The sequence below is a fragment of the Fringilla coelebs genome (genome assembly GCF_963513975.1).
Source record: "Fringilla coelebs genome assembly, chromosome: 29".
In the NCBI taxonomy this organism is placed as follows: Eukaryota; Metazoa; Chordata; class Aves; order Passeriformes; family Fringillidae; genus Fringilla; species Fringilla coelebs.
The window spans coordinates 1,590,534-1,861,975 of record NC_140055.1 but is presented as its reverse complement, the minus strand read 5'-3'; the positions used below and the strand labels follow the sequence as shown (position 1 = coordinate 1,861,975).

The following is a 271,442-nucleotide window of genomic DNA, read 5'->3' as shown; positions in this document are numbered from 1 at the left end:
TTGGCACGCGATCACTGCACGGCCCCTCTGTCCCCGCCCGCCGCCGGAGCCGGTGGACACGTCGCCCGTGGGGCGGGGGGTGTCACTCGTGGGCTGTTCCCGGTCCCTGCGCACGGGGCTGCGGGAAATCTGTGACATCGGCAGGTCCCCGCTGCGTGCCGGGGCGGCTGCCAAGGCTCCGCTGTGGTCCTGTTGCGGTGCTGCTCCATCCAGCCAGGGTCCCCCGCAGGTCTCCCACGGGTGACCGGGTGCTGCTACCCCTCTTTCCTAACCTGGTGAGCAGCTTGGCAGCATGCCTGGCGCACCGGGTGGGGACGGCACCATTGCAGGAGGAAGGGAACTCAGGAAGCCCCTTCTGCACCCGTATTGGTAGAGTTGGAAGGTATCCCAGTGTCCCAGCACGCTGTGCCACGCTGGTGAGCCCCGGCCCTGGCACACTGGCAGCAGCAGTGGGTGCCTCTGCTCGGCTGTGCAGTGGTCCCCCGGGATCGGTGTCATGGTAGCACCTGCCAAGCACCGGTGGACTCTGCCCCGTGCGCCCAGCCCTGCCGTACCTGTCCTCGTCCCCCTGGCTGGCTGCCCCCGGCCGCTGTTTGCCCGGGGCGGGGTGCGGTATTTACCCTCCTGCCGGAGCAGATCCACGTCTTGGGCCACAACCGCCCTCGATCCGTGGCTGCGTTCACTTGGCGAGGGGACACAGTGCCAGCTTTGTCGCGGGGTGAGTCGCACCGTACCTCGGTTTCCCCCACCACAGCCGGGCTGACAGGAGCGGGGTCAGCCTGGGATCCCCGGCACTGCAGGGGGCACGCGGCGGCTGCGGCCACTCAAGGCTTCGGTGGTGATGCTGGTGCTGGGAGGGAGGGACTGAGCTCGGGAACTTAAAGTGGGCGCATGGAGAAGGGGAAACTCTGGCACAGCAGAGAGAGTGGGGCAGCAGGGCTAGGAGTGTTTATGCCGGGGATGGGTGCGGAGGTGACCATAGGGAGGTGACAGCTGTGTGTCGGGGGACATATCCGTGTCGGGTCCTGGGGACCCTCCGAGACCCCCTGCCTGGGCGCAGGCTGCCCCAGCGCTGCGGTGCTGAGCCCGAGGCTGTGGCAGCGCGGCTCTGCCAGCTGCTGCCGTGCACCCTCAGTGCACACGTGGCACGAGCGGGACAGGCCCGAGCACACGGGGGCGGGAGGGGCACGGCGGGGCTGCGGCACCAGCGCGGCCCCTGCTGCACCCCAGCCCTCGAGGGGTGGCTGCTGCCCCGTGCGTGAAGCAGGAACTTCTCCTTCAGGGCAGGCAGCGGATGATGAAACCAGGGAGAAATCTCTCCTGGCAGCGTGTGGGCTGCTGGCGGGAGCCCCCGGGAGCCTGCGCTCCCCCTGCGCCGCCACCACAGCCTTCCCATGGTAACTCCACGGCGGGAGCAGGCAGGGTGCCGGTGGGAGCGGCCGCCCCGTCTGGAGGATTGGCGCCCGCCTGGCTCCCCGTGGCAGCACTGGCGTCCCTGACATGCCCCGAGAGCTGCATGTCCACACCCCAGCAAGCCCCAGGGCGGTCAGAGGACCTGGTGAGGGGCTGGGCTGAGACCCGTCAAACTCGCTTCGTGCCAGGAAGATGGCGCTTGGGTAGCCATGCAGGCAGGGGAGGTGGTGGTGCCGGGGCTGTGGCCAGTGACCTTCAGTGCACCCGGGCATACCGTGTGCCCAGGGCTGGGCAGGTCAGTTGACGTGCAGGATGGTGCAGTGGGAACCATGGTGCCCGGGTGACTTGTATCCCCAGAGCTTCTGGCATGACTTGATGGAGCCCTGGGCAGGCAGGGGGACCAGCCCGGGTGAGGGAAAATGAAAGCAGGTGATGCGGAAGGAGAAGTAGGTCAGGCGAGCTCTGGCCTCTCCCGGCAGTCTTGGTTGCACTGCGTGCTCCACTCTGCCCAGCTGTCTCTGTCATGTCCCCAGGCCCCGTGGGCAGCAGCTGGAGTGGGGAGTGGGTAAGGGGGTCCTGCTGCCAGGCTCTGGGTCCTGGGCAGGTCGGGTGCCAGGCACTGCCTTCACTGAACACCAGCAGGGTGGAGAATGTGGCTGTGCTGGCTGACATTCATTGGGTACAGTGTCACCCCAGCAGTTTTGCTTTGATTCCCCTCCCCTGGGCAACCATCAGGGCACAGGGCTTGGAGCCATAGCAAGGGTGGACAGGAGGATTGCCAGCCCCACTGCGGGGCCAAGGAAGAGAAGGGAAGAGACCCTTATGTCCTGCTCAGGTGGCACAAGGCAGCTGGTGTTGACATCACGGTGGGCCCTGGGGACACCATGAGGCAGGGTGGGCTCCACAGAGGCTGCCCGTGCCTGCTGCCCCCGTGGAGCCATGGGGCATTGCCCTCCCCTTGCTGCAGGGCTGGCTGGGGTCTCCTCGGTGGCACTCTGTGGGTTGGAGCGGCCGTGGCGGGCACGGCCTGGCTGTCGGTGCTGTGTGGGCTCGGGGGGGGCTGGGGGGGATTAGAACCGCCTGCCCCCCTTCCCTCCCCGGGATCAGCCGTGGGCAGCGGGGAGCTGGCAGCAGGCAGCTGCCGTGGGGGCGGAAGCCGGGCTATTTTGGAGGGTGTGGAGGGGGGGCTGTGGGCTGGCACTGTCCTTGCCAGGTGACCCCACCAGGACCAGCACCACCCTGGTGCCAGGATGGAGCACTGGGGCCCAGTCTGTGCCACTGGTGATGCTCAGTCCCCAAGGTGCTGTGAGGACATGAACCCTGCATATTGAGTAGGAGGTGCCACCAGCTGGGGGGGCCCCTCGGGGCTGTGCAGCACAGTGGGACCCAGGGGGTCTGGCTGCCCTCCAAGGGGTTCCCGTGACTGTGCTGCAGGGCCAGCAACTCCAGAGCCAGCTCACCCTGGGGCCAGCCAGCAGGCCCAGTTGTAGGTGAGCCTGCCTGTCCGGCTGGTGGCTGGCAGAGCCCTTCCTTCCTTCCTTCCTTCCTTCCTTCCTTCCTTCCTTCCTTCCTTCCTTCCTTCCTTCCTTCCTTCCTTCCTTCCTTCCTTCCTTCCTTCCTTCCTTCCTTCCTTCCTTCCTTCCTTCCTTCCTTCCTTCCTTCCTTCCTTCCTTCCTTCCTTCCTTCCTTCCTTCCTTCCTTCCTTCCTTCCTTCCTTCCTTCCTTCCTTCCTTCCTTCCTTCCTTCCTTCCTTCCTTCCTTCCTTCCTTCCTTCCTTCCTTCCTTCCTTCCTTCCTTCCTTCCTTCCTTCCTTCCTTCCTTCCTTCCTTCCTTCCTTCCTTCCTTCCTTCCTTCCTTCCTTCCTTCCTTCCTTCCCTCCTTCCTTCCCTCCTTCCTTCCCTCTGCCTCAGCCATCTCCTTGGCACATTGGGAAGGCCAGAGGTGACACAGATGCCACATCTGTCCTGGGCAAGCATGTGGCCATGGCACACCATGCCCTGGCAGGTCAGGGTGCTGCTCTGTGTCAGGATGTGATGCAGGAGATGGGGTTGCCCATCCTGCCATCGGAAGAGCGGCTGGGATGAGGCCATGTCCCCTCACTGGTGACACTGGTCAGGGTGCCACTGGCCAAGGCAAGTGTGGAGCTTGGAGATGGATGGATGGATGGACGGACAGACGGACTCATGGAGGTTAGCCCATCTTCCCCAAAGGCCAGGCAGGCAGCCCGCTGCCCCCCAGCCAGGGCAAGCAGCAGTTTGTGGCCAGCGCCTGGGTGGTTGCAACACCCCCAGGGTGGGGGGGCCATGGTGACTCACCCCATCCTGGCCACCAGTAGGAACCCTGACTCAGGGCTGCGTGCCCATGCCGTGCCGTGCCCCTCCCTGCCCGCCTCGCCCACCTTATCTCCCGCCCTTAGCACCTGGCACACCTGGGCCAGGGGGGACTGGCGCCATTCCCCTCCTTTATGGGGAACAAAGGGCAGGGGAAGGGTTGGCAGCAGGTGCCACAGCCCTCCTCCTTCCCTCCTGTCCTCCCTCCCTCTCATGGATGCTGTCCAGGGCTGTGCCCTGTTTTTTGTCCCCCACTGGGGCAGCCTGGAGCGTTGTGGCAGTGTGGTGGGCGATGCTGCCCACAACCCTGTGCTGGCTGTGTGCTGCTGCACTCCAGGCACTGGGCGACCCGTGGCACCACAGCTGGCTCCTGCCCAGCACAGGGTCCACAGTGATGGGACAGTGGGGTACCATGGGGGGCACACTGGTGATGCCCCTCTGCCCGTCTCCGCTGCCTGCCCAGGGGCTCTTGCACAACCCAGCTCCTTCCGTCAGCACTGCTGGGGCTGGGCCCGAGCCCTTTGCTGTCCGGCTGCTTTGCTGTGGGGCTCTTCCCCTTTCTGCCTGGCCTGCTGCAGACAGCCCCAGCTCTGGAGCCTGCTGGGCCATGCCAGGGTGCCACAGTGCAGGTGCCCCTGACCGGTCTGGCGTGGGTTGCCTGGGCGGGTGCCGGTGCTGGTGGTGGGGTGTGGGGCGAGCTCTCCGGGCTGCTAATTGCTGTTTAGCTGGGGACACAGAGGGTGTAATTATGGGGGCATTGCGTGAATGTGCAGCCTGGCCGGGGAGCCCACGAGTGCCCCTGCCTAGGGAGTGGAGGGGATCAGGCAGCATAGTCCAGCTGGGCCGTCTCTGCTTCCCACATTCCCCACGGGAACCTGGGAACCTGCTCCAAGGGGAGAGCAGGACAGGAATCCATAGGACCGGGGGGTGGCTCCAGGGCTGGCCGGGCAGGCTGCAGCATGCTGCACCCAGCCCTGCCCTGCTGCCGCCGAGCACAGGCGCCCTCGCAGCCCGGCTGGGCTGGCCATGGCCAGTGGCGAGCACCCAGCGCCCTGCCTTGGGGCAGACGAGAAGGTGAGGGCCTGTGTGATGTGCCACGGCACGGGGGGGGCGGGGGCAGACGGCTTGGAGACGATGTTAGGGGGGGAGAAGGCATGCTTACGCTACGGGTGCCTGTCCTGGCAGCGCTGGGGATTTTCTCCCGTGGGAGTGGGCCAGGGGATGCCCCCTGCCCGGTTCCGGGTTGGCGCCCCACGGCGCAGCACCGGCCGCAAAGAGTTAATGCCGTGTGTGTTCTGGGAAGCGGGGCTGGGAGGTGCGTGACCCGGGGTGTGGGCGTCGACTCCTTTTGAGGTGGGATCCTGAGCTCAAGTGCAGCGGGGAGCAGGGCCAAGTTCACACAGCACCCTGCCTTCCCCTCCCTGCCACTCGCGGGCCGCCAGCCGGGCCGCGCCGCAGCGCTGAGCCACGCCGGGACACGGGGCAGGTGAGCCACACACCCACCCTGCCATCACTGCTGGTGTGGAGGAGGAAGGTGCCAGGGTGGTGGGGACCCAGTGTGGCACTGGACACTGGGAGATCTGGGCCAGCTGCTTCAGCAGCAGCAGGCTGTGGGACGTTGGTGTTACCTGAGCCCTACACCACCCTTACTGCTGATGGGATGGGGTGGGATGGGGTGGGATGGGATGGGATGGGATGGGACAAGTGGCGAGATCTGGGTCACTTTGGTTTGGCAGAGCAGGGCCCACACCCTACAGTGGCAATGCAGGGCAGCTGGATGTGGCAGTGGGGTAGATTTTGGCAGCAGGAGGGGGCCACGATGCCAGCACAGTGCCAGCAGGCTGGGTGGGTGGCACGGGGACTTTGCTTCTTGTCCCTGCCACAGATGCCAGGAGCGGCTCTGGCAACACCAGTAGTCCTGCTCACCGCAGCAGGGATGCCCTGTGCCCAGCCTCCATGGCAGCTCTTGTGCCAGGCTGGCGCTGGCCCCAGGTGCAGTGCTGGCTGGGCGCTGAGGCAGCCCTGGGCCACGGCGCTCAGCCCCCTTCTCAGCACTCGTGGCTAATGCCCCATGGCTGTGCCTGGGAGCTCTGTGAGTGAGCTGCCACTGTCAGGGGGCCTGAGCAGTTCCATGGGGCTCACTCTCAGCGCTGTGGGGTGGGGGACTGTTTATCCTCTTTCATCTCCAAACCATTTCCTTTTGTCTCTACTTGTTCTTTTCTTCTTTCAAAGAGCAGTGCTGCTCTCCCCACTTCCTCCAGCAATGGGACCCTTGGCATGTGCTTGCTACAGGGTCACCAGCTGAGCCAGACCCCGGCCACCACCCTCCCTGCTGGGCAGACAGGGGGGCTGCACAGCCCCTGCCCTGCAGCCACACTCTGGCCATTGGCACCAGGGCCACTGCTGCTCCCAGTTGGCTTCAGGCAGTAGCAGGGTGGGTGGCTTGCACAGCCCGGACTCCTGGGTCCACGTCCTGGATCCCAAAGGGTGAGGGGCCCCACGGGGTGAGGGGCCAGGGCGACTCTGCGCTGCGCTCCCCTTCCGGGGTGACTCATTCTCCCCAGTGGGGCTGTGAAGTCCCTCGACAGCATTTGTGACTCTTGTGACCGAAAGCAGGGGCACTTGGCAGCAGCCCAGGCTGGGGACTGTGCTCCCTGGGACCTCTGCTCTCCTTCCCCATGGGGGAACAGGCCAGGAGATCCCCCCCTAGACAACCCTTTCCACCTCACACCTCCCTCCGTCCCCAAGCCGGGCCCAGTGCTCAGCGCAGGCTGGCACCGTGCCCTCACCTGGGGTGCCATCCCTGCTCGGTGGCATGGCACACAGCCTACCCCCATGCAGGAGGGGCACTGCAGGGACCCCACCCCGCTGCCCATGGCCCTGCCTGGGTGGCTGGACCCCTTGTTTGGAGGAGCTGGCACATGGGTGGAGCCTGGCCATGGTTGTCCCAGGCGGCCCGGGCTGGCAGAGGGATGTCAGGGTGACCTGGGCAGACATTGTTCCTGCTGCCACCCGCCCTGCATGGGAGCCAGCTCAGCACGGGGAGCAACTCCCCCTTTCCTTTCCTCAGTCCCATTCGGCTGCTTCAGCCAAAATGTGCCCAACCACAGCATTGAGGTAACCGAGGAAGCTCTGGCATGGCGAGGCCGTGGGCATCACCACCCGCGTCCTCCCGGCCATCACCTCCGGTAGCAGCCTGGGAATGCTGGGGGCCCGGGGGCGGCTCCTGTCCCCTCACACCTCATCCTCTGCCATTTCCTTATCAGTGCGGTGATCTCCTCGACGGCAGCACCCGCTCAGCATGTGACTTCTTCGCTCCAGTGAGGAGGATGTGCGGGGGGGTGGGGGTGTCAGCAAAGGAGCCGTAAGGGGCGGTTTGGTGCGATGGAAAATCCCCCTCCTGCCGCCGCCACCTCGCCCCCACCCTGCCCCAGCTCTGCAGCTATGGCTGGTGGCACCGAGTCCCGTGGCTGCTCACCGGGGTCCCAACTGCCTTACCAGACCTCTGCTGGTGATTTCTGTGACATTGGCAGCACTGAGGCTGTGTCCATCTGCGCTGGGACATGGTGAGGCCGGTGCCCGTGCCCATCCCTCAGAGCACCATTCCAACTGCTGGGATAGGATGGGGTCTCAGCTGCTGCCCTGTGCCCAGACACCCCCACAGGCAGGTGCCAGTGGGTGCCATCAGTCTTGCGAGTGCCCTGTGCCCAGGGCTCTTGTGGGGCTGGAGGTGCAGTGGGGAGCAGGGCAGAACGGAGGCTGTCCTGGTGCCATCACTGGGGGAGGCAGTGTTGGAGGACACAGTGCCACCCCATCCTGTGACTATTGCCTGTGACAGTCCTGGGGGTCCGTGGGGCTCTGGCCCACCCATGGCAGGTGCCCCATCCCTGTCATCCCTCTCCAGCTGCCCAAGCTGTGGCATGGGGTACTTGCCCCCCTGCTTAATCCTGCCCCTGCAGCTAATCCTGCCTAATCCCACCGGGGGCTGTCACTGCCTGTTGGCTCCCGGGGCCCTGATGGTTTAATCACCCCTAATCCGATCACCCCCACCTCGGCAGGCAGAGGGGACCTCAACCGGTGGCAGGATGGGCTCCTGCCAGGGAGGGGGGCTTGGCCACGGGTGCTGGCGCCAGCATCCCAGGCGGTCGGCACTGCTGGCTCCCGGTTTCAGGGGCGGCTGCCGCCTGCCCTGCCGGTCGGGCCTGCTCGGCAGCGGCTGGGGCGGCTCCGCAGCCGGTTGCTCCGGGGCCGTTCCCAGCTGCCTGCCGAGGCAGCCCCAGCTGGCGGCCGCCCAAGCGCAGGGAGCGGCCGGCTTGGGGATGGGCCCCTGTGCCGGGGGCCGTCGCCTGCGCCGCCCCTCCATGGGCAAGAGGGGGCACGTCCCCCACGCCCGCCTGCCGACGGCACAGTGTGGTTTGGCACGGCCCGGTGGGTTTGGGGTGGATGGGCCTGGCATGGCTCAGCGTTGCCTGGCACGGCTTGGCGATGGCCAGTGCCACATGCTGCTGTACACCATGGCACGGCTTGGCGTGGCACAACTCGAGAGGTGGTACCCGCCTCTGCTTCCCCCAGGCTGCAGTTGCTGGACTTCCATTCCACTGTCACCCAGCAGTGCCAGTGCCACCCAGCAGCCTGGCTGGCTGCAAGAGCCATAGCTGGGCGAGGTGTCACTGGGCAGGTTGCAGCCCCGGAGCTGCCACTGCTGCCCGCAGCCTGCCTGCAGGTTGTGAGGATCACGGGCTCCCCCTTCCCACCTGTGCTGGCTCCACAGGAGCACGTGGGTCCCTGGTGGTGCAGCATGGGGACCACAGTGGGAGTGTGAGCAGCGCTGGGTTTAGGGCTGAGGCCAAGCTCTGCCAGCTGCAGCGTGGGAAAGGCCTGACTGGCGCAGGCTGGGCTTGGCTGGGCGAGGAGTGGCCCCGGGCTGGGGCACAGGGGGAGGGAGGGGGCCCAGTCCCGACCAGGAGCGGGGGCAGGAACCGGTGGCACAGGTGCTGATCCTAATCTGCCGTGGCAGGAAGTGTGGCCCCTGTTCCCAGCCCAGCTGGGCTTCACGGGGCGGCCCCCGGCCCTCAGGGTGCTCTTCCCAGCGCTCGCCCGCCCACCCGTGCCTCTGCCAGTGAGGCCCGTGTTCCCAGGATGGGGCTGATGGGAGCCAGTGGCTGCACCCGGCCGTGGCGGTGGGCTGGGGGGATTGTGGGTGGGCTGGCGCAGGAAGTGCTGCACCTCGCTGCTGTTCAAAGGCACCACGCTGAGATTTCTCCCTTTGCTGTGGCGGCGCGGGCGGCTGGGTGCTGGTGGTAGTGGAGGAAGTGTGGAGGCCTGTGGTGGGGGGCCTGCGCCCGCCAACCTCGACACAGCATGGAGGGAACTGAGCGCAGACCCTGGGCCCCAAGCCTGCCCCAGTTAATGTCCCACTGAAACCCCAGTGCCACCCCAGCGTTCCTTGTGCCCTGGCTTCATGACAGCGATGCTCCAGCCACAGTGTTTCTGCCAAGCGCTCTCTCCCAGATTGTTCCTCTGCCAGTCAAGTAGCATTCTATCCTTCCTGCAGGTGAGGACGATGGGCAGCCCAGAGGACGACCTCATCGGCATCCCCTTCCCTGAGCACAGCAGCGAGCTGCTGAGCTGCCTGAACGAGCAGCGGCAGCTGGGGCTGCTCTGCGACGTCACCATCAAGACGCAGGGGCTGGAGTACCGCACCCACCGTGCCGTCCTGGCTGCCTCCAGCCGCTATTTCAAGAAGCTCTTCGCAGGGCCGGGGCCGGGGCAGGAGGTCTGTGAGCTGGACTTTGTGGGGCCGGAGGCACTGGGTGCGCTGCTGGAGTTCGCTTACACGGCCACGCTGACCATCAGCAGCGCCAACATGGGCGAGGTGCTGCGCGCTGCCCGGCTGCTGGAGATCCCGTGTGTCATCGCTGCCTGCGTGGAGATCCTGCAGGGCAGCGGGCTGGAGGCACCCGGCCCCGATGACGGCGACTGCGAACGCGCCCGCCGCTACCTGGAGGCTTTCTCCACCCTCCCCGAGGGTGAGGTGCCTGCCCCGCCGCCCCCCCGCCCCACCCCGCGCCGCAGCAAGAAGACCCGCAAGTTCCTGCAAGCCCGCGGTGCCCAGCTCAACAACCACGCCGAGGAGCCGCCCGCTGAGGCTGAGGGCTCCGGCAGCCCCCCGCCGCCCTCCCAGCTGCCCTCGCCCCCTCTGCCCGAGGGGCTGTCCCTGCCCTACGACAGCTTTGAGCTGCCTGAGGAGGAGGAGCTGCCCCCACACTCCTTCCCCTTCCCCTACCAGCCCCCCTTGTCCCCTGAGGAGGCAGCTTCTGACGACGACGCCATCGACCCCGACCTGATGGCGTATCTGAGCTCGCTGCACCACGAGTCGCTGGCGCCTGGGCTGGATAGCCCCGACAAGCTGGTGCGCAAGCGGCGCTCGCAGATGCCCCAGGAGTGCCCCGTCTGCCACAAGGTCATCCACGGCGCCGGCAAGCTGCCTCGCCACATGCGCACGCACACGGGCGAGAAGCCCTTCGCCTGCCAGGTCTGCGGGGTCCGATTCACGCGGTGAGTGCTGCCGGACGGGCTCTCCCCGCATGATCCTGATGTGTGCCAAGTGACATCCCCTATGGCACCTCCCCGTGCCAGTCCTACCGGGGCCTGGACACAGGCCTGGCGTGGTTTGTGGGGTTTTCTGCATCCCCTGAGTGCTGCCAGACCAAACTGATGGCACACTGCACAGCACCCCTCTGCCAGTCCTGCCAGTGGGGTGCACATTCAGAGGGTCTTCTGCACCCCGTGCGTGCTCTGGACCAACACAGGTACCCAGTGGCATCTTCCGTGGCACCCCCTTCAAGTTCTTTTGTGGTGCAGTGGGGTTATGGGGCCTTGTGCACCTCATGTGTGCTGCTGGACCAGGAGCATCCCAGGTGGTGTCCCTCTGCCATAGCTGCTGGTGAAGTCAGGTCAATGGGGTGTTCTGCACTCTGTGAGTGCTGCCAGATCACCCAAGTCCTGATACCTGATGGCACCCATAAGACCTCAGCTGTCAGCCCTGGCATGGTTGTGGTGCAGGTCCAGGGGAGTCTTCTGCACTATGTAAGCACTGCCAGAGCAGCCCAGGGTAGCCAGCAGCATCCCCCCTGCCAGCAGCCAGCTGCATCTCAGCCATGCAGCCATGCAATGGTCCAGTGCCCCGCCAAGCACCCAGAGTCATGTGCCCTGCAGAGCATCCCTGCTCTCGGGCTTCCAACACCATTGCCCTCCCCCCGGTGGTTGGATGGCACGTTGGCTACTCAATACCAATGTCTCCCCGTGTGTCCCACCTCCAGGAACGACAAACTGAAGATCCACATGCGGAAGCACACAGGTGAGCGGCCCTACTCCTGCCAGCACTGCAGCGCCCGCTTCCTGCACAGCTACGACCTGAAGAACCACATGCACCTGCACACAGGCGCCCGGCCCTACGAGTGCTACCTCTGCCACAAGGCCTTCGCCAAGGACGACCACCTCCAGCGGCACCTGAAGGGCCAGAACTGCCTGGAGGTGCGGACGCGCCGCCGCCGCCGCGACGAGCCGCCGCCGCCGCCCGCGGGGCCCCCGGGCCTCGACCTCTCCAACGGGCGGCTGGAGGGGCTGCGCCTCTCCATTGCCCGCTACTGGGCTCCAGGGCAGCCCGAGGAGGAGGAAGAGGAGCAGGAGGGTGAGGAAGGGCCGCAGCCAGATGGCACCGTGCCGGTGGAGATGGCGTAGGGCCGATGCGGCGGCAGGTGTCGTGCCGTTCCATGCCGAGCTGTGCCGTGCCCACTGGGGTTTCTGTTCCTGTTTTTCCCGTCACGGTTCATTCCTAGTTATGCAAAGGGGGAAACTCCCCTCGGCCGATTTGCACAAGGGGGTGGGGGGCCCCTATCACCCCCCCCACCGTGCCCGGGCCCACCTGGTCATGCCCAGGCGGGTGATGGGGGGATTGGGACTTGGATGTCCCCCCACCAAATCCCTCGTGGATGCCAGGACCGGGCAGGGGCACCCATGGACCAAGCCCCCCCCCCAGGTGGGGAGAGCCCCCCCCCATCCTCTCCAGTGGTGGGGGGGCACTGCCCTACGCTGTGCATAGCTTGTCCCCACCTCCCCACTCCGAGCAGCCCCCCCCCCGGCGAGCCCCCCTCGCCCCTGCACTCCCGGCTGCTTTCTCTTGGTTGCACTATTCGGGTGAGCCCACCCGGGTGCGGGGCAGCCCCGGCCCCCCCCGGACCCTTTCCCCTTCCGAAATCCCCCGGCCCTGTGGGACCCCCCCTTCCCTGGGATGGCCGGGCCCCCACGGTCACCCCTCTGTCCTTTGCACATGCCCCCCGCAGGGCGCAGCCTCCCCGGGGGTGGAGGGGACCGGCACTATTTGTCTACAAATAAGAGTTTTATCTATATTTAAAAAGATGATGTAATATATTCCCCCCACAGCCCCTCCGCTGCCAACCACCAGCGCTGCCCGGCCTCCACGTCTGCCATGGGGTGCCGGCAGGGGTGATGGGGCCGGGGGGGCTCTGCTCCCGTCATGGCTTTAAAGTGCCTTATGGTGAACTTGAACCTTTTCGGCTACTTGAACCTCTCTGGTGTCAGGAACCAAACAAACCATGGGCGGGCGGCCCCCGCCCCGCCGGGCCGCCTCTGCCTGTCTGTATGTCTGTGTTTGTTTTTTTTTTTTTTTTTTTTAAACGAAGGCTGCTTGGTAATAAACGGAGAAGCAGGGACTTCCCCCGCGTCCAGCTGTCTGTCCATTCTGCATCCCTGCCCTGGAGCAGCTGGGACTGGGGGCACTGTGGGGTTGGGGACAGGGACATTGAGAGTCTGGGGCACTGCAGGGATGGGGAGTGGGCACCGTGTGTGGGGAGAGGGACACCGAGGGGTGGGGGTCAGCATGGGGCTGGGGGCACCATGAAGGCTGGGAACAGGGATGTGTAGGGGCTGGAGGCACAGTGGGCATGGAGATGGTGGCACCAAGGTCCTGGAGATGAGGGCTGGGGACATTGAGAGGCTGGGGTCACAGCAGGGATGGAGCTGGGGCAGCAAGGAGCTGCAAGGGATATCACAAGGTCAGGACTACCATGGGATGGTGGGTGCCAACTCAGAGTACCAGGACTCAGATGCCTTGAGGACCAGGTGATTTATTCCCCACTACCATGGGATGGTGGGTGCCAACTCAGAGTACCAGGACTCAGATGCCTTGAGGACCAGGTGATTTATTCCCCACTACCATGGGATGGTGGGTGCCAACTCAGAGTACCAGGACTCAGATGCCTTGAGGACCAGGTGATTTATTCCCCACTACCATGGGATGGTGGGTGCCAACTCAGAGTACCAGGACTCAGATGCCTTGAGGACCAGGTGATTTATTCCCCACTACCATGGGATGGTGGGTGCCAACTCAGAGTACCAGGACTCAGATGCCTTGAGGACCAGGTGATTTATTCCCCACTACCATGGGATGGTGGGTGCCAACTCAGAGTACCAGCACTCAGATGCCTTGAGGACCAGGTGATTTATTCCCCAGCCCTTCCGCATCCAGTGGCTCTCAGCTTCTGCTGCACTGGTGGGGCTCCAAGCACATCCCAGCAGCTGGACCCATGGTTTGGCTGCCCCACAGCACTGTCCTGCTGTCACTGAGCCCTTGCCCTCTCTTTCAGTGTTCTTGGCCTGCTGCTTGCTGCGACATTGGAGCTCAGTGTTGGCATCCAGCATCCCCAGTGCTGGGGAGCACAGGGGGCATTGCCACCCCACAGCCAGCCCTCACCTGCAGAGCAATCTGCTCTTGTTGACCCCACTGCTGCCCACATCGCTCTCCTCGCTCTTTTCCACCTCCTCCAGCTGGGCTCACAGCTGGGCAGCCGTTCTGGAGGGGAACCTCCGGCCCCTGAAGATGTCCTTGATGCGCTGCAGCCCAGCTGTCTCCTCGTCACTGGAGTCCCTGCAGGGCACAGAGGGCAGGGCTGAGCTGCAGCACCCCCCTCCCACACCTGCTGCAGCCCCCCAGGCTCAGGTGGGCTCCCAGCCCCCCTCTGCTCACAGCTCCTCATCCCCAGAGTCGGGGTAGCTCAGGGGGGCCATGCAGACGGAGCAGATGTTGTTCAGGGTTCTGACGCAGTCACTGCAATACAGCCCTGTGGAAAACGGGGCAGTCAGGGGGGGATGGTGAATTTTCTGGGGAGGGGGTCCTCAAACTGTGGGGGCTCCTATACCTTTGCAGCTGGGTGTGATGCAGGTGCTGAAACCTGGCTGCTCCGCAGGTCAGGTAGCTGGATGCCCAAGAAGTGGGTGAGGGCAGGAGACTGGTGGGCACAGGGTGATGCTCTGTGGGTCAATGCTGTCCTGGGGGTCCTTGACACAGACCCTCAGGGACACCACAGAACTCTCCCATCCCACCAGGGCTAAATTACCTGTATCCACAAATCTACTGCCATCAACATACGGTTTTTCCTGGCTCTTGTAAAGGTTCATTCCTTAAATCTTGGCATCTTGACTGCTCCACGGTGTGCAGCCAGTCATTGAAAAGGTCCTTGCTTCTCAGTAGGGAGCAAAATGGCTTCATTTGATGTCATACACATGACTACCTCTCTCCCTGGTCCATTAGCACAGCTTGGTATTTTGCCAGTCAGTTTAGAGAGATCCAGTGATGTCCCTTTGGATTCACCAGCCAGCAATGGTACATGGGACTAGCACAGTTAGTGATCATCCCAAAGTGAATTTCTTGCCTTCTGCATCTTTAGGGTGGTGGCTGCTGTGGCCCAGAAGCATGCTGACCATCCAGTTGCTTGGAGAAGGATGCCACTGGCCTTTGCCACCTTCCAAGAAGCTGTGTCATCCCCACAGAGGCTATTTGTTGCCTTTTGTGCACACATCATGAAAAGAGTTTAGTTCTATCTGGAAGGCCTTAAGCCAGTGCTTCCATGAGTATCCTTTATCATGTTAAAACTGGTTCAACATTGTCAGGGCCATTCCAGCAATTCTTCAGGGCCTGATTGACAAATAAAAGGGGTTGGCTATTAGTCTGAAATTTTGAACCTGTATGGGGCAAAATCCTGCCACTAACAAAATTCCTGTTAGATATCTTTTAGTCCTAGGAGCTGCAGTTTGGAATATCACTACTTTTTTCCTTCTCCCAGAGCTCATTGTCCTTTTGGTACCCTAAAGCTAAGGTATTAGTCTTACCTTTTTTTCTGGAATTCCAGGAAGTCCCAAAAAGTTCTGCAGGCTTATGGTCACTTTCAAGCAGGTTTGTTCCTTATCAGCTCCAATTAGGATGTCATCTACACACTGTAAAAGAACACTGTTACCTTTTTCCCATTGCTCTACTTCTTTTGTCAAAACCACCAAATAAAGTGGGTTTATTTTTGAATCCTTGAGGGAACAGTGCATCCTTTCTTACTGCATCTTTCTTCCAGCCACAGGATTCTCTCATTCATTGGCAAAGATTGTTTGGCTTTGTTCATCTATTGGGATACAAGAGAAACTTTAAGGCCAAAACAGTAAAATAAGAGTTTGTTTCCAGCACTGAGGTTAACAAGCCATAAGGATTTGGTATGCCTGGGTGTACATCTGTGTATGTTTGATTGATTGCTCTTAAATTTGTAGTAATCTGCACTCTTGAGAATGAGGCTTCTTTGAAACCTGGAGGAAGGCATCTAAAACTCAGATTGACATTGTCTGAGTATGCCAAATTGTAAGAATGTGTTTGTCCATGGTTCCAGACCTTTTTGTGCTTCTGTCTTTATAGGATATTTATTCATTCTTAAGGGTTTAACTTTTGGTTCAGAGATTTTTCTCTCAACTGGAGACACATTCTTTGCTTTATCTCATTTTCTGTGGTCCCTGTGGATCCCTGCATTTCAAATGGCATCCAGAATATTTTCTCCAATGTCCTCCGATGGTTTACACATTTACAGGCAGATCTGAGCTTTACAGCCTGTCTCAGGTGGAATGTGAAGCTGCATGGTATTCACAGAAAAGATTTAAGGTTTTGTGCATTTAAGTTACAAAATATATCTCATCCCAGCAAGGGAAGGGGTCATTGATGGCATATGGAGAAATGGATTAATTGTTTTAGTGTCACCAGCTATACATGCCATGGGTGGTAGGAATGGCTACAAAACTAATTTTCCTGCTGCCCCAACAATCTGTACTGGAACTTTCCTCAGCAGGCCCTTGCAGCCAGTTACTTCTGAAGATGTGGCTCCATTCCCCAGCTTTACTGGAATCAGGGTATCACCTGGGCATGCCCTGATATTTCCCCCCCATCCATCCATCATCCATCCATCCATCCATCCATCCATCATCCATCCATCCATCATCCATCCATCCATCCATCCATCCATCCATCCATCATCCATCCATCCATCCATCCATCCATCCATCCATCCATCCATCATCCATCCATCATCCATCCATCCATCCATCCATCCATCCATCCATCCATCATCCATCATCCATCCATCCCCCATCCATCCATCCATCCATCCATCCATCCATCCATCCATCCATCCATCATCCATCCATCCCTGTCCATCCATCCATCCATCCATCCATCCATCCATCCATCCATCCATAATCTATCCATCCATCCATCCATCCATCCATCCATCCATCATCCATCCATCATCCATCCCTCCATCCATCCATCCATCATCCATCCCTCCATCCCTCCATCCATCCATCCCTCCATCCATCCATCCATCCATCCATCCATCCATCCATCCATCCATCCATCCATCCATCCATCCCTCCATCCATCCATCCCTCCATCCATCCCTCCATCCATCCATCCCTCCATCCATCCATCCATCCATCCATCATCCCTCCATCCATCCATCCATCCATCCATCCATCCATCCATCCATCCATCCATCATCCATCCATCCATCCATCCATCCATCCATCCATCCATCCATCCATCCATCATCCATCCATCCATCCATCCATCCATCCATCCATCCATCCATCCATCCATCCATCATCCATTCATCCTTGCTTGAAGGGGTCATTTCCCTTTGGATTTGCTCACTGTCATGATGTTGAAGCAGATTTGGAGTCCCTGATCACCTGCTTGGTTCCTGCTGGAGTCTGTTCTGATTCTCCATTGCCAGGGGCAGCAAGATAATCCAGGCAAGTCCTTGTGGCCACCCCACCTGGGTCACCATGATGTCCCCAAAGTGGGTTCCTTCCCACAGCATGCAGGAACTGATCCACACCTGGAGTTGGGATATTTGTTTCCCTTATGTCTGTGTGGAGATGGAGGCAGGGTAGTGAATCCTCAGGTGCCATTCACCCACTTTGATGCACTTCAAAGAACAACAGATCCACATCTCCCATAAACACCACAATCCAAAGCTGTGGATAAGGCATGGATCAGCTGCAGCCAGGGGCTGCAACTTCTTTTGTCTCTTCCTGGAGACCCAGAGCACGAATATTGACTGTGTGTGCCCTCTGCAAGGGCATCAAAGCCTTTTTGCAAGTTAGTGGGGAGGTGGAGATGGCTGCTAGCTGCTCCTTAGAGCTTTGGACCATGAAGGTACAGCCTTGCAGAGCAATGTGAGAGTTGGAAAAGGAAGTCAGGACTTTATGAGATGCAAAGACAATCACACAAGATCTAATTAAACTCCAGCAGAGTGGTGCCATGAGCAGCAATGCAGCGTAGAACAGCAATATGTGGTGGCACGCGTTGCTCACAAGCAAAGGCACAGATATGGGAAAAATAAGATTTTGATTTCCCAATCGTATTCACAGGATCCTGAGGAAAGGGATGGAAATATCTTGAATGAGTCCTCAGACTCCAAGGCAGAGCTTTAGCCAGATTTAGCAGGAAGGGACGTGGTAGAAGCACAACCCCTCATAGAAATGGAGGGGCAGAGGGATCTGCTGGGTGGAGGGGTGCACTTATACTCCAAAATAGAGATCTATCAGCAGAAGAGAGAAGGTGGCAAAACTGATATGGATTTTGTGAGTTTGGAATAGTGGGGCTGTGTCTGTCCACTTATTAATTGATGCAAAAATCTATTAAGTCCTATAGGCAGTAAGGATCAGCTGTGTGGGGAATGTGCTCAGGGACAAAGTGAGGTCAGGGGTCCTGCTCGGCAGGACATTGCCACCCCCACGCTGTATCAAGGGCTGCATGTCCCAACAGCACATGCAGACACTGATGAATTAGTGCCATCCCTCAGAAGCTGATGTTCCAGGCAGAAGGTTTTAGTTTCCTGCAGCAGATGGGGATGGCTCATGCTCTAATTACAGGATCTAGTCTGCATGGGGCAGCAGTGGCTGTAAGTATCAAAATACAGCTTTTGAGAGGGGTGCCTGTTTCATTGAAGACCTTGATTACACCAGCCACCACAGTGCTACCAGTAATATAGGTGTCCTAGCAAGTACCTTAGGGGGAATTCGGGCTCTAATTTCAGAACCAGCTGTGCAGGTGGTGAATGAAAATCATCTGGCAAAACTGAAGACTTACCTCGTGTGATGAGGAAACAAAAGTGGAATGATCTTGTGAAAGTCAGTGTCCCATCATCAGAGATAAAGAGGAGCTTAACAGCAAAAATGTTTCACCATTGACATAAATCTTTGTCCTCCTGGGCCACAAGAGCTGCTAAGGGAAGCAGCAGCCATTTTCTCTTTGTTACAAGGGAGCTGCCAAACACCTTGATTTTTGCTGGTTAAAACATTTTCCTTTATTTTATACAAATTTCTTTCCATCGTGTATGTCTCGTTCCATTGCTTTATGATTTTATTTTTTAACAAATTATTATTTTTAAGTCAGCATCTCTGATTTACTGTCTCTTTCTTGATAGCAGGAGGGGAAGGACAGTGGCTTAGTTTGAAGTTGAGCTCCTCATTTGTTGTTGAAACCAACACAGACACCTTTTTGGGGTGGAAGTGCCCTGTTACCCCCCATCCTCCTCAACCTGCTCTTCCACTGCACCATTGCAGTGGAACATTTGGATGTCCCAACAGACACAGTGAGTGTCTGTCACAAAGTGAGGAGATGGGAAAGAGCAACCAGGAGCCAGGTGCCAAAGTCAGTGCTGCTGACAGATCTGAGTGCTCATGGTCACAGACCCACCCAAGGCTGACCCAGCTGCTCCTCCACAGGCAGAGGAACTACCCCAGCACCTGCTCCTGTCTGCAAGGAACTTTGTTTGTACACTGCACCATCCACAAGAGCAGGGGTTTGGATTTGGCACCCTGTCCAGGCTCTGGAAGGAATTTCAGGGACAGCAGATGAAGACAGGACAAAGCTGCAGGATGCTCAGGGGCAAGAAGGAGAGTTGGGAGAAATTTCAAAACATGAAAAGATACGGAGCAATCCTGTCCCACTTGACGCTGAGCATGCCAGAGACGATGCCAAAGTCTTCTGGGGGGAAGGAATCATCCGACAGCTCCACATCTAGAGCAGCACCGAGCACAACAGACAGACCCAGCTGCTCCTCCACGTGTGTGTGAGGAACAAAATCTGTGCAGAGGAGGGTCCTGAGGCCTTTCTTCCACCAGAGGTAATCTGCCTGAGAGATACGGGCACAGGGGAGCTCTCGGGGCTTCCTGCAGCGCTGGAAACACCAACAGGTTTCTTATGCTGCTGGCCTTGCACTAGGGAGGTCGGGACACGTCCTGTTCCGCGGCAGCAGAAGGCTGCAGCCTGTCTTCGGGGAGTGAATCCAGCAGGAAGTCCTGAGTGCAGGAATGGAGACCCTGGGGTTCTGTGCACCTGATTCTTGAGGAATTTGGCCCTGCTCCTTCTCCTTCACTCCTTCCTCGCTGCTTTACACATCCCCCACGGACCTGGGCCGGCTGCTCTTCTCCAAAGCCTTCCTTACGAGAGCGCGGCCCAGCACGGCGCGCTACTTCCACCGCCACTGGGCAATGGCGCAGCGCAGGAAGCACGCCCTGCGCAGGCGCGGAGTCCCGAGTGTGCGCAGGCCTAGACTCCATTTCCCAGAGGGCATAGGGCTCCCATCATCGCCGTTCGTGGGCGTCATTTCCGCCGCGGTGGCGCTGACTCGTCTTTGCGGCGTTGGCGGCGGGAGAGATGGTGAGGGGCGGGAGGCCCGGGGCGGCTGGAGGCCGTGTCCTCGGGCCTCGGGACGGAGCGGGGGGCGCTGGGAAAGGTCTGTAGGAGAGGATCGCTCGTGGGCTCTCAGGGGCCAGGAAGGACCGGCCGGTTTCTGGCGCTGGAGCGTCAGAGTCGGGGTCTTCCGCGGGCAGCGCGGGTGAAACGGGGCGGTTCCCTGTTGAGAGGTGTCCTTGAGCCCCTCTGGGCCCCTGGGCTTCGTGCGTGGGCAGGAGCAGCCTGGGCTGCGTGCGCTGCTGTAGCAGGGCAGGACTGGGGGGAAGGAAGGGCTTCTGGGTGCGTGCCAAGGCCGGGAGGTTCAGCGAGGCCAAGGGCAGGTGCTGCACCTGCATCGGGGCAACCCGAAATACAAACAGGCTGGGGGAGAATGGATGGGGAGCAGCCCTGGGAAGGATGTGGGGGCATGGGACGTTGACAAGAAGCTCAGCATGCCGTGCACTGGGAGCCCAGGAAGCCAACACTGTCCTGGGCTCATCCCCAACAGCGTGGGCAGCATGTGAGGGGGGGATTCTGCCCCTCTGCTCTGCTGAGACCCTCCCCTGCAGAGCTGCCTCCAGCACAGGGAGCACAAGGAGCTGCTGCAGTGAGTCCAGAGAGGCCACAGAGGTGATCCAGGGCCTGCAGCCCCTCTGCTCTGGACACAGGCTGGGAGAGCTGGGGGTGTTGAATCTGGAGAGGATTCCAGGGAGACCCTAGAGCCCCTTCCAGGGCCTACAGGGGTTCCAGGATAGTTGGAGAGGGACTTTGGACAAGGGCCTGGAGTGACAAAACAAGGCTTCCTCCTGCCAGAGGGCAGAGTTAGATGGGATATTGGGAAGAAATCGGTGCCTGTGAGGGAGGTGAGTCACTGGCACAGGTTATCCAGAGAAGCTGTGGCTGCCCCGTCCCTGGAAGCGTTGAGAGCCAGGTTGGATGGGGCTTGGAGCGACCTGGTGTAGTGGAAGGTGTCCTTGCTCATGACAGGGGGGTGCAATTGGTCTTTACAGTCCTGTCCAACCCCAAGCACCCTGTGACTGTGGAAGGCAGAGGCCCTGATATTGCAGCAGTTTTTGCATTTAAAAGTGTCCTCACTGGTCACATCTGTAGTGTTCCTCCTGTCTCCTTGTCCTCTCAGCAGAGTGGCTGCAGAGGCACTGTGTTTGGATAAGTCAGACCACGAGGCTTGAAGCAGGGACCTGTGCAGAGGATCATAAAAGCCACTGGAGGGAGTTGGTGGTTCTCAGTGGCTGGAAATAGGGAACAATAATGTTGGGGGAAAAAAGAAAAAATCTCTCTAAGAATGAATTCTGTTGTGTAAGACAGCACTGGAAAGTTGCCAGGCTTTGCAAGGCAATTAACCATTAGTTGCCAAAACTGATGAAATTGATAGTTACCAAAGGTTTTGCTCTGGAAGTTACTAGAAGAGGCTTAGTGATCTGAAAGCTTTGCCCATTATTGGGATGTGCAGGACCAGGGCTTGAACTTGATAATCCTTTTGGGTCTCTTTCAACTCAGGATGTTCCGTATTCTGTAAAAGGGAGTGGTACTGGCCAGGGCTTTGAAAGGGGAGAAGACTGTGAACTTTTCTTCCATGGCTGCAGATCTGGGACACTGCTTTGCCAATTCTTCCATCCTCACAGGCAAGTTCAGAGATTTCAGATGATCAATTCCATTTCTTTGTGTTTCTAGATGAAGCTCCCGCTTCTTGCAGTGTTTGCCCTGGTGTCTGTGGCTCACTGTGAGGATGGTGCCAGGCTCCTGGCCTCTAAATCCCTGTTAAACAGATATGCAGTGGAGGGCAAGGACTTGACTTTGCAGTACAACATCTACAATGTTGGCTCCAGGTAAGCCCTGTCCAGGCTTCAATAATGAAGCAAATGTTCTCTGTGTGGCTGCAGGGTACAAGGCAATTTCTGAGCTCTGTGATGTGCTGTTGCTTTTGTTCCCTGTAACTCTGAGCTTTCCAGCAACACCTGAAGGATTGGCCCTGAAATTTGCCTGTTCCTTCCTCTTCCATTGTGCCTGCTTTCACCTCATGGCTGCTCAAGCTGTCAGTCCAGCATGGTATAGTTCCTGTGGTGTCCTGTGACACTCTGTTCCCCACACATGCAACTCCCTTTCTTGGCTTTGTGAAAATTGCTTTTTACTATCAGGACTTAACTAAGGAGTTGTCAAAGATAAAACAGAATTTCCACCATGCTGGTAAAAAGCTTCATTTGCAGACTGAACAAAATGCAAGACACTATTAAATGGCTTTGAGATCTTGATTTTTTAGATTATTTTTATTTTTAAGGCAGAGTAATGCATGCTGAGTGCAGTACTGCTAACAGAAGAATATATGGTGCTGTAATGTTGAATTGATACATTATTGAGATCCTGTAATTTTATATGTGGGATTTGGTTATTATTTAGGCCAGCATGTGTATCCATGGGATGGTATCTGAAGTTCAGCAAACTGCCAAATTGTGTTGTGGAAAAAATGGTGGTTTTCCTGTCCTTGTGGTTGTTTCTCTCAGCTTTGCCTTCCTCCCTCTGCAGTCTTCCTGTAAGACACCTCAACTTTCCTCCCCATCTTCTGCTGGTGACATTTCATCTCTCAAAAATCAATTCTTCCATTTGGTCAAGATGGAACTGTCAGTGCACTTTGCTGCAGAGCCTGTGAGCAGATGGCAAAGCTTTAAGATTCCTGTCTCATCCCTCTCTTTGTTGTGCTCAGTGCTGCTCTAGATGTGGAGCTGTCGGATGATTCCTTCCCCCCAGAAGACTTTGGCATCGTCTCTGGCATGCTCAGCGTCAAGTGGGACAGGATTGCTCCGTATCTTTTCATGTTTTGAAATTTCTCCCAACTCTCCTTCTTGCCCCTGAGCATCCTGCAGCTTTGTCCTATCTTCATCTGCTGTCCCTGAAATTCCTTCCAGAGCCTGGACAGGGTGCCAAATCCAAACCCCTGCTCTTGTGGATGGTGCAGTGTACAAACAAAGTTCCTTGCAGACAGGAGGAGGTGCTGGGGTAGTTCCTCTGCCTGTGGAGGAGCAGCTGGGTCAGCCTTGGGTGGGTCTGTGACCATGAGCACTGAGATCTGTCAGCAGCACTGACTTTGACACCTGGCTCCTGGTTGCTCTTTCCCATCTCCTCACTTTTCTTCCTGGGATGAAATACAGCAGTGTTCCTTAACGTCCAGCTCCCAGAGCCAGCAATGTGTCCCACACCGTGGTTTTACGGCCTCTCAAGGCTGGGTACTTCAACTTCACCTCTGCCACCATCACGTACCTGGCACAGGAGGGTGCCCAGGTGGTGGTAAGTGGCTGATTTATGGAATCCCTGCAGACACACCTGACCACGCTCCCGGAGCTGCATGGTCGAGGTGATGCTTGTCTGTGTTGCTCTCACCCTGCCCAGTTCTGGAGCGAGCAGGAAAGGTGGCAAAACCTGTCTTTTCCCTGCCTTTTCCAGGTTGGCTTCACCAGTGCTCCCGGGCAGGGAGGAATCCTGGCTCAGCGTGACTTCGACAGGAGGTTCTCCCCTCACTTTGTGAGTACCTTTCAATTGACAATGGAAAAGTGCATCACGACAGCTACAGCCCAGTGTGGTGGCTTCCTGCTTGCACATGGTGTGTGTGGCTTGCCCTGAAGTCACCTGGAGAGCTCCAGAGGGAGCTGAGTTAGTTCCTGTCAGTTCTCCTATCACAGAAGCAGCTGAGTTTCCATCCCAGCTCCCTCTGTGAAAAGCTTTGTAGCATTTGAGGCAGAAAATCTGAGAGTAGAATCTTAGAGTCTCCTGGGCTGGAAGGGACCCACAAGGATTGTGGAGTCAAACTTCTGGCCCTGCAGAGGACAACCCCAGGAATCCCAACCATGCGCCTGTCAGCCCTATCCAAACTCCTTGAGCTCTTGTCAAGTTTGGTGCTGTGACCACTTTCCTGGAGAGCCTCTTGCAGTGCCTGGGAGACCATCCTCTGAGAGAAAGCCTTTTCCTAATATCCAGCCTTAATGTCGGCTGTCCTGACACAGCTGTGGGCACTCCCTTGGATCCTGCCACTGGTCACTGAGGGCAGAGGTCAGCACCTGCCCCTCTGCTTGCCCATGTGAGAAAGCTGCAGACAGTGTGAGGTCTCCCCTCCCTCTCCTCCTCTGACCTCATTGCTCTAAGACTTCCCTTGCCTGGATTGTTTTGACTTTTCTCTTAACAATTTCTCCCTCTAGCTGGACTGGGCAGCATTTGGCGTGATGACCCTGCCCTCCATCGGGATCCCTCTGCTGCTCTGGTACTCGAGCAAGAGGAAGTATGACACCCCCAAGAACAAAAAGAACTGAGCAGAGTCCAATGCCAGCAGCAGCCCAGAGCTCGGGAAGGGACATCCCTGAACCCCCAAGAATAGCGGCTGGGTCGGGATGGCGCCATCCCCTGCGAGATGCTGCCTGCGTCGTGTTTCAGCCCTCTGTGCAAAGGATTCGGTGGCTGCAGCAGCAGCTGTGAGGTGTCCTCTGTGTTCTAATGGAGAAAAAAGAACAACCAGAAGTCCCAAACTGCCTTGGCCAGCCCCTTTGGAGGCAGAACCCCTCTCTCCTCTGCAGCTGCAGCAATCTGAGCAGCACAGCATGTTAGTGCCCAGAGGGGCCTGTCTGTGGGGCTCTGCCTCCAGCTCCCATCTGCCTGCTGCAGTTTTCTGAAACATGTTCCCTCTCCTGTGAAAATTTATAATGTTTAATAAAGGACAAAAGGATACAAGGACCATATAGCAAAGGTTATTATGGGTGCATCTTGACCCTGAGCCAAGAGCACACTGTCACCTTCGGGGATACCCCTTAGATATATTTTCCCTTACATCAGCCTGTTGCATATTCATAGACCCTTATGCATATCCATAAACTAGTTTACATATTCCAGTAACTAGTTTACATGGCCCCTCCTCGGGTCTGCCTTTTCAGAGCATGCCTCTTTTTTGCCTGTGGTTTTGGCTCCTCTTTATCACTTCCAATTTGGTCCCTGGTCCACACTGTCTTCAGACAGAGAGTGCTGATGGTTGGCAGGTCTGTACAGGTGTCCTCAACCTGTGTTCATTGGATGTCATCCCATCCAAGCAGGCATTTTCACACAAGCAGCTATTTCACCACTATGTCTAAGCTTAATTAACAACAGAAATAAAAACTGCATCTTTACAACAAAGTTACTTTAACATTACACATAGAATCCATTTTAATGTTTGTGAAAAGCCAATGTTATAAAATGTATAACAGTATCATATCTCAGGGTCCCCTGCAGGTGCTGCCTGCCCTGTGGGACAGAGATGGCTCTGGTGACACCACAGACCTAATTTGACAGGGTTTTCCAGCTGCTGCTTTGCCCAAAAGGAGCTCTAAGGGTGGTCGGTCCCTGTTGCTGGTGCTCTCTGGGTGGCCATGATGTGTTTTGTGTGTCCTCCACAGGAGAGGACTGTGTTCTTGCCGTTCTTTTTTGTTCTGCACTCAGTTGAGGTGTGTTGAGGTATGGAGGATTTTGTAATAATATGAAAGGAACACCATGGCACTGTGCATTGCACCTGCCTTTGGCCTCACTCAACCTCCTGTGCTTGGCATGAACCCAGCCTCCCAAACTTTGTGTCTTGATTTAGAGAAAATTCCAGGAGAAATATGCTCTAAAATGATTGTTTTTGTCAAGAGAGAGAGGGCTTCATTAAGTCCTCTTTCTTCTGCCAATGAGAGAAATGGATACCACGGGATGAAAGTGAAAAAAAAACCCCTGTATTTATTAACAGAAAAAACAGAAACTACAACAAAAAGGAAAAAAAAGCAAAAAAGTTTTGAAACTCACACCCCACCTCAGCATCATCATAAAATCACCCCATGACACCTTGCTTGCACCACTGTGCTCTCAAAGCCAGAGTGCTGCAGCGTGCAGTGAGAGTAAATCTCTTCAGCCAGGCTCACAACGGCGGATTTCTTCTTGTAGAATGGAGTAAAGTGATAATGGAATAACAGGGTAACGGACTGCTTTGATTTGGAAGAGACCTTAAAGACTATCTAGGTCCAATCCCCTCCTACTGGACCAGATTGCTTGAAGTCTTCTCCCACTGCCAGGAATGGGGCAGCCCCAGCTTCTCTGGGCCACCCCACCCTCTTCACGAGGAGGAATTCCTTCCCAATATCTCATTTTCTTGCCCTACCCCAGAGCTGATGAAGCTCGAACACGGGGGTGTCTCCAGGACAGAGCAGAGGGGCAGAATCCCCCCTCCCACAGGCTGCCCACGCTGTTGGGGATGAGCCCAGGACTGTGTTTGCTTTCTGGGCTCCCAGTGCACATTTCCACAGCATGCTGAGCTTCTTGTCAACCCATGCCCTCCTACATCCTTCCCAGGGCTGCTCCCCATCCACTCTCCCAGCCTGTGTTTGTGTTTTGGGTTGCCCCAATGCAGGTGCAGCACCTGCCCTTGGCCTCGCTGAACCTCCCGGGCTTGGCACAGACCCGCCTGCCCAGCCCATCCCAGCACAAGGATTAAAGACAGAAACAGCCTGAAACAACGTATTTATTTTGAGGTGAAGAGAATTTTCAGTCAGTAACCCTCACCCCAGAAGCAGTGCAGTGTTACCAACAGCCACTGCCTCTTCCCCATGCCCAGTGTGTTTTCCATCCCTCCCAGACTTGAAACAAACTTTTCCAGGCTCAGCCTTGAGATCAGGCCCGTGCATTGAGCTCCTCCCGTGTCTAGGTCAAGGCAGGTGGTTCTCCCCTGGGAAGACTCAAGCTCTCACTCCTGGGCTGCCTCTGGTGCTGCAGACTGCTTGCTTTGGTTGTCACCCTTCTTTTTGTGCCCCGAAACGATGTCGTCAATACGGAGGAGGAGGACTGCAGTCTGCAGAGAAACCCCACACCCAGGGCTCATCTGGAGCTCGTGACAAAAGACAAAACCCAACCTGCCCAGCTTTCACACCACACAATCATCAGCCTGGGTTGAAATGGTTCTTTCAGCACAGGAAAGGGGAATGGTGTCTCACAGGCTTGTGGGAGCAGCAAGGGGCTGCTCTCCCACCACCATGGAAATAAGGACACCCTTTTTTTCTTGTTGACTGATACAGAGGGACACAGTATCCCATCAAGGAACAGACTTTGATCCAACACCAGCAAGGTAATGGCAGGATCTGTAATGAGAAGGGCAGCTGAGACATGGCAGCCCCAGCCAGCCAAAGGGATAAAGCTCCCACGACCACTGATGATTCCAGCATGTTGCTGGCACGGGATCGCTCAGGCACAGCTCTGTCTGGCACTGGAAACAGTGGGAGCACTCTGCACCGTGTGCAGGAAAATGTGGGATGAAATATGATGAAGTTCAGCTGCAGGATCAAAAGCCCTGGGAAAGCCTGAGTCTCCCAAATCCCTCATCATCCTACCTCCAGCAACAATGAGCTCAGAAACCAGCATGTCCTGCACTAGGTGTGATGCCCACCCAAACACCCCAGCTTGCAGGGAAGGATGTCCTCCTCTCCCAGATGATACCACAGAGGCCCTGAAGATTCCACCTTTCCTTACCTCCACAGCTGTTTTGTAGGTCTGAAGTTTGACAGCCAAGGGCTCCCAGATTCCCAGCTCCTTCATGTCAACCAGGGCTCCAGTCTCCCCATTCACCCCCCATGTCTGGCTGCCCTCCTGAGTGTGCTTGGCCTGGAAGCAGAAAGACAGGGTGGGTGAGATGGCAATTCCCCCTCTGGAGTCTCAAACTGACTACGTCTCACAAACACGTTTTATGAAAAATCCTTTCGTTAGGATTTTTCTCTCCTGAGAAGCTGAGATGCCTTAGAAATGAAATATAAACAGTAATTATCTGCTGCTGTGGAATGCAACAGGTGCATCTTTGATTGGTCTCATGTGGTTGTTTTTAATTAATGGCCAAGCACAGTCCAGCTGTCTCAGACTCACTGGTCACTCATAAGATTTTATTATCATTCCACTGCTTTTCCTTTCAAGCCTTCTGATGAAATCCTTTCTTCTATTCTTTTAGTATAGTTTTAATATAATACATATCATAAAATAATAAATCAGCCTTCTTAAACATGGAGTCAAGATTCTCATCTCTTCCCGGGACCCCTGTGAACCCCACCACAACTACAAGCTGAGGAAACTGTAACAGGGAATTAGAATATTCTTGGTTTTGGAGTTTATACAAGAACACATTACTGACAGCACAACAAAGGCACTGTTCTGAACGGTGCCTGATGCCAGGAGCTGGGTGAAGCAGGAAAGGCCTGACTGTCTCTTGCTGCCCCTGCCACACGCCTTACCCTGAGTGAAGTCAGAACACGGATTGTAGAAGCGCCACAGTTCTGGATCAGCGTCCGGGGAATGACTTCCAGGGCCTGGGCCACTGCACGGTAGGGCCATTGCTCCACACCTGTCATGCCCTTGGACTTCTCTGTCAGTGCATGGGCCACGGCCATTTCAGTGGCTCCCCCTCCAGGCACCAGCTGCGGGTCCATGAGGACGTTGCGGCACACCTGCATGGCGTCCTGCAGGTTGCGCTCCACCTCCTGCAACAGGGACAGAAACCCAAAACTGCTGAAGCTGGAAAGGTCTCTAACATAATCAAGTCCAAACATTCCCCCAGCACTGCCAAGGCCACCACTAACCCAAGTCCCAAGGTGTCACATCCATACACTTGCTAAATCCATCCAGGGATGGTGACGCCACTACTGCACTAGGCACCCCGTGCCAGGGCCTGACTACACTTTCCATGAAGAAATTTCCCCTAATATCCAATCTAAGCCTTCCCTGGTGCAACTTGAGGCCAATTCCACTTGCCCTGCAACTTGTTCTAGGGTGAAGAGCCTGACCCCCCCAGTGGGTTAGATCCTTCTGTCAGGTAGTACTAAACAGGGAGCAATAAGGTCCTTACTGAGCCCCCCCAGCTCCTCCTTGTGCTCCACACCATTCCTCATCTCCACTGCTCTTTTCATTATTAACTGCAGCCCACAGTCTGCTGGCCATGGCTCACCACAAAGGTGGCTGGCACAGGAGGTGAAGCAGCCCATGCACTCACTCACCGCTAGGATTTCCTTGCTGGCTCCCCTCAGGATGATGGTGCAAGCCTTAGGATCTTTGCAATCAGTGATAAAAGCAAAATACTCATCTCCTATTTTTTTCACTTCAAAGAGTCTGGCACCGGTTCCCACATCCTCCTCCCGGAGCTCATCGGTGCGACTGACGATGCGAGCTCCACAGGCCCTGGCACACCAAAGCACAGCATCACACTCAAAAATCAGAACTGAGAGTGATATCAGAACAATTCTGTGTCATGCACAGTGGGAATGGGCTCCAAACAGGAGCCAACACCTACCTGGCGATCCGGTTGTTGTCAGTCTTCCGCACCCTGCGGATGGCAGTGATGTTTGCTCTCATCAGGTAGTGCTGGGCCAGGTCTGAAACCAGGTTTGTGTAATTTCAGTAATGAACCAGCAGTATCATATCAAATTTCATCTGTTTATCAGTTATCAATCCAGCTATTTTAATTCCAGTCCTTGAAACAAAAGGGGTTACAGGAGAAAAGCAGCTAAATGTAGCTTTTTAAACCAGGCTGCAAGGCAAAATGGTAGCAGAGCTCTCCAGGGGTTAAGACTCAGCTTCACTTGTATTTTGGTATCTTTCCCAAATGCTGGAAAAGCAAAATATTATTGTAGGAGTCTACTTTGACAAAGCAACATCAAGGATGAACTTCAATGCCCTATTTGCTGGCGTACACCAAGTTTGGGAGGAGTTGTATTAGTTTGTTGTTGTGGTTCTTTTTAGTTTTGGTTGGGTTTTTTTCTAAGTTCCTGAGCAGTACATTTAACACCATGAACCTCACTGAGATGAATCCAACACAAAAGATCACATGTGCCATTACCAGAAACCCCTTTTTCCGTGATGACCAGATCTGGCTTGACTCTTATCAGATCCTCACACATCTGCTGAATGTACTCTTCCTCCATCTGCAGGATTCGGGCAAAGTCTTCCTCCCGAGTAATTTCAATGTCAGTCTGTACAAAAGAGGTGTAACCAGCTTAGGTGTTCATTCCAACCATCACAGTGTTAGACACACCTCCCCCATCTTCAAGCAGCTCAATTCCTCCAGTATAACCAGGGGAAGAGTCAGGGATGAAAGCCACTGATCAAATAAACGGTGACACTGTGCCAGCTGAGCATTAGTCTTAGTTCAAGCTCAGAAATATTTATTTTGCTCTTAACCAGCACTTAGACACACAAATCACTGTAGCTGCTTAAATGAGTCAAAACACTGTAGCCTCCCTCCTATTTTTCTGGAGCCCACAGCAGAATTAGCTCCCACATTCAGTAGGCCTCTGAAAGGTAGAGCACACAAAGCCTTCCCCCACCTGCAGTTTTAAAAAGCCATCTACATTTGTTTGTTTTACTCATTCTAAATCAAGACCTGCAGATGTTTCTCCCAGGACTCACTTTACCTGGCTCTCTCCTTTCTTGTACTCCAGTGAGCAATCCAGAAGGACGATGCGTGGATTCTTAATAAGGCGACGCATTCTGGGATGGGTCACGTCTTTATTCACCATAATTCCACGCAAAACACACGAGTCTTCACTAAAACCACCTGGAATCTGACAGACACAAGGCACAAAATCAGGTGAGTCACTTTAGTTTACAAAAACCTGTGTATCTGGAAATATCTCCTGAAGCTGTCCCACATATAGAAAGGGGAAAACATCTCCCAAGTAATCAGGGTGAGTCCAGACCACTACACAAGTTTAATTTTAAGCACACACAGACTTAAAGTGGGAAGCCATGAAAGAACTTAAGAAACTTTTAACATTCTACTGTCTGACAAGTTTCATTTTTCATCTTCCAAATCCAACTGAAATCATATTTTTGACAGGTATTCTTTTTAAAAGAGTTGAAATTGCAGCCCCTGTTGGCATTGTAAATGACCGTGGCTGAGAGAAGTAACACCAAATTCTTCTCAACACACCCTACAATAAATTAGTTCAGAACAAGAAAGGAGCATGAGGATAAGAAACAGTTCAGGACAAACTCACCTTTTCTACTTTTGCATATTTTTTAATATCAATTTCTTTTCTGCCATTTTCTTCAAACTCCACAGTCTTAACAGCATCAAGAGCAATGCTGCAGGCCAAGTCAGACCAGCGGTTTATTGCCTTGGTGTTTATTGCACTCTTAATTATTTTAAGCATCATCTCTTTATTGTTCACATCCACTGGAGTGCTGAGATAAAGGAAAAACCAAAGAACAAACTGAGTGTTAATTCCAAACAACAATCTAACCCTTCTGATTCCCTCTCCAATTTTGCTTCTGACTCCCTCTCCAATTTTGCTAAGCTGTATTTGACTGACACAGCTGCCTGAAGGAGCAGCTCGAAGCAGTACAGAAAGTTCACATCCCTCCTCTTTAACTTCCACCAGCCCATACTTACCCAATTTTCTTCAGAATACTGATCATGTCATCAAGTGCCTTACGATAAGCCCAGATGATCACAGTTGGATGCATCTGCTGCTCAAGAAAGTGTTCAGCAACAGAGAGCATCTCTCCAGCTAAAAAAAAAGAAAAATAAATCAAAATCCCCCAAATAAGTTAGTAGGACAATCAACAGTCAAGAAAGGAGAGCACATATCAGAAAAACCTATCTGAACAGTAAAAAAACCCTCTCCATTTCAATGTTAGTAAATAACTAAGATGTGTCCCATCATGGGCTCTGCTCAGAAAAAAGGGTGAACTTTAGCTTTTATGCAAAGTCTTTGAGTCTATCTCCTTACCAAGAATAATGACAGATGTGGTCCCATCTCCAACTTCTTCATCCTGAGTGCGGCTGATCTCTATCATCGATTTTGCAGCTGGATGTTGAACTTGAATCTATGTAGGAGAAAGGGGCATGAATTTGTCCCAGAATATTAAAGCAGAAATGTCTCATGTCACTCAATGGAACAAATACCACACCTTTAATACAATCAAAGGCATTCTGTCCAACAACAGCAAGGCTTTTTCTTTCTTTTTGAGACCAAAGCCAAGCCCTTGTATTTGACAGGATTGTGTCTCTTCATTGTTTTGCAGGCATTTCAGTTTTTAGGATGTTCTTTTAACAGCTCTTATACCACAGACAATAATGATTTCTAGGTCTGTAATGGCATTGTGAACACCACCATCTACTCAAAAGGTTTCAATAATAGCTCTAATTACCAAAGAATTTGCATCAGTCTTGTAAATACTCAATGAAAACTTCCCACTCTAGGATCAAACCTACATTTCTGTAGAGCAGGAATACTTGCTGGATATGTTTCATTTCTCCCCAGTGGGAACCTTTCCTGGAGCAGCTGGTTAGCACTTACTGGCTCTCAGGACAGGTGGGGAGATCACACAGCTCCACTGTCACACAAGATTCAGGCACATATTGACTTAACATTAAGCAAGAAAATCCTTTAGGAGAAACTTACTTCTCTAAGAATAGCATTGCCATCGTTGGTCATCACAATCCCACCCATGGGGTCCAAAAGCATCTGCAACCACAAGAGAACCAACACTTGACTGCTCTGTCCCACGTCTGTCTCACTTCTAGTCAGCTGCAGCACAAATTCTTACCTTCATCATTGCTCTCGGTCCCAAACATGTTCGGATAATGTCGGCAATAGTCTGGGAGAAATCAAAGAAATGAGGTAATCAAAAAGCCTCAAAATTCCCCATGGTGAAATCAGCAGCCCCTGCAAAATTGAAGTCATCCAACAACTCTGCTGTGGAGTGCACTGAGTTGTTGAGATGCAGCCATGGTTGAGGACTGTATTGAAATGAGAATATGGGGATTATCAAGACACTGGAACCACTAAATTATTATCTCAGTCAGATGTCAAAACTGAGACTTTCAGTCTTTGCAGAGAAAAGGGGTTTTGGTAAGCTAAATCCCTCCATGGTTATTTATAAGATACCCATTAAATGAACTATGCAGATATTTTTGTTTTATACAGAATTTTTATGTAATACTACAGAAATCTTCTGCTAACATAGAAAATTATTTTCTATGTTGCTTCTTCTACTCTACATTCATATCAAATAGAGAAAATATGTTCCACATCCAGTTTTCCCTCTGAAGTATATAAATACACACACACAGCCTGAGAATTTGGTACCTTTGCAGCAGTGATGTTTCCTGTCTGGACTTTTCTTCCAGACTCCCGTTTTGTATTCTGACCTAAAGGATACAGAAAAAATAATATTAATCAAGTGGAAAACATCAAGGATGCAGTCACCTCTCAGTTACACGTTGAACATGTGACCAGATTGAAATTCAGAGTTTACAATACAAATACAAATCATGATGAGAAATACGCTGATAGAAAACTGTCAGTGAAAACCAACATTCCCTATTACAACAGAATTCCTTGTTAGCATCCTGAGACAAAGCTTTGCAACCCCAAAACAGGACCTATTACCCCAGAAATAAAACTGCAGTGACTCACTAGGATCTGCCAGATCTCAAAAAGCTGAGGAGCTGCTATTGTACAGTAGTGTTCAGTCAAAAAAACTTACAGAGGCTCATGTACAGTAAACAGTACTGGGTGATAAAGTTAATCCATCAATGTTACTTTGGCACATGAGGGTGAGCAGCAGCTGGGGTACCAAGTGGCTCACAACCACAGCTGGAGACCAGCTGTCAACAAACTCAGCCCTAGGGCATATTTGGGCTCAGGGATGCTTTTCTGCTATTGCAAGCCTGGCCCGAGCACGCCCAGATGCACCTGCACAGGGAGGTGTAAGACAGAACAAAAGCAAACAACAGCAAGAGCAGCACCACATCTTCGGCAAGCAGGCTTATAGAAAAGGGGTGGTGGGCTACAACAGTGTCTATTGGGTTAACAGAGAACAGAATGGATGGAGAAGAGAAGGAGATATCCAAACAGAGGAAAAAAAAAAAAAAAAGCCCTGGGAATACCTCAAGTTGGTGGATGGTGAGAGAATCACACAATGGTTTGGGGTGGAGTGGATCTTAAAGACTGTCTCATTCCAAAACCCTTTAATGGGCAGGGACACCTACTAGAGCAGAGCTCCAAGCTCTGTCCAACCTGGCCTTGGACATTTCCAGGATGGGAAAGACACAACTCCTCTGAGCAATGTGTGCCAAGGCCTTACCTCTGTCACGGGGAAGAATTTCTTCCCACTATCCCACCTAACCCTGCCCTCTGGCAGTGGGAAACCATCCCCTCCTATCCTATCACTACAGGCCCTTGTCTCAAGTCCCTTTCCAGCCCTCTCGGAGCCCCCTTAGACCCTGGAAGGGGCTCGAAGATCCCCCTGGAGTCTTTACTTCTACAGGCTCAACACCCCCAACTCTCCCATCCTGTCTCCAGAGCAGAGGAGCTGCAGCCCTTGGATCATCTCCGACTCGCTCAAGCAGCTCCGGAGGCCTAAGAATTGGTGTTCAAACGGGGCAGGACAAAGCAACGTGCTGAGAAAGCCGCGAGGACAGCCGAAAGCACGGAACGCTGCCAGAAAAGGTCTGAGCGCAGCGGGGCTCCGAGGCTGCGGACAGGGAGCGGCGAGGGGGAGCCCGGGGGCCGCAGCGATTCCCGGCGGGACCGGACCGTGAAGGGGCGCCCGGCCATGAGGAGCCGCAACATGGCGGCGAGGCGGGCGGGCGGCACGGCGGGGCGGGGGTCCGGCCGTCCCCTCGCCCGCTCTATTGTTACAGCGTCCAAACGCTGGCATTTACCTTCTGTTCTACACGCTCGCTAGCTCGCTCCCATTCCTAATTGCCATTCTCCAGCTACACGACCAAATCGGCGCATGATACTTCCCAATACTTAAACTCGCACACCTCACAATAATCAGCTCTTGATCAAGCCTAGTCGCAAGCCTAGCCCCGCTCCTAGCATTCATAGTTAAAGCCGCCCTCTACGGTTTACACCTCTGACTCCCCAAAGCCCACGCAGAAGCCCCCACTGCCAGTTCCACGCTGCTAGCTGTCCTACTCCTAAAGCTCGGAGGCTACGGCATCATACGAATCACTAGCCTAGTAAACCCAATATCAAATAACCTCCACTACCCCTTCATCACACCCTAGCCCTATGAGGCGCACTAATAACCGGCGCTATCTGCCCACGACGGATCAGAACTTACTGAGAACCAGGACGGGGCGCGGGCCCATCATCGCGGCGGAACCTTCTGGAGCCTCGCGGAGCCACCGCTCCGCCCCCCCACCGCCGTCAATGGCGCGCTCGGCTGGGAAGTGACGCCAGATGCAGGGGGCGGAGGGCCCGCCGCACCCAAGGCCGTGCGGAGGGGAGGAACGGAACCCTGCGCAGCCCCGGAGGAGAGGCGGCGAGCCCCGCGGGGTGGGCCGCGGAGTGGACGTTTCTCTGCCCCTCCCCGTTGCATCTGGAAGGCACCGGGTCCGAGATGTCACGGACGACCTCGACTCGCAGAGGCAGAGCTCAGTGAGCCCCCCTCGGTCAGCAGGGTGGTCTCGCCCAGCAGGAGCCCAGCGGAAGGACGGAGGGTGAGGCGGCCCCGCCTGTCCGGCCGCGCAGGCGGTGCCCGGGACCGCCGGACCCTTTGAGCCCCTCCAGACTCCCCAGGCCTCTGCCTCTCCTAACCCCCGCCATGGACCAGCCGGGTGTCTCCCGGGCCCAGTTTTGTCACGACCAAAGTAATTTTTTATTATTATTATTTGGGTGGGTGGGGGCGGTGCCGCTGCGCCCACCCCGCTGCCCCACAGTGCCTTGGGGGCTACTGGAGGGCCCCCCCAGCGTGTTGGGGAGCAACCCCTGCGCCCCAATAAACGGATCCTCTTCTTTCCAGGCCTGGATGGTCGTGATTTGGTGCTGGGGAAGGGCAGGGGGCTCCTGCTGGGTTACAAGGGGGGACCCCAATATGGGGGGGACAGGGACCCCGCGGCCGCGTGGAGGGGCGGGGCCACGTGTATGGGCGGAGTCAGAATGAACTGGGCGGGGCAAGAGCAAAGTGGCTGAGGGGGCGGAGCGATGAGAGGGGCGGGTCTGGGGTAGAGGGGCAGAACTGAGCTGGGAGGCTCAGTTCTAAAAGGGCGGGGCAACGACAAGGGGCGGGGCCGCCACTGGTGACTCTCCGACGACCCCCTGGGAGGAGGGGTCGCGTGTGTCGTGTTCATGTAGGGGCACTTTAAGGGGGTCTGTGCAAGGAAGACGCCACATGGGACAAGTGTGAGCGCACTGGGTGACACAGCTCCGCTAAGCCCCGCCTATTTCAGCCTAAGCCCCGCCCCTCTTGCCTGAGGCACCACCTGCAATTCCCCACCCCGGCCCGTCACGCCCTGCGAGCTGTTTGGGCGTTGCCATGGCAACAGTAGGCGTCCCGACACATCGCGACAGTGGCGTTGGACATGCTGTCACAGTCGGTTCAGACACATCCCAGCCGTCGGTTCCACCACATTGTGACGGTCGGCTCCAGGACAACAGGACAGCACCGACAGCCCCGGCAGTGGCAGCGCGATGGCAGCCGCGACTGCCGGCGCAGGATCCCGGTCCCTCCGCGCCCGAGGCTCCTTACGGAGGTCTCTCCTCACCCGCTGTCTCCAGCTTTCACCGCCGGGATTTCAGTCCGTCCGACCCGATGTTTCCCCTGGGCTCCCCAGACCCCCACACCCCATAGGATGTGCAGCTCCTCCCGCTGTCCCCCGGCCCCTCCATCCCCTCTGGATGCGTCCTCGGCCCAGAGCTCCTGCTGGCATCCCTCAGTGTCTGGGGAGCGCCAGGTGGGGGGATGGGTTTGGGTCCCTCAAACTTTTCTTTTCAGCAGGTGACGGGCTCCAGAGACCCTGTTGTGATCTCTGAGGATGTGCCAAAACATCCTCGAGAGCTGCTCTCCTCCAAGCCCAAGCTCAAGACCATCCAAGTGATCACCAAGGATTTGATCCGGGAGCTCATGTAAGGCTGTGCCCGAGCCCGGAGGGGTTGTCAGGGCCCAGCAGCAGCATCCCAAAATCTCAGGGGAGCAGGGATTGGCAGTGTGCCCTGGCCACCCCCGGGGATCCTGCCCCCCTGCATCTCAGCCTGGTGCCACTTTCACCACACTTCTCCTTCCTGCCTCACCCCAAAACAAGAGAGCCATGTCCCCACGGCTTCCCCAGCACTTCCCACATTGATCTGGGCTGGCTTGGTGGCTGAGTGGGCAGCTCAGGGAGCACAGGGACCTGTTGGGGTCTCCATGCCACTGAGCTCTCTCCCTGTGCTCCCCAGCATTCCTCAGGAGAAGCCCCAACCGTGTCTCATCATTGGGGAAAAGGAATATGAGAGGATCAAGGAGTCAGCTCGAGCTGAGGTGGAGCATTGGGACAGGCTGAAGACCCTGAGAGCCAGACAGAATGCTGCTTTTGTAGGCCTTTTCCCTTCCTGCATTTCCCTTTCCTGCTCCCTGGCAGGCTCTAGGGGTGGTGGCTTCAACAAGGGGTTCCCTTTTGTCAGTAATGTTTTGGGGCACAGGGGAGGCTGCAGGGCTCAGGGCTCCACTGAGAGCTGGGCAGCATCCCTGAAATTGTGCCCAGCACTGCCAGCCTTCCAAGGGCATGGGGTGTCTGCCCAGAGGTGTGGGGAGGGGTGCCCATGGCTGTGCCAGGGCCCCAGGAGCCCAACATGTTCCCACTCAGTGTCGGGAATGTGGCACCTGAAGTGTGACCCCTGCAAGCTCTCAGGAAGGTGCCCAGGATTGAGCAGCGCTCTCTGTCCCCACAGGAAGCCCTGAAAAAGGCCCAGATCGAGGAGCAGAGAAAGGCAGAGCTGGAGGCCAAGAGGGACCATCGGAGAGATGTGGAGGAGGAGCTGCAGCAGGAGGAGCAGAAGCTGCTGCAGCAGGCGAGGAGGATGAGGCTGGAGCAGGAGGAAGGCATGCGGGAACTGAACGCGGTAGGGCTGGGACTCCCCTCTGTCACCTGGCACTGCTGAGCCTCCCCTGCTCCTCGTGCTCCCAGGCTCTTCCTCTCCTTCCCTGGCCCTCCCTGCTCCGTGTCCCAGTGCAGCTCCGAGCCACAGACACCTCTTGTCCCCACAGCTGTTCCTCAATGCCAAGTGCAACATGATCCGGGACAAGCAAGTCCTGGAGAAGAGGATGATCCACAAGGAACTGGCGGAGGAGGAGAAGCACCTGGACAAGATGATGGAAATGGAGAGGGAGAAGGGCATGGAGGTCCAGGAGGAGCTGGAGCGCCAGAGGAAGCAGGAGCTGATGAGGTGGGCAGAATGCTCCCTCTTCCCCATGGAGGCATCTGGCCCATTCCAACCACACCAGCCCTGTCCATGCCAGCGTTCCCACGATGGGGAGTAGGATGGAGCCACAGAAAACCCTTCTGCTCTTGTATTCCCAGAGCCCGGCAGGACATTGTGAAACAGATGGAGCAGAATGCAGAGGAGCGGGCGCTGAGGGCTGAGGAGCTGTACCAGGAGGGCCAGAGGCAGCTGGAGTGGCTGGAGCAGATGAAGAAGGAGGATCAGAAGGTGGGAGCAAGGAACAGGGGGGTGCAGGAAGGTTTCCACCTGGCTGCAAAGGGTTTGGCAGAGCTTCAGCCACACTCAGGGAGTGGGGACAGCAGCCAGCAGGATCAGAGCTCTGGTCCCTTGGGGACATTGTGACATCCCAGGGAGGTGGCCCAAAGCCTCCCTGCCCCGAGTGAGGAGGAGGAAGGAGCACTCAGCTTGGTGGTCTCCAACCCTGCATGGCATTTCCAGGCCTGGGAGCAGAAACAGGAGCGACTAAAGCAAATCCATGCTGATATTAAACGTTTCAATGTGGAGAGCCAGAGGCTGAAGGATCAACAGCGGGAGCAGGAGAGGCTGGAGGACGAGCGGGTGCTGGAGCAGCAGCGTCAGAAGGCAGTAAGAGCAGCGGGCTCCTGATGGGGTGGGCAGGGGCTGCAGGAGCTGTCCTGGGGCTCTGTCCCACCCTGGGGCTCCGTCCCACTCCTGGAACTCCGTCCCACTCCTGGGGCTCTGTCCCACCCTGGGGTTCTGTCCTATCTGGGGGCTCTGTCCCACTCCTGGAACTCCGTCCCACTCCTGGGGCTCTGTCCCACCCTGGGGTTCTGTCCTATCTGGGGGCTCTGTTCCACTCCTGGGGCTCTGTCCCACCCTGGGGCTCTGTTCCACTCCTGGGGCTCTGTCCCACTCCTGGGGCTCTGTTCCACTCCTGGGGCTCTGTTCCACTCCTGGGGCTCTGTCCCACTCCTGGGGCTCTGTTCCACTCCTGGGGCTCTGTTCCACTCCTGGGGCTCTGTTCCACTCCTGGGGCTCTGTCCCACCTCAGGGCTCTGTCCCACCCTGGGGCTCTGTCCCACCCTGGGGCTCTGTCCCACCCTGGGGCTCTGTCCCACTCTGGGGTTCTGTCCTATCCAGGGGCTCTGTCCCACCCTGGGGCTCTGTCCCACCCTGGGGCTCTGTCCTTTCCGGGGGCTCTGTCCCACCTCAGGGCTCTGTCCCACCCTGGGGCTCTGTCCCACCCTGGGGCTCTGTCCCACCCTGGGACTCTGTCCCCCGTAGGAGCGTGAGGCCACTTTGGCAGCGGAGCAGCAACAACTGCACCTGGAGAAGGAGAAGGAGCTGGCCCGGCTCAGGGCCACACAGGAGCGGGCCCAGGCCTGGCAGGCAGAGCAGGTGAGTGGCCCAGGCACAGGTGATGTGCTCCCCTGCCACCGTCCCTGTCACCACCCTGGCAAAGGGGCAGCACCCCTGGATGTGGGGGGTCTGCAGGATCAGCCCCTGGAGCCAGGGGATGTCCTGGAGTGGTGCTGGCAGAGCCAAAGCCACAGCCAAGGGCTTCCATAACTGGCCCTGAGGGAAGCCCAGCACTGTCCCCTATTTGGGCAGGATGCTCTGAGGGCCAAGAGGAACCAAGAGGTCTCAGACCGGGAATGGCGGCGGCAGGAGCTGGAGAAGGCGCGGAAGAAGGCTGAGCTGGAGCAGCAGCTGAAGCAGGACCGGCTGGAGCAGGTGGCCCAGAAGGAGCAGTACCTGGCCATGCAGGTGCAGCAAGACCGCCAGGAATTCCAGAGAGTGCTCAGGTGAGGCACACAGGACTGAGGGATGGCTGAGGCAGTGGCCAGGGGGCTCCCAGTTCCACCTGGTGTCTCTGAGGGCTCCAGTGCCAGCCCAGGTGCTGTGCCAGCTGTTGGGGGGCTGTGGCAGGGTCCCTGAGCCAGCCCAGCTCGTCCACAGGGCCCATCAGGAGCAGCTGGAGCGGGAGAGGCTGGAGCAGGAGCAGAGGGAGCTCCAGCAGCGCGCCCATGCTGAAGATCTCCGGCGGCAGATCCAAGAGCTGCAGCAGCAGCGGCAGCGGGAGCGGGCAGCCGCCATTGAGGAGGGCCGGCGGCAGCAGCAGGAGGTCCAGCAGCGCAGCCAGCGCCTCGCCCAGTTCAGGCAGCAGAAGCTGCAGGAGTTCAGGTCAGGGGCTGCCAGCGCTGCTTCCCTGGGCTTTCCGAGTCCTTCCTGGTGTCCCAGCCTGGGCCACCTCCCAGCTCCCTCTGCACCCTCAGTAAACGGGACCTGCTGTGGGGCCGCGGTCCCAGATCCATCAGGAGCCTGATGGATTCTTTCCTCTGCAGAGCCACCGGAATTCCTGACAAATATTTTGCCCAGGTGGAGCGCAGGGCCCGGAGCTGAGCCAGCAGAGCCCTCTCCTAGGCCTGGCCCCACCAGGAACCAGCTGGGATTCCCCATGGATTTGGGGCTCCATTTCCATTGTCCTGGGTTACAAGGTGGGGTATACCCAAACTGTGTGTTCTCCTCCCATCTCCACTGTGAAAAATGTGTGTTTTATGATTGGCTTTTTGCAAATATTGAAATGAATCTTATATGTGTTGTGTTAGAAAGTAATGCTGTATTAATTCTCTTAAGTAGTGTGTTAAATATAGTTTTGGGTTATAACAAAATGTTAAAATAGAAACTATGCTACGTAGGATACATACTTTTTTTCCTAAAGAAAGGACTCACACTGAGATAGCAGCCACAGGACACCTAAATCTTTCAGAGAAAGAGAATTTATTACCCCATTGTCAGGAGAACCTAACTTCTTCCTGCCTCGCTCATACAGGACGACACTGTAAGGATTAAGAGGAAGAAGTTGACACTGACCAGACAGAATCCTGAATTTGAATGGAATTTATGCATAATGTATGAGATGTATGAATATGCAACAGGTTATTGTTTTTAAGGGTTAATCCTCTGTTAATGTGTGTCCTTTTTCAGGCTTCTGCTGAAAAAGGTACCCAGACATCTGTAACTCTTTGTTTCTCTTGTCTCATATTGTCCTAACTCAAATTGTCCAAATTATTATTACTCTAATGGTATTACTATTTTTATAACTATTTTATTACTGTTCCATAAGGGAAGGAGGCAAACCCTGCAGGCAGTGCTCGTTTGTCTTCCCAAACTGACTCAGTCCCAGTGCGCAGCCTGTGGAGACCTAAGGCCATCAAGGATTCCCCAGAACATCCCATGAGTCAGAGGAATACATAATTCCACTGTGACATTCCCTGTCTGGGGGAGGTACTGAACATTCCTGCCTGAATCTGCCATATATAATGTGAGCTCTTTGGGGACTTGAAACACCAGTACTGCTTGAGGGACCCAGGGGAGGACCAGACCTTCCACAGGAGGACCAGACCTTCCCCAGGATCACTGCTTTTGACAAGACTGCAACCATCACTTCAACAGCACTTCATCCATCACCCTGACAGACAAGATGCCAGGTTGTACTCTGCCTTTGTGGTTTTAAGCCAGTTTTTCTCTATCATTGCATTTATTGTAATCTTTCTATTAAATTGTAATTCTGACCTGAAATCTCTCTCAAGGTGTTTGTGCAGTGTTCATTTCTCCCACTGGTTTGCTTTCAAACCAGCACATCCATTGACTGAGTTTTCCAATAAATAATATTTTCTGAGCAGTGTTTTCCATAGGGCTCTTGCTCTTCTCTTCCCCTCCTTCCAGTGCTCCCAAACCTGTGGTTTTACCTGCAGGACCACAGAGAGGAAATGGGATGGAAAACCCCCCTGTGCCCTGGCAGCACAGGGATGGGAGTTGAGAGGAACAACAACCACCAGAGGAAATTCTACAAGGGCAAATCTGCTCCAGTCTCCTGTGGGCAAGTCAGAACAGGAGGGGTGATGTTACTTCCCATCCTCTGGTAGGGCCCTCCAGGTCAAATTTACAAAGAGTGAGTGCCAAGACCAGGACTAGAGGGGCCCTGGCTCCTGCCAGGTGGGCCAAAGGGACACTGGGATCCCTTGGACTGTGTGGATCCATGGCCTGGCACAGCAGAGGCACAGGAGCTCATGGCTTTAGGTGACCCAGGACACAATGTCCCTGATGCCATCCAGATCCATAGGGGCAGAATCCATCTCTATTCCTGGGGTGACAGGGGGATCACAACAGGGACTGAGCTGGGAGATGAAGTGACCCCGACTGGGAATGTCCAAAACAGGCCCTTGGGACTGGCCCTGAGGCCCCAGGAATCCTTGGCACAGATTCTCTCAGCAGAGAGGATTTCAGGGAGCCCAAAGGGCATCGTGGGGCTTTGGCAGAGCTGCTGCAGAGACAGAGGGAATTCAACTGCCATGGCCTGATCCTGACTGCCCTGGGAAAGGGGGAGGCTCTGGAACCCCAACGGAGCCTTTGTGAGATCATTGTGTGGGGAACAGCGCAGAGGAGGGGTTTGGGACAGAGGAGAAGAGAAGCCAGAGGCTTCTGAAGGCCACTTTGGCCATCAGAGCAAGGAAGGCCCAGGGCCCTGGCAGGTTCCTCAGGTAGAAGAAAATGATCTGGGGTTTGGTTCTTGTTGTGGCTTTCCCAGGAAATCATTCCTTGTGTGATAATTTGGCCTCTGAACCTTGTTGCTGTTGCTGTTGGTTTTATTCTCTCTCGTTGCTGTTTCAGGAAATTGTTCTTCTCTCACCCCTTTGGGATCTTTGTGCCCAAACAGGGAGGGAGAGGGGCAGTATTGGTGGCAGCACACACACGAGTGGGTGCCCATGGGTGAGGACCCCCAGTGCCCCCCAGTTCCCCCCAGTGTCACAGCACATTCCCGTAGATGTCACTGGGTTCCCGCGGTCGCCCCTGGGGTCCCCGCAGCTCTGCGTAGGTCACCTGGGGATCCTGGAGGGTGGTGGCACGGGGGGACACTGCGAGAGACACGGGCTGTGGGATCTGGGTGGGGTGACACTCGTGGGTGACGTGTCCCTCTGCGTGTGTCCCCCCCGTACTCACCCCCTGCCCTCTTGGTGACCACGACGTGGGTGTACAGCACCTCCCCCTCCTCTGGGGGGGCCGGGGGATCCGGGGGGGCCCTGAGGGAATAAAGGGGATGTGGTGAGGGAATGGGAGGTGTTGGGGGTTGGGGTAAAAGGGGAGAGTGTGGTTTGAGCCCCCCACTCACCTTTCCTGAGTCTTCCTGGCAGCTGCAGAGAAAAGATTGGAGGGGTGAATGTGGGGTCCCAGGGCCCGGACCCCTCTCAGGATTCCTGAACCCCTATGAGACCCTCGATTTCCCACAGGACCCCCAAGCATTCCTGAAGCCCCCCAGAATTCAGGAACCTCCCCAGTGCCCCCGAGCAACTCAGCCTCCAGAACCCAAAGCCCACCAGGGACAGAGACTCCCCAAACACCCCAGGCCTCCTGAAAGAACTCCCAGCATCCCTGCAGGACCCTCCAGTGTCTCCCTACACCCTACAAGGTCACAGTTCTGGGGGTCTCTACAGCTCCCTGGGACCCCCATCCCCCCACTGTCACCCACCCTGGCGGTGCCGGCGGTGCCAGGCCACAATGACAGCCACGAGCGGGAGCAGGAACAAAAGGGCCCCACCGACGCCTGCAGCCACTGCAAGGAACAGAGGGGGACACATCAGGGTCACCCATCACCCCAGGGGTTCTGGACCACACAGTGACCCCATGTGACACCCACCTGTATGCATGTGTGTCCTTGTGTCCCGTGGTGTCACCTCCAGGGCCAGCTCAGAGCTGGGTGCCTGGAACACGCGGTGCCCGTCCTGTCCCAGCTGGTTGGTGGCCACGCACTGGTAGGTGCCCGAATGTCCCACATCGATGTCCCTGAGCACCAGGAGGGGACCCTGGGCCACCTCCTGCTCGTTGTGCAGCCAGGTGAAGGTGACAGGGGCTGAGCCCACCTGCACCGAGCAGCGCAGGGTCACGTTGTCACCTGCACGCACCGGGTGTGACAGGGGCCAGGGGGTGATGGTGGCATTGGCCACGGGCACTGTGGGGACACAGACGGGGCTGAAGGCACAGGGAGGGGCTGGCAGCCGGTGTGGGGGGATGGGGATGGGGGGATGGGTGCGATGGGGTGTGGGGTCACATCACAGAGGGCTGAAGGGACAAGGGGAGTGGTGGGGGGACCTAAGAAAGGTGTCTGGGGGTCATGAGAGATCTCCAGCCAGGGGACCTGACGAGTCTCTGGGGGCTCCCCGGTCCCATCCCCGCACTCACTGCGCACCGTCACGTGGAGCTCTGCGCTGCTCTTCCGCACGGCCCCACCCTTGGAGAGCACCTGGCAGCTGTAATTCCCCGAGTGGGAGACCCCCACGGCGGGCACCAGCAGCTGCGGGGACACCTGCGGGCCCCCCACCACCTGCCCGTCCCGGTAGAACACGTGCAAGAGGGGGGCTGGGGGCCGCAGGGGGCTGGGGGTGCTGAGACAGCTGAGAGTCAGGGGGGACCCCTCGGTGGGCTCGGGGGAACCTCCAGCACCGGCACCGAGAAGAGCTCAGGGAAGGAGAGGGGAGGTGAGGACTGTGACTCTGAGTGTGCTGGGAAGGGGCTTTGGGGGTGTCAGGAGACTGGAGTTCCATCCGTGGGGGTGCTCACCGTGCACTGTCACTGTCACTGGCGCTGACTGTGCCCACAGTGACAATTCGGAGCCCACCCGGCCCTTGCAGCTGTAGCGGCCGCTGTGGTTCAGCTGCAGGGGGGACAGGGACAGCTCGGTCCCATTGAGGGACCTCCCCACCTCCTGGTCGCCATGGTAAAATCGCACCTCGGTGACCGGGGTGTTCCAACGGTCCCGGCAGCGCAGTGTCACCGTGTCCCCCTCCAGCAGCTCCCCCGCCGACACCTGCAACTCTAACCGGGCTGCAGGACATGGGGATCGTGTCACACCGGGGGTCCCGTTTCCGTGCGGATCCCCCCATTGGGTCACCCCCCGATCACCAGGGATTCCCAATTCCAACACGGGCTCCCCACACTGGGGTGCTCTGGGGTGCTCACCGTGCACTGTCACTGTCACCGGTGCCGACTCCACCTGTACCCGGGACCCCATCCAGCCCTCGCAGCTGTAGCGGCCACTGTGGTGCAGCTGCAGAGGGGACAGGGACAGCTCGGTCCCACCGCGGACGCCCCCCAATTCCTTCCCCTCACGGTAGAAGGACACCGAGGTGACCGTTTGGTTCCAGTAGCCCCAGCAGCGCAGTGTCACCGTGTCCCCCTCCAGCAGTGCCCGCGCTGGCACCTGCAGCACCAGCTTGTCTGTGGGACAGAGGGGACCTGTCACACCCGATGGCACCGGGACCCCCCATTGAGTCACACCCAGTGCAACAGGGTTCCCCAGGTCCAACACGGGGGTCCCCCAACACTGGGATGCTCTGGGATGTCCCCAGACCAGGGGACAGGCTCTGGTCACACAGGAGGTGACCCATGGAGCAGAGCCCACCCTGAGCCCTCGGGGTCCCCGCAGGTGCCAGGCTGGGGACACCCAAACCCCCCTCACCATTTGAGACTGTCACGGGGGGGCTGATCCCGGTGCCAGGTCTGTAACACCTGTAGGTGCCAGTCTTGGTGACAGTGAAGTGGTCGGTTCCCTGCTGCCACCAGTGCTGCCTGTCCTGGTACCAGGTGGTGGCACCAGCGGTCCCCGAGCCCTGGCAGGTCAGTGTCACCTGATCCCACAGCACCGCCGGCCTCCAGGGGGGCTCCACGAGGAGCTGGGTGGTCTGGGCACCTGTGGGTGACAGGGGACACCAGCTTGCCAGGGCCAGCGCAGGGCTGGGGACAGCGGGGTGGGGCCATGGCATCCCCCGAGGACTCACCAGCGAGGCCGAGGGTCTGGGCTGGAAGGGAGAAGGGACAGGGCTGGCTGGGGGTGGCACTGCAGGGACAGCAGTACGGGGGCAAGCAGTGGGGAGGCTGTCCCCAAACTGTCCTCATGGGGACAATAATTCTTGTGAGAAAGTGTGTGTGGGGGTCCCCAAAAGATTTGATGAGGCAGGGGGACATGTCTGTGTCACAGCCACCCGTGCACCACATCCCTGTGGCACAGACACCTTGGGAACAGGGACACTAAGGCCACCCTGGGCTGAGGCAGAACATGGGGACTCTGTGGACATCCCGGGCACGAAGACACCACGGACACAGCCCAGGCTGGCCCAGGTCACCCCCACCAGCTCATGGTGCCATCCCCATGATCCCATCCCCATGGCCACATCCTCACCATTCTTGTCCCCTTCTGTCCCTGCATCCCAGGTCCCTTGTCCCTGTGCCCAGAGCTACCTGAGCCCAAAGGTGCCACTCCCTACATTCCTGTCCCCACAGCCCCATCCCCAAATTCCTGCCCCTGTTCCTGTCCCCAAAGCCACCCTACATCCCCAACCCCACCAGGGTCCACTGTGGGTGACAGGGACTGGCACTGCTGGCCTTGGGAACCTCAGGGCACCCCGCAGCCCCCCTGTGCCCCCTCCCCTCCGCATCCCCAGGGTGTCAGGCCCATGCCCAGGGCACTCACCCCACAGGAGCAGTGCCACCTTCCCGGCCATCCCGGTGTCCCCAGCCATGTGGACTGGCTGTCACTGGCTGCTGTGGCCACCACTCCCCTGGCTGGCGGCTCTTGGGATGAAGGGGAAGGAAGCGAGGTCACATCCGTCCCCACACGTTGGTGGCCCTTGGTGGGGGCAGGGTGACCACAAGCTGGTGACAGGCTGGGGACATGATGGGATGGTCTGGGGACATGGTGGGGGATGGTGTTACCAAGATTGGGGGGCTCCCAGGATGTGCCAAACCAAGAAAGGGTGTCCAGGAGAATGGGGGGTCCAGGAGAATTGGGGTCTCCATGCTTGGGGGGATTCAGGAATGGGGATGCTGTGGGAAGAGGGTCCACAGGCATTTGGGATTGTGGCATGTGGGTGCCAGGGTTGGGTGTGCAGGGGGAAAAAGTGGACCCTGGGGAATTGGGGTTCTGGGGGAAGAAGCAGCCGATGGGATGGGATCAAGTCAATGGTGGTGCTGGGCAATGGCAGCCCTGGGATGGGGGTCCCAAGGGAGGAGAGACCAAGGCCATGGGGGTGCCATGGTTGGGGTGCCAGGGGAATGGGGGTGCCAGTGGTGGGGAGTGGCTGGGTGGGCACGGGGCTAGCAGCTCCTTCCTGGGGTGCCTCAGATTTTGGGGTGACCCAGGGCCCAGCACAGCCCTCCCTTGGGTGCTCATTTCCTGGCCAGCCATTAAATGGGGGTCCTGGGTGGCTCGCCTTCTGTGCCCTTGCCTGCCCTTGACTTTTTCCTCTCTTTATTTCTCTTTTTTCCTTATTTTCCTCACTTTTCTGCCATGTCCCCTCTCCCTCTGTTCCTGCAGCAATCCCAGGGAGCACCTGAGCAGGGAACAGGTTGGGGGGACTCAGGGGAGGGGGAGAATGAGGTGTGGGGGTGCAGGGAAGGGTGGGGTGGCTGTGGGGGATGGAGGTGTGGGGCTGTGCCCCCTCAACACTTTCACTTTCTCTTTCCTGGACAAGAAGGAAGAGGCCATTTGTGCTGAGAGTCAGACGGGAAAGGGGGGCACTTCTGTCCTGGGGGGCACATCCAGGGGTGTCCTGTCCTGAGGGGATCCTGTCCCAGGGGTGGCACATCCTGGGGACCCCTGTCAGTGCAAGGGTGGGGCCCAGCCGTGGCCCAGCCCCACTGCACAGGGATGGCCATTGCCCAGCCCTGCTCTGGCCAGCCCCAGGTGGCAGCCAGCACCTCAGGGTCCCCCCTGCCCCCTTGCCTTTGATTCTGGCAGCTTTAGAGCTGCTGCAGAGGTGAGAATTCTGTGGGGGAAAAGGCCTGCCTGTGGTTTGCTCAGCCCTGCAAGAAGCACAAACCCCAAAGGGAGCCCAAGCAGTGGCTCTGGGAGGGCCTTTGATGGTTTTCAGAGCAGGGCTGGCTGGAAACCGCCCCTGCAAGGGCAGCTGTGAGGGAACCAGTGCGGAAATGCAGGAATTGGTAACTTTGTCCCTTTGCCCAAGGGACTGAGAGTGCCCCAGCACTACTGCAAATCCCACAACAATCTGCTCAAGAGCCTGACCTGGACCCTCCTCCTCCTCCCTGCCTTGCCATGGATGGACAGTGGCCGGATGCCCCTCACCCACCACAGCCACTCTCTCACTGCCCTCCACACCTGGATGGGGAGAGAAAATTGGGCAAAGGGTTCCTGGGTTGAGACAAGGAGCAGGAGAGATCACTCATCAAATCCTGTCACAGGTAAAACTGCCTGGGATTTAGAGATATGAATTGAATTTATTGCTGACAAAATCAGAGCAGGGTAAGGAGAAGTCAAATAAACCCTTCAATGCACCTTCCCCCTGTTATGAATGATCATACAGTCATTGTTTTTCACTATTATACTGGTTTTTGCAAATTATTTTGTTATAATTCAATTTTTAACTGCTTTTAATATACTACAATTTGTCAATCTTTTTGCCCTAATCCCTGTGTAGAATATATATTTCAGTGTGATAAATATATTATAGTTTAGGCTCTCCCAAAATATCAAGATAGAGACAATGTGCTGTGTATTACACCATTAACCATTGCAGAAGTAGCTAATGGCTTTGTTTGTGTAACTAAGGGACAATGGTGAGAATAACTCAGATAATTGTGTGAAATAGCGAATGTTGATTTAATGTACTGCTGGAGGATCTCACCTGTATGAGAAGAACACATTGAAATTTAGCAAGTAAATAAACAGCAAAAGAAATACTGAAAAGTGGGATTTGCCACTGATCCTTTGGTTATCAGGAACTGTCAAAACACAGAACAGGGCAGGGCTTGTGAGCACATAAAATACATAAATTTAATCTGCAGTATGGTGTGTACTTTATGAAATGAATCAAGGATCAAACCAAGCAAAAGAATTCCAATAACATGTAAACTGGAAAGAATGTTTGAATATGCATAACCCTCCTGAGTGTGTATTTAACCAATACAATGAAAAGATGTGTAGGAGGAATTGTTGTAGTTAATGGTGTGCCTCTGGAAGCTGCCAAGCACCCAGCCCGCTGTTTAAGGACCCTTTTAATTGTTATTAAACACTTAAAAATTTTAACGAGTGAGCCTTGTTTGTCACAGAGTTTGACCAAAACCTGAACTTTGTGTACAATAAAAGAGAAAAACCTGATGTGAACCCCCCAGCACTGGGAGGGGGAATGAGGATCCCCGTGGAGTGCTGGGAAGAGGAAGAAGAGACCCATGATGGGAATTGATGCCCCCCAGTGTCCCCCAGTGCCCCCAGTGTCACAGCACGTCATCGTAGTCACGGGGGTCCCGCTGTCCCTCGTAGGGTCCCAAAAGCTCCACGTTGGTCACCTGTGGATCCCGAGGTGGGGCAGGGCTGGGGGACACCTGTGGGGGCCCTGAGAGTGACACTGGTTGTGGGGACCTGGCTGGGCGGTGACACCTGTAGGTGACATGGCCCAGCGTAACCCACTGCACTCACCCCCTGCACACTCGGTGCCCACAAGGTGGGTGTTGAGCACAGGCCCCTCATGCGGGGGGTCCTGTGGGGATAAGGGGGGCTCTGGGGTGTCTGGGGAGGGGGAAAGGGGAGTCCCAGCCCGAGCCCCCCACTCACCTGTCCTGGGTCTTCCTGGTGGCTGCAAGGAAATGGGGACGGGGTGACCGAGGGGACACTGCGACCCCTGACCCTTCCTGGGGCCTTGGCAGCTCCAACCACCCACGGAACCCCAAATCCCCCCTGCAGCCCCGATTCCCACTGGATCCCTGATCTCTGCCCCCACTCTGGGGGCTTCCCCTCACCCCAGGACCCCCATCCCCCCCATTGTCACCCACCCCGGCGGTGCCACCAGTGACAGCCCCCGATGACAGCCACGAGCAGGAGCAGGAACAGGAGGGTCCTGCCGACATTCACAGCCACTGCTGGGGACAGAGGGGACACACTGGGGTCACCCTGAACTCCAGGGGGCCCTCCACTCCCCGGTGACCCTGTGTGACCCCACCTGTGACCCAGGGTGAGCCAGGTGTCACCTCCAGGACCAGCTCAGGGCTGAGTGCCCGGAACACGCGGTGCCCGTCCTGTCCCAGCTGGTTGGTGGCCACGCACTGGTAGGTGCCCCAATGTCCCACATCGATGTCCCTGAGCTCCAGGAGGGGACCCCGGGCCACCTCCCTCCCGTTGTGCAGCCAGGTGAAGGTGACAGGGGCTGAGCCCACCTGCACCGAGCAGCGAAGGGTCACGTTGTCACCTGTGTGCACCGGGTGTGACAGGGGCCAGGGGGTGATGGTGGCATTGGCCACGGGCACTGCGGGGACACAGACGAGGCTGAGGGCACAGGGAGGGGCTGGCAGTCGGTGTGGGGGCGATAGGGATGGGGGGAACGGGTGTGATGGGGGATGTTGTGGACAGGGTCACATCAGGGACAGGTTAGGGGACACCGGGGAGAGGCTGGAGGTCACAGGTAAGGTGTCTGGGGGATGTGGATGTGCCCAGGCAGGGGAGCTTAGGGGGCTCTGGGCGCTCCCCCTGCCCATTTCTGCACTCATTGTGCACCGTGACACGGAGCCGGGCGCTGCTCTTCCACACGGTCCCGCCCTCGGAGCGCACCTGGCAGCTGTAATTCCCCGAGTGGGAGACCCCCACGGCGGGCACCAGCAGCTGCGGGGACCCCTGCGGGCCCCCCACCACCTGCCCGTCCCGGTAGAACACGTGCAGGAGGGGGGCTGGGGGCCGCAGGGGGCTGGGGGTGCTGAGGCAGCTGAGAGTCAGGGGGGACCCCTCGGTGGGCTCGGGGGGACCCTCCAGCAGCGGCACCGAGAAGAGCTCTGGGAAGGAGAGGGGAGGTGAGGACTGTGACTCTGAGTGTGCTGTGAAGGGGCTTTGGGGGTGTCAGGAGATTGGAGTTCCAGCCGTGGGGGTGCTCACCGTGCACTGTCACTGTCACGGGTGCCGACTCCTCCTTTCCCCAGGACCTCACGCTGCCCTTGCAGCTGTAGCTGCCACTGTGGTTCAGCTGCAGAGGGGACAGGGACACCTTGGTGCCATAGGGGAACACCTCCAGTTTCTTCCCATCTCGGTAGAAGGACACCGAGGTGACCTTAAAGTTCCACCAGACCCGGCAGCGCAGTGTCACCGTGTCCCCCTCCAGCAGTGCCCGCGCCGGCACCTGCAGCACCAGCCAGTCTGGGGGACAGAGGGGACCTGTCACACCCGATGGCACCGGGACCCCCCATTGAGTCACACGCAGTGCAACAGGGTTCCCCAGTTCCAACACGGGGGTCCCCCAACACTGGGATGCTCTGGGATGTCCCCAGAGCACGGGACAGGCTCTGGTCACAGAGGAGGTGACCCATGGAGGGGAGCCCACCCTGAGCCCTCGGGGTCCCCGCGGGTGCCAGGCTGGGGACACCCAAACCCCCCTCACCATCTGAGACTGTCACGGGGGGGCTGTGCCCGGTTCCAGGTCTGTCACACTCGTAGGTGCCCCTCTCGGTGACAGGGAAGTGGTCGGGGCCCTGCTGCCCCCATTGACGCCTATCCTTGTACCAGGTGGTGTCACCAGCGGTCCCCGAGCCCTGGCAGGTCAGTGTCACCCGGTCCCACAGCACTGCCGGCCTCCAGGGGGGTTGCACGAGGAGCTGGGTGGTCTGGGCACCTGCGGGTGACAGGGGACACCAGCCTGCCAGGGCCAGAGCAGGGCTGGGGACAGCGGGGTGGGGCCATGGCATCCCCCGAGGACTCACCAGCGAGGCCGAGGGTCTGGGCTGGAAGGGAGAAGGGACAGGTCTGGGTGGGGGTGGCACTGCAGGGACAGTGGCACACGGGGCACAGGCTGTGGGGTCTGTCCCTAATTGTCCCCCATGGGGACAGTAGTTCTTGTGGGAAACTGAGGGGGGGGGTGGTCCCCATAAGATTTGGAGACTCCAGGGGACAGGTGAGTGTCACAGCCACCCATGCACCACATCCCTGTGGCACAGACACCTTGGGAACAGGGACACCGAGACCACCCTGGGCTGAGGCAGAACATGGGGACACTGTGAACACCCCGGGCACGAGGACACCACGCACACAGCCCAGGCTGGCCCAGGTCACCCCCACCAGCTCATGGTGCCATCCCCATGATCCCATCCCCATGGCCACATCCTCACCGTTCTTGTCCCCTCCTGTCCCTGCATCCCAGTTCCCTTGTCCCTATGCCCAGAGCTACCTGAGCCCAAAGGTGCCATTCCCCACATTCCTGTCCCCACTGCCCCATCCCCAAATTCCTGCCCCCTGTTCCTGTCCCCAAAGCCACCCTACATCCCCAGTCCCACCAGGGTCCACTGTGGGTGACACGGACTGGCACTGCTGGCATTGGGGACCTCAGGGGACCCTGCAGCCCCCCTGTGCCCCCTCCCCTCCCCATCCCCGGTGTGTCAGGCCCGTGCCCAGGGCACTCACCCCACAGGAGCAGTGCCACCTTCCCGGCCATCTCGGTGTCCCCAGCCATGTGGACTGGCTGTCACTGGCTGCTGTGGCCACCGCTCCCCTGGCTGGTGGCTCTTCGGATGAAGGGGAAGGAAGCGAGGTCACATCTTGTCCCCACGTGTGGGTGGCCCTTGGTGGGGGCAGGGTGGCCACAAGCTGGGGACTGGAAGGCAAAAAGCGTGGGTGGGACAAAGCGGTGCAGGGGGTTCTAAGGGTGGGGGCTCAGTGGGTTTGGGGAGCCCGGGATGGCTGTCCAGGGGAATGGGGAGTCCCAGGGATGGGGTCCCTGTCTATGGGGTCCTGAAGAGGGGGAGTCACTGGGAGTAGGTGTGCCATGGGAATGGAGGTCTCCAGGTTTGGGGCACTTGGGGATGGCAGTCCTAGAGGAACGTGGGCTCCAGGGATTTGGGGTCATGGGATGCCGGTTGTCAGGAGTAGGGTGCCAAGGGAATGGGGGTTCCTGAGAGAACCAAGGTTCTGGGAGAATTAGGATTGCAGGGGATGGAATGAACAGGAGAGGGTTCCTTAGGAATGGGGTGCTGGGCCATGGAGATCCGGGAATGTCAGTACTGGGATGGGGGTCCCAGGAAAGGTGGGACCTAAGGAATGGGGGTGCCATGGTTTGTATCCCAGGGGAGTGGGGGTCCCCGGGATGGGCAGGGGCTGGGTGAGCCCGTGGGTCTCAGTTCCTTCCCAGGGTGCCTCAGATTTTGGGGACACCCAGAGCCCAGCACAGCCCCCACAAGGTGCCTGTGGTTTGGGAGAGTCACGGCAGGTTGATTCCAAAAAGTTTGGGTCTGTGTCCCCACACCCCCAGTGACTCTTCCGTCCCTTTTTTTCCATTTCCATCATTTCACCCCTCAATTTCAGAACCCCCCAGTTTGTGCCTTGATGATCCTGGGGGGCACCTGAGCAGGGAAGGGGATGGGGGAAGCCCAGGCTGGGGGAAGCAGGGCTGAGGGGTCTGCAGGGAGGGCTGGGGAGGCTGTGGGCGATGGGGATGTCCACTTTCCCTCCCCAAACACTTTCACTTTCTCTCTCCTACAGAAGAAGGAAGAGGCCGTTTGACACCTTGGTCACACGAGGGGGGCAGGTTCTGTCCTGGGCAGGCACATCTGGGGGGCTCCTGTCCTGGGGGGATGCTGTCCCAGGGGGGACACATGCTGGACAAGGGGGTCCTGTCCTGGGCCATGGCAGCTCCAGGGGGGTCCAGACTTCTCCATTCTTGCTCGTTCCCTGCAGGATCTGAGCTGGCAAGAGCAGCAGGGGAATGGAGCCCCGGGCAGGAAGGAGCTCCCAAACTCCTGCTCCGTGAAGCCAGCGGCCACCCAAGGGTGGGGCCCAGCCATGGCCCAGCCCCACTGCACAGGGATGGCCATTGCCCAGCCCTGCTCTGGCCAGCCCCAGGTGGCAGCCAGCACCTCAGGGTCCCCCCTGCCACCTTGCCTTTGATTCTGGCAGCTTTAGAGCTGCTGCAGAGGTGAGAATTCTGTGGGGGAAAAGGCCTGCCTGTGGTTTGCTCAGCCCTGCAAGAAAGCACAAAACCCAAAGGGAGCCCAAGCAGTGTCTCTGCGAGGGCCTTTGATGGTTTTCAGAGCAGGGCTGGCTGGAAACCGCCCCTGCAGGGGCAGTTGTGAGGGAACCAGTACGGAAATGCAGCAATTGATCATTTGTTCCTCTTGGTATGGGTCTGAGAGAACCACAAAACTACTGCAAATCCCACAACAATCTGCTCAACAACCTGCCTAGGACTCTTCTTATGGAACAAAACCTACAGCCTTTGGAACCTTCCAGAAAGAATGTTTGGGCTAAGAATGGGGGTATCATATAAGAGAGAATAGTTTGGAAATATCGAGCAGGGGCTCTGCCTGTGGCCTCGTTGGGGCTGAGGGGATTGACCCTGTCTGGGTTCCAGGTGTCCCCAAAGCTGCTCCATCCCTGCCCTCCTCCCCTGAGTGAAAGGCTGAGGGTTTGCAGGAATTGTGGTATAAAGCCACCAGAGGTGCTGCTGCTGACCAGAGACCTGCCTGGGCTCAGGCGCTGCCTTCCTTCCATCCGGGATCATGGAGAGCGGTCGCGGGTGTTGCTCAGGGTGTGTGTCCAGCCCCGGGACACTGCTACGCTGACAGTGGGCACTGGGATCCAACCTGCTGCCGTGGCGGCTCCTGCCTGCTGCCGGTGGTGGTGCCGGGAGCGATTGGTGCCCGTGAGTTTGCAAAAGGAGCGATTTCCCCTCCTGCCTCCCGCCCGAGGCCGCCATGGCCCCTGAGGGGATGGAGCTGGATCGGGGCGCCCCCTGCTGGCCGGGAGTGCTCCCTGCAGCGCCCCCTGCAGGCTGGGAGTGCTCCCTGCAGCGCCCCCTGCTGGCCGGGAGTGCTCCCTGCAGCGCCCCCTGCTGGCCGGGAGTGCTCCCTGCAGCGCCCCCTGCTGGCCGGGAGTGCTCCCTGCAGCGCCCCCTGCAGGCTGGGAGTGCTCCCTGCAGCGCCCCCTGCTGGCCGCGGTTATCACTGCCACAAACACCAACCGCGCTGAGCGGGAGGGAAAGTTCTGGGTTTGTGTTGTTTGTTCTGTTCTGGTGTATAAATCTCCTCATAAAGAGCTGTTATTCCTTTTCCTACACTCGGCCAGAAAGTCCTATCATCTTTAATATTAAAAAAAATTTAAGACATTGGTCTTCTTTCCATTCTAGCCATGTTCCCACGCTCCTTGGCAGATATTTCTCATTTAAATGAGTTGACAAATCCTGGGTTCCAGTGTTGATGGGACAGATACACCAAGTGCAGACAGGGTCAGGGACTTGGCCACCTCATGCTCTGCCTTTTAAGCCAGTTGGGCAACCAAGTGCCCTCACCCCAGGTGGCACTTCAGATCACCCGGCCACTCAAGAGCTGCTTTGCCAGAGCGTCACACTGTCCCCAGTGTGCCATGGCTGACAGACTGATGGACAGACAGGGTCCTGTCTCACCAAAAGCAAGGCCTGACCCACCCCTGCCACACACAGCTGTTCCAAAATGTCTCCAGACATCAAAACTTTCCTGTCTCTGACACCCCAGCCTGTGCCATGGCCTGATCCCCACTGCCCTGGGAAAGGGGGAGGCTCCGGAACCCCCACAGGGCCTTTGTGACATCCTGGTGTGGGGAACAGGGCAGAGGAGGGGTTTGGGACAGGGGACAAGAGAATCCAGAGCCTCCTGAAGGCCACTTTGGCCATCAGAGCAAGGAAGGTCCAGGGCCCTTCCAGGTTCCTCAGGTGGAGGAAACGAGCTGGGGGAAATGTCTGGGTTTGTTCCTTGTTGTGGCTTTCCCTGGAAATCGTTCCTTGTGTGACAATTTGGACTCTGAACCTTGTTGCTGTTGCTGTTGGTTTTATTCTCTCTCTCGTTGCTGTTTCAGGAAATTGTTCTTCTCTCACCCCTTTGGGATCTTTGTGCCCAAACAGGGAGGGAGAGGGGCAGTTTTGGTGGCAGCACACACATGAGTGGGTGCCCATGGGTGGGACCCCCAGTGCCCCCCAGTTCCCCCCAGTGTCACAGCACATTCCCGTAGATGTCACCGGGTTCCCGCGGTCGCCCCTGGAGTCCCCGCAGCTCTGCGTAGGTCACCTGGGGATCCTGGAGGGTGGTGGCACGGGGGGACACTGCGAGAGACACGGGCTGTGGGATCTGGGTGGGGTGACACTCGTGGGTGACGTGTCCCTCTGCATGTGCCCCACCCTGTACTCACCCCCTGCCCTCTTGGTGGCCACGACGTGGGTGTACAGCACCTCCCCCTCCTCTGGGGGGGCCGGGGGATTCGGGGGGGCCCTGAGGGAATAAAGGGGATGTGGGGGAGGGAATGGGAGATCTTGGGGGTTGGGGTAAAAGGGTAGAGTGTGGTTTGAGCCCCCCTACTCACCTTTCCTGGTGCTTCCTGGCAGCTGCAGAGGAAAGATTGGAGGGGTGACTGTGGGGTCCCAGGGCCCTGACCCCTCTCAGGATTCCTGAACCCCCATGGGACCCTCAATTACCCACAGGACCCCCAAATGTCTCTGGAGCACCCCAGAATGCAGGAACCTGCCCAGTGGCCCAACCAAATCAGCCTCTAGAATCTAAAGCCCAGCAAAGACAGAGACCCCCCAAAACACCCCCAGGGCCCCTGAAAGAACCCCCAGCATCCCTGCAGGACCCTCCATAACCTCCCCAAACCCTACAGCACCCTCAGACAAGATCACAGTTTTGGGGCTGTGGGTGCTGCCCTATCAATCCCCTACTCTGGGGGTCTCTACAGCTCCCTGGGACGCCCGTCCCCCCACTGTCACCCACCCTGGCGGTGCCACCGGTGCCAGGCCACAAAGACACCCACGAGCAGGAGCAGGAACAAAAGGGCCCCACCGACCCCTGCGGCCACTGCAAGGAACAGAGGGGGACACATCAGGGTCACCAATCACCCCAGGGGTTCTGCACTCCCTGGTGACCCTGTGTGACCCCACCTGTGACCCAGGGTAAGGCAGGTGTCACTGTCAGTGCCAGCTCAGGGCTGGGTGCCCGGAACACGCGGTGCCCGTCCTGTCCCAGCTGGTTGGTGGCCACGCACTGGTAGGTGCCCGAATGTCCCACATCGATGTCCCTGAGCTCCAGGAGGGGACCCCGGGCCACCTCCTGCCCGTTGTGCAGCCAGGTGAAGGTGACAGGGGCTGAGCCCACCTGCACCGAGCAGCGCAGGGTCACGTTGTCACCTGCACGCACCGGGTGTGACAGGGGCCAGGGGGTGATGGTGGCATTGGCCACGGGCACTGTGGGGACACAGACGGGGCTGAGGGCACAGGGAGGGGCTGGCAGCCGGTGCGGGGGGGATGGGTGTGATGGGGGGATGGGTGCGATGGGGTGTGGGGTAACATCACAGAGGGGTGAAGGGACAAGGGGAGTGGTGGGGGGACCTAGGAAAGGTGTCTGGGGGTCATGGGAGGACTCCATCCGGGGACCTGACGAGTCTCTGGGGGCTCCCCGGTCCCATCCCCGCACTCACTGCGCACCGTGACGCGGAGCTCTGCGCTGCTCTTCCGCACGGTCCCGCCCTGGGAGCGCACCTGGCAGCTGTAATTCCCCGAGTGGGAGACCCCCACGGCGGGCACCAGCAGCTGCGGGGACCCCTGCGGGCCCCCCACCACCTGCCCGTCCCGGTAGAACACGTGCAGGAGGGGAGCTGAGGGCCGCAGGGGGCTGGGGGTGCTGAGGCAGCTGAGATTCATGGGGGACCCCTCGGTGGGCTCGGTGGGACCCTCCAGCACCGGCACCGAGAAGAGCTCTGGGAAGGAGAGGGGAGGTGAGGACTGTGACTCTGAGTGTGCTGGGAAGGGGCTTTGGGGGTGTCAGGAGATTGGAGTTCCAGCCGTGGGGGTGCTCACCGTGCACTGTCACTGTCACTGGTGCGGACTTCTCCTGTCCCCAGGACCTCACCCGGCCCTTGCAGCTGTAGCGGCCGCTGTGGTGCAGCTGCAGAGGGGACAGGGACAGCTCGGTCCCCCTGAGGGACCCCCCCAGATCCTTCTCGTCCTGGTAAAATCGCAGCTCAGTGACCGTGCGGTTCTCCCACCTCCGGCAGCGCAGTGTCACCCTGTCCCCCTCCAGCAGCGCCCGTGCTGGCACCTGCAGCACCAGACTGTCTGAGGGACAGAAGGGTCCCATCTCACTGAGGGGCTCAAGACAGGTTCGAGGTGGGTGCCCATGGCACCGGGGACATCTGGGATTCTCTGGGATGCACTGGGATGTCTCTGTGTGCAGGGCACAGGCTCTCACCACTTGAGAGGTGGGAGGCCACTCAAGGAGTGGACCCCACCCAGACCTGTCAGAGGCCACCCAGATCATTTAAGATCCCCCCTCACCATTTAAGACTCTCATGGGGGGGCTTAGCCCACTATTGGGTCTGTGACACGTGTAGGTGCCACCCTCGGTGACAGTGAGGTGTTCTCGCCACTGCTGCCCCCATTGCTGCTTGTCCTTGTACCAGGTGGTGGCACCGGCGGTCCCCGAGCCCTGGCAGGTCAGTGTCACCCGGTCCCACAGCACCGCCGGTCTCCAGGGGGGCTGCACGAGGAGCTGGGTGGTCTGGGCACCTGTGGGTGACAGGGGACACCAGCCTGCCAGGGCCAGAGCAGGGCTGGGGACAGCGGGGTGGGGCAATGGCGTCCCCCGAGGACTCACCAGCGAGGCCGAGGGTCTGGGCTGGAAGGGAGAAGGGACAGGGCTGGGTGGGGGTGGCACCGTGGGGACAGTGGTACTTGGGGTACAGGGTGTGGGCGCTGTCCCCAAACTGTCCACGTGGGGACACAGTTCTTGTGAGAAAGTGTTTCTGGGTGGTCCCTAAAAGATTTGGCAAGGCAGGGGGACATATCTGTGTCACAGCCACCCGTGCACCACATCCCTGTGGCACAGGGACCTTGGGAACAGGGTCAGCAAGGCCACCCTGGGCTGAGGCAGAACATGGGGACACTGTGGACAGCCCGGGCACGAGGACACCACGCACACAGCCCAGGCTGGCCCAGGTCACCCCCACCAGCTCATGGTGCCATCCCCATGATCCCATCCCCATGGCCACATCCTCACCATTCTTGTCCCCTTCTGTCCCTGCATCCCAGGTCCCTTGTCCCTGTGCCCAGAGCTACCTGAGCCCAAAGGTGCCAGTCCCCACATTCCTGTCCCCACAGCCCCATCCCCAAATTCCTGCCCCTGTCCCTGTCCCCAAAGCCACCCTACATCCCCAGTCCCACCAAGGTCCACTGTGGGTAACAGGGAGTGGCACTGCTGGCCTTGGGGACCTCAGGGGACCCTGCAGCACTCCTGTGCCCCCTCCCCATCCCCAGGCTGTCAGGCCTGTGCCCAGGGCACTCACCCCACAGGAGCAGTGCCACCTTCCCGGCCATCCCAGTGTCCCCAGCTATGTGGACTGGCTGTCACTGGCTGCTATGGCCACCGCTCCCCTGGCTGGCGGCTCTTCGGATGAAGGGGAAGGAAGCGAGGTCACATCCGTCCCCACACGTTGCTGGCCCTTGGTGGGGGCAGGGTGGCCACAAGCTGGGGACAGGCTGGGGACATGATGGGATGGTCTGGGGACATGGTGGGGGATGGTGTTACCAAGAGTGGGGGGCTCAGGGGATGTGCAGAACCAAGAAAGGGTGTCCAGGAGAATGGGGGTCCAGGGGAATTGGGGTCTCCATGCCTGGGGGGATTCAGGGATGGGGGTGCTGTGGGAAGATGCTCCCCAGGCATTTGGGGTTGTGGCATGTGGGTGCCAGGGCTGGGGGTGCAGGGGGAAAAAGGGGACCCTCGGGAATCGGGGTTCTGGGGGAAGAAGCAGCCGATGGGATGGGATCAAGGCAATGGTGGTGCTGGGCAATGGCAGCCCTGGGATGGGGGTCCAAGGGAGGAGAGACCAAGGCCATGGGGGTGCCATGGTTGGGCTGCCAGGGGAATGGGGGTGCCAGTGGTGGGGAGTGGCTGGGTGGGCACGGGGCTAGCAGCTCCTTCCTGGGGTGCCTCAGATTTTGGGGTGACCCAGGGCCCAGCACAGCCCTCCCTTGGGTGCTCATTTCCTGGCCAGCCATTAAATGGGGGTCCTCGGTGGCTCGCCTTCTGTGCCCTTGCCTGCCCTTGACTTTTTCCTCTCTTTATTTCTCTTTTTTTCTTATTTTCCTCACTATTCTGCCATGTACCCTCTCCCTCTGTTCCTGCAGCAATCCCGGGGAGCACCTGAGCATGGAATGGGTTGGGGGGACTCAGGGGAGGGGGAGAATGAGGTGTGGGGGTGCAGGGAAGGCTGGGGTGGCTGTGGGGGATGGAGGTGTGGGGCTGTGCCCCCTCAACACTTTCACTTTCTCTTTCCTGGACAAGAAGGAAGAGGCCATTTGTGCTGAGAGTCAGATGGGAAAAGGGGGCACTTCTGTCCTGGGGGGCACATCCAGGGGGGTCCTGTCCTGAAGGGATCCTGTCCCAGGGGTGGCACATCCTGGGGACCCCTGTCAGTGCAAGGCTGGGGCCCAGCCATGGCCCAGCCCCACTACACAGGGATGGCCATTGCCCAGCCCTGCTCTGGCCAGCCCCAGGTGGCAGCCAGCACCTCAGGGTGCCCCCTGCCCCCTTGCCTTTGATTCTGGCAGCTTTAGAGCTGCTGCAGAGGTGAGAATTCTGTGGGGGAAAAGGCCCTGCCTGTGGTTTGCTCAGCCCTGCAAGAAGCACAAACCCCAAAGGGAGCCCAAGTAGTGGCTCTGCGAGGGCCTTTGATGGTTTTCAGAGCAGGGCTGGATGGAAACCGCCCCTGCAGGGGCAGCTGTGAGGGAAACAGTGCGGAAATGCAGGAATTGATCATTTTGCCCCTTTGCCCAAGGGACTGAGGGAGCCCCAGAGCTACTGCAAATCCCACAACAATCTGCTCAACAGCCTGACCTGGACCCTCCTCCTCCTCCCTGCCTTGCCCTGGATGGACAGTGGCCGGATGCCCCTCACCCACCACAGCCGCTCTCTCACTGCCCTCCACACCTGGATGGGGAGAGAAAATTGAGCAAAGGGTTCCTGGGTTGAGACACGGACCAGGAGAGATCACTCAGCAAATCCTGTCATGGGTAAAACTGCCTCAGATTTAGAGATATGAATTGAATTTATTGCTGACAAAATTAGAGCAGGGTAAGGAGAAGTCAAATAAACCCTTCAATGCACCTTCCCCCTGTTATGAATGATCACACAGTCATTGTTTTTCACTATTATACTGGTTTTTGCAAATTATTTTGTTATAATTCAATTTTTAACTGCTTTTAATATACTACAATTTGTCAATCTTTTTGCCCTAATCCCTGTGTAGAATATATATTTCAGTGTGATAAATATATTATCGTTTAGGCTCTCCCAAAATATCAAGATAGAGACAATGTGCTGTGTATTACACCATTAACCATTGCAGAAGTAGCTAATGGCTTTGTTTGTGTAACTAAGGGGCAATGGTGAGAATAACTCAGATAATTGTGTGAAATAGCTAATGTTGATTTAATGTACTGAGGGAGGATCTCATCTGTATGAGAAGAACACATTGAAACGTAGCAAGTAAATAAACAGCAAAAGAAATACTGAAAAGTGGGATTTGCCACTGATCCTTTGGTTATCAGGAACTGTCAAAACACAGAACAGGGCAGGGCTTGTGAGCACATAAAATATATAAATTTAATCTGCAGTATGGTGTGCACTTTATGAAATGAATCAAGGATCAAACCAAGCAAAAGAATTCCAATAACATGTAAACTGGAAAGAATGTTTGAATATGCATAACCCTCCTGAGTGTGTATTTAACCAATACAATGAAAAGATGTGTAGGAAGAATTGTTGTAGTTAATGGTGTGCCTCTGGAAGCTGCCAAGCACCCAGCCCGCTGTTTAAGGACCCTTTTAATTGTTATTAAACACTTAAAAATTTTAAAGAGTGAGCCTTGTTTGTCACAGAGTTTGACCAAAAAACTGAACTTTGTGTACAATAAAAGAGAAAAACCTCATGTGAACCCCCCAGCACTGGGAGGGGGAATGAGGATCCCCTTGAGTTGCTGGGAAGAGGAAGAAGAGTCCCATGATGGGAACCGATGCCCCCCAGTGTCCCCAGCGTCACAGCACATTCTCATAGTCACAGGGATCATGCTGTCCCTCGTAGGGTCCCAAAAGCTCCACGTTGGTCACCTGTGGATCCCGAGGTGGGGCAGGGCTGGGGGACACCTGTGGGGGCCCTGAGAGTGACACTGGTTGTGGGGACCTGGCTGGGCGGTGACACCTGTGGGTGACATGGCCCAGTGTAACCCACTGCACTCACCCCCTGCACACTCAGTGCCCACGAGGTGGGTGTTGAGCACAGCCCCCTCCTCCAGGGGGTCCTGTGGGGATAAGGGGGGCTCTGGGGGTGTCTGGGGAGGGGGAAAGGGGAGTCCCAGGCCGAGCCCACCACTCACCTGTCCTGGGTCTTCCTGGTGGCTGCAAGGAAAAGGGGAGGGGGTGACCGAGGGGATGCTGGGACCCCTGACCCTTCCTGGGGCCTCAGCAGCTCCAACCACCCACGGAATCCCAAATCCCCCCTGCAGCCCCGATTCCCACTGGATCCCTGATCTCTGCCTCCACTCTGGGGGCTTCCCCTCACTCCAGGACCCCCATCCCCCACCATTGTCACCCACCCCGGCGGTGCCACCAGTGACAGCCCCCGATGACAGCCAGGAGCAGGAGCAGGAACAGGAGGGTCCTGCCGACATTCACAGCCACTGCTGGGGACAGAGGGGACACACTGGGGTCACCCTGAACTCCAGGGGGCCCTGAACACCCCGGTGACCCTGTGTGACCCCACCTGTGACCCAGGGTGAGCCAGGTGTCACCCCCAGGACCAGCTCAGGGCTGAGTGCCCGGAACACGCGGTGCCCATCCTGTCCCAGCTGGTTGGTGGCCACGCACTGGTAGGTGCCCCAATGTCCCACATCGATGTCCCTGAGCTCCAGGAGGGGACCCCGGGCCACCTCCTGCCCGTTGTGCAGCCAGGTGAAGGTGACAGGGGCTGAGCCCACCTGCACCGAGCAGCGCAGGGTCACGTTGTCACCTGCACGCACCGGGTGTGACAGGGGCCAGGGGGTGATGGTGGCATTGGCCACGGGCACTGCGGGGACACAGACGGGGCTGAAGGCACAGGGAGGGACTGGCAGCCGGTGTGAGGGGATGGGGATGGGGGGATGGGTGCGATGGGGTGTGGGGTCACATCACAGAGGGCTGAAGGGACAAGGGGAGTGGTGGGGGGACCTAAGAAAGGTGTCTGGGGGTCATGAGAGATCTCCAGCCAGGGGACCTGACGAGTCTCTGGGGGCTCCCCGGTCCCATCCCCGCACTCACTGCGCACCGTGACGCGGAGCCGGGCGCTGCTCTTCCGCACGGCCCCGCCCTCGGAGCGCACCTGGCAGCTGTAATTCCCCGAGTGGGAGACCCCCACGGCGGGCACCAGCAGCTGCGGGGACACCTGCGGGCCCCCCACCACCTGCCCGTCCCGGTAGAACACGTGCAGGAGGGGGGCTGGGGGCCGCAGGGGGCTGGGGGTGCTGAGGCAGCTGAGATTCATGGGGGACCCCTCGGTGGGCTCGGGGGGACCCTCCAGCACCGGCACCGAGAAGAGCTCTGGGAAGGAGAGGGGAGGTGAGGACTGTGACTCTGAGTGTGCTGGGAAGGGGCTTTGGGGGTGTCAGGAGATTGGAGTTCCAGCCGTGGGGGTGCTCACCGTGCACTGTCACTGTCACTGGCGCTGACTGTGCCCACAGTGACACTTCGGAGCCCACCCGGCCCTTGCAGCTGTAGCGGCCGCTGTGGTGCAGCTGCAGAGGGGACAGGGACAGCTCGGTCCCATTGAGGGACCTCCCCACCTCCTGGTCGCCATGGTAAAATCGCACCTCGGTGACCGGGTTCTTCTGCCACCGCTGGCAGCGCAGTGTCACCGTGTCCCCCTCCAGCAGCTCCCCCGCCGACAACTGCAACTCTAACCGGGCTGCAGGACATGGGGATCGTGTCACACCGGGGGTCCCGTTTCCATGCGGATCCCCCCATTGGGTCACCCCCCGATCACCAGGGATTCCCAATTCCAACACGGGCTCCCCACACTGGGGTGCTCTGGGGTGCTCACCGTGCACTGTCACCGTCACTGGTGCAGACTCCTGTCCCCGGGACATCACCAAGCCCTTGCAGCGGTAGCTGCCACTGTAGTTCAGCTGCAGAGGGGACAGGGACAGCTCGGTCCCACCGCGGACGCCCCCCAATTCCTTCCCCTCTCGGTAGAAGGACACCGAGGTGACAGTTTGGTTCCAGTAGCCCCGGCAGCGCAGTGTCACCGTGTCCCCCTCCAGCAGTGCCCGCGCCGGCACCTGCAGCACCAGCTCATCTGGGGGACAGAGGGGACCTGTCACACCCGATTACACCAGGACCCCCCATTGGGTCACACCCAGTGCAACAGGGTTCCCCAATTCCCACACGGGGGTCCCCCAACACTGGGATGCTCTGGGATGTCCCCAGAGCAGGGGACAGGCTCTGGTCACACAGGAGGTGACCCATGGAGCGGAGCCCACCCAGAGCCCTCGGGGTCCCTGCGGGTGCCAGGCTGGGGACACCCAAACCCCCCTCACCATTTGAGACTGTCACGGGGGGGCTGCGCCCGGTTCCAGGTCTGTCACACTCGTAGGTGCCACTCTCGGTGACAGTGAGGCGGTCAGGTCCCTGCTGCCACCATTGCCGCCACCCGTCCTTGTACCAGGTGGTGGCACCGGCGGTCCCCGAGCCCTGGCAGGTCAGTGTCACCGGGTCCCACAGCACCGCCGGCCTCCAGGGGGGCTCCACGAGGAGCTGGGTGGTCTGGGCACCTGCGGGTGACAGGGGACACCAGCCTGCCAGGGCCAGCGCAGGGCTGGGGACAGCGGGGTGGGGCCATGGCATCCCCCGAGGACTCACCAGCGAGGCCGAGGGTCTGGGCTGGAAGGGAGAAGGGACAGGGCTGGGTGGGGGTGACACTGCAGGGACAGCAGCACAGGGGCAAGCAGTGGGGAGGCTGTCCCCAAACTGTCCCCATGGGGACAATAATTCTTGTGAGAAAGTGTGTGGGGTGGTCCCTAAAAGATTTGACGAGGCAGTGGGACATGTCTGTGTCACAGCCACCCGTGCACCACATCCCTGTGGCACAGACACCTTGGGAACAGGGACACTGAGGCCACCCTGGGCTGAGGCAGAGCATGGGGACACTGTGGACACCCCGGGCACGAGGACACCACGGACACAGCCCATGCTGGCCCAGGTCACCCCCACCAGCTCATGGTGCCATCCCCATGATCCCATCCCCATGGCCACATCCTCACAATTCTTGTCCCCTCCTGTCCCTGCATCCCAGTTCCCTTGTCCCTATGCCCAGAGCTACCTGAGCCCAAAGGTGCCAGTCCCCACATTCCTGTCCCCACAGACCCATCCCCAAATTCCTGCCCCCTGTTCCTGTCCCCAAAGCCACCCTACATCCCCAGCCCCAGCAGGGTCCACTGTGGGTAACAGGGACTGGCACTGCTGGCCTTGGGGACCTCAGGGCACCCCACAGCCCCCCTGTGTCCCCTCCCCATCCCCAGGGTGTCAGGCCTGTGCCCAGGGCACTCACCCCACAGGAGCAGCGCCACCTTCCCGGCCATCCCGCTGTCCCCAGCCATGTGCACTGGCTGTCACTGGCTGCTGTGGCCACCGCTCCCCTGGCTGGCGGCTCTTCGGATGAAGGGGAAGGAAGCGAGGTCACATCTTGTCCCCATGTGTGGGTGGCACTTCGTGGGGGCAGGGTGGCCACAAGCTGGAGTCAGGATGGGGACAAGGCTGGGTGGGGCACGGTGGGACGTGGGGTTCACAGGTCTGGGGGGATCAGTGAGTTTGGGGAGCCCGGGATGGGTGTCCAGGGAAATGGGGGGGGTCCCAGGGATTGGGTTCATGGGAAATGGGGTCCTGAAGTGGGGGAGTCACTGGGAGTGGGGGGCCATGGGAATGGGGGTGCGCAGCGTTTGCTTGTGGCTAACACAGAGTGTGGAATCTCCCTCAGTGTCCAGCAGCTCCATGGGATTGTTCCCTGCCTGCTGGGCACCAACCCAGCCCTAAGGAAGCCTTTTCTTGGGCCACATTTAGGAACTCCTCCCATTTTTCTCATTCCCACCCTGAAACTTGATTGACTTCCCATGGAGGAAGGGGAGAAGTTCTGTCCATCCTTGGGACAGTGCACAGGAATCTGTGGAAATGTCCTTGTGCTCCTCAGGGTCTGCTTCCCTGGTAAATCCACCCCAGCCTGCCCTGAATTCCCCTGCCTGAGCATTCCCTGCTCCTGCTGTGACACCCCTGTTCCCCAGCCCCTCGTGTGCTCAATATTTCCACACTTTTCCCTCTCTTCTGGTCTGCACATCCTGAGCCCTAACATTCTTTGTGGAAGGTTCCAAAGGGTTGCAGGTTTTGTTCAAGAAGGAGGGTCCAGGTCAGGCTATTGAGCAGATTGGTGTGGGATTTGCAGTAGCTCTGGGGCACTCTCAGTCCCTTGGGCAAAGGGACAAAATGATCAATTCCTGCATTTCCACACTGGTTCCCTCACAGCTGCCCCTGCAGGGGGGTGTCCATCCAGCCCTGCTCTGAAAACCATCAAAGGACCTCCCAGAGCCACTGCTTGGGCTCCCTTTGGGGTTTGTGCTTCTTGCAGGGCTGAGCAAACCACAGGCATGCCTTTTCCCCCACAGAATTCTCACCTCTGCAGCAGCTCTAAAGCTGCCAGAATCAAAGGCAAGGGGGCAGGGGGGACCCTGAGGTGCTGGCTGCCACCTGGGGCTGGCCAGAGCAGGGCTGGGCAATGGCCATCCCTGTGCAGTGGGGCTGGGCCATGGCTGGGCCCCACCCTTGCACTGACAGGGGTCCCCAGGATGTGCCACCCCTGGGACAGGATCCCCTCAGGACAGGACACCCCTGGATGTGCCCCCCAGGACAGAAGTGCCCCCTTTTCCCATCTGAAACTGAGCAGAAATGGCCTCTTCCTCCTTTTCTGGTAAAGTGAAAGTGAAAGAGTTGAGGGAGCACAGCCCAACGCCTCCATCCCCCACAACCACCCCAGCCTTCCCTGCCCCCCCTACTCCCCAATTTTCCCCTGGGTCTCCCCAACGCCTTCCCTGCTCAGGTGCTGCCCGGGATTGCTGAGGCAGGAACTGGGGCTGAGGGAACATTGAACAAAAGTGAGGAAAATAAGGAAAAAAGAGAAATAAAGACCCCAAAAAAGTCAAGGTCAGGGGAGGGCACAGAGGCAGAGCTACCCCATGTGATGCCTGTCCCGGAAAGGAGCACCCCAGGGAGACTTTGCTGGGCTGTAGATCACCCAGAAATCTGAGTCACCCAGGGATGGAGCTGGGTCCCCTGTGCCCATCCAGCCCCTGCCCATGCCGGGCACCCCCCTTCCCCTGGGAACCAAACCATGGCACCCCCATTCCTTCTGTCCCCCCATCCCTGGGACCCCCATCCCAGTACTGCCATTCCCCAGGATCTCCATGGCCCAGCACCCCATTCCCAAGGAACCCTCTCCTGTTCATTCCATGCCCTGAAATCCTCCTTCCCCCAGGACCTTGGTTCTTATAGGAACCCCCATTCCCTCAGCACCCTACACCTGACAACTGGCATCCCATGACCCCAAATCCCTGGGACTCCCATCCCTGAACCCCCCAAACCTGGAGACCCCCATTCCCATGGACACCATCCCTGGGACACCCCATTCTCATGGCACCCCCATTCCCAGTGACTCCCCCTCTTTAGCACCCCCATTCCCCAGCAACCCCATCCTTAGGATCCCCCATTCCCCTGGACACTCATCCCTGGCTCCCCAAACCCACTGAGCCCCCACTCCTGGGACCCCCATGTCCCACCTTGCCCCACCCAGCCTTGTCCCCATCCTGTCCCCAGCTTGTGGCCACCCTGCCCCCACCAAGGGCCACCCACACATGGGGACAAGACGTGACCTCGCTTCCTTCCCCTCCATCCGAAGAGCCGCCAGCCAGGGGAGCGGTGGCCACAGCAGCCAGTGACAGCCAGTCCACATGGCTGGGGACAGCGGGATGGCCGGGAAGGTGGCACTGCTCCTGTGGGGTGAGTGCCCTGGGCACGGGCCTGACACCCTGGGGATGGGAGGGGAGGGGGCACAGGGGGGCTGCGGGGTGCCCTGAGGTCCCCAAGGCCTGCAGTGCCAGTCCCTGTTACCCACAGTGGACCCTGGTGGGGTTGGGGATGTAGGGTGGCTTTGGGGACAGGAACAGGGGGCAGGAATTTGGGGATGGGACAGTGGGGACAGGAATGTGGGGACTGGCACCTTTGGGCTCAGGTAGCTCTGGGGACAGGGACAAGGGACCTGGGATGCAGGGACAGAAGGGGACAAGAAGGGTGAGGATGTGGCCATGGGGATGGGATCATGGGGATGGCACCATGAGCTGGTGGGGGTGACCTGGGCCAGCCTGGGCTGTGTCTGTGGTGTCCTCGTGCCCGGGTTGTCCACAGTGTCCCCATGTTCTGCCTCAGCCCAGGGTGGCCTCAGTGTCCCTGTTCCCACGGTGTCTGTGCCACAGGGATGTGGTGCACGGGTGGCTGTGACACAGACATGTCCCCCTGCCTCGACAAATCTTTTGGGGACCACTCCACACACTTTCTCACAAGAACTGTTGTCCCGACGGGGACAGTTTGGGGACAGCCCATGCCCCCATGCTGCTGTCCCTGCAGTGCCACCCCCACCCAGCCCTGTCCCTTCTCCCTTCCAGCCCAGACCCTCGGCCTCGCTGGTGAGTCCTCGGGGGATGCCATGGCCCCACCCCACTGTCCCCAGCCCTGCGCTGGCCCTGGCAGGCTGGTGTCCCCTGTCACCCACAGGTGCCCAGACCACCCAGCTCCTCGTGGATCCTCCCTGGAGGCCGGCGGTGCTGTGGGACTGGGTGACACTGACCTGCCAGGGCTCGGGGACCGCTGGTGACACCACCTGGTACAAGGACGGGCGGCAATGGGGGCAGCAGGGACACAACAACATCACTGTCACCGAGAGTGGCACCTACGAGTGTGACAGACCTGGAACCGGGCGCAGCCGCCCCGTGAGAGTCTTAAATGGTGAGGGGGGTTTGGGTGTCCCCAGCCTGGCACCCACGGGGACCCCGAGGGCTCAGGGTGGGCTCCACTCCATGGGTCACCTCCTGTGTGACCAGAGCCTGTCCCCCGGTCTGGGGACATCCCAGAGCATCCCAAAGCAGGGAAACTTCTTTCCCAAGTTTGGTGGCCCCTGGTGCCTCCTGGTGCCATCATGACCCTCCTGGTGGCTCTGCTGTGACAGGACCCCTCTGTCCCACAGACAGTCTGGTGCTGCAGGTGCCAGCACGGGCACTGCTGGTTGGGGACACGGTGAAACTGCGCTGCCGGGGCAGAGACAACAAACGGCTCACAGACGTGTACTTCTACCGTGAGGAGAAGCAGCTGAGGGGGCCCCTCAATGGGACTGAGCTGTCCCTGTCCCCCCTGCAGCTGAAACACAGCGGCAACTACAGCTGTGGGAGCTCGGTGGCGTCACATCGGAGAGAGTCGAAGCGGGTGACAGTGACAGTGCGCAGTGAGTGCAGGGATAGGGACAGGAAACCAAAAACATCCCCCAAGGCTTTCCCCACCACTGCCTGAATCCTTCATCCCTCCCTTTACTCCTCCCTGACTCACCCAGAATTGCCCAAGTCCCTCTTGGTTTCCCCCATGACAGCCCCGTTCCCCTTGCAGATCCCTCATCCCTCTCTTGGTCCTCTCCAGCCCTCCCTGGATTCCCCACCCCTTCCAAGGTCCCTGCTCCACCCTCGGCTCTCCCTTCCATCCCTGGGTCCTCCCACCATTCTCTAAACCCCAAATCATTCCCTGAGTCTCCTCAGCATCCCTTGTGGTTCCCCATCCCTGCCTGGGTCTCTCCCCCTTTCCACGGGGTCTCGCCATTGTCCCCAGGTCCCACCATGCCTCCCAGGGTCCCCTTCTGCTCACTGGGATCCTCTCCGCTCCCCTCCAATCCCCCCTTTCCCCTGCCATGTCCCGCTGCCCCTTCCTGGGTCCCCAGTCTCTCCTGTGTCCCCCTGCAGGGGTCCCACCCTCGGGGGTGTCCCTGTCAGCACAGCCCCCCAGGGGACAGGTGGCACTTGGGGACAGCCTGGTGCTGAGCTGCAAGGTGGCCAAGGGGACAGGTCCCATGTCCTTCTCCTGGCACCGGGAGGGCTCAGGGGCACTGCTGGGCACCGGCCGCCGCCTGGAGCTGCAGCACGTTGGGGACAATGACAGCGGCCAGTACCGGTGCCGGGTCAGCAACGGGGACAGCGTGGCCGAGAGTGACCCCCTGAATGTCACCGTGCTGGGTGAGCGGGACCCTCGGGCTGGGGGTGAGCCCACCCATGGCACCCCCATCCCACCTCACCATGTGCCAGCCCCTTCTGTGTCCCTGCAGTGCCCGTGGCCAATGCCACCATCACCCCCGGTCCCCTGTCACACCCGGTGCGTGCAGGTGACAACGTGACCCTGCGCTGCTCGGTGCAGGTGGGCTCAGCCCCTGTCACCTTCACCTGGCTGCACAACGGGACACAGGTAGCCCGTGGTCCCCTCCTGGAGCTCAGGGACATCGATGTGGGACATTCGGGCACCTACCAGTGCATGGCCACCAACCAGCTGGAACAGGACAGGCAGCGCGTGTTCCGGGCACTCAGCCCTGAGCTGCAACTGGAGGTGACACTGCGGGACATAAGGACACACAGGGACACAGGTGGGGGTCACACAGGGTCACCAGGGAGTGCAGGACCCCTGGGGTGATGGGTGACCCTGATGTGTCCCCCTCTGTTTCTTGCAGTGGCCGCAGGGGTCGGTGGGGCCCTTTTGTTCCTGCTCCTGCTCGTGGCTGTCATTGTGGCCTGGCACTGGTGGCACCGCCAGGGTGGGTGACAGTGGGGGGATGGGGGTCCCATGCACCTGCAGAGGCCCCCAGAGTTGGGGATTGATAGGGCAGCACCCACAGCCCCATAATTGTGACCTTGGCTGTGGGTCCGGTAGCCTTTGGGGAGGTGCTGGAGGTCCTGCAGGGATGTTGGGAGTTATTCAAGGGGAGTCTCTGTCCCTGGTGGGCTTTGGGTTCTGGAGGCTGAGTTGACAGGGACACTGGGGAGGTTCCTGATTTCTGGGGGGCTTCAGGAATGCTTGGGGGTCCTGTGGGAAATCGAGGGTCCCATGGGGGTTCAGGAATCCTGAGAGGGGTCAGGGTCCTGGGACCCCACAGTCAACCCTCCACTCTTTCCTCTGCAGCTGCCAGGAAGAATCAGGAAAGGTGAGTGGGGGGCTCAAACCACACTCTCCCCATTTTACCCCAACCCCCAAGATCTCCCATTCCCTCCCCACATCCCCTTTATTCCCTCAGGGCCCCCCAGGATCCCCCAGCCCCCCCAGAGGAGGGGGAGGTGCTGTACACCCACGTCGTGGCCACCAAGAGGGCAGGGGGTGAGTACGGGGGGGACACACACAGAGGGACACGTCACCCACGAGTGTCACCCACCCAGATCCCACAGCCTGTGTCTCTCGCAGCGTCCCCCCGTGCCACCACCCTCCAGGATCCCCAGGTGACCTACGCGGAGCTGCGGGGACCCCGGGGGCGACTGCGGGAACCCGGTGACATCTACGGGAATGTGCTGTGACACTGGGGGGAACTGGGGGGCACTGGGGGTCCCCACCCATGGGCACCCACTCGTGTGTGTGCTGCCACCAAAACTGCCCCTCTCCCTCCCTGTTTGGGCACAAAGATCCCAAAGGGGTGAGAGAAGAACAATTTCCTGAAACAGCAACGAGAGAGAATAAAACCAACAGCAACAGCAACAAGGTTCAGAGTCCAAATTGTCACACAAGGAACGATTTCCTGGGAAAGCCACAACAAGGAGCAAACCCCAGACATTTCCCCCAGCTTGTTTCTTCCATCAGAAGAAGCTGCCAGGGCCCTGGGCCTTCCACGCTCTGATGGTTAAAGTGGCCTTCAGGAGGCTCAGGATTCTCTTGTCCCCTGTCCCAAACCCCTCCTCTGCGCTGTTCCCCACACCAGGATGTCACAAAGGCCCTGTGGGGGTTCTGGAGCCTCCCCCTTTCCCAGGGCAGTGGGGATCAGGCCATGGCACAGGGTGGGGTGTCAGAGACAGGAAAAGTTTGATGTCTGGAGACATTTTGGAACAGCTGTGTGTGGCAGGGGTGGGTCAGGCCTTGCATTTGGTGAGACAGGGCCCTGTCTGTCCATCAGTCTGTCAGCCATGGCACACTGGGGACAGTGTGACACTCTGCCAAAGCAGCTCCTGAGTGGCCGGGTGACCAGAAGTGCCACTTGGGGTGAGGGCACTTGGTGGCCCAACTGGCTCAAAACGCAGAGCATGAGGTGGCAAAGTTGCTGACCCTGTCTCCTCTTGGGGTGTCTGTCCTATCCATGCTGGAACCCAGGAGTTGGCAACTCATTTAAATGAGAAATATCTGCCAAGGAGAGTGGGAACATGGCTGGAATGGAAAGAAGACCAATGTCCTAAAATTTTTTTAATTTCAAAGATGGGGCTTACAGACCAAAGTGTAGGAAAAGGAAAAACAGCTCTTTATGAGGAGATTTATAAACCAGAAGAGAACAAACAACACAAATCCAGAACTTTCCCTCCCGCTCAGCGCTGTTTTTGTGGCAGTGATAACCGTGGCCAGAAGGGGGCGCTGCAGGGAGAACTCCCGGCCAGCAGGGGGCGCTGCAGGGAGCACTCCCGGCCAGCAGGGGGCGCTGCAGGGAGCACTCCCGGCCAGCAGGGGGCGCCCCGGTCGAGCTCCATCCCCTCAGGGGCCATGGCGGCCTCGGGCGGGAGGCAGGAGGGGAAATCGCCCCTTTTGCAAACTCACGGGCACCAATCGCACCTGGCACCACCACCAGCAGCGGGCAGGAGCCGCCAAGGCAGCAGGTTGGATCCCAGTGCCCACTGGCAGCGTAGCAGTGTCCCGGGGCCTGGCACACGCTCTGAGCAACACCCGCGACCGCTCTCCATGATCCCGAATGGAAGGAAGGCAGCGCCTGAGCCCAGTCAAGTCTCGGGTCCACAGCAGCTCCTCTGGTGGCTTTACACCACAATTCCTGCAAACCCTCAGCCTTTCACTCAGGGGAGGAGGGTAGGGATGGAGCAGCTCTGGGGACACCTGGAACCCAGACAGGGTCAATCCCCACAGCCCCAACATGGCTGCCGGCAGAGCCCCTGCTCAATATTTCCACACTTTTCCCTCCTGTGTTCAACCACAGCCTGAACACAAACATTCTTTTCTATGAGGTTCTAGAAGGCTGCAGGTTTTGTTCAAGAAGAAGTGTCCTAGGCAGGTTGTTGAGCAGATTGTTGTGGGATTTGCAGTAGTTTCGTGTTTCCCTCAGATCCTTACCAAGATGGACAAAATTATCAATTCCTGCATTTCTGCACGGGTTTCCTCACAGCTGCACTTGCAGGGGCGGTTTCCAGCCAGCCCTGCTCTGAAAACCATCAAAGGCCCTCCCAGAGCCACTGCTTGGGCTCCCTTTGGGGTTTGTGCTTCTTGCAGGGCTGAGCAAACCACAGGCAGGGCCTTTTCCCCCACAGAATTCTCACCTCTGCAGCAGCTCTAAAGCTGCCAGAATCAAAGGCAAGGGGGCAGGGGGGACCCTGAGGTGCTGGCTGCCACCTGGGGCTGGCCAGAGCAGGGCTGGGCAATGGCCATCCCTGTGCAGTGGGGCTGGGCCATGGCTGGGCCCCACCCTTGGGTGGCCGCTGGCTTCAAGGAGCAGGAGTTTGGGAGCTCCTTCCTGCCCGGGGCTCCATTCCCCTGCTGCTCCTGCCAGCTCAGATCCTGCAGGGAACGAGCCAGAATGGAGAAGTCTGGACCCCCCTGGAGCTGCCATGGCCCAGGACAGGATCCCCTTGTCCAGGATGTGTCCCCCCTGGGACAGCATCCCCCCAGGACAGGAGCCCCCCAGATGTGCCCACCCAGGACAGAACCTGCCCCCCTCGTGTGACCAAGGTGTCAAACAGCCTCTTCCTTCTTCTGTAGGAGAGAGAAAGTGAAAGTACTGGGGAGGGAAAGTGGACATCCCCATCCCCCACAGCCTCCCCAGCCCTCCCTGCAGACCCCTCACCCCTGCTTCCCCCACCCTGGGCTTCCCCCAACCCCTTCCCTGCTCAGGTATGCCCCAGGATCATCAAGGCACGAACTGGGGGGTTGTGAAATTGAGGGATGAAATGATGGAAATGGAAATAAAGAGATGGAAAAGTCACTGGGGGTGTGGGGACACAGACCCAGACTTCTTGGAATCAACCTGCGGGGACCCTCCCAAACCACAGGCACCTTGTGGGGGCTGTGCTGCGCTCTGGGTGTCCCCAAAATCTGAGGCACCCAGAGAAGGAACTGAGACCCATGGGCTCACCCAGCCCCTGCCCATCCCAGGCACCCCCACTCCCCTGGGAATTAAACCATGGCACCCCCATTCCTTAGGTCCCACCTTTCCTTAGGTCCCATCCCAGTACTGACATTCCCGGATCTCCGTGGCCCAGCACCCCATTCCCAAGGTACCCTCTCCTGTTCATTCCATCCCTGCAATCCTCCTTCCCCCAGGACCTCGGTTCTCTCAGGATGCTCCATACCCCCATCCCATGAGCCAAAATCCCTGGAGCCCATGTTCCGCTGAAACTCCCATCCCTGAGAGCCCCCAGCCTTGGGGACCCCCCATTGCCATGGCACCCCCACTCCCAGTGACTCCCCATCTTCAGGACCCCCATTCCGCAGCGACCCAATCCCTGGGACCCCCCATTCTCCTGGACACTCATCCTTGCTTCCCCAAACCCCCTGAGCCCCCACTCCTGGGAACCCCATGCCCCACCTTACACACCCACGCTCATCACCTTCCTGTCCCCAGCTTGTGGCCACCCTGCCCCCACCAAGGGCCACCTACACGTGGGGGCGGATGTGGCCTCTGTTCCTTCCCCTACATCCCAAGAGCCGCCAGCCAGGGGAGTGGTGGCCACAGCAGCGAGTGACAGCCAGTGCACATGGCTGGGGACAGCGGGATGGCCAGGAAGGTGGCACTGCTCCTGTGGGGTGAGTGCCCCAGGCATGGGCCTGACACCCTGGGGATGGGGAGGGGAGGGGGCACAGGGGGGCTGCAGAGTCCCCTGAGGTCCCCAACGTCAGCAGTGCCAGTCCCTGTTACCCGCAGTGGACCCTGGTGGGGCTGGGGATGTAGGGTGGCTTTGGGGACAGGAACAGGGGGCAGGAGTTTGGGGATGGGTCTGTGGGGACAGGAATGTGGGGACTGGCACCTTTGGGCTCAGGTAGCTCTGGGGACAGGGACAAGGGAACTGGGATGCAGGGACAGGAGGGGACAAAAACGGTGAGGATGTGGCCATGGGGATGGGATCATGGGGATGGCACCATGAGCTGGTGGGGGTGACCTGGGCCAGCCTGGGCTGTGTCTGTGGTGTCCTTGTGCCTGGGGTGTCCACAGTGTCCCCATGTTCTGCCTCAGCCCAGGGTGGCCTCAGTGTCCCTGTTCCCACGGTGTCTGTGCCCCAGGGATGTGGTGAATGGGTGGCTGTGACACAGACATGTCCCCCTGCCTCACCAAATCTTTTAGGGACCACCCAGAAACACTTTCTCACAAGAACTGTTGTCCACTAGGGGACAGTTTGGGGACAGCCCGTGCCCCCATGCTGCTGTCCCTGCAGTGCCACCCTCACCCAGCCCTGTCCCTTCTCCCTTCCAGCCCAGACCCTCGGCCTCGCTGGTGAGTCCTCGGGGGATGCCATGACCCCACCCCGCTGTCCCCAGCCCCACACTGGCCCTGACAGGCTGGTGTCCCCTGTCACCCGCAGGTGCCCAGACCACCCAGCTCCTCGTGCAGCCCCCCTGGAGGCCGGCGGTGCTGTGGGACCCGGTGACACTGACCTGCCAGGGCTTGGGGACCGCCGGTGACACCACCTGGTACAAGGACGGGTGGTGGCAATGGTGGCAGCAGGGACACGACCGCCTCACTGTCACCGAGAGTGGCACCTACGAGTGTGACAGACCTGGAACCGGGCTCAGCCCCGCCGTGACAGTCTCAGACGGTGAGGGGGGTTTGGGTGTCCCCAGCCTGGCACCCGCGGGGACCCCGAGGGCTCTGGGTGGGCTCCGCTCCATGGGTCACCTCCTGTGTGACCAGAGCCTGTCCCCTGCTCTGGGGACATCCCAGAGCATCCCAGTGTTGGAGGACCCCCGTGTTGGAACTGGGGAACCCTGTTACACTGCGTGTGACCCAGTGGGGGGTCCCGGTGCCATCGGGTGTGACAGGTCCCCTCTGTCCCCCAGACAAGCTGGTGCTGCAGGTGCCGGCGCGGGTGCTGCTGGAGGGGGACACGGTGACACTGCGCTGCCGGGGCTACTGGAACCAAACGGTCACCTCAGTGTCCTTCTACCGAGAGGGGAAGGAATTGGGGGGCGTCCACGGTGGGACCGAGCTGTCCCTGTCCCCTCTGCAGCTGAACCACAGTGGCAGCTACAGCTGCAAGGGCTTGGTGGGGTCCCGGGGACAGGAGGAGTCGGCACCAGTGACAGTGACAGTGCACGGTGAGCACCCCCACGGATGGAACTCCAATCTCCTGACACCCCCAAAGCCCCTTCCCAGCACACTCAGAGTCACAGTCCTCACCTCCCCTCTCCTTCCCAGAGCTCTTCTCGGTGCCGGTGCTGGAGGGTCCCCCGAGCCCACCCAGGGGTCCCCCCTGACTCTCAGCTGCCTCAGCACCCCCAGCCCCCTGCGGCCCCCAGCCCCCCTCTTGCACGTGTTCTACCGGGACGGGCAGGTGGTGGGGGGCCCGCAGGTGTCCCCGCAGCTGCTGGTGCCCGCCGTGGGGGTCTCCCACTCGGGGAATTACAGCTGAGAGGTGCGCTCCAAGGGTGGGGCCGTGCGGAAGAGCAGCGCCCGGCTCTCTGTCACAGTGTGCAGTGAGTGCGGGGTTGACATGGGGAGCCCCCACAGCCTCCTGGAGTCCCCTGCCTGGGCACCTCCACATCCCCCAGACACCTTTCTTGTCTTCCCCAGCCTCTGCCCTGTGTCCCCTAACCCTTCCATGGTCTGAACCCATCCCCGACATCCCCCATCACCCCATCCCCCCACTCCGGTTGCCAGCCCCTCCCTGTGCCTTCAGCCCCGTCTGTGTCCCCACAGTGCCCGTGGCCATTGCCACCATCACCCCCGGTCCCCTGTCACACCAGGTGCGTGCAGGTGACAACGTGACCCTGCGCTGCTCGGTGCAGGTGGGCTCAGCCCCTGTCACCTTCACCTGGCTGCACAATGGGACAGAGGTGGCCCAGGGTCCCCTCTTGGAGCTCCGGGACATCGATGTGGGACATTCGGGCACCTACCAGTGCGTGGCCACCAACCAGCTGGGACAGGACGGGCACCGCATGTTCCGGGCACTCAGCCCTGAGCTGGCACTAACAGTGACACCTGGGTCACCCTGGGTCACAGGTGGGGTCACACGGGGTCACCGGGGTGTTCAGGACACCCGGGGTTCAGGGTGACCCCAGTGTGTCCCCTCTGTTCCCATCAGTGGATGTGAATGTCGGCAGGACCCTCCTGTTCCTGCTCCTGCTCCTGGCTGTCATCGGGGGCTGTCACTGGTGGCACCGCCGGGGTGGGTGACAATGGGGGGGATGGGGGTCCTGGGGTGAGGGGAAGCCCCCAGAGTTGGGGTAGAGATCAGGGATCCAGTGGGAATCGGGGCTGCAGGGAGGATTTGGGGTTCCGTGGGTGGTTGGAGCTGCTGAGGCCCCAGGAAGGTTCAGGGGTCCCAGAGTCCCCTCGGTCACCCCCTCCCCTTTTCCTTGCAGCCACCAGGAAGCCCCAGGACAGGTGAGGTGGGGGCTTTGGCTGGGACTCCCCTTTCCCCCTCCCCAGAGCCCCCCTTATCCCCACAGGACCCCCCGGATGAGGGGGCAGTGCTGGACCCCAGCATCGTGGGCACTGAGTGGGCAGGAGGAGAATTCGGGAGGTGACAAGGACACCTCACCCACCGGTGTCACTCCCCACCCAGGTTCCCAGAACCGGTGTCACCCTCACGGTACCCAGGGGGTGTCCCCTGGCCCTGCCCCACTTTGGGATCCACAAGTGACCAACACAGAGCTGTCGGGACCCTACGAGGGACAGTGGGACCCCCGTGACTACGAGAGCGTGCTGTGACACTGGGGGACACTGGGAACACTGGGGGCACTGGGAGCACTGGGGGTCACTCGGGGTCACTGCCCCAGGGCACCTCCCGTGTCACCCCCCCTCCCCAGATCTGTGCTCCCCTGCTCGGGGGGTGCCCACGGGTGGGGGGTCCCATGTGGAGCTGCTCAGAGCTCCCCGTTCCAGTGCTCCCAGTGCTCCCAGTACCCCCAGGGGCTCCGTGTTGCCTCCAAGGGCACAGGATCCTTGTCCCTCTTATTGGACCCAAAATGCAGCTCTTTGATTAAACTGGGAGAAATGTTTTTGGTTTGTTCAGTCATGCCCGGTCAGCTCGGGATTGAGGAGGGTCCCGGTCAGGTTGTTGAGCAGATCGTTCTGGGATTTGCGGGATTTTTGGGGCTCCCTCAGTCCCTTGGGAGTCGCCACACGGCACCGCAGCGAAGAGCGCCCCCTACCCGTTCCCAGGGAAACCGCACCCCCTGTTTCCATGGCAACACACCCCGGTCTCATAGCAACAGCATCCCATCTCCATGGCAACCGTACCCCGTTCTCATGTCAGCAGCTGCTTGTCCCCACGCCCTCAGCCCTCCCCAGTCCCTTGGCAACAACACCCTTCTGATCCCATGGCAACGCCCCCTCCCCGGTCCCACGCCCACAGCCCCTCGTTACCATGGCAACGCCCCCTCCCTGTTTCCTTGCCTACACCCCTCCATTCCCATGGTAACAGCCCCCCCAGCCCATGGCACCTGTAGCCCCCGTTCCCATGGTAACAGCCCCCTCGGTTTCCATGGCAACAGGCCCTCCTTCCCATGACAACAGGACTGTTCCCATGGCAACACCCGTTCCCACGCGCACAGCGCATGCGCCGCACTCTCCCCGCCTCTCCGTCTCTTTGACTTCATTTCCCATCATCCCCCGCGGCCCGCGGCGCGCTAACGGCGCTCGGCAGTTTCGCGGACTTCATTTCCCGTCGCTCCCCGCGGCACGGACGGGATGGGCGGTTCCCTACGGCGGCCGTCGCGGGCCCGGTCTCGTGACGCGCGCCGTGCGCGGACGCCAAGATGGCGGACGAGGAGGGCGAAGCGCGGCCGGGGGCGCGGAACGGGGCCGGGGAGGGACCCCCGGGCGGTCCCCGCGTCGTCCGCATCGTCAAGTCCGAGTCAGGATATGGCTTTAACGTCCGCGGCCAAGTGAGCGAAGGCGGGCAGCTGCGCAGCATCAACGGCGAGCTGTACGCGCCGCTGCAGCACGTCAGCGCCGTGCTGGGCGGAGGGGCCGCCGACCGCGCCGGGGTGCGCAAGGGGGACCGCATCCTGGAGGTGTGAGTACGGGGGGGCCGCCCACCCACAGCCCCCCGGCAGCCGGCCCCGGGAACGCGCCCCACACACACCGGGCAGCCCCGGGGGAGCGGGAATGGGGGTCCTGAGGGGGCTCTGAGGGGGCTGGGGGCCATGAGGGGGCTCTGGGGGCCATGAGGGGGCCATGAGGGGCCCGGGCTGAGGGGACAGCGAGCCCTTGGTGCGGTGCTGGGGTGCTGAGGGGCTCTGCGGGGCCTTGGGTGAGGGTGTCATGAGGGGGATTGAGACCCCCCTGGCCTTGGGGAGGTTGTGGGGGGTCGTGAAGGGGCTGAGGATGGTGTGATGAGAGGGGACTGAGACCCCCGGCCCTTGCTGGGGGTTTGGGGGGGAAGCCTGAGGGGGCTGAGCGCCCTTTGGTGAGGTTTGAGGGGTTTTGGGGGCTCTGAGCTTCCCCTGGTGAGGGTGTGACTGGGGATGAGGGGGAGCCCCCGACCCTTGGTGGGGATTTGGGGGTCGTGAGGGGGCTGGGGGTCCTTTGGTGAGGGTGTCATGGGATGGGGTGAGACCCCTCCCGTCCCTTGAGGTGATCTGGGGGTCCTGAGTAGGTGCTGAGGGGGCTGAGGGTCCTTTGGTGCAGATGTGGTGAGGAGGGGTTGAGACCCCCAGACCTTGATGGGAATTTGGGGGTCCTGAGGAGTCACCAAGGGGGCAGAGGATCCCTTGGTGACATTTAGGGGATCCAAAAGGGGGGTCTTGAGGGGGCTGAGGGTGCCTTGCTGAGGGTGTGTCATGAGCCCCCAGCCCCTGAGGGGAATTTGGGGCGTCCTGAGGAGGGGGGCTGAGTCCAGACTGAGCCCCCCAACCCTCACTGGGGGTTTTGGGGGGGTTTTACAGGAGCCTCTCAAGGGGGAACCCTTGGATTTCAACATGGGGACCCTCCTGGGGAGGTCAGGGGATAATTTTTAGGGATGAGCCACTTGGATTTCAACGTGGAGACTCCGAGGAAGGGCAGGGGGAATTTTTAGGGATAAACCCCTCAGATTTCAGTGTGAGGATCATCCTGGGGATGGCAAAGGAGCATTTTTAGGGATAAACCCCTTGGATTCCAACCTGGAGACACTTCCTTCCCATTCCTGGCTCTCGTGTTCTCCAGCTGCTGCCTTTTCGCACCCAAAATTGTAACTTTGACCCAGAAAACACCTTCCCATGGGAATATTCCTGCTGTGAGGAAACTCATCTTCCTTCCCCCCCGCAAAAAAAAAAAATCCTTAAACTTTGTGGCTGAAATCCCTCAAGCCCCAGCGTGGGGGTTGGTTTTTCAGGGATCCCTCCGGATCCTCCCACCGTCGCACTTCGCTCCGGGTCGGTTAAGTCCAATTACTGATTAATTCCAGGGATTTCCAAGCTGCAGGAATGTTTTGCTGCCAGCTCTGGAAGTCCAAGGGGTGTGAGGAGCTGTCAGGACCTGCCTGAGGCCGGTGAATCCTGCAGAAATCCCAGCTGGGATTTGGCTCTGTCCCAGCTGACCCAAATTCCCGATTCTTTGATTTTTCCGTGTAGGAGAAGCTCTGGGAGCGGGGGGGGATTCTGTACCTGGATGTGCCAACTGGGGGAGCAGCATTCCCAGGCTGAGTGGGGTGGGTTTTGTGGGCACTGGGATGAAATTTTCCCTCATTTTTGAGTGTTTTGGGGAACATTTAAAACGCTGGGTTTGGCATGAGAGGGAGAGGTTTGGAGCTTGGTGCTGGAATTTTGGGGTTCAGTGGCCCAGGTGAGGACTGGGGCGTGGTGTGTGAAATAATTAAGCCCTGGGGTTAATGATAGTTAATGAAGAGAGTTTGCTTATGGTCTCCCAATCCCTATGGGAGGTGGAAGGATTGGGAATTTCCTCTTGGTTTATCCATTTATTTCCTGGGAGAAATGGCTTTAATTTGTCCCTGTGCTCTGTAAAGCGGCCAGGTTGGCTCTTGCCATATTCCAGTATTTATGTATCCCAGTATTTCAATATTCCAGTATTCCTGCATTCCAATATTTCAATTTCCTAATAGCCCTGTTTTCCAGTATTTCAATATTCCAGTATTCCAATTTTCTAATAGCCTTGCATCCCAGTATTTCAATATTCCTGTATTTCCGTATTCCTGTGTACCAATATTTTAATATTCCTATATTTCAGTATTCCTGTATTCCAACATTTCAATATTCCAATATTTTAATATTTCTATATTTCACTTTTTTAGTATTCCTCCCTTCATATTTCAATATTCCAATATTTTAATATTCCTATATTTCAGGTTTTTTAGCAATCCTGCCTTCCAATATTTCAATATTCCTGTGTTTGAATATTCCAATATTTCACTATTTCAATATCCCAGTGTTCCAACACTGCTATATTCCTATTTCCCCATATTCCAACACACCAATATTCCCATAACTCAATGTCCCTACATTCCAACATCCCTATTTTTCTATATTCCAAGATTACCCAATTCCCACATTCCAGCATTCTCACCTTTTGCTGCAGAAACAACCCCAAAATTCCCAAGTCCCATCTCTGTTCTGGCAGCATGAAACACCCCTCATTTTCCTCAGATCTGTGAAAATCCCAACTCCTGGAATTCCTGGAGGAGGAAACAATAACCCGGGCCTCCCAAAATAGCTCTGATTTCCCTTCCTTTCACGGGAGCAGCGGGATCGGGGCGGGAAATCCGCTCTCCCGGCCATCCCGGTTCCTCCAGAGGGAACTCCCCAAAATCCAGGCCCTGGAGCTCCGGGAGGAGCTGCCTGGCTGGATTTGGGATGTTCAGGGTGTTGATTCCCTGCAGGATTTCCTTCCCACCTCCTGGAATTCCCAGCAGACCGGCCCTGAGGAGGGGAATTTTTGGGGAGGAAGAGCCTGAGCGAGGAGGTTGTTCTGCTCCTGAGGGATTCCTGCTGGGATTTATGGGGGATGTTTGGGATGTGGGCACTCACCTGTGGCTCTGGCACTCCACAGCTCATCCCTATCCTGGAAAACCCTGGAGATCACCCATCCAAGCGTGTTTTCCATGAAAAATCCACTCTTCCCTATCCTCATCCGACACCAACGGATGCTCCAGGTCCTTTTTCCATCCCTCCCTCCTGGATCCAGCATCCAGCTCCTCCCTGTGCCTTCCCAGGCTCTGGAATGCTCTGGAATCTGCAGGGACAGACAATGGGAGCTAATTGAGCTCTTGATTAACGCCCGGAATGTCGATCATCACCGATCCACCGGGAAGAGAAGCTCCAGAGCTGCTTGGGGAAGGATGGAATGGAGGAAAAAGGGATTTATCCATAACACTGAGTGGGAAAACGGCCGGATTTAGGTGGGGTGGGCAGGGCTGGGGGATCCTGGATCCCACCAGACTCATTCCTGCTGCAGGGAAGCCTCTGGAACAGGTGCAGCACTGGGAAGGTGTCAGGTTTTGATGGAATAACCTCCGGAATCGGCGTCGTCCCTACATTTATGGGTGAGGCCAAAGGCTTTTCCCTCAGGAGGTTGGACTGTCCCTCTCTCTATGGACTCAATTTCCATTTTATGGGATGGGAGAAGCCAGCTCTGCCTTGGAAAGGTCTGGAATGGTCTCTACAGCAGTGGGAGCTGCTGGCTCGGCACATTCCCAGTGTTCTGCTCACCAAAGGCACTGCTGGGAATTCACCCCGGGAACAGGCAGTGAGAATTTCCTTGTCCAGAGGCTCTGAGGGGTCCTTAACCTTGGAAGATTTAGGAAATGGATTGGAAGTGGAAGTTAAAATCCCTCTGATCACCGGCTGATTCCTCTTCCCATTCTTTTCTTTCCCATTTCTTCCTTTTTCCTGTTTTCCCTCCCCTCTCCTTCCTTTCCCTGTGGAATTTCTCGGATCCTTCGTGCATCCCATCCATTCCCAGGGATCTCCATCTCCAGGATCCTCCTTACCCAGTTCCTCACAGTGAATTCCCCTGACAGACCCCAAGTCAGGGAATTTTCCCAAATCCTGGTGGAAAATGACTCAATCCCTGTCAGAACAGGAACCCTGGAATGTTTTCCATGTCATGGGGCCCTTGCTCATCCATGTTGGCATGATGGGAGTTCTGCTTCATCCTCGGCCTTTGCCAGCAGCTCCGTTCTTCCCAGTAGAAGAATTCCAGATCCCAGCCCAACTGGTGGATGAGACATTTTCCACACTGCCTCCATTATATCCAGGGAATATTGCACTGGGCTGAGGAGCTTCTTTCCAGCTCCCTGGAAAAGGGGTGGGAGAGGAATTCCATGAGAAATCCAACCTCCATCTTCCACCCATTGAATCCAAAGCTTTTCCCACAGTAACCTTCCCATGGAATGAAGGGAAAAGAAGCTCTTCCATCCTGTAGTGGGAAGTGCCAGAACCTCCGGCTCTGGGTGGAACCCCTTCCACATTCCCAAAAAAAGGGATTTATCAGAGGAAGTTGCTCCTGGAATACTGCTGGGAATGGCTCTCCTCAATTTCCTGTCCTGTGGAAGAGAGTCATGGCTGCGGATCCGCCTTCCTAGCAGGAAGGATCCCTTGGATCTAGTGTCATCTCTTGGATCTTGATGTCCTTTCCCTGCTCCCCTTGCATTCCCTGGATTCTCTGAAGGATCAGAGCAACACCTGGACCCATTTTCCAGCTCCAAGCAGAGCCAGAAGCGTGAGGAGCAAAACATCCCAGTGTTCCTTTTTCTTGGGAAGAGGGTCCTGGATCCCCCGGCTGCTGCGCTTCCTTCCTGGATTTAACATTCCTGGATTCCAGCCTCCGTTGCCATGGTGACTTCATCCCAAAGTTCTGACTCCTCCTGCTTCTTTGAGACAGGAGCAGGGAGGCATCCAAGCTTGGGAAGGCCCTCTGGGAGTGATGGGGAGCCAGCATTTTTGGGAATGGAATTATTTCTTTTTGGGAATTCTGGGTCCTGTCCATGCCCCTTTCCCAGAATTTGCTGTTGGCTCAGGGAGAAAGCGTCTAAGGGTTGCTCCATTATCCCTTTTCCCTGGAATGATCCAGAAGCTCCAATGGGTTTGGATAGCCTTGAGTAGTGTTGGAGTTGGAGGAAACTTTTCCAGCTCCGGGAAGAGTTGGAATTTTTGAAATCTGGATCTCTCACCTGGATTTGTAAGCAGGGATCCGACCTTTCCAGAGTGATTTCCTGTAAGGAAAAATTCCATAAAAATGGATGGATGGGACCTGTCAGAGCTGTTCCCTTCCCTTGGAGAGCTGGGAATTGAAGGCCAATTCCCACTCTGGATCCTGGGACCATGCAGCAGCACGGAATGAGGGCAATTCCAAGCTTTTTGGTGGAGAAATTCCTTGGTGGGAATTGGGATTGTAGCTGCATCACCACGATGAGAAATTCTGAGCAACTTTTCTGGAAGGGATCCCTTATCTCCGAAGCAGCTCGGGAATGTCTTGGGTCTCCAGCACTTCATGGGATTCTGGGAGGTTTGGGATTGACTGGGGTGAGTTTTCCTGGGCTGGTTGGCCGAGGTGTGATCCAGATTTTCTGGGCAAAGCCAGATTGTTTCCATGAGGTTCTTGGGAATGTCTAGAGATGGCTTGGGAATATTTTCTCTATTTCCATGGGATTTTCCATTGTCTCCAGGAAGTTTGGGATTGCTTGGCATAAGTTTTCCAGGGCAGGTTTGATCTGTGTTTTCTGGGCAGAGCCAGATCCAGGCCACGGACCTCTTGAGAATGTCAGGAACGTTCTAGAGGTGGCTCAGGAATGTCTTGGGTCTAAAGCACTTCCATGGGACCCTGGGAGGTTTGGGATTGACTGGGGTGAGTTTTCCTGGGCAGGTTGGCCAAGGTGTGATCCAGATTTTCTGGGCAAAGCCAGAGCCAGGCCATGGGGTTCTTGGAAATGTCAAGAATGTTCTCTGGGGGTGGTTTGGGAATGTCTTCAGCACCTCCATGGGAATTTGGGATTTTTTGCCTTTAGGAATGGGGTGAATATGGAAGGGGCCATGCACAAGCAGGTGGTGGATCTGCTCCATGGGAACTCAATGGGAATTTGGGATATTTTTCTCTTTAGGAACGGGGTGAACGTGGAAGGAGCCACGCACAAGCAGGTGGTGGATCTGATCCGCGCTGGCGAGAAGGAGCTGGTGCTGACGGTGCTGTCGGTGCCGCCGCACGAGGCCGAGAGCCTGGAGCCGCCCGAGGAGCCGCTGGGGCCGCCCTTCTACGACTACAGCGAGAAGCAGGCGGTGCCCATCTCCATCCCCACCTACAAACACGTGGAGCAGAGCGGGGAGAAGTTCGTGGTGAGGCTTTTTTCCCCCTGGGAATGGGGGGAAAATCCGCGGGTTTTGGGGTTTTGTTTGTTTGTGGGGGTAGGGGGGTTGTTTGCATTCAGTAGAGGGGTTGAAATGTAGGGTTATTGAAATGTAGGAGTGTTGGAATGTAGGGATGTTATGATGTAGAATATAGGAATGTTGTGATATAGGATATAGGAATGTTATTATATAGGAATGTTGGAATATTGAATATAGGATTGTTGGAATATTAGAATACATTGGAATATAGGAATGTTGAAATGTAGGAATATAGGGCTCTTGGAATATTGGAATGTAGGAATGCTGAAATTTAGGAATATTGGAACTTTAGGAATATTGGAAATTTAGAAATATTGGAAATTTAGGAATTTGGGGAAACAGGGCTGTTGGAGTATTGAAATTTAGGAATAGTGAAATAGGATTATTGAAATATAGGACTATTGAAGTATAGGAATACAGGACTGTTACGATATAGGAATATTGGAACATTGAACATAGGAATACAAGACTGCTGGAGTGTTGGAATATAGGAATGCTGAAATCCCAGAGTAGGATTTGGCCTAAAATCCCAAAATTTGGGACTTTGGATGCAACATGAGGTGTTTGGGATCTCTCAGTATCTCAAAGGGAGGGAGCCGTGAACCTGAATCCCAGGATTTGGAGCTTTGGATGGATCATGGGAAATTTGGGATCTCTCTGTGTCTTGTGGGAAGGAGCCAGGAATCAGAACCCCAGAATTTGGGGCTTTAGATGAAACACAGAGAGTTTGGGATCTGTCTCCATCTTGGAGGGAGTATCAATGACTGTGAATCCCAAGATTTGGGACTTTGGATGGAAAATGGGGACTTTGGGATCTCCCTGTTTCTCAGAGGGAAAAGCCATGAACCCCAAATATTTGGGGCTTTGGGTGTAACACAGGGAGTTTGGGATCTCTCGGTGTCCCATGGGAAGCATCCATGATCCCAAATCCCAAGTTTTGGGGCTGTGGATTAAACATGGGAACTTCGGTATCTCTGCATTCCATGGGAAGGAGCCAGGAACTTAAATCCCAAGATTCTGGGCTTTGCATGGAAAATGGGTGGTTTGGGACCTCTCAGTGTCTCATGGGAAGTATCCATGACCCTGAATCCAAAGATTTGGGATTCCTGAGGCCCTGGAATGCCGGGATCAGCGGGGACACCCCTATCTCCAGCTCAACACATTCCCCTCCTCATTCCCCAAACCCCTCACTCCAGAAGGGCACGACTGAGCTATGGGGAACACCGGGGGACATTTGTGAATTTGGGGGCTCTCTCCCCAGGTGTACAACGTTTACATGGCCGGGCGGCAGCTGTGCTCCAAGCGCTACCGGGAATTCGCCATCCTGCACCAGAACCTGAAGCGGGAATTCGCCAACTTCACCTTCCCGCGCCTGCCCGGCAAGTGGCCGTTCTCACTGTCGGAGCAGCAGCTGGACGCCCGCAGGAGGGGCCTGGAGGAGTACCTGGAGAAGGGTGCGCTGCTCCCAGAACCCCTCCTCGACCCTAAATCCATCCTCAGCCCAATCTGGCACCCCAAAATCCCTCCTCGACCCTAAATCACTCTTCAGACCAATCCCGCACCCCAAAATCCCTTCTTGTCCCTAAATCCATCCTCACCCCAATCCCACACCCCAAAATCTCTCCTTGTCCCTAAATCCATCCTCAGCCCAATCCCGCACCCCAAAATCCCTTCTCGTCCCTAAATCCATCCTCAACCCAATCCTGCACCCCGAAATCTCTCCTTCTCCCAAAATCCCTTCTCAGCCCAAAAATCCCTCCTCACCTCAGTCCTGCACCCCAGAATCCCTCTTCGTCCCTAAATCCATCCTCAGTCCAATCCCACACCCTAAAATCCCTCCTCACCTGAAAATCCCTCCTCATCCCAAAATCTCTCCTCATCCCAAAATCCCTCACCTCAAAATCCCTCCTCGTCTGAAAATCCATCCTCATCTCAAAATCCCTCTAAGAATTCCTCACCCAGATCCCTCATCCCAAAATCTCTCCTCATCCCAAGATTCTCCCTCTCACCCCAAAATCTCTCCTCATCCCAAAACCCCTCCTCACCTCAATCCCTCATCCCAAAATCCCTCCTCATCCCAAAATCCCTCCCCATCCCAAAATCCCTCCTCACCCCAATCCCTCATTCCAAAATACCTGCTCTCAAAACCCCTCACCCCAGAATCCCTCCTCATCCCAGAATCCCTCATCTTAAAATCCCTCATCCCAAATCCTTCCTCATCCCAAAATCCCTCCCAAAACTCCTCACCCTAAAATCCCTCATCCCAAAACCCCTCACTGGCATTCCCAGGGGGAATTCCCTGGGATTTGTGGGTTTGCTCTGGGAGGTTTGGGGTGGTTGGGGGGGTGGGTTTTGGGGTGGATCCACCTTGGAGAGGGTCTGGATCCTTTTGTGCGCAGGAGAACGTGGGGATAACAGTGATCCAGGGGACAGGAGGTGACAGAGGTGACCCAGGGGGCCGGAGGTGACAGAGGTGATCCAGGTGACCAAAGGTGACCCAGGGGACACTCCTGGGGCTGGTCCACCTTGGAGAGGGTCTGGATCCATGAGGGACACCAGGATATGGAGAACATGGGGATAACAGTGACACTGGAGGTGACCCGGGGGACAGGAGGTGGCTCAGGTGACACTCAGAGCACTGCAGGTGTTGGCCTGATCCACCTTGGAGAAGGTCTGGATCCATGAGGGACACCAGGACATGGAGAATAGGGTGACACTGGGGACAGGAGGTGACCCAGGGGACATTCAATCACCTTGGAGAGGGTCTGGATCCATGAGGGACACCAGGACATGGAGAACATGGTGATAACAGTGACACTGGGGACAGGAGGTGACCCAGGGGACATTCAGTCACCTTGGAGAGGGTCTGGATCCATGAGGGACACCAGGACATGGAGAACATGGTGACACTGGGGACAGGAGGTGACCCAGGTGCAGGAATTCCCCTCAGGATGAGTTGGGATGATGGGAAAGGGGTTGCTGGGCTGCCCCTGGAGGGGACATTCCCGGGTCCTGGTGGCATTCCGGGTGACATTCCGTGTGTCCCCCAGTGTGCTCCATCCGGGTCATCGGCGAGAGCGACATCATGCAGGAATTCCTGTCGGAGTCGGACGAGGTGGGTGACGTCATCCCGCGGAATTCCATGGAAAAAAACCCTTCCATGGAATCACCAAGGTGGGAAAACCCCTCCTGTCCAACTGTCCCCAAGGCCACCCTTGATCCCTGTCCCCAAGCATCACATCTGTGGGGTTTTGGGAAAATTCCAACCGTTTTTGATGGGATTGAGGCTTGGTCCAACTGAATTCTGTAGGGAAAAAAAATCTTCCATGGAATCATGGAAAAGCCCTCGGAGCTCCTCATGTCCAACTGTCCTCAAGGCCACCCCTGATCCCTGTCCCCAGGTGCCACATCCATGGGTTTTGGGGACAATTCAGCCTGATTTTTATGGGATTCAGGCTTGGTCCAACAGAATTCCATGGAAAAAAACCCCTAAGGCTTCCATGGAATGTCCAAAGCTGGAAAAGCCCTCGGAGCTCCTCAGGTCCCACAGTCCCCAAGGCCACCCCTGATCCCTGTCCTCAGGTGCCACATCCACGGGTTTTGGGGACAATTCTGCCTGTTTTTTATGGGATTGAGGCACCCCAAGCTCCAAGAATTGGTCCCAAAGCCCCAGTCTGGGACAATTCCCGGGATGGCAATTCCACAGTGCCCTGGGCAGCGCCGACCACCAAGGGATGAAGGAATTCCATGGAGGAATTTCCCCAAACATCTCACCTGGAGCTCCCTGACCATTCCCTCGGGAGAAGAATCCAACCCAATCCCTCCTCCCACACTGAATTCCCACGGGGGGATTTTTAGGGATCACAAATTACTGGAAAACTGGGATTTCCTGATTTTTGGGAATTTTCCCTTCCCTTTTTCCCAGAATTACAACGGCGTCTCCGACGTGGAGCTGCGGGTGGCGCTCCCGGACGTCACCACGGTGACAGTGAGGGTGAAGAAGAACAGCACCACGGACCAGGTGTACCAGGTGAGCCCATTCCCACCTGGAATTGCCCTTCCCACTGGGAATTTCCATCCCCTCAACTTGATTTCCCCACCCCCATCTGGATTTTCCTCCCCTCTACCTAGATTTTCCTCTTTCCCACCTGGATTCTCCTTTCCCACCTGGATTTTCTGCCTTTCCCACCTGGAACTTCCATCTTCTCACCTCAATTTTCCTTTCCCCACCTGGATTTTCCTCTTTCCCACCTGGAACTGCCCTTCCCACCTGGAATTTCCATCCCCTGAACTCGATTTTCCTTTTTCCCACCTGAATTTTCCTTTTTCACACCTGGATTTTCCCCAGTATTTTGAGGACTGGGATCCACTGGATCCATGGATTATGGGGAATAAAATAACACAGGGCAGACCCTTTGGAAAAAGGAGCTGAAAATTCTGCTGGAAAAGAGTAGGAATTCTGGAATCCCGTGGATAAAGAGGATTTGGGAGTGTTCAGAACACAACCCATGGATTTCCACGCTGAGTTTTGGCCGTGGAATGATCCCAGACAGGAATTTCCCACTCCTTTTTCCTGGGGAATCCAGGCTGGAATTTTGGGGACCCCACAACCTTAACATCCCCAGGAAGTGGGGAGTAAAACAGGAATGAAAAGCTGGCCTGGTTGTGCTGGCAGAGTTCCAACCGGGTTTTCCGTGGTCAGGGAATTCCCGGGAATGCCCGGCTGGCGCTGATCCCGTTTTCCCGGCGTTTTCCAGGCGGTGGCTGCCAAGGTGGGCATGGACAGCGTCACCGCCAACTACTTCGCCCTCTTCGAGGTCATCAACCACTCCTTTGGTGAGCCTGGAATTCCGTGGGATTTAGGGGGGAAAAAAAACTGGGAAAAAAGGGAATGGAGGGATCTGCAGGTCCTTAGGGTGGGACTGTGGAATTTGTGGGGCTCCCGCCATCCCAGCCTGGGTTTGGATGATTCCAGGGATGGAGAATCCATGGGATAACTTGGGATAGGGAAAGATTTATCCCTAAAATCCCATTAAAGCAGGACAGGGAATCCTGGAATGGTTTGGGATGGGAAGGATCCTCAGGGTTTTGGGATCTCCCACTGTCCCAGTTTGATCCAAGCTGGAATTGGGCACTCCCAGGGATGGAAAAGCCCCCTGAGGTTGATGCCAATCCCACCAAATCCGGTCCCCCAGGTGGCACTTGCAGGAGTTTTTGGGATAATTCCCAGGAATGGTGGCTCCACCCTGCCCTTAGCATCCCTTTCCAACACCTGATCACCTTCTCCATGGGGAAATATTCCCGAATATCCCACCTGGACCTTCCCTGGCACAATTTGAGGGAATGTTTCCCTGATTTCCCAGGTTTTCCCTGTGCAGAAGTTGGCTCTCAGCGAGTTCCCCCACAAGCTCTACATGCAGAACCACACCCAGGATATTTGGGATATTCCTCCAGATTCCAGGGGTTTCAGAGGGATTTGGGATCATACTGGAAGAATTCGGGGATAATTTTGGAAGGGCTTGGGATCATGTTGGAGGATTCGGGGATAATTCTGGAAAGATTTGGGGTCATTCTGGAAAGATTTGGGGTCATTCTGGAAAGATTTGGGGTCATTCTGAGGAATTTGGGATCACTCTGGAAGGATTTGGGGTCATTTTTGGCAGTTCCCTGTGGGCAAACCCCATTTTAACGCCGATTTTTTTGGCTCTCCTGGAACCCCTGTCCTCCCCACGCCCTGACCCCGACATTCCACGCCCTCTCCGGGATCTCCCGGGCCGTTCCCAGTGCGGAAGTTGGCTCCCAACGAGTTCCCCCACAAGCTCTACGTGCAGAACTACACCTCGGCCGTGCCGGGGACGTGCCTGACCCTGCGCAAGTGGCTCTTCACCACCGAGGAGGAGGCGCTGCTCAACGACAACGACCTGGCTGTCGCCTACTTCTTCCACCAGGTGTGGAATTCCCAGCAGGAATTCCTCTGGAATGCCCCTCTGGGTGGGGAAAACTCCTCATGGGATCCTTGGGTCCCATAGCTGATCCCAAGGCATGACGGGGTTTTGGTTGTTTTTATGGGATTGAGGCACCTCAAAGTTCTCAGGCCACCCCAAGGTCCTGCAGGTAAGGAATTCCCAGCAGGAATTCCTCTGGAATGCCCCTTCGGGTGGAGAAAATCCCTTATGGGCTCATTGGGTCCCATAGCTGATCCTAAGGCATGATGGTGTTTTGGTTGTTTTTATGGGATTGAGTCACCCCAAAGTTCTCAGGCCACCCCAAGGTCCTGCAGGTGAGGAATTCCCAGCAGGAATTCCTCTGGAATGCCCCTTTGGGTGGAGAAAATCCCTTGGGTCATTGGATCCCATAGCTGATCCTAAGGTGGGATGGGGTTTTGGTTGTTCTCATGGTATTGAGTCACCCCAAAGTTCTCAGGCCACCCCAAGGTCCTGCAGGTGAGGAATTCCCAGCAGGAATTCCTCTGGAGTGCTCATTCCTGTTGGGAGAGATGCTGGGGTGCAGTGTTTGATCCCAACTTTGGGAATTCCACCCATTTTTTATGGGATTGTGGCACTCCTGGAAGCACTCCAAACCCTGCTGTCCATTGGGATACAGGGATTGGGGTGGGAATGACCTGGGGGAAACCTGGGAATTCCAGAGGTGAATCCAGCTGGATGCCAAAGCCCAGATTTGGAGAATTCCAGGGATGGTGACTCCAGCACTGCCATCCCCAAGGAAAACCCCTTTTCCCACCAAATTCCCCTAATTTTTTGCCTGGATCATCCTCACCAATTCCAAGCATTCTCAGCTTTTCCAAATCCATCCTCCCATTCCAAGGAACCTTTTCCCAAACTCCCTGTGGATATCCCAGGACTCCCCTGAAGCCATTGTGGCAGGAATTGGAATGGGAACATCCCCCTTGGAGCCTTTTTGGTGCTGAAATTTGGAATCAGAACCCCTGAGGGGGAAGCAGGAGGTGGCTCCTCCTCCTCCCATCCCAAATCCCAGATTTTTCCCAGATTTTTCCCATGTTTTTTCCCATTCCCAGGCCGTTGATGACGTCAAGAAAGGCTACATCAAAGCAGAGGAGAAATCCTACCAGCTCCAGAAGCTCTGTGAGCAGAGGAAGATGGTCATGGTGAGTGAATTCCCTGGAATGCTGGAATGTCCCCATGGAATCCCTGCCCGTGTCTGTATCCCAGTGAATCCCTGAAATCCCAGTGAATTCCCTGGAATCTCAGTGAATTCCTTGAGATCCTGGTGAGTCCCAGAATGCTGGTGACTCCCTGGAATGTCCCCATGGAATCCCTGCCCGTGTCCATATCCTGGTGAATCCTGGAATCCTGATGAATCCTGAATCCCAGTAAAACCCTGGAATACCAGGGAATTCCCTGGAATCCCAGTGAATTCCTTGAGATCCTGGTGAATCCCACAATCCTGGTGAACCCCTGGTGAATCCCATTGAATACCCTGGTGGGTCCTGGCGAATTCCCTGGTGGATCCCATTGAATTCCCTGGGATCTCAATGATTCCCTGGAATCCTGGTAAACGCCTGGGATCCTGGTGCATTCCCTGGGATCCCAGTGACTCCCTGACATCCTGGTGAACCCCTGGGATCCTGATGCATTCCCTGGTGAATTCCTGGAATCCTGGTGCATTCCCTGGGATCCCAGTGAACCTCTGGCATCCTGGTGAACCCCTGGGGGGGTCCTGGTGCATTCCCTGGTGAAGTCCTGGGATCCTGGTGCATTCCCTGGTGAATTCCTGGAATCCTGGTGCATTCCCTGGGGTCCCGGTGACTCCCTGGCATCCTGGTGAACCCCTGGGGGTTCCTGGTGCATTCACTGGTGAATTCCTGGAATCCTGGTGCATTCCCTGGCATCTCAGTGCATTCCCCACTGACTCCCTGCCATCCTGGTGCATTCCCTGGCATCCCGGTGAACCCCTGGGGTCCTGGTGCATTCCCTGGCATCCCGGTGAACCCCTGGGGTCCTGGTGCATTCCCTGGGATCCTGATGAACCCCTGGGATCCCAGTGACTCCCTGCCATCCCAATGACTCCCTGGCATGCCGGTGAACCCCTGGGGTCCTGGTGCATTCCCTGAGATCCTGGTGACTTCCTGGGATCCCAGTGACTCCCTGGCACCCCGGTGCATTCCCTGGGATCCCGGTGAACCCCTGGGATCCCAGTGACTCCCTGCCATCCCAATGACTCCCTGGCATCCCGGTGAACCCCAGGGACCCCGGTGCCTCCCTGGGATCCTGATGCATTCCCTGGCACCCCGGTGACTACCTGGCACCCCGGTGCATTCCCTGGGACCCCGGTGACTCCCTGGGATCCTGATGCATTCCCTGGCACCCTGGTGACTCCCTGGCACCCCGGTGACTCCCCGTGTCCCTGGTGACTCCCTGGCACCCCAGTGACTCCCTGGCACCCCGGTGACTCCCCGTGTCCCTGGTGACTCCCTGGCACCCCGGTGACTCCCCGTGCCCCCGGTGACTCGGCTGTTCCCGCAGTACCTGAACATGCTGCGGACGTGCGAGGGCTACAACGAGATCACCTTCCCGCACTGCTCGTGCGACTCGCGGCGCAAGGGCCACGTCATCTCGGCCATCAGCATCCGCCACTTCAAACTGCACGCCTGCACCGAGGAGGGCCAGCTCGAGGTATTCCCTGCTGTGCCCGGGTCATCTCTGACCCCACAGCCCTGCATCTGTGCCCTCCCGAATCCCTGGGGTCACCCCAAATCCCTGGGGTTGTCCCTGAGCTCACAGCCTGGGTTTTACAGCATCACCCAAATCCCTGGGGTTGTTCCTGAGCTCACAGCCTGGGTTTTACAGCATCACCCAAATCCCTGGGGTTGTTCCTGAGCTCACAGCCTGGGTTTTACAGCATCACCCAAATCCCTGGGGTTGTCCCTGAGCTCACAGCCTGGGTTTTACACCATCACTGTGTTCCCAAATCCCTGGGGTCACCCCAGCTCCCTGGGATTGTCCCCAAGCTCACAGCCTGGGTTTTACACTATTCCTGTGTTCCCAAATCCCCGGGGTCACCCCAGCTCCCTGGGATTGTCCTCGAGCTCACATGCTGGGTTCCCAAATCGCCAGGGTCATCCCCAGCCTCACACCTTGATCTGTGCCGTCACTGTGTTCCCAAATCACTGGGGTCACTCCCAAATCCCTGGGATCATCCCTGACCTTCCACCTTGATTTACACCTGGACTGCGTTCCCAAGTCCCTGGGATCATCCCTGGCCTCAGAACTTAGATTTGCACCTTCCCTTTGTCCCCAAATCCCTGGGGATCATCCCCAACCCAACACCTTTGGATTTGCACTTGGACTGTGTTCCCAAATCCCTGGAGGTTGTGCTGGGATCATCCCTGGCACCCCTGGGATTATCCCTAACTTCCACCTTGCTTTGCACCTGGACTGTGTTCCCAAATCCCTGGGGATCATCCCAATTCCCTGGAATTTACCCTGGGCTCATCACTGACCTCACACCTTTGGATTTGCAAATCCCTGGGATCTCCCCGAGCTCCCTGCTGGGATTTGGGAAGTGCAGCCCAGGAGAACTCCGGGAATCCTCCCTGTGCTGAACCTGAGACAAATCCTCCTCTTCCCTCACCCCTGAACCACCCTGACCCCGGGGGCTCCCCTGGCTGGGATCCTGGCTCAGCTGGGTTTGGGAATTGTGCAGAACCAGGTGATTGCCTTCGAGTGGGAGGAGATGCAGCGCTGGGACACGGACGAGGAGGGCATGGCCTTCTGCTTCGAGTACGCGCGCGCCGAGAAGAAACCGCGCTGGGTCAAGATCTTCACCCCCTACGTGAGTGTCCCTGTCCCTGTCCCAATCCTGCCCAGAATGCCCTCAAATCCTGCCTGGAATTCTCTTGGGAATGGGATGTGTGAGTGTCCCTGTCCCTGTCCCTGTCCCAGTCCTGCCCAGAATGCCCTCAAATCCTGCCTGGAATTCTCTTGGGAATGGGATGTGTGAGTGTCCCTGTCTCTGTCCCAGTCCTGCCCAGAATGCGCTCCAATCCCACCCGGAATTCCCTCAAATTCCACCCAGAATTCCCTCAAATCCCACCAGGAATAACCTCAAACCCTGCCCGGAATTCTCTTGGGAATGGGATGAGTGAGTGTCCCTGTCCTTGTCCCAGTCCTGCCCAGAATGCCCTCAAATCCCACCCAGAATTCCCTCAAATTCCACCCAGAATTCCCTCAAATCCCACCCAGAATTCCCTCAAAGCCTGCCCGGAATACCCTCAAATCCCACCCAGAATGCCCTCAAATCCCACCCAGAATTCCCTCAAACCCCACCTGGAATTCCCTGGGGAATGGGATATGTGAGTGTCCCAATCCCGCCCGGAATTCTCTCAAACTCTGCCCAGAATTCCCTCAAATCCCACCCCAAATTCCCTCAAACCCTGCCTGGGGTTTGCATCAAACCCTACCTGGAATTTCCTTGGGAATGGGATTGTGAGTGTCCCTGTCCCAGTCCTGCCCGGAATTCCCTCAAACACAGCCTGGAATTCCCTCAAATCCCCACACAGAATTCCCTTGGGAATGGGATGTGTGAGCGCCCCACATCCTGCCCAGAATTCCCTCAAATCCCACCTGGAATTCCCTCAAATCCCACCTGGAATTCCCTCAGGGACAGGGGCTGGGGGGAAAGGAGAGGCTGATCCCAGAGAGGCTGATCCTGGGAGAGGCTGATTCTTCTCCGGAGCTGCTGGCTCCTCCTGGGATCTCTCTGGAATCCCTCTGGAGCTGCTGGATCCTGTTTGGAATTCCTGGTTCCTACCTGGAGCTCCTGGTTCCTCTCTAAAATTCCTCTGGAGCTCCTGTTTTTTTTTCCCTGGAGCTCCTAGTTCCTCCCTGGAGCTGATGGATCCAAAAGTTCCAAACAAGAACCAAGAGCCCCTGGTTTTTTCCCTGGAATTCCTGATTCCTGTCTGGAGCTGCTGGATCCTTCCTGGAGCCTCCGGCTTTTCCCTGGAATTCCTGGTTCCTCCCTGGAGCTGATGGATTTAGAACCTCCAAACAGAAACCAGGAGCTCCTGGCTCCTTCCCAGAACTCCCAGTTCCCCCCTGGATCTCCTGGGTTTTCCCTGGATTTTCCCTGATTCCCGTTTTTCCCTGACAGTTCAACTACATGCACGAGTGCTTTGAGCGAGTGTTCTGCGAGCTCAAGTGGAGGAAGGAGGTGAGAATTCCAAAGTTTTCCCTTTCCCAGGTGGCTTTCAGTGGGAAATGCTTCTCCTGGTCCATAATTCCCACAGGGAATGTCTGGGTAATCCCAGAAAAGCAGGGGAGGAGCTCTGGAGGTGGGGAAGGCTCCATGGAGCAGCTGGAAAAAGGAGCTGCAGGTGTTGGGAATGACCTGGGATAAATCTGGGAAAAATCTTGAGGACCTGGGAATGACCTGGGATAAATCTGGGAAAAGAAGGTGGGAATGGCCAGGATAAATCTGGGAAGAGTCTTCCTTCTCCATCCCATTTCCCTCCTCCTCCTGCTTTAAGGAGAACTTTAAATTGGGATTGGAATTGGAATTGAGATAAGAATTGGGATTGGCATTGGAATTGGAATTCAGATTTAAATTGGAATTGGGATTAGAATTGGAATTTAAATTGGGGTTGGAATTGAGAAAAGAATTGGGATTGCCTTTGGAATTGGAATTTAAATTTAAATTGGAATTGGGATTAGAATTGGAATGTAAATTGGGATTGAGATTGGTCTTGGAATTTGAATTGGGTTTGGAATTTGGATTGGCATTGAGATTGCAATTGGAATTGAAATTAAAATTGGCATTGGAATTGGGATTAGAATTAGGATTTAAATTGGGATTGGCATTGGAATTGCATTTAAATTGGATTTGGAATTGGGATTGGAATTGAAATTTAAATTGGGATTGGCATTGGCATTTAAATGGGATTTGGAATTGGGATTGGGATCAGGATTGGCACTGGGATTGGGGCACTCCAGGTGAGTTGAAGCCCTGGCTGGGGTCTGAGCCATTCCCAACCTCTCCTCAATCCCATTTTCCCAGTGGGAATCCCGGGGTTCACCTTGTGCCCCTTTCCTTCTTTTCCAGAACCTTTTCCAGCTGGTCAGGTCACAGCAAAGGGACGCAGCCACTTAACCCTGGGAGCTTTTCCAGGATCCCCCAAAAATCCCTTATTGTATTAAAGCCCCCCCCAAACTAAATCTCATTAATTCCAAATCCATTCGTGCCCGTCATCTTTATGGAATTCCAGAGGAGAGGAAAAAAAAACCAAAATATCAAACTGGGAAAAGCCACCTGAGGGGGCTCCTTTTTCCCACTCAGATCCAGCTCCAGGCTGGGAATTTTGGGAATTTTTGTTTTTTTAATTTTTTTTTTTTTTTTAACAACTGGAATTAAGAAGTTGTTGTTTCTGCTGGGTCAGATGTGGAAAAATAGAGGGGGGAAAAAAAAGCCCTGGGAATGTTCCATTCCTGCCTGGGCATCTGTGAGAATAATTCCTTTAAAATCCCACGGGGTGGCAGCAGCTCTTCAAGGGATTTTTCTGCCTCCCAATCTGTTTTTTTTAAATCACTACAGATTAAAAAAAAAAAAAACAGGAAAAACATCCAAAAGGAGTAAAAATTCCAAGGAAATGCCTCTCCTGGCACAAGGATCCCGCTCATGGGTTTGTGTTCCTGCTTTTTGGGGTGTTTTCCCAGGGATTTGGGTGTGCCTGGCTCCTTGGGATGGGATCTGGGAGATTCCAGGATCCTGAGGCTGCCCCTGGATGGGGATGAGCAGCTCCCAGGAGGAAAAATAACCCAGAAAAGCCAATTTTCCCTATTTTTGAGTGGGATTTTTCCCTGGATCCAGTGGCTGGGCAGCTCCCAGGAGGGAAAAATAACCTGAAAAAGCAAATTTTCCCTATTTTTGAGCACTTTTTATCCATGACTTGGGTGTCCAAGCAGGAAAAATAACTTGGAAAAAAACATTTTCCCTGGTTTCGAGCAGGATTTTTCCATAGTTCTGGAGGAAAAGTAAGGTGGAAAATTCATTTTCCCTGGTTTTGAACAGGATTTTTCCATGGATCCAGTGGCTGGGATGTTCCCAGGAGGGAAAAATGAGCTGGAAAAGCCTTTTTTTCCCTGGTTTGGAGCAGGAATTTTCCATGTTTTGGGTGGATGAGCAGCTGCCAGAGGGGAAAACCCTCTGGAAAAGATATTTTCCAGAATTTGGAGTGGGTCTTTCCCATGGTTTGGGAGGAAAAATAAGGTGGAAAACCCATTTTTCCTTGGATTTGAGCAGGATTTTTCTGTGGATCCAGCAGCTGAGCAATTCCCAGAAGGAAAAATGATGGAAAAGCTGTTTATTCCCTGGTTTTGAGTGGGATTTTTCCATGTTTTGGGAGGAAAAAAAGCACCTGGAAAAGCTGGTTTGGGCTGGCCTGGAGCTGGTTCTGCCAGGGTTTGGGGTGGATTTGGGAGTATTTGGAACCAAACCCAGCAGGAGCATCCTGGCCTCATTCCCGACCTCTGGAATGTGCCAGAATCGCTCCCAAGTGGGATTTTCCCCAAAATTCCCTTTTTGGGAAGGGGTTTTTCCCCACTTCTCCTCCTGGAGATGGGATGGGGGAAGATTTTTTTTTTTTTGGAGGGGGAAAAAATCCCAAATCCTCGGCTCTGGAGCAGCCAAGAGCTGGGAATTAATTCCATTAATTGGATCCCTGTAATTAATTGGATTTCCGTTGTCCTCGGGAGCCCCGAGCTGTGGAAAACCCAGGAATGGGGGAGGGAAACTGGAAGAGGTTTGGGATCCCCAAAATCCCCCCTAAAATCTCCTTCAGCACCCCCAGTTTGGGTAAAATCCCAGGAAAAGTTTAATTTTGATCCCAATTTTCCAGCTAGCCCCAAGTTCTGATGGATCAAGGAGAACTGAACCATCTTCCTGTGGATTTTTTTAATCCAAAAAGCAAAAAAAACCCAAAAAAGGGAGAAATTGGTCAAAAAAATACAAAAATAAACCCCTGCCCCCCCTCTTGTCCCATTTTCCCTCTTCCAGCTGCTCCCATTCCTCGGGTTCCCTGTTGGGAAAAGCCCCTTTAGTGTAATTAATTGTAACATATTCTTTTAAATAAATTGATTTATTGAGGAAATTCCGGAGGGCCGTGGCCGTGCTCCTTCTCCTGGGGGGGCTCCCGTGTCCCCCCAAAATCTGGGAGAATCCAGGGATGGTTTCAAACTTCTGAACTTTGGGAATTTGGTGGGGGTTTTAAGGTGTGGTTTGGTAGGGGTTTTTTTGTTCTTTTTTTTTTTTTTTTTAATTTTTTATTTTGACAGAAAAACCGAGAGAAAAAAAAAAAAGAGAAAAAAAGTCAATTCTGAAAGGAACTGCAATAAATAGCAAATAAATAAAGCCTTGAGCCCAGGGGGGCTTCACTGCCCCTCCCCCAACGCCCCCCAAACCCCCCCCACCCCCCAAAATCAACCCAGCAGGTCCCAAACCCCCCCAAAATGGGGGGGACACAGAGGGGGTCCCACACCCCCCCCTTCTGTACAGCGGGGATGGGGGTGAAGGGGGGGGGGGGGGGACACTGGTTTGGGGGTGCTGGGGGCACTGGGGGGGGGGTTGGGGGCACCGAGCCCAGTTTGGGGGGCTGGGGGATCGCTGACCCCATTTGGGGGGGCCCTGACCCAGTCTGGGGGGAACTGGGGGGGGCCCTCACCCAGTTTGGGGGGGCTGGGGGGGCCCTGACCCAGTTTGGGGGAGCTGGGAGGACATTGGACCCAGTTGGGGGTTGGGACCCTGACCCAGTCCGGGGGAGCTGGGGTGGCACCGACCCCACCTGTGGGGGAATTGTCCCAGTTTGGGGGTGCTGGGGGCACTGGTTTGGGGGGCTCTGGCCCAGTTTGGGGCACTGGGGGCACTGGTTGGGGTTTGGGGGCCTGGGGGGCTCCGGGCTGGACACAGCCCCAGTTTGGCTGGTGAGGCCCCCCCCGATTTGGGATTTGGGATCATTTGGGGTTTGGGATTCGGGGCTGGAGCCGAGTGTCCGTATGTCCGTGTCCATGTGTCCAGGTCCCTGTCGGTGGCCATGTCCCTGTCCCCAGTCTGGCTGCTCCCGGTGTCCCCTGGTTTTGGCTGGTTTGGAGTTCCCAGGAATTCCCGGGATTGGTCGCTCCGTGTCCATCTGGCTCCTGGTGGGGACATCCCAAAAAGTGGGGACATCCTGGAACAGGGACATCCCAGAGGAGTGGGGACATCCTGGAATGGGGACATCCCAAAAAGTGGGGACATCCTGGAATGGGGACATCCCAGAGGAGTGGGGACATCCTGGAACGGGGACATCCCAGAGGAGTGGGGACATCCTGGGCTCAGGGCATTCCGGTGCTGCCGCGTCCCACGGGGCGTTCCGGGATCGTTCCAATCTTGGAGCATCTGATGGAACGTTCTGGTGTGGGAACATCCCGGTCCTGGATCCCTCTGACCTTGGAGCATCCCCAGGGTGGAACATTCCAGATTGGAGCATCCTGCTCTGGGATCTCCTGCTGTGGGACTGTCCCAGTACCGGAGCATCTCCGTGGTGGAACATTCCGGTATCGGAGCCTCCTGGTCCCAGAACATCCCAGTCTGGAGCATCCCCACAGGGCACATCCTGGTGTGGGATCATCCCAGTGCCGGAGCGTCCGAGTGATGGAACATCCCAGTGCTCATCCATCCCACTCCCAGTCCATCCCAGTATCAGCCAATCCCAATTCCAGTCCATTTATCCCAGTCCCAGCCCATCCCAGTACCGGTTTATCCCAGTAATGGAGCATCCCAGTACAAGGTTATCCCAATCCCAGTCTATCCCAATTCCAGTCCATCCCAGTCCCAGTTTATCCCAGTCCCAGTTTGTCCCAGTCCTGGCCCATCCCAGTGCTGGCCCATCCCGAGGGGAAACTGAGGCAGGTTGTGGGCGGAGCGGGTGGCAGTGGCAGTGTTGGGGTCCCGCTGCGCCCCCGGGAGGGCACTGGGGGGGCCGTGTCCCCCCCTTTGGGACCCCCAAAGGCTCCCAGGACCCCCCGTGACCCCCCCGAGATCCCCCCCAGTTTGGAGCTGCTTTTGGTCCTGTTTGCTGAGAAAAGCCCCAAGAAGGGTCCCCGGGGGAGAGGGGGGGCTGGGGGTCCTTTTGGGGGTCCCCCAGGGTGGGCACGACCCCCCCAAAAACGGAGTGGATGTGGCTGCTGGGGGGTGGGGGGACACTGGCACCCTGCACTGGGCTGGACTGGGATGGACTGGGGGGGTCGGATGGGGCCTGGAGGGGGGGTCCATCCTTCCTGAGCGTGGGGGGGTCTGGGCCCCCCCCCCAGCAAGACCGAGCCCCCCCCATCCCCCCCAGGCACCGCTGGGTTTTGGGGGGGCTGCTCTGCAATGGGGGGGCACCCAAAGGTGCTGCTCCGGAGCCTCCGCACCTGGGGAGGGAAAATTTGGGGATGAGGGGGGGTTAAACAGAGTTTGGGGGGCACTTTATGCCCCCCCCAAAAACCCTGGGACACCCCAGATCCTAATGGGGGACACCCTAAATACCCACCCTGGGCATTTCCAGCCCCCCAAAATCCTGGGGAAACTCCAACTCCCAAAAATGGGAGCACATCCCAACCCGGGGGGTTTTGGGGGGCTCAGGGGGTTCCCAGCCTGGTGGGGTCATGGGGGGTCCAGGGAAGTTCTCGGGGGAGGTCCCGGGGGGGTCTCAAGGGGATCCCCTGGTGGGTTTCCAGCCCTGGAGAGGTTCCAGGGGGTCCCGGAGTGTCCTGGGGGTTCCAGAGGGTCCCAGGGGGTGTCCCAGGGGGTCCCTAGGGGTGTTCCCAAAGGTGTCCCAGGGGGTCCCGGGGGTCCCGAGGGGTCCCGGGGGTCTCACCGGGCTCAGTAGGGCCGGTTGGCGTCTTTGGGCCTCTTGAGCTGCACCTTGAGCCGCTTCATCCCGATCTGGAACCCGTTCATGGCCTGGATGGCGGCCTGGGCGCTCGCGGGGTTGTCAAAGCTCACGAAGCCTGCGGGGACATCGGGGGGTGTGGGGACATTGGGGACACGGGGACATCGTGGGGATATGGGGACATGGAGGACATGAAGGACATGGAGGATTTGGGGACATTGTCGCCGTGTCCCCATGTCCCCACATCCCATATCCCAATGTCCCCAATGTCTCCTATCCCATATACCATTATCCCCATCATCCCCATTGTCCCCAATGTCCCCAACATCCCAGTGTCCCCATATCCCATTATCCTCATTGTCCCCAATGTCCCCAGCGCCCCCATATCCCACATTACCTATCCCATATCTCAATGTCCCAATGTCCCCATTGCCCCTGATGTCCCCATTGTCCCCAATATCCTTGCTGTCCCCAATGTCCCCATTGTCCCCAGTGTCCCCATAGTCCCCAATGCCCCCGATGTCCCCAATGTCCCCATTATCCCCAATATCCTTGATGTCCCCATTGTCCCCATTGCCCCCGATGCCTCCGATGTCCCCAGTGTCCCGTGTCCCTACCGAAGCACTTGCTCTGGTTGGTGGCCCTGTCCACGAAGACCTTGGCGGAGATGACGTTGCCGAAGGGGAGGAACATCTGCAGGATCTCGGTGTCGGCGAACTCCTGGGGCAGGTGGTAGATGAAGATGTTACAGCCCTCGGGGCCTGCGGAGGGAGCGGGGTCACACCTGGGACTGCGTCCCCAAAACCGACCGGACCCCAAAACCGGGGCTGCCGACCCAAAATGGACATGGGACCCCAAAACCGAGGCTCTCAACCCAAACCAGACATGGGATCCCAAAACCAGGGCTGCCAACCCAAACCAGACACGGGATCCCAAAACTGGGGCTCTCAACCCAAAACGGACATGGAACCCCAAAAGCAGGGCTGCCAACCCAAACCAGACACGGGATCCCAAAACTGGGGTTCTAAACCCAAAATGGACATGGAACCCCAAAAGCAGGGCTGCCAAGCCAAACCGGACACGGGACCCCAAAACCAGGGGTCTCAACCCAAAATGGACATGGAACCCCAAAACCGGGGCTCTCAACCCAAAACAGCCACAGATCCCAAAGCCAGGGCTCTCAACCCAAACCAGGCATGGGACCCCAAAACCAGGGCTCTCAACCCAAAATGGGCACAGCACCCCAAAACCGGGGCTCTCAACCTAAACCTCGCTTCTGCTTTGGGTTCACAGCTCCAGTTTTGGGGTCCTGGGTCCCATTTAGGATTCACAGCTCTGATTTTGAGGTCCCAAGTCTCGGCTTTGGGGTTCTGGGGCAGCTTTGGGGGTCCCGGGGAGTTTTGTGGGGCCAGGGAGTTTGGGGGAGGTCCCGGAGGGTCTCAGGTGTACCAGGGGGATTTCAGGGGTGCGGGGAGTTTTGGGGGATCCCCAAGTGGGGGGGGGGTCTCACCTTCACGCTGCTGCTGCTGCGGGGGGGGCGGGGGGGCGAGCAGGGGTCCCGGGGGGGCGAAGGCCGGGCTCACCAGCCCGTAGGCGGCTGGGTACGCGGCTGGGGGCACGGGGGGCACGGGGGGCACAGGGTCACCGGGGACATCGGTGCCACCAGGGCCACTCCAGTGCCCCCCCAGTGCCCCCCAGTGCCATACAACACCCTCCCAAGGCCACCGGTGACACCGGTGCCACCCCAGTGCCCACCCAGTGCCACCAAACACCCTCCCAGTGCCCCCCAATACCCCACAACACATCCCCAGTCCCTCCCACTGCCCTCCCAGTCCCTCCCAGTCTTTCCCAGTCCCTCCCAGAGCCATGCAACAACCCCCCAGCCCCTCCCAGTGCCCCCCAATACCCCACAACACACCCCCAGTCCCTCCCACTGCCCTCCCAGTTCCCCCCAGTTCCATCAAGAGCTCCCCCATAACCCTTCTCAGTTCCTCCAGCCCCTCCCAGCGCCCCCCAGTACACACAACCCTCTCCCAGCACCCTCCCAGTGCCCCGCAGTATCACACAACCCCCTCCCAGTCCCTCCCAGTTGCCCCAGTACGCACCAGTGTAGTGCTGCATGCCAGCGTACGCCTGCTGCAGGGGGTCCCCGGGGGCCGCGGGGCTCTGGGCTGGGGGCACAGGGGGGGTTAGGGGGGGGCCCGGCAGGGCTCGGGGGGCTGGGGGGGGGTCGGGGGGCACCTGGGAAGGGGGGGACCCCCCCGGCGTAGACGGCGTCGGGGGCGGGGGGTCCCGCGGGCTGCGCGGGCACGGGGCTGTAGCCGTTGACGCTCAGCGGGGCCGCGATGGCCGGGACGGGGGTGGCCGCCATGGCCGGGGGGGTGCTGGTTCCTGGGGACAGCGCGGTCACCACCGGGTCAGCACCGGGACGCCACTGGGACACCCCGGGGACACCGCCAGGCCACCAGGACTGTGACCCCAGAAGGTGGGGAACCCTCCATGAGGTGGGGGTTGAGTGTCTCTGTCCTATCTGTGGTGTCCTTGTCCCATCCATGGTGTCCCCATTTATCCCATGTTCCATCCATGGTGTCCCCATCCCAACCATGGTGTCCCCATCCTATCCATGGTGTCCCCATCCCATCCATGGTGTCCCCATCCCATCCATGGTGTCCCCATTCCATCTGTGGTGTCCCCATCCCACCCCTGGTGTCCCCATCCCATCCATGGTGTCCCCATCCCACCCCTGGTGTCCCTCCCCATCGTCCCCATCCCCTCTGCCACCCCTCCCCAATGTCCCCATCCCTGGTGACTCCCATCCCCACGTCCCCTCTCCACTGTCCCCATCCCTGCTGCCCACCTCCCCCCCGTCCCCCATCCCCTCCCCACTGTCCCCGTGTCCCCCCTGTCCCCGGTACCTGAGGAGGGTGGCAGGGGGGTGGCGATGAGCCCGTTGGGGTTGACCGTGCCCATGTGCTGCATCTGCACGGCCATGGTGGCCATGGGGCTGAGGTAGGCCGAGTGCGCGGCCACCAGGGCCGCCTGCTGCTGCATCAGCTGTGGGGACACGCCTGGCACCGCGCGGCCACCACGGCCACCACCGCCCCGCCAGCCCACCCCGGGGCCACCAACACCCCGGCACGTGGGGCCAGCATGTCCCCATGGATGTCACCCCAGTGTCACATCCAGGACCAGCATGTCCCCGTGGATGTCACCCCTGTGTCCCATCCTGGAACAGTATGTCCCTATGGATGTCACCCCAGTGCCACCAGGGCCGCCTGCTGCTGATCAGCTCTGGGGACACACCTGGCACTGCGCAGTCACTGCCACCACTGCCACTGTGGCCTTTGCCCGCCATTGGGATGGGTGGTGGCACCACCCCGTAGAGCCCACCCTGGTGCCACCAACACCCTGGGACATGGGGGGACACGGGCTCCCCATGGATGTCGCATCACAGGGTTTGGGACTGTCACTTGCCACGGGTGTCACCCCAGTGTCCATCCCCTCCCGTCACCCATCACCCCAACCAACTCAGGCTGGATTTTGGGGGGTCTCACCCCCTTCTCCTTGATCCCTCCAGTGCCCCCAGTGTCCCCAGTGTCCCCTAGTGTCCCCAGCCCCCCCAGTCCCCCCCAGTGTCCCCAGTGTCCCCAGGGCCCCATACCGCCTGCATGTAAGCGCTGTAGGCGCGGAACTGGAGGGCGATGGGGCTGAACATGCCCAGCTGGCTGGTGACCCCACATCCCCAGTGTCCCCACTGTCCCCACTGTCCCCAGCACCCCCCAGTGTCCCCAGTAACCCCAGTGTCCCCAGTGTCCCCAGGGCCCCGTACCGCCTGCGTGTAAGCGCTGTAGGCGCGGAACTGGAGGGCGATGGGGCTGAACATGCCGAGCTGGCTGGTGACCCCACGTCCCCAGTGTCCCCCAGTGTCCCCAGCACCCCCCAGTGTCCCCAGTAACCCCAGTGTCCCCAGTGTCCCCAGGGCCCCGTACCACCTGCGTGTAAGCGCTGTAGGCGCCGAACTGGAGGGCGATGGGGCTGAACATGCCCAGCTGGCTGGTGACCCCACGTCCCCAGTGTCCCCAGTGTCCCCCAGTGTCCCCAGCCCCCCCAGTGTCCCCAGCCCCCCCAGTGTCCCCAGTGTCCCCAGTGTCCCCAGGGCCCCGTACCGCCTGCGTGTAAGCGCTGTAGGCGCCGAACTGGAGGGCGATGGGGCTGAACATGCCCAGCTGGCTGGTGACCCCACGTCCCCAGTGTCCCCAGTGTCCCCCAGTGTCCCCAGCCCCCCCAGTGTCCCCAGCCCCCCCAGTGTCCCCAGTGTCCCCAGTGTCCCCAGGGCCCCGTACCGCCTGCGTGTAAGCGCTGTAGGCGCCGAACTGGAGGGCGATGGGGCTGAACATGCCCAGCTGGCTGGCCACCTGCTGCATGCGCCGCAGCCCCCGCTCCTTCTCCGTGTCCGCAAACTTCACCACCAGGCTGGACGAGGCGCCCTGCGGGGACACGGCGGTCACTCGCGGTCACTCGTGGTCACTTGCGGTCACTCGTGGTCAGTCAAGGTCAGTCACGGTCAGTCGGGGTCATTCGGGGTCACATGGAATGGGAGCGGTGATCATTGGGTTGTAGTGGGGTGAGGATGATGGTGGAGGTGACAAGGGAGGGGATGAAGAGGATGAGGATGGGGTTGATGATGGGGACAGCGGTGAGGATGATGAGGAGGATGATGATGATGAGGAGGATGATGATGGGGACAGTGGTGAGGATGATGATGGGATGATGATGCAGACATTGGTGAGGATGATGGTGGGGACAGTGGTGAGGATGATGAGGAGAATGATGAAAGGGTGACAAAGGACATGATGAGGATGACGAAGGAGATGATGATGCGGGTGATGAGGGTGACAACAATGATGAGGATGACGAAGGGAATGATGAAGGGGACCATGAAGGGATGATGATGATAAGGACAATCAAGGGAACAGTGGTGAGGATGATGACGGGGATGATGAAGGGGACAGCGAAGGGGACAATGACGGGGACAATGAAGGGGACAATGAAGAGGACAATGAAAGGGACAGTGATGAGGATGATGAAGGGGATGGCAAAGGGGACCATGAAGGGGACAATGAAGAGGATGCTGAAGGTGACAGCACAGGGGATGATGATGAGGACAGTGATGGGACGCTGAAAGGGACAGTGATGGGACGCTGTAGGGGATGGTGACAAAAGTGGCAGGTGACAGGCCGAGGACGGTCCCTCACCGGCAGCGTGCGGCTCCCGTGCAGGGCGGCGATGGCGGCCTGGGCCTCCGCGTGGCTCTGGAACTTGACGAAGGCGCAGCCTGGGGACATCGGGGACATTGGGGACATCGGCTCCGTGGCAGCTCCAGGGAGCTCTGGGGGACCCCACGGACCCCCCAAACCCCATTAACCCCCTCCCTGCCGTGCTCCCCCTGAACCCCATCCCTGCCCCACAGATCTCCCCGTGCCCACCCTGGTGACCCCCGTGGGACCCCCCGGGACCCCCGAGGGACCCTGCCCACCCCGGGGTGTCCCCCCCGGGTCCCCCCACCTTTGCTGGTGCCGTCGGGGCCGCGCAGCACCGTGCACTCGTCGATGGTGCCGAAGGGCTCGAACATCTTCCGCACGTCCTCGTCCGCCTGCTGCTTGCTCAGCATCCCCACAAAGAGCTTCCGGTCCTCTGCGGGACATGTGGGTGGCACCGGGACACGGGGACAGGGGGACACCGCGGGTGGCACCAGGGCACGGGGACAGGGATAGGGGGACACCGCAGGTGGCACTGGGACATGGGGACAGGGACAGGGGGACACCGCGGGTGGCACCGGGACATGGGGACAGGGGCATGGGGACACCGCAGGTGGTACTGGGACACAGGGACCGGGACACAGGCAGGGGGACATGGGCACCAGGACACCGGGGGTGGCATTGGGACACAGGCATGGGGACAGGGGCATGGGGACACCACGGGTGGCATCGGGACCTGGGCACAGGGACAGGGACACAGGGACACCGTGGATGGCACCGGGACACCACAGGTGGCAGTGGGACATGGGCATGAGGACATGGCCATGGGGACATGGGCAAGGAGACACAGACACAGGGACACCACAGGTGACACCAGGAAACCAGCCTGGGGACATGGGGATAGGGACAACATGGGTGGCACCAGGACACTGGCACAGGGACACCATGGGTGACACCAGGACATGGGCACAGGGACATCACAACTGGCACTGGGACACTGGCATGGGGACAGTGCCACCAGAGGGGTGTGATGCTCCAGAAAGGATGGGGCAGGGTGGGGACATTGGGGTGGGCTGGGACTCCTGGAAGTTGGAATATGGGGACACTGGGATGGTGACACTGGGATGGGGACACTGGGATGGACTAGGGACCTGGGAACGAGGATAGATGACAGCTCCTGGGACGGGGGACATGGAGGGACACCCCATGCTGGGGACAGCCACCCTGGGGACAGGGACACACATGAAGGTCTCACACTGGGGGGTGGCCTCGGGGTAATTTGGGGACACCAGGGTTTGGGGACAGGGTGCTGTGGGGTGACTTTGGAGAGGGGGGAGGTTTGGGTGACTTTGGGATGATTTTGGGGTTTTTTGGGGGCGGTACCTCCTCGGCTCTCACTGTCCGCCGGCTTCACCTGGATGGGCCGGTTCATCTGGGGGGAGGGGACACAGGGGGGTTGGGGACACACAGAGACCCCCCGAGACCCCCCCCTGACCCCCCCAGGTCCATCCAGCACCTCCCCCACCCGCTCAGAGGGTCCCAGACCACCCCCCCACCGCCCCCCAAAGATGCTCCGGTCGCCATGGCAACGCCGGGCCTGCATCCCGTTACCTGGCAACGGGAGCCGCTGCCGGAGGGGGGGAGGGGGGGCCCGGGGGCCGCGTTAATGAGCGCCCCTCCCCCCCTGCGTTAATTGGGGGGGGATGGACCCACCCCCGCCCCTCCCCCCCACACCCCGGAACCCCCCAGAGGAACGGGGCGGGGAGGGGGATGGGGAGGGCGCAGATGCGCGGTTGCCATGGCAACGGCCGGCTCCGCTCCATGGCAACCGCCCACTCATCCCCAATTTACCCATCGCCGTTGCCTGGCAACGCCGCTGACGTCATCAGCGCTCGCGATAAACAATGACGGGGATGCGGGGGGGGGAGGAGGGAGGGAGATTTTGGGGAGGGGGGGGGACGCCCCCCAGGCCCGGTGTGACCCCGCCCCTCCCCCCCGCGCCCCCCCCCGACCCTCGGGGCGTGGGGGAGGGGCGGCCGTGCCCCATCTCGGGGGGATTTGGGGGGAATTTGGGCTGCGGGGGGCGGGTCCATCCCCGGCTGACCCCGGGCGTTCCTTTCGCCGCCGAAAGCGAAGGTGCCCCCCCGAGCCCCCCCCCCAAGCCCCAGATGGCGCTGGAAATGCCCCCCCGGGCTGGGGGCGGGGGGCGTTAATCCCCCCCTAATCCCCCCCGCGCTGGATCAACCCCGGCCGCTGTTGGGGGGGGGGAAGAGGCACAAAGGGGGGGGCGAACAAAGCCCCCAACCCCCCCAAACCACGCCGGGACCCCCCCCGGGGTCAGCGAAGCTCGGGGGGGGGCGCTGAGGGTGGCGCCCCCTCCCCAAATTCCCGGCGCTGCGCGGGGGCAGCTGCTGGGGCGGGGCCGCCCCTAATCCCCCCCCCCAAAAAAACCCCATCCACCCCCCCATTCCAATCCCCCCCCGGATTTACGGCCCCAAATCCCGGGATTATCCCGGCGAAGCCAAATCCCCCCCGGGCCTGGCGGGACACGCGCGGAGCCCGCGGGGGGGTCGCGCCCCGAGCCCCCTCCCCACCCTGGGGACCCCCGAACCGCCCCCTCCCCCCCTCAGCCCCCAAATTCCCCCCAGGAAGCCTCAAACTCCCCCAAAATCAGCCTGGGGGGAGGGAATGGGAGGTGGGACCCCCCCAAAAAATGAATTGGGGGTGGGGGGCTCCTGCACACTCGGATCCCCCCCAAATCCCGGGCTTTGTCGTCTCCGTGCCCGCCCGGCAGCGCTTCATTAGCGCCGGGCCCTCATTAGCAACGCTAATTAAACACCCCACAGACGTTCGGGGGTGCCCCCGCCCCCCAAAAATCCCCCTCGCAGTGGGGGCCGGGGTGGTCCTGAAAATGGGGGGAGGGGGCGTTGGGGTGGGGGATTTTGGGGTGATTTTTAAGGGGTTTAAGGGTGATTTTTGGGGAGTTTATAGGTGATTTTTGGGTGGTTTCTGGGTGATTTTGGGGGGGTTTCAGGGTAATTTTTAGGGGTGATTTTGGGGGATTTAAGTTTGGGGTTTTTTTTGGTGGTTTCAATGTGATTTTTGGAGTTTGAATGTGATTTTTAGGGTTTCACTGTGATTTTTGGGGTTTCAGGGTGATTTTTAGGGGGTTTATAGGGGATTTTGGGGTGACCCGGGTTGGGGGCTCACAGGGGGGGATTTGGGGGTGCCTCGGGGGGGTCCCCACGCCCCCCACTCACCCCCGGCAGGGTTTTCTGCTCGTGCAGGGCGCTCTGGGCCTTCAGGGCCGACTCGCGGGCGCAGTAGGTCAGGAAGGCGCATCCTGGGGGAAAGGGGGGAGAAAAAAAAAGGGGTCGGGGGGCGTGAGGGGGACCCCCAAAGTGTCCTCACCCCCAGCCCGAGGTGACACAGGGGGTCTGGAGTGGCCAGAGAGCCCCAAAAATAGCAGGACCCCCCCCCCCCCAGAACACCCACAGCCCCATAGACCCCAAATCCCCCCAGAGACCCCAAACAGCCCCCACAGACCCCAGACCCCACATTTTGGGGCAGTGACACCCCCAAGACCCCCGGGGGTCCCACAGAGACCCCGAGGCCCCCCAGGACCCCTGGAGACCCCCCCAGTTCCTGTGCTGGGGGTTTGAGGGGCTCAGGGACCCCCCTGGGTGTTGGGGACAGGGTCAGGGGTTGGGGACACCCCCGGTGGGGGCAGCAGGGCCCTGTCACTGTCACCCCCGGCTGTGACACCCCCACTTCCACATCAGGGACCCCCAGAGCCGGTGTCACCCCCGGGTGACCATGTGACACTCCAACGACAGACACAACACCCCAAAAAAACAGCAGGACACCCCAAAACGACACCCAGACACCTCCAGGGACGCCCAGAGCCGGTGTCACCCTCACAGGGACCCATGGGGTGACCATGTGACACCCAACACCCGCCTGGCACCCCAGAACAACACCTGACACAACACCCCAACACCCCCAGGGCCGGGTGTCACCTGGAGGGGCACCCACGTGACACCCAACAGCCGAAAGAACAGCCGGCAGCGCCTGGAACCGCGGCACACAGCTGGCACAACAGCCCAACAACAACAACAGCCCAAAAACAACAACAGCCCAAAACCAGCAACAGCCCAACAACAACAGCTCAACAACAACAACAGCCCAAAAACAACAACAGCCCAACAACAGCCCAACAACAGCCCAACCACAACAGCTCAACAACAGCTGGGCACAATGGCCCAACAACACCCCAACAAAAATAGCCCAGAAACACCCCAGCAACACCCCAACAGCGCCTAACAACAACACCCTAGCAACACCTCAACAACAACAGCCCAACAACAGCCCAACAACAACAGCCCACACTCACCCAGCTCCACAACAGCTGGACACAACACCCCACAGCTGTCACAACCCCTGTCCACCCCCAGCAGCTGGAGTACAACACCCTGACAGGGGTACCCCAGCTGGGCCGGGGGCTGCGGCTGTTCCCGGTACCCTCGGCTGTACCCGGGGCTGTACCCGGTGCCCGGGGCTGTTCCCGGGGCCTGTGGCTGTAGGCTGAGCTGTGGGTGTTGCTCAAGGCCTGCGGCTGTACTGGGGCTGTTCCCGGTGCCCTCGGTTGTACCGGGACTGTTCCCGCTAGCAGGGGCTGTTCTGGGGGCTGTTCCCGGTGCCCTCGGTTTTACCGGTACCGTTTGTGGGGCTGTTCCCGGTACCGGAGGTTGAATCTGGAGTGTTCCCAATGCTGGGGCTGTTCCGGTTACCGGGAGCTGTTCCCAGTACCAGGGCCTTTGGTTGTACCTGGGGCTGTTCCTGGTACCGGGGGCTGTTTTGGGGGCTGTTCCCGGTGCCCTCGGTTGTACCGGTACCGTTTGTGGGGCCATTCCCGGTACCCCAGGCCCCATCACGGGGCTACTCCTGCTGACAGTGGCTGTTGCCGGTACCGGGGCCATATCCTGGGGCCGTTCCTGGTACCGGGAGCTGTTCCCGGTGCTGGTGGCCATTCCCAATCCCGGGGACTCCATCCCGGGGCTGTTCCCAGTACCGGGGCCGAGTCACAGGGCCATTCCCGGTGCTGGGAGCTGTTCCCGGTACCGGGAGCTGTTCTTGGTGCTGGAGGCCGTGGCACGGGGCTGTGCCCGGTACCGGGGCTATTCCCGACGCTGGGGGCTGTTCCCAGTACCGGGGGCCACATCCTGGGGCAATTCCCAGTACCGGGGGCCGTATCACAAGGCCGCTCCCGGTACTGGAGCCATCTCCCGGGGCTGATCCTGGTTTCTGGGGCCGTTCCCAGTACCGGGGGCTGAATTCTGGGGCTATTTCTCATCCTGGGAGCTATTCCCGGTACCAGGGGCTGTTCCCGGTACCGGGGGCCGTATCCTGGGGCTGTTCCCGGTGCTGGGAGCCACATCACGAGGCTATTCCCGGTACCGACGGCTGCTCTCAGTACTGGGGGCCACATCCTGGGGCTGATCCCAGTATTTGGGGCTGTTCCCGGTACCGGGGGCCACATCTCAGGGCTGATCCCGGTACCGAGGGCCGTTGCCGGTACCGGAGGCCAAATCCCGGGGCTGCCCCCACACCCCCGTGCCCGTGCCCCGCACCCACCCCCCGCTGCCTGGGGCCGTGCCCGCTGCCCCTGCCCCATTCCCGCTGCCCGTTCCCGTTGCCCGGTGCCGTTCCCTTTGCCCACCCCCGGTTCCCGGTTACCGTACCTTTGTGCATCCCGGTGTACTTGTCCTTGATGACGGTGAGCTCGTAGATTTTCCCGAATTGCTCGAAAATCGGTTTCAGGTCCTTCTCCTCCAGGTGCCGCGGGATCTGCCCCACGAAGAGTTTGATGGCGTCGGGCTCCTTCATGGGGCCGCCGGGGGGTCCCCGGGCCCCGGGGCCGCTCCCGCTCCCCGCTATCACCGCCCGGGCTCGGCTCCCGGTGCTCCCGGCGGTGCCCGGTGCCCCGGCGCACACAAAGGACGAGGCGGCCCCGGGGCTCGGCTCGGCTCCGGGGACGGGGCGCGGCGGGGCGGGGGCAGCTCTGCCCGGGGGGCGGCGCTCCCGGCGCTCCCGGTGCGTCCCGGCCGTTTCCCGGGTGCTGCTCCCCAAAATCCCGGTGGATTCTGCGAGCGCCCGCCCCGCCGGTACCGCCCCGGTGGCCTCGGGGAGGGTCCCGGTACCGGGCGGGGGGCGGGGGGAGCTCAACGCCCGGTTCGGTCCATGGCGGCCGCGGCGGCCGCCGGTCCCCGAGAGCCCCGGTGGTGGCCGAGCCCCCCCGCCCGCTGGGGCAGCGGCACCGGGTACCGGGTACCGGCACCGGGATCGACACCGGGAGATGCTTTTCTTCCCCGGTTGGAGCCGCCCCGCCCCGCCCCGCCCGGTGCTGATGTCAGAGCGGCACCGGGGACCGGCACCGGCGACGACACCGGGGCCTGGGGAGCGGGACCGGGGACCGAGAACTGGGAACCGGCTACGGGGACCGGCACCGGGAACTGGGCGCCGGGAGCGGATAATGGGCACCGGCACCGGCTGTGAGGCACGGGGCTCCGGCTGCCGGGCACCGGCACCGGCGACAACAGCGGGACCTGGAATCCGGGACCAGAGATGGGGCTCTGGGAACCGGCTACCGGGACCGAGGACCGGCAATCGAGCAGCGGATAACGGGCACCGGGACCGTCTGCGGGATGCTGGGCAGCGGCGGCAACACCGGGACTGCGAACCGGGGAGCGGGGAGGGGGCGCTCGGAACTGGGGACAACACCGGGACCGGGCACCGGCACCGCCAGCGGGACCGGGAACCGGGAGGGGGCCCCGGGCTCCGGTAACGGCCCCGCCCGAGCCCGGGGGCGGTGGGGGGGGGGTCGGGGATGTTTTGGGGAGGGGGCGGGGCCCGGGGCCGCTCCCGCGCGCACGCGCGGAGGGGGGGAGGGCCCGGTGTCCGCCCACGCGTGTCCCCTCCCCCCCCCCCCGCGTGTCACTGTCGCCTCCCGGTGCTGTCCCCGGTGCTGAAGGCAGCCCCGCCCCCTCCCCTCCCGTGTCACCTCCCACGCCCGTGTGCCGGTGTCCCCAGACCGGTGTCACCCCCTCGATGTCCCGGTGCCACTCCTCAGTGTCGCCCCCTCGGTGTCCCCACCCCGTGTCACCTCCTTTCACGTCCCGCTGTCCCCAGCTGTGTCCCGGTGTGTCCCCCCAGCCGTTGTCATGGCAACGAGCCCGTGACAACCCGGGTGGCACCGCCACCCCCCCCCCCCCGAGGGGTGACACCTGGGGGGGACACGGAGCAGGGGGGACACCTTTGGGAACATCCCGTGGTGGCACTGTGGGGACACGGGGCAGGTGGGGACCCCCCTTTTGGGGTCACAAGCCAGGTGGCTTTGGGGACATCCGGTGGTGGCACTTTGGGGACACGGCGCTCACCTGGCCGAGGGGGCGGAGTTTCCCCAGGTGGGTCCCGCCCCCAAGAATTGACTCAGAACAGCCGAATCCGGATCCCAAAATTCCCTTTTTTTTGGGGAATTTTGACCTTTTCTTGCCCAAATCCTTCAGCTCCCCAAACCCCGAGATCCCCCCAAAACCCCCTGAGACCCCACAAAACTTTGGGACACCCCAAAAAATTCCTGGGATCCCCCAGATAATCCCGACCCCCCTTTTCTGGGGGGTTTCCTGCTCCAGGAGATCCCCAGAGGTTCCCAAAGGGGGAACCCCCAAATCCACCCCGGGGACCCCAAAATCCACCCCAAAAACTCCCCCCCTCAGGATTTTGGGGTTCAAGGGGGGGTCCCGGGGGTCTCACAGGAATTCCACAGCCCCCCAAAACCTCTGAGATCCCCCTTCCCCAAAATTCCACTGAACCTCTTTTTCCACAGGGTCCCAAAGGGGGGAATGGCCCCAAATCCATCCCAGGAACCTCAAATCCATCCCAGGGACCCCAAATCCATCCCAGGGATCCCAAATCCACCCTGGGGACCCCAAATCCACCCCAGGGACCCCCCTGGACCAGAGCAGGGTTCAGGGGGATTTGGGGGTTCAGGACAATCCAGAATTCCTGGGATTTGTCTGCGATGTCTGGGAGTTCCACTGGGGTGACGGGGGGGGATCCCAAAGAGGGGGAACGGCCCCAAATCCTTCCAGGGGACCCCAGATCCTTCCAGGGGACCCCAAATCCTTCCAGGGGACCCCAAATCCCCGGAGGGGGGTTCAGAGGAGCCGCTCCCTGCTGCTCTCCAGCTGCTGCTGCTGCTGCTGCTGCCAGTGCCGGAAGCGTTTGGTTTTGGGGTGCAGGAACTGCACCACGTCCATGGGCACCCTCACTGTGTCCAAACCGTTCACCTGGGCACCCCAAAAACACCTCAGTCACCCCAAAAACACCACAAAATCACCCCAAAAACCACCCCAAAAACACCCCTGTGGCACTACGGCCATGAGCACTCATACTGTGTCCAAACCATTCACCTGGGCACCCCAAAAACACCTGAGGCACCCCAAAACCACCCGAGCCATCCCAAAAACACCTGAGGCACCCCAAATCCATCTGAGCCATCCCCAAAACAGCCCAAAAACATCCCTGGGGCATCATGGCCACGGGCACCCGCAGTGTGTCCATCCCATTCATTTGGGAACCCCATAAACAGCCCCAGAGCACCCCAAAACCCACCAGGACACCCCAAAATCCCCTGGATGGCCCCCAGTGTTCCCAGTTGGAAGGAGAAGAGGGAAGTGGGAGAGGAAAATCAGCTGGAAATGGGGAAGGGAATAAGGAGGAAATGAGAGGGGGAAATGGAGTGGAAGTGAAAGGGAAATTGGGAATGGGAATTGGGGAAAATGGGGAGAAAATGAGGGGGAAATAGGGAGAAAGTGGAAGGGAAATTGGGGGAAATGGGGAGGAAATGGGGGGAAGTGGGAGGGAAATGGGGTGCAAGGGGTCCCCTCTGTCCCTGTGTCCCCTCTGTCCCCGTGTCCCCTCTGTCCCCTCACCGTGACGTCACACCAGAAGTGTCCCCAGCGTGTGATGGGCTCCGGTGGCAGCCGCAGGGCGTGGGGGGGCACGAACACCCCGAGCTGGCATGGGAACAGAAATCCTGGGGTCTCACCCCAAATCCTGGGGTCTCACCCCAAATCCTGGGGCTTCACCCCAAATCCTGGGGCTTCACCCCAAATCCTGGGGCTTCACCCCAAATCCCAGCAGCAGGGGCAGGCACAGCCCCCAGACCCCCCCCAGATCCTTTGGAAACCCCAAATTTTGGGATTTGACCCCAAAACCCAAGAAGAGACAGGGCAGAGCTCCCCAAACCCTCTGGCCCAAATCCAGGGAATGGCCCCAAATCCAGGGAATGGCTCCACGTTGCAGGAATAGCCCCAAAACCCAGAAATGACCCCAAAACCTGGGAATGATCCCAAAATCAGGGAGTAACTCCAAATCCTGGGAGTGACCCCACAACCCAGAAATGGCTCCAAAAGCCAGGAATGGCCCCAAATCCAAGAAACAGCCCCAAAATATGGGAATGATCCCAAATCCCAGGAATGGCCTCAAATCCCAGAAATAGCCCCAAAAGTCAGAAATTATCCCAAACCCCAGGAATGGCCCCAAAACCAGAGAGGCACCCCAAATCCCAGGAGCAGGGCTGGCCTGAATCCTCCAAATTCTTCGGGAATGACCCCAAACCCTGGGATTTGATCCTGGGAATCCCAAAAATGCCACAAATCCCAAAAAAACCCCAATTCCTCTCACGTTCTTGAGGAAGTGCCTGGCCACGATGTCGGGGGTGAGCTCCCAGCTCACATTGTTCTTCATCCCCACCTGGAGCCGGCAGCGCCTCAGGAACTCCAGGGTCTGGGAAAAGGGGAAAGGGATCCAGGAATGGGGGGAATTCCCAGGATTTTGGGGTTTTGGAGATGGGGGACCCCACTCACCTTCTGCCCGCTCAGGGTTTGGGGCTCCTCCACCTTCCCCTGCTGAGCCAGCTGGGGGGAAATGGGAAAATGGGAATTAGGGGGGAATGGGATGGGGGAAATGGGGGGAAAATGGGATTGAGGAAGGAAAATATTGGGATTGAGAAGGGGAAATGGGGGAAAAAATGGGATTGGGGAGGGGAAATGGGGGAAAAAATGAGATTGAGAAGGGGAAATGGGGGAAAAATGAGATTGGAGAAGGGAAACAGGAGAAAAAATGTGATTGAGGAGGCAAAAAAAGGAAAATGGGATTTAGGGAGAAAAATGAGGGGAAAATGTGATTTAGGAAGGAAAAGGGGGGGGGAAATGGGGGGAAAATGGTATTTAGAAAGGGAAATGGGGAAAAAACAGGATTGAGAAGGAAAATGGGGGGAAATGGGATTTAGGAGGAAGAGAGGGGAAAAATGGGATTTAGGAAGGAAAATGGGAAAAAACGGGAGGGAAAAAAGGGATTTAGGAGGGGAAAAAGGGGAAAACAGGACTGAGGGAAGAAAATGAGGGGAGATTGGGATTGAGGAGGGAAAATGGGGGGGAAATAGGATTTATAAAGATAAATGGGAAAAATAAGGATTGAGGAAAAAAAATTGAGGAAAAGAGATTGAGAAAAAGTGGGGATTGAGGAGGTTAAAAGAGAAAAGTCCAGGGGTGGAGGAGGATGATGAGGAAGGATAATTGAGGAAGGAATCAATTTTTTATGGATCAAGGCTCACCCTGGGGTTGCACCTCCCATCTCAAGAATCCCCAAAAACCCCAAAAGTTGTGTGGGCTGATCCCAAAGAGCCTTTAAAGCCCAATTCCTGCTTTTCCCGGGGTTTTCCCAGGTTTGGGAGAGGCTGGAGGAGCTGCTGACCTCCTTCTCCTGCTGGAAGAGGCGCAGGTTCTCCGGGGATGGGTACACAGCCAGGCCCTGGGGAAGGAGTTTGTTCCTGCCCAGGCTCTTCCTCACGCTCACCACGTCCCCACGGCTGCCCAGGTCTGCCAGGAAAAAAAAAAAATTGGGAAAAGTTACATGGGAATGAGGCACTTCCAGACCAAAGGGAATGAGGAACCCCCAGACTCCAGGGAACAAGGAATCCCCAGGGAATGAGGCACTCCCAGGGGATAAGGCACTCCCAGACCCCAGGGAATGAGGCATCCCAAGGGAATGAGGCACCTCAAAGGAAGGAGGCACCCCCAGGGAAGGAGGCATCCCAAGGGAATGAGGCATCACAAGGGAATGAGGCATCCCAAGGGAATGAAGCATCACAAGGGAATGAGGCACCCCAGGGAATGAGGCACCCCCAGAACCTGGGAATGAAGCATCCCAAGGGAATGAGGCCCCCCAAGGGAATGAGGCACCCCAAGACCCCAAGGGAATGAGGCACCCCCAGGGAAGGAGGCACCCCAATGGAATGAGGCACCCCCAGAACCCGGGAATGAGGCACCTCAAGGGAATGAGGCACCCCAGGGAATGAAGCACCCCAAGGGAACGAGGCACCCCCAGGGAAGGAGGCACCTCAAGGGAACGAGGCACCCCCAGACCCTGGGAATGAGGCACCCCAAGGGAATGAAGCCCCCCAAGGGAACGAGGCACCCCAGGGAACAAGGCACCCTCAGACCCCAGGGAATGAGGCACCCTAAGGGAACAAGGCACCCCAGGGGAATGAGGCACCCCATACCCCAGGGAACGAGGCAACCCCCAGGGAACGAGGCACCCCAAGGGGAGGCACCCCAAGGGAATGAGGCACCCCCAAACCCCAGGGAAAAAGGCACCCCAAGGGAATGAGGCACCCCAAGGGAATGAGGCACCCCCAAACCCCAGGGAAAAAGGCACCCCAAGGGAATGAGGCACCCCAAGGGAATGAGGCACCCCCAGGGGAATGAGGCACCCCCAGACCTCCACGGAATGAGGCAGCCCAAGGGAACGAGGCACCCCAAGGGAATGAGGCACCCCAAGGGAATGAGGCACCCCCAGGCCCAGGGAAGGAGCCCCCCCAGACCCCAGGGAAGGAGCCCCCCCAGACCCCAGGGAAGGAGCCCCCCCAGGCCCGGGAAGGAGCCCCCCCAGACCCCAAGGAAGGCGCCGGCGCTCACCCTGCACGCTGCGGGTCAGCAGCAGCTCCATGTCTCCCCGGGGCAGGTGTTTCCCGTCCCGCAGCAGCCGGTACACCCGGTGCCGCCGCGGGTGCAGCCGGGGCGCCGCCCCCTCCCGGCCCAGCGGCACCGGCCACACGCGCTCCACCACCACCGAGCCCTGCGGGGGACGGAACGTTCCGGAAGGTTCTGATGGGGACGGGGCTCGGGATGGGGCACCAAGCCCTGCAGGGGATGGAACCTTCCAGAGTGTGCCCATGGGGCTGGGGCACTGAGCCCTGCGGGGTTCTGGAATGTTCTAAAGGGTTCTGATGGAAATGGGGCACTGAGCCCTGCAGGGTTCTGGAATGTTCTAAAGGGTTCTGATGGAGACAGGGCACCGAGCCCTGTGGGGGTACAGAACGTTCCAGAGGGTTCTGATGGGAACGGGGCTCAGGATGGGGAACTGAGCCCTGCAGGGTTCTGGAAGGTTCCAGAGGGGTCCCATGGGAACAGGGCTCAGGATGGGGATACAGCACGGAGCCATGTGGGGTTCCAGAACGTTCTAAAGGGTTCTGATGGGAATGGTGCACTGAGCCCTGCGGGGGGGTTATGGGGTCTGGGGGGACTCTAATGGGGGATTACAGATCCTGAGGGGAACTCAACCAGGGGTTATGGGGCTGGGCATGGTACAGGGGCTGTGGGATCTATAGGGGCTATGGGATCTATAGGGTCTGAAGGGCTCCATAACGGGATTATGGGGACTAGAGGGGCTATAGGGGCTACAGGGTTCCATAACAGGGCTATGGGGTCTATAGGGCTCCACAAGGGGGTAATGGAGTCTATAGGGCCCATAGGGCTCAATAACGGGCCTATGAGATCTATAGGATTCCAAACGGAGTTATGGGGTCTTTAGGGCCTATAGGGATCCATAACGGAGTTATGGCGCCGGCTCAGAGCCCATCCCGCCGCCCCCGGTACCGACCTCAAGCCCAATCCCAGCCCCCGCATCCCCGGGGCTGCTCCGCTCTTGTCAAAGCCCGTCCCCCTCTCCCGGTACCGACCCGCAGGCGCCCCCCGCCATTCCCCGTGTCCCCGCCCTCAGCGGGCCATGGCTCAGGCTCAGGGCCCGTTCCCCCGCCACTCCCGGTGTCCCCGCCCTCACCGGGCCATGGCTCAGGCTCAGGGCCCGTCTCAGAACCCGTCCCGCCGCCCCCGGGGCCAACATGGCGGCCCCGCTCCCTCACGGCGCCGAGGACCCCGCGCTGCCCGCACTGCGCCTGCGCAGAACCCGGCGGGGCTGCCCGCGGCGCGCCTGCGCGGGACGCGCGCACCGGAGCGCAAGGACCCCACCGGGGGCTGCCCGCGGCGCGCCTGAGCCCGGTTGCCGCCGGGAGCCGCCGCGACGAGAACGGAGCGCTGAGAAACCTTCAACTTTATTAACTCAGAACCACAATTAGTGCAACGGAACAGCAAAACAAGGCGAGGGAACCGGGAACTCCCGGTAACGGAAGGGGCACCGCCGGCCCTCGGCCCCGGCGTGTCGTGTCCCGACAAGAGGCACAAGCGGAGATCCCCGCGATTTGTCGGTCCGGCCTCCCGGAGGGCTCCGGAGAACGGATTGCACTCGGTGGTGGCACCGGGAGCGGCTCCCGGTAGCACCGGGCACGGGCAGCTTCAGGTCACCGTGACGGCGTCCCCGGGCACGGCGGCGGCGGCTGCGGGACCGGGGAGGGGTCAGGGGGGTCCCGACACCGTTCCCGGGGCAGGGAACGCTCCCGGCCGCGACACACCGGGAACGGTGTCACCGGGACACCACGGGCTCACCGGGCAGGCTGAGGCAGGACGGGGTCCCGGGGCTGTCCCCGGGCTCCACCGGGCTCGGGATGGAGGCACAGCCGAGATTGTCCTGCCGGGAACAGCGGGATGAGCCCTCCCGGGACACCGGCACCGGGGTGGGGGGGGGGGCAGGGGACACCGGGGAGGGGACACCGGGGGGGACACCGGGACCAGCTCACCGGGGGCTCCTCGGGGGGCACGGGCACGGCGTAGCCCAAACGCACCAGCTCTGCTCCCACGTCCAGGCTCTGCGGGGACACGGGGACAAAGAGGGGACAGGGGACACCAGGAATTGCCGTGAGGGGACAGCTGGGGACACAGCTGGCTGTGGCACAGCGGGGATGGGGACAGCTGGGGACAACTGGTGACCCTGGTGACCCCTGTTTGTGTCACTGGGAACACCAGGAATGGGGACATTTGGGGACAGTTGGGGACAATTGTTAGGGACACAGGTGACCCCGGTGACACACCTGCCCGTGGCTCTGGGAACATTGGGAATGGGGACACTTGGGGACAGTTCTGGTGACACACCTGTCTATGTCTCTGGGAACACCAGGAATGGGGACACTTGGGGACAGTTCTGGGGACAGTTGTGGTGACCCTGGTGACACTAGTGATGCACCTGCCCGTGTCACTGGGAACACCAGGAATGGGGACACTTGGGGACAGTTCTGGGGACAGTTGTGGTGACCCTGGTGACACTAGTGACGCACCTGCCCGTGTCACTGGGAACACCAGGAATGGGGACAGTTGTGGGGACACACCTGTCCATCTTACTGGGAACACCAAGAATGGGGACACTGGGGACAGTTCTGGGGACACTTGGTGACATCTGGGGACACTAGGGGACAGCTGATGACCTGCCACCTGCCCGTGTCACTGGGAACACCAGGAATGGGGACACTGGGGACAGTTCAGGGCACACTTGGTGACATCTGGGGACACTAGGGGACAGCTGATGACCTGCCACCTGCCTGTGTCACTGGGACCAGGAATGGGGACACTGGGGACAGTTCTGGGGACACTTGGGGACAGCTGATGACCTGCCACCTGCCCGTGTCACTGGGAACAGTGGGAATGGGGACAGTGGGGACAGTTCTGGTGACCCTGGGGACACTTGGGGCCAGTTCTGGTGATCCATGGTGACCCGTGGTGACACCTGGTGACCCATGGTGACCCATGGTGACCCGTGGTGGCCCTGGTGGCCCGTGGTGGCCGCGGTGACACACCTGTCCCTGGCTGTGCGTGAAGAGGCGCAGGCGGGGCCGCGGGCAGGGCCCGGCCGGGCCGTAGCTGCAGATCCGAGCCACCAGCGGGGCCCACTGGGCACAGCCCGTCAGCCGGTCAAACTCCTCCAGGGCAGCCTCGGGCCAGGAGCCACCTGTGGGGACATGGGGACAGCTGTGACATGGGGACAGTGACATGGGCACAGCCCGTCAGCCGGTCAAACTCCTCCAGGGCTGCCTCGGGCCACGAGCCACCTGTGGGGACATGGGGACAATGACACAGGGACAGGGGAGCCCATCAAACTCCTCCAGGGCTGCCTCGGGCCAGGAGCCACCTGTGGGGACATGGGGACAGCTGTGACAGTGACACGGGCACAGCCCGTCAGCCGGTCAAACTCCTCCAGGGCTGCCTCGGGCCATGAGCCACCTGTGGGGACATGGGGACATGGGGACAATGACACAGGGACAGGGGAGCCAGTCGAACCCCTCCAGGACAGCCTCAGGCCACCTGCAGGGACATGGGGACAGCTGTGACAGTGACATGGGGACGGGGGAGCCCGTCAAACTCCTCCAGGGCTGCCTCGGGCCACCTGCGGGGACACACTGGGGACAGGGGTGACAGCAGGGACACCGTGGTACTGGACACACTGGGACAGCAGGACAGTGGTGACACCAGGACAGCAGTTACACACTGGGACACACCGGGGACAGCGGTGACACCGGGACACCAAACACATGGGGACAGCAGTGACATGGCCTGGGCACGAGCCATGTGCCACCCTCGGGAGAGGACAGAGCCATGTCCCACCCCCCAGCAGGTGACAGTGCTGTGTGCCACACCCAGGAGGTGACAGAGCTGTCCCACCTCCAGGAGGTGACAGTGCCACATCCCCCCCCCAGCAGGTGACAGGGCCCCCCAAGCAGGTGACAGTGCCATGTCCCACCCCCAGCAGGTGACAGAGCTGTCCCCCCCCAACAGGTGACAGTGCTGTCCCCCCCCAGCAGGTGACAGTGCCATGTCCCACCCCCAGCAGGTGACAGAGCTGTCCCCCCCCAACAGGTGACAGTGCTGTCCCCCCCCAGCAGGTGACAGTGCCATGTCCCCTTGCTCACCGTTGGGGACAATCCCGGCCAGGCTGCACTCGATGGCCTGGAAGGGCAGGCTCAGGAAGTCGCTCCTGCAGGGACACGGTGACAGGGACATCACCCCAGGGGACGGGGACATTATCCCGGCAGTGTCACCCCCCTGGCCCACCTGAGGGCCCGCAGAGCCTCGGGGGGGGCCTCGCCGTTGTCCCCAAAGTCCACGTAGTACAGGTCCAGGTGGCCGTTGTCCAGCGTCCCCAGGACACGCGCCCGGTACCACTCGCCATCGTCCAGGTACGGAGCGGCCACGATGTCACCGGGACGGACGGACGGGGGTGGCACCTGGGGACAGTCCGGGGACACAGGGGGGACACAGTGCTGGGGCAGCAGGGACATGGGGACAGTGCTGGGACAGTACAGAGGGTGGGGATAAGGGACATGGTGGGGACATTGCTGGGACAGGAGGGGACATGGGATGGGGGTGAGGGACATGGTGGGGACAGTGCTGGGGCAGCAGGGACATGGGATGGGGGTGAGGGACATGGTGGGGACAGGAGGGGACTTGGGGACAGGGGGTAAGGGACATGGTGAGGACACTGCTGGGACAGCAGGGACATGGGGACAGTGCTGGGACAGTACAGAGAGTGGGGATGAGGGACATGGTGGGGACACTGCTGGGACAGCAGGGACATGGGGATAGGGGGACATGGACATGCTGGGGACAGTGTTGGGACAGGAGGGGACATGGGGACAGTCAGGGGGACAGGGTGGGACAGTACTGGGACAGGAGGGGACACGGAATAGGGAGGGGGACACAGAATAGGGGACAGTGCTGGGACAGGACACAAGATGGGGATAAGGGACATGGGGACAGTGCTAGGACAGGAGGGGACATGGGATGGGGTAAGGGACATGGTGGGGACAATGCTGGGACAGCAGGGGACATGGGGACAGTCAGGGGGACAGGGTGGGACAGTACTGGGACAGGAGGGGACACGGAATAGGGAGGGGGACACAGAATAGGGGACAGTGCTGGGACAGGACACAGGATGGGGATAAGGGACATGGGGACAGTGCTAGGACAGGAGGGGACATGGGGACAGGGGAACGTGGACATGGGGGGCCACTGCTGGGACACCAGGGGACATGGGAGGACACAGAGGGGACACAGAGGGGACACAGAGGTGACAGAGGAGACTCATGGGGGAGCTGCTCTGGTAGAAGTGCCCCATCCTGACCACGAACTTCTCTAATTCTGGGACACAGGGGACACAAGAGGGGACACAAACAGGACTGAGGGGACACAGACAGGACACAGGGGACAGCAGGGACTCACGGGGGGGCTGTTCTGGTAGAAGTGGCCCATCTCAGCTGTCAGTTTGTCCAGCTGCAGGCTGCGTGTGCCCAGCAGTTGGATCCAGAAGTGCCCGGGGCTCTCGGCCGCCGACACGTAAACGTCCAGGTGCTCGTCAGCAGGGAAGCTGAAATCCGGGCTGGGCACTGTGGGAGCCCCCAGAGCAGGGAGATCCACTGAAACCCACTGAAACCCACTGAAATCTACCCAAAATCCATTGAAACCCACTGAAATATACCCAAAATCCACTGAAATCTACCCAAAATCCACTCAAAATCCACTGAAACCCACTGAAATCTACCCAAAATCCACTGAAACCCACTGAAATCTACCCAAAAATCCACTGAAATCCACTGACATCTACCCAAATTGCACTGAAATCTACCCAAAATCCACGGAAATCTACCCGAAATCCACTGAAATCTACCTGAAACTCATTGAAATCTACCCAAATCCACCTGAAATCCACTGAAATCTACCCAAAATCTACCAAAAATCTACTGAAATCCACTCAAAATCCACTGAAATCTACCCAAAACCTAAACCTACCTGAAATCTACCCAAAATCCACTGAAATCCACCCAAAATTCACTGAAATCTACCCAAAATCTACCCAAAATCCACTGAAATCTACCCCAAATTCACCCAGAATCCACTGAAATCTACCCAAAATCCACCCAAAATCCCCCAAAATCCCTTTGGGAAAGGCAAAGGAGAGCCCCAGGACGGAGGGAATCCCCCAAACGGGAGAGCCCCAGGACGGAGGGAATCCCCCAAAACCCCTCCGGGAAAGACACAGGAGAGCCCCAGGATGGAGGGAACCCCCCAAAATCCCTCTGGGAAAGACACGGGAGGGATGGAGGGAACTGCCCAGCATCCCTCCCCAGATCCCAAACATCCCAAGAAATCCATCCCCAGCCGCGATTCCCAGCGGGAACCGCCCCAGCGCCGCTCTCACCCTCGAACTTGGCCACGGGCGGCTCCTCCTCGCCCCCGTCCCCGGGCTCCTCTCCCGCATCCCCGGGCTCCTCACTTCCCATCCCCGGCTCCATCCCGTCGCTCCCCGCCGCCGTTTCCGAGCCGGCCGCCGCTGCCCAGTCCGCATCCCAGCACTCCTGCCATCCCCCGGGGCTGCCGGGGGGACCGGCGGGCGGTCCCGGTGGCTCCCGGCGGCTGCCCAGCGGCTGCTTCCGCGGGCACCGCGCGGCCGCCGCCTGCGCCAGCTCCCGGCGGAACGCCTTGTCCTCCGACAGCTTCTCCATGATCAGCTTCTGCCGGGGGCGGCGAGGATGAGGAGGGTCCCGGGGGGTGAAGGAGCCCCCCGAGAGCGCCGAGCCGCGCTCACCTTGGCCGCCTCCACCTCCTTGCGCGTCCCCAGCAGGCGGATGATGCGCAGCGGGGCCAGGCTGGCGTCGGGCTCGTGGCCGCACTCCACGCGAGCCCCGGAGCTCCGGCAGATGGCCCGGACCGTCTCCCCGCCGCGGCCTGCGGGCACCGGCAGCGTCCCGGAGAGGAACCGGGGGGGACGGGGAGAGGGGGTTCGGGGCGGTGCTCAAAGGGAATGAGGGCTGGGGAAGGGGGTTTGGGGTTCCCCCGGGATTTGGGGCGTCCCAGGGGGTACAGAAGTTTCTCCCCAGGGTTTCAAGGTGTCCCAGGGGGTAGAGAAGGTTCCCTTGGGATTTGGGGTGTCCAAGGGGGTACAGAAGGTTCTCCCCAGAGTTTCGGGGTGCCCCGTACCGATGATCCTGCCCACAGCCCTCTGGGGCACATGGAGCTGCTCGGTACCTTGGGATTTGGGGTTCCCTTGGGATTTGGGGTGTCCCTGTGGCTATGGAAGGTTCCCCCACAGGATTTGGGGCTGCAGGAGGTTCCCTCCAGGTTTTGGGGTGCCCCATACTGCCCACAGCCTGCTGGGGCACATGGAGCTGCTTGGGTACAAAAGGATCCCCCAGGATTTTGGGGTGTCCAAGGGGGTAGAGAAGGATCCCTTGGGATTTGGGGTGTCCCAGGGGGTACAGAAGGATCCCCCAGGATTTTGGGGAGCCCCATACTGATGATCCTGCCCACAGCCCCCGCAGCTGCTCAGTACCCCAGGATTTGGGATTCCCTTGGGATTTGGGTGTCCCAGGGGGCACAGAAGGATCCCCCCAGGGTTTTGGGGTGTTGAAGGGGGTAGAGAAAGTTCCCTTGGGATTTGGGGTGTCCCTGTGGCTATGGAGGGCTCCCTTGGGATTTGGGGTGTCCCAGGGGGTACAGAAGGTTCCCTTGGGATTTGGGGTGTCCCTGTGGCTATGGAGGGTTCCCTTGGGATTTGGGGTGCCCCGTACCGATGATCCTGCCCACAGCCCCTGCAGCTGCTCGGTACCCTGGGATTGGGGGTTCCCTTGGGATTTGGGGCGTCCCTGTGGGTACAGAAGGTTCCCCCAGGGTTTGGGGTGCCCCGTACCGATGATCCTGCCCACGGCCCGCTGGGGCACGCGCAGCTGCTCGGCCACGGGCGCGCTGTCGGCCACGATGCGCAGCACGGCCGCCCTGGCGCGGCACACCTGGCCCGGCGAGCCCGAGATCTGCACCAGCGACTGCCCCCCTTCCTCCTCCTCCTCCTCCTCCACCTCGATCTGCGCCCCCGTCTCCTGCCTCAGCTGCGGGACGGCGGCAACGCGGCACTGCCGGTGCTCCGGTGCTGCTCCGGTGCTCCCAGTGCTCCCAGTGCTCCCCAGTGCCCCCAGTGCTCCCCAGTGCTCCCAGTGCTCCCCAGTGCTCCTCAGTGCTCCCCAGTGCTCCTCAGTGCCCCCCAGTGCTCCCCAGCGCTCCCCAGTGCCCCCAGTGCTCCCCAGTGCCCCCAGTGCTCCCCAGTGCTCCCAGTGCCCCCCAGTGCCCCCAGTGCTCCCCAGTGCTCCCAGTGCTCCCAGTGCCCCCAGTGCTCCCCAGTGCTCGCCAGGGCTCCCCAGTGCCCCCAGTGCTCCCCAGTGCCCCCAGTGCTCCCCAGTGCTCCCCAGTGCCCCCAGTGCTCCCCAGGGCTCCCCAGTGCCCCCCAGTGCTCCCCAGTGCCCCCAGTGCTCCCCAGTGCTCCCCAGTGCCCCCCAGTGTTCCCAGTGCCCCCAGTGCTCCCCAGTGCTCCCCAGTGCTCCCCAGTGCTCCCCAGTGCCCCCAGTGCTCCCCAGTGCTCCCCAGTGCTCCCCAGTGCTCCCCAGTGCCCCCAGTGCTCCCCAGGGCTCCCCAGTGCTCCCAGTGCTCCCAGTGCTCCCCAGTGCCCCCCAGGGCTCCCCAGTGCCCCCAGTGCTCCTGGTGCCCTCGGCGCTCCCAGTGCTCCCAGTGCCCCCAGCACTCCCAGTTCCCCCAGTACTCCCAGTTCCCCCAGTGCCCCCAGCCCTCCCAGTTCCCCCAGCCCTCCCAGCTCCCCCAGTTCCCCCAGTGCCCCCAGCCCTCCCAGTTCCCCCAGTGCCCCCAGCCCTCCCAGTTCCCCCAGTGCCCCCAGCCCTCCCAGTTCCCCCAGTGCCCCCAGCCCTCCCAGCTCCCCCAGTTCCCCCAGCCCTCCCAGTGCCCCCAGCCCTCCCAGTTCCCCCAGTGCCCCCAGTACCCCCAGCCCTCCCAGTGCCCCCACCACTCCCAGTACTCCCAGTTCCCCCAGCCCTCCCAGTGCCCCCAGCCCTCCCAGTTCCCCCAGTGCCCCCAGCCCTCCCAGCTCCCCCAGTTCCCCCAGCCCTCCCAGTTCCCCCAGCCCTCCCAGTTCCCCCAGCCCTCCCAGTGCCCCCAGCCCTCCCAGTTCCCCCAGTGCCCCCAGCCCTCCCAGTTCCCCCAGTTCCCCCAGCCCTCCCAGTTCCCCCAGCCCTCCCCAGTTCCCCCAGTTGCCCCAGTACCTGGTTGATGGTGGCTCCCCGGCGGCCGATCAGCGATTTCAGGGCCGTGCGGGGCACCCTGACCCCCACCTCCAGCCCCTCATCTGCCACCAGTGTCACCTGCGCCTCTGAGGGGACACGGGGACACGGCTGGGTCCCCACGGGGGGCACGGAGGGGCTGGGACCCCCCGGGGGGGGAGGTGACAAACGGGGTACAGAGAATTCCCAGCGGGAAAAGGGACTCCGAGGCACCCCCACTTCCCACTGGGGTCCCCAAAGTGTCCCCAAGGTGTCCCCAGGGTGTCCCCAAAGTGTCCCCAAAGGGACAGGGACCTCCCTGAGGAGCTCACAAAGGAATTCCCAGTGGGAAAAGTGACTTCGATGGGCCCCCACTCCCCAGGGAGTCCCAAAAGGTCCCCAAAGTGTCCTCAGCGTGTCCCCAAAGGGTCCCCAAGGTGTCCCCAAAGGATCTCTGGGGTGGCCCTATAGGGTCACAAAGGGACTGGGAGGTCACAAGAGAAATCCCTGGGGGAAAAGTGACACCAAAAACTTCCTCCTGCCCAGGGAGTCCCCAAAGTGTCCCCAAGGTGTCCCCAGGGTGTCCCGGGGTGTCCTGGGGTGTCCCCAGGGTGTCCCCAAAGGGTCCCATAGGGACAGGGAGCAGCTCACAAGGGAATTCCTCGCGGGAACAGCGACTCCCGCGGGCTGCCCCTCCCCGCGGAGGGCCCCGAGGGAGCTGCCGGGGGTACCGGGAGGAAGGGTCAGGCCCCGGTGCGAGACACGCACCCACCTCGGCTCTCCCGGTAGCGCCGGTACAGGATGTAGAGCACGGTGGCGGCGGCCGGGACGCCCAGGAGCAGGGCGGTTTTCTGCAGGCTGCTCAAGCTGTTCACGGGGCCGCGTCCCGCCATCGCCGGCTGCGGACGGGGCTTACCGGGCTTTACCGGGGGGTTACCGGGGGGTTACCGGGAGCCACCGGGAGCTCCCGGTGCTGCCGGGCCGCGCTGCGCCCCCACCCCAGGGGCTCCCAGGCCGTCTCCCCTCACCCGTACCCTCACAGAGGGCTCAGCTCCGGGCGCGCCGGTGCAGGCCCCGGGCCCGGTGCAGCGGCAGCGGAGCCCCCGCAGCCACCTCGGCCGCGCCCCCCGGGTGGTCTCACGGTACCTGCAGGTGCCGGGGCCGCCCTCCGGCCCCGTAGCGACCCTGGGTAGGCGCGGCCCGGCCCCGAAAGGCCCCGGTTCGGGCCCAGCCCGGTTCGGGCCTCGATGCGGCCCCGGTGCCGCCGCCGCCTCCCGCGCCCTGCCGCTGGCCCCGCCTCCTCCCGCTCTCCACCAATCACATCGCGGCTCCTCTCCTCCCAGCCAATCACAGCGCAGCCGCGTTCCGCTCCCACCCAATCCCCGCCTGCGGAGCAGCGGCCAATCCCCGCGAGACCTCCCACATGCTGGGGGGAAAAATAACGGGAATAAAACAGCCAATCAGCGGCGAGTACCGGAGAGGTGAGCCAATCAGAAAGCTAAAAAATCAGAATGCCCGCCTTCCGATTTGAGTGACAGGCACGGGAGCCTATAGCCGCTCGGTCGGTGCGCTGCGCGGGGCGGGGCTCTAACGCCGCTCCCGGTGTCCCCGCGTGTCCCCCGTGACGGAGCCCACGGACACGCGGTCCCCAAAACGCCTTTATTCCAATTAAACACCGCCACGGCCGCTCCTCACCGAGCCCCGGCACCGCGGGGGGACCGCGGGACAGCCTGTGGGTGACGGGGACCGTGGGAACCCACGGGGGACAGGGACCGTGGGCACCCACGGCGACCGAGCACCCACGGGGGACAGAACCCCGCCAGGTGCCGGGTCCCCTCCAGGTGCCGCATTCCCGGCAGGTGCCTGGGTGGGAGCATCCCCAGGTGCAGGGGCGGTCCCGGTGATCCCGGGAGTCCCGATGATCCCGGTGATCCCGGGGTCCCGGTGATCCCGGCGGTCCTGGAGGTCCCGGAGGTCCTGGAGGTCCCGGTGATCCAGGAGGTCCCGATGTCGCGCTCAGCAGGGTCACGGATGGTCTCGGATGTCCCCGCGGTCCCCCGGGTGGCGCTCAGCGGGTCCCCGCGGGGCCATCGGCGGGGTCGGGGGCGAAGAGCTCCCGGTAGAGCGGGGGGAAGGCGGCCGAGACCCCCGCGGGGTGCAGGCGGCGGAAAGCCTGAACCTGCTCCAGGTGCTGCGAGCACAGAGCGCGGAGCCGGCCCGGGGCGGGCAGCTGCGGGGACACGGCGGGGACACGGCGGGGACACACGTGACACCCCGACCCAGTGTCACCCCCAATGTCCCCAAACCCCCAGCCTGCCCTCCCCATGCCCAAAGATCCCCAGGGACCCCCTCTGCCCCCCGTGTCCCCTCCCCGATGTCCCCCCGTGTCCCCTCCCCGGTGTCCCCTCCCCGGTGTCCCCTCCCCGGTGTCCCGGTGTCCCCACCCGTGCCAGGAGCCCCTCGCGGCGGGTCCGGCGCAGCAGGAGCCGGAAGGCGACATCGAGCTGTCCCTGGAGCCGCGCCACCCGCGGGCGGTCCTGCAGCCACGGCCGGCCTGGGGACACCGCGGGGACACGGACAGGGCGTGGGGACAGGGACAGGGGCGTGGGGACAGGGACAGGGCGTGGGGACACGGACAGGGGCGTGGGGACAGGGACAGGGCGTGGGGACACGGACAGGGGCGTGGGGACAGCGGGATGAGGACCGGGACAGAATGTGGGGACACGGACAGGGCGTGGGAACAGGGACAGGAGTGTGGGAACAGCAGGATGGGGACAGGGACAGGGTGTGGGGACATTACGGGTTGTGGGGACACTGTGGGGGACACTGTGGGGGACACCCTGGAGGCACCCTAGGGACAGTGTGGGGGACACCCTGGGGACATCTTAGGAACACCCTGGGAACACCTTGGGGACATCCCGGGGACACCTTAGGGACACCTTGGGGACACCCTGGGGACACCTTAGGGACACCCTGGGGACACCCCACCGCCCACCCCGCTTAGGGACAAACCCCGCGGGTTTGAGGAGCGCGTGGGGAGGGACACGGGGACACGGAGACACGGAGCGGGACAGGGGGTGGGGATGCTGGGGGGACACTTGGGGACACTTGGGGACACTTGGGGACAGTGGCTGACCGGCGTTGAGCAGCAGCAGCGCGCTGAGCAGCGCCAGCTCGCTCTCGGAGCAGCGCAGCGCGCTCAGCCCCCGCGCGAAGTCAAACACGGACGCGACGAGCTCGGGACACCCTGGGGACAGCCCGGTGTCACCGCTGTCCCCGAGCGTCCCCGAGGTGTCCCCAACCCGTGTCGCCGCCCTACCGAGCGAGCGGAAGAGCTCGGGCCCCGCCAGTTTGCCCTCGAACAGGACCGTGCCGGTGGCGGCGTCGAAGGCGCGGCACATCCGGAGCAGGACAACCTCCATGGCACCTGTCACCCGCGGCAGGCGACAGCGCTGCTGGCACCGGCGACACCGCCACCGCCACCACGGGGGGCGGCGGGGACCCCGCGGTGGTGGCGCCGGGCGGTGTCACCTCGGCAGGGAGGGTGGAGGGGACTTTGGGGACCGTCACCTCCCGGTGGGACACACGGGATTGTCACCTCGGCAGGGAGGGTGGAAGGGACTTTGGGGACTGTCACCTCCCGGTGGAACACACGGGATTGTCACCTCGGCAGGGAGGGAGGAAGGGACGCTGGGGACTGTCACCTCCCCGTGGGACACACGGGATTGTCACCTCGGCAGGGAGGGTGGAGGGGACAGGGGCTGGGGACAATGGAGTGGGGTAGCCCTGGGGGTGGTGACAGTGAGATGGGATGGCCCTGGGGCTGGGGACAAGGGGACAGAGTGTCCCTAGGGCTGGGGACAGTGTCACAAGGGGACAGGGTGGCCCTGGGGGTGGGGACAATGGGGTCATGGTGGCCCTGGGGGTGGGGACAATGGGGTCATGGTGGCCCTGGGGATGGGGACAAGGGCACAGGGTGGCCCTGGGGGTGGGGACAATGGGGTCATGGTGGCCCTGGGGCTGGTGACAATGGCGTGGGGTGTCCCCGGGGCTGAGGACAGTGAGATGGGGTGGCCCTGGGGATGGGGACAAGGGCACAGGGTGGCCCTGGGGGTGGGGACAATGGGGCCGGGGCGTCCCTGTGAGTGCGCACCAGGGGCCGGGGTGGCCCTGGGGTGGTGACAGTGACACGGGGACACGGTGGCCGCGTACCCGCCTTGAGCAGGACGATCTGGTCGTGCTGGCTGAGCTGCAGGAAGCCGCGCAGCCGCTTGGCGAACTCCACCACGCGCTCGATGGCCTCGGTGACACGGCGGGCACAGCGCTGCCACATCTCCGCCATGGGCTGCGGGAGCGGCTGTCACCCCCGCGCCACCGCTGGGGACAGCAGTGTCACCCCTGGGGACAGCCGCGTCCCCTGCCCGGCCCGCACCTGGCTCTGGTAGGCGCGGATCTCCTCGGGGCTGAAGGTGACCCAGCGGTGGCCCTGGAGGTCCTCGGCACGGGGGTGGCATGTGGCACGGTGTGACAGCAGGACACTCTGTGTCAGCAGCTCTGAGGGGACAGGGGGACACGGTGTGACAGCAGGACACTCTGTGTCAGCAGCTCTGAGGGGACAGGGGGACACGGTGTGACAGCAGGACACTGAGTCAGCACCTCTGAGGGGACATGCAGGGCTTGGGGACAGCCGTGGGGACAGGGAGGGTGGCCCGATGTGTGGTCTTGGTGGGTAAAGAGTCACCAGCGTGGTGGCATCCACGGGTGACAGAGCGGGTGCCACCACCATGGAGCACCCATCCCGAGGTGCCACCACCCCGGCCCGAACAGGTGACACTGCCAGCCCCGCAGGTGACAGTCGCCGGTGCCACTCACCGATCTCCAGGCCCGCGGGTGACTCCGGGACGCCGCCGGTACCGGGCTGCGGGATCGGCCCTGTTGTCCCCGCTGTCCCCGCCCTGTCCCCGTCCTGTCCCCGCTTTGTCACCTCCTCCGCGGGCCACGCCCTGCTGGGACAGCCCGCGGGGACAGCGGGGGACAGCGGGGGACAGCGCCCCGCCGGGGGGGGCTGCGGTGGCCCCGGGGCCGCCCCTTCCCGCTCCCGCTTCTCCCATTTTTCCCATTTTTCCCGGTTTTCCCGCGTTCCCGCCTGTTCCAGCTGTTCCCGGGTTTGTTCCCGGTTTTCCCGGGTTTGTTCCCGGTTTTCCCGGTTGTTTTCCCGGTTTTTTTCCCGCTTTTCCAGCTGTTCCTGCACCTCGGCCTGCAGCCGGTCCCGCTGCTTCTTGGACATGCGGCCGAACTTGACGGCTGCGGGGACAGAGGGGACAGCGGGTGACAGTGACACCGAGCGGCCCGGCCCTTCCCCAGGGACACCGAGGGCTGTCCCCAGGGCGGCGACAAGCGGCGCAGGGACAGGGGGCGGGTGTCCCCAGGTGGCACAGATCGATGTCCCCAGGGGGTCCAGCTGTCCCCAGGGGCACAGCGGGTCCAGATGTCCCCAGGGACAGTCCCTAATGTCCCCAGGGGTCCAGCTGTCCCCAAGGGTCACAGATCGATGTCCCCAGGGGGTCCAGCTGTCCCCAGGGGCACAGATCGATGTCCCCAGGGTCATAGATCGATGTCCCCAGGGGTCCAGCTGTCCCCAAGGGCACAGATCGATGTCCCCAGGGGCACAGGGCAGTGTCCCCAGGGGGTACAGGTGTCCCCAGGGGCACAGATCGATGTTCCCAAGGGGTACAGGGCGATGTCCCCAGGGGGTTCAGCTGTCCCCAGGGTCACAGATCGATGTCCCCAGGGGGTCCAGCTGTCCCCAGGGTGTACAGGGCGATGTCCCCAGGGGGTCCAGCTGTCCCCAGGGGCACAGGGCAGTGTCCCCAGGAGGTACAGCTGTCCCCAGGGTCACAGATCGGTGTCCCCAGGGACAGTCCCCGGTGTCCCCGGGCTGGGTGGCGGCTGTCCCCGCGGTGTCCCCGCGGTGTCGCCGTGTCACTCACCGTCGCGGGACATGCCGAGGCGCAGGCACTTCTGCAGGCGGCAGTGCTGGCAGCGCGTGCGGGTGGCGCGGTCGATGTCGCAGCGCTGCCCGCGGTGACACGCCAGGCTCGGCCCGCGCCGCTCGCTGCGCCGGAAGAAGCCCTGGGGTGGCACCGTGTCACACGTGTCACCAGTGTCACCCGTGTCACACCACGGCACCCTGTCCCCCTGTCCCAATGTCACCCCCTTGTCCCCATATTCCTCCATGTCCCCAAGTCCCCCCCACATCCCGCTTGTCCCCCCTTGTCCCTTTGTCTCCCACATCCTCATGTCCCCTTGTTCCCAATGTCCCCATGTCCCCCGTTATCCTCCACATGTCCTCATGTCCTTCCATGTCCCCGTGTCCCCTGTCCCCCCCGTGTCCCCGTGTCCCCAGTGTCACCTTGCAGCCCTCGCAGGTGATGACCCCGTAGTGGACCCCGGAGGATTTGTCCCCGCAGATCTTGCAGGGAATCACCTCGATGTGGGCTGGGGGGACACGGGGACATTGGCACGGGGACACTGGCACAGGGACACCTGGCACGGGGACACCTGGCATGGGGACACCAGCACGGGGACAGTGGCACGGGGACAGTGGCACGGGGACACCGGCACAGGGACAATGGCACAGGGTCCCTGTCACCAGGCTCCCGTGGGACCTGCAGTGCCACCGTGTCCTCCTGTGGTTCAGGTGTCACCCGTGGGCTCCTGTGTCACCTTTGGGCCCGAGCGTCCCCCGTGTCCTCACGTGTCACCCACAGCTTCGCGTGTCACCGCACGGCCCCGTGTGGCCGCTGCCACCCCCGTGTCCCCTCCGTGCTGATGTCACCCCACGCGGCTTCCTGTGTCCCCTGTGCCACCCACGGTGTCACTGACACCCGCTGTCCCCTCTGGTGACAGTGTCCCCTTTGCTCACAGCTGTCCCCGGGGGGCTGGGGTGTCCTGAGGCCCCCCAGTGTCCCCAATGTCCCCAGTGGTGTCCCCAGTGGTGTCCCCAGTGGTGTCCCCGGTGTCATCCCCGGTGTCCCCTGTCACCCTGTGCTGGCGCTGCCGGAGCCACAAAGCCACAACTGGGACAGGAAACGCGCGGGGGCCAGGGCGGGACTGGGGAGCTCCCAGTATGGCCCAGTATGGGACTGGGGAGATCCCAGTATGGCCCAGTATGGAACAGGTGAGATCCCAGTATATCCCAGTATGGCCCAGTATGGAACTGGGGAGATCCCAGTACAGAACTGGGGAGCTCCCAGTATGGCCCAGTACAGGACTGGTGAGATCCCAGTATGGCCCAGTACGGGACTGGTGAGATCCCAGTATGGCCCAGTATGGAACTAGGTGTGCCCAGTATGGCCCAGTTTGGCACTGGGGGATCCCAGTTTGGCACTGGGGAGCTCCCAGCACAGCCCCAGCCTGGCACTGACACTCGTGCAGGGCCTTGCACAGGAGCTCCTCCACCTGCACACGCGTGTGACACACCTGGACACGTGTGACAGACACACCTGGACACGTGTGACACACCTGGACACGTGGGACACGCCTGGACACGTGTGACACCCCTGGACACGTGTGACAACCTCAGGCGTGTGACACCCCACTCACATGTGACACCCTGGACACGTGTGTCACCCCAGACGTGTGTGACACCCTGGACACGTGTGACCCCCCGGACACGTGTGTCACCCTGGACACGTGTGTCACCCCGGACACGTGTGTCACCCCCGCTCCCTCCCCCCGCCCCTTTTCCTCCCGCCCCAGTTTTTTCGGGGCTGGCGCCGCCCGCGCATCCGGCCCGGGGGGGGCCCGGGGGGCACCGGGGGGGACCGAGAGGACCGGGGGGCACCGGGGGCACCCCGGCTTTGGGGGCGCTGAGTCAGCCCCGCGCCCCGAATTACTCAGTCCGTGCCGGGAAGCGCCGCGGCGGGGCCGCTCCTGCCGGGAACCGGGGGCACCGGGGGCACCGGGGAACTGGGAGAACTGGGAGAACTGGGGCACCCACAAAACCGGGGGGTACCGGGGAAACTGGGGCAGGCAAAGCGTTTAGGGGAACTGGGGGAACCGGGGGCACCGGGAGGCGTTGAGTCCCCATCACACCGGGGGTTACCGGGGCACCGGGGCACTCCCAAAGCGGCGGGTACCGGGGGCATCGGCGGTTCCGGGGAGAACCGGGGGCACCCGCCGCGTCTGGGGGCACCGGGGGGCACCCACAGCACCGGGGAACCGGCGGTACCGGCGCGCCGGGGACCCCGCAGCACCCGCGGGCACCGGGGGAAATCTGGGGCACCGGGAAACGCCGGGGGCTGCCGGTAAGGCGGGGACCTCGGTGCCACCGGCGCCCGCCAGACCGGGGGAACTGGGGATACTGGGAGCACTGGGATGGGGAACTGGGGGTACTGGGAGCACCGGGATGGGGAACTGGGGGTGCTGGGAGCACTGGGATGGGGAACTGGGGGTACTGGGAGCACTGGGATGGGGAACTGGGGGTACTGGGAGCACTGGGATGGGGAACTGGGGGTACTGGGAGCACTGGGATGGGGAACTGGGGGTACTGGGAGCACTGGGATGGGGAACTGGGGGTACTGGGAGCACTGGGATGGGGAACTGGGGGCGCCCGTGCCCGGTGTCTACTCCCGGCACCGGCAGCACCCGGCGGGAGCGGCAACGGCGCCAGTGCCACCAGTAACGGACTGGGACAGACTGGGACGGACTGGGACAGACCGGGACAGACCGGGACCGAACTGGGACAGACTGGGACAGACCGGGACAGACCGGGAACGAACTGGGACAGACCGGGAACGAACTGGGACAGACTGGGACAGACCGGAACGCCCCGGGCACCGCGACACGGGGGGACAGCGCTGGGGACAGGGACAGGACAGCGGGGACACGGAGGGGACAATGGGGACACGGAGGGGACAACGGGGACACGGAGGACACGGAGGGGACAATGGGGACACGGAGGGGACAATGGGGACACGGAGGGTCCCCAGCACCCCGGGGCGCCCCGCCCCCGTTTCCCGGGGGGGTTGGGGGGGGGTGGCTCGAGGCCACCTGCGCGTCCCCGCCGTTGTCACCGCAGGGTCCCCTCGGGGTCCCCTCCCCCCTCCCCCCGGCGCCGCCGCCACATCAAGGGAGGGACCCGCAGGTGCGCGGGGGGGGACAGGGACACGCGGGGACACGTGTGACAGCCTGCGACACACGGGTGGCACCTGACACATGTGTGTGTGGGGCTGGGACACACGTATGAGAGCGTGACACACGTGTGACAGCCTGTGACACACGTGTGACAGCCTGTGGCACTGTGTGACACCTGACACACGCGTGTGGGGCTGTGACACTTGTGTGACACCTGACACACGCGTGTGGGACCTGTGACACGCCTGTGCACACTGACACACGTGTATCTGCCCTGTGACACACCTGTGACACACCTGTACAGCCCAAAACACGCGTGTGCAGCCTGTGACACTAGTGACACACCCGTGACACACCCGTGACACACCCGTGCAGCCTGTGACACGTGTGTACACCCTGAAACAGGCGTGTGCACGCCGTGACACACGTGTGTGCCCTGACACGGGCATGTCCAGCCCCTGACACACCCGTGCGTCCCCTAACAGGTGTGCACGGGCTGTGACACGCCTGTGACACACTTGGGACACGTGTGTGACCTGTGACACGCCTGTGCACAACAAAACACGCGTGTGCAGCCTGTGACACACCCGTGTACGCCGTGACACATGTGAACAGCCTGTGACACGTGTGTGTGCCCTGTGACACACCTGTACAGCCCATGACACACGTGAACAGCCCGTGACACACCCGTGTGCCCTGTGACACACGTGAACAGCCTGTGACACATCTGTGTGCCCTGTGACACAGCCATACAGCCCGTGACACACCTGTACAGCCTGTGACACACCCGTGTGCCCCGTGACACACCTGTACAGCCCATGACACACATGAACAGCCTGTGACACGCCTGTGCACACTGACACACGTGTATCTGCCCCGTGACACACGTGAACAGTCTGTGACACGTCTGTGCAGCCTGTGACACGTGTGTGTGCCCCGTGACACACCTGTACAGCCCGTGACACGCATATGTGCTCTGTCACACACCCATACAGCCCGTGACACACTCGTGTGCCCTGTGATACACTTGTGCAGCCCGTGACACACATGAACAGCCCGTGACACGTCTGTGCAGCCTGTGACACATGTGAACAGCCCGTGACACACTCGTGTGCCCTGTGACACACCTGCACAGCCTGTGACATGTGTGTGTGCCCTGTGACACAGCCATACAGCCCGTGACACACATGAACAGCCCGTGACACACCCGTGTGCCCTGTGACACATCTGTGCAGCCTGTGACACACGTGAACAGCCCGTGACACACCCGTGTGCCCTCTGACACATGTGAACAGCCCATGACACATGTGAAACAGGCTGACACACCTGCACAGCCCGTGACATGCGTGTGCACCCTGTGACACACCTGTACAGCCCATGACACGTGTGTGTGCTCTGTCACACACCTGCACAGCCCGTCACACGCGTGTGCACCCCGTCACACACCTGCACACCCCCAAACCCCCCCGCGCTCCCCCCCCACACCCGTGTGCGCTCTCCCGCACACCCGCCCCGCCCCGCCCTTGCACACGCGTGTGCAAACACCCCCCCCCACCCCCCCCTTGCACACCCGGGGGTGCCCCCACCCCCCTTGCACGCCCCCCCCCGTGCCCCGCACCTCTCATGGCTCCGGCTCCCTCCAGCCCCGGCCCGGGCGGGGCCCTTTAAGAGACTCGGGGCTCCCCCCTCCCCCACCCCCCCCGGCCCCCCCCAAATTTATTTCCCCGCCCCTCCCCCACCCCCACGATGTCCCCGCCCCTCCCCCCCCCGGCATCCTGCCCCCCCCCTCCAAAAAAAACCAAAAAAACAAAAAAAACGCGGGAAATTTCCGAATTTCCCCGCAGGGAAACTGAGGCACGGAGGTGGCGGGGGGGGATACCCCGAATCCTCCCAAAGTTCCCAATTTTGGGGTGCGGGGACCCCAAATTCCCCAATTTGGGGGTGAAGGGACCCCCCCCACCAATGGGCTCAATATTGGAACGCAGGGACCCCCCCCAAACGCCCCAAAATTCCCCATTTTGGGGGCGCAGGGACCCCAAATTTCCCATTTTTTGGGTACAGGGACCCAAAGTGCCAAATTTTGGGGTGCAGGGACCCCCAACTCCTCCCTGGGCTCAATTTTGGGGTGCGGGGACCCCCCCAAAGTTCCCAGTTTGGGGTGCAGAGACCCCAAATTGCCCAAATTCCCCAAATTTTGGGGGTGCAGGGACCCCTGACTCCACAAAATTCCCAATTTTGGGGTTCAGGGACCCCAAATTCCCCAATTTTGGGGCATCCCCACCCAATCCCCCCTGCCACCGTGTCCCCGGGTCCCCTCTTGGGGACCCCGCGGTGGCAGCGGGGGGGACACAGGGGTCCCACCCCCCTCCCCACCCCCCCCAGGACCCCAAAGTGACACGAGGGACACGAGGGGTGGTGGCAGCAGCTGTGATGGGCACGGGGACAGCCCTGGGGACACTTGGGGACACGGTGGGGGGGGCGTGGGGGACACAGAGGGGACATTTGGGGACACCCAGGGGTGGCTGAAGGAGAGCCCGGGGTGGCACTGGGGGACAGGGAGGGCACCGAGGGTCACACAGGTGGCACGGGAGGTGGCACAGGTGGCACAGGTGACAGTCACCGGCCACTGTCCCCTCCCTGTGGCGTCTTGGGGAGGTCCTGCTGGATGAAGAGCCCTGGGGACAGAGGGGACAACTCAGCTGGGGACCCCCAGTGTCCCCAAGTGTGTCCCCAGCCCCCCAAGACTATCTCTGCTGTCCCCAGATGTGTCCCCAGCCCTGTCCCCGTGTCCCTCACCGGTGGCCCTGGCATGCAGTGTGTCCCCAGGCTGTCCCCAGAGTGTCCCTATGCTGTCCCCCATGTCCCCAGTATCCCCAATGTCCCCAGGCTGTCCCCATGTTCCTGATGTCCCCAGTGTCCCCGATGTCCCCAGGCTGTCCCCATGTCCTTCACTGGTGGCCTTGGCGTGCAGCATTGTCCCCAATGTCCCCAGTGTCCCCATGCAGTCCCCAGCCCCTGGGATGTCCCCATGTCCCCAGGCTGTCCCCATGTCCCCGTGTCCCCAGTGTCCCCATGTCCCTCACCGGTGGCCTTGGTGGGCAGTGTGTCCCCATGTCCCCAGTGTCCCCATGCTGTCCCCAGTGTCCCCAGTGTCCCCATGTCCCCAGTGTCCCCAGGCTGTCCCCAGTGTCTCCATGTCCCCAGGCTGTCCCCAGGCTGTCCCCAGTGTCCCCAGGCTGTCCCCATGTCCCCGTGTCCCTCACCGGTGGCCTTGGCATGCAGTGTGTCCCCAGTGTCCCCATGTCCCCATGCTGTCCCCAGTGTCCCCAGTGTCCCCAGGCTGTCCCCATGTCCCCAGGCTGTCCCCAGGCTGTCCCCAGGCTGTCCCCAGGCTGTCCCCATGTCCCTCACCGGTGGCCTTGGCGTGCAGCGTTGTCCCCTCGGCGTCCCACAGGTCACAGCTCAGGAAGAGCTTCCGGTCCTGGCGCTGCTGCAGGAACGCCTCGAGCAGGAGCACCGAGAGCAGGGGGACAGGCCTGGGGACACAGGGGACACACGGTGACACACAGTGACACACAGTGACACCAGGGCTCCCTGTGCCACCCCTGTCACTGTCACTGCCCCCTGTGCTGCAGGAACGCCTCGAGCAGGAGCACCGAGAGCAGGGGGACAGGCCTGGGGACACAGGGGACACACAGTGACACACAGTGACACCAGGGTCAGCACTGCCCCCTGAGCCACCCCTGTCACTGTCACTGCCCCCTGTGCCACCCCTGTCACTGTCACTGCCCCCCGTGTCACCCCTGTCACTGTCACAGCCCCTGTGTCCCCTCGTGTCCCCCACCCCGCTCACCCCAGTGTCCCCCCGGTCACTGCCGTGTCCCTTTGTGGCCACTCCAGTCACCCCCATGTCCCCCAGTGTCACATCAGCGTCCCCCAAGTCCCCACCCTGTCCCTCCCCTGCTGCCCTGGTCACCCCCATGTCCCCTCCTGTTCTCCTTGGCCACCCCAGTGCCACCCTGTGTCCCCCCTGTGTCCCCTGTCACTCTCATGTCCCCTCGTGTCCCTCTGGGTGTGTGTCCCCTCCCCTGGGGACACTCACACACCCTTGGGGACATTTGAGACACCCTTGGGGACACACCCTGGCCTCCTGGGGACACTCAAACCTTCCTTGGGGACACCCCATGACCCTTGGGGACACTCAAACCCTCCTTGGGGACATTTGAGACACCCTGGGGGACATCCCCTGACCCTTGGGGACATCCCCTGGCCCTTGGGGACACTCAGCCCCCCCTTGGGGACACTCCCTGTCCCTTGGGGACCCTGGGGACAGTGCCACTCACTCCAGGTAGTCGATGCTGAGGTTGGCTGTCACCACCCGCCCGGCCACCGCCAGCGCCAGCGTCCCCAGGCCGGTGTCAATGAGGGCGGCGATGGCACCGCCGTGGGCCAGCCTGGGGACAGGGGGGACAGGGGGGACAGTGGGGACAGTGGGGACATTGGGGTCAGCCTGGGGACAGGGGGCACAGGGGGGACAGCAGGGGGACATTGGGGTCAGCCTGGGGACAGTGGGGACAGTGGAGACACTGGGGACATTGGGGACAGCACAGGGACAGTGGGGACAGCACAGGGACAGCACAGGGACATTGGGGACAGCCTGGGGACAGTGGGGACAGTGGGGACATTGGGGACAGCAGGGGGACATTGGGGTCAGCCTGGGGACATTGGGGACAGCACAGGGACATTGGGGCCAGCCTGGGGACAGTGGGGACATTGGGGACAGCAGGGGGACATTGGGGTCAGCCTGGGGACATTGGGGACAGCACAGGGACATTGGGGTCAGTCTGGGGACATTGGGGTCAGCAGGGACAGCACAGGGACATTGGGGTCAGCCTGGGGACATTGGGGACAGTGGGGACATTGGGGACAGCAGGGGGACATTGGGGACATTGGGGTCAGCACAGGGACAGCAGAGGGACATTGGGGTCAGCCTGGGGACAGTGGGGACATTGGGGACATTGGGGACATTGGGGACAGCACAGGGACAGCAGGGACAGAAGAGGGACATTGGGGGGACATTGGGGGACATTGGGGACAGCTGGGGGACATTGGGGGAATTGGGGTCAGCCTGGGGACAGTGGGGACATTGGGGACAGCAGGGGGACATTTGGGACAGCAGGGGGACATTGGGGACAGCACAGGGACAGCAGGGACAGCAGAGGAACACTGGGGGGACATTGGGGAACATTGGGACATGGGGACAGCACGGGGACATTGGGGACAGCAGGGGGGATGTGAGAGGGACACCAGGGGACATTGGGGACACCCAATGGGGAGACCACTGGCGACATGGGGGTGACAGACAGATGGAAGCAGTGCCACACAGGGGACAGGAGGTGGCAGTAGGTGACAGTGGGTGACAATCAGTGCCACTCACCCCCGGTGTCCCCTCTAGGAAGGGCCCGAGCTGGCACAGGAGGAGGTGACAGTACATGACAGTGGGTGACAGTGGGTGACAGCGGGTGACAGCGGGTGACAATGGGTGACAATGGGTGACAATGGGTGGCAGCGGGTGGCAGCGGGTGAAAATGGGTGACAGTGGGTGGCAGTGGGTGACAATGGGTGACAATGGGTGACAATGGGTGGCAGCGGGTGTCACTCACCCTGGGTGTCCCTCGAGGAAGGGCCCCACCTGGCACAGGCAGCGCAGGTGGCCCTTGGGGACACTCAGGAACATGGCGAACTCGAAGCCGTCCCCGTCACGCTCGATGGCCCTCGTGAACAGCCGCGTGCCCCTGTCCCTGTCCCTGTCCCTGTCACCGTCACCGGGCAGCCCCAGCATCTCTGCGGGGACAGCGAGGTCACCGGGCTGGGGACACCTGGGGACACAGCAGGGGCTGGGGACAGGGGTTTGGGGACACTGGGGACACTGGGGACATGAGTGACACAGTGACAGGTGACAGACATGACAGAAGTCACACAGGTGATACAGGTGACTGGTGACATGGGTGACACAGGTGACAGTGGCAGTGTCACTCACGGGGGCTGTACCATCAGTAGCTCGGCAGCCGTGCCCAGCCCTCAGCCCGGGGTGACACAGTGACACAGTGACAATGACAGTGACACAGTGACACAGGTGACAGTGTCACTCATGGGGGCCGTATCTCCGGTAGCTCGGCAGCCGCGCCCAGCCCTCCTCGCGGGCTCACAGTGACACAGGTGACAATGACACAGTGACAGTGACACAGTGACAGCGACAGTGACACAGTGACAATGACACAGTGACAATGACACGGTGACACAGGTGACAATGACACAGTGACAACGTCACTCACGGGGGCTGTATCTCCGGTAGCTCGGCAGCCGTGCCCACCCCTCCTCGCGGGCCCACAGTGACACAGTGACACAGGTGACAATGACACAGGTGACAATGACACAGTGACAATGACAGGTGACAATGACACTCACGGGGGCTGTACTGTCGGTAGCTGGGCAGCCGTGCCCACCCCTCCTGGCGGGCTCACAGTGACACAGTGACAATGACACAGTGACAGTGACACAGTGACACAGTGACAATGACACAGTGACACAGGTGACAATGGCAGTGTCACTCACGGGGGCTGTACTGTCAGTAGCTGGGCAGCCGTGTCCACCCCTCCTCCCGGGCTCACAGTGACAATGACACCGTGACACAGTGACAATGACACAGGTGACAATGACACAGTGACAATGACACAGGTGACAATGACACAGTGACAATGACACAGGTGACAGTGACAATGACACTCACGGGGGCTGTACTGTCGGTAGCTGGGCAGCCGTGCCCACCCCTCCTGGCGGGCTCACAGTGACACAGTGACACAGGTGACAATGACACAGTGACACAGTGACACAGACACAGTGACACAGTGACACAGGTGACAATGACACAGGTGACAATGACAATGACACAGGTGACAATGTCACTCACGGGGGCTGTACTGTCGGTAGCTGGGCAGCCGTGCCCACCCCTCCTGGCGGGCTCACAGTGACACAGTGACAATGACACAGTGACAGTGACACAGTGACAATGACACAGTGACACAGTGACAATGACAGTGACACAGGTGACAATGACAGGTGGCAGTGTCGGGGGCTGTACTCACGGGGGCTGTACTGTCGGTAGCTGGGCAGCTGTGCCCAGCCCTCCTGGCGGGCTCACAGTGACAGCGACAGTGACAGTCACACAGGTGACATAGTGACAGTGACACAGTGACAGTGACACAGGTGACAATGACAGGTGACACAGTGACACAGGTGACAATGACACTCACGGGGGCTGTACTGTCGGTAGCTGGGCAGCCGCACCCACCCCTCCTGGCGGGCTCACAGTGACACAGTGACACAGAGGACACAGGTGACACAGTGACACAGGTGACAGTGACAGTGACACAATGACAGGTGACAATGACAATGGCAGTGTCACTCACGGGGGCTGTACTGTCGGTAGCTGGGCAGCCGCACCCACCCCTCCCGCTGGGCTCTCCGCAGCTGCTCGCTGTAGTGGCGCCGCATGCGCTCGCTCCAGCCGGGGTTGGGGACAGCCAGGTCCCGCGGGGGACACGGCCGGTGACAGCGGCGCCGCGGGCAGGGGACAGGGGACAGGGCCCGAGCCACCGCCCGGGCGCCGCGCAGCATGGCCGGGATGGCGCTGGATGGCACCGCGATGTCACCACAATGTCACTGCGATGCCACCGCAATATCACTGCGATGTCACCGCAATGTCACCATGGTGTCACCGGTGTCACCGCGATGTCACCAGGGTCACCTGCGGGGATGGGCGGTGACGTCACCAGTGTGCCCCACCGCTCGGTGACAGCACACAGGGGCGATGATGTCACTGCTGGTGTCACACGCAGAGCGTGGCGGCACTGGGGACGTCACACCTGTTTGGTGATGTCACTGGTGATGTCACTTGCGGTCGGTGATGTCACACCTGGTTCCTGGTGACACTGGTGGCGTCACACCGGCCTGTGAGCTCGCTGCTGACGTCACTGCCGTCGCCACACCTGGTCAGTGACGCCAGCCGTGCTGTCACACCCGCCGGTGACGTCACCACCTGTCACACCAGCCCTCGCCCCGCTGCCCGTGACGTCACCCGTCCGCCCCGCCCCCAGCCAATGTCCCCGTGTCCCCCCCGGGTCCCGGCCCCGCTCTGCCCCTCCCTGCCCGGCCCTTCCCCTCTGTCCCCCGTGTCCCCTCCCTGTCCCCTCCCTGTCCCCTCCCTGTCCCCAGCCCTGGCCTGACCCGCGCTCCGGGGCCCCGCCCACGGCCGTGACGTCACGGCGCTTCCGGGTTCCCCGCTTCCGGGGCGGGGCCTGAGGGGCCGGAACGGAGCCGTGTGGAACCCTATAGAGCGATAGATATCCTATAGAGAGATACCCTATAGATACCTTATAGAGAGATAGACACCCTATAGAGAAATAGATACCCTAGAGATACCCTATAGAGCGATACCCTAGAGATACTCTATAGAGAGACACCCTATAGAGAGATAGATACTCTATAGAGAGACACCCTATAGAGCGATAGATATCCTATAGAGCGATAGATACCCTATAGATACCTTATAGAGAGATAGACACCCTATAGAGAAATAGATACCCTAGAGATACCCTATAGAGCAATACCCTATAGAGCCACACCCTATAGAGAGATACCCTATAGATACCCTATAGAGCGATACCCTAGAGATACTCTATAGAGAGATACCCTATAGAGAGATAGATACCCTATAGATACCCTATAGAGAGATACCCTGCAGAGACCCTATAAGAACCCTATAGAGACCCTACAGAGCCCTTACAGAACCCTACAGAGACCCTACACAGACCCTGTAGAGCCCTATGGATCCTACACAGCCCTATGGAACCCTAGAGAGAGATACCCTATAGAGAGATACCCTATAGAGAGATGCCCTATGGAACCCTATAGAGACCCTATTGAGTCCCTACAGGGAACCTACAGATCCCCTATGGAACCCCATAAATCCCCTATAGAGACCCTATGGACCCCCCTGGACCCCACTGTCACCCCGCAGCCCCCAGTGTCCCCAGAGTGTCCCCAGAGTGTCCCCAAGAAGGCCGAGCGCCCCGGTTCATACAAAACCCCTTTATTGGGGGGTCAGGGCAGCACCCTGGGGTGGGGGCACCCATGGGGGGGTCGGGACCCCAAAGTGGGGTCAGGGAACACATTGAGGGTCAAGGGAGGATCTAAGGTGGGCTTGGGGGGCACCCATGGGTGGGGAGGGGGGCACCCATGGGTGGGGGGGGTCCTCAGCTTGCAATGGGGGGGGGGGTCAGGACCCCCGGGTGGGCTCAGGACCCTTGGGGGGAGGGGTCAGAACCCCAAAGGGGGACCAGGGCACACATTTAGGGTTAAAGGATGATCCAAGGTGGGTTTGGGATGACACCCCCGGGTGGGTGGGGGGCACCCCCGGGTGGGTGGGGGGCACCCATGGGTGGGTGGGGGTCTCAACCCCTCAGGGAGGGTCAGGATCTTTGGGGGAAAGGGTCAGAACCCCAAAGGTGGGGGATCCAGGCACACATTTAGGGTTAAGGGATGATCCAAGGCGGGTTTGAGGTGACACCCCTGGTGGGTGGGGGGCACCCCCGGGTGGGTGGGGAGCACCCATGGGTGGGTGGGGGTCTCAACCCCTCAGGGAGGGTCAGGATCTTTGGGGGAAAGGGTCAGAATCCCAAAGGGGGGATCAAGGCACACATTGAGGGTTAAGGGATGATCCAAGGCGGGTTTGGGGTGACACCCCCGGGTGGGTGGGGGGCACCCATGGGTGGGTGGGGGCACCCCTGGGTGGGCGGGGGCTCAGCGGCGGCCGCGCTGCTTCATGTGCTGCACGAAGTAGTCGTTGCAGGCGATGGTCAGCCCCGCCACCAGCGAGAAGAAGCCCTGGAAGCCGACGCGGCCGTCGCGGCTCTGCTCCACGTCCCGGAGAATGCGCTCCAGGGCGTTGGGGTCCCGCTGGTTCTGGGGGAAAAACGGGGGAAAACGGGTCAGAGCCTCAGTGGGAACGGGGTCAGAGCCTCAGTGGGAACGGGGTCAGATCCTAAATGGGAATGGGGTCAGACCCTCAATGGGAACGGGGTCAGAGCCTCAGTGGGAACGGGGTCAGACCCTAATGGGAACGGGGTCAGAGCCTCAGTGGGAATGGGGTCAGAGCCTCAGTGGGAACGGGGTCAGAGCCTCAGTGGGAACGGGGTCAGATCCTAAATGGGAATGGGGTCAGAGCCTCAATGGGAATGGGGTCAGATCCCAAATGATAACGGGGTCAGATCCCAAATGATAACGGGGTCAGATCCCACATGGGAACGGGGTCAGATCCCAAATGGGAACGGGGTCAGATCCCAAATGATAACGGGGTCAGACCCTAAATGGGAATGGGGTCAGACCCTAAATGGGAATGGGGTCAGATCCCAAATGATAACGGGGTCAGATCCCACATGGGAACGGGGTCAGATCTCACATGGGAACGGGGTCAGATCCCAAATGATAACGGGGTCAGATCCCACATGGGAACGGGGTCAGATCCCAAATGATAACGGGGTCAGATCCCACATGGGAACGGGGAGAATGGGGGAACCATGACCCCCTGATCCCAAGGTTGATGGGGTTTGATCCTGGGGTTCTTTAGCTCCCACTGTCTCATCCCATAGAGGCCATTCCATGGATCCCATCCCAGGGATCCCATCCCATCCCATGGACCCCATCCCATGGATCCCACCCCATCCCATTGATCCCATAGATGCCATCCCATGGATCCCACCCCACCCCATGGACCCCACAGATCCCCCCCCAGCCCCCCCAGAGGGGTGCCCACCTCCAGGAACCCCGGGAACTCCTTGTCCATGAGCGCCCTGAGGTCCTCCTTGGCCAGGTGCTCCTTGTCCCCCGCGTACTTGTGGAAGGTGAACATCAGCGTCTCCATGGCGTGCTCCAGCTGCGACGGCATCCTGCCCTGGGGCTGCCAAAATCCTGCTGGGAAACCCAAAAATCCCCATGGGAAACCCAAAATCCTGCTGGGAACACCAAAAATCCCAATGGGAAACCCAAAATCCTGCTGGGAAACCCAAAAATCCCCATGGGAAACCCCAAAATCCCAACGGGAACACCAAAATCCTGCTGGGAAACCCCAAAATCCCAATGGGGACACCAAAATCCTGATGGAAACCCCAAAATTCCTGATGGGAACACCAAAAATCCTGCTGGGAACACCAAAAATCCTGCTGGGAACACCAAAAATCCCAATGGGAAACCCAAAAATCCCAATGGGAAACCCAAAATCCTGCTGGGAACACCAAAATCCCAATGGGAAACCCAAAATCCTGCTGGGAACACCAAAATCCCAGTGGGAACCCCAAAAATCCCAATGGGAAACCCAAAATCCTGCTGGGAACACCAAAAATCCCAATGGGAAACTCAAAAATCCCAATGGGAACCCCAAAAATCCCAACGGGAAACCCAAAATCCTGCTGGGAACACCAAAAATCCCAATGGGAAACTCAAAAATCCCAATGGGAAACCCAAAAATCCCAATGGGTACACCAAAATCCTGATGGGAAACCCAAAAATCCCAATGGGAACACCAAAATGCTGCTGGGAACACCAAAATCCCAATGGGAACCCCAAAAATCCCAATGGGAAACCCCAAAATTCCAATGGAAAACCCCAAAATTCCTGCTGGGAACCCCAAAATCCTGCTGGGAAACCCCAAAATCCCAATGGGGACACCAAAATCCTGCTGGGAAACCCGAAATTCCTGATGGGAATGCCAAAATCCCGATGGGAACCTTAAAAATCCTGATGGTAAATCCAAAACTCCTGATGGGAAACCCGAATTCCAATGGGAAACTCAAAAATCCTGATGGGAACCTCAAAAATCCCAATGGGAACCCCAAATTCCCAGTGGGAACCTCAGAAATTGTGATGGGAAACCCCAAATTCCCAACGGGAAAGCAAAATTCCCCCTGCCACCCCCAAATTCCTCCTGGGACCCCCAAAATCTTCCTGAACACCCCAAAATTCCTCCTGGGACCCCCAAAATCTTCCTGAACACCACAAAATTCCTCCTGGGACCCCCAAATTCCTCCTGGGCTCCCCAAAATTCCTCCTGGATCCCCCAAATTCCCCCTGAACTCCCCAAAATTCCTCCTGGGACCCCCAAAATCCCACCTGGTTCCCCCAATGTTCCCCATGAACTCCCCAAAATTCCTCCTGGGATCCCCAAAATCCCACCTGGATCCCCCAAATTCCCCCTGAACTCCCCAAAATTCCTCCTGAGCCCCCCCAAATCTCTCCCGGACCCCCCAAAATCCCTCGAGGACGCCCCGAAATCCCTTCCCCGCCCCCTCCCGCGCCGCGGATTTTCCAGGAATGTCCGGGAATGCTCCGGGCGTGACTCAGCGCGGGGGGGACACGAGGGGGACACGTCCCGAGGGTGTGGCACTGTCCCCCCCCCTTTGGGGACACCCCGGTGACTCACGGGGAGGGGGCGGTCCCGCAGCCCCTCCCCCAGGACCCGCCTCAATTCCCTCCCCACCCCCCCCCAAAAAAAAAAAATCCTAAAAAAAAAAGAGGGATCCTCCCTAAAAGTGACCACGGAAAAAGGAGAAGATTTGAAAAAAAACGGGAACCGCCCCAAAAAGGAGGAACCTCCTCAAAAAAAGGAGGAATCCCCCCCAAAAAAAGAGGAATCCCCCCCAAAAAAGGAGGAACACCCCCAAAAGGAGGAACCCCTCCAAACGGGGAACCCCCTCCAAAAAGGAGAATCCCCCCAAAAAAGGGAATCTCCAAAAAAAGAGGAGCTCGCAAAATGACCCCCCCAAAAAAAGGGGGAGCCCCCCCCCCCGAAAAGTGACCCCCAGAAAAGGGGGACCCCCAAAGAAAGAGGAACACCCAAAAAAGGGAGAATCCCCCGAAAACAAGGGAACCACCCCAAAAAAGGAGGAACCCCCCCAAAAAGTGAGTCCCGGAATAGGGGAACCGCCCCAAGGAGGGGGAACCCCAAAAAAAGATGGAACCGCCCCAAAAGTGAATTTCCCAAAAGGGTGGGACCCCCAAAAAGGGGGTTTGGGGATGGAGACCCCCAAATTGGGGTCCCCCGAAGTGATGCTCAAAATTCCACCCCCTCCCCCCCAAAAAAAGGGGCGCGGGACCCCAAATTTGGGGGCAGGATTGATTCACCCCAAAATGGGATTTGGGGATGGAGATACCCCTAAAAACGGACACCGGGATGGGGCCCCCCGGTACCGGGCCGGGAGGGGGATCCCAAATTGGGATCTGGGGATGGGGTTCCCCATTTTTGGGGTGCGGGACCGAGCCCCCGTTCCCGTTACCGGGCGGGGAACCCCAAACCGGGATTTAAAGATAGAGTTCCCCATTGTGGGGTCCCCGACCGAGCCCCCGTTCCCGTTACCGGGAGGGGGACCCCAAACCGGGACTTAGACCCCAAGCCGGGATTTGGGGATGGGGTTCCCCAGTTTTGGGGTGCGGGAGCGACCCCCCGTTCCCGGGGTGCCGTTCTCACTCACCGTGCGGGTCTCGGTGCTCGGTGCCGGTGGCGGTGCGGGCAGTGCCGGGGCGCGGTCCGGCCCGGGATAGGCACGGCGGGGGCGGGCCGGACCGGGGGGCGCGGGGGGGGCACCGTGACTCACCGGGACCGCCCGGACACCGCCCGGGCACCGCGCCCCGCCCCGGGCCGGGCCCCCCAGCGCCTCCAGCGCCACCCGGGACAGCGGGGACACCCACCGGGACAGCGGGGACACCCACCGGGACCCCTCACGGACACCGGGGACCTCCCCCGAGATCCTCCCGGGACAGCGGGGACACCCCCTGGTTCTGTACCGGGACCCTCCCGGACACCGGGGACCACCCGGGAAGCGCCGGTGTGACCCTGGATAACCCCCCCGGTCCCTTCCCCGGTGTCCCCTCCCCGGTGTTCCCCCCCCCGGTGTCCCCTCCCCGGTGTTCCCCCCAACCCCGGGGGGCCTCACCGAGGTTCCCCGCCCCCCCGCCGTCCCCGGTTCGGGGCCCGGCGCCGCGGTGGCGCGTGCCGCGCTAATGACACTAATTACAATTACAATCGTTAATTGCCGCGCCCCGGGGCAGACGAGAGGGGGTGGGGAGGGGACGCTGAGGGGGAGGGGGACACACCCAGGTCACCCCCCCCACCCCCTTCCCCCCGTGTCCCCTCCCCGCCCTGCCTCAGTTTCCCCACCCAGGAAGGGGCAAAGGTGAAGGGCCCCACCCGTGGGTGGGGAGCGCTGGGGGGGACAGGGGGTGGCACTGCCCCCCTCCCCCGCCATTGTCCCCAAAGTGTCCCCGCCGCCCTCAGGACGGGCTCCTCCTCCTCCTCCCGCATTGTCCCCGTGCCCCTCCTGTTGTTCTCATCCCCCTCATCCCCCCTGACCCCATCTCCACCCATCTCTCCTCACCCCTTCCCAAAACGCCCCCCAAAAAAAAACCCCAAAACACCAAAAATCCTCAAAATCTCCTCAAACCCCCTCGCGCCCCCCTTGCTGCCCTCAGTTAAGATGGCGGCGCCTCCGCCTCACAATTTCCAAGATGGCGCCCGCGCCGCCACGCGGCCCCGCGCTGCCAGGCTGCCCTCACTCAAGATGGCGCCCGCCCCATGCTAATCAATAGCGCTGAAGCCAAAAGCAGTAACCCGGATGTAGCCGTCATCTTGCCCTCACCCAACATGGCGCCGCCCTCCCCGTGTTTCCCTATGGGCGTGAAGCCGCTGCGGGCGCTCGGGTGCCCGGATGTGGGCGCGGCTCCGCGGCGGGAAAGAGGGCGTGGCCTCGGCCTGCCGGAAGTTGCGTCAGGGCGGAGCCGCCCGCGGGGAGCGGGGAGCGGAGCGGACGGAGCCAAGATGGCGGCGCCGGGGCTGGGCCGGCCCTGAGGGGCCGTGAGGGGCCGTGAGGGGCCCCCGCGCTCGGCGGGCTGGGACGGGCCGCAGGGGGGGCCCCGCCGCTCCCCCCGCCGCTCCTCGCGACGCTGCCGCCGCCGGAACCTCCCCGGGGCCTGACCGGAGCCTCCCCGGGGGAGACGCGGGGCCTGCTCGGGGCCTTTTGCGGCCTTACCGGGGCCTCCCCGCGGCCTTTCGGGGCTCGGCGGGGCCGTTTGGGGCCTCCCCGGGGCCTCGCCGGGCCTTGACCGGAGCTTTTTGGGGTCGAACCGGACCCTTCCCGAGGCCTCCGGGGCCGAACCGGAGCTTTCAGGGCCTTTAACGGGGAGAGCCCCCCGGTGCCCCCGGTTTTGGTTCTTTCTCGCTGGAATTCGGGGCCGATTTCAGCCGAAATCGCGGCAAAATCGGATTTTTTTTTGTGTTTTTTTTTTTTGTTTGTATTTTGTTTATTTAACAGCGCTTTTCCCGTTTTTGTTTTTTTTAAATTTTTTTTTATTTTCCGGGATTTCGGCTCCTCCCGAGGGTCAGAAAATCCCAGGATTTGAGGCGCAGCAGGAACGGGATGAAATTCCAAGGATTTCTTCAGCCGAGCGAGGTTTTTTTGGTTTTTTTATTGCGGTTTTTGCTTTGAGCGAGCAAAATCCACGAGAAATCCGCGATCCAGGGAATTCCTGCCTCGGGAATGCCGGCCCTGGAACCGGGAATGACTTAAGGGCAACGCCTCGATAAATTATTAATTAGGAAATTAAAAATAATTTAAAATAGGGGTTTTTTTTTGGAGGGGGGGAAATTTTGGGAAAAATCCAGCAAGGACTGACAGCGCTCCGGGCCTCTGGAATCGCTGGAACTTTGGGAGACTCCGCGGGGATTTTTTTGGGTTTTTTTGGGAGATTTATTGGAAAGGAAAATCAAGGAGAAGGAAAAAAGGGATCGGAGATCGTTGAGAACGCCCGGGAGCCGGGATCGGGCACGGCTGAGGTGGGTCCGGGGGTTAATTTGGGATTTAATTAATTCGGGATTTAATTAATTTGGGATTTATCCGGGGGGGGGTGGGGCAAGGGAGGGATCCGGGGAAGGTCGGGATGGGTCTGGAGGGGGTAGGGATGGATCCAGGGATGGATCCAGAGGGTCCTGGTGGAGCTGGAGAGGTTCAGGATGGATCCAAGGATGGATCCAGAAGGTCCTGGTGGATCTGGAGAGGTTCAGGATGGATCCAGGGATGGATCCAGAGGGTCCTGATGGATCTGGAGAGGTCTGAGATGGATCTAAAGAGGTTTGGGATGGATCCAGAGGGTCCTGATGGATCCAAGGATGGATCCAGAAGGTCCTGGTGGAGCTGGAGAGGTTTGGGATGGATCCAAGGATGGATCCAGAGGGTCCTGGTGGAGCTGGAAAGGTTCAGGATGGATCCAAGGATGGATCCAGAAGGTCCTGGTGGAGCTGGAGAGGTTCAGGAGGGATCCAGGGATGGATCCAGAGGGTCCTGATGGATCTGGAGAGGTCTGAGATGGATCTAAAGGGGTTTGGGATGGATCCAGATGGTCTTGATGGATCTGGAGAGGTTCAGGATGGCACCAAGGATGGATCCAGAGGGTCCTGATAGATCTGGAGAGGTTCAGGATGGATCCAAGGATGGATCCAGAAGGTCCTGATGGATCTGGAGAGGTCTGAGATGGATCTAAAGGGGTTTGGGATGGATCCAGAGGGTCCTGGTGGATCTGGAGAGGTTTGGGATGGATCCTGGGAGGGATCCAGAGGGTCCTGATGGAGCTGGAGAGGTTCAGGATGGATCCAGAGAGGCTTGGAATGGATTCAGGGATGGATCCAGAAGGTCCTGATGGATCTGGAGAGGCTCAGGATGGATTCTGGGAAGTTTGGGATGGATCCAGAAGATCCTGGTGGATCCAGGAAGAGTCAGGATGGATCTGAAGAGGTTCAGGATGGATCCAGAGGGTCCTGATGGATCTGGAGAGGCCTGGGATGGATCCTGGGATGGATCCCAGGAGACTCAGGATGAATCTGGAAGCTCAGGATGGATCCAGGGAAGTTTGGGATGGATCAGGAGAGGCTCAGGAATTAAATTCCCACGTTCCCAGCTGGTTCCAGGGCTGGGAATTCCCAAATTCCCCTGGAAGAGCCGGTTTTCCCTGGGATGTTTTGTCAGGAGCTTCCTCCTCCTCCTCCTCCCTTCCCAGCCTCTGGAGCTCCTCTTCTTCCCAAAAATCCAAATTATTGGGGCTGGGAACGGATTCTTGGGAATTCCTGCTGGATTTAGGAGGTGAATTCATCAGAAAAAGGAGGAAAATTCTGGATTAATCCAAATTTTTCATGTTTTTTTTCCAAATTGTTTGGGAATTGTTCCTATCCCTGGGGGAGAAAGCTCACCTGGAGTCTCCCTCGTGTCCATTTCCCTCGGAAAATTCACCTAAAAATTGAGATTTTGGACTTTTCTCCCTACCCAGGCTGGGATTTTCTGGGATCATGTGGAATTCTGACAGTTTTGGCCTGGATTTAGTGAGAAAAATCCCAAAATATCTGCAGGGATCCCACGGGGCTGAGCCCTGGGAAGCTCCAGGAACTCGTTTTTCCCGTTTATCCCGAAATTATTTGAATGCTCCCGGAATTCTCTTCCTGGGAAAAGCCTCCAGAGTGGGGTGGGAGGGATTTCCTGAGAGATTCTGGGATCCTTGTGTTTTTCTGAGAGATTTTCCTGCTCCTTTCTGAGGAAAATCCAGGGATTTTTGGGATTTCCACCTCCCACCCCACTGGATTTTGGGATTTCAGGATTTTTAGGAACCATTGGAATCTCAGGATCTCCTCCATGGCCAGAATTCCCTGCTTGGAAATGAATTTAACAATTTTTGTGGATTTTTTTGGAAGTTTAATTCCCCAAGTTCCCCTTTCCCAGGAGTCAGCACTTCCATAAAACCTCAATTTTCCCAGATTTCTTTGGATTTTCAGGGAACTCCACACCAAATTCCAGCTTTTTTCTGGCTCCCACGGGAGGAAAACCATCCAGGATCATTCCAGGGGGATTGGTGCTGATGAATCCAAGCATTTTTTCCAATTTTTGTGCAATTCACCACCCAAATTCAGGGAGAAAGAGACATTTTAAGGAAAATTCCCTAAAAAAAGTGGGATCACAACACCAGGTGCTTCCCATTCCTGATTCCCCCCTGGAGCTGGGGCCAGGTTGTTTTTTCCAAGGATTTTTTGGGGAATTTCCTCCTTGGAGAGGAATTGGGGTGGGTGGGGGGTTCCTGTGGTGATCCCAATGTTTTCCCTTTGTTTGGGAGATTGTATCCAGGGAAAGGCCAGAGCCAGGGCCAGAGCAGGGATGGGGGTGGATTCAGGGAAAATCTTGGGATTGAGGTCCTGATGGAAAATCCCTGGGATTGGGGTCGAGATCCTGATGGAAAATCCCAGAGATTGGGGTCGGGATCCTGATGGAAAATCCCAGAGATAGGGGTCAGGATCCTGAGTGGATCCTGATGGAAAACACCTGGGATTGGGGTCAGGATCCCCATAGAAAACCCCTGGGATTTGGGTTGGGATCCTGAGTGGATTCCAGCAGAAAACCCCTGGGATTTGGGTTGGGATCCTGATAGAAAATCCCAGAGATTTGGGTTGGGATCCTGATGGAAATCCCTGGGATTGGGGTTGGGATCCCACTGGAAAATCCCTGGGATTGGGGTCGGGATCCTGATGGAAATCCCTGGGATTGGGGTTGGGATCCTGATGGAAATCCCTGGGATTGGGGTGGGGATCCTGATGGAAATCCCTGGGATTGGGGTTGGGATCCCCGTGTCCCCAGATGCCCATGGCGGGCCCAAAGCATGGCAGTGGCAGTGCCATGTCCCCCTGACCTTGTGTCCCATGTCCCCAGGTGCCCCTGTTGGGCCGGAAGCACAGTGGCAGTGCCACAGGTGGCACTGGTGGTGGTGGCAGGAGTGGCCGGAGGAGCTGGGCGAGCACAGGCAGGGCCACCACCAATGTGCTGTGGCAGTGATGGCCCTGTGCCACGTCCCCAGTCCCTGACCCAATGTCCCATTGTCCCCAGGTGCCCAGGGTGGGCCGGACACGCGGCACAGGCGGTGGCAGTGCCAGCGGTGGCACGGTGCCATGGCCCGAGGAGCTGGACAAGTGCGAGCAGGGGCTGTACTGACCCCGTGCCCCACTGACCCCATGGCTGACCCCATGTCCCCGTGTCCCTGTGTCCCCAGGTGCCCATGGCGGGCCGGAAGTGTGGCGCCAGCGGTGGCAGTGCCAGCAGTGGCACAGGGTCGGTGCCATGGACTGAGGAGCCGGGCGAGCACGAGCAGGGGCTGTACTGACCCTGTGCCCCACTGACCCCATGGCTGACCCCATGTCCCATTGTCCCCATGTCTGACCCCGTGTCCCCGTGTCCCATTGTCCCCAGGTGCCCATGGCGGGCCGGACGCATGGCACAGGCGGTGGCAGTGCCAGTGGCGGCCCGGTGCTGTGGCTGGAGAAGCCGGGCGAGCGCAAGCAGGGGCTGTACTGACCCTGTGCCCCACTGACCCCATGGCTGACCCCATGTCCCATTGTCCCCGTGTCCCCAGGTGCCCATGGCGGGCCGGAAGCATGGCACAGGCAGTGGCAGTGCCAGTGGCGGCCCGGTGCTGTGGCTGGAGAAGCCAGGCGAGCGCGAGCAGGGGCTGTACTGACCCCATGTCCCACTGACCCCGTGGCTGACCCCATGTCCCATTGTCCCCAGGTGCCCATGGCGGGCCGGAAGCGCGGCGCCGGCGGTGGCAGTGCCAGCGGTGGCACGGTGCTGTGGCTGGAGAAGCCAGGCGAGCGCGAGCAGGGCCTGCACTGACCCCATGTCCCATTGTCCCCATGGCTGACCCCGTGTCCCCGTGTCCCCAGGTGCCCATGGCGGGCCGGAAGTGCAGCACCAGTGGTGGCAGTGCCAGCGGTGGCACGGTGCTGTGGCTGGAGAAGCCGGGCGAGCGCGAGCAGGGGCTGCATCAACCCCATGTCCCATTGTCCCCATGGCTGACCCCGTGTCCCCAGGTGCCCATGGCGGGCCGGACGCATGGCACAGGCGGTGGCAGTGCCAGCGGTGGCACGGTGCTGTGGCTGGAGAAGCCGGGCGAGCGCGAGCAGGGCCTGCACTGACCCCATGTCCCATTGTCCCCATGGCTGACCCCGTGTCCCCATGTCCCCAGGTGCCCATGGCGGGCCGGAAGCGCGGCGCCGGCGGTGGCAGTGGCAGCGGTGGCGCGGGCGGCGCGGTGCCGTGGCCCGAGGAGCCGGGCGAGCGCGAGCAGGGGCTGTACTCGCTGCACCGCATGTTCGACATCGTGGGCGCGCAGCTGACGCACCGCGACGTGCGCGTGCTCTCCTTCCTCTTCGTGGACGTGCTGGACGAGGCCGAGCGCGGCCGCATCCGCTCGGGCCGCGACTTCCTGCTGGCCCTGGAGCGCCAGGGCCGCTGCGACGAGAGCAACCTGCGGCAGCTGCTGCAGCTGCTGCGCATCATCACCCGCCACGACCTGCTGCCCTACGTCAGCCTCAAGAGACGGCGCCCTGGTGAGTGCCCGTCGCGATATGTCGCGATCTATCGCGATATACGGGGTGATATCGGGGTATTGGGGTGACATCATCACCCGCCACAACCTGCTGCCCTACGTCAGCCTCAAGAGACGGCGCCCCGGTGAGTGCCCGTTGCGATATGTCGCGATATACGGGGTGATATGGGGCTATTGGGGTCGCATCATCACCCGCCATGAGCCACTGGCCTATGGCAGCCTCAAGAGACGGCGCCCTGGTGAGTGCACATTGCAATATATCGCGATATATGGGGTGATATCGGGGTGATGTCATCGCCCGCCACGACCTGCTGCCCTACGTCAGCCTCAAGAGACGGCGCCCCGGTGAGTGCCCGTCGCGATATATCACAATATACAGAGTCGCTGTGGCGATATACAGGGTGATATTGGGGTATTGGGGTGACATCATCACCTGCCATGAGCTGCTGCCCTACGTCAGCCTCAAGAGATGGCGCCCCGGTGAGTGCCAGTCGCGATAGATCGCAATATATGGGGTGATATTGGGGTATTGGGGTGACATCATCACCCGCCACGACCTGCTGCCCTCTGTCAGCCTCAAGAGACGGCGCCCCGGTGAGTGCCTGGTGCGATGTATCGCGATATACAGGGTTGCTGTCACGACGACGGGGTGACTGTCACAATGTATCGGAGTATTGGGGTCACATCATCACCTTTTCCTGTGCCATCCTGGTGCCATACTGGTGTCACTCCCTGATGTCCCGGTGTCACTCCTGATGTCCCGGTGCCATCCCGGTGCCATTCCCGTGTCACTCCCTGATGTCCCGGTGCCATCCCGGTGCCGTTCCCGTGACGTTCCCGTTCCCGTTTCCGTTCCCAGTGTGCCCAGACCTGGTGGACAAGTACCTGGAGGAGACGTCCATCCGCTACGTCACCCCCCGCGCGCCCGGGGGGGCCCCGCCCGGCCTCGGCCACCCCCACAAATCAGGTACGGACCCCTGGTGTCACTGTCACCCCCCTTTGGGGTCGTTGTCACCCTTTGGGGTCACTGTCACCTTCATTTGGGGTCATCGTCACCCTTTGGGGTCACCGTCCCTTTCTGGGGTCATTGTCACCCCCATTTGGGATCATTGTGACCCCCTCCTTTGGGGTCATCACCCCCATTTGGGATCTTCACCCTCTTTTGGGGTCACTGTCCCCTTTCGGGGACACCAGCCCCCCGTGGGATCATTGCCGCCATTTGGGGTCACCACCCTCCTTGGGATCATCCCAAAGTTCCCGACCCCAGAGCCTCCCAGGGCTCTGGGTTTGGGGGACTGTGCCCAGATCTGAGGGATGGATTTGGGGTCTGTGGGGTTGGATTTGGGGTCTGTGGGGTCGGGTTTGGGGTCACTAACCCCATCTGTCCCCGTGTCCCAGTGCCTGCCCCCCACCTGTCCCTGTGCTGCCCCCAGGATGGGGTTTGGGATGGGTTTGGGGTTCCCTGGATGGATTTGGGGTCTCTGGGGTCACTGACCCTGTCTCTCCCCTGTCCCAGTGCCTGCCCCCCATCCATCCCTGTGCTGCTCCCAGGATGGGGTTTGGGGTTCCCTGGATGGGTGTGGGGTCTGTGGGGTCGGGTTTGGGGTCACTGACCCCGTCTCTCCCTGTCCCAGTGCCTGCCCCCCACCCGTCCCTGTGCTGCCCCCAGGATGGGGTTTGGGGTTCCCTGGATGGGTGTGGGGTCTGTGGGGTCGGATTTGGGGTCACTAACCCTGTCTGTCCCCATATCCCAGTGCCTGCCCCCCACCCGTCCCTGTGCTGCCCCCCGGGGGGGGCCCAGCTGGGCCCCAAGCGCCCGGGCCGGGCCCGGAGCCTCCTCGGGAGCCAACGGAAGCGCAGGAAGTCAGCGACCCCCGACCCCAAGGAGAAACAGACCTGCGGTGAGAGGGGCTTTGGGGTTGGGGCTGGGGCTGGGGGAGTTCCTGCAATTGGGGCAATCCCTGGAATTGTGAGACATCCCAGGACCGGGAAGATTTGCACTTGAGGGGGGAATTATTGAGTGAGGAGCCCCATGAGGAGGAAAATCCCCCCACACTCCATCAACCCCAGAACTCCCTTTCCCCACACTTCCTCCCAATCTAAGACCTTTAAACCTCACATTTCCCCCAATCCCAAACCCCCTAAACCTCACATCCCCTCAATCCCTAAACCCCCCGTTTCCACCCCAGTCCCAAACCCCTTAAACTCCACATTCCCCCCAGTCTCAGACCCCACATTCCCCCAATCTCAAATGCCCTGCAATCCCTAAACCTCACATTTCCCCCAGTCCCTAAACCCCAGATTTCCCCCCAGTCACAATCCCCCTAAACCCCACAGCCCCCAATCCTGAACCCCCCTGTTTTCCCCCCAATCCCAACCCCCTAAACCTCACATTCCCCAATCCCAAACCCCACATCCCTCCAATCCCAACCCCCCAAACCCCACAGCCCCCAATCCCAAACCCCACACTCCCCAATCCCAAACCCCACAGCCCCCAATCCCAACCCCCTAAACCCCACACCCCCCAATCCCAAACCCCACATCCCCCACCCCCAACCCCCCCAAACCCTACACCCCCAAACCCCACATCCCCCAATCCCAAACCCCACATCCCCCAATCCCAAACCCCACACCCCCCAATCCCAAACCCCACATTCCCCAATCCTAAACCCCACATTCCCCAATCCCAAACCCCACACCCCCCAATCCCAAACCCCACATTCCCCAACCCCAAACCCCCAATCCCAGCCCCCCAAACCCCACACCCCCAATCCCAAACCCTACACCCCCAAACCCCACACCCCCCAATCCCAAACCCTACATCCCCAAACCCCACACCCCCCAATCCCAAACCCCACATTCCCCAATCCCAAACCCCACAGCCCCCAAACCCCACACCTCCAATCCCAAACCCCACATTCCCCCAATCCCAAGCCCCCTAAACCCCACACCCCACATCCCCCAATCCCAAACCCCACATCCCCCAATCCCAAACCCCACACCCCCAATCCCAAACCCCACATTCCCCAAACCCCACATTTCCCCAATCCCAAGCCCCCTAAACCCCACACCCCACATTCCCCCAATCCCAAACCCCACACCCCCCAATCCCAAACCCCACATTTCCCCAATCCCAAGCCCCCTAAACCCCACACCCCACATTCCCCCAATCCCAAACCCCACACCCCCCACCCCCAAACCCCACATTCCCCAATCCCAAACCCCACATCCCCCAACCCCAAACCCCACATTCCCCAATCCCAAACCCCACACCCCCCAACCCCCAACTCCCCCAAACCCTACACTCCCAAACCCCACATTCCCCCAATCCCAAACCCCCTAAACCCCACACCCCACATTCCCCAAATCCCAAACCCCACACCCCCAATCCCAAACCCCACAGGCCCCAACCCTAATCCCGTTTCCCTAAACTCCACATCCCCCAATCCCAAACCCCACACCCCCCAATCCCAACCCACCCAAACCCCACATTCCCCAATCCCAAACCCCACATTCCCCCAATCCCACACCCCACATTCCCCAATCCCAAACCCCCCAAACCCCCAATCCCACACCCCACATTCCCCCAATCCCAAACCCCACATCCCCCAACCCCAATCCCCCCAGCCCCGCGGTGACCCCGCTGTCCCCTCCGCAGACATCCGCCTGCGCGTGCGCGCCGAGTACTGCCAGCACGACTCCGCCCTGCACGGCAACGTCTTCTCCAACAAGCAGGACCCTCTGGAGCGCCAATTCGAGCGCTTCAACCAGGCCAACACCATCCTGAAATCCCGGGATTTGGGCTCCATCATCTGCGACATCAAATTCTCGGAGCTCACCTACCTCGACGCCTTCTGGCGGGATTACATCAACGGCTCGCTGCTGGAGGCGCTCAAGGGCGTCTTCATCACGGACTCGCTCAAACAGGCCGTGGGCCACGAGGCCATCAAGCTGCTGGTCAACGTGGACGAGGAGGATTACGAGCTGGGCCGCCAGAAACTCCTCAGGAACTTGATGCTCCACACGGCTCCCTGAGGGATCCAACGCCCCCGCTTTGGGTTTTTGTTGGTTTCGGTTTTTTTTTTTTTGGGATTTTCTGGTTTTTTCCCCTCGATTCTTCGGCAGAGCGCGCTGACGGATTTGGGGAGGGTTGGAGGTGTGGGGGATTCCGGGATTTGGAGCGTTTTGGGGTTCCTGATGGGTTCTCCTTGTGTTTTCCATGGGGTTTCCCTCCTGTTTTTTCTTTTGTATCCATTAAAAATGGTGATGAAAAGGCAAAAATCCCATTGGTGCGACACGCTGGGATTTGGGGATTTGGGGTGTGGAATATTCCAGAATTCCTCACTTTTCCTGTCAATTCCTCCTTGTGTTTTCCATGTTTTCTCCCTGTTTTCTTTTCTTTTTGTATCCACTAAAAATGGTGATGAAAAGGCAAAAATCCCATTGGTGGAACACACTGGGACTTGGGGATTTGGAGTGTGGAATATTCCAGAATTCCTCGCTTTGTCCTGTCAATTTCTCCTTGTGTTTTCCATGTTTTCTCCCTGTTTTCTTTTCTTTTGTATCCCTTAAAAATGGTGATGAAAAGGCAAAAATCCCATTGGTGGAACACACTGGGACTTGGGGATTTGGAGTGTGGAATATTCCAGAATTCCTCGCTTTGTCCTGTCAATTTCTCCTTGTGTTTTCCATGTTTTCTCCCTGTTTTCTTTTCTTTTGTATCCCTTAAAAATGGTGATGAAAAGGCAAAAATCCCATTGGTGGAACACACTGGGAATTGGGGTTGGGAATATTCCAGAATTCCTCACTTTTCCTGTCAATTCATCTTTGTGTTTTCCATGTTTTCTTCCTATTTTCTTTTCTTTTTTTATCCATTAAAAATGGTGATGAAAAGGCAAAAATCCCATTACGGGTGTGGAATATTCCAGAATTCCTCACATTTTTCCTATCAAACTTCTCCCTCTTCTTGTGTTTTCCATGATTTTTCCTCTTTTGTATCCATTAAAAATGGCCAAAAAAAAGGGTAAAAAAAAAAAAATCTCATTTTAAGAACCTAAGGGACACTGGTCTCTTAGGGATTTGGGGATTGGGGTTTTGGAATATTCCAGAACTCCTCGTTTTCCTTATCCAATTCCTCCTCCTTGTATTTTCCATGTTTTTTTCCCCTCATTTTTCCCTCTTTTATATCCATTAAAAAAAACAACAAAAAGCAAATGGCAATTTCCCCCCAAATTCCCATTTTCCTCCCCAAAATCCCTGGTTCTTCCCCCCAAAAAAATCCCATTTTCCCCCAAAACCAAACAGGGATGGAGTTTTTTTTCCCATTTTCCTTGTTTTTTCCCCCATTCCCACCCCAAAATTCCTCCAGGCTTTTGCATCGTGTTCTGGGATTCTGTATTTTTCAATTTTTAATAGAAATAAATTCCTCCCCACCCCAGAACCCCTAAAAAAGGAGGAGTCCCCCACCCAAAAAAAAGCAGAAATCCCTTTTGGGGACAAAAGTGCTGATTCAGTGCAAATTTGGGGGTGAATTGTTGCAGATTTTGGGGTGAATTGGGGCAGATTTGGGGCTGATTTTGGGTCAATTTGAAGCAGATTTGGGGTTGATTTTGAGGCAGATTCAGAGCAGATTTGGGTCTCCCCAAAAAAGAAGGGGGACACCTTGTGCTGTTTCACTTTGAGGACAAAAAGGCTGATTTGGAGAACATTTGATGTAAATTGGAGCAGATTTGGGGTCAATTTTGGGCTAAATTGATGCAGAATTGGAACAAATTTGGGGCTGAATTGGGACCCCAAAAAAGAGTGGGGACCCCAAAAGGAGAGCAGGGAAGACACGTTGTTGTCATTTCATTTTGGGGACAAAAAGGCAGATTTGGGGCTGATTCAGGGCTGAATTGGTGCAGATTTGGGACTGATTTGAGGAGATTTGGGGCTGATTTGGGACCCCCAATAAAGAAAGAGAGGACACATTGTGCCATTCCATTTTGGGGACAAAAAGGGCAGATTTGAGACAGATTTGGGACCCTCAAAAAGAGCAGGGAGGACATATTGTGCCATTCCATTTTGGGGACAAAAAGGACAGATTTGGGACAGATTTGGGGCTGAATTGGTGCAGATTTGGGACAGATTTGGGGCTGAGTTGGTGCAGATTTTGGGGCTGATTTGGGGGAGTATTTGGGGCTGATTTAGGGCTGAATTGATGGAGATTTGGGGCTGATTTGGGACCCCCAATAAAAGAAGGGAGGGCACATTGTGCCATTCCATTTTGGGGACACAAAAGCAAACCCGGTGCAAATTCCGCCGTTGCCCCGGTGCCATCATGTCCCCGGTGTCCCCGGTGTCCCCGTCAGGGTCCCGTAGATGTCCCCACGGCGGTGGCCGTGCACGGGCAGGTCCCTGCGCACCTGCTCCAGGTAGGCCAGGTCGATGTGGGCCAGGCAGAGCCCCGGCCCCTCGTGGCACTGGGCCACCACGGCGCCCCAGGGATCGGCCACCAGCGAGTGGCCGAAGGAGGCGCGGGCGGCGTTGTGCCGGCCGGTCTGAGCCGCCGCCACCACGTAGCACTGGCACTCGATGGCACGGGCACGCAGCAGCACCTGGGGGACAGTGCTGTCACCAGGGGGGACATGGGGGGCACAGGGGGCACGGGCACGCAGCAGCACCTGGGGACAGCACTGTCACCAGGGGGGACATGGGGGGCATGGGCACGCAGCAGCACCTGGGGGACAGCGCTGTCACCAAGGGGGACATGGGGAGCACAGGGGGCCCGCAGCAGCACCTCGGGGACAGTGCTGTCACCATGGAGGGCACAGGGGGCACGGGCACGCAGCAGCACCTGGGGGACAGTGCTGTCACCAGGGGGGACATGGGGGGAACAGGGGGCACGGGCACGCAGCAGCACCTGGGGGACAGCGCTGTCACCAGGGGGGACATGGGGCACGGGCACACAGCAGCACCTGGGGGACAGCGCTGTCACCAGGGGGCATGGGCACACAGCAGCACCTGGGGGACAGTGCTGTCACCAGGGGGGACAGGGGGCACAGGCATGCAGCAGCACCTGGGGGACAATGCTGTCCCCAAGCACCCCAGGGCATCCCCAGCTCCCTCATGGGTATCCCCAGCTCCCTCCATTGAGTGTCTCCAACCCCCACATGGGTGTCCCCAAACCCCCGTCAGGGGTGTCCCCAGCCCCCCCAGGGGTGTCCCCAAGCCCCCCCAGGGGTGTTCCCAGCTCCCCATGGGTGTCCCCAAGCCCCCCCAGGGGTGTCCCCTCACCTCCCAGTGCGCAGCTCCGGTGGGGACGGTGAAGGCCGAGGGGAAGGTCAGGATTTGGGCACCGGCCCCGCGCAGGGCCTGGGCCAGCTCCGGGAAACGCAGGTCATAGCACACGGCCAGCCCCAGCTGGGGGGACAGTGAGGGGACATTGGGGACACCCTGGGACAGCCCTGGGGACATCCTGGGACAGCCTAGGGGACATGGGGAGGATCAGGGGTCAGGGCAGGGCCAGCTCCAGGACCCACAGCCTGTAGCACACGGCCAATTCCAGCTGTTTTATGGGAATACCAGGGGTCAGTGAGGGCAGGGGACACTTGGGGACACCCTGGGGATATGCAGGGACACCCTGGGATGCCCAGGGACACTTAGGGACACCCTTGGGCACTGTGGGGTCAGGGGTTGGGTTTAGAGCTGGGGTCAGGATTAGGGCAGGGCCTGCTCTGGGTACCACAGGCGGTATGGCAAACCCTGTGCCCAAGTTTTTTTGGGAATATGTGGGATCAGTGAAGGCAGGAGACACTTGGGGACACCCTGGGACACCCAGGGACACTTAGGAACACCCCTGGGCACTGTGGGGTCAGGGGCTGGGTTTAGGGTTGGGATCAGGACTAGGGCAGGGCCAGCTCCGGGTACCACAGGCTGTGGCACACAACCAACCCCAGCTTTTTCTGGGAGTACCAGGGGTCAGTGAAGGCAGGGGACACTTGGGGACACCCTGGGGACATGGAGGGACACCCAGAGACACCCCTGGGCACTGTGGGGTCAGGGGTTGAGTTTAGGGTTGGGGTCAGGACTAGGGCAGGGCCTGCTCCGGGTACCACTGTGGCACACAACCAACCCCAGCTTTTTCTGGGAACACCAGGGATCAGTGAAGGCAGGGGACACTTGGGGACAGCAGGGGACACGGGCAGGGCCGTACCTTGCCCACGGGGGTGTCGATGGGGGGCAGCAGCTCCTGGCCAGGGTTGGTGAAGGAGCTCTCGCACAGCGCCGGCTGCCCCGGCAGCGCCGCGTCAAACAGGTGCAGCTTGCGGTACGCGGCCACCAGTGCACCTGGGGACAGCCACAGCGGGGTTGGGGACAGTGGGGACAGCCAGCATCACGGCTGGGGACAGCCACAGCAGGGTTGGGGACAGCCACAGCAGGGTTGGGGACAGTGGGGACAGCGACGGACTGGGAACAGTGCAGGAACGTGGCCACCAGCGCGCCTGGGGACAGACACAAGGATTGGGGACAGTGGGGACAGCCAGGGGTTGGGAATGTTGGGGACAGAGGGACTGGGGATCTGGGGGACACAGGGGTGGCACAGGGCTCAGGAAGGCCGTGTCCCACCCGAGTTGTCCAGCAGCAGGTGACAGTTGTAGATCCGGCCGGTGCTGTCCCAGTCCTGGCCACGCTCGTGGAAGCCCCCGAGGGAGAGCCACACGTCACACTCCCTGGGGACAGAGTGACATTGCCTGGGGACATGGAGTGACACTCCCTAGGGACACAGAGTGACACTGCCTGGGGACACACAGTGACACTCCCTGGGGACAGAGTGACATCCCCTGGGGACACACGCAGTGACACTCCCTGAAGACAAAGTGACATCTCCTGGGGACACACAGTGACACTCCCTGGGGACAGAGTGACATTGCCTGGGGACACAGAGTGACATCCCCTGGGGACACACAGTGACACTCCCTGGGGACAGAGGACATCCCCTGGGGACACACGCAGTGACACTCCCTGAAGACAGAGTGACATCTCCTGGGGACACACAGTGACATTCCTTAAGGATGCATGTCACATTCCCTGGGGACACAGAATGACATTCCCTGGGGACACATGGTCACATTCCTTGGACACACACACAGTGACATCCCCTGGGGACACACACAGTCACATTCCCTGGACACACACAGTGACATCCCCTGGGGACACACACAGTCACATTCCTTGGACACACACAGTCACATTCCCTGGACACACACCGTGACGTCCCCTGGGGACACACGGTCACATTCCCTGGACACACACACGGTGCCACCCCCGGTGCCACCCGCGCTGTCCCCACCTGGCCAGCTGGCGGTAGCGCCCCACGGTGTCCCCGTGCAGTGGCTCTGCCAGCGCCAGGCTGTGCTGGGGACTGTCCCCGATGAAGTCGAAGCCCTCGGGCAGGAACACGGCGCGGGCCCCCATGGCCGCCGCGCGCCGCACCAGCGCCGAGCACTGCCGCCAGTTGTGCTCCTTGTCCGCCGTGGATGTCACCTGGGCCACCGCCACCAGCCCGCCCGGGGGGCCTGGGGACACCGCGGGGTCTGGGGGAGCTGCCATGGCCGTGGGGCTGCGGGGAGGGGACACTGTGAGGGACATGGAGAGACATGGGACACCGAGGGGCCTGGGGACACCGCGGGGTCTGGGGGCGCTGCCATGGCCGCGGGGCTGCGGGGAGGGGACACTGTGAGGGACATGGAGGGACAGGGGGACACTGAGGGGTCTGGGGGTGCTGCCATGGCCGCGGGGCTGCGGGGAGGGGACACTGTGAGGGACATGGAGGGACAGGGGGACACTGAGGGGTCTGGGGGTGCTGCCATGGCCGCGGGGCTGCGGGGAGGGGACACTGTGAGGGACATGGGGACACTGAGGGGCCTGGGGACACCGTGGGGTCTGGGGACACTGCCATGGCTGTGGGGCTGCGGGGAGGGGACACTGTGAGGGACATGGAGGGACATGGGACACCGAGGGGCCTGGGGACACCGCGGGGTCTGGGGACGCTGCCATGGCCGTGGGGCTGTGGGGAGGGGACACTGTGAGGGACTTGGAGGGACAGGGGGACACTGAGGGGTCTGGGGGCGCTGCCATGGCTGTGGGGCTGCGGGGAGGGGACACTGTGAGGGACATGGAGGGACATGGGACACCGAGGGACCTGGGGGTGCTGCCATGGCCGTGGGGCTGTGGGGAGGGGACACTGTGAGGGACTTGGAGGGACAGGGGGACACCAACGGGTCTGGGATGCTGCCATGGCCGTGGGGCTGTAGGAACAGTGTGAGGGACCCAGAGAGACAGGGGGACACCAACGGATCTGGGGACACCGAGAGGCCTGGGGACACTGACTGGTCTGGGGACATCAATGGGCCTGGGGACACTGCGGGGTCTGGGGGCGCTGCTATGGCCACAGGGCTGCGGGGAGGGGACACTGTGAGGGACCCATAGGGACAGAGGGACACTGCGGGGTTTGGGGACACCGTGGGGCCTGGGGACACTGAGGGGTCTGGGGGCACTGCCATGGCTGTGGGGAGGGGACGGACAAGGTGACACCTCAGTGGAGCACGGACACCGCAATGGGGACTGGGGGACACCACCATCACTGCAGGGCTGTGGGGAGGGGACCCAGAGGGGACCTCAGAGGGACTGGGGACATCACTGTGGCCAGGCCACTGTAGGGTGGGGACACCAAGGGCACCTCATGGGGACTGGGGTCACCCCATGGGACACCTCAAAGGGATTGGGGTCACCCTATGGGCACTGGGGTCACCCCCTTGGGGACAGGGACACCCCCAGGTGACCCTGTGGGGAGCAGGGTCACCCACCTAGGGTCACCCTCAGCCCCCCCTGGGGTTTTTGGGGTCCCCCCTGGGGTTTTTGGGGTCCCCCCTGGGGTTTTTGGGGTCCCCCCGTACCTGCCCGTGGTGCTGGAGCTCTGGGGGGCTCTCGAGGCTCTCGGGGGGCAGCACAGCAGGGCCCGAGGGGCCACCCTCAGCCTGGGGGGGGGACACCCCAAATTGGGGAGGGGTCACACGGCTGGGGGGGGACCTGGAACCCCCCCAAAACTGCCCCAAACCCCCCCAAACTACCCCAGGTGTGACCCCAAACTGCCCCCTGACCCCCCCAAATGTCCTCAGCTGCCCCACTTTTGATCCCAAAGTACCCAACCCCCCCAAAAACTGCTCCCAGACCCCCCAAACTGCCCCAAAACTGCCCCAAAGACCCCCAGAACTACTCCAGACCCCCCCAAACTGCCGCAAACACCCCCAAAACTATCCCAGACCCCCTCAAACTGCCCCGAACACCCCCAAAACTATCCCAGACCCCCTCAAACTGCCCCGAACACCCCCAAAACTGGCCCAATTTGGACCCCAAACTACCCCCAGCCCTCCAAACCGCCCCCCCACCTGTCCCCAACCCCCAAACCCCCTTTTCCCCCCACTTTTCCCCCGTTTTCCGCCCCCATTCCCGCACATTCCCCGCCGGCGGCACCGCGGCCAAAGTCCCCCCCTCAGGCGCTGCCCTCACCCAAGATGGCGCCGCCGCCGCCTCACCCGCACCCAAGATGGCGGCCGGAAGTGGCGGCGCGGCTCGCGCGGCGGGAGCGGAAAGGGCGGAGCCTCGCGGGAGAAGATGGCGGAGCCGGGGAAGGGGCGAGGGGCGGCCCCGGCGGGGAAGGGGCTGAGCGCCGAGCAGGTCAGGGGGAACCGGGAGATGGGGACGGGTCCCCGGGAGCTGCGGGAGGGTGGAGGAGTGAGGGGAGTGCGGAGGGAAGCGGAGGGGGGATGGGCCTGGGCGTGAGGGGAAGATGGGGTGGGGGTCTGTGGGTGTGAGGGGATGGGGAGTGAGGGAGGGGTCCCTGATAACGGGGAGGGGTCCCTGATATCGAGGAGGGGTCCCTGATATCGAGGAGGGGTCCCTGATGAGGGGGGGACGGGTCCCTGATAATGGGGAGGGGTCTCTGATAATGGAATGGAGAAATGGACGGGGGAGGCCCTGGGCCTGAGGGGAAGGTGGGGAATCAGGGGGGGTCTCTGATAACGGAGGAGGGGGTCCCTGATAATGGGGAGGGGGTCCCTGATAATGAAGGGGGATCCCTGATAATGGGGAGGGGTCTCTGGGCCCGAGGGGGGGGCGCTGCTGTGGGGTTGGGGGGTTCCCCCTCATCCCGAGGGGCTCCCCAAGCCCCCAGTGGGATCCCCCACCCCAGTCCCAGGGGTTTATCCCGGTTTATCCCATTCCCAGTTTCCCAGTCCCAGTTTGTCCCAATCCCATCCCAGTTTACCCCAGTTTGTCCCATTCATAGTTGGCCAGTCCCAGTTTATGCCAATCTTGTTTGATCCCAGTTGACCCCAGTTTATCTCACTCCCAGTCCCTCCCAGTCCCATCCCAGTACCATTCTGGCCCATCCCAGCCTCTCCCAGCTCCTCTTAGTCCCATCCTAGTGGGATGGGACCAGTGGCTCCCAGTTAACCCAGTTCCCTTTTAGTTCCCATCCCAGCCCCTCCCAGTCTGTCCCAGTTCCCATCCCAGTCCGTTCCTGGCTCCCCCAGTGGCTCCCAGTTAACCCAGATCCCATCCCAGTTCCCTTCCAGTCCCTCCCAGACCGTTCCAGACCATTCCCAGTCTATTTCCAGTCCATTCCCAGACCATTCCTAGTCCATCCCAGTAGCTCCCAGTTAACCCAGTTCCCATCCCAGTGGCTCCCAGTTAACCCAGTTCCCATCCCAGTCCATCCCAGTGGCTCCCAGTTAACCCAGTTTCCTTCCAGTCCCTCCCAGACCATTCCCAGTCCCATTCCAGCCCCGCCAGTGGCTCCCAGTTAACCCAGATCCCATCCCAGTTCCTTTCCAGTCCTTCTCAGACCATTCCAGACCATTCCCAGTCCCATCCCAGCCCGTCCCAGTGGCTCCCAGTTAACCCAGATCCCGTCCCAGTTCCCTTCCAGTCCCTCCCAGACCATTCCCAGTCCCATCCCAGTTGGTCCCAATGGCTCCCAGTTGACCCAGGCCATTCCCAGTCCCTCCCAGACCATTCCCAGTCCCATCCCAGTTTGTCCCAGTGGCTCCCAGTTAACCCAGATCCCATCCCAGTCCCTCCCAGACCATTCCCAGTCCCATCCCAGTTGGTCCCAGTGGCTCCCAGTTGACCCAGTTCCCTCCCAGTCCCTCCCAAACCATCCCCAGTCCCTCCCAGACCATTCCTAGTCCCATCCCAGTTGGTCCCAGTGGCTCCCAGTTAACCCAGATCCCATCCCAGTTCCCTTCTCAGACCATTCCAGACCATCCCCAGTCCCTCCCAGACCATTCCCAGTCCCATCCCAGTTGGTCCCAGTGGCTCCCAGTTAACCCAGATCCCATCCCAGTTCCCTTCCAGTCCCTCCCAGACCATTCCCAGTCCCATCCCAGTTGGTCCCAGCGGCTCCCAGTTAGCCCAGTTCCCCCCAGCCCCCTCCCACGCCCCCAGTGGCTCCCAGTCCGTCCCAGTCAGCCCAGTTTGGCGCAGGTGGTGTCCCGGTTTAACCGCCTGCGGCAGGACCAGCGGGGCCTGGCCTCCAAGGCGGCCGAGCTGGAGCTGGAGCTCAACGAGCACACGTGGGTCAGGGGCTGGGACTGGGGGGTTTGGGGTCGGGATTGGGGGGTTTGGGGGGTTTGGGGTCGGGTTTGGGGGGTTTGGGGTCGGGACTGGGGTGTTTGGGGTCGGGACTGGGGTGTTTGGGGTCGGGACTGGGGGGTTTGGGGTCGGGACTGGGGGGTTTGGGGTTGGGATTGGGGGGTTTGGGGGATTTGGGGTCGGGTTTGGGGGATTTGGGGTCGGGTTTGGGAGGTTTGGGGTCGGGATTGGGGGGTTTGGGGGGTATGAGGTCGGGATTGGGGGCTCTGGGGTCGGGATTGGGGGCTTTGGGGGGTCTGGGGTCGGGATTGGGGGATTTGGGGGCTCTGGGGTCGGGTTTGGGAGGTTTGGGGTCTGGGGTTGAGGGGTCTGGGGTTGGGATTGGGGGGTTTGGGAGGGTCTGGGGTTGGGATTGGGGGGTTTGGGAGGGTCTGGGGTCGGGATTGGGGGGTCTGGGGTCGGGATTGGGGGGTCTGGGGTCAGGATTGGGGGTCTGGGGTCAAGATTGGGGGGTCTGGGGGGTTTGGGGTCGGGATTGGGGGGTTTGGGGGGTCTGGGATCAAGATTGGGGGGTTTGGGGTCAGGATTGGGGATTTGGGGTTGAGATTGGGGTGCATTTGGGACGGGGTATTAGGGTGGATTTGGGAGGGGGATTTTGGGTGGTTTTGGGGTGGGATTTGGGGTGGATTTGGGAGGGGGATTTGGGGTGGATTTGGGACAGGGTTTGGGGGTGGGGATTTAGGGTGGGATTTGGGGTGGATTTGGGACGGGGGATTTGGGGTGGATTGGGGTGGGATTTGGGGTGGATTTAGGGTGGGATTTGGGGTGGGATTTGGAGTGGATTTGGGGTGCATTTGGGACAGGATTTTGGGGTGGGGATTTAGGGTGGGATTTGGGGTGTATTTGGGGTGGGATTTGGGGTGCATTTGGGAGGGGGATTTGGGGTGCATTTGGGGTCCATTTGGGGTCTGTCCCCGCTGTCCCAGGCTGGTGATCGAGACGCTGCGGGAGGTGGATCCCACCCGGAAGTGTTTCCGCATGGTCGGGGGGGTGCTGGTGGAGAGGACGGTCAAGGAGGTGCTGCCCGCCCTGGAGAGCAACAGGGAGCAGGTCTGTGACCCCAAAAACACCCTGGGATCCCATAAAATCCCACTGGGGTAGCCCCAAAACCACAGGGATCCCATAAAAACACAATGGGATAGCCCCAAACCCACTGGGATCCCATAAAATCCCACTGGGGTAGCCCCAGATCCGCTGGGATCCCATAAAAACCCACTGGGGTAGCCCCAGATCCACTGGGATCCCATAAAAATATAAAGGGATAACGCCAGATCCACTGGGATTCCATAAAAACACAATGGGGTAGCCCCAAACCCACTGGGATCCCATAAAAACTCACTGGGATGGCCCCAAACTCACTGGGATCCCATAAAAATCACCTGGGGAGCCCAAAAACCCACTGGGATCCCATAAGAAAACCCACTGGGGTAGCCCCAAACCCACTGGGATCCCTTAAAAACCCACTAGGGAACCCAAAATCTAATGGAATAACCCCAAACCCACTGGGATCCCTTAAAAACCCACTAGGGAACCCAAAATCTAATGGAATAACCCCAAACCCACTGGGATCCCATAAAGACCTAACAGGGTATCCCGAAATCCAGTGGGGTATCCCAAAAATCCACTGGGATCCCTTAAACATCCAAAAAAATCTGCTGAGATCACCCCAGAAAAGCTCTCTGGACCTTTTTTTTCCTTTTTTTTCCTTTTTTTCCCTTTTTTTCCCTTTTTTTCCCTTTTTTTCCCTTTTTTTCCCTTTTTTTCCCTTTTTTTTCCCTTTTTTTTCCCTTTTTTTCCCTTTTTTTTCCCTTTTTTTTCCCTTTTTTTCCCTTTTTTTCCCTTTTTTTTCCCTTTTTTTTCCCTTTTTTTTCCCTTTTTTTTCCCTTTTTTTTCCCTTTTTTTCCCTTTTTTTCCCTTTTTTTCCCTTTTTTCTCTCTTTTTTCCTCTTTTTCCCCATTTTTCTCCCCAAATCTGCACTCTAACCAAGTCTCTCTCTTTTCCCCCATTTCCCACAATTCCCAATTTTCCCATTTTCCTCCTTTTTCCCCCCAAATCTGCTCTCTAACCGAGTCTCTCTCTTTTCCCCCATATCCCCCAATCCCCAATTTCCCCATTTTTCTGTTTTTCCCCCATTTTTCTGTTTTTCCCCCCAAATCTCCACCCTAACCAAGTCTCTCTCTTTTCCCCCATTTCCCCCAATCCCCCATTTCCCCCAATCCCAAATTTTCCCATTTTCTGCATTTTTCCCTCCAAATCTCCTCTCTAACCAAGTCTCTCTCTTTTCCCCCATTTCCCCCAATCCCTAATTTCCCCATTTTTCCCATTTTTCCCCCCAAATCTCTACTCTAACCGAGTCTCTCTCTTTTCCCCCATATCCCCCAATCCCCAATTTCCCCATTTTTCTGTTTTCCCCCATTTTTCTGTTTTTCCCCCCAAATCTCCACCCTAACCAAGTCTCTCTCTTTTCCCCCATTTCCCCCAATCCCCCATTTCCCCCAATCCCAATTTTTCCCATTTTCTGCATTTTTCCCTCCAAATCTCCTCTCTAACCAAGTCTCTCTCTTCTCCCCCATTCCCCCCAATCCCCAATTTTCCCCATTTTTCCCCCATTTTCCCCATTTTTCCCCCCAAATCTCCTCTCTAACCAAGTCTCTCTCTTTTCCCCCATTTCCCAAAATCCCCAATTTTCCCATTTTCCCACTTTTTCCCCCCAGATCTCCAAGCTGATCGAGGCCCTGGCCCAGCAGCTGCAGGCCAAGGGCCGGGAGCTCTCGGAGTTTCGGGAACGCCACAACATCCGCCTGGTGGGGGAGGACGACCCCAAATCCACCCCCAGGGACGGCCCCGAGGGGGGCAAGGGGGGTCCCGGGGGGGTCTTGGTGTCCTGACCCCCCCAAAAAAAATTCCCAGAGGGATTTGGGGGCGTTTTGGGGGGGGTTTGGGGAATAAACGGGAGTTTGGGACAATCCCCGGGTTGGTTTTTGTGGGAAAAGGGGGAAAAAGGGGTGGGGGGGAGGACCCCAAATGGGAGGGGGAAAAGGGGAGCCCAAAAATGGGGGGGACCCCAAAAAGGTGGGGAAAGGGACCCCAAAAATGGGGAGGACAACAAAAAGGGCGGGGGAAAGGGGACCCCAAAAATGGAGGCAAAAAGGGACAACAAAAATGGGGGGACAACAAAAATGGGGGGCAAAGGGGACAACAAAAATGGGGGTGGGACCCAAAATGGGGAAAAAAAGGGACCCTAAAAATGGGGGGAAAAGGGGATCCCAGAAATGGGGCATGGGAAACCAAAATGGGGAGAGGAGACACCAAAAATGGGGGGTGGGACCCCAAAATGGGAAGAAAAAGGGGATCCCAAAAATGGGGGGTGGGACCCCAAAATGGGGGTGGGACCCTAAAATTAGGGGATGCCAGGTAGGGGACCCAAAATTGGGCTGTGACACACTAAGGGCTGGGGGGCAGAGGACACAGTGAAGTGACAAAGGGAAGGGGGTGACAAGGACACAGCAGGGAGGTGACAAGGCCATGGGGGTGACAGAAAGGGGGGACAAGGCCATGGGGGTGACAAGGGCGTGGGGGGTGACAAAGAGAAGATGGTGACAAGGACGTGGGGGTGACAGAAGGGGGTGAAAAGGACACAGCAGGGAGGTGACAAGGCCATGAGGGTGACAAAAGGAAGTGAGTGACGAGGCCACGGGGGTGACAAAAAGGGGTAACAAGGACACGGCAGGGAGGTGACAAGGACACCCACGCCGTGTCCCCGTCACCCTGAGCCGGGCCCTGCCGGTGTCACCCGGAGCAGCGGGACACGGCTGTTGACTGCACACAGTGCCACACCCGCGGTGGCACTGTCACCGGAGCCAGCCGGTGTCACCCCGCTGTCCCCTCGGTGTCCCCGGGGGTGGGGACACGGCCGTTGGTGCCACACCTGCGGTGGCCCTGTCCGGTTGTCGCCGGCGCCCGGGGCCATTTAACGGCGGTGGCAGCGCGGCGGGGAGGGGACAGCATGGAGGGGACAAAGGGGACACGGCTGGAGGAGCGCGAGAGCCTGGTGGGGGCCGTGCATGGCGTGTCCGGGCCCGGTACGGCGACACTGGGGACACCTGGGGACAGGGGACAGCCCGGCCACAGCCGGGGGTGGGGAGCCGGTGGCGTTTGTGGCGCTAAAATGGGGACAATGGGGGGGGGACAATGGACAGGGGACAAGCGGGGGGATGGAGAGGGGACAATGGGGAGGGGACGGGGATGAGATCAGGGAGGGGACATCGTGCGACACCCTGGGGACGGGGACAACCGGGGATGGGGATCGCGATGGCGTTTGTGGCACTAAAATGGGGACAGGAGAGGGGACAATGGGGGGGGGACAGGAGGGGGGACAGTGCGGGGAGCACTTGGGGAGGGGACAGGAGGGGGGACAAGGGGGGATGGAGAGGGGACAGTGGGGACAATGAGGAGGGGACATCGTGGGGACACCCTGGGAACGGGGACAACCGGGGACGGGGATCCCGATGGCGTTTGTGGCACTAAAATGGGGACAGGAGAGGGGACAACGAGGAGGGGACGCCCGGGGAGGGGACAGGAGAGGGGACAGCGTGGGAAAGTAGCCGGGAGTGGTGGTGGGGAGGGGACAGGGATGGGGACAGAGGGGTCCCGGCTGGGGTGGTGACCCCGGGGCTGGCCCGGTGACAAGGGGAGATGGCAGGGGGTGACAGCGGCGTGTCCCCGCAGTGGTGACAGCCACGCGCATGGCGGGGGCGGCCATGTACGAGCTGGTGCGGGTGGGACACGCGGAGCTCGTGGGGGAGATCATCCGGCTCGAGGGGGACATGGCCACGCTCCAGGTGTACGAGGAGACCTGTATCCTGTCCCCGCTGTCCCCTCCCCGCCACCTCTCTGTCCCTCCGACCGCCCCGCCCTGTCCCCGCCGTCCCCTGCTGTCCCCTGCGCCTCTGTCCTGTCCCAGCCTGCTCTGTCCCTTCCCTGTCCCCCCGTCCTGTCCCCTCCCTTGTCCCTCCCTCCTGCCCTGTCCCCTCCCCGTCCTCCCCACCCTCCCTGTCCCCCCCATCCTGTCCTGTCCCCCCACCAACCCTCCCTGTCCTGTGTCCTCTGTACCCCGTCCTGTCCCTGCCCTGTCCCCTCTGTCCTGTCGTCCCCTGTCCCCCCAGCCCGTCCCGCTGTACCCCCAATCCCCGCTGTCCTCGTGTGTCCCCCCCCCCCCCCCCCCCCCGGTTCCCGTGTCCCTGCTGTCCCACCGGTCCCCCCAGTCCCCGTGTCCCCGTTGTCCCGCCCGGTTTCCTTGTCCCCGCTGTCCCCGTTGTCCCGCGCGGTTTCCTTGTCCCCGCTGTCGCCCCCCAGTCCCCGTGTCCCCTTTGTCCCGCCCGGTTTCCTTGTCCTCGCAGTCACCGCTGTCCTCCCGGTCCCCGTGTCCCCGCAGTCCCCGTGTCCCCCTGCACTCTCCGCTGTCCCTGTGTCCCCGTTGTCCCCCCCGCTGTCCCGGTGTCCCTCCCGCGGTGACATTCCTGAGCGGGGCCCGCAGCGGGGGTGCAGGTGGGGGATCCGGTGCGGCGCACGGGGACGCCGCTCTCGGTGGAGCTCGGCCCGGGCATCCTGGGCTCCATCTTCGACGGGATCCAGCGGCCGCTGCGCGACATCGCCGAGGCCACGCGCAGCATCTACATCCCGCGGGGCACCAATGTCCCCGCGCTGCCGCGACACCTGGACTGGGACTTTGTCCCCAGCAAGAACCTCCGGGTGCGTGACCTCTCCCTGTCACCTCCCTGTACCCCCGTCCTGTCCCTTTGTCCCATCCCTGTGCTGTCCCCCTTTCCCCATCTGGCTTCCCGGGCTCTCTGTCCCCTCCCTGTCCCCTCCTTGTCCCCTCCCCGTCCTGTCCTGCCATCCCCTCTGTCCCCTCCCTGTCCCCCCTATCCTGCCCTGTCCCCCTCAACCCCTCTGTCCCCTTTTGTCCCCCCCCAGTCCCGTCCTGTCCCTGCCAAGGGACATCATGCTCCCTTGTCCCCTCCTTCTGTCTTCCCCTGTCCCCTCCCTGTCCCCGTTGCCAAGGAGGGGACCCCAAAAAGGGGGTGGGGACACACTGACAGAGAGGACACAGGAACAGGGGGATGCGGGGACACTGGGGACATGGGGGACTCCGGACAATGGGGACACAGGACAGTGAGGATGCAGGGACAGTAGGACAAAAGGTGACAGGGCCGTGGGGACACAGGTCACACGAGGACGCGGAGGACGTGGCGGGACACAGGGGGACATGGCGGGACACGGGCACCGCCGTTATCCCAGCAGCCGGGGCGGGGGGCGCGGAGCCTCCCGGGGGTCGCTGACGGTGTCGCCGCCGTGTCCCCAGGTCGGGAGCCACGTGACGGGCGGGGACATTTACGGCTCGGTGGCGGAGAACTCGCTGCTGCAGCACCGGCTGATGGTCCCGCCCCGCAGCCGCGGCACCGTCACCTACATCGCGCCCCCCGGGCACTACAGCGTGACGGTGAGCGGCACCGGGACCGGGATCGGGATCAGAGGGAGCGGGATCAGCGGGATGGGGATCAGAGGGAGCGGTACCGGGATCGCTGGGATCAGCGGGAGCGGGGTCGGGATCAGCGGGATCGGGATCAGGGGGAGCGGTACCGGGATCGTTGGGATCAGCGGGATCGGGATCGTCGGGATCAGAGGGAGCGGGGTCGGGATCAGCGGGATCGGGATCAGAGGGAGCGCTACCGGGATCGTTGGGATCAGCGGGATCGGGAGGGTGGGAGCCGGGCAGGGTGTCCCAAGCTGATCCCGGACCGATCCCAGGTTGATCCTGGGTAGATCCCGGCTGACCCCGGGCTGATCCCGGGCCGGCCCCAGGTTGATCCCGGGCTGATCCCGGGCTGATCGCGGCCGATCCCGCAGGACGTGGTGCTGGAGTTGGAGTTCCAGGGGGTCCGTGAGCCGCTCTCCATGATCCAGGTGTGGCCGGTCCGGCAGGTCCGGCCCGTGGCCGAGAAGCTCCCGGCCAATCACCCCCTGCTGACCGGCCAGAGGGTCCTGGACGCGCTCTTCCCGTAGGCACCGGGACCGGGAACGGGAACGGGATCAGGACCGGGGCTGGGGGGGTGCGCTGTTCCTGTAGGGAGCGGGAGCGGGACTGGGATGGGGACAGGAAACAGGGATGGGATTGGGGACAGGGAAAAACGGAGCTGGGGACAGGCAGAGATGGATTTGGGGACAGGGATGGGGACAGGCAGAGATGGATTTGGGGACAGGGATGGGGACAGGCAGAGATGCATTTGGGGACAGGGATGGGGGCGGGAAACAGCGACAGGACGGGGCTGGCGCAGGGACAGGGGTGGGGACGGCCATGGGGACAGGCGCGGGGTGTCGCCGCGGTGCCACCACCGCCGTGCCGTGTCGCCGCGTCGCCAGGTGCGTGCAGGGGGGCACCACGGCCATCCCGGGCGCGTTCGGCTGCGGGAAGACGGTGATTTCCCAGTCCCTGTCCAAGTACTCCAACAGCGACGTCATCGTCTACGTGGGCTGCGGGGAGCGCGGCAACGAAATGTCCGAGGTGCTGCGGGACTTCCCCGAGGTGACAGCGCCACGCCGGACACCGCGACATCCGGGACAGCGGGGTGGCACTGCGACACGGCGGGATGCGGGGCATTGGGGTGGCAGAGGGGTGGCAGTGACACGGGAGTTCATGGGACTTCCCCGAGGTGACACCGCCACACCGGGCACAGGGACATCTGGGACAGCGGGGTGGCACTGTGACACGGCGGGGTGTGGGGACACTGGGGTGGCAGAGGGGTGGCAGTGACAAGGGAGTTCATGGAAAGTGGAGAGTCCTCAGGGACTTCCCCGAGGTGACACGGCCACTCCGGACACCGGGACATCTGGGGGACACGGGGATATCGGGGTGGCAGGGGGGTGACAGTGACACGGGAGTTCATGGGACTTCCCCGAGGTGACACCACCACACCAGACACCGGGACATTGGGGACATCAGGGTGGCACTGGGAGAGGGGGTGGCACTGGGACACTGCAGGACACGGGGACATGGGGGGGACAACGGGCAGGCACTGGGAAGGGGGGGACATTGGGTTGGCATTAGGACACAGGGATGGCACTGTGACATGGGGGTGGCAGGGCGGTGACAGTGACATGGGAGTTCATGGCGGGTCTTTAGGGACTTCCCCAAGGTGACATGGGGACACTGGACACCGGGACATCGAGGTGGCACTGGGAGAGGGGGTGGCACTGGGACACGGCAGGACACGGGGGGACATTGGGGTGGCAGGGGGGTGGCAGTGACACGGGACTTCATGGCAGGTTTTTGGGGACTTCCCCGAGGTGACAACGCCACATGGGACACGGAGGGACACGGTGGGACATCGGGGTGGGCTGGGCTGTCCCATGGTGCCACAGGGGTGACAGAGGGTGGCACAGGGAGGTGACAGGGAGGTGACAGTGTGACACCTGTCCCCAGCTGACCATGGAGGTCGGTGGCCGCTCCGAGTCCATCATGAAGCGCACGACGCTCGTGGCCAACACGTCCAACATGCCGGTGGCCGCCCGCGAGGCCTCCATCTACACCGGTGGGGACATGGGGACATTGGGGACATGGGGAGACATGGGGGGGACATGGGGACATGGGGGGACATGGGGACACTGGGGGACAGGCACATGTGTGTGTGTGACAGGGACATGGGGGGACACAGGGGGACAGGGTCATGGGTGTGTGACAGGGCTGGGGATGTCCCTGGGGGGGTGTGACAGGTGTGTGACACGTGTGACAGGGATCACGCTGTCCCTGGGGATGTGACAGCTGTGTGACACATGTGACACACGTGTGTGGCTTTCCCTGGGGGTGTGACAGGGCTGGGGCTGTCCCTGGGGGGGTGACAGGTGTGTGACACGTGTGACACATGTGTGTGACAAGGATCATGCTGTCCCTGGGGCTGTCCCTGGTGTGTGACAGGGCTGGGGCTGTCCCTGGGAGTGTGACAGGTGTGTGACACGTGTGACACATGTGACACACATGTGTGGCAGGGATCACGCTGTCCCTGGGGCTGTCCCTGGTGTGTTACAGGTGTGACACATGCGTGGCAGGGATGACGCTGTCCCTGGGGGTGTGGCAGGGCTGGGGCTGTCCCTGGGGGTGTGACAGGTGTGTAACAGGTGTGACACATGTGTGACAAGGATCATGCTGTCCCTGCTGTGTGACAGGTGTGACACGTGCGTGGCAGGGATGACACTGTCCCTGGGGGTGTGACAGGTGTGTGACACGCGTGTGACAGAGATCACGCTGTCCCTGGGGGTGTAACAGGTGTGTGACAGGTGTGTGACAGGTGTGACACGCGTGTGACAGGGATCACGCGGTCCCTGGTGTGTGACAGGTGTGTGACAGGTGTGACACGTGTGACAGGGATCACGCTGTCCCTGGGGCTGTCCCTGGGGGTGTGACAGGTGTGTGACAGGTGTGTGACAGGTGTGTGACAGGTGTGACACATGTGTGGCAGGGATCACGCTGTCCCTGGGGCTGTCCCTGGTGTGTGACAGGTGTGACACATGTGTGGCAGGGATCACGCTGTCCCTGGGGCTGTCCCTGGTGTGTGACAGGTGTGTGACACGTGTGACACGCGTGTGACAGGGATCACGCTGGCCGAGTACTTCCGGGACATGGGCCTGCACAGCTGCCTCCTGGCCGACTCCACCTCGCGCTGGGCCGAGGCGCTGCGGGAGATCTCGGGGCGCCTGGCGGAGATGCCGGCGGGTGAGACCCCAAAACCCCGAGGGGAGTGGGGATGGGGGAGACCCCAAAAACCCCGAGGGGAGTGGGGATGGGGGAGACCCCAAAAACCCCGAGGGGAGTGGGGATGGGGGAGACCCCAAAAACCCGGGGTGGGGGGCACGGGGGAGACCCCAAAAAACTCAGGGTGATGGAGGGGGAGAGACCCCAAAAACCCCGGGGTGGGGCAGACCCCAAACACCGCGCGGTGACAGGGGGGTGACAGGTGGTGACAGCCGTGTCCCACAGACAGTGGGTACCGGGGTGACAGGAGGTGACAGGCAGTGACAGGGGGTCACAGGAGGTGACAGGGGGTGACAGGGGGTGACAGCCGTGTCCCACAGACAGCGGGTACCGGGGGTCACAGGAGGTGACAGGGGGTGACAGCCGTGTCCCACAGACAGCGGGTACCAGGAGTGACAGGCAGTGACAGGAGGTGACAGGCAGTGACAGGCGGTGACAGGAGGTGACAGGGTGGTGACAGGGGGTGACAGCCGTGTCCCACAGACAGCGGGTACCAGGGTGGTGACAGGGGGTGACAGGGGGTGACAGCCGTGTCCCACAGACAGCGGGTACCCCGCGTACCTCGGCGCCCGCCTGGCCTCGTTCTACGAGCGGGCGGGGCGGGCGCGGTGCCTGGGCAGCCCCGAGCGCGAGGGCAGCGTCAGCATCGTCGGAGCGTGAGTGTCACCATGTCCCCTGTCACCTGTCCCCTGTCACCGTGTGTATCCCCGTGTCCCCCTGAGTGTCCCTGTGTCCCCTGTCCCCATGAGTGTCCCCATGTCTCCATGAGTTTCGCCTGTCCCTGTGTCCCCATGAATGTCCCCATGTCCCCGTGAGTGTTCCTGTGTCCCCATGTCCCTGTGAATGTCCCCGTGTGTGTCCCCCTGTCCCCCTGTGTGTCCCCTCTCCCCCTGAGTGTCCCTGTGTTCCCATGTCCCCCTGAGTGTCACCGTGTCCCTGTGTCCCCCTGAGTGTTCCTGTGTCCCCTGTCCCCATGAGTGTCCCCTGTCCCTGTGTCCCCGTGTCCCCATGAATGTCCCCATGTCCCCATGAGTGTTCCTGTGTCCCCATGTCCCTGTGAATGTCCCCGTGTGTGTCCCCCTGTCCCTATGTCCCCCTGTCTCGGTGTGTGTCCCCTCTCCCCCCGAGTGTCCCTGTGTCCCTGTGAATGTCCCCGTGAGTGTCCCCGTGTCCCCGGCGGGGGGACCCCCCTGTGCACCCCCAGCTCACCCCAACCCCCCCCCGCAGGGTGTCCCCCCCCGGGGGGGACTTCTCGGATCCTGTCACCTCGGCCACGCTGGGGATCGTGCAGGTGAGGGGACACTGGGGACACTGACGGGACACAGGGGACAGCAGAGGGCATGAGTGGGACAGGGACACGCTGGGGGAGGGGACATGGCAGGGACAGGGACGCAGATGGAGGGACATGGAAGGGACAGGGACACACTGGGAGGGGACAGGGACGCGCTAGGGGGGACATGAGGGGTCAGGGACACGGTGACAGTGACATTCCCGGGTGAGGACACGGTAGTGACATTCCCGGGGGCTGGACCAGAAACTTGGGGACAGCCTGGGTGACACTGGGTGACACTGCCAGGTGTTCCAGGGGCTGGACAAGAGATGCTGGGTGACCCAGGGGTGGCACTGCCAGGTGTTCTGTGGGGATCAGAAGCTCAGGGACAGGATGGGTGACACGAGGTGACACTGGGTGACACTAAGTGACACTGCCAGGTGTTCTGGGGGCTGGACAAGAGATGCTGGGTGACCCTGGGGTGACATAGGGGTGACATTGCCGGGTATTCTGTGGAGATAAGGAGCTCGGGGATGACATTCCCGACCCGGGGGTGACCCGTGGTGACACGGGGTGACACTAAGTGACACTGCCAGGTGTTCTGGGGGCTGGACAAGAGACGCTGGGTGACCCTGGGGTGACACACAGGTGGCACGGGGGTGACATTGCCGGGTATTCCGGGGGGATAAGGAGCTCGGGGAGAGGATGGGTGACCCGGGGGTGACCCGTGGTGACACTGGGTGACACGGGTGACACTGCCAGGTGTTCTGGGGGCTGGACAAGAAGCTGGCGCAGCGCAAGCACTTCCCCTCGGTGAACTGGCTGATCTCGTACTCGCGGTACCTGCGCGCCCTCGAGCCGCACTACGAGCGCGCCCACCCCGAGCTGCCCGCGCTGCGCGACCGCGCCCGCCGCATCCTGCAGGAGGAGGAGGAGCTGGCCGAGATCGTGCAGCTCGTGGGGAAGGTCCTTTTAGGGGATCTGGGGGGTCTGGGATGTGAGATATGGGGTCTGGGATTGAGATATGGGGTCTGGGATACGGGTATGGGATGTGGGATCTGTGGGGTTTGGGGGATATGGGACCCTGCAGGAGGAGGAGCTGGCCGAGATCGTGCAGCTCGTGGGGAAGGTGATTTTAGGGGATTTGTGGGGTTTGGGGGGTCTGTGGGGTCTGGGATGTGAGATATGGGTCTGGGATACGGGTATGGGGTGTGGGATGTGGGGTGTGTGGGATTGGGGGGATGTGGGATATGGGACCCTGCAGGAGGAGGAGGAGCTGGCTGAGATCGTGCAGCTCGTGGGGAAGGTGATTTTAGGGGGTTTGGGGGGTCTGGGGGGTCCGTGGGGTCTGGGATGTGAGATATGGGGTGTGGGATTGAGATATGGGGTCTGGGATACGGGATATGGGGTGTGGGGTCTGTGGGACTGGGGGGATGTGGGATATAGGACCCTGCAGGAGGAGCTGGCCGAGATCCTGCAGCTCATGGGGAAGGTGCTCCTAGGTGGTTTGTGGGGTCTGGGATGTGAGATATGGGGTCTGGGATTGAGATATGGGGTGTGGGATGTGGGGTCTGTGGGGTTTGGGGGATGTGGGATATGGGACCCTGCAGGAGGAGGAGCTGGCCAGGATCGTGCAGCTCGTGGGGAAGGTGATTTTAGGGGATTTGGGGGGTTTGGGGGGTCTGGGATGTGAGATATGGGGTGTGGGATGTGAGATATGGGGTCTGGGATACGGGTATGGGGTGTGGGGTCTGTGGGATTGGGGGGATGTGGGATGTGGGATTCTGCAGGAGGAGCTGGCCGAGATCGTGCAGCTCATGGGGAAGGTCCAGGATTGGGGTTTGGGAGGTCTGGGATGTGAGATATGGGGTCTGGGATACGGGATATGGGGTGTGTGATGTGGGGTCTGTGGGATTTGGGGGATGTGGGATGTGGGATATGGGACTCTGCAGGAGGAGGAGGAGGAGCTGGCTGGGATCGTGCAGCTCATGGGGAAGGTCTGGGATTGGGGTCTGTGGGGTCTGTGGGATTTATGGGGTCTGGGATGTGGGGTTGAGGTGTGGGATATGAGATATGCGGTGTGGGATGTGGGGTCTGGGACCCTTCAACAGGAGGAGGAGGAGCTGGCTGGGATCGTGGGGAAGGTGGATTTATGGGATTTGTGGGATTTGTGGGATTTGGGGTCCTGGGGGTTTATGGGGTTTGGGGTCCTGGGGGTTTATGGGGTTTGGGTCCTGGGGGTTTATGGGATTTGGGTCCTGGGGGTTTATGGGATCTGGGTCCTGGGGGTTTATGGGATTTGGCGTCCTGGGGGTTTATGGGATTTGGGGTCCTGGGGGTTTATGGGATTTGGGGTCCTGGGGGTTTATGGGGTTTGGGGTCCTGGCCGGGGGCTGTGGGCTCAGGGGTCCCGGGCAGTGCCAGCACCGCGCTGTCCCCGCAGGCGTCGCTGGCCGAGGGTGACAAAGTGACGCTGGAAGTGGCCAAACTGCTCAAGGACGATTTCCTGCAGCAGAACGGATACTCGGCCTACGACCGGTACCGGGACCCCCCCCCGGGACCCCCGACCCTGACCCCCCCCCCCCAACACCCCCAAACCCTCACCCTGAACCCCTCTGGACCTCCCCCCGGGATCCCCCCCAAGTTCTGCCCCTTCTACAAGACCATGGGCACGCTGCCCACCCTGACACCCCCAATCCACTCCTGACCCCCCAAATCCCCCCAAACTCCCCCATCCTGATCTCCTTAACCTCCCTGACCCCCTAAACTCCCCCATCCTGACCTCCCTGACACCCCCAAACTCCCCCCAAACCCCCCAAACCCCCCAATCTCCCCCATCCTGACCTCCCTGACCCCCCAAACCACCCCCAACCCCCCCAAACTCCCTCCTGACCCCCCAAACTCCCCCATCCTGACCTCCCTGACCCCCCAAACCCCCCCAAACTCCCTCCTGACCCCCCAAACCCCCCATCCTGACCTCTCTGACCCCCCCAAAGCCCCCAAACTCCCTCCCGACCCCCCCAAACCCCCCCAATCTCCCCCATCCTGACCTCCCTGACCCCCCAAACCCCCCCATCCTCACTTCCCTGACCCCCCAAACTCCCTCCTGACCCCCCAAACCCCCCCATCCTCACCTCCCTGACCCCCCAAACCCCCCCATCCTCACCTCCCTGACCCCCAAACCCCCCAATCTCCCCCATCCTGACCTCCCTGACCCCCCAATCTCCCCCATCCTGACCTCCCTGACCCCCCAAACCCCCCTCCCCCCAGGTTCTGCCCCTTCTACAAGACCGTGGGCATGCTGCAGAACCTGATCACCTTCTACGACCTGGCGCGGGGGGCGGTGGAGGGGGCGGGGCCCGAGGAGCAGCGTGTCACCTGGGCCACCATCCGCGAGGGGCTCGGCGACATCCTGTACCGCCTGAGCGCCATGAAGTTCCAGGTGGGGGGCGCCGACCCCCGGGAGGGGTTCTGGGGGAGGTTAAAGGGGGGGTTGGGGGTCCTAGGGGGGGTTAAAGGGGGGTTTGGGGGTCCTGGGGGGGGTTAAAGGGGGGTTTGGGGGTCCCACGGGAGGTTAAAGGGGGATTTGGGGGTCCTGGGGGGGGTTAAAGGGGGGTTTGGGGGTCCCACGGGAGGTTAAAGGGGGATTTGGGGGTCCTAGGGTGGGGTTAAAGGGGGGTTTGGGGGTCCTAGGGTGGGGTTAAAGGGGGGTTTGGGGGTCCTGGGGGGGGTTAAAGGGGGGTTTGGGGGTCCCACGGGAGGTTAAAGGGGGATTTGGGGGTCCTAGGGTGGGGTTAAAGGGGAGGTTTGGGGGTCCTGGGGGAGGTTAAAGGGGGGTTTGGGGGTCCTGGGGGGGTTAAAGGGGGGTTTGGGGGTCCTAGGGGGGGTTAAAGGGGGATTTGGGGGTCCCACGGGAGGTTAAAGGGAGGTTTGGGGGTCCTAGGGCGGGGTTAAAGGGGGGTTTGGGGGTCGTAGGGGGGGTTAAGGGGGGGTCTGGGGGTCCTGGGGAAAGATTAAGGGGAGTTTGGGGGTCGTAGGGTTGGGTTAAGGGGGGGTTTGGGGGTCCTAGGGGGGGTTAAAGGGGGGTTTGGGGGTGATTGGGGAGGGTTAAGGGGGGTTTGGGGGTCCTAGGGGGGTTAAAGGGGGTTTGGAGGTCCTGTGGGGGGGGGTTAAAGGGGGGTTTGGGGGTCCCGGGGGGGGTTAAAGGGGGGTTTGGGGGTCCTGGGGGAGGTTAAAGGGGGTTTGGGGGTCCAAGGGGGGGTTAAAGGGGGATTTGGGGGTCCTGGGGGAAGATTAAGGGGAGTTTGGGGGTCCTAGAGGTGGGTTAAGGGGGGGTTTGGGGGTAGAAACCCCCGTGGGGGGGATCCTCGAGTACGGTACGAGGGGGTTTGGGGGTCCTGAGGGAAGGTTAAAGGGAGGCTGGGGGTGTTTGGGGAGGGTTAAGGGGGGGTTTGGGGGTCCTAGGAGGGTTAAGGGGGGGTTTGGGGGTCCCACGGGAGGGTTAAGGGGGGGTTTGGGGGTCCTAGGGGAGGTTAAAGGGGGTTTGGGGGTCCCACGGGAGGGTTAAGGGGGTTTGGGGGCTGTGACCCCATTTGGGGATCCCGGGTGGATTTTTGGGGGGGGGGTCCCACACGGATCTCGGTGTGGGTGACCCGGGGGGGATCCGGGACCCTCCTGTGCGGGTCTGGGGGTGCCACCCGCGTGTCCCCCCCGTGTCCCCGCGTGTCCCCCTGTCCCCTGTGACGGTCGGGGGGGTGTCCGGGATGGGGGGGGGGGGTGTGACCCCATTTGGGGGGTGATGTCACCCTGTCCCACACGGATCTCGGTGTGGGTGACCCGGGGGGGATCCGGGACCCTCCTGGGAGGGTCTGATGGTGCCACCCGCGTGTCCCCCCCGTGTCCCCGCGTGTCCCCGTGTCCCCTGTGACGGTCAGAACGGGGAGCTGTGACCCCATTTGGGGGGGGGTCCCACACGGATCTCGGTGTGGGTGACCCGGGGGGGATCCGGGACCCCCCTGTGCGGGTCTGATGGTGCCACCCGCGTGTCCCCCCCGTGTCCCCGCGTGTCCCCGCGCGGCCAGGACCCGGTGAAGGACGGCGAGCAGCGCATCCTGGCCAGCTACGCGCAGCTGCAGGAGGAGATGGTGGCGGCGTTCCGCAACCTGGAGGACTGAGGGGGGGGGACACGGTGTCACCCGAGGGGGGGGACAGGATGGGGGGGTCCCCAGGGTCCCCCCGCCCTCCCCAATAAAGGGCTCGCGGTGGCACTTGAGCTCCGGGTGTGGCTTTCCCGGGGAGGGCGGGAGCGTCCGGTGACACCGGGGGGTGACACCGAGGGGTGACAGCGAGGGGTGACAGCGAGGGGTGGCACTGGGGGGGTCCGGGGGGGTCGAGGGGGGGGGTGGAGTTGGGTTGTTCCCCCTCCCCGTGCGACATCGGGGGATGGGGACACCCCTGAGGGGGACATGGGGACACTTGGGGACAGGCTGGGAGGGGGGGACACAGCGGGGGGGACATGGGGGTGACAGGGACGGAGCCGATGGGGACATGGAGGTGACAGGGACACCCTGGGGGGGGACATGGGGACACCGTGAGGGGGACACGGGGGTGACAGGAACAGCCTGGATGGGACACGGGGACGCTTTGGGGGGACATGGGGGTGACAGGGACACCCTTGAGGGGGGTGACACGCACTGTGGGGGACATGGGTGTGACACTAACTGGGACACGGGGGTGGCAGGAACACCCTGCGTGGGACATGGGGACACCCTGGGAGGGATCAGGAGGTGACAGCGACACCCTGGCAGGGACACGGGGGTGACAGTGACACGGGAGGTGACTCCAGCACGCGGCTGGGGCTGGCAGGGGGACACCCCGCGGGGACATTCGGGGACAACCCGCGCGGCCAGCGGGGAGGAGCGGCCGCCACGTGGCAGGGCCGGGCCCGTGTCACCCCCCCCGTGTCCCCCCCACCCCCGCGGCTGGCGGGGCCCGGTGTCACTCGTGTCCCCCGTGTCCCCCCCCCGGTGCCATGTGGGAGCTGCTGCTGCTGCCCCTGGGGCTGGGGGCGGCCCTGGGGACCCCCGGTGGGTGCTGGGGGGCTCGGGGGGTCCAGGGGGGTGCGGGGAGTCCGGGGGGCTCGGGGATTTTGGGGGTCCAGGGGGGCTCGGGGGGTCCGGGCGGGTCCTGAGGGTCTTGGGGGCTCCGGGGTGTTGGGGGTCAGGGGGATCCGGGGGGGTCTGGGAGTCTTGGGGCGGAACTGAGGGTGCCGGGAGTGAGGGGGGGTCGGGGGGTCCGGGGGTGTTCGGGGGGTCCAGAGGGGGCTGGAAGTCGGGGGGGCTGCGGGGTCCGGGGGTTCTCGGTGGGTTTGGGGGGTCCTGGGGGGGTCTCGGGGGTCTCAGCTGTCCTGGGGGGGCTCACAGGGCGCGGGATTTGGGGTGGGGGGGGCTGCGGGACTCGGGGCTGGGGGGAATGTCGTTGTCCTCGCGCCTGTCCCTGTCCCCATGGCTGTCCCCATCGCTGTCCGGAGCTGGTGGCGGTCCCCGAGCGTCCCCCAGCAGTGTCACCCCCCGCCCATGGGACGGTGACAACCTCCAGGGTCTCCTCATGGACACACCCCCCCCCCTCCTTGTCCCCGCTGTCCCCAACGCCACCACGGTTCCAGCGCCACTCCCCGGTGACACTCCCCGTTGTCCCCAGGTCCCGGTGACCCCTCGGGAGGTTGCGAGCAGTGTCGCAGCCCCCACGGTGGCCTCGCGGTGGCCAACGCCACCCTGGGCGCCAGTGTCACCCTGGGCTGTCCCGCGGCGGGCGCGCCCCTGGGCCGCCTGGTGACAGTGCGGTGGCACTTTCGGGGTGACCCCGCCGCGCCCGCTGTCCCCGTGTGCGCCCGGGGCCGGGGTCCCCCGCGCTGCCACCCCCCGTACGGTGCCAGGGCCGCGCTGGTGGCCCCCGGTGTCGCCGCCGGTGTCGCCGCCGATGTGGCCCCCGTGTCGCTGGAGCTGCGGGACGTGCGGGGAGGGGACAGTGGCACCTTCACGTGTCTGCTGCTGGGGGACAGCGACTGCGCCTGCGGCAGCGTCACACTGCGGCTGCCGCACGGTGAGACCCCCGGGACCCCCGCCGGGACCCCCGGGAACAGCCCCGGGAACAGCCCCGGCACCAACCCTGAGACCCCCGGGAACAGCCCCGGGACCCCACGGGAGCCCCCGGGACCCCCGGGAACAGCCCCGGGATCACCTTGGGACCCCCAAGAACACCCCTGGGACCCCCCCCCGGGAACACCCCCCGGGAACAGCCCCGGGACCCCCGGGAACAGCCCGGCATCAACCCTGAGACCCCCGGGACCCCTCCCGAGAGTCCTGCCCGGGACCCCCGCGACCCCCAGGGAACCCCCCCGGGACCATTCCCCGGAAACACATCGGGACCTCCCCGGGACCCCCCGGGAACACTCCGGGACCCCCTGGGACCCCCGAGAACACCCCTGGGACCCCCTCGGGAACAGCCCCGGGACCCCTCCCGAGAGTCCTGCCCGGGACCCCCGGGACTCCCCACGGGATCACCCCTGGGACCCCCGGGAACACCCCCGGGATCCCCGGGACCCCCGAGAACACCCCTGGGACCCCCCTGGGTCTCTCTGTGGGGTCTCTGTAGGATTTGGGGGTGCAGCCCCCTGAGGGTCGCCCCCTGTCGCCCCCCCCCAGGTGCCCCCTGCAGCCCCCCCTGCTCCGGGGCGCCCCCGCGCGGCGGCCGCGGCATCGTCACCGTTGTCACCGCCATTGTCACCGGGGCCCTCCTGCTGCCACCTGCCTGCGGGCACTGACACCTGTGTGTATCCCCATGTCGCCAATGTCCCTGACCGCAGTGTCCCCCCAGTGTCCCCAGCGTCCCAGACCCCGCTGTCCCCGTGTCCCCAATGTCCCCATGTTCCCAGTGTCCCCATCCCCCTGACCCCAATGTCTCTATGTCCCCTCTGTCCGCAATGTCCCATCCCCAGTGTCCCTGACCCCGCTGTCCCCAATGTCCCCAGCGTCCCTGTTCCGATGTCCCCGTGTCCCCATATCCCCAATGTCCCCTCTGTCCCCAATGTCCCCAGTGTCCCCTCTCCAGCCGGGCAGGGTCCCGAGCCCTTCCTGGGCTGGCCCTGCCCTCGGGGATGTCACCCGCTGTCCCCAAGGCGCTGGCAGGACCCGTCCGTGTCACCAGGGGTGCGTCCCCCGTCCGTGTCCCCCCCTCCCCCGCGGTGTCACCCGCCTGGGGACAGGCTCGTGCCACCTCAGCAGCCAGAGCCTTCCCCCATTGTGTCCCCAACAATGGCAGTGCCACGTGCCGGGGGCCCTGTCCCCTCCCGGGGGACAGCAGGACACGGGGACAGGCGGCCATGGGCCAGCGGCACCGCGGCTGCTGACGGCGGGTGAGTCCCCAGTGTCCCCAATGTCCCCAATGTCTGTCCCCAATGTCCCCACCCCTGCCTCCCCCCCTGCTGTCCCCTAGGGACGTCCCCCGTGTCCCCAGAGGCGCCACCCCCGTGTAGCCCCTTCCCCCAGGAATGTCCCCACGGGTGTCCCCATGTCCCCAGGGATGTCCCCACGGGTGTCCCCTGTGTCCCCATGAGATGAAATCCTGGGGACAGTCCCTGCCACTGTACCTACGCTGTCCCCGTGTCCCCCAGAGATGTCCCCACACTCTCCCCGCTGTCCCCATGCTGTCTCTGTGTCCCCACGCTGTCCTTATGTCCCTGCTGTTGTCCCCACACCTGTCCCTGTGTCCCTCAGAGACATCCCCACGCTGTCCCCACGCCTGTCCCCGTGTCCCCCAGAGATGTCCCCGCACCATCCCCACATTTTCTCCGTGTCCCCATGCCTGTCCCTGGGTCCCCACATTGTCCCTACTCTGTCCCCATGCTGTCCCCGTGTCCCCAGGCTGTCCCCAGGCTGTCCCTAGGCTGTCCCCAGGCTGTCCCCAGGCTGTCCCCGTGTCCCCAGGCTGTCCCCAGGCTGTCCCCACGCTGTCCCCAGCCGTCCCCAGCTGTCCCCGTGTCCCCGCAGGATGCCGCTGGGGGGGTCGCTGTGCGGTGCCAGTGGCCTGGCGCTGCTGGTGGCCGCCACCGCCACCCCGTTCTGGGCACAGCGGCGGGCACCGGGGGGCACGGCCAGCCTGGGGCTGTGGCACGGCTGCCTCGGGGGACAGTGCCACCCCCACGCCACCACCCCAGGTACGCCCGGGGGCGACAAGGGGGCGGGAACCGGGAGGATCCATCCCTGTCCCCAACGTCCCCACCCCTGGCGGTGTCCCCGATGTCCCCGGCGGTGTCACCCCAGAGCTGTCCCCCGCGGGTGTCCCCCGGAGATGGGAAGCGGGGGTGTCACCCGCGTGTCCCCGCGGTGTCCCCACGCCGTGTCCCCTCCCAGCGCTCCTGGAGGCCACCCGGGCGCTGCTGCTGCTCTCGGTTGTCGCCGCGGCCGCGGGGCTCGTCCTGGGGCTGCCCCTGGGGACCGGCGGGGCCCGGCGGGAGCGGGAGCGGGCGGCCGGGGCCACCCTGCTGCTGGCAGGTACGTGGGGACATCTGGGGACATCTGGGGACACGGGGGGACACGGGGGACACGGGGGTTGGGGACTGTCCCCAGGGCGGCAGCGCTGGGCTGGGCAGGGATTTGGGGACATCGGGGCTGTCCCCTGTCCCTGCTGGGAGTGTCACCCCTGCCCCGAGCTGTCCCCTGTCCGTGCTGGGAGTGTCACCCCTGCCCCGAGCTGTCCCCTGTCCGTGCTGGGAGTGTCACCCCTGCCCCGAGCTGTCCCCTGTCCCTGTAGGGTGGGAATTTGGGGATCATCAATGTCCCAAGCTGTCCCCTGTCCCTGCTCCACTGTCACTCCTGTCCTTGTCCCTGCTGTCCCCTGTCCCTGCTGTCTCCTGTCCCTGCTTTGCTGTCCCTGCCCCAAACTGTCCCCTGTCCCTGCTGTCCCCGTCCCTGCTCTATTGTCACTCCTGTCCCTGTCCCTGCTGTCCCCTGTCCCCTGTCCCTGCTGTCCCTGTCCCTGCTCTATTGTCACTCCTGTCCCTGTCCCTGCTGTCCCCTGTCCTCTGTCCCTGCCCCTGTCCCTGCTGTCCCTGTCCCTGCTCTATTCTCACTCCTGTCCCTGTCCCCTGTCCCCGCTGTCCCTGCTATCCCTGTCCCCTGTCCCTGTCCCCTGTCCCTGCTGTCCCCTGTCCCTGCTCTATTCTCACTCCTGTCCCTGTCCCCTGTCCCCGCTGTCCCCGCTGTCCCTGTCCCCTGTCCCCGCTCTATTGTCACTCCTGTCCCTGCTGTCCCCTGTCCCTGTCCCCCGTGTCCCCAGGGCTGCTGGCGCTGCTGGGGCTCGGGCTGGGCTCGGGGGGGGCCCTGGCCCTGCTGGGGCCCCCCCGCAGCTCCTGGAGCTTCTCCTGGTCCTTCATCCTGGCCTGGGTGGCGGCGGCGCTGCTGGGCTCGGCCGGTACCGGCACCGGAACCGGGAGCGGGAACCGGGAACGGGGGGGGGAAACCGGGACGGGAACAGAGAGGGGAACGGGGACGGGAAATGGGAATGGGGAGGGGGGGGCACCGGAACGGGGGGGAAAACGGGGAGTCACCGGAACAGGGATTTGGGGTGGGGGCAGGAACGGGAATGGGAACGGGGGGGGAGGCACCGGAACGGTGGGGGGGAAACGGGAACGGGGGTGAAACGGGAATAGGAGGGAACGGGATGGGGGTAACGGGGATTTGGGGGGTCACGGTAACGCGGGGAATTGGGGGGAGCACAGGAACGGGAGGGAAAACGGGGGGAGGGCAGCGGAACGGGGTGAGAAACGGGAACGGAGGAGGGAGGGGGGGTCACGGTAACGGGGGGGTCACGGGGGTCGGGGTGTCCATCCCTGCCCTGAGCTGTGTCCGGGCTCTGCAGGGGGTGGGATTTCGGATCCCCCCAATTTTTTTGGGGTTCCCTAATCCCCCTCTTTCCCTCCCCCCCACCCCCAGGGATTTTCCACATCTGCTCCGCTTCCAAGGACCCGTCCCCGGAGAGCTCCGAAGTTGGGGGATCCTGAGGGGTCCTGGAGGGGGCCCCGTCCTCCCCACCCTCAGTTTTGGGGTCCCCCGAGTGTGCTCAGCCGGGTCTGGCCTCTGCTGATCCTCCCCCCGTTCCCGTTCCCGGTTTTTCCCGAATTTCCCAATTTTTGCTGTGCCAATAAACGCCCCCCCCCTCCCTCCCCAGCTCCCGGTGGGTTTCCCTGGGGGAAATTCGGGGATCCCTAAAACTTTTGGGGGTGTCGGTGACGGCCCCCAGGTGTGGGAAGGAACTGGGATATACTGGGGTGGGGAATGGGAAGAGTTTGGGGGTTACTGGAAGCACTGGGAGGGGCGGGAATGGACTGGGGGGGGATATGGGGGGCACTGGGGGGCACTGGGAGGGAAATGGGGGTTACTGGGAACACTGGGAGATCCATGGTGGATTACTGGGAGCACTGGGGGTGCCATGGGTGGTCACTGGGAGGTCCGTGGAGGGCACTGGGAGGCCCATGGGGGGTTACTGGGAGCACTGGGACGTCCATGGGTGGTTACTGGGAGCACTGGGAGGCCCATGGGGGGGTTACTGGGAGCACTGGGAGGCCCATGGGTGGTTACTGGGAGGCCCATGGGGGGTTACTGGGAGCACTGGGAAGTCCATGGGGGGGTTACTGGGAGCACTGGGAGGTCCATGGGGGGGTTACTGGGAGCACTGGGAGGTCCATGGGGGGCACTGGGAGGTCCGTGGAGGGCACTGGGGGCACTGGGAGGTCCACGGAGGGCACTGGGGGCACTGGGAGGTCCACGGAGGGCACTGGGGGCACTGGGAGCACTGGGAGCGCTCCCGGCCGCCGCCGCTCCCCGCGCCGGGTGTGGCCCCACCGCTCCCCCCGCGGCCATCGCCGCTTTAAGGCCGCGCCCTCGGCCCCGCCCCCGGCCGGACCTGCCGGACCGGTCCGCCCCGCCCGGCCCCGCCCCCTGCCCCGCCCCGCCAGGCCCCGCCCTCCCCGGCCCCGCCCCGCCCCGCCCCTGCCCCGGTGCCGTCCCGCAGCCGAGCAGCACCGGCCCCTCCGCCGCCACCGGCCCGGCTCGGCCCGATCGGCCCCGGTCCCGCCCGGTCCCGGCCAGGCTCAGCCCGGAGCCCCTCGGTGCTTCCCGGTGGCTCCCGGTGGTTCCCGGTCCCGCCCGGTCCCGCACGGAGGGAGCCGCCGAGGCTGTGCCCGGCCGTCCCGGGGCTGTCCCGGGGCTGTCCCGGGCTGTCCCGGCGGTGCCGGTGGGTCCCGTTCCGGCCCGGATGGTGCTGCCCGGGGCCCGAGCCGCGCCGTGAGCCCGGAGCGCTCCGCATGGAGCCCCGCGGGATGCGGCCCGGGGCGCCCGTGCTCCTGCTCGGCTTCCTGCTCGCCGTGACCGGTAAGGGGCACGGGACAGCGGCACCGGGATGGGGACCGGGAACGGCACCGGGAACGGCACCGGGAACGGCACCGGCTGTCCCGGCTGCGGGGCGGGCCGGGGGCGGGAGCGGCTCCCACGGTTCTCCCCGACCGGCGCCGCGGCTCGGGGGTACCGGGGCCAGCCCGGAGCTCCCGGGGGCACCGGCAGCTCCCGGAGAGGCCGAACCGGGACCGGGGGAGGGCAGCGGCTGCCCCGCAGCGGGGAGGGGGCGAAACCGGGACGGCGGGGGGAGCGGCGGGGGCGCGCGCAGGTGTGCGCGCACACGCGTGTGCAGGTGCGTGTGTGTACGTGGGAGCGCTCGCGTGTGCACCTGCGGCCCCGCGTGTCCGTCTGTCCGTGCGCGTGTCCGTGCGCGTGTCCGTGCGTCCCGTGCGCGTGCCCGCGGGGGTCGGAGATTGGGGGGGGGGGGGACGATGGGGGCAGCGCCGCGGGCGCTTCACACGCGTGTGCGCGCACACCTGCGCGCGTGCCCGTGGGTGCGCACCTGCGCCTCTGCGTGGGCTCCGCTCCCCCCTCAGGGCACGCGGGGGGCGCGGACCCGTTTGGGGACAGCCGGGGTGGGAGTGGGGGGGACAAACCGTGGGAACGGCGACACCGGGATGTCCCGGGGGGGGTCCCCGGCTCTGCCCCGCCCCACCCTCCCCCGCCGTGCCTCAGTTTCCCCTCGGGACCCGTGGGAATCGGCTGGGGACCACCGGGAGGTGCTGATCCCCCCCTCCCCCACGCGAGACCCGCACCCCACGGCGGGTGGGGGGGGGGCTCGGGGGGTCCCCGCGCCCTCCCTGGAGCCCTGCGGGGGCGTGGGGCGCACACGCGTGTGCAAGGGGTTCCCACGCGCGTGCGAGCGCTTTTTTGGGATTGGGGGGGGTCCCCTCCACGCGTGTGTCCCCCCCCCCGGGGTGAGGGGACAGGGCGCGTCCCCGTGGGAAAAAACCGCCCCGAGCGGCTCCCCCCCCCCCCCCACGCGGGGCTCTGCCCCCACGGGGACCCCCGTGGGAGTTTGGGGTGACCCCCCCCACCCTGCCCCCGCCCCCGGGACCCCCCGGTCTCCGCTGCCGGGGCTGTTTTGGCCCCCCCCGCCCCCCCCGCGCGGCCGGGGCGTGGGGGCCGCGGGGCCGGTTCAGCCGGTTCCCCGCGCCGGTTCCCACGCGCTCGGGCCCCGCTGGGTGGGGACGCCCCGAGGGGGGAACCTCCCCACGGAACCCCAGAACCGCCCCTCGGCCGCCGCGACCCCCGCGGGACCCCTCCGGAGCCCTCCCGGGACCCCCCCCCAATCCGGGGCTTCCCGTTCGCTCTGCGGGCGCGGCGGCTCTCGGGGAAACTGAGGCACGTGGGGGCGGCGCGGGGAGGCTGAGGGGTAATTAATGAAAGGGTTAATGAGTCGGGGGGTCCTCGGGGGGGTTGGGGTGGTGGGGGGCATTTTGGGGAGCCCCCGGGGGGCTCGGCGGGGGCGGCAGCGCGGGATCCGTCCCGGCCGGTTGGGCTGGACGGGCCGGCCCGGCCGCTTCTGGCGGCGGCGGCGAGGCGGGACACGCCCCCAAAGCTGCGGGACACGCCCCCGGACACGCCCCCTCCCAAAAATGCGCCCCCAAAAATGCAGCTCGACCCCCACCCCGAGCAGCCCCCCCAGATCCCGCACCCCAAACTCGAACCCAAAGGCGCCTAATGAGCCCCAAATCTGCACCTCCAAACCTGCACCCCAAATCCGCACCCCAAATCCCGCACCCCAAATCTGCGCCCCAAATCTGCCCCCTAAATCCCGCACCCCAAATCCCGCACCCCAAATCTGCACCCCAAATCTGCACCCCAAATCTGCACCCCAAATCCTGCACCCCAAATCCCGCACCCCAAATCTGCCTCTCCAAACCTGCACCCCAAATCCCGCACCCCAAAGCTGCACCCCAAATGCGGCACCCCAAATCCGGCACCCAAAATCTGCATCTCCAAATCCCGCACCCCAAATCCCGCACCCCAAACCTGCACCTCCAAATCTGCACCCCAAATCTGCCCCCCACATTCTGCCCCTCACATCCCGCACCCCAAATCTGCACCCCAAATTCTCAACCCCAAACCTGCCCTCAAAAACCTCAGCCAGTCCCCAAAACTGCACCCCAGATCCTGCACCTCAAATCTGCACCCCAGATCGCAGCCGACCCCCCAACCTGAACCCCAAATCCTGCAGGTGTGCCCAGGTGTGCCCAATCCCTGTTCAGGTGTGCCCAGGTGTACCAGACCCTTGTGCAGGTGTGCCCAGATGTGCCCAGGTGTGCCCAGGTGTGCCCTGAGAGCCCTGTGCAGGTGTGCCCAGATGTGTGTGTGTGTGCCCAGGTGTGCCCAATCCCTGTTCAGGTGGGCTCAGGTGTGCCCAGGTGTGCCCAATCCCTGTGCAGGTGTGCCCAGGTGTGCCCAGGTGTGCCCTGAGCCCTGTGCAGGTGTGCCCAGGTGTGCCCTGAGCCCTGTGCAGGTGTGCCCAGGTGTGTGTGAGTGTGCCCAGATGTGTGTGTGTGTGTGCCCAGGTGTGCTCTCACACACCTGGGATCACACCTGGTGCCCACAGGTGGTGGCACAGGGGACACATGGCCGTCCCCCAGCCCCTTGCACACCTGGGATCACACCTGCTGCCACACCTGGTGTCACAGGTGTCCCGCTCAGGTGTCCCTCAGGTGTTCCAGGTGTCCCAGATAGGTGTCACACACAGGTGTCCCTCAGGTGTCACGGGTGCCCCCCAGGTGTCACAGGTGTCCCCTTTTGTCCCACAGGCGGTGGCTGCGTGGAGTTGCCTGTATCCACACACAGGTGTCACACGCAGGTGCCCCAGGTGGTGTCCCCCAGGTGGTGTCCCCCAGGTGGTGTCCCCCAGGTGGTGTCCCCCAGGTGTCACAGGTGTTCCAGGTGTCCCCCAGGTGTCCCCCCCTGTGTCCCACTCAGGTGTCACACAGGTGTCACACACAGGTGTCCCAGGTGGTGTCCCCCAGGTGTCACAGGTGTCCCAGATGGTGTCTCCCAAGTGTCCCACTCAGGTGTCCCACTCAGGTGTCCCACTCAGGTGTCCTCCAGGTGTCCCAGGTGGTGTCCCCCAGGTGCCACAGGTGTCGTCCAGGTGTCCCACACAGGTGACAGGTGTCCCTTTCTCAGGCAGCAGCCGCGTGGAGGTGCCTGTACCCACACAGGTGTCCCCCTTGTGTCCCACTCAGGTGTCCCTCAGGTGCCACAGGTGTCCCCCAGGTGTCACAGGTGTCACACAGGTGTCCCCCAGGTGCCACAGGTGTCCCTTTTGCAGGTGGTGGCCGCGTGGAGGTGCCTGTACACACACAGGTGTCCCTCAGGTGTCCCCCAGGTGTCACACACAGGTGCCACAGGTGTCCCCCAGGTGACAGGTGTCCCTTTCGCAGGCGGCGGCCGCGTGGAGGTGCCTGTACCCACACAGGTGTCCCCCTTGTGTCCCACTCAGGTGTCCCTCAGGTGCCACAGGTGTCCCCCAGGTGTCACACACAGGTGACAGGTGTCCCTTTTGCAGGCGGCGGCCGCGTGGAGGTGCCTGTACTCACACACAGGTGTCCCTCAGGTGTCCCCCAGGTGTTCCAGGTGTCCCCCAGGTGTCACACACAGGTGCCACAGGTGTCCCTCAGGTGTCACAGGTGTGCCACAGGTGTCCCCCAGGTGTCACACACAGGTGACAGGTGTCCCTTTCGCAGGCGGCGGCCACGTGGAGGTGCCTGTACCCACACACAGGTGTCCCAGGTGGTGTCCCCCAGGTGTCCCCCAGGTGACAGGTGTCCCTTTCGCCCCGCAGGCGGCGGCCGCGTGGAGGTGCCGCGCAGCGTGACGGCGGTGCTGGGGCAGGACGTGGTGCTGCCGTGCCGGTACCGGGCGCAGGAGCAGGAGCAGGTGGTGCAGGTGACGTGGCTGAAGCGCGGCCCGGGCGCGGCGCCCGCCGAGGTGGCGGTGCTGAACCCGCAGCACGGCGAGCACGTGCAGGAGCCCTTCGCGGGCCGCGTGCTCCGCCACGGCCACGGCGACCTGGGCGACGGCGCCATCGTCCTGCGCAACGCCGTGCAGGGCGACGAGGGCGACTACGAGTGCCACCTGATCACCTTCCCCATGGGCAGCTTCGAGGGGCGCCTCACGCTGCGGGTGCTGGGTGAGCGGGGGGACAGGGGGGACACGGGGGACATGGGGGTGTGGGGGGCAGAGGGGACACGGGGACACGGGGGGGACAGGGGGGACATGGGGGTGTGGGGGGGACAGGGGACATGGGGGTATGGGGAGCACAGGGGGCATGGGGGGCACAGGGGGCATGGGGGACATGGGGGTGTGGGGGGCATAGGGGACATGGGGGGGACAGGGGGACATGGGGGTGTGGGGGGGACAGGGGACACGGGGACACGGGGGGGACAAGGGGACATGGGGGTGTGGGAGACATGGAGGACACAGGGGACATGGGGGTATGGGGGGCATGGGGGACATGGGGGGTGTGGGGGACATGGGGGACATGGGGGTACGGGGGGGCATGGGGGACATGGGGGATGGGGAGGGGTATGGGGACATGGGGGTATGGGGGGCACAGGGGGCATGGGAGACAGGGGACATGTGGGACAGGGATAGGGGGCACAGAGGGCATGGGGGGTGTGGGGACATGGGGGACATGGGGGTATGGGGGGGTATGGGGACATGGGGGACGTGTGGGGCACGGGGGACATGGAGGGTATGGGGGACACAGGGGGTATGAGGGACATGGGGGACACAGGGGGTATGGGGGCACAGGGGACATGGGAGACATGCGGGGCACAGGGGACATGGGGACACAGGGGGCATGGGGGGTATGGGGGGCACAGGGGACATGGGGGACATGCGGGGCACAAGGGATATGGAGGGTATGGGGGACATGGGGGACACAGGGGGTATGGGGGGCACAGGGGACATGGGGGACATGGAGATATGTGGGACACAGGGGACATGGGGGGGTATGGGTGGCACAGGGGACATGGGGGGTGTAGGGGACATAGGGGACATGTGGGGCACAGGGGACATGGGGGACAGGGGGCATGTGGGACAGGGATGGGGGGCACAGGGAACATGGGACACATGGGACATGCGGGGGATATGGGGGGCACAGGGGACATGGGGGACATGGGATAGGGGACATGGGGCACATGGGACATGCGGGACGTGGCGGTGTGGGAGACACAGGGGACATGGGGCACGTGGAGAGTAGAGGGGACACCACGGGCATGGGCGATTTGGGGACTCTGGGCACACAACGGGCACGCCGGTGCCACGTGGACACCCCCCGCTCCACCACCACCACCACCGACGTCCCCACCTGTCCCCCCCGGCAGTGCCGCCGCTGCCCATCCTGAACCCGGGCCCGCCGCTGGAGGAGGGCCAGGGCCGCACGCTGGCGGCGTCGTGCACGGCCGAGGGCAGCCCGGTGCCCTCGGTGCGCTGGGAGACCGAGGTGCGCGGCACCAACGCCACGCGGCGCTCGGCCCACGCGCGCTCCGCCTCCGTCACCAGCGAGTTCTTCCTGGTGCCCGGGCGCAGCATGAACGGCAAGAGCCTCACCTGCGTGGTGGAGCACCCCGGGCTGCGCCACGAGAAGAGGATCACGCACCTGCTCAGCGTCGCCTGTGCGGGCAGGGAGGGGACGGGGGGTGGGGGGGGTATTGGGGGTGGGGGGGGTGTGGGGGGCATGGAGGGTGTTGGGGACATTGGGGGTGTGGGGGGCATGGAGGGTGTTGGGGACATTGGGGGTGATGGGAGCATGGGGGACATGGAGGGTGTTGGGGACATTGGGGGCATGGAGGGTGTTGGGGACATTGGGGGCATGGAGGGTGTTGGGGACATTGGGGTAACAGGGGGTGTGGGGGACATTGAGGGTGATGGGGGTGTGGGGGATATTGGGGGTATTGGGGACATGGGGGTTGTGGGGGGGCATGGGGGACATGGAGGGTGTTGGGGACATTGGGGGCATGGAGGGTGTTGGGGACATTGGGGTAACAGGGGGTGTGGGGGACATTGAGGGTGATGGGGGTGTGGGGGATATTGGGGGTATTGGGGACATGGGGGTTGTGGGGGGGCATGGGGGACATGGAGGGTGTTGGGGACATTGGGGGCATGGAGGGTGTTGGGGACATTGGGGGTGATTGGGGGTGATGGGGGCATGGAGGGTGTTGGGGACATTGGGGGTAACAGGGGGCATGGGGGACATAGAGGATGTTGGGGACATTGGGGGTGTTGGGGACATTGGGGGACATGGAGGGTGTTGAGGACATTGGGGGTGATGAGGGGTGTGGGGGACATGGAGGGTGGTGGGGACATTGGGGGACATGGAGGGTGTTGGGGACATTGGGGGTGACGGGGGCATGGGAGGCATGGAGGGTGTTGGGGACATTGGGGGTGTGGGGGACGTTGGGGGACATGGAGGGTGTTGGGGACATGGGGAGTGTGGAGAGCATTGGGGACATGGTGTTGGGGACATGGGCGGTGATGGGGGACATGGGGGACATGGAGGGTGTTGGGGACATGGGGCTTGACAGGGGACATGGAGAGTGTAGGGGACATGGGGTGTAATGGGCATTGGGGACATGGAGGGTCTTGGGGACAGGGGCAGCACTGGGGACATGGGGACATGGAGGGTCTTGGGGACACGATGAGCACTGGGGACATGGAGAGCCTTGAGGGACACGGAGGCATTGGGGATATTGAGAGGTGTGGAGGACACTGGGGACACGGAGGGCGTTGGGGACATCCTGGGCACAGGGGACATAGAGGGTGTTGGGGACATGGGGGACACAGGTGGTGTTGGGAGCGTGGGGACACAGGTGACACTGGGGGGTGCTGGCACAGAGGACCTTGGGGACACGGAGGGTGGGACACTGGGCATGAGGAGGATGAGGGACACGGGGGGACACTGTGGCCGTGGGGGGCACAGCGGGACCTTGTCCCCTGACTGTCCCCTCGGTGTCCCCAGACCTGTCGGACGCCTCGGTGCTGGGCCACACGGCCGAGTGGCAGGAGGGGATGGAGGGGGCGGCGCTGACCTGCCTGGGGGACGGCAACCCCCCCCCGACCTACAACTGGACACGGTGAGGCCACTGTCACCCCCTGTCACCCCCTGTCACCCCCGTCACCTCCCCACGGGCCCCTGCCCTGGATCCCCTCGCTTGTGTCCCCCCATTTCCCCAGAGCATGGCTGTGTCCCCAACACGGTCTTGAGCATATTCGTGTCCCTGTGGTGTCCCTGTGGTGTCCCCTGCCCCAGCTCTGTCCCCACTGTGTCCCCCTGACTGTGTCCCTGTCCCATGGCCCTGCTATGTCCCCACTGTCTGTGCTGGTGTCCCCCCTGTCCCTTCCATGTCCCCCTGTCCCTTCCATGTCCCCCCTGTCCCTGCCGTGTCCCCCTGTCCCTGCCACATCCTCCTGTCCCAGCCATGTCCCCCTGTCCCTGCCGTGTCCCCCTGTCCCTGCCGTGTCCCCCTGTCCCTGCCACATCCCCCTGTCCCTGCCGTGTCCCCCTGTCCCTGCCACATCCCCCTGTCCCTGCCGTGTCCCCCTGTCCCTAACCCATCCCCCTGTCCCTGCTGTGTCCCCCTGTCCCTAACCCATCCCCCTGTCCCTGCCGTGTCCCCCTGTCCCTAACCCATCCCCCTGTCCCTGCTGTGTCCTCCTGTCCCTATCTCATCCCCCTGTCCCTGCCGTGTCCCTCTGTCCCAGCCACGTCCCCCTGTCCCTGCCATGTCCCCCTGTCCGTGCCACGTCCTCCTGTCCCTGCCGTGTCCCCCTGTCCCTGCCACGTCCCCCTGTCCCTGCCACGTCCTCCTGTCCCTGCCGTGTCCCCCTGTCACTGCCGTGTCCCCCCTGTCCGTGCCACATCCCCCTGTCCCTGCCGTGTCCCCCTGTCACTGCCGTGTCCCCCCTGTCCGTGCCACATCCCCCTGTCCCAGCCATGTCCCCCCTGTCCCTGCCGTGTCCCCCCTGTCCGTGCCACATCCCCCTGTCCCAGCCATGTCCCCCCTGTCCCTGCCATGTCCCCCCTGTCCCTGCCATGTCCCCCTGTCCCAGCCATGTCCCCCTGTCCCTGCCGTGTCCCCCTGTCCGTGCCACACCTCCCCTCCCCCAGTCGCTGCCCCGCCCGGGCCGTGCCGGTGCCGGTGCCGCCGTGGCTGGGCCCGGCAGTGCCGCGTGCCCGGGCAGGCCCCGCGGGGCCCGGCTGGGCGGCGCCCGTGGGAACCGGCACCGCCGGCTTTGATGGCACCGCCGCCACCGCCACCGCCCGGGCAGGACAGGACGGGGGGTGGCACCGGGGCTGGCACCGGGGGTTGTCACCGGGGGGGGTGGCACCGGGGGGTGTCATCAGGAGCTGTCACCGGGGGGTATCATCGGGGGTGTCACTGGGGGTGTCACCGGGGTCTGAAACTGGGAGCTGTCACCGGGGTTGACACCGGGGGCTGTCACCAGAGCTGACACCAGGTGCTGACACCAGGCCGGTCACCAAGGGTTGTTACTGGGAGCTGTCACTGGGGCTGACACTGGGGCTGTCACCGGGGCTGTCACCAGTGTTGTCACCAGGGCTGACACTGGGAGCTGTCACCAGGGCTGTCCCCGGGGCTAACACCGGGGCTGTCACTGGGGCCTGACACCGGGGCTGACACTGGGGACTGTCGCTGGGGATTGTCACCGGGATTGTCCCCGGGGCTGTCCCCAGGGCTGTCCCCGGGGCTGTCCCCAGGGCTGTCCCCGTGGCTGTCACCAGGGCTGTCCCCGGGGCTGTCACCAGGGCTGTCCCCGGGGCTGACACTGGGAGCTGTCACCAGGGCTGTCACCAGGGCTGTCCCCGGGGCTGTCACCAGGGCTGTCCCCGGGGCTGTCACCAGGGCTGTCCCTGGGGCTGTCACCAGGGCTGTCCCCGGGGCTGACACTGGGCTGTCCCCGCAGGGTGGACGCGCCGCTGCCCGCGGGTGTCAGGGTCAAGGGGGACACGCTGCTGTTCCAGCGGCCGCTGGCCGTGGCCGACGCCGGCGACTACGTGTGCCGAGTGTCCAACCGGGTGGCCGCCAAGGAGGCCCGGGCCAACGTCAGCATCCGGGGACGCGCCACAGGTGGGGACAGGCGGCGGGGACACAACGAGGGGGGCGCTGGCAGAAGGGAGAGGGTGGGTGAGGGGAGGGCTGGGCTCGGTTTCTGCATCTGTCTGTGTGTCCGTCTGTCTATCTGACCATCCATCCACCCATCCATCATCCATCCATCCATCATCCATCCTTCCATCCATTCATTCATCATCCATCCATCCATCCATCCCTCCATCCATCCATCCCTCCATCCATCCATCCATCCATCCATCCATCCATCCATCCATCCATCCATCCATCATCCATCCTTCCATCCATTCATTCATCATCCATCCATCCATCCATCCATCCATCCATCCATCCATCCATCCATCCATCCATCCATCCCTCTGTCCACCCACCCATCTGTCCATTCATCCACTTGTCCACCCGTCCATCTGTCCATCCATCCATCCATTCACTCACTCACTCATCCCCCCACCCATCTGTCCGTCCACACGTCCATTCATCCGTCTGTCCCTCCCATCCTGTGCCCGTCCCACCGAGGTCCGTCCCCCTTCCACGCCCGTCCACTCATCGTGTACTCATCCAGCCGGGCTTTACTCACTGCCTGCTCATCCGCCCTTCTGTCCGCTTATCCGTCCTTCTGTCCACTCATCCGCCCTTTTGTCCACTCATCCACCCTTCCGTCCGCTCATCCATCCTTCTGTCCACTCCTCCATCCTTCTGTCCGCTCCTCCACCCTTCTGTCCACTCATCTGTCCTTCTGTCCACTCCTCCGTCCTTCCGTCCACTCATCCGCCCTTCTGTCCCCTCACCCATCTGGGTGATGCCTCCTGATTCCTGCTCACGCATCCATCTATCCATCCGTCCATCCGTCCATCCGTCCATCCCTCTGTCCGTCCCTCTCTCCGTCCCTCTGACACCTCTCACTGTCCATCCCCATGCACTGGTCACCCACCACTCACTGTCCCACACCTCCTTTTGGGGTGTCCCCTGACACCTTTGGGGTGTCCCCCCTTTTTGGGGTGCCCCTGACCCCCATGGGGTGTCCCCCCGTTTCGGGGTGCCCCCTGACCCCCGTGGGGTGTCCCCTGGTTTGGGGTGTCCCCTGACCCCCTGGGGTGTCCCCTGGTTCGGGGTGTCCCCCGTGGGGTGTCCCCCCGTTTCGGGGTGCCCCCTGACCCCGTGGGGTGTCCCCCTGGTTCGGGGTGTCCCCCGTGGAGTGTCCCCCTGGTTCGGGGTGTCCCCCGTGGGGTGTCCCCCCGTTTCGGGGTGCCCCCTGACCCCGTGGGGTGTCCCCCCTGGTTTGGGGTGCCCCCTGACCCCTGTGGGGTGTCCCCCCCGTTTCGGGGTGCCCTCTGACCCCGTGGGGTGCCCCCAGAGGACACGGTGCGCCGCGTGGACCTGGTGTCGGCCTCGGTGGTGGTGGTCGGGGTCATCGCCGCCGTCCTGCTCTGCGTCCTCGTCATCGTCGTGGTGGTCATGACCCTGTACCACAAACGCAAGACACAGCGCATCTCCGAGAAGTAGTAAGGGAGGGGACACGGGGACACGGGGGGACACGGGGACATGGAGGGACATGGGGACATGAGGGGACATTGGGGGGCACAGGTACATGGAGAGACATGGGGACACAGGGACACGGGGGGACACAGGGGGACACAGGTACATGGAGGGACTTGGAGACATGGGGACATGAGGGACATGGGACACAGGGGACATGGATGGAGATGGGGACATGAGGGACATGGGACACAGGGGACATGGATGGACATAGGGGACATTGGGGACATGGAGGCACATGGGGACATAGGGGACATGGATGGACATAGGGGACATTGGGGGACATGGGGACACAGGGGACATGGATGGACATTGGGGGACATGGAGGGACGTGGGGACACGGGGGACATGGGGACACAGGGACACGGGGACACAGAGACATGAGGGGACATTGGGAGGCACAGGTACATGGAGAGACATAGGGACACAGGGGACATGGAAGGACACAGAGGGACACAGCAGGACGTGTGGGGACACGGGGGGACACAGAGGGACAAGGGAGGACACAGGGGACAGGGATGGCACAGGGGATGCGGGACATGGGCACAGCCATGAGGGGATGTGTGGGGACACGGGGGGACACAGCAGGACGTGTGGGGACACGGGGGGACACAATGACACAGCAGGACGTGTGGGGACACGGGGGGGGACACAGAGGGACACAGCAGGACGTGTGGGGACACGGGGGGACACAGAGGGACACAGAGGACGTGAGGGGACACGGGTGGTGACACGGGGCCGGCGCTGAGTGTCCCCCGTGTCCCCAGCGAGGAGGAGCTGACGCTGACCCGGGAAAATTCCATCCGGAGGCTCCACTCGAGCCACAGCAGCGACCCCCGGGCACAGGTGGGGACACGGAAATGGGGGGGCCAGGGTGGGGGTTTGGGGGGCTCGGGGTGGGGGGGGCAGGGCCTTGGGGTGCCCAAGGAAGGGGGGGTTGGGTTGGTGTCCATGGGGTGACCGTGGAATGTCCATGGGGTCAAACTATGGGGTGTCTGTGGGGTGTCCCTGGGGTGTCCCTGGAATCAAACTGGGGGGTGACCATGGGTGTCCGTGGGGTGTCCAGGGGTGTCCAGGGGTGTCCGTGGGGTGTCCCTGGGTGTCCGTGGGTGTCCAGGGGTGTCCGTGGGTGTCCCCGGGTGTCTGTGGGTGTCCGTGGGTGTCCCTGGGTGTCCATCGTTGTCCGTGGGTGTCCGTGGGTGTCCTTGGGGTGTCCCTGGGTGTCCCTGGGTGTCCCTGGGTGTCCGTGGGTGTCCTTGGTGTGTCCGTGGGTGTCCGTGGGTGTCCCTGGGTGTCCGTGGGTGTCCTTGGGGTGTCCGTGGGTGTCCCTGGGTGTCCGTGGGTGTCCCTGGGTGTCCTGGGCGCTGACCAGCCTGTCCCAGCTGGAGGAGACGCTGCAGCTGCGGACGGAGAGTCGCCAGGGCAGCCTGCGTGGGGACAGCCTGCGTGGGGACAGCCTGCGTGGGGACAGCCTGCGTGGGGACAGCCTGCGTGGCACCAGCATCTGCTCTGCCATGGTGAGACACGGGGGACACCGGGGGACACCGGGGGACAGGGGGGCACTGTGTTCCTGGCGGTGTCCCTGTCCACAGTGACGCTCCTGTCACCAGTGGCACCCATGTCCCCCGCAGTGATGTCCATGTCCCCATGGTGCCCATGTCCCCATTGGTGTCCCTGTCCTTGCCCTTGTCCTGATCGTGTCCCCGTGGTGGCCATGTCCCCACTGGTCCCGGTGTCCCCATGGTGTCCATGTCACTGGTGGCACCCATGTCCCCAGCAGTGCCTGTGTCCCCATTGGTCCCTGTGTCCCCATCAATGTCATGTCCCCACGGTGCCCATGTCCCCACGGTGCCCATGTCCCCATGGTGCCCATGTCCCCATTGGTGCCCATGTCCCCATCAATGCCATGTCCCCACGGTGCCCATGTCCCCATTGGTGCCCCTGTCCCCACAGTGCCTATGTCCCCACTGGTCCCCATATCCCCACTGGTCCCCATGTCCCCATTGGTGCCCATGTCCCCATCAATGCCATGTCCCCACTGGTCCCCATGTCCCCACGGTCCCCATGTCCCCATTGGTCCCCATATCCCCACTGGTCCCCATGTCCCCACGGTCCCCATGTCCCCACGGTGCCCATATCCCCACGGTGCCCCTGTCCCCACGGTGCCCATGTCCCCACAATCCCCGCCCCTCGCCCCGTGGCACCCCTGACGTGTCCCCTGTCCCCTGTCCCCAGAGCGAGGAGCCCGAGGGCCGCAGTTACTCCACGCTCTCCACGGTGCGGGAGATCGAGACGCAGACCGACGTCCCCGTTGTCCCCGCTGTCCCCGCGGTGCCACCGCCGCCCGGCGGGAAGGAGCCCAAGGAGGAGGAGGAGGAGGGGGGCGGCGGGGGGGACCCCATCAAGGCGGCCATGACGCACTTTGTGCAGGAGAACGGGATGCTGCAGGCCAAGCCCAGCTCCAACGGCATCTACATCAACGGCCGCGGCCACCTGGTGTGAGCCAGGCCCCGGGGGGACACCTGGGGACACCTGGGGACACCTGGGGACAGCCGGACACCCCCCACGCCCGCCTGGCTCTGTCCTCGCCGCTCCGGTCCCCAGGTGTCACCTCCCTGCTGGTGTGGGGCTGGGGACAAGGACAGAGCCCCAGGACTGTGTCACCTCCCTGCTGGTGTGGGGCTGGGGACAAGGACAGAGCCCCAGGACTGTGTCACCTCCCTGCTGGTGTGGGGCTGGGGACAAGGACAGAGCCCCAGGACTGGCTGCGGTCACCGGGTGTCACCTCCCTGCTGGTGTGGGGTCAAGCAAAGACTCTGGTCCCCAAGTGTCACCTCCCTGCTGGCACATGGAGTTGGGGACACCACCAAGCCCCAGGACATTCTTCAGTCCCCAAGTGTCGCCTTGCTGCTGGCACAGGCTTGGGGACACTGCCGAGCTCGAGGACATTCTCCAGTCCCCAAGTGCCACCTCCCTGCTTCAGAGATGGACTCTGGTCCCCAAGTGCCACCTCCCTGCCATCACAGGCTTGGGGACGAGCCCCAGGACAAGCTCCTGTCCCCAGGTGTCCCCTCCCTGCTGGTGTGGGCTCAAGGATGGACTCCGGTCCCCAAGCGCCACCTCCCTGCTGTCACAGCCTTGGGGACACCACCAAGCCCCAGGACAAGCTGCTGTCCCCAGGTGCCACCAAACCAGGGGCTGGGGACACTCACGGTGACACCGGGGACCCCCCAGGACTCCCCAAACTGCCCAGGACCGAGCGGGGCAGGAGCCCCTGTGTCCCCCCAAACCCCCCCGGGCTGGGTGGCACTGGGGACAGCCATGTCCCCTCCCCCGGGCCGGGTGGCACTAGGGACAGCCGTGTCCTTTTCCCCCGGTGGCGCTGAGGACAGCCGTGTCCCTTTCCCCCGGGCTGTGGTGGCACTGGGGACAGCCGTGTCCCCTCCCCCGGGCTGTGGTGGCACTGGGGACAGCCGTGTCCCCTCCCCCCCGGGCTGGGGGAGGGGCTGTACAGCCGTGTATAGACCCTGTAAATAAAGGACCCGCGGGACTGGGCCCGAGTGTGACACCTTGGGGACACTGGGGGACACTGGGGGACACCGAGACACGTGGGTGACATGGGTAATGTTGGTGACACGGGGGTGACACGGGGGTGAGACAGGTGGCACTCAGGTGACACTGAGACGTGCAGGTGACATGGGTAACGTGCAGTTGGCACAGGTGACACGGGGGTGACACACGGGTGACATGGGGTGACACGGGGGTGGCACTGCGGGCCGGGGGTGCAGGTGAGCTGACGGGGGGCAGGGGGGTGTGCAAGGATGTCCCCAGGTGTGCCCAGATGTCCCCAAGTGTCCCCAGGGGATTCCAGGTGTGGCCAAATGCCCCCAGGTGTGCCTCAGTGATTCCAGGTGTGACAGGCACATGGGCCTGTCCCTGTCCCCGGGCGTGTCCCTTGCACACTCAAGTGTCCCCAAGAAGTGTCCCTTGCACACTCACAGGTCCCCTGTCCCCAGGGCGTGCCCCTCACACACTCAGGTGTCCCCAAGAAGTGTCCCTTGCACACTCACACGTCCCCTGGCCGTGTCCCTCACACACTCAGGTGTCCCCATGGCATGTCTCTTGCACACACAAATGTCCCCAGGCCATGCCCCTCACACACTCAGGTGTCCCCAGGCCGTGTCTCTTGCACACTCACAGGTCCCCTGTCCCCAGGGCGTGCCCCTTGCACACACAGGTGTCCCCAGGACGTGTCCCTCACACACTCAGGTGTCCCCAGGGCATGCCCCTCACACACTCAGGTGTCCCCAGGGCATGCCCCTCACACACTCCCATGTCCCCTGTCCCCAAGTCATGTCCCTCACACACTCAGGTGTCCCCAAGAAGTGTCCCTTGCACACTCACAGGTCCCCTGTCCCCAAGGCGTGTCCCTTGCACACTCAGGTGTCCCCAGGGCATGGCCCTCACACACTCAGGTGTCCCCAGGGCATGTCCCTCACACACTCAGGTGTCCCCAGGCCTTGTCCCTCACACACTCAGGTGTCCCCAGGCCATGCCCCTCACACACTCAGGTGTCCCCAGGACGTGTCCCTCGCACACTCACAGGTCCCCTGTCCCCAGGGCGTGTCCCTCACACACTCAGGTGTCCCCAGGGCATGGCCCTCACACACTCAGGTGTCCCCAGGGCATGCCCTTCACACACTCAGGTGTCCCCAGGGCCTGTCCCTCACACACTCACAGGTCCCCTGTCCCCAGGGCGTGCCCCTTGCACACGCGTGTGCGCAGGCGTCCCCGCCCTCGCTGTGGTTTCGCGGCCGCGGGGAGCAGGAAGCGCCTCGAGCGCGGCCTCCGCCTTCCTGCCACCCCCACGGGGACAGCGCCGGGACCCCCCTGGCGTGGCCCCCGCGTCCCCGGCCGTGTCCCCCGCGCCGTCCCCGGCCGTGTCCCTGTCCCCATGTCCCTGGCGCTCAAGGCCCGGCAGCGGGCGAGGCGCAAGGGCGGCTCCCGGGAGCGGCTCTTCGGCTGCGACCTCTGCGAGCATCTCCAGCGCTCGGGGCAGGACGGTGAGTGCCACCTCCCTGCCCACCCCCCGAGCCCCCCGGGGGACACCAGGGCCACCGGGGCCACCGACGGAAACGGGGAAGGGGCCCCGGAGGGGACTCGGAGGGGACTTGCGCCACTCGTTGCGTCACCGGGGCTCCAGGAAGCGTCGCGGCCACCGAGGCTGGGCCGGGATTTGGGGGGGTTGGAGCTCGGTGGGGCTCCAATCTCAGGGGGGTTGGGCCTGAGGGGTGGGGGGCTCTGTTCCTTGGGGCTGGTGGCTCCATCCCCACGGATTTGGTGGCCCTGTTCCTTGGGATTTGGTGGCCTCATCCCCACGGATTTGGTGGCTCCATCCCTGTGGATTTGGTGGCTCCATCCTTTGGGATTTGGTGGCGTCATCCCCACGGATTTGGTGGCCCTGTTCCTTGGGATTTGGTGGCATCATCCCTGTGGAATTGGTGGCCTCAGCGCCGTAGATTTGGTGGCTCCATCCCCTCAGATTTGGTGGCCCTGTTCCTCGGGATTTGGTGGCCCTGTTCCTCGGGATTTGGTGGCCTGATCCCTGTGGATTTGGTGGCCTCATCCTCCACAGATTTGGTGGCTCCATCCTTTGGGATTTGGTGGCCTCATCCCTGTGGATTTGGTGGCCTGATCCCTGTGGATTTGGCGGCTCCATCCTTTGGGATTTGGTGACCCTGTCCTTCTGGAGTTGGCGGCTCCATCCATTGGAATGTGGGGGCCTCATCCCTCGGGAACCAGTGGCCCTGTGGGATCTGGGATCAGTGGGATCCCGTGGGATATAGGATCAGTGGTACCCCATGGGGCTGGGCTCAGTGGGATCCCATGGGATCAGGGATCAGTGGGATCCTGTGGGATCAGGGCTCAGTTGGATCCCGTGGGATCAGCGATCAATGGGATCCCGTGGGATCAGCGATCAATGGGATCCAATGGGATCAGCGATCAATGGGATCCCGTGGGATGGGTCTAACCGGGACCCCGCGGGGCCGGGCGGTGCCCCGCAGTGCCGCAGGTGCTCCGGAGCTGCACGGAGTTCGTGGAGCAGCACGGGGTGGTCGATGGCATCTACCGCCTGTCCGGGGTGTCCTCCAACACCCAGCGGCTGCGGTCAGCGCGGCGGGGACGGGAACCGGGACGGGGACGGGATCGGGGTGGGATCAGGGATGGGAATGGGGACGGGATCAGGGTGGGATCGGGGTGGGATCAGGGATGGGAATGGGGATGGGATCAGGGTGGGATCAGGGATGGGATTGGGGAAGGGAACGGGATTGGGTTGGGATGGGATCAGTGGGATTGGGATGGGATGGGACTGGGGACGGGATCAGGGATGGGATTGGGGATGGGACGGGATTGGGGAGATGATTGGGATGGGATTGGGGACGGGACGGGATTGGGTTGGGATAGGATTGGGGACGGGATCAATGGGATGGGAATGGGGACAGGAACGGGATTGGGATGGGATGGGATCAGTGGGATTAGGATGGGATGGGATCAATGGGACGGGATGGGAACAATGGGATGAGATTGATGGGATAGGGATGGGATCAATGGGATGGGATCGATGGGATCAGTGGGATGGGAATGGGGAAGAGAATGGGATTGGGATGGGATGGGATTGGGATGGGATGGGATCAATGGGGTGGGAATGGGATGGGATTGTGGTTGGGATCAGGATCGGGATCAGAATGGGGATGAGATGGGATTGGATTGGGGCAGGAATGAGGACAGGACAGGGGATGGGATTGGGGACAGGATGGGACAGGATGGGATGGAATGGGATTGGGGCAGGAATGGGGACAGGGCAGGGATTGGGACGGGAATGGATGGGGTGGGGATGGGGCAGGGATCGGGATCAGGATGGGATTGGGAGTGGGATGGGACTGGGTGGGAACAGGGCGGGATCGGGACAGGGACGGATGCGGGGATCAGGATTGGGGTGGGAACAGGGCTGGGAATGGGGATCCGGATGAGGACGGAGTGGGGAGCGGGGCGGGATGGGGAGATGGGATGGGATCTATGGGATCAGTGGGATGGGGGTGGAGTCTGGAGGATGCCGGGACTGAGAGAGAGGGAGGGGACAGGAATGGGATGAGACAAGGTGGGAGCGGGGATGGGACCGGACTTGGGCTGACCTCCCCTCCCCCCTCCCCCCGGCCCCTTCCCTTCCCCCATCCCGCTCCAGCCCCTCTTCCCCCGCTCCTTTCCTTCCCTTTTTCCCTCTTTTTTGCTTTTGGGGTTTTCCCTGCCCCTTCTCTTTCACTTTCCCCGGGGAAGTTTTCCCCTCCTCTGCTTCTTCCCCTGAGCGCTTCTCTCCCCTGTTCCTGGGGGAACCCAGAATTGCCCGGACCCCCATCCCATATTCAAATATCCCAAATCCCCATGCCAGGCAGGAGTTCAAGGCGCAGCGCCAATCCCAATTCCAAATCCCAACCCCAAACCACAAACCCCAAATCCCAATCCCAAACCCCAAATCCCATTCCAGGCAGGAGTTTGAGGTGTAGCACAGTCTGGATGCCAAGGCCATGTCCTCAATCCCATATCCCAAACCCCCAATCCCAGACCCCAAATCCCAATCCCAAACCCCAATTGCAATCCCAACCCCAAATCTCGATCCCAATCCCAATCTCGATCCCAATCCCAATCCCAATCCCAAATCTCGATCCCAATCCCCAATCCCAATCCCAAACCCCAAATCCCAACCCCAAACCCCAATCCCACACCCCAGGCAGGAGTTCGAGGCGCAGCCCAGACCCTGATCCCGATCCCAATCCCAATCCCAAATCTCGATCCCAATCCCAATCCTAATCCCAAACCCCAATCCTAATCCCAATCCCAATCCCAAATCCCAAACCCCAATCCCAATCCCAACCCCACACCGCAGGCAGGAGTTCGAGGCGCAGCGCAGCCCGGACCCTGATCCTGATCCCAATCCCGATCCCAATCCCAATCCCAAATCCCCAAACCCCAATCCCAACCCCAATCCCAACCCCAATCCCACCCCAGGCAGGAGTTCGAGGCGCAGCGCAGCCCAGACCCTGATCCCAACCCCAAACCCCAAATCCCCATATCCCAATCCCTAACCCCAATCCCCAATCCCAATCCCAATCCCAACCCCAATCCCAACCCACACCCCAGGCAGGAGTTCGAGGCGCAGCGCAGCCCGGACCCTGATCCTGATCCCAATCCCGATCCCAATCCCAATCCCAAATCCCAAACCCCAATCCCAATCCCAACCCCACACCGCAGGCAGGAGTTCGAGGCGCAGCGCAGCCCGGACCCTGATCCTGATCCCAATCCCGATCCCAATCCCAAATCCCAAACCCCAAATCCCAAACCCCAAACCCCAAACCCCAATCCCGATCCCAATCCCACACCCCAGGCAGGAGTTTGAGGCGCAGCGCAGCCCGGACCCTGATCCCAATCCCAAATCCCAATCCCAATCCCGATCCCAACCCCACACCCCAGGCAGGAGTTCGAGGCGCAGCGCAGCCCGGACCTGTCGCGGGACGTTTACCTGCAGGACGTTCACTGCGTCAGCTCCCTGTGCAAGGCCTACTGCCGCGAGCTGCCCAACCCCCTGCTCACCTACCAGCTCTACGACAAGTTCGCCGTGAGTCCCTGTCCCCAGCTGTCCCCAGCTGTCCCCAGCTGTCCCTCGGTGTCCCCAGAGTCACGGCGCTGTCCCCGCAGGACGCCGTGGCCATCCAGATGGAGGAGGCGCGGCTGGTGAAGATCAAGGAGGTGCTGAAGGAGCTGCCGGCGCCTCACTACAGGTGAAGGGGGTGGGGACATTGTCCCCCGGGCGGGCGGTGTCCCCCGGGCGGTGTCCCCCGGTGGCACTGAGGGGTGGCACTGAGGGTGGCGCTGTCGCAGGACGCTGGAGTTCCTGATGCGGCACCTGCTGCGCATGGCGGCGCACAGCGGGCGCACCAACATGCACGCGAGGAACCTGGCCATCGTCTGGGCGCCCAACCTGCTGCGGTGGGTGACACTGTCACTGTCACCTGTCACCTGTCACCTGTCACCTGTCACTGCCACTGTCACCTGTCACTGCCACTGTCCCCTGTCACCGTCACCTGTTGCTGTCAGCCCAGTCACCTGTGCCAGCCTCGTCACTGTCACCCCTGCCACCCCTGTCACCACTGTCACAGTCAGCCCTGTCACTCTCACCTGTCACTATCACCCTCAGTCCTGTCACCCTCAGCCCTGTCACACTCGGCTCTGTCACTGTCACCTATCACTGTCACCATCAGTCCGGTCACTGCCAGCCCTGTCATTGTCACTCCTGTCACCCTCAGCCCCATCACCCTCTGCCCTGCTTGTCCCCTCACCCTGAGCTGACCCCTCTGTCCCCTCACCCCTCGGTGACCCCGCTGTCCCTTCACCCCGTGGTGGCTCCGCTGTCCCCTCGCCCCTTGGTGATCCCGCTGTCCCCTGCTGTCCCCTCGCCCCTCGGTGACCCCGCTGTCCCCTCGGAGACCCCGCTGTCCCCTCGGAGACCCCACTGTCCCCTCGGTGACCCCGCTGTCCCTGCTGTCCCCTCGCCCCTCGGTGACCCTGCTGTCCCCTCGGTGACCCTGCTGTCCCCTCGGTGACCCCACTGTCCCTGCTGTCCCCTCACCCTGAGCTGTCCCTGCTGTCCCCTCACCCTTCTGTGTCCCTGCTGTCCCCTCGGTGACCCCGCTGTCCCTGCTGTCCCCTCACCCCTCGGTGTCCCCGCTGTCCCTTGGTGTCCCCGCTGTCCCTCGGTGACCCCGCTGTCCCCTCAGTGACCCCGCTGTCCCCGCTGTCCCTCGGTGACCCCGCTGTCCCCTCGGTGACCCTGCTGTCCCCCGCTGTCCCTCGGTGTCCCCGCTGTGCCTTGGTGACCCTGCTGTCCCTCGGTGACCCCGCTGTCCCTCGGTGACCCCGCTGTCCCTTCGGTGTCCCCACTGTCCCTCGGTGTCCCTGCTGTCCCCGCTGTGCCTTGGTGACCCTGCTGTCCCCTCAGTGACCCCGCTGTCCCTCGGTGACCCCGCTGTCCCCGTGGTGACCCCGCTGTCCCTGCTGTCCCCTCACCCCTCGGTGACCCCGCTGTCCCTCGGTGACCCCGCTGTCCCCGCTGTCCCCAGCTCCAGGGACATCGAGGCCTCGGGGTTCAACGGCACGGCGGCGTTCATGGAGGTGCGCGTGCAGTCCATCGTGGTGGAGTTCATCCTCACCCACGTGGAGCAGCTCTTCGGGGACGCGCCGCTGCCAGGCAGGGACAGCGGGGGACAGCGGGGGGACAGTGCGGGACAGTGCGGGGACAGCGTGGGGACAGCGCAGGGACAGGGCGGGGACAGCGGGGGGACAGAGTGGGACAGCGCGGGGAGAGTGTGGGGACAGAGCGGGGACAGCGGGGGGACAGAGTGGGGACAGAGCGGGGACAGTGTGGGGACAGCGGGGGACACTGCGGGGACAGCGTGGGACAGCGGGGAGAGCGCGGGGACACTGCGGGGACACTGCGGGGACACTGCGGGGACAGCGGGGAAACAGCGCGGGGACACTGAGGGGACAGCGGGGGGACACTGCGGGGACAGAGCAGAGACAGTGCGGGGACAGTGCGGGGACAGCGGGGAAACAGCGGGGGAACAGAGCGGGGACAGTGCGGGGACACTGCGGGGACACTGAGGGGACAGCGCGGGGACAGGGCAGGGACAGCGGGGGGACAGTGCGGGGACAGCGCGGGGACAGAGCGGGGACATCGTTTGGGGGTCCCCATGTGGGGAGTTCCCCCATCACTCCCCGATCCGGGGGGACACCGACGCTCCATTCTTGGGGTCTCCAGGGTGGGAATGTCCCCTGACCTTGGGTGGGGTCCCAAGGGGACATTGAGACCCCATTTTTGGGGGCCTCCAAAGTGGAGGTCCCTGAGGTGGCCCTGTCCCATTTGGGTCCCTGAGGTGGCCCTGTCCCGCTCCCAGGTGGGGACTGTCCCCGTTTCACTCTCTGATCCCATTTTGGGGTCCCATGTTGGGGTCTCTGAGGTGACCCTGTCCCGTTTGGGTCCCTGAGGTGGCCCTGTCCCATTTTGGGGTCCCTGAGGTGGCCCTGTCCCATTTTGGGGTCCCTGAGGTGGCCCTGTCCCATTTTGGGGTCCCTAAGGTGGCCCTGTCCCATTATGGGGTCCCTGAGGTGGCCCTGTCCCGTTCTGGGTCCCTGAGGTGGCCCTGTCCCGTTCCCAGGTGGGGACTGTCCCCGTGTCACTCTCTGATCCCGTTTTGGGGTCTCTGGGGTGACGCTGTCCCGTTTTGGGGTCCCTGAGGTGGCCCTGTCCCGTTTGGGGTCCCTGAGGTGACACAGTCCCATTTTGGGGTCCCATTTCGGGGTCCCTGAGGTGGCCCTGTCCCCTCCCAGGTGGGGACTGTCCCCGTCGCTCGCTGCTCCTGCCCGGGGCCGTGCCCCCCCTGCACGTCCCGGCCGCGCTCAGCCAGGGGGACGGCCCCCCCCAGATGCGGCCCTACCACACCATCATCGAGCTCGGCGAGCACAGGTACGGCCACCTGGGGCCACCTGGGCGCAGGTGACACCCCCGCCCCGCCCCGGGGACCCTCAGGGACCCCCAAATCCCAGGCCTGGCTCAGGTGGTCCCAAGTCACTGCCCCGAGTGGCCCCAGGTGTGCCAGGGTGTGCTCAGGTGTCCCCCAGGTGTGCCCAGGTGAGTCCCAGGTGCCTCCAGATATGCTCCAGGTGTATCCCAGGTATGCCCAGGTGTATCCCAGGTGTACCCAGGTGTGCTCCAGGTGTCTCCCAGGTGCCCCCAGGTGTCTCCCAGGTGCCCCCAGGTGCCCCCACGTGTCCCCAGGTGCCCCCAGATGTGCTCCAGGTGTATCCCAGGTGAATCCCAGGTGCCCCCAGGTGTGCCCAGGTGTATCCCAAGTGTATCCAGGTGTATCCCAGGTGCCCCCAGGTGTGCCCAGGTGTATCCCAGGTGCCCCCAGGTGTCTCCCAGGTGCCCCCAGGTGTATCCCAGGTGCCCCCAGGTGTGCCCAGGTGTATCCCTGGTGCCCCCAGGTGTATCCCAGGTGCCCCCAGGTGTATCCCAGGTGCCCCCAGGTGTATCCCAGGTGCCCCCAGGTGTGCCCAGGTGTATCCCAGGTGCCCCCAGGTGTGCCCAGGTGTATCCCAGGTGTCTCCACAGGAGCAAGGGCTCCCTCAAGGCCAAGAAGTGGAGATCCATCTTCAACCTGGGCCGCTCCGGGCACGAGGCCAAGCGGAAATCGGGGAAGGCTGAGGAGAAAGGTGGGAACTGGGGGGGCTGCCATGGACTGGGGGGACGGGGGGTGCCCAAATCCCCCCAGAATCCCCCTGAAATCTCCCCGAACTCCCCCCAAATCCCCTTCTCCCGCCCCATTCCCAGACAAGTGCGGGAAGGTCACCCTGCGGCCGGCCAAGAGCATGGACTCGCTCAGCTCCGGCCCCTGCGGCCCGTCCGGTGAGAAACGTCCACAGGGACTGTCCCTCTGTCCCTGGGGACTGTCCCTCTGTCCCTGGGGACTGTCCCTCTGTCCTTGGGGATTGTCCCTCTGTCCCTGGGGATTGTTTCTCTGTCCCTGGGGACTGTCCCTCTGTCCACAGGGACTGTCCCTCTGTCCCTGGGGATTGTCTCTCTGTCCCTGGGGACTGTCCTTCTGTCCACAGGGACTGTCCCTCTGTCCCTGGGGACTGTCCCTCTGTCCCTGGGGATTGTCTCTCTGTCCACAGGGACTGTCCCTCTGTCCCTGGGGATTGTCCTTCTGTCCCTGGGGATTGTCCCTCTGTCCACAGGGACTGTCCCTCTGTTCCTGGGGACTGTCCCTCTGCCCCTGGGGATTGTCCCTCTGTCCACAGGGACTGTCCCTCTGTCCCTGGGGACAGTCCCTGTGTCCCTGGGGATTGTCCCTCTGTCCCCATGGGATTGTCCCTCTGTCCCTGGGGATTGTCCCTGTGTCCCTGGAGATTGTCCCTCTGTCCCTGGGGATTGTCCCTCTGTCCACAGGGACCGTCCCTCTGTCCCTGGGGATTGTCCCTCTGTCCCTGGAGATTGTCCCTCTATCCCTGGGGATTGTCCCTCTGTCCCCACACCCCGGGATCCTCCCCATACCCCGTGATTCCCCCCGCACCCCCGGGACCCCCGGGACCCCCGGCCCCGCTCGGGACTCGCCCCTCCGCAGGCCCGGAGGCGGCGCGGCTGCTGCCGAAGCTGTCGGTGAAGCTGCGGCCGCAGCGGCAGCACAGCTCGGACGCGGCCCCCGCGGCCCCGGAGCCGCCCCCGGAGCTGGACGAGAGCCTGGAGGAGTCGCTGGAAGGGGCGGCCGAGAGCAGCACCAAGTCGGAGCCCACCACCCCCAAAGCCCCCCGGGCGGGGCCGGGGGTCGGCGGCCGCTCCCGCGCCGAGAAATGCGCGGGGCTCCACATCTCGGGCCCCTTCTCGGTCACCGTCCCGTTCCACATCACCTCCAACCTGTCCCGCCTCACCCGCGGGCTCCCGTGTCCCGCGCTGGAACGGGAACAGAGCCCCGGCAGCCCCCCCGAGCCCGCCCGGGACCCCCGGCCCTGCTCCGGTGAGACCCCGCGGTGCGGGACCTCCGCGGGATCACGGGGACAACGGGAGCGGGGACAACGGGAGCGGGGACAACGGGAGCGGGGGGACAACCGGATACCGGGGACACCGGGATATAGGGGACACCGGGATAGGGGGGACACCGGGATAGAGGGGACGCCGAAATTAGGGGACACCGGGAGCAGGGACACCGGGGTAGAGGGGACACCGGGATTTAGGGGACACCGGGATAGAGGGGACAACAGGATCAGGAGGACACCGGGATAGAGAGGACACTGGGATAGAGGGGACACTGAGATCGGGAGACACCGGGATCGGGGGGACGCTGGAATTGGCAGAACACTGGGATCGGGAGACACCGGGATCGGGGGGACACCGGGATCGGGGGACGCCGGGATCGAGCGGGGGCCGGTACCGACCGCTCCCGGCGCTCCCCGCAGAAGATGCGGAGCAGACCCGGCTCTCCCTGGAGCTCCGCGACTCCTTCGCCTTCCTGGACGGCCCCGAGACGTGGCTGGAGGGCGGCGAGGACACGGAGGCGGCGGCGCGGAGCCCCGGCACCGGGGATGAGAGCCCCGACACCGGGGACGGGATCCCCGGGATCGGGGATGAGACCTTTAGGATCGAAGATGGGACCCTCGGGATCGAAGATGGGACCCTCGGGATCGAGGATGGGACCCCCGGGATCGAGGAATGGACACCCGGGATCGAGGAATGGACACCCGGGATCGAGGATGGAACCCCCGGGACCGGGGACGGGAGCCCCGGGACCGGGGACGGGTTCCCGGCCGTGGAGGAGGGGATGGAGAGCGGGTTCATGAACGTGAGCACCCGGCGGCATTCCCGGGATTTGGGGGCGGGGTGGGACCGGTGGAGGCGGGAGGAGGGGGTGGGATTAATGGGATTGGGATGGGATCGATGGGATGGGATTGATGGGATGGGATCAGCGGGATTAATGCGATCAATGGGATGGGATCAATGGGATCAATGGGTTCAATGGAACCAATGGGATTGATGGGATGGGATCAATGGGATCAATGGGATTGATGGGATGGGATCAATGGGATTGATGGGATTGATGGGATCGATGGGATGGGATCAATGGGATCAGTGGGATTGATGGGATGGGATCAATGGGATCAATGGGATTGATGGGATTGGGATGGGATCAATGGGATCAACAGGATCCATGGGACGGGATCAATGGTATGGGATCAATGGGATCAATGGGTTTGATGAGATGGGATCAATGGGATCAATGGGATTGATGGGATTGATGGGATTGGGATGGGATCAATGGGATTGATGGGATTGGGATGGGATCAATGGGATCAATGGGATGGACAGGGGCACACAGTGACCCCCCCTCCATCTCCCGGCCGTGCCTGGGGGTCCCACCCGTGTCCCCCGCCCCGCAGCCAGGTGAGCGCTGGGCGGAGCAGCCGGACAGTTACCTGTCCATCGAGGAGTGCACGGAGCAGGACATGTTCTTCCTGGCCCCCGGCGCCTCCGAGCCCGACTCCGAGCCCGACGAAACATTCCTGAGCGCCCACGACGAGCTCAGCCCCCTGGGGACCCCCGAGGGACCCCCGGGTGAGGGGACAGCCCTGGAGACCCTGGAGAACCCAGAGATCCTGGAGATCCCAAAAATCCTGGAGATCCCAGAGACCCCAAAAGTCCTGGAGATCCCAGAGATCCCAAAAATCCTGGAGATTCCAGAGATCCCGAAAATCCCGGAGATCCCAGAGACCCCAAAAATCCTGGAGATCCCAGAGACCCCAAAAATCCTGGAGATTCCAGAGATCCCGAAAATCCCGGAGATCCCAGAGACCCCAAAAATCCTGGAGATCCCAGATATTCCAGAGACCCCAGAAATCCCAAAAGTCCTGGAGGTCCCAGAGATCTCAGAGACCCCAAAAATCCTGGAGATCTCAGAGACCCCAAAAATCCTGGATATTCCAGAGATCCCAAAAATCTTGGAGATCGCAGATATTCCAGAGACCCCAGAAATCCCAAAAGTCCTGGAGATCCCAGAGACCCCAGAGATCCCGGAGACCCCAGAAATCCCAGAGATTCTGGCCCAAACACCCCCAGAAAACGATGATCCAGGAGTGGGGGACCCCCCCCAGCACCCCCATGGGGAGGGGGCTGCAGAGGGAGACCCCAGCCCCAGGGTGGGGGTGTGGGGTGAGGGAGGAGGGCTCGGGGGTCCCACTGGGAATGGGGGGGCGGATGGAGATGGGTCCCCGCCCCTCATCCTGGGGGAGGGGGATCCCTGGGATTTAGGGGGGTCTCCCCCAGCAGGGCCCCCCCAGGACGCCCCCGAGCCCCCAGCCCCGGGGTCTGTTCCCGGGGGGGTCCCAGATGGGGCTGATGTCACCCCCGGGACCACCCCGACCTCTCCCCCTGCCCCTGGAGCTCCCCCCAAAAACCTGGAGCTGACCCAGGACGAGCCCCCCAAAATCCTGGAGACCCCCAGGCCCTCGGAGCTGATCCAGGATGGGTCCCCAAAATTGATCCGGGATGAGCCCCCCAAAAACCTGGAGCTGATCTGGGATGAGCTCCCCGAATCCCTGCAGCTCCCAGGACCCCTGGAGCCCCCAAAATCCCTGGAGCCAATTTGGGATGAGCCCCCCAAATCCCTCAAACTGATCCAGGATGAGCCCCCCAAAATCTCAGAGCCCCCCCCATCCCCAGAGACCCCCAAACCCCCAAAGCCGATCTTGGATGAGTCCCCCAAAACCCTGGAGTGTTGTAGATCCCTGGAGCTGATCCAGGATGAGCCCCCCAAATCCCTGGAGCCGATCCTGGCCGAGTCCCCCAAATCCTGGAACATCCCTGGACCCCCAAAGCTGATCTGGGATGAGCCCCCCAGACCCCTGGAGCCGGTCCTGGCTGAGCCCCCCAAATCCTGGGACATCCCCAGACCCCTGGAGCTGGTCCTGGCCCAGCCCCCCAAATCCTGGGACACCCCCAGACCCCTGGAGCCGATCCTGGCCGAGCCCCCCAAATCCTGGAACACCCCCAGACCCCTGGAGCTGGTCCTGGCCGAGCCCCCCAAGTCCTGGGACCCCCCGGGACCCCCAAATTCGATCTGGGATGGGCGCCCCAAATCCCTGGAGCCAATCCTGGCTGAGCCCCCCAAATCCTGGGACCCCCCGGGACCCCCAAATCCGAGCCAGGACGGGCGCCCCAAATCCCTGGGGCCTCTCCCGGCCCCCTCGCGCAGCTCCCGTTGCCCCCTCCCCGTTTTGGGGGCACGGGTGCTGCTGGCCCGGGCCGTGCCCGTGGTGCCCCCCAAACCCCACTTTGCCCGCGCCCTCCCGGGACCCCCAGGACCCCCTCAAATCCCCCTGGGACCCCCCCAGATCCCGCTGGGAACCCCGAAAATTCCCCCAGGAGCCCCAAGGACCCCCCCAAATACCCCTGGGACGCCCCCAAATCTTCCCGGGACCCCCCCAGGTGCCCCCGGGACCCCCTGGCAGCCCTGGGGGGGGGCGAGCGCTGAGCGTGGGCAGGGCCCCCCCAGAGCAGAGTGCAAATAAACGATGATAAAGTGAGAATTAAATGATAATAATAAAAATAATTAGGTGAGAATTCCAGCATCAGGAATGCTGGTGGGTTGTTGGTGTTTATTCATAGATTTTATTTTATTTTTTAATTCTAATTTAATTTTGTATTTGAAAATTTTATATAATACCTTATTTGACTTTTGTTTTCATTTTTTCTTTTTATTTTAAAATTTATTTTAAAATGGTTTAAAAAATTATTTTTAGTTTAAATTTTTTTTTTAAATTTCTTTTTAAATTTAGAAACATTGGAGACATTGGACATGGGGACATGGGACATTTGGGGACATTTGGGGACATTGGGATATGGGGACATAGGGACATTTGGGGACATCGGGAGAGGGAGAAACGGGGGCATTGGGATAAGGGGATTTGGGGACATTTGGGGACACTGGGACAGGAGACCACGCGGCTGTGGGCACCTGGGCACACAGACACACAGGAACATGAGCACACAGGCCCACGGGGACAAGGGGACACCGAGGTGACGCTCAGGCCACACCAGGCCGGCCACAAACCCCGGCCTTTGTTTACACCGCCGCCATCTTTTCCACAACATGGCGGCGCCCTCAGCAGCCTCACCACGGGGGCAGCCCGGGCTCTCCGAGCGCATCCCCCAAAACCCCTCCGGTACCGACGGCTCGGGCGGGGATCCCTCCCCCTCGGCAGCGCCCGGCCCTGTCCCCGCGCCGCCATCGCGGCCCTCACCGAGCGCCGCCCTCTTCCAACATGGCGCCGCCCTCACCCAAGATGGCGGCGGGGCGGCGGAAGCGCCGCGCGCCTTCGCCGTCTAAGATGGCGCCGCCCGCGGCGCCGCGCGCTAAGATGGCGCCCGGCCGTGAGGGCGGCCCTGCCCGGCGCCAAGATGGCGGCGCGGCGCTGCGGCGCGGCGCCCCGGCCCAAGATGGCGGCGCGAAGCCGGGCCGGGGCCGCGTGAGGGGGGAACTTCCGCCCGCGCCCAAGATGGCGGCGCGGCGGCGCCGTGCGCATGTGCGGGGCCCATGGCGAGACAAGGGGCCGAAGGCGCGCAGGGCCCGAGGCCGAGAGGTACCGGGGGGGCGGCCCGGGCGGCCCCGGGGGGCGAACCCCGCCGGTAACGGCGGCACCGCGGCCCCGGCGCGGCCCCGGCGGCGGGGGGGGAGCGGCCGCGCCCGCCGGGCCCGCGGGGAGGGGCGGGGGGGGGGGGCGGCGGGGGTGACCCCCCTCAGGCGCGCGCAGCCGGGTGTCACTGTCACCCCCCGGTGCTGTCCCCTCCCCCCGCTCGTTAACCACCCCCCCGTGTGTCGGTGTCACCCCCGTGGGTGTCGCCACCCCCCCCACCCGCCCACTTTGTCGCCGTTTCGTGTCCCCCCCCCGCCCCTCCCCCGCTGTGGCAGTGGCGCCTCCGTTGTGGACCCCCCCCCCACTTTGTCACCCCTTTTGTGTCGCCTCCCCCCCTCTGTCCGCCCCCCCCACCCCGTGTGTGTGTCCCCGTTCTGTCGCTGTCACCCCTCAGTTTGTCACCCCCCCCACCGTGTCTGTCCCCTCCCCCCGTGTCACCCACCCGTGTCTGTCCCCTCCCCCCGTGTCACCCCCCCGTGTCTGTCCCCTCCCCCCGTGTCACCCCCCCGCCGTGTCACCCCCCTTTGTGTGTCCCCACTCTGTCACCCCCTTCCTGCCCCCCCAGCTCTGTCACTGTCACCCCCCTCCGGTTTTGTCACCCCCCCCCGTCACTGTCACCCCCCTTCTCTGTCACCCCACTGAATGTCCCCTCCCCCCGGTTCTTGTCCCTCTGGGTGTGTCACTGTCACCCCCTCATCCATGTCCCCCCCCCCCAGTGACCCCCAACTTGTCACCTCCCCCAGTGTCCCCCCCATTTCCCCCTCCCAGGGGAGGTGACAAGGGACAGCCCCCCCTCCCCCCGGGGTGACAAGGAGGGGGGGCCGTGGTGTCACTGCCACCACTCAGGGTGACACTGGGGACACTGAGGGGGAGGTTAGGGCCACCTTGGGGTGACCCCAAAGTGCCACCCTGGGGGAGCTGGTGGCTTTGGGGACACGCTGTGTGGCTTTGTTGTCACCTGGTGGGGGGAGGGGGCAGTGAGGGGACACCTGGAGGTGTGGCTGTGGTCACCGGTGGTGGCCGCTGGGCGCTTGTGGTGGCCCACAATGGCAGCTGGTCACAGTGGCCACTGTCCCATGGTGGTGACAAATGTCAGGTCACAGTGGTGGCCACTGTCCCATCATGGTGGCCAGTGTCCTGTCACAGTGCCGGTGTCCCATGGTGGCTGGTGACAGTGGCCACTGTCCTGCTGTGGTGGCCACTGTCCCATCACAGTGGCCGGTGTCCCATGGTGGTGGCCAATGGCCAGTGTCCTGTCCCAGTGTCCTGTCCCAGTGTCCCATCCTGGTCCTGTCCCAGTGTCCTGTCCCCATCCCTGACCCCCTGTGACCCCATGTCCCTGTGCCTGACCCCATCCCTTGTCCCTGTCCCTGACCCCATCCCTTGTCCCTGTCCCCATGTCCCTGTCTCTGTATCCCCATCCCTGTCCCCATCCCTGCCCCCCCTTGTCCCTGTATGCCTGTCCCCGTGTCCCTGTCCCCATCCCCGTGTCCCTGTCCTGTCCCTGACCCCAGTGTCCCTGCATCCTGATGTTCCTGTGTCCCAGTGTCCCTGACCCCATGTCCTGCTGTCCCTGACCCCACTGTCCCTGTGTCCCCATGTCCCTGCTGTCCCCATGTCCCCGCTGTCCCCACGTCTCTGACCCTACTGTCCCCGCTGTCCCCGTGTCCCCGCTGTCCCTGTGTCCCCATGTCCCTGCTGTCCCCATGTCCCCATGTCTCCATGTCCCCGTGTCCCCGTGTCCCCATGTCCCCGCTGTCCCCATGTCCCCATGTCCCCGCTGTCCCCATGTCCCGGTGTCCCTGCTGTCCCCTTTGTCCCCACTGTCCCCATGCCCCCATGTCCCTGTGTCCCCATGTCCCCGCTGTCCCCTTTGTCCCCATGTCCCCATGTCCCCATGTCCCCGCTGTCCCCTGTGTCCCCATGTCCCTGTGTCCCCATGTCCCTGTGTCCCCATGTCCCCTTTGTCCCCATGTCCCCGCTGTCCCTGCTGTCCCTACTGTCCCCATGTCCCCACTGTCCCCATGTCCTGGTGTCCCCATGTCCCCATGTCCCCACAGGGCTCTGAAGGCCGTGAGGCTGCTCCGCTCCCGCCCCGCTGATGCCCGAGGGAGCCGAGCCATGAAGGGGTGAGTGGGACCCCAAAACCCACCTGGGACCCCAAAACCTGCCATGGGACCCCAAAATCTGCTCTGGGAACCCCAAAACCTGCTCTGGGAACCCCAGATCTCACCTGGGACCCCAAAACCTGCCATGGGACCCCAAAATCTGCTCTGGGAAACCCCCCAAGATGACCTGGGACCCCAAAACAGCCCCATCACCCCCCAGCTCTGACCCAGGACCCCAAAACTTTGACTTGGGACCCCCGCAAACTGCTCTGGGATCTCCAAATCTCATCTGGGACCCCCTAAAACTGCGCAAAGATCACCCCCCAAATCTGATCTGGGACCCCAAAATAGCCCCAAGACCCCCAAAAGTGCCCCATGGATGGGGCACATGAGGGGTGGGGGATTTGGGGGTGTCCCAGATTTGGGGTTTGGGGTTTTTGGGGGGCTCAGGGACCCCCCCTCACTGTTTTGTTCCCCCTCCCCAGGCAGCAAAAAGCAGCCGAGACTGAGGAGGGGACGGTGCAGATCCAGGAAGGTGAGGGGGGACCCCGAAATTGGGGTCTGGGGGGGATCTGGGGGGGGTTTGGGATTTTTTGGGGGGGTTTTGGGATCTTTGGGGGGAGGGATTGGGGTCTTTGGGGGGGGGGGGGATCGGCCCCCTCCCCAATTTCAGCTATGTCCCCCCCATCCCGTGTCCCTCTCCAGTTTTGGGTGTGTCCCCCCAATCCCGTGTCCCCCTCCCCAATTTGGGGTGCCTCCCCTGCCGTGTCCCCCCAGTTTGGGAGCCCCTCCCCATATTGGGGTGCCCCCTATGCTGTGTCCCCCCCAGTTTAGGGTGCCCCCTCCCCAATTTGGGGTGCCCCTCATGCCATGTCCCCCCAGTTTAGGGTGCCCCCTCCCCAATTTGGGGTGCCCCCCCTGCCATGTCCCCCCAGTCTGGGTACCCCTCCCCAATTTGGGGTTGCCCCCCTGCCATGTCCCCCCAGTCTGGGTACCCCTCCCCAATTTGGGGTTGCCCCCCTGCCATGTCCCCCCAGTTTGGGTACCCTCCCCAATTTGGGGTGCCCCCCATGCCCTATCCCCCCAGTTTAGGGTGCCCCCTCCCCAATTTGGGGTGCCCCCCAATGCCGTGTCCCCCCAGTTTGGGGTTCCCCCCCAATTTGGGGTGCCCCCTCCCCAATTTGGGGTGTCCCCCCGCCGTGTCCCCCCAGGCTCGGTGGCCACGGGCGAGGACCCCACGAGCGTGGCCATCGCCAGCATCCAATCGGCCGCCACCTTCCCCGACCCCGGCGTCAAGTATGTGTTCAGGACCGAGGGCGGCGGCACGCAGGTACACACCTGGCACACCTGGGCACACCTGGGATACACCTGGAGTACACCTGGGGGCACCTGGGATACAGCTGTGTACAGCTGGAGTACACCTGGGCACACCTGAGGGCACCTGGGATACACCTGGGCACACCTCGGGGGGCTTGGGGGCACCTGGGATACACTTGGATACATCTGGAGGCACCTGGGCACACCTGGGATACACCTGGGCACACCTGGGGGCACCTGGGATACACCTGGAGTATAACTAAGAACACCTGGAGTACACCTAAGAACACCTGGAGTACACCTGGGCACACCTGGGGGCACCTGGGATGCACCTGGAGTACACCTGGGTACACCTGGAGTACACCTGGGTACACCTGGAGTACACCTGGGATACACCTAGGGGCACCTGGGCACACCTAGGATACACCTGGGGATTCACCTGGTGTGACCTCGGGGGGCGCCAGGGGATTGGTGGGTTTTGGTTGCAGCCCAAGAGCAGGTGTGGCACACCTGGACACACCTGGGGGACACTGTGGGCTGGCTCTGGTGAGGTTTCTGTGCCACACCTGTCTGATGTCCCACCTGTGCCAGGTGATCCAGGTGGTGGCACTGGGGGTTTGGGGTCTGTGTCTCACCTGTGTCCCACCTGTCCCCAGGTGATGTACCGGGTGATCCAGGTGGCTGACGGGCAGCTGGACGCGCAGACCGAGGGCACCAGCGCCATCAGCGGCTACCCAGCCGCACAGTCCATGACACAGGTGCGTCACCTGGCCACGCCCACTGTCCCCACCCCACCTGTGCCCTGTCCAACCCATAACAAGTGTGGCATGTGGCCACGCCCACTGCCACACCCCCTGCCATGCCCTGGGCCTCACCTGTGCCCCACCCTGGTGGTGACCCAGGTGTGCCACAGGGCAGGGTGACACCTGTGTCCTCACCTGTGTCCCTCTTGTGTCTTACTTGTCTGTCACCTGTCTTACCTGTCTCTCACCTGTGTCCCATCTGTCCCTTGCCTGTCTCACTTGTCCCACCTGTCCCCCACCTGTCCCACCTGTGTTCCACCTCCCTCACCTATGTCCCCCCTGTCCTACACCTGTCCTACCTGTGTCCTGCCTCCCTCACCTGTCCCCCCATCCCTCATCTGTCCCACACCTGTCCCACCTGTCTCACCTGTCCCTCACCTGTCCCTCACCTGTCTCACCTGTGTCCCTCACCTGTGTCCTTCACCTGTCACACCTGTGTCCCATACCTGTCCCTCACCTGTCACACCTGTCTCACCTGTGTTCCTCACCTGTGTCCCTCACCTGTGTCCCTCACCTGTCTCACCTGTGTCCCTCACCTGGGTTCCACACCTGTCCCACCTGTCCCTGACCTGTCTCACCTGTCTCTCACCTGTCTCTCACCTGTCTCGCCTGTCCCTCACTTGTCTCATCTGTGTTCCTTACCTGTGTCCCTCGCCTGTCTCACGTGTCCCTCACCTGTCTCACTTGTCCCACCTGTCCCTCACCTGTGTCCCTCACCTGTCTCTCACCTGTCCCACCTGTCCCTCACCTGTCCCACCTGTCCCTCACCTGTCCCACCTGTCTCTCACCTGTCCCACCTGTCCCTCACCTGTCCCACCTGTCCCTCACCTGTCCCTCACCTGTCCCACCTGTCTCACCTGTCCCTCACCTGTCCCACCTGTCCGTCACCTGTCTCACCTGTCCCTCACCTGTCCCACCTGTCCGTCACCTGTCTCACCTGTCCCTCACCTGTCCCTCACCTGTCTCACTTGTCCCTCACCTGTCCCACCTGTGTCCCTCACCTGTCCCTCACCTGTCTCACCTGTCTCTCACCTGTCCCACCTGTCTCACCTGTCCCACCTGTGCGGCGCAGGCGGTGATCCAGGGCGCGTTCACCAGCGAGGAGCAGGTGGACTCGGAGGCGGCTCCCAGCGAGACGCACTACACCTACTTCCCCGCCGCGGGCGTGGCCGACGGCGCCGCCGCCACCGCCGCCACCGCCGCCACCGCCGTGGTCACCACGCAGAGCTCCGAGGCGCTGCTGGGGCAGCCCACGCCCACAGGTGAGCGCCCCGCCGGGCTGGGGGCACCTGGGCTGGAATGGGGCTCACCTGGGCTGAAATGGGGGCACCTGGGCTGGGTTTGGGGGCACCTGGGCTGAAATGGGGGCACCTGGGTTGGGTTTGGGGGCACCTGGGCTGAAATGGGGCTCACCTGTGTGGGTCTGGGGGCACCTGGGCTGGGTTTGGGGCACCTGAACTGAAATGGGGCTCACCTAGGTGGGTCTGGGGGTACCTGGGCTGAAATGGGGCTCACCTGAGCTGAGCTGGGGCTCACCCAGGCAGGTCTGGGGGCACCTGGGCTGGGTTTAGGGGTATCTGAACTGAAATGGGGCCCACCTGGGTGAGTTTGGGCTCACCTGGATGAGTTTGGGCTCACCTGGATTGGGTTGGGATCACGTGGTTGCGTTTGGGCTCTCACCTGTGGCTCTGGGCTCCAGGGCAGTTTTTCGTGATGATGTCACCGCAGGAGGTGCTCCCGGGGGGGGCCCAGCGCTCCATCGCCCCCCGCGCACACCCCTACTCCCCGTGAGTACCTGGGCACACCTGGACACACCCAAACACACCTGGGGCACACCCAAACACACCTGGGCACAGATGGGGACACCCAGATACACCTGGAACACACCCAAACACACCTGGGACACACCCAAGGGCACCTGGGACACACCCAAACACACCTGGGACACACCCAGGACACACCCAGATACACCTGGGACACACCCAAGCACACTTGGGGACACCTGGGACACACCTGGGGCACACCCAAACACACCTGGACACACCCAGGACACACCTGGGACGCACCTGGACCCCACCCCAACACACCTGGGGCACACCAGGGACACACCTGGGCACACCTGTGCCCACCTGTGCCCCTCCTCAGGAAGTCGGAGGCTCCCCGAGCCACGCGGGACGAGAAGCGCCGGGCACAGCACAACGAAGGTACCCGGGCGGGGGGACCCTGATCCCAGGGGGACACCCTGATCCCAAAGGGGACACCCCGATCCCAAAGGGGACACCCCGATCCCAAAGGGGACACCCCGATCCCAGGGGGACACCCCAATTCCAGGGGGACACCCCGATCCCCAAGGGACACCCCGATTCCAAAGGGGCACCCTGATCCCAAACGGGACACCCCGATCCCAAAGGGACACCCCATTCCTGGGGGACACCCTGATCCCAAAGGGACACCCCGATCCCAAAGGGGGCACCCCGATCCCTAAGGGACACCCCAAACCCTGGGGAACACCCCAGTTCCTGGGGGACACCCTGATCCCAAAGGGACACCCCAATTCCCAGTGCCCCCTTCCCACTGGGAATTCCCCATCTCCAATTCCCCCATTCCCAACTGGGAATTCCCATTCCCACTGGGAATCCCCGTTCCCATTCCCGCTGGGAATTCCCGTTCCCGTTCCCACTGAGATTCCCGTTCCCACTGGGAATCCCCAATCCCGTTCCCACTGGGAATTCCTAATCCCATTCCCACTGGGAATCCCCGTTCCCGTTCCCCCTGGGGATTCCCGTTCCTGTTGGGAATCCCCGTTCCCATTCCCACTGGGAATCCCCGTTCCCACTGGGAATCCCCGTTCCCGTTCCCACTGGGAATCCCCGTTCCCATTCCCACTGGGAATTCCTGTTCCCGTTCCCGCTGGGATTCCCGTTCCCGTTGGGAATCCCTGTTCCCATTCCCACTGGGAATTCCCGTTCCCATTCCCACTGGGAATCCCCGTTCCCGCTGGGATTCCCGCCGCAGTGGAGCGCCGGCGCCGGGACAAGATCAACAACTGGATCGTGCAGCTGTCCAAGATCATCCCCGACTGCTCCATGGAGAACACCAAATCCGGACAGGTCTGGGATGGGTTGGGATGTTTGGGGTGGTGTGGGGTGGTGTGGGATGGTTTGGGATGGTGTGGAATGTTTGGGATGGTTGGGATGGTGTGGGGTGGTTTGGGATGGTTTGGGGTGGTTTGGGGTGAGTTGGGATGGTTTGGGATGGTTGGGATGGTTTGGGGTGGAGTGGGGTGGTTTGGGATGGTTGGGGTGGTTTGGGATGGTTTGGGATGGTTGGGATGGTTTGGGATGGTTTGGGATGGTGTGGGATGGTTGGGATGGTTTGGGGTGGTTTGGGATGGTTTGGGATGATTGGGATGGTTTGGGGTGGTTGGGATGGTTTGGGGTGGTTTGGGATGGTTTGGGATGGTCTGGGGTGGTTTGGGATGGTTTGGGATGGTTTGGGATGGTTGGGATGGTTTGGGGTGGGTTGGGATGGTGTGGGATGATTGGGATGATTGGAATGGTTGATTTGGGATGGTTTGGGATGGTTGGGATGGTTGGGATGGTTTGGGATGGTTGGGATGGTTTGGGATGATTGGGATGGTTGATTTGGGATGGTTTGGGATGGTTGGGATGGTTTGGGATGGTCTGGGATGGTTTGGGATGATTGGGATGGTTGATTTGGGATGGTTTGGGATGGTTGGGATGGTTTGGGATGGTCTGGGGTGGTTTGGGATGATTGGGATGGTTGATTTGGGATGGTTTGGGATGGTTGGGATGGTTTGGGATGGTCTGGGAGGGTGTGGGGTGGTTTGGGATGGTTTGGGTTGGTGTGGGATGATTGATTTGGGATGGTTTGGGATGTTTGGGCCGGTTTGGGATGCTTTGGGGTGTTTGGGATGTTTGGGGTGTGTTTGGGGTATTTGGGATGATTGGATTTGGGATGGTTTGGGCTGTTTGGGATGTGTTTGGGGTGTTTGGGCTGGTTTGGGATGATTGGATTTGGGATGGTTTGGGCTGTTTGGGGTGTGTTTGGGATGTTTGGGGTGTGTTTGGGGTGTGTTTGGGATGTTTGGGGTGTGTTTGGGGTGTGTTTGGGGTGTGTTTGGGGTCTTTGGGATGATTGGATTTGGGATGGTTTGGGATGTTTGGGGTGTGTTTGGGGTGTTGGGGTGTGTTTGGGGTGTGTTTGGGGTGTGTTTGGGGTCCCAGCAGTGACCCCAGCCCCTCCCTGCGCAGAGCAAGGGCGGGATCCTGTCCAAGGCCTGCGACTACATCCAGGAGCTGCGGCAGAGCAACCTGCGGCTGAGCGAGGAGCTGCAGGGCCTGGACCAGCTGCAGATGGACAACGAGGTGCTGCGGCAGCAGGTGGGACTGGGATGGACTGGGAGGGACTGGGAGGGACTGGGAATGGGGCTGGGATGGGATCGGGGTCATTGGGATGGGACTGGAGTCAATGGGAATGGGATCGGGGTCATTGGGATCGATGGGCTTTGAGCAGCTGCAGATGGACAACGAGGTGCTGCGGCAGCAGGTGCGACTGGGAGGGACTGGGAGGGACTGGGAGTGGGGCTGGGATGGGATTGGGGTCATTGGGATGGGACTGGAGTCAATGGGATCAATGGGATTAATGGGATCGGTGAGATCGATGGGCCTGGAGCAGCTGCAGATGGACAGCGAGGTGCTGCGGCAGCAGGTGGGCTGGGGGCACTGGGAGGGACTGGGAGGGACTGGGAATGGGACTGAGGTGATGGGAATGGGATTGGGGTCATGGGAATGGGATTGGGGTCATTGGGATCAATGGGACCAATGGGATTGGGGCTGGAGCAGCTGCAGATGGACAACGAGGTGCTGCGGCAGCAGGTGGGCTGGGGGCACTGGGAGGGACTGGGACGGACTGGGACGGACTGGGAGTGGGGCTGGAATGGGATTGGGGTCATTGGGATGGGATTGGGGTCATTGGGATTGATGGGATCGGTGGGATCGGGGCTGGAGCAGCTGCAGATGGACAACAAGGTGCTGCGGCAGCAGGTGGGACTGGGATGGACTGGGGGAACTGGGAATAGGACTGGGAATGGAATTGGGGTCATGGGAGTGGGATTGGGGTCATTGGGATGGGATTGGGGTCATGGGAATGGGACTGGGATAGACTGGGAGCACTGGGAATGGAACTGGGAGGGACTGGGAATGGGACTGGGATGGGATTGGAGTCATAGGAATGGGATTGGGATCAATGGGATCGGGGCTGGAGCAGCTGCAGATGGACAATGAGGTGCTGCGGCAGCAGGTGGGACTGGGATGGACTGGGAGGGACTGGGAGGGACTGGGAATGGGGCAGGGGAGCACTGGCATGGGGACTGGGGGGATATTTTGGGGTGCAGTTGGATGTTTTGGGGTCACTCTGGGATGTTTTGGGGTGTCCCCCAAACGCAGGTGGAGGAGCTGAAGAACAAGAACCTGCTGGTTTGGGTTACTGAGAGTTACTGGGCTGTACTGGGAGCACTGGGAGCGCCCTGGGGGATGTTTTGGGGTGCAGTTGGATATTTTGGGGTCACTCTGGGATGTTTTGGGGTGTCCCCATGCAGGTGGAGGAGCTGAAGAACAAGAACCTGCTGGTTTGGGTTACTGGGCTGTACTGGGAGTTACTGGGAGTTACCTTAAATGCACTGGGGGATATTTTGGGGTGCAGTTGGATATTTTGGGGTGCAGGGTGATGTTTTGGGGTGTCCCAATGCAGGTGGAGGAGCTGAAGAACAAGAACCTGCTGCTGCGGGCGCAGCTGCGCCAGCACGGGCTGGAGATCGTCATCAAGAACGACACCCACTGACCCCCCAAAAAACCCCAAAATCCACCCCAAAATCCACCCCCCGCACCCCAAAAACCCCCCGGGACCCCCCCAAACCCCCCCCCAAATCCACCCCCTCCCCCCCCGCACTCGGTTCTGCCCCTCCCCTCCCCCCCCAATCATGTGACCCCTCCCCCAACTCCAAAATTCCCCAAATTTCCCCCAAAATCCCCCCAAGTTTCGCCCCCACACCCCAAAATTCGCCCCCCACGCTCTCGGCCCGGCGGGCCCCTCCCCCACCCACCCCCTTCTATTTTGGGACCCCTCCCCCACCTCAAATTTGGGGCCCCTCCCCCCCCCAAAATGCGATTTGGGGTCGCCCCTCCCCCCCCTCCCCTCCCCCCCCGCGGTTTTGGGGTTTGGGGTGGGGGAGGGGATTTTTGGGGGGGGTTTGGGGTGTTGGGACCCTCACGCCCCCTCCCCCACCCCCCCCTTCTTTTTTGCCCCTCCCCCCCTCTCTCTCTTTCCCCTCCCCCCCCTCCCCCGCGGGGTTTTGGGATTTTTTTTTTTTTTTTTTTAAACTCTCGGAATTGCAAAAAAAAAAAAAAAAACAAAAACCCAACAAAAAACCAAAAACGACAAAAAAAAAATTCCAGGATAAAAACAAAAAAAAAACAAAGAAAAAAAAACAAAAAAAAGAAATAAAAATAGGGATTTGTTTTTTTTTTTTTAGGGTCCTCAAGGTTCTTCCCAGAGCCCAAAGGGACCCCAAAAATCCCATAAAACCCCAAAAGGAACCCCAAAAATCACAAAGGGACCCAAAACTCACAAAGGAACCCCAAAACTCACAAAGAGATCACAAAAATCCCCTAAAATCCCTTAAGGGACCCCAAAACTGCCCTGAAACTTCCAAAGGGACCCCAAAATTCCCCTAAATCCCCCAAAGGGACCCCAAAATCTCCCTGAAATTCCCAAAAGGGACCCCAAAATCCCCTAAAACCCCTTAAGGGACCCCAAAATCACCAAAGAGACCCCAAAAAATCCCTTAAAACCCCCAAAGGGACCCCAAAACTTCACTAAAATGCCCAAAGGGACCCCAAAATCTCCCTGAGATTCCCAAAAGGGACCCTAAAACCCCAAAAGGGATCCCAAAACTGCCCTGAAACCCCAAAAGGGACCCCAAAACTCACAAAGGGACCCCAAAACTCACAAAGGGATCACAAAAATCCCCTAAAATCCCTTAAGGGACCCCAAAACTGCTCTGAAACCCCAAAAGGGACCCTAAAATCCCCTAAAACCCCAAAAGAGACCCCAAAATCACCAAAGAGACCCCAAAAATCCCCTAAAACCCCAAAAGGAACCCTAAAACTTCACTAAAATGCCCAAAGGGACCCCAAAATCTCCCTGAAACCCCAAAAGGAACCCTAAAAATCCCCTAAAACCCCCAAAGGGACCCCAAAACCCAAAAGGAACCCCAAAACTCATAAAGGGACCCCAAAACTCACAAAGGGATCACAAAAATCCCCTAAAATTCCTTAAGGGACCCCAAAACTGCTCTGAAACCCCAAAAGGGACCCCAAAATCACCAAAGGGACCCCAAAATCTCCCTGAAATTCCCAAAAGGGACCCTAAAATCCCCCAAAACCTCCAAAGGGACCCCAAAATCACCAAAGGGACCCCAAAAATCCCCTAAAACCCCAAAAGGAACCCTAAAACGTCACTAAAATGCCCAAAGGGACCTCAAAATCTCCCTGAGATTCCCAAAAGGGACCCTAAAACCCCAAAAGGGATCCCAAAACTTCACTAAAACCCCAAAAGTAACCCCAAAACTCACAAAGGGATCACAAAAATCCCCTAAAATCCCTTAAGGGACCCCAAAACTGCTCTGAAACCCCAAAAGGGACCCTAAAATCCCCTAAAACCCCAAAAGGGACCCCAAAATCACCAAAGAGACCCCAAAAAATCCCCTAAAACCCCAAAAGGACCCCAAAAATCCCCTAAAACCCCAAAAGGGACCCCACAACCCCCCAGGAGCTCCATCCCCCCTTCTGTGCCCCCACTGGGAGGGCACTGGTTTATACTGGGGGGGTCACTGGTCCAAGCTGGTCCAAACTGGGAGCCCCGGGGGGTCACTGGTCTGAACTGGGGTCACTGGGAGGGGTCCCTGGGTGGGTCACTGGTCCAAACTGGTCCGAACTGGGAACCCTGGGAGGTCACTAGGGGGCACTGGTCTGAACTGGGAGCTCTGGTCAGTCACTGGTGGTCCCTGGGGGGAGTCACTGGTCCAAACTGGTCCCAACTGGTCCAAACTGGAAACCCTGGGTGGTCCCTGGGAGGTCACTGGTTTGTACTGGGGAGGTCAGTGGGGTTCACTGGGAGTCACTGGGGGGCACTGGTCCAAACTGGGAGCTCTGGTCAGTCACTGGGTGGTTCTTGGGTGGTCCCTGGGGGGGTCACTGGTCCAAACTGGTCCAAACTGGGAATCCTGGAGGTCACTGGGAGGTCACTGGTTTGTACTGGGGAAGTCACTGGGGGTCACTGGTCCAAACTGGTCCAAACTGGGAGCCCTGGGTGGTCACTGTTGGGGGGGGGGGGGGTCACTGGTCCAAACTGGTCCCAACTGGTCCGAACTGGGAGCCCCTCCCGGGCCCTCAGCGCCCCCTAGCGGCCGAAGCCGCCCGGTCGCCCCGGCAACGCCACGCCCCGCCCCCCGCGCGCTCCCATTGGCCAGAAGTTGCGGCGCGCTCTCCCATTGGCCGCCGCTCCCCGCCCTCTCCTTTAACCAATCAAACCACGTGGGCGGTGCCTTCCTGACCAATCAGCGAGCGTTCCTCAAACCGACGGGCCGGACGACCAATAAGAGCGCGGAGGGGGCGTGTCCCGCGCGGCACCTGGCGGGGTGGGCGTGGCGGTGGGCGTGGCGGTGGGCGGGGCCTGGCGGGGCGGGGCGGGCGCACCTGGAGCGGGGCGGCGGCGCCATGGCGGGAGCGGAGCGGGGAGCGCCCGGGGCGGGGCTGCGGCTGCCGCTGCTGCTGCTGGGGGGGCTCGGTGAGTGCGGGGGGCTCGGGGCACCGGGGGGGACCGGGGGGGACCGGGGGAGGGGCGGGAATTGGGGAGGGGGCGCGGGGAGTGGGGGGGGGAGGGGGCGTGGAGAACGGGAAGGGGAATTGGGGATGGGGGAGGGGAGACCGGGAGTGGGGTGAAATTGGGGAGGGGGCTCGGAGAACCGGGGAGGGGAACGGGAATTGGGGAGGGGGCTCGGAGAACCGGGGAGGGGAACGGGAATTGGGGAGGGGGGGGGAGGAGAAGCGGGGGACGAGCGGGAATTGAGGAGGGGGTCTCGGAGAATTTGGGGTGGGGGGGGAATTGGGGAAGGGGGAAGGGAAAACCGGGTGGGGGTAAAACCGGGGAGGGGGCTCGGAGAACCGGGGAGGGGAACGGGAATTGGGGAGGGGGCTCCGGGAACTGGCGGGAAATTGGGGAGGGGTCTCGGAGAATTCGGGGTGGGGAAAAATTGGGGAAGGGGGAAGGGGAGACCGGGTGGGGGTAAAATTGGGGAGGGGGCTCGGAGAACCGGGGAGGGAAACGGGAATTGGGGAGGGGGCTCAGGAAACGCGTGGTCGTTAACGGAGGGGGACAAACGGGGGGCTCCGGTAGGAGGGGAGGGGTCGGTGGGTACCGGAGTGGGGAAAGGGGGGGGGGGTCGTTAACGGGGAGCGCGTGGGGGGCGGGCGGGGCAAGGTCGGTAGCGGGGGAGGGGTCTGGGGTCACCCCGGGGGGGTCAGGACCGGGCCGGGGTCACCGGAGGGGGTTCGGACGGGGGGGAGGGGTCGAGGTCCCGGGGAGGGTTTGGGGGGGCACCCGATCCGGTCCCGGTACCGTGCCGGTACCGGGGGGGGGGCGCTCGGTGTTTGTGCCCCGGGACCCCCCGGTACGGGGTCACCGGGAGGGGGAGCGGCGGTCCCGGGACCTCCCCGAGCCCCGGGATTTACGGGGGGGGTCCCGGTGGCGCATCCGGAGCGGGGGTGGGGGCGGGGGTGGCCTTCCTGTCCCCTCCATTGTGCTCGACAATCCCGGGATTAACCCGATCCCGCCTGGGCCGGACCCGGCCTGAGTCGGGATTAACCGATCCCCGTTTATTTAGACCCAAAATGAGTCGGGATTAACCAATCCCCGTTTATTTAGACCCAAACCAGGTCGGGATTTGCCCAATCCCGGCAGATTTAAACCCGGTCCTGGCAGGCCCCGGCTCCAGGGTGATCCCAGACTCCCACGGGATGCTCCCATCCTTTGTTTATTCCCCAAATCCACCCAAACATCCCCAAAATCTCATCCTGATTCTGATTTCCCCCCCCAAATCCCAATTTCCCCCTCCCAAATCCTGATTTCTCCCCCTAAAATCCCGATTTCCCCCCGAAATCCCGATTTTTTTCCCCCAAATCCCGATTTTTTCCCTCAAATCCCGATTTTTTCCCCCCAAATCCCGATTTTTTTCCCCTCAAAATCCCGATTTTTTTCCCCTCAAAATCCCGATTTTTTCCCCCCAAATCCCATTTTCCCCCTCAAAATCCCGATTTTCCCCCCAAATCCCGGTTTTTTTCCCCAAAATCCCGATTTTTTCCCCCCAAATCCCGATTTTTTCCCCTCAAAATCCCGATTTTTTTCCCCCCAAATCCCGATTTTTTCCCCCAAATCCCGACTTTTCCCCTCCAAATCCCGACTTTTCCCCTCCAAATCCCGACTTTTCCCCTCCAAATCCCGACTTTTTCCCCCAAAATCCCGATTTTCCCCCCAAATCCCGGTTTTCCCGCCCGGGTTTCGCTTGGCAGCGGCCCCGGGGTGCAAAGGTGGCGCGGGCGGGTGGCGGCCGAGGCGTTCCCGGCGACATTCCCGGTGACAATCCCGCCTGGAATGAGTCACCGCAGCCCAACCCGGCACCGGGGATGCCCCAGCTCCGGGATGCGACGCGGGGGGGACAGCGAGGGGACAGCGAGGGGACACCGGGGGGGGGACACGGGCGTGTCCCCGCGCACGCGGAGCTCGGGGAGTTGCGACATTCCCGGCCGGTTTCCTGTGAAACTGGGCAGGAAATGGGCAGAGACTGGGCAGGAACTGGGAAAGAACTGGGCAGAAACTGGGAAAGAACTGGGCAGAAACTGGGAAAGAACTGGGCAGAAACTGGGAAAGAACTGGGGAGAAACTGGGAAATAACTGGGGAGAAACTGGGGACAAACTGGGCAGAAACTGGGAAATAACTGGGGAGAAACTGGGAAAGAACTGGGCAGAAACTGGGAAATAACTGGGTAGAAACTGGGGACAAGCTGGGCAGAAACTGGGAAATAACTGGGGACAAACTGGGCAGAAACTGGGGACAAACTGGGCAGGAACGGGGAAAGAACTGGACAGGAACTGGGAAAGAACTGGGCAGAAACTGGGAAAGAACTGGGCAGAAACTGGGAAAGAACTGGGCAGAAATTGGGTAGAAACTGGGCAGAAACTGGGAAATAACTGGGGACAAACTGGGGACAAGCTGGGCAGAAACTGGGAAATAACTGGGGACAAACTGGGCAGAAACTGGGGACAAACTGGGCAGGAACGGGGAAAGAACTGGACAGGAACTGGGAAAGAACTGGGCAGAAACTGGGAAAGAACTGGGCAGAAACTGGGAAAGAACTGGGCAGAAATTGGGTAGAAACTGGGCAGAAACTGGGAAATAACTGGGGACAAACTGGGGACAAACTGGGTAGAAACTGGGAAAGAACTGGGCTGGAACTGGGAAAGAACTGGGCAGAAACTGGGGACAAACTGGGCAGGAACTGGGAAAGAACTGGGCAGAAATTGGGCAAGAACTGGGCAGAAATTGGGTAGAAACTGGGGAGAAACTGGGAAATAACTGGGCAGAAACTGGGCAGAAACTGGGGACAAACTGGGTAGAAACTGGGAAAGAACTGGGCTGGAACTGGGAAAGAACTGGGCAGAAACTGGGCAGAAACTGGGGAGAAACTGGGAAATAACTGGGGAGAAATTGGGCAAGAACTGGGCAGAAAAGGAGCAGGAACTGGGCAGGAGCTGGGCAGGGCAGGAGTGGCCGGACGGGATTTTCCGGCTCCCGGTGGTGACCGTGCCCAGTGACCTCCGGGTGGCCGTGCCCGGGGCTCCCGGTGACCTCCCGGCCCCGGTGGCCCCGCCCTGGCTCCCGGTGACCTCCTGGCCCCGGTGGCCCCGCCCTGGCTCCCGGTGACCTCCCCCCCGCCCCGGTGTCCCCGCAGCCGCGCTGGCCGCAGCCCAGGTGACCTCGGAGGACCAGGAAGTGCCGGAGCACAAACGTGAGTGTCCCCAGAGTGTCCCCGGGAGTGTCCCGGGAGTGTCCCCAGGAGTGTCCCCGGTGTCCCCGGGAGGGTCCCCGGTGTCCCTGCAGTGTCACCGTCCCAGGGCCGTCCCGGTGAAGGCTGCACCTGGGGAGGTCTGGGGGGGTTGGTTTGGGGTCAGACTGGTTTGGGTGGTCCCAGAACCGATCCCGGTTCTGACCCCAGTCCTGGTTCCGTTCTGACCCTGGTCCCGGTTCTGGTCCCAGTCCCGGTTCTGACCCTAGTCCTGGTTCCGTTCTGGTCCCGGTCCTGGTTCTGTCTGACCCTAGTTCTGGTCCCAGTTCTGTTCTGGTCCCAGTCCCGGTTCTGACCCCGGCCCTGGTCCCAGTTCTCTCTGACCCCGGTCCTGGTTCTGTCTGACCCTGGTTCTGGTCCCGGTTCCATTCTGGTCCCAGTCCCGGTTCTGACCCTGGTCCCGGTCCCAGTTCTGGTCCCGGTCCCGGTTCTGGTCCCGGTTCTCTCTGACCCCAGTCCTGATTCTGTCTGACCCTGGTTCTGGTCCTGGTTCCGTTCTGGTCCCGGTTCTGGTCCCGGTCCCGGTTCTGCCCTGTTCTGGTCCCGGTCCCGGTTCTGGTCCCGGTCCTGGTTCTGGTCCTGGTCCCGTTCTGGTCCCGGTTCTGGTCCCGGTCCCGGTTCTGGTTCTTCCCGGTTCTGGTCCCGGTCCCGTTCTGGTCCCGGTTCTGGTCCCGGTTCTGCCCGGTGCCGGTTCTGGTCCCAGTTCCGACCCGGTTCCGCCCCCAGCCGTGGAGCTGCGCTGCGCCGCGTTCCGCTCCAGCTCCGGCAGCGCCCGAATCGAGTGGAAATTCCAGAGGGGCTCATCCCTGGCACTGATCTACTACGGGGGGGAGCTGACAGGTACGGGACACTGGGGACACTGGGGACACTGTGGGGACACTGGGGACAGGGGGGAACAGTGGGGACAGAGGGGACACTGGGGACAGCCAGGGGACAGCCAGGGGACAGTGGGGCTCATCCCTGGCACTGATCTACTACGGGGGGGAGCTGACAGGTACGGGGACAGTGTGGGGACAGTGGGGACACTGTGGGGACACTGGGAACAGGGGGGAACAGTGGGGACAGAGGGGACACTGGGGACAGCCAGGGGACAGCCAGGGGACAGTGGGGCTCGTCCCTGGCACTGATCTACTACGGGGGGGAGCTGACAGGTACGGGACACTGGGGACACTGGGGACACTGTGGGGACAGGGGGGACAGCCAGGGGACAGAGGGGCTCATCCCTGGCACTGATCTACTACGAGGGGGAACTGACAGGTACGGGACATGGGGACAGTGGGGACACTGGGACAGCCAGGGGACAGAGGGGACATTGGGGACAGTGGGGGACAGAGGGGACATTGGGGACAGCCAGGGGACAGCAGGGACAGTGGGGACAGAGGAGACAGAGGGGACACTGGGGGGACAGGGGGGACACTGGGGACACAGGGACAGTGGGGACAGGGGTGACAGAGGGGACAGCCAGGAGACACGGGGACAGCCAGGGGACAGGGGGGATACTGGGGGGACACTGGGACATGGGGGACACTGGGGACAGTGGGGGGACACGGGGACAGTGAACACAGAGGGGACAGCAGGGACACTGGGGACACGGGGACAGTGGGGACAGGGGATACTGGGGACAGCCAGGGGACAGCAGGGACAGAGGGGACAGTGGGGGGACAGAGGGGACAGCGGGGGCAGTGGGGGACAGGGGAGACAGAGGGCGATATTGGAGACAGCAGAGACACTGGGTGATCCTGGGGACACAGGGGACAGCGTGGACATTGGGTGGCACTGGGGACATTGGGGAAACTGGGGGATGTTGGTGACACCCAATGGGGCACTGAGGCCGTCAGGGACACCGGGTGACATCAGGGGATATCGGGGGACATTGGGGGACACCGGGAACATTGGGGGGCCTTGTGGGGACATCAGGGGTGTCCCTGTGGGGCCATGGGGTGTCCCCTGGGTGTCCTGGGGGTGTCCCCCGGTGTCCCCCGGTGTCCCAGCCCGGTGTCCCCCAGAGCCGTACCGGGACCGTGTCGAGTTCTCGCCCACGTCCATCCGGTTCCAGTCGGTGACGCGGGAGGACAGCGGCAAGTACATCTGCGAGGTGGTGGGGGATGGCAGCCACATCGCCAAGTCCGAGGTCAACCTCATCGTCCAGGGTGAGGCCACCTGTCCCCAGCCCGGCCCTGTCCCCTGTGCCCAACCTTGACCTTGTCCCCTGTCCCCAACCTGGCCTTGTCCCGGGTGACCAACTCCAGCCTTGTCCCCTGTGCCCAACCCCAGCCTTGTCCCCTGTCCCCAACCCGGCCCTGTCCCCTGTCCCCAACCTTGACCTTGTCCCCTGTCCTCAGCCCCAGCCTCGTCCCCTGTCCCCAACCCCGGTGTTGTCCCCTGTCCCCAACCCCGGCCTTGTCCCCAGCCCTGGCCTTGTCCCCTGTCCCTGTTCCTGGTGTTGTCCCCTGTCCCCAGCCTTGTCCCCAGCCCCATCCTTGTCCCTCGTTCTTGTCCCCATTCCTGGCCTTGGCCCTGGCCCTGTCCTTGACCTTGTCCCTGGCCATGTCATTGTCACCCATCCCTGGTCCCTGGTCACTGTCCCAGTCCCTGCAGTGACTCAGGATGGTGCCATCACTGTCCTTGTCCCCATCCCTGTCCCTGTGTGCCCGCAGTGCCCCCGGGGAAGCCGCAGTGCCCAGTGCAGCCACCGTGGGTGCCCGGGCTGTGCTGTCACTGTCACTGTCCCTGTGGTCACTCAGGCAGTGTGTCAGTGTCACTGTCCCTGGGGTGGCTCTGGGCAGTGTGTCACTGTCACTGTCCCTGGGGTGGCTCTGGGCAGTGTGTCACTGTCACTGTCCCTGGGGTGGCTCTGGGCACTGTGTCCCTGTCCCTGTCACTGTCCCTGTGCCCGCAGTGCCCCCGGGGAAGCCGCTGGCCCACGTGCCCAGCTCAGCCACGGTGGGTGCCCGGGCCGTGCTGTCACTGTCACTGTCCCTGGGGTGGCTCTGGGCAGTGTGTCACTGTCACTGTCCCTGTCCCTGTCACTGTCCCTGTCCCTGTGTGCCCGCAGTGCCCCCGGGGAAGCCGCTGGCCCACGTGCCCAGCTCAGCCACGGTGGGTGCCCGGGCCGTGCTGCGCTGCTCCGAGGCTCAGGGCTCGCCCCCTCCCACCTTCCGCTGGTACAAGGACGGCACCGAGCTGCCCCAGGACCCCAAATCCAGCCCCGCCTTCCGCAACTCCTCCTACAGCCTGGACCCGCGCTCGGGGGAGCTGGTCAGTGCCAGGGGCCTTCCTGCCCCTCCCTCTCCTTCTCCTGCCCTTTCCCTCTTTTCCTGCCCCTTTCCCTCTTTTCCTTTCCCTTTCCTCCTTTTCCTGCCCTTTTCCCTCTTTTCCTCTTCCTTTCCTCCTTTTCCTGCCCTTTGCCCTCTTTTCCTCTCCCTTTTCCCATCCCTTTGCCCTCTTTTCCTGCCCCTTTTCCCTCTTTTCCTCTCCCTTTCCTTCTTTTCCTGCCCCTTTTCCTCTTTCCTCTCCCTTTTCCCTCTTTTCCTCCCCCTTTGCCCTGTTTTCCTCTTTCCTCTTTTTTCCTGTCCTTTTCCCTCTCCCTCTCACCTTTTCCTGCCCCTTTTCCCTCTTTTCCTACCGTTTTACCTCTTTTCCTGCCCTTTGCCCTGTTTTCCTTGTTCCTCTTTTTTCCTGTTCTTTTCCCTGTTCTCCTCTCCCTTTCCCTCTTTTCCTGCCCCTTTTCCTGCCCTTTTCCTTCTCCCTTTCCCCTTTTCCTGCCCTTTTCCCTCTTTTCCTGCCCCCTTTCCCATTTCCCTCTCCCTTTCCCTGTCTTCCTCTCTCTTTCCCCCTTTTTCCCTTTTTTCCTGCCCTTTTTCCTCTCCCTTTCCCCATTTTCCTGTCCTGTTTCCCTCTTTTCTTCTCTTTCTCTCTTTTCCCGTTCTCCTCTAATTTTCTCCCTTTTCCTGCCCCCATTTCTCCCCTTTTTCCCCCATTCCCCCTTCATTTCCTCCACATTTCCCCCCATTTTCTCCTCTATTCTTCCCCATTTGCCCCGTTACCCCCCATTTTCACCACGTTTTCCCCATTTTTGCCCCATTTTCACCACGTTTTTCCCATTTTTTCCCCATTTTCACCATGTTTTTCCCATTTTTTCCCCATTTTCACCACATTTTTCCCATTTTTCCCCATTTTCACCACGTTTTTCCCATTTTCCCCCCGTTTTCCCCCGTTTCCCTCCCCGTTCCAGGTCTTTGAGCCCGTGGGGGGCTGGGACACGGGCGATTATCACTGTGAGGCCTCCAACAACGTGGGCAGCCCCCAGAAATCCGACGTCTTCCGCATGGAAGCCAGTAAGGAGCGGTCCCCACCCCCATCCCCATCCCATCCTGATCCCAATCCTGATCCCAGTCCCAATCCTGATCCCCACCCTGATCCCCATCCCATCCTGATCCCATCCTGATCCCAATCCCAATCCTGACCCCCATCCCAATCCTGATCCAAATCCCAATCCTGATCCAAATCCCAATCCCGATCCAAATCCCAATCCCGATCCAAATCCCAATCCTGATCCCCATCCCAATCCTGATCCCCATCCCATCCTCATCCTGATCCTAATCCCGATCCCGATCCCGATCCCAATCCTGACCCCAATCCCATCCTGATCCCTGTCCCAGTCCTGACCCCAATCCTAATCCTGATCTTGATCCCATCCTGATCCAAATCCCAATCCCGATCCTGATCCCAATCCTGATCCCATTCCTGATCCTAATCCCAATCCAATCCCAATCCCAATCCTGACCCCAATCCCATCCTGACCCCGATCCCATCCTGATCCCATTCCCAATCCTGATCCCATTCCCAATCCTGACCCCATTTCCAGTCCTGATCCCAATCCCAATCCTGATCCCAATCCCATCCTGATCCCCATCCCAATCCTGATCCCATTCCTGATCCTGATCCTAATCCAATCCCGATCCCAATCCCAATCCCAATCCTGATCCAAATCCCAATTCTGATTCCTGTCCCAGTCCTGATCCCATCCTGATCCCGACCCCAATCCTGTCCTGATCCTCGTCCCAGTCCTCACCCTGATCCTGATCCCATCCTGACCCCGATCCCAACCAATCATGATCCCCTTCCCAATCCTGATCCCGATCTGAATCCCGATCCCAATCCTGATCCCATTCCTGATCCTGATCCCCATCCTTATCCCCATCCTGATCCCAATCCCCCCAGTCCAGTGGGATCCCACCTGATCCCATGGGATCCTCGCCGATCCTGTGGGATCCCCTCGATCCTATGGGATCTCCCCAATCCTCCCGATCCCAGTGGATCCCCCCAATCCCGTTGGATTCCCCCGACCCCATTAGATCTCCTTGATCCCATGGGATCCCCCCGATCCTGTGTGATCTCCCTGATCTTCCCAATCCTGCCAATCCTGTTGGATCCCTGTGACCCTGTGGGATCCCGTGGGATCTCCCCAATCCCATTGGATCCCCCCGATCCCGTGGGATCCCCCTGATCCCCCTGATCCTGTTGGATCCCTGTGATCCCATTGAATGCCCCCGATCCCATGGGATCCCCCCAATGACCCCGATCCCGTGGGGTCCCCCCAATCCCATGGATCCCCCCAATGCCCCCAATCCTGTTGGATCCCCCCAGTCCCGTGGGATCCCCCTGATCCCGTGGGGTCCTCCCGATCCTGCTGGATCCCTGTGATCCTGTTGGATACCCCTGATCCCATTGAATCCCCCCAATCCCATGGGATCTCCCCAATCCCCCGATCCCGCTGGATCCCTGTGATCCTGTTGGATCCCCCCAATCCCGTGGGATCCCCCCGATCCCCCTGATCCTGTGGGATTCCCCCCGATCCTGCTGGATCCCCCCAATCCTGTGGGATCCCCCCAATGCCCCCAATCCCATGGGATCCCCCCGATCCCCCCAATCCCATGGGATCCCCCCAATCCCGTGGGATCCCCTCAATGCCCCCGATCCCGTGGGGTCCCCCCAATCCCATGGATCCCCCCGATCCCGTGGGATCCCCTCAATGCCCCCGATCCCGTGGGATCCCCCCGATCCCGTGGGGTCCCCCCGATCCCGCGGATCCCGGATCCCCGCTCCCTGCCCCCAGGCGAGGTGAACGTGGGCGGCATCGTGGCCGCCGTGGTGCTGCTGCTCCTGGTGCTGGCGCTCGCCGCCTTCGGGGTCTGGTTCGCCCACAGGCGCGGCTACTTCAGCAGTGAGCAACTGGGAGGGACTGGGAGGAACTGGGAATGGGATTGGGAGGGACTGGGAGGGACTGGGAGGGACTGGGAGGGACTGGGAATGGGATTGGGAGGGACTGGGATGGGACTGGGATGGGACTGGGAGGGACTGGGATGGGATTGGGAGGGACTGGGGGGGACTGGGAATGGACTGGGAGGGACTGGGAATGGACTGGGAGGGACTGGGATGGGACTGGGAGGGACTGGGGGGGACTGGGAATGGACTGGGAGGGACTGGGATGGATTGGGAGGGACTGGGATGTGATTGGGAGGGACTGGGATGGACTGGGATGGGATTGGGAGGGACTGGGAGGGACTGGGATGGGACTGGGAGGGACTGGGATGGGATTGGGAGGGACTGGAGGGGACTGGGAATGGACTGGGAGGGACTGGGAATGGACTGGGAGGGACTGGGATGGGACTGGGAGGGACTGGGGGGGACTGGGAGGGACTGGGAATGGACTGGGAGGGACTGGGATGGATTGGGAGGGACTGGGAGGGACTGGGAGTGACTGGGATGGGACTGGGATGGATTGGGAGGGACTGGGGGGGACTGGGAATGGACTGGGAGGGACTGGGAATGGACTGGGAGGGACTGGGATGGGACTGGGAGGGACTGGGGGGGACTGGGAGGGACTGGGAATGGACTGGGAGGGACTGGGATGGATTGGGAGGGACTGGGAGGGACTGGGAGTGACTGGGATGGGACTGGGATGGATTGGGAGGGACTGGGAGGGACTGGGATGGGATTGGGATGGACTGGGATGGGACTGGGATGGACTGGGAGCGACTGGGAGGGACTGGGATGGGATTGGGAGGGACTGGGAGGGACTGGGATGGGACTGGGAGGGACTGGGATGGGACTGGGATGGACTAGGATGGACTGGGAGGGACTGGGAGGGACTGGGATGGACTGGGATGGACTGGGAGGGACTGGGATGGACTGGGAGGGACTGGGGATGGCCCCCTGTCCCTGGGGATGTCCCCGTGTCCCTGGGAATGCCCCCCTGTCCCCATGTCTGTCCCCGTGTCCCCATGTCCGTCCCCCTGTCCCAGCAATGTCCCCCTGTGTCCCCTCCCCTCCCTCACCCCCGTTTTTTCCCTTTTTTTTCCAGAAAAAACAGAGTGAGTGACACCAGAGCCACCTCCTCCTGCTGGGTGACCCCACCCCCCTCGGTGTCACCTCGGTGTCACCGTGGTGTCACCCCGGTCCCTGGAGGGGACAGAGGGGACAGGGGGGTGGTGGCACCTCCCAAATTCCCGCTTTTCCCGCAGTGCCGGCGGGAAGAAGGTGATTTACAGCCAGCCCTCGCGGCGCAGCGAGGTGAGCAGGGGGACAGCAGGGACAGCAGGGGGACAGCAGGGGGACAGCGAGGGGACAGCGAGGGGACAGCGAGGGGACAGCAAGGGACAGCAGGGGGACAGCACGGGGACAGCACGGGGACAGCACGGGGACACCACGGGGACACTACGGGGACACCAAGGGGACACCAGGGGGACACCGCGGGGACAGCAAGGGGACACCACGGGGACAGCAAGGGGACACCGAGGGGATACCAGGGGGACACCACAGGGACACCGAGGGGACACCAGGGGACACCGCCGGGACACCGCCGGGACCTGCCACCGCCCTGGCGGGGACACCCCGGTGTCACTGGTGTCCCTGGCAGGAGGGTGGTGGGGGATGGTGTCACCTGGGATGTCCCCATTGGTGTCACCGTGTCCCCAGTGATGTCACCATTGATGTTCCCATGTCCCCATTGGTGTCACCTGGGATGTCCCCATTGGTGTCACCGTGTCCCCATGGATGTCACCGTGTCCTTATTAATGTCCCAGTGTCCCCCGTCAGTGTCCCTGGCACTGTCCCCATCAATGTCCCATCCCTGTCCCCATCGATGTCCCCATGGCAGTCCCCATCCCTGTCCCTGTGTCCCCATCAATGTCCCCGTGGCTGTCCCCATGTCCCCATCAATGTCCCCGTGTCCCCATGGCTGTCCCCATTGATGTCCCCATGGCTGTCCCCGTGTCCCCATGGCTGTCCCCGTGTCCCCATCCCTGTCCCCATGCTGTCCCCATCGATGTCCCCACAGGGCGAGTTCAAGCAAACCTCCTCGTTCCTGGTGTGACGCCGTCCCTGCCACCCCCGGACATTTGTTCCCAATTCCCGGAATTCCGCCGGATTTGGGCAATTCCTGTGGGATTTTTGGGGAATTCCCACAGGATTTTTGGGAATTCCCACAGGATTTTTGGGAATTCCCACAGGATTTTTGGGAATTCCCGTGGGATTTTTTGGGAATTCCCGCGGTTTTTTTAAAGCCTCTCCGGTGCCTTCGCCGCCGCTGCCTCCGGAACTTGGGGGCTGGGATGTCCCCTTGTCCCCTCTCCGTGTCCCCTTGTCCCCTCTCTGTGTCCCCCCCGTTGTCCCCCCCCATTCTCTCCTCGTCCCCTTTGTCCCCCCCCCTGTCACCTCCCCTCTTTCCCCCCTTGTCCCCCCCCATTGTCCCTCCCTGTCCCCTCCCTGTCCCCGGGGGGCTCTGGGAGGGGGCGGGGCTGGTGCCACCACCTGGGGACAGCACCAGTGTCCCACTGGTCCCAGTGGCCCCCCTGTACTGGGAGTGTGGGGGGGGGTACTGGAAATAAACTGGTGTCCTTGACCTGGCCTGGTGACACTGGGGGGACACTGGGGACACTGGGGGGACCCTGGGGACACTGTGGGGGAGTCTCTGGGGACATTAAAGGGACATTGGGAGGTCCCTGGGGATATGGAGGGCACTGGCACCCTGGGGGACATTTCAAGGGCGTCCCTGGGGACATCTGGGGGACCGTGGGGACATCAGGGGGTTCCTTGGGGACACTGGGGGTCACAGGGGGGGTGTCCCTGGGGACAGCGACAAGACATTCTGGGGACATTGGGGGACCCACTGGCGACATTGGGGGGGTCCCTGGGGGCTGAGGTGACATTGGGGGTCACAGTGGGGACATTGGGGTCACACTGGGGACATTGGGGGGGGTCCCTCGGGGCTGAGGTGACATTGGGGGTCACACTGGGGACATTGGGGTCACACTGGGGACATTGGAGGAGCTTTAGGGTGACCCTGGGAGTCACCAGGGAACCCCTGGGGGGGACATTTGGGACCCCTAGGGACATTGGGGGGGGGTCCCTGGGGGCTGAGGTGACATTGGGGTCACAGTGGGGACATTGGAGAAGCTTTAGGGTGACCCTGGGGGGGACATTTGGGACCCCTGGGGACATTGTGGGGAGGGGTCCCTGGGGCTGAGGTGACATTGGGGTCACAGTGGGGACATTGGGGGGGGTCCCTGGGGGCTGAAGTGACATTTGGGACCCCTGGGGACATTGTGGGGAGGGGTCCCTGGGGCTGAGGGGACACCGGGGACGCCGTGGGGACACTGGGGACACCCCCCACCTTCGACGTCACCTTTATTGAACTCCTGCCCCTCCCCCCCCCGCCCCCAAACCGAGCTCGGGCCCCTCCCCCGCGGGCGGGTGGGGGAGGGGCGGCTTTGAGGGGGGGTCCCGGGGGGGGTCCCGCTCCTTCCTCATTACTGACACCTTTAATTAGTGGCACTAATTGCCCCGGCGCGGGGGGGCCGCGTTAATTGCGGGGTCTACGTTAAGCAGCAGCGACGGGCGGGGGTGGGGGAGGGGACCCCGGCCCAGGGGGGGAGGGGAGGGGAGGGGACACGGTGGCCGATTATCGGTGACACCCCGGGGGGACCCCCCCGACACTGCCCGGAGTGGGGGGGGACAGGGGAGGGGTCTGGGGGGGGTCTCCTGCCTCAGTTTCCCCTGGCAGGGGGGGGAGCAGCGGCGCCCTGGGGGCTGGTGGCACCTCCAGGGGTTGGTGACACTTCAGGGCTGGTGGCACCTCCAGGGGTTGGTGACACTTCAGGGCTGGTGGCACCTCCAGGGGTTGGTGACACTTCAGGGCTGGTGGCACCTCCAGGGGTTGGTGGCAGTTCTAGGCATTGGTGGCACTTCGGGGCTGGTGGCATCTCCAAGGGTTGGTGGCACTTTGGGGCACCAGGGTCTGGTGTCACCTCCAGGGACTGGTGCCATCGTAGGGCTTGTGGCACCTGCAGGGCTTGGGGACACCTCCAGGGCTTGGTGGCATCTCCAGGGGTTGGTGGCCCTTTGGGGCAGGTGGCACCTCCAGGCACGGTGGCACCTCCAGAGGTTGGTGACACTTTCAGGTGTTGGTGGCACTTTGATGCCAGTGTCACCTCCCGGGCTTGGTGGCATCTCCAGGGCTTGGGGACACCTCCAGATGGTGGCACTTCCAGGGGTTGGTGACACCTCCAGGCACTGGTGGAGTCTTGGCTGGTGGCTCTTCTGGGCTTTGGTGACACTTTTAGAGACTGGTGGCACTTGCAGATGTTGGTGACACCTCTAGGGCTCAGTGACACGTCCAGGCATTGGTGACATCTTGGGGCTGGTGGCACTTGCAGGCATTGGTGGCACTTTGGGGCTGGTGGCACCTCCAGGCTGATGTCACCTTCAAGCCTTGGTGACACTTCCAGGCACTGGCGTCACTTTGAGGCTGGTGGCACCTCCAGATGTTGGTGACACCTCCAAGGACTGGTGACACCACCAGGGCTGGTGGCAGCTCCAGATGTTGGTGACACCTCCAGGGGTTGGTGACGCTTTGGGACTAGTGGCAGATCCAGACATTTGTGTCCCCTTGGGGCTGGTGACACTTCCAGAACTGGTGACACTTCCAGAACTGGTGACACTCTGAGGCTGGTGACACCTCCAGGCATTGGTGCCACCTCCAGGGCTGGTGACACTTCCAGAACTGGTGACACTCTGAGGCCGGTGACACCTCCAGGGTCTGGTGACACCTCCAGGGCTGGTGACACTTCCAGAACTGGTGACACTTCCAGAACTGGTGACACTCTGAGGCTGGTGACACCTCCAGGCATTGGTGCCACCTCCAGGGCTGGTGACACTTCCAGAACTGGTGACACTCTGAGGCCGGTGACACCTCCAGGGTCTGGTGCGACCTCCAGATGTTGGTGTCCCTTTGGGGCTGGTGACACCTCCAGATCTTGGTGTCCCCTTGAATTGGTGACACCCCAGATGCTGGTGTCCCCTTGAATATGGTGACACCCCCAGATCTTGGTGTCCCCTTGAATTGGTGACACCCCCAGATGTTGGTGTCCCTTTGGGGCTGGTGACATCCCCAGATGCTGGTGTTCCCTTGAACTGGTGGCACCCCAGGTCTTGGTGTCCCCTTGAATTGGTGACACCCCCAGATGTTGCTGTCCCTTTGGGGCTGGTGGCACCCCCAGATCTTGGTGTCCCCTTGAATTGGTGACACCCCAGACGTTGCTGTCCCCTTGAATTGGTGACACCCCCAGATGCTGGTGTCCCCTTGAACTGGTGACACCCCAGATGTTGGTGTCCCCTTGAATCTGGTGACACCCCAGCTGCTGGCACCCCCTGCCCCTGGCGACACCCCCTGCCCCTGGTGACACCTCCACCATCCTCCACCACCCCCTCGCCCCGATGCCACCCTCGCCCCGATGTCCCCCCGTGTCCCCCCTCAGACGTTGCTGATGCGGACGCTGAGCGGGGCCCCCTCCCCGTCCCGCTCCGCCTCCCGCAGCGACTCCTCCAGCTTGACCTTCTCGGGGTCCCCGAAGCGCGCGGCCTCGCGGTGACAGCAGGGCGCCGCCACCTTCACCACGCGGTCGAAGAGGCTGAAGTCGGCCACGTACTTGCCGCTGGCCGACAGCGAGATGGCCGGCGTGAACTCGTAGCCCCACAGGATCTCCTCGGGCAGGTAGGACGTGCGCACCTGGCACGTGGCGCTGGTGGACTCCACCGTGCCGCTCAGGATGACCACCAGCTCGAAGTCGCCGTCCCCCGAGCGCAGGGACACGTCCCGCAGCGGGCTGGCCTCGTCCACCACGTGGTAGAAGGTCAGCGGCAGGATGAGGAAGGGGCTGTCCGAGGACGTGTCCACCTGGAAGTCCACGTTGAGCTGGTTGAGCCGGACGCTCTCGCCCTCCTTGGTCAGGTGGGTCTGCAGCAGCTTGCCGGTGACCTGGCAGCCGATCAGGAGGCTCTTCCTCATGTTGGCCACGCGGATCATCAGGCAGGTCTTGCCGTCGTGCTGCGCCACCACGGCGTTCTGGCTGAACTTGATGGTCTCGGCGCGCTTCTTGGGCCGCGCGATCTTGGCCAGGAAGGTGCCGGTGATGAAGATCTCCAGGATGGTGGTGAGCACCAGCTGGGTGATGAGCAGCACGATGGCCAGCGGGCACTCCTCGCTGATGTAGCGGAAGCCGTAGCCGATGGTGGTCTGCGACTCGAGGGAGAAGAGGAAGGCGCCGGTCAGCGTGTGCACCTGCATCACGCACGGCGTGTGGTTGGCGGGCGGCTCGAACTCCAGCAGGTCGCCGTGCGCCGCCGCCACCAGGTACCACACCACGCCGAAGGCGAACCAGGTGCCGGCGAAGGTGGCGGAGAAGAGCAGGAGCTTGTAGCGCCACTGGAGGTCGATGAAGGTGGTCCACAGGTCCTTGAGGTACAGGAAGCGCTTGTCCGAGATGTGCTCCATGCGCACGTTGCTGCGGCCGTCCTTGGTCAGCACGCGGCGCCGCCGCAGCCCCGGCCCCATCAGCGGGCGGCTGTCGGTCTGCGTGGTCTGGCTGTAGTACACCTTGGTGGAGGACGTCATCTGCGGGGACAGGGGGGACAGGTGAGGGACAGTGGGGGGCAGGTAGAGAATGTCATCTGTGGGGCCAGGTGAGGGACAGGTGCGGGACAGGTAGAGGATATCATCTTCAGGGACATGGGGACAGTGGGGGACAGGTGAGGGACAGTGGGGGACAGATAGAGGACATCATCTGTGGGGACATGGGGACAGGTGCGGGACAGGTAGAGAATGTCATCTGCAGGGACAGGGGGGGACAGGTGAGGGACAGTGGGGGACAGGTGGGGGACAGGTAGAGAATGTCATCTGTGGGGACATGGGGACAGTGGGGGACAGGTAGAGGATGTCATCTGTGGGGACATGGGGACAGGTGCAGGATAGGTAGAGGACATCATCTGCGGGGACATGGGGACAGTGGGGGACAGGTAGAGGACGTCATCTGCAGGTACATGGGGACAGTGGGGGACAGGTGGGGGACAGGTAGAGAATGTCATCTGCAGGGACATGGGGACAGTGGGGGACAGGTGGGGGACAGGTAGAGAATGTCATCTGCAGGGACACAGGGACACGTGAGGGACAGGTCAGGGACAGGTAGAGAATGTCATTGGTGGGGACATGGGGACAGGTGAGAGACAGGTGGAGGAGATCATCTGCAGGGACAGGTGAGGGATGGGTGGAGAGGGGCACCTTCAGGGGACACAGGGACAGGTGAGCGACAGGTGAGGGGGTGATCAAGGGGGATACAGGGGACATGTGAGGGACAGGTGGAGAACATCTGTGGGGACAGGGGGACACGTGAGGGACAGGAGGGACAGGTGAGGGGTCATCAAAGGGGACACAGGGACAGGTGGAGGATGACATTGGGGGGGAACTGGGGGGTCATCCCTGTAACTGTGCGTCCCCATGTCCCTCTGTCCATCCTCTGTCCCTCTGTCCATCCCCCTGTCCCTCTGTCCGTCCTCATATCCCTCTGTCCATCCCCCTGTCCCTCTGTCTGTCCCCATGTCCCTCCATCCCTCCACGTGCCCTCCCCATTCCCAAATCCCTCCGTGTCCCCTCGGTGTCCCCCCCGGTGTCCCCCCCCTGTCCCCTGGCAGCTCCGGTGGCCGTGGAAGTGTCCCGGGCGTCCGGGAGGAAGAGGAAGGGGATGAATGGGAGGTGACAGGGACAAACGGCCGGGGGCAGCGCCAGGCACCTCCCCGGTGTCCCTGGTGTCCCCGTGTCCCGGTGTCCCCATCCCAAAAAAGGCCCTTTCAGCCCCCGCCAGCCTCTGGCCCCGCCACCGTTTCCGCCACGGAAGGGCAGCGTGCCGGGGACACGGGGACACGGGGACACCGGGAGGTGGTGGCACCACGGGGGGTCTCCTTGGAGCCCGGTGTCCCCGTGCCGGCCAAGGCTGGGGGACACGAGTGGCACTGCCACCGTCCTGGCTGCGCCAGAGAAATGTCCTGGGAGGGACGGGGGCGGCCGGGACAGAGGGGACATCGGTGTCCCCAAAGAGGGGACACGGAGCGGCTCCTTCGCAGATGGGCCGTGGGGGTCCCTGGGGCCACCGTGTCCCCACCGATCCACCGTGTCCCCACAGAGCCACTGTGTCCCCAGAGCCCCACCGTGTCCCCACAGAGCCACTGTGTCCCCAGAGCTCACCATGTCCCCAGAGCCACTGGGTGTCCCCAAAGCCACCACCTGTCCTGGAGCTGCTGGGGGTCCCCAGAGCCCCCCATGTCCCCAGAGTCACCAGCTGTCCTCAAGTTCCTGGGGTGCCCAGGGCCTCCCATGTCCCTGAAGTCACTGTGCCCCCTAAAGTTCCCCTTATGTCCCCAAAGCCACCGTGTCCCCAAAGCCACACCGTGTCCCCAAAGCCACACCTTGTCCCCACCCCCTGCTCTGGGGGTCTCTGCACACCCCTGCCCCCCTCTAGGGTGGTCCCTCCCCTCCTCTTCAGGCCCCCGACCCCCCCCTTTCTCCCCCCCACCCCCCATTTTTGTTCTCCCCACCCCCCTGCCCCATTTTCGGGGTCCCCGCCCCTCGGAGGGCCCCGCGTGCCCCCCGTGCCCCCCGGCCGCGCTCCGGTGGCCGGACACGGCTCGGGACAAGCCGCAGCTTGTTCCCGGTGCCCGCGGCACAACCGGTTACCCATTAACCCCCCCCCGACATCCCCCCCGCCCGTGCCTCAGTTTCCCCTCGGGGGGTTCTGGTCACTTTGGGGGTCACGGCAAAGGCCCGGCCCTACATGGGGGGGGACAGGAGGACTGGGGGGGGCCCCAGGGACGCGTCCCCGTTCCCCGCGTCCCGCTGGCACCGGCGGCGCGGGCACCGTTCCCACGCCACGGCGGTGCCAGGCGTGACCGGGCGCCCCGCCAGCCGCGCCCCCCCCGCCCCCAAACTGGGGCGCGGGGCTGCTCCGAACTGGGGTAACTGGGATTTGGGGGGGTGGAGGGGGGGGAGCGGCCCCCCGGCCCCGCGGAGGGGTCCCCAAATTGAGGAGGGGGGGCGGGGTGGGGGTGGAGAGGGGGGTGGCGGTGGGGTGGCGGTGGCGGGGGGGGGACAGGGACGGGGACAGGGACAGTGGGGCCATTGTGCGGCCGGAGCCGAGGTTTCAATGGGGCTGGCGGGGGGACAAAGGCGCTTTGACGGAGCCCTCGTTAAGATGCAGAGCCCCGCGCGCCCGCCACCGCCAGCGCGGGGGTCCCGGGGGGCCCGCGACACCGCCAGAGCCACCGAGGGGACACAGGGACCCCCACGGCTAACGGCACTGCCACCGAGGGGGACACAGGGACCCCCATGGCTAATGGCACTGCCACCGAGGGGGACACAGGGACCCCCACGGCTAACGGCACTGCCACCGAAGGGGGTGCGGGGACCCCCACGGCTAATGGCACTGCCACCGAGGGGGGCACGGGGACCCCCATGGCCAACGGCCCTGCCACCGAGGGGGGCACGGGGACCCCCACTGTCACCGAGGGGACACAGGGACCCCCATCGCTAATGGCACTGCCACCCAGGGGGGCACAGGGACCCCGACTGTCACCTCCACTGCCAGCGCAGGGGCCCTGGGACACCCCCGACACCACCAGGGCCACCAAGAGGTGGCACAGAGACCCCACTGCCACTGCCATGGCCACCGAGGGGGACACATGGTTAATGCCACTGTCACCGAGGGGGACACAGGGACCCCCCCCGTCGTTACTGTCACTGTCACCACACGGGGCCCCCATCACACACCCCAGTGTGGGTCTCAGAGGTCCCTGTCACTGTCACTGTCCCAGAGCTCGTCTGTCACTGCCACGGCCGCCACGGGGGTCCTGTGGCTCCTCTGTCACTGTCAGTGTCACACCGGGGATAACACACACCTGGGATAACCCACACCTGAGATAACCCACACCTGGGATAACCCACACCTGGGATAACCCACACCTGGGATAACCTACAGCCAGGATAACCCACACCTGGTTTAACCCACACCTGAGATAACCCACACCTGGGATAACCCACACCTGGGATAACCCACACCTGAGATAACCCACACCTGGGATAACCCACACCTGGGATAACCCACACCTGGGATAACCCACACCTGAGATAACCCACACCTGGGATAACCCACCCCTGGAATAACCCACCCCTGGGATAACCCACACCTGAGATAACCCACAGCCAGGATAACCTACACCTGGGAAAACCCACACCTGGGATAATTCACATTTGGGATAAACCACACAAAGGATAACCCACACCTGGTTTAACCCACACCGGGTTTAACCCACACCTGGGATAACCCACACCTGGGATAACCCACACCTGGGATAACCCACACCTGGGATAACCCACACCTGGGATAACCCACACCTGGGGTAACCCACACCCGGGACAATTCACATTTGGGAAAACCCACACCTGGGATAATCTACATCCGGGACAATCCAAATTCCAGGATAACCCACGGCTGGAATAACCCAAAGCTGGGATAACCCACATTCCAGGATAAACCTCTCTTGGAATAACCAACATCCTAGGATAACCCACACCTGGCATAACCCACACCTGGGACACTCAGAATAACTCACACAAGGGATAACCGAAATTCTGGGATAACCCACACCTGGGATACAGAATAACGTACAGCTGAGATAACCCACACCTGGGACACTCAGAATAACCCACACGTGGGATAACCCACACCCTGGATAACCCATACCTGGCATAACCCACACATGGGATAACTCACACGTGGGATAACCCATAACTGGCATAACCCACACCAGGGATAACCCACACGTGGGATAACCCACATTCCAGGATAACCCACATTCCAGGATAAAGCTCACTTGGGATAACCCACATCTCAGGATAACCCACACCCAGGATAACCCACACTGGGACACTCTAAATAAACCACACCTGGGATAACCCATATCCAGGATAACCCACACCCGGGATAACCCATACCTGGGATAACCCACACCTGGGATAACCCACAGCCAGGATAACCCACAGCCGGGATAATCCACACCTGAGATAACCCACAGCCAGGATAATCCACACCTGGGATAACCCACACCTGGGATAACCCACACCTGGGATAACTCACACCTGGGATAACCCACACCTGGTTTAACCCACACCTGGGATAACCCACACCCAGGATAACCCACACCTGGGATAACTCACACCTGGGATAACCCACACCCGGGATAACCCACACCCAGGATAACCCACACTCAGGATAACCCACACCCAGGATAACCCACACCCAGGATAACCCACACCCAGGATAACCCACACCCAGGATAACCCACACCTGGGATAACCCACACCTGGGATAACCCACACCCGGGATAACCCACACCCGGGATAACCCACACCTGGGACATGGGGACATGGGGATAAAGGGACAGAGGCCTTGGGGACATCAGACCTGGGGATCCATGACATGGGGACATGGGATGGGGACATGGGGCACAGGGGACACAGGGACATGGGGGCATCAGAATAGAGGGACAGGGGGACACGGGGACATAGGACACAGAATACGTGACATGGGGACATGGGATGGGGATGTGGGGCACAGGGGACACAAGGATGAGGGACGTGGGGACACAGGGATATGGGATATAGAGACAGGGCCGTGGGGACATAGGACACGGGGATACGTGTCATGGGGACATGGGGGTGTGGGGCACAGGGTGTTGGGGACATGGGAGGGGGACACAGGGTCTGAGGGTGTGGGGACATGGGGACACAGGGACACACTGCTGTGGGGCATGGGGACATGGGAATATGGGGACATGGAGATATGGGGACATGGGAATATGGGGACATGGGGACATGGGGACATGGCAATGGGGGAATATGGGGACACAGGAATATGGGGACATGGGGACGCGGGGACATGGCAATGGGGGAATATGGGGACACAGGAATATGGGGACATGGGGACAGGGGGACATGGCGATGGGGGAATATGGGGACACAGGAATATGGGGACACGGGGACATGGGGACATGGCAGTGGGGGAATACAGGGACACAGGAATATGGGGACATGGTGATGGGGGACCATGGGGACATGGGGATTTGGGAACATGGGGATCCACGGACACAGGGACAGGGTGGTACGTGACATGGGGACATCAGGACATGGGGACACGGGGATACACAGAAACGAGGACACGGCAATGTGGGACACAAGGCTTTGGGGACGTGGGCACTTGGGGACACGGCGATTTGGGGACCAGCGATGGGTGGGCACGGGGACACGGGGACAGGGGGACGCGGCCTCACGGGTGACGGCGACACAGGGATGCGGGGACATCGGCGCTGCGGTGCCACCGGGGGCGTGGGGGGGTGACAAGGGGTCACGGGGCTCCCCTCCGCAGCGCCGGTGCCGTCCCAGCGCCACCGGCCGGTGCCCGCCGCCCTCGGGACCCCCCGGGAGGGGACGGGGGACCCGCGGGGATCCCCCCCGGCCGCCCTTACCTTGCTGGGGGGGTCGCGGGTCCCGCCGTGCTCAGCCCGGCCGGCTCCCCATGGGCTTTATGGCTCGGCGGGGCCGCGGCGGCGGGACGGGCACCCCCCCCCCGCGGAACCGGGGGGGCCCGGGGCGGGGAGGAGCCGCCGGGGGCGGGCCGGGGGTTAATGGGGTGGAAAAGGAGCCGGCCGGCACCGGGTCACGTTACCGGGCACGGGGGGGGGGGGCGGCGGGGGACCCCGCCCGCGGGCACCGGCACCGCAATGGGGGTCCCGGTGGGGGCACCGGGGGGGTGGGGGGTGTGCGGGCATCGGGACCGGCAATAGGGGTCCCGGTGGGGGCACCGGGGGTCCCGGTGGCGGCACCGGGGATCTCGGCGGGGTCTCCCGTGCACCTACGCCTGCACCGGGGGTCCCCGCGGGGGCACCGGGGGGCACGCGGGGGGATGTCCAGGCACGGCCACCGGCACCCGGGGTTCGGGCCGTGTGCCTCGAGCACCGGGGGGCCCGGCGGGGGCACCGGGGGTCGCGGGCAGGGTATCCCGAGCACCAACACCTGCGCTGGGGGTCCCGGCTGGGGCACCGGGGGTCGCGGGAGGGTCCCCCGGGCACCGGCACCGGCGCTGGGGGTCCCGGCGGAGTCACCGGGGGTCTCATAGGGGTCCCCTGGGCATCGGTGCCTCCAAGGGGGGTCCCGGAGGGTCCGGGCAGGGACGGCCCCGTGGGTGCTACTGAGGGGTCCCGGGGCCGTGGGGCTGTGGGTGAGGGGTCGGTGTGTCCGTGTGTCCATGGGTCAGTGTCCGTGTGTCCGTGGGTGGCCGGTCAGCGTGTCCGTGTGTCTGTGGGTGGCTGGTCAGTGTGTCTGTGTGTCCATGGGTCAGTGTGTCTGTGTGTCCGTGTGTGTCCGTGTGTGTCCGTGGGTGGTTGGTCAGTGTGTCCGTGTGTCTGTGGGTGGCTGGTCAGTGTCCGTATGTCCGTGTGTCCGTGTGTCCGTGGCTGTCCCACGCCAGGCCCGTCCCGGCCGCTCCGGAGCCACAAAGATCCTTTGTCCACCCGGGGGGGGGAGGGGCGGGCGAGTGACCGCGGGGCGGGGGCTACCGGGGGGGGGCGGGGCCGGGCCCTTGGCTAGTGGTGGGGGGGCCTGGGCTAGTGATGGGGGGTTGGGCTAATGAGGGGGGGTTGGGCTAATGAGGGGGGGGTTGGGCTAATGATGGGGGGCTCTGGGCTACAATGGGGACCCCCCGGCTGGTGATAGAGGGGGGGGCTGGGCTAGTGATGGAGACCCCCGGGCTAGTGAAGGGGGGGGAGGGAGGGGCTGAGCCGGGGAGGGGGCTGGGCTAATGACGGGCACCCCCCGGCTAATTATGGGGGGGGGGGCTAATCCGAGAGAGCGAACGGCAGCCCTGGGCTAGCGCAGGGGCGGCTGGGCTAATTAATGAAGGGCTAATTAATGAAGGGCTAATGATGGGGTGGGGGGGCTGTGATAATTCAGGGGGTGCAACTGAGCCCGGGGGGCTGGGCAAGCACTGGCCACCCCCGGGCTAGCGATGAGGGGGCGTGAGCGTGGGGTGGGGGGGGGCTGGGCTAGTGAGGAACACCCCCGGACTAATGATTCTGGGGGGGGGGTCGCGCTAATTATGGGGGGGTTGCGCTGCGCTGATGATGGGGGCGAAACCGATCACGGCGGGGGGGGTTGGGCTAGCGCTGGCCACCCCCGGGCCAGTTGTCCGTGCGGTGGGGGGGGTGCCGGGGGGGGCGGGGGCTCCCGGTATTTTTATCCGAGCGCGGCCGTTGCCGGGGAACGGGGCGGGGGGGGGGCCCGGAGCGCGCGGAGCGAGCGGGGCTGCGGCAGCGGTGAGAGCGGGCGGGGGGCGCGGGGGGGGGCAAGGGGAGACCCCCGAACCCGGCCGGGCCCCCCCCAAACCCGGCCGTGACCCTCAAACCCGGCCGTGCCCCCCCGAACCCGGGGTGGGGAATGAATGGGGAAGGGGGAGGGGGGGAGTTGGGGGTGGTGCCGCAGGGACCCCCCCCCCATCACCCCTCCCCCCCCATCCCCCCCAATCGGGGCACACGCGCGTGTAAGGAGGGGGTGGGGGTGCGCGCGTGACCCGGCTGCGCGTGCACGCGCGAGTGTGCCCGGGGTGAGCGTGCAAGGCCCAGAGGGGGATGAACACGCGTGTGTGAGAGGGGGACGGTCCGCCCATTCCCTCCCAGTGCCCCCAGTTTGGCACCTCCATCCCCCCATTCCCTCCCAGTACCCCCAGTTTGGCATCTCCACCCCCCATTCCCTCCCAGTGCCCCCAGTTTGGCACCTCCATCCCCCCATCCCAGTGCCCCCAGTTTGGCACCTCCATCCCTCACTCCCCCATCCCAGTACCCCCAGTCTGAGGGTGCAATCCCCCTATTCCTCTCTCCCAGTCTCCCCAGTTTGAGGTCTCCATCCCTTGCTCCCCCATCCCAGTCCCCCCAGCGTGGCAGCTCCATTCCCCCATTCCTTCCCAGTCCCCCCAATTTGGGCCTCCATCCCCCCACTCCCCCATCCCAGTCCCCCCAGTCTGGGGGTGCAATCCCCCCCTTTCCTCCTCCTGGTCTCCCCAGTTTGAGGGCTCCATCCCCCCATTCCCCCATCCCAGTTCCCCCAGTTTGAGGGTTCCATCCCCCCATTCTCCCCATCCCAGTCCCCCCAGTTTGGCACCTCCATCCCCCCCTCCCCCCTCCCAGTCCCCCCAGTTTGAGGGTTCTATCCCCCCCAGTTTGAGGGTTCCATCCCCCCATTGTCCCCCATCCCAGTCCCCCCAGTTTGAGGGTTCCATCCCCCCCAGTTTGAGGGTTCCATCCCCCCATTCTCCCCCATCCCAGTCCCCCCAGTTTGAGGGTTCCATCCCCCCAGTTTGAGGGTTCCATCCCCCCCAGTTTGAGGGTTCCATCCCCCCCAGTTTGAGGGCTCCATCCCCCCATTCTCCCCATCCCAGCCCCCCCAGTTTGAGGGTTCCATCCCCCCCTCCCCCATCCCAGCCCCCCCAGTTTGAGGGTTCCATCCCCCCATTCTCCCCATCCCAGCCCCCCCAGTTTGAGGGTTCCATCCCCCCAGTTTGAGGGTTCCATCCCCCCAGTTTGAGGGTTCCATCCCCCCATTCTCCCCCACCCCAGCCCCCCCAGCCCTCACCCCCCTGTCCCCCCCCAGCCGCCGCCGATGGCTCAGGACAACGCCGCCTTCTGCGGGGTCCCCGAGGGGGTCCCCACGGGGGTCCCCGCCGAGGCCAAGCCCCCTCCCCCGCCCCCCCAGCCCCCCAAACGCCGCCCGTGGGGGGCCGGGGGGGGCTCGGCGGCCCGGAAGCGGCAGCGCTACGTGGAGAAGGACGGCAAGTGCAACGTGCAGCACGGCAACGTGCGCGAGACCTACCGCTACCTGACCGACATCTTCACCACCCTGGTGGACCTCAAGTGGCGCTTCAGCCTCCTCATCTTCATCCTGGCCTACGCCCTCACCTGGCTCTTCTTCGGCCTCATCTGGTGGGTGATCGCCTACAGCCGCGGCGACCTGGAGCACCTGGGCGACCACACCTGGACGCCGTGCGTCAACAACCTCAACGGCTTCGTGTCGGCCTTCCTGTTCTCCATCGAGACCGAGACCACCATCGGCTACGGGCACCGCGTCATCACGGACACGTGCCCCGAGGGCATCGTGCTGCTGCTGCTGCAGGCCATCCTGGGCTCCATGGTCAACGCCTTCATGGTGGGCTGCATGTTCGTCAAGATCTCGCAGCCCAACAAGCGCGCCGAGACGCTGGTGTTCTCCTCGCACGCCGTGGTGTCGCTGCGCGACGACCGCCTGTGCCTGATGTTCCGCGTGGGCGACCTGCGCGACTCGCACATCGTGGAGGCCTCCATCCGCGCCAAGCTCATCCAGTCCAAGCAGACGCAGGAGGGGGAGTTCATCCCGCTCGACCAGACCGACCTGAGCGTGGGCTTCGAGACGGGCGACGACCGGCTCTTCCTGGTGTCGCCGCTCATCATCAGCCACGAGATCGACGAGCGCAGCCCCTTCTGGGACGTGTCGCGGGGGCAGCTGGAGAGGGACGACTTCGAGATCGTCGTCATCCTCGAGGGCATGGTGGAGGCCACAGGTAAACGGGGTGGGGACGGCTCGGTGGGGCGGGGACGGCTCGGTGGGGCGGGGATGCCTTGGTGGCACAGGGACATCTTGGTGGCACGGGGATGCCTCAGTGGCATGGGGATGCCTCGGTGGCACAGGTATGGCTCGGTGGCATGGGGACATCTCGGTGGCACAGGGATGACTTGGTGGCACAGGGATGACTTGGTGGCCTGGGGACGCCTCAGTGGCACAGGGACATCACAGTGGCATGGGGACACCTCAGTGGCCCAGGGATGCCTCGGTGGTACAGGGATGCCTCGGTGGTACAGGGATGCCTTGGTGGCATAGGGATGCCTTGGTGGCATGGGGACACCTCGGTGGCACAGGGATGCCTTGGTGGCACAGGGACACGTTGGTGGCATGGTGACGCCTCAGTGGTGCAAGGACACGGTGTCTTTGTGGGGATACTTCCATGGGGACGTCACCTCCGTGGGACACATCGTCTCTGTGGGACACATCCGTGGGGACACATCCATGGGGACATCTCATCTCTGTGGGGACATCACCACCACGGGGATCCATGACCTCCATGGGGACACTTCATGGGGACACTCCCTCTCCATGGGGACACCTCCATGAGGACACATCATCTTCTTGGGGACATCTCATCTCTGTGGGGACATCATCTTCTTGGGACACCTCATCTCCTTGGGGACACCCCATCACCATGGGGACACGTCAGTGGGGACATTTCATCTGCACATGGATGGATGCCTTCAGTTGTTGGGGTGCCCCAAACTCTGGGGGTGTCACAGACCCCTCCTACCAGATTTGGGGTCTCCTGTGTCCTGGATTCTTCAGGTGTTGGGGTCCCCATGCCCTGAGTGACCCAGATATTGGGGTGCCCATCCCCTGAGTGACCCAGATATTGGGGTCCCCATTCCCTGAGTGACTCAGGAATTGGGGTCCCCATTCCCTGAGTGATTCAGGAATTGGGGTGCTCCAAATTCTGAGGGTTTCACAGACCCGTCCAAGCAGATTTGGGATTTCCCATGTCCTGGATTCTTCAGGTATTAGGGGTCCCCATCCCCTGTGTGACCCAGATATTGGGGTGCCCATGGTCTGAGTGATTCAAGTATTGGGGTCACCATGCCCTGAGTGACTCAGATATTGGGGTGCCCATGCCCAGAGTGACTCAGATATGGGGGTGCCCCCCAGGGATGACGTGCCAGGCCCGCAGCTCCTACCTGGCGGACGAGGTGCTCTGGGGTCAGGAACCTTCAGGAATTGGGGTGCCCATGCCCTGAGTGACCCAGATATTGGGGTGCTCATGGTCTGAATGATTCAAGTATTGGGGTCACCATGCCCTGAGTGACTCAGGAATTGGGGTGCCCATCCCCTGAGTGACCTAGATATTGGGGTGCCCATGCCCAGACTGACTCAGATATGGGGGTGCCCCTCACCTCGTGCCCCCAGGGATGACGTGCCAGGCCCGCAGCTCCTACCTGGCGGACGAGGTGCTCTGGAGTCAGGAACCTTCAGGTGTTGGGGTCCCCCATTCCCAGAGTGATTCAGGTATTGGGGTCTCTGTGTCCTGAGTGACCCAGATATGGGGGTGCCCATGCCCAGAGTGATTCAGGTATTGGGGTCCCCATCCCTGAGTGACCCAGATATCGAGGTCCCCATGCCCTGAGTGACTCAGGAATTGGGGTGCCTATGCCCAGAGTGACCCAGATATCGGGGTGCCCATGCCCTGAGTGACTCAGGAATTGGGGTCCCCATGCCCTGAGTGACCCAGGAATTTGGGTGCCCATGCCCAGAGTGACTCAGATGTCGGGGTGCCCATGCCCTGAGTGACTCAGATATTGGGGTGCCCCCCAGGGATGACGTGCCAGGCTCGCAGCTCCTACCTGGCGGACGAGGTGCTCTGGGGTCAGAAACTTTCAGGTATTGGGGTCTCTGTGCCCTGAGTGACCCAGATATTGGGGTGCCCCTCACCCCGTGCCCCCAGGGATGACGTGCCAGGCCCGCAGCTCCTACCTGGGGGATGAGGTGCTCTGGGGTCAGAAACATTCAGGTATTGGGGTCTCTGTGCCCTGAGTGACCCAGATATCGAGGTCCCCATCCCCAGAGTGACTCAGATATGGGGGTGCCCATGCCCTGAGTGACCCAGATATTGGGGTGCCCCCCAGGCATGACGTGCCAGGCCCGCAGCTCCTACCTGGCGGACGAGGTGCTCTGGGGTCACCGCTTCACGCCGCTGCTCAGCCTGGAGGAAGGTTTCTACGAGGTGGACTACGGGGGCTTCCACCACACCGTGCCCGTGCCCACCCCCGCCTGCAGCGCCCGCCAGCTGGCGGCCGCCGCCGCCCGCCGCGACGCCCACCTGTACTGGTCCATCCCCAGCCGGCTGGACGAGGCGGCGGCCGCGGGGGGCGAGGGGGACCCCGAAATGTCCCCCCGCGAGAGCAACGGGACCTTGGCCAGCCCCGAGTCGCGGTGATACCGCTGAAATCCGGGTGTAAATAGCAAAAATCCTCCCCAATATGGTGTGAGTGGTGGATTTGGGGTGTGAGTGGTGGATTTGGGGTGTCCCGGGGTTTGTGGGGGAGAGGGGGACCCCAAAATCTCTCAGGAGAGCAAAGGGACCTTGGCCAGCCCCGAGTTGAGGTGATGTCACCAAAAGCTGGGTGTAAATAGTGAGAATCCTCCCCGTTATCATGGTGGTGGTGGGTTTGGGGTGTCCCCGGGTTTGTAAGGTGTCCCTGGGCTCGGAGGGCGAAGGGGACCCCAAAATCCCCCGTGAGAGCAAAGGGACCTTGGCCAGCCCCGAGTCGCAGTGATGTCACCAAAATCCGGGTGTAAATAGCAAAAATCCTCCCCAATATGGTGTGAGTGGTGGATTTGGGGTGAGAGTGGTGGATTTGGGGTGTCCCCGGGTTTGTGGGGGAGAAGGGGACCCCAAAATCCCGTGTGAGAGCAAAGGGACCTTGGCCAGCCCCGAGTTGAGGTGATGCCACCAAAATCTGGGTGTAAATACCAAAAATCCCCCCAGTTCTGATGGTGGTGGTGGGTTTGGGGTGTGAACGATGGTTTTGGAGTGTCTCTGGGTTTGTGGGGGCAAAGAGAACCCCAAAATCCCCCATGAGAGCAACAGGACCTGGGCCAGCCCCGAGTCGCGGTGATGGTCCCAAAACACGAACCTATTTATTAAATATCCCCCCAGTTCTGATGGTGGAGCTGTTTTTGGGGTGCGGGCCATGGTTTTGGGGTGTTGCGGGTTTTTTGGGGTGTCCCTGGGTTTGGGGCCTGGGGGGAGGGGCAATCCAGAGGCTCCAGTGAGGAATTTGGGGTGAAATCGGGGTGGGCAGAGGGGCCTGACCCCAAATGCTGCAGGGGGGGCAGGGAGGGGTCAGTGCCACCCCTCCAAGGACATGGGGACCCCCGGGGTGGGGGTTGGGGTCTCCGAGGACATGGGGACCCCCAGGGTGGGCAGGGGGTCTCCGAGGACATGGGGACCCCCAGGGTGGGGGTTGGGGTCCCCCCTCACTGCCCCCTCCCCCCAATTTGCCCACGGGATCCCCCCCAGATTGGGGGTGAGGGGCGGTGCTGGGGGATGCGGACCCGAGCGAGGCCGAGCGGAGCCGAAAGAAGCCGAAATTAAGCCGAGCGGAGCCGAAAGAAGCCGAAAGGAGCCGAACGAGGCCGAGCCGAACGGAGCCGACACCGAGCGGGGCCGAACGCAACCGGAGGGAGCCGAAAGGAGCCGAAAGAAGCCGAACGCGGCCGAGCCGAGCCGAACCGGGGCCGAGCGGATCCGAAAGGACCCGACTGGGGCCGAGCGAGGGCTGAGCGCCCCGCCCACCCCTGACCCCGCCCCCTCCCCCCCGTCGCGCGTGGGGGGCGGGGGCTGCGACCCCCCCCCAAAACCAGCGACACCGGGGCACAGGGACCCCCCGAGACCCCCGCGTGTCCCGGGTGTGACACGCGTGTCCTGGGCGTGTCCCGTGTGTGACACGCGTGTTGTCCCCCCCCCCCGTGTCCCGTGTCCCCCCGGCTGTCGCATTCCTGCCGCCCACGGGCAGCAGCTGCGCGGGGCGGGGGGGGCGGCGGGGAATGGACTGGGAGGGAACTGGGAGGGAACTGGGAATAGTGGGGAAAACTTGGGGGGGCTGGGAAGGAACTGGGGGGGACTGGGAGGGAATTGGGGGGGACTAGGAAGGAACCGGGCGGGAACTGGGAGGGACTGGGAGGGAACTGGGAATAGTGGGGAAAACTTGGGGGGGCTGGAAGGGACTGGGGGGAATTGGGGGGGGGGGGACTGGGAACGAACTGGGAGGGAACTGGGAATAGTAGGGAAGATTTGGGGGAGCTGGAAGGGACTGGGGGGACTGGGAAGAACTGGGAGGGAATGGGGGAGTGGAGAGACTGGGAACGGGGAGGACTGGGGGGGATTGGGAGGACTGGGGGGGACTGGGATGGACTGGGAGGGGCTGGGGGGGACTGAGTGGGACTGGGGGGGACTGGGATGGACTGGGACGGGCCAGGAGAACTGGGAGGGACTGGGGGTTCTGGGAGGGCTGGGATGGACTGGGGGGGACTGGGAGGGGCTGGGGGGGACTGAGTGGGACTGGGATGGACTGGGATGGACTGGGAGGACTGGGAGGACTGGGAGGGGCTGGGGGGGACTGGGATGGACTGGGAGGACTGGGAGGACTGGGAGGGGCTGGGGGCGGGGCGGTGGGATGGGGGCGGGGGGCGGTGCCCGGTCCCCCGTGGGGCCGGTCCCGGCACGGGGCCCCGGTCCCGCGTCATCGGTGTTTGTTCAGCTTGGGGGGCAGCGGGGGGGGACAGCGGGGGGGACACGGGAGGGGACACGGAGGGGACACGGAGGGCACGGGGGGACAGCGGGGACTGGGGGGGCAGGGGGGGACAACGGAGGGACAGACAGGGGACAAACGGGGGGGGGGCAAGGCGGCAGGATCGGGGTGACGGGCTACGGGATGGACTGGGATGGACTGGGGGGACTGGGATGGACTGGGAATGGACTGGGAGTGACTGGGATGCACTGGGAATGGACTGGGAATGGACTGGGATGGGACTGGGAGGGACTGGGATGGATTGGGGGGACTGGGAGCGGCTGGGGAGACTGGGACAGACCGGCACTGGGGGGACTGGGATGGACTGGGAATGGACTGGGAGGGACTGGGAATAGACTGGCAAGGACTGGGGAGGGACTGGGAGGGACTGGGATGGACTGGGATGGACTGGGGGGGGACTGGGATGAACTGGGGACACTGAGGGGACTGGGACAGACCGGCACTGGGAGGACTGGGTTGAACTGGGATGGACTGGGGACACTGGAAGGACTGGGACAGACCGGCACTGGGAGGACTGGGTTGAACTGGGATGGACTGGGGACACTGGGAGGACTGGGACAGACCGGCACTGAGAGGACTGGGATGGACTGGGACAAACTGGGAGGGACTGGGAAGGAGTGGGAGCGCTCGGATGGACTGGAACAGACTGGGGGAACTGGGGACAGACTGGGACGAACCCCAGGGGACTGGAATGAACTGGGAGCACTGGGAAGAACAGCACGGGGGGAACTGGGGGGCGTTGGGACAGACTGGGATGGACTGGGAGGTGCTGGGGGGACCAGTCCGGACTGGGATTACTGGTTTGCACTGGGGTTACTGGTCTGCACCGAGGGTGTGGGGCTGCACGGGGAGCGCCGGGCTCTGCACTGGGAAGATACTGGGAGGATACTGGGAGGCACTGGGAGGGCGCGGCCGGCGCCGGGAGCGGAGCCGCGGGCTGGGGGAGCCGATAACTGGTGCGGACTGGTGTCACTGGTGCCACTCACTGGTGCCACTGGTGTCACTGGTGTCCCCCCTCCCCCCGTTCTTGAGCTGCCCTTGGCGGTTGCCATGGAAACAAAGCCGGGAAAGGGGGGGGGGTACTGGGAGGGGACCTTGGCACGGCACTGGGGACACTGGGGGGGGGCGTGGGGACGGGAACAGGCGGAATTTGGGAACAGGCGGAATTTGGGAACACCGGGAGGGCAGGAACAACCGGGCACGGGGAACAGCCGGAGTGCGGGGACAAACGGACACCGGGGACAAGCGGACATGGGACGAGCGGAGTTTAGGGACAACCAGACGCTGGGGACAAGCGGAGTTTGGGGACGAGGGGACACTGGGACAGCTGTGTCCCCTGGAACAGCCTCCAGGGGCACAACCGGAGCCCGGGAACAGCCGGAGCCCGGGAACAGCCGGATTTTGGGAACAGCTGGACCCTGGGAACAGCTGGATTTTGGGAACAGCCGGATTTTGGGAACAGCTGGACCCTGGGAACAGCTGGATTTAGCCACAGTCGGTCCCGGGGCACAGCTGGATCCCGGGAACAGTCGGATTTTGGGGATATTTGGATTTCTGGGAACAGTCAGAGCCCGGGCACAGAAGGATCCCGGGAACAGTCGAACCCTGGGAACAGTCGGATTTTGGGAACATTTGGGTTCCTGGGAACAGCCAGAGCCTGGGAACAGCTGGATCCTGGGAACAGCTGGATCCTGGGAACAGCCCCCAGGTACAGCCGCTCCTGGGATCCCCCGGGAACAGCCAGAACCTGGGAACAATCGGACCCAGGGCACAGCTGGATCCCGGGCACAGCTGGATCCTGGGAACAGCCAGACCCCGGTGACAGCCAGACCCTGGTGACACTCAGACCCTGGTGACACTCAGACCCTGGTG

The 271,442-nt window shown here is 61.6% G+C and overlaps 27 protein-coding genes across 38 annotated transcripts; 14 read left to right on the top strand and 13 right to left on the bottom strand.

Annotated features, from left to right (window-relative positions):
• The first annotated feature begins 5,115 nt into the window (after window positions 1-5,115).
• Window positions 5,116-11,665, top strand: ZBTB7B (zinc finger and BTB domain containing 7B). Its single transcript, XM_084223044.1, has 3 exons — window positions 5,116-5,229; window positions 9,298-10,301; window positions 11,066-11,665. Exons 2-3 carry the CDS (start codon window positions 9,307-9,309, stop codon window positions 11,484-11,486), a joined length of 1,416 nt encoding a protein of 471 aa, XP_084079170.1. The 5' UTR covers window positions 5,116-5,229; window positions 9,298-9,306; the 3' UTR covers window positions 11,487-11,665.
• An 8,076-nt stretch (window positions 11,666-19,741) lies between these two features.
• LOC311164036 (translocon-associated protein subunit beta) lies at window positions 19,742-24,526 on the top strand. The gene is made up of 6 exons (XM_084223292.1): window positions 19,742-19,800; window positions 21,508-21,662; window positions 22,535-22,633; window positions 23,007-23,115; window positions 23,272-23,349; window positions 24,021-24,526. Exons 1-6 carry the CDS (start codon window positions 19,798-19,800, stop codon window positions 24,129-24,131), a joined length of 555 nt encoding a protein of 184 aa, XP_084079418.1. The 5' UTR covers window positions 19,742-19,797; the 3' UTR covers window positions 24,132-24,526.
• Window positions 24,527-26,331: 1,805 nt separating this feature from the next.
• Window positions 26,332-35,036, bottom strand: CCT3 (chaperonin containing TCP1 subunit 3). The gene is made up of 14 exons (XM_084223410.1): window positions 34,933-35,036; window positions 32,946-33,007; window positions 32,404-32,454; window positions 32,259-32,321; window positions 31,584-31,680; window positions 31,244-31,361; window positions 30,849-31,035; window positions 30,264-30,413; window positions 29,690-29,822; window positions 29,144-29,225; window positions 28,851-29,031; window positions 28,092-28,337; window positions 27,343-27,474; window positions 26,332-26,668 (listed from the first exon to the last, which is right to left on the bottom strand). The coding sequence occupies exons 1-14, from the start codon at window positions 34,961-34,963 to the stop codon at window positions 26,564-26,566; spliced, it is 1,638 nt and encodes a 545-aa protein (XP_084079536.1). The 5' UTR covers window positions 34,964-35,036; the 3' UTR covers window positions 26,332-26,563.
• A 15-nt stretch (window positions 35,037-35,051) lies between these two features.
• LOC311163838 (cilia- and flagella-associated protein 45-like) lies at window positions 35,052-41,431 on the top strand (the record flags this gene model as incomplete). Its single annotated transcript, XM_084222966.1, is given in 15 exon segments — window positions 35,052-35,311; window positions 35,531-35,733; window positions 36,067-36,224; window positions 36,228-36,392; window positions 36,589-36,716; window positions 37,029-37,164; window positions 37,521-37,691; window positions 37,837-38,015; window positions 38,150-38,279; window positions 38,511-38,657; window positions 39,318-39,431; window positions 39,645-39,838; window positions 39,993-40,217; window positions 40,379-40,531; window positions 40,867-41,431. Coding segments are annotated over 14 exon segments (2,268 nt in total). The 3' UTR covers window positions 40,437-40,531; window positions 40,867-41,431.
• A 1,254-nt stretch (window positions 41,432-42,685) lies between these two features.
• LOC311163837 (Fc receptor-like protein 5) lies at window positions 42,686-46,784 on the bottom strand (the record flags this gene model as incomplete). Its single annotated transcript, XM_084222965.1, has 8 exons — window positions 42,686-42,952; window positions 43,038-43,117; window positions 43,207-43,228; window positions 43,564-43,647; window positions 43,732-44,043; window positions 44,652-44,915; window positions 45,051-45,267; window positions 46,707-46,784. 8 exons carry the CDS (start codon window positions 46,782-46,784, stop codon window positions 42,843-42,845), a joined length of 1,167 nt encoding a protein of 388 aa, XP_084079091.1. The 3' UTR covers window positions 42,686-42,842.
• A 3,710-nt stretch (window positions 46,785-50,494) lies between these two features.
• On the bottom strand, window positions 50,495-53,855 carry LOC311163836 (Fc receptor-like A; the record flags this gene model as incomplete). The annotated part of the gene is made up of 6 exons (XM_084222964.1): window positions 50,495-50,509; window positions 50,725-50,864; window positions 50,965-51,222; window positions 51,464-51,578; window positions 52,625-52,714; window positions 53,835-53,855. 6 exons carry the CDS (start codon window positions 53,853-53,855, stop codon window positions 50,495-50,497), a joined length of 639 nt encoding a protein of 212 aa, XP_084079090.1.
• A 2,105-nt stretch (window positions 53,856-55,960) lies between these two features.
• LOC311164044 (low affinity immunoglobulin gamma Fc region receptor III-like) lies at window positions 55,961-65,735 on the bottom strand. The gene is made up of 7 exons (XM_084223303.1): window positions 65,664-65,735; window positions 64,654-64,996; window positions 57,890-58,147; window positions 56,808-56,891; window positions 56,401-56,422; window positions 56,230-56,309; window positions 55,961-56,143 (listed from the first exon to the last, which is right to left on the bottom strand). Exons 2-7 carry the CDS (start codon window positions 64,958-64,960, stop codon window positions 56,034-56,036), a joined length of 861 nt encoding a protein of 286 aa, XP_084079429.1. The 5' UTR covers window positions 64,961-64,996; window positions 65,664-65,735; the 3' UTR covers window positions 55,961-56,033.
• Window positions 60,178-64,462, bottom strand: LOC311164047 (low affinity immunoglobulin gamma Fc region receptor III-like; the record flags this gene model as incomplete). Its single annotated transcript, XM_084223305.1, has 8 exons — window positions 60,178-60,230; window positions 60,984-61,016; window positions 62,325-62,385; window positions 63,336-63,447; window positions 63,526-63,658; window positions 63,759-64,022; window positions 64,158-64,395; window positions 64,448-64,462. The coding sequence occupies 8 exons, from the start codon at window positions 64,460-64,462 to the stop codon at window positions 60,178-60,180; spliced, it is 909 nt and encodes a 302-aa protein (XP_084079431.1).
• A 1,313-nt stretch (window positions 65,736-67,048) lies between the features above and the next one.
• Window positions 67,049-71,913, top strand: LOC311163835 (Fc receptor-like protein 3; the record flags this gene model as incomplete). Its single annotated transcript, XM_084222963.1, has 10 exons — window positions 67,049-67,081; window positions 67,200-67,254; window positions 68,927-69,157; window positions 69,396-69,650; window positions 70,156-70,425; window positions 70,515-70,826; window positions 70,911-70,994; window positions 71,360-71,381; window positions 71,472-71,551; window positions 71,636-71,913. 10 exons carry the CDS (start codon window positions 67,049-67,051, stop codon window positions 71,743-71,745), a joined length of 1,452 nt encoding a protein of 483 aa, XP_084079089.1. The 3' UTR covers window positions 71,746-71,913.
• A 7,426-nt stretch (window positions 71,914-79,339) lies between these two features.
• SNX27 (sorting nexin 27) lies at window positions 79,340-100,016 on the top strand. The gene is made up of 12 exons (XM_084223411.1): window positions 79,340-79,605; window positions 85,624-85,855; window positions 87,168-87,360; window positions 88,957-89,021; window positions 89,832-89,936; window positions 90,664-90,742; window positions 91,691-91,854; window positions 92,943-93,032; window positions 94,411-94,560; window positions 95,591-95,719; window positions 97,040-97,099; window positions 97,988-100,016. The coding sequence occupies exons 1-12, from the start codon at window positions 79,346-79,348 to the stop codon at window positions 98,033-98,035; spliced, it is 1,575 nt and encodes a 524-aa protein (XP_084079537.1). The 5' UTR covers window positions 79,340-79,345; the 3' UTR covers window positions 98,036-100,016.
• A 2,765-nt stretch (window positions 100,017-102,781) lies between these two features.
• Window positions 102,782-113,935, bottom strand: CELF3 (CUGBP Elav-like family member 3; the record flags this gene model as incomplete). Of its 3 annotated transcripts, none has more annotated exons than XM_084223391.1 (12): window positions 102,782-102,909; window positions 103,409-103,618; window positions 104,302-104,400; window positions 104,897-104,962; window positions 105,033-105,182; window positions 105,707-105,845; window positions 107,135-107,278; window positions 108,047-108,126; window positions 108,357-108,485; window positions 109,433-109,481; window positions 111,310-111,392; window positions 113,791-113,935. In XM_084223391.1, the coding sequence occupies 12 exons, from the start codon at window positions 113,933-113,935 to the stop codon at window positions 102,782-102,784; spliced, it is 1,422 nt and encodes a 473-aa protein (XP_084079517.1). The 3 variants fall into 3 exon arrangements, with proteins under 3 accessions (XP_084079517.1, XP_084079518.1, XP_084079519.1); XM_084223392.1 differs by having other exon boundaries at window positions 103,409-103,552; XM_084223393.1 differs by lacking the exon at window positions 105,033-105,182 and having other exon boundaries at window positions 103,409-103,552.
• Window positions 113,936-115,551: 1,616 nt separating this feature from the next.
• On the bottom strand, window positions 115,552-121,353 carry MRPL9 (mitochondrial ribosomal protein L9). The gene is made up of 7 exons (XM_084223186.1): window positions 121,235-121,353; window positions 120,091-120,250; window positions 118,868-118,992; window positions 117,979-118,029; window positions 117,797-117,898; window positions 117,043-117,126; window positions 115,552-116,397 (listed from the first exon to the last, which is right to left on the bottom strand). Exons 1-7 carry the CDS (start codon window positions 121,295-121,297, stop codon window positions 116,266-116,268), a joined length of 717 nt encoding a protein of 238 aa, XP_084079312.1. The 5' UTR covers window positions 121,298-121,353; the 3' UTR covers window positions 115,552-116,265.
• Window positions 121,354-121,540: 187 nt separating this feature from the next.
• On the bottom strand, window positions 121,541-130,707 carry TDRKH (tudor and KH domain containing). The gene is made up of 12 exons (XM_084222962.1): window positions 130,204-130,707; window positions 129,435-129,541; window positions 128,021-128,216; window positions 126,920-127,059; window positions 126,533-126,845; window positions 125,557-125,720; window positions 124,390-124,562; window positions 124,248-124,312; window positions 123,138-123,289; window positions 122,088-122,156; window positions 121,897-121,978; window positions 121,541-121,787 (listed from the first exon to the last, which is right to left on the bottom strand). The coding sequence occupies exons 1-12, from the start codon at window positions 130,322-130,324 to the stop codon at window positions 121,747-121,749; spliced, it is 1,623 nt and encodes a 540-aa protein (XP_084079088.1). The 5' UTR covers window positions 130,325-130,707; the 3' UTR covers window positions 121,541-121,746.
• Window positions 130,708-131,499: 792 nt separating this feature from the next.
• On the bottom strand, window positions 131,500-140,194 carry RORC (RAR related orphan receptor C; the record flags this gene model as incomplete). The annotated part of the gene is made up of 16 exons (XM_084222961.1): window positions 131,500-131,661; window positions 131,876-131,985; window positions 132,568-132,678; window positions 132,751-132,858; window positions 133,644-133,776; window positions 133,864-133,985; window positions 134,304-134,349; window positions 134,683-134,735; window positions 135,422-135,563; window positions 135,844-135,929; window positions 136,859-136,913; window positions 137,118-137,366; window positions 137,449-137,456; window positions 137,573-137,709; window positions 138,509-138,623; window positions 140,188-140,194. The coding sequence occupies 16 exons, from the start codon at window positions 140,192-140,194 to the stop codon at window positions 131,500-131,502; spliced, it is 1,644 nt and encodes a 547-aa protein (XP_084079087.1).
• An 811-nt stretch (window positions 140,195-141,005) lies between these two features.
• On the bottom strand, window positions 141,006-146,876 carry LOC311163887 (acyl-coenzyme A thioesterase THEM4-like). Of its 4 annotated transcripts, XM_084223045.1 has the most exons (7): window positions 146,856-146,876; window positions 146,495-146,617; window positions 146,039-146,376; window positions 144,233-144,413; window positions 142,913-143,023; window positions 141,981-142,105; window positions 141,006-141,244 (listed from the first exon to the last, which is right to left on the bottom strand). In XM_084223045.1, exons 3-7 carry the CDS (start codon window positions 146,244-146,246, stop codon window positions 141,186-141,188), a joined length of 684 nt encoding a protein of 227 aa, XP_084079171.1. In that variant the 5' UTR covers window positions 146,247-146,376; window positions 146,495-146,617; window positions 146,856-146,876; the 3' UTR covers window positions 141,006-141,185. The 4 variants fall into 4 exon arrangements, with proteins under 4 accessions (XP_084079171.1, XP_084079174.1, XP_084079172.1 ...); XM_084223048.1 differs by lacking the exon at window positions 142,913-143,023; XM_084223046.1 differs by lacking the exon at window positions 146,856-146,876 and having other exon boundaries at window positions 146,495-146,674.
• An 856-nt stretch (window positions 146,877-147,732) lies between these two features.
• S100A10 (S100 calcium binding protein A10) lies at window positions 147,733-257,159 on the bottom strand. 4 transcript variants are annotated; one of them, XM_084223058.1, is made up of 4 exons: window positions 257,156-257,159; window positions 152,153-152,187; window positions 149,443-149,600; window positions 147,733-148,592 (listed from the first exon to the last, which is right to left on the bottom strand). In XM_084223058.1, the coding sequence occupies exons 3-4, from the start codon at window positions 149,572-149,574 to the stop codon at window positions 148,431-148,433; spliced, it is 294 nt and encodes a 97-aa protein (XP_084079184.1). In that variant the 5' UTR covers window positions 149,575-149,600; window positions 152,153-152,187; window positions 257,156-257,159; the 3' UTR covers window positions 147,733-148,430. The 4 variants fall into 4 exon arrangements, with proteins under 4 accessions (XP_084079184.1, XP_084079182.1, XP_084079183.1 ...); XM_084223056.1 differs by having other exon boundaries at window positions 149,443-149,597; XM_084223057.1 differs by lacking the exon at window positions 257,156-257,159 and having other exon boundaries at window positions 152,153-152,280.
• Window positions 153,477-164,321, top strand: DEDD (death effector domain containing). Its single transcript, XM_084223052.1, has 5 exons — window positions 153,477-154,509; window positions 158,727-159,090; window positions 159,949-160,056; window positions 160,844-160,990; window positions 162,748-164,321. Exons 2-5 carry the CDS (start codon window positions 158,733-158,735, stop codon window positions 163,122-163,124), a joined length of 990 nt encoding a protein of 329 aa, XP_084079178.1. The 5' UTR covers window positions 153,477-154,509; window positions 158,727-158,732; the 3' UTR covers window positions 163,125-164,321.
• Window positions 164,533-170,671, bottom strand: NIT1 (nitrilase 1). Of its 4 annotated transcripts, none has more exons than XM_084222923.1 (8): window positions 170,640-170,671; window positions 170,027-170,107; window positions 168,745-168,788; window positions 168,421-168,646; window positions 167,697-167,800; window positions 167,284-167,417; window positions 166,365-166,490; window positions 164,533-165,685 (listed from the first exon to the last, which is right to left on the bottom strand). In XM_084222923.1, exons 3-8 carry the CDS (start codon window positions 168,776-168,778, stop codon window positions 165,407-165,409), a joined length of 903 nt encoding a protein of 300 aa, XP_084079049.1. In that variant the 5' UTR covers window positions 168,779-168,788; window positions 170,027-170,107; window positions 170,640-170,671; the 3' UTR covers window positions 164,533-165,406. The 4 variants fall into 4 exon arrangements, with proteins under 4 accessions (XP_084079049.1, XP_084079047.1, XP_084079050.1 ...); XM_084222921.1 differs by lacking the exon at window positions 170,640-170,671 and adding an exon at window positions 170,586-170,629; XM_084222924.1 differs by lacking the exon at window positions 168,745-168,788 and having other exon boundaries at window positions 168,421-168,690; window positions 170,640-170,670.
• On the top strand, window positions 170,722-175,711 carry PFDN2 (prefoldin subunit 2). Its single transcript, XM_084223053.1, has 4 exons — window positions 170,722-170,807; window positions 172,617-172,705; window positions 173,711-173,834; window positions 175,499-175,711. The coding sequence occupies exons 1-4, from the start codon at window positions 170,745-170,747 to the stop codon at window positions 175,670-175,672; spliced, it is 450 nt and encodes a 149-aa protein (XP_084079179.1). The 5' UTR covers window positions 170,722-170,744; the 3' UTR covers window positions 175,673-175,711.
• Window positions 177,948-189,071, top strand: LOC311164089 (V-type proton ATPase catalytic subunit A-like). The gene is made up of 12 exons (XM_084223390.1): window positions 177,948-178,535; window positions 179,149-179,286; window positions 179,694-179,845; window positions 180,207-180,369; window positions 181,267-181,375; window positions 182,431-182,553; window positions 183,134-183,248; window positions 183,820-183,883; window positions 184,625-184,828; window positions 186,306-186,400; window positions 187,133-187,304; window positions 188,944-189,071. The coding sequence occupies exons 2-12, from the start codon at window positions 179,221-179,223 to the stop codon at window positions 189,034-189,036; spliced, it is 1,356 nt and encodes a 451-aa protein (XP_084079516.1). The 5' UTR covers window positions 177,948-178,535; window positions 179,149-179,220; the 3' UTR covers window positions 189,037-189,071.
• On the top strand, window positions 192,911-194,921 carry LOC311163832 (lens fiber membrane intrinsic protein-like; the record flags this gene model as incomplete). The annotated part of the gene is made up of 4 exons (XM_084222960.1): window positions 192,911-193,076; window positions 193,273-193,359; window positions 194,198-194,332; window positions 194,854-194,921. The coding sequence occupies 4 exons, from the start codon at window positions 192,911-192,913 to the stop codon at window positions 194,919-194,921; spliced, it is 456 nt and encodes a 151-aa protein (XP_084079086.1).
• On the top strand, window positions 196,224-209,471 carry NECTIN4 (nectin cell adhesion molecule 4; the record flags this gene model as incomplete). The annotated part of the gene is made up of 9 exons (XM_084223187.1): window positions 196,224-196,290; window positions 200,126-200,473; window positions 201,672-201,962; window positions 203,306-203,420; window positions 205,270-205,433; window positions 206,788-206,935; window positions 207,737-207,815; window positions 208,352-208,486; window positions 209,205-209,471. The coding sequence occupies 9 exons, from the start codon at window positions 196,224-196,226 to the stop codon at window positions 209,469-209,471; spliced, it is 1,614 nt and encodes a 537-aa protein (XP_084079313.1).
• On the top strand, window positions 213,035-225,099 carry ARHGAP30 (Rho GTPase activating protein 30; the record flags this gene model as incomplete). Its single annotated transcript, XM_084222959.1, has 13 exons — window positions 213,035-213,137; window positions 215,496-215,640; window positions 215,721-215,803; window positions 215,904-216,011; window positions 217,142-217,269; window positions 218,409-218,544; window positions 219,193-219,293; window positions 219,412-219,486; window positions 220,205-220,594; window positions 221,034-221,416; window positions 222,012-222,704; window positions 222,909-223,096; window positions 224,832-225,099. The coding sequence occupies exons 3-13, from the start codon at window positions 215,739-215,741 to the stop codon at window positions 225,097-225,099; spliced, it is 2,535 nt and encodes an 844-aa protein (XP_084079085.1). The 5' UTR covers window positions 213,035-213,137; window positions 215,496-215,640; window positions 215,721-215,738.
• On the top strand, window positions 225,114-235,728 carry USF1 (upstream transcription factor 1). Its single transcript, XM_084223286.1, has 11 exons — window positions 225,114-225,209; window positions 227,324-227,392; window positions 227,857-227,906; window positions 228,583-228,701; window positions 229,345-229,446; window positions 230,564-230,753; window positions 231,191-231,278; window positions 231,637-231,695; window positions 232,507-232,601; window positions 233,766-233,894; window positions 235,264-235,728. Exons 1-11 carry the CDS (start codon window positions 225,151-225,153, stop codon window positions 235,351-235,353), a joined length of 1,050 nt encoding a protein of 349 aa, XP_084079412.1. The 5' UTR covers window positions 225,114-225,150; the 3' UTR covers window positions 235,354-235,728.
• F11R (F11 receptor) lies at window positions 238,247-250,564 on the top strand. The gene is made up of 9 exons (XM_084222958.1): window positions 238,247-238,359; window positions 241,581-241,637; window positions 242,421-242,534; window positions 243,701-243,844; window positions 244,750-244,952; window positions 245,929-246,031; window positions 247,813-247,920; window positions 249,172-249,269; window positions 250,036-250,564. The coding sequence occupies exons 1-9, from the start codon at window positions 238,290-238,292 to the stop codon at window positions 250,069-250,071; spliced, it is 933 nt and encodes a 310-aa protein (XP_084079084.1). The 5' UTR covers window positions 238,247-238,289; the 3' UTR covers window positions 250,072-250,564.
• Window positions 253,510-254,649, bottom strand: KCNJ10 (potassium inwardly rectifying channel subfamily J member 10; the record flags this gene model as incomplete). Its single annotated transcript, XM_084223324.1, has 1 exon — window positions 253,510-254,649. One exon carries the CDS (start codon window positions 254,647-254,649, stop codon window positions 253,510-253,512), a length of 1,140 nt encoding a protein of 379 aa, XP_084079450.1.
• Window positions 257,160-263,787: 6,628 nt separating the features above from the next.
• KCNJ9 (potassium inwardly rectifying channel subfamily J member 9) lies at window positions 263,788-267,193 on the top strand (the record flags this gene model as incomplete). Its single annotated transcript, XM_084223013.1, has 2 exons — window positions 263,788-264,721; window positions 266,883-267,193. 2 exons carry the CDS (start codon window positions 263,788-263,790, stop codon window positions 267,191-267,193), a joined length of 1,245 nt encoding a protein of 414 aa, XP_084079139.1.
• Between the last annotated feature and the right edge of the window lie 4,249 nt (window positions 267,194-271,442).

Bases quoted from the DNA above. Each gene is read 5' to 3' on its own strand.
- SNX27 (XM_084223411.1), top strand. From the start codon at position 79,346: ATGGCGGACGAGGAGGGCGAAGCGCGGCCGGGGGCGCGGAACGGGGCC. The intron at 90,743-91,690 runs GTGAGCCTGGAA...GGCCGTTCCCAG, and splicing joins GGTCATCAACCACTCCTTTG to TGCGGAAGTTGGCTCCCAAC. The intron at 97,100-97,987 runs GTGAGAATTCCA...CTTCTTTTCCAG, and splicing joins AGCTCAAGTGGAGGAAGGAG to AACCTTTTCCAGCTGGTCAG.
- TDRKH (XM_084222962.1), bottom strand. From the start codon at position 130,324: ATGGCGGGACGCGGCCCCGTGAACAGCTTGAGCAGCCTGCAGAAAACC. The intron at 129,542-130,203 runs GTGGGTGCGTGT...GTGTCCCCTCAG, and splicing joins GCGCTACCGGGAGAGCCGAG to AGGCGCAGGTGACACTGGTG. The intron at 121,979-122,087 runs GTGAGCTGGTCC...TGTTCCCGGCAG, and splicing joins TGCCCCCCGAGGAGCCCCCG to GACAATCTCGGCTGTGCCTC.
- NIT1 (XM_084222921.1), bottom strand. The intron at 168,789-170,026 runs GTACGGGGGGAC...CCCTCCCCGCAG, and splicing joins AGCTCCAGCACCACGGGCAG to CCCCGCGGCCATGGCAGCGC. The intron at 167,418-167,696 runs GTGGGACACGGC...GGCTGTCCCCAG, and splicing joins CCTGCTGCTGGACAACTCGG to GTGCACTGGTGGCCGCGTAC.
- ZBTB7B (XM_084223044.1), top strand. From the start codon at position 9,307: ATGGGCAGCCCAGAGGACGACCTCATCGGCATCCCCTTCCCTGAGCAC. The intron at 10,302-11,065 runs GTGAGTGCTGCC...TCCCACCTCCAG, and splicing joins TGCGGGGTCCGATTCACGCG to GAACGACAAACTGAAGATCC.
- PFDN2 (XM_084223053.1), top strand. From the start codon at position 170,745: ATGGCGGAGCCGGGGAAGGGGCGAGGGGCGGCCCCGGCGGGGAAGGGG. The intron at 170,808-172,616 runs GTCAGGGGGAAC...AGTTTGGCGCAG, and splicing joins AGGGGCTGAGCGCCGAGCAG to GTGGTGTCCCGGTTTAACCG. The intron at 173,835-175,498 runs GTCTGTGACCCC...TTTTCCCCCCAG, and splicing joins TGGAGAGCAACAGGGAGCAG to ATCTCCAAGCTGATCGAGGC.
- LOC311164044 (XM_084223303.1), bottom strand. From the start codon at position 64,960: ATGCCATGGCCCCACCCCGCTGTCCCCAGCCCTGCGCTGGCCCTGGCA. The intron at 56,892-57,889 runs GTGAGCACCCCC...TGTTCCTTGCAG, and splicing joins AGTGACAGTGACAGTGCACG to TGGCCGCAGGGGTCGGTGGG. The intron at 56,144-56,229 runs GTGAGTACAGGG...TGTCTCTCGCAG, and splicing joins GGCCACCAAGAGGGCAGGGG to TGTCCCCCCGTGCCACCACC.
- LOC311164089 (XM_084223390.1), top strand. From the start codon at position 179,221: ATGGTCCCGCCCCGCAGCCGCGGCACCGTCACCTACATCGCGCCCCCC. The intron at 179,287-179,693 runs GTGAGCGGCACC...CCGATCCCGCAG, and splicing joins CCGGGCACTACAGCGTGACG to GACGTGGTGCTGGAGTTGGA. The intron at 184,829-186,305 runs GTCCTTTTAGGG...CTGTCCCCGCAG, and splicing joins TCGTGCAGCTCGTGGGGAAG to GCGTCGCTGGCCGAGGGTGA.
- DEDD (XM_084223052.1), top strand. From the start codon at position 158,733: ATGGCGGGCCGGAAGCGCGGCGCCGGCGGTGGCAGTGGCAGCGGTGGC. The intron at 159,091-159,948 runs GTGAGTGCCCGT...TTCCGTTCCCAG, and splicing joins CCTCAAGAGACGGCGCCCTG to TGTGCCCAGACCTGGTGGAC. The intron at 160,991-162,747 runs GTGAGAGGGGCT...TCCCCTCCGCAG, and splicing joins CAAGGAGAAACAGACCTGCG to ACATCCGCCTGCGCGTGCGC.
- LOC311163887 (XM_084223045.1), bottom strand. From the start codon at position 146,246: ATGCTGCGCGGCGCCCGGGCGGTGGCTCGGGCCCTGTCCCCTGTCCCC. The intron at 143,024-144,232 runs GTGAGTGACACC...CCCTGTCCCCAG, and splicing joins TTCCTCGAGGGACACCCAGG to GCTGGCCCACGGCGGTGCCA. The intron at 142,106-142,912 runs GTGAGTGGCACT...CTGTGTCCCCAG, and splicing joins CTCAGCATCGACTACCTGGA to GCCTGTCCCCCTGCTCTCGG.
- CCT3 (XM_084223410.1), bottom strand. From the start codon at position 34,963: ATGATGGGCCCGCGCCCCGTCCTGGTTCTCA. The intron at 32,455-32,945 runs GTACCAAATTCT...GATTTCTCCCAG, and splicing joins GAAACATCACTGCTGCAAAG to ACTATTGCCGACATTATCCG. The intron at 26,669-27,342 runs GTAAGGAAAGGT...GTTTCTCTGCAG, and splicing joins CCTACAAAACAGCTGTGGAG to ACTGCAGTCCTCCTCCTCCG.
- S100A10 (XM_084223058.1), bottom strand. From the start codon at position 149,574: ATGCCGTCGCAGCTGGAGCACGCCATGGAGACGCTGATGTTCACCTTC. The intron at 148,593-149,442 runs GTGGGCACCCCT...TTTTTCCCCCAG, and splicing joins AGTTCCCGGGGTTCCTGGAG to AACCAGCGGGACCCCAACGC.
- F11R (XM_084222958.1), top strand. From the start codon at position 238,290: ATGGCGGGAGCGGAGCGGGGAGCGCCCGGGGCGGGGCTGCGGCTGCCG. The intron at 244,953-245,928 runs GTCAGTGCCAGG...TCCCCGTTCCAG, and splicing joins ACCCGCGCTCGGGGGAGCTG to GTCTTTGAGCCCGTGGGGGG. The intron at 246,032-247,812 runs GTAAGGAGCGGT...CCCTGCCCCCAG, and splicing joins CGTCTTCCGCATGGAAGCCA to GCGAGGTGAACGTGGGCGGC.
- MRPL9 (XM_084223186.1), bottom strand. From the start codon at position 121,297: ATGTTGGCCCCGGGGGCGGCGGGACGGGTTCTGAGACGGGCCCTGAGC. The intron at 117,127-117,796 runs GTGAGAGGAATT...TTCCCATGCCAG, and splicing joins CCAGGCACTTCCTCAAGAAC to CTCGGGGTGTTCGTGCCCCC. The intron at 116,398-117,042 runs GTGAGGGGACAG...TGGGGTGCCCAG, and splicing joins ACTTCTGGTGTGACGTCACG to GTGAACGGTTTGGACACAGT.
- USF1 (XM_084223286.1), top strand. From the start codon at position 225,151: ATGTGCGGGGCCCATGGCGAGACAAGGGGCCGAAGGCGCGCAGGGCCC. The intron at 225,210-227,323 runs GTACCGGGGGGG...ATGTCCCCACAG, and splicing joins GCAGGGCCCGAGGCCGAGAG to GGCTCTGAAGGCCGTGAGGC. The intron at 231,279-231,636 runs GTGAGTACCTGG...GCCCCTCCTCAG, and splicing joins CGCGCACACCCCTACTCCCC to GAAGTCGGAGGCTCCCCGAG.
- LOC311164036 (XM_084223292.1), top strand. The intron at 23,116-23,271 runs GTAAGTGGCTGA...TGCCTTTTCCAG, and splicing joins AGGAGGGTGCCCAGGTGGTG to GTTGGCTTCACCAGTGCTCC. The intron at 23,350-24,020 runs GTGAGTACCTTT...TTCTCCCTCTAG, and splicing joins GGAGGTTCTCCCCTCACTTT to CTGGACTGGGCAGCATTTGG.